Here is a 288,358-nt window from a genome sequence, read left to right on the forward strand (position 1 = left end):
TGGGGTTCAGCAGGTGCTGGTTGGGGGGTGGGCAGGGAGTGGAGAGGTGTTTAGTAAGGACAGAGTTTTAGTTTCATTTGGGGCAGGTGAGAAGAGTTCTGGAGATGGATGATGGTGACAGTTGCACGGCAATTTGAATATACTTAATGTCACTGAACTGTATATTTTAAATGGCTAAAATGGTCAATTTTATGTTTACCACAATAATACATTTTAAATTTTAAAAATACCTATTTACCTTGTGGCTTTTTCCTGAACTGGTATCCAGGGAAGACCTGGGCACCTGAGGACCTGACCTCACTCTTCTCCTGCATTTGTTCTCTGGGTGGCTCTTCCCATTGGCTAAACCAAACCAGAAGCCAGACAGCAAAGGAGGTCTTTGATGCTTGTTTACATCAGCCACCCTGTCACACAGCAAGGTTGTAGGGGGGAGCAGCAGAGTTGCCCAGGGTCCCTTCCATTCCAGTATCATGTCTCCAGGCAGGGTCAGGCTTTCCCAGTGATCTGCCACATGGTGGTTGTAAACGGCTCTAGAATTAGAGTCTTGTTGACCAGATTACGGCCCATTATCTACAGCAACTGACAGGCACATCTGGGAGTGGCTTTCTATATAAACTCAGGGACTAGCATGGCATTTGGTCCACTCCATGTTCTCCCTCAGCTCCTGTTTGAGGTTTGACATGTCACCAGTTCACGTTTCGTCCCTCTGATTGAGGGTGTCGATCGCTGCTAGAGTACAAATAAGTTTAGTCAAGGGATCACCAGCTGTCATCTATAATGTAAGTTGGTGTGGATAAAGACTCTACGCATAAATTCGAGAGGGATTTGAGGGAGAGAAAATAAGGGTACACAGTATCCGGAATGCACAGAGTGATACTGACCTATTGGTATACTTTTATATTCCATTTTTTGTGTATATTTTTAGCATGTGACTTGAGACAGAGTGATGTCCTGAATTTAACTGATGTTTGAAAAGCCCAGCCCTGTCTTCAGCATACAGTAAGCATGCTTGCTTTCTTGCTGAAGATATGATCATGTAATATGAGGTGCCAGTCGTAGTCCTGGAAAGCATTACAGTTCTGAACTCTGTAATCCCAAATGCTGACATCCCTAAAGATCAAAATCTCTAAAGCCTAAAACCCTAATGTTTAAAATAAGGTAACACACAGCACTGTTGCTGTTTGATCAGCAGTGTTTTTTCCACCAAATTTGGGGTCTGTATAGGCGTGCGTGCGGAATGAATTTCCCTGTACACAAAACAACTTAGACGCATGGCACAGAAGATGGGAAAAATTAACCGGGAATTGCTCATGTCAGTGTATACGGACTCGTAGAAGAACTTCGAAAAGAACAGCATCATATAGAAGATGGAGGCGAATGTATTCTCTGAGGAGGGCCATGTCCTAAAAGAAAATTTTTGATGCAAGACTTCAAAATAAAATTAATGATAGTGAAAGTCAGCCAGCTTTTGTGGACTATCTCTGTGCAATCGCCCATAATCCATCCCTGTACTACACTTTTTCACATGCTGAATTTTCTTTTTAGTTTATGTGGGGGAGGGTTCTTTTTAAACTTGTTTCCCACTATTTTAAACTGGTAGCATTATGTTTTACAATTCTCTCTGCTATATATTTCATTCTTGCATCATTTCCAATACTGGAGGTTTAAATCATGTAAAGACTTTGAGAGAGTTCTAATTTGTTTTATGCTTTTTTTTTTTTTTTTTTTTTTTTTTTGCAAATTTGACTCCATGAAAGTGCATTATCACAACGTTGATTTTGTATGTAAGCATTATTTGTGTGCATTCTCAATAAGTAGAGATGTCCTTTTTGTATATCCAGGTTTGTGAAAGACAAAATTTCTCAAGGTCTCGGTTCTTTAGGTGACTGCATATGTGGTAGTGACCATCATGTAGGTTTTTGGGTTTTTTTTGCTTTTTTGTTTTTTTGAGACAGAGTCTCACTCTGTCACCCAGGCTGGAGTGTAGTGGCATGATCTTGGCTCACTGCAACCTCCACCACCTCCTGGGTTCAAGTGATTCTCCTGCCTCAGCCTCCCGAGTAGCTGGGATTACAGGCGTCCACCACCACCCCTGGCTAATTTTTGTAGTTTTTTAGTAGAGATGGGGTTTCACCATGTTGGTCAGGCTGGTCTCGAACTCCTGACCTCGTGATCTGCCCGCCTCAGCCTCCCAAAGTGCTGGGATTACAGGCGTGAGCCCATGGCACCCTGCCTCGTGTAGTTTTTGCTCAATCTCATCAAAAGACAGGTTGTCCATAATGATAGTTCAGATGACCACAGTTAGGAATCTGGTTCACCTGCTCGTAACTGTTATACCTGTACGACCATCGTTAGTATACCTAGAGTGTTTATGCTTGTAAAAAGATATATGTTATTATGGACTATTTTATTGCATTTAGTGGCCTATGAAGTAGTCTTGTTTTATGTTTCTCTAATAAGTCCCCTTCTAAAAATGTAAACAAATGTCTTGTAAAGAATTTTCCACTTTTTTTTCTAGAATTATATTTTGGGGATTTTGATCTTTAAGGATTGAAATTTGGGGCATTTAAACTTTAGGGATGTGGGTCTTTGGGGAATTCAACTTTCAAGGTTATAGCCTTTGGGACTGTATCTTTCCAGGTTATGGCCCAAACTCCTTAACATCACACTGAGATTATTATTGAGTCAGTTCCCTGATAGGGTAACATGGTTCACTTCAACACCTAAACTAGGTTCAGCACAAGCCAAGTTCCAAAAGAAGAGGTGCCTGGATTCTGTACACCAGCAAATGGTGGTGCTATTTTTCAGGTTGAAACTTCCCAGAGCTGATCGTAAATGTATTTACACTTACTGGACATTTATGCAACCTTTCCTGCCTGTTTATTGTTCCGGGAAGTGCGAAGGAATGTTTATGTAGAGGTTTCAGAAATAGCAAATGGAATGGGTAGGCAATGAAAGGTATTCACTTGAAAACGAGGCTGGGCTTGTCCTCCCAGATTCTGCAGACAGGCGCTTGGTAGGCAACACGGTTCACAAACTACTCATCCTCTGCACCACAACACACACTGGTTCTGCATCTGAGGACTTTCCAGTCCGGAAAAACAAGGCTTTCCTTGATCTATACTCTTTTCAGCTTGCAAAAAATGATATCGTTTCATGCATTCCCTCCTAAAACCCTATTCTCTCTGCCCCAGCACTAAGTGCTTCTCCTCTTACCTCTCTGTTATCCTTCTCTGGCTCCTTGGCTAGCTGTCTTCCTCTGACATGCAAACCACCAAGCTAGCAAGGAAAAGCCTGTCCATGGTGAAAGAGACCCAGCTCCCTCCAGCCTGGGGCCAGGTGCGTTACCCCCAACCCCACGGCTTCTCAGCTCAGGGAGGGAGAGGAGGAAAAGGCAGTCCCAGCAGCAGTCTAGCTGGGTGGGATAGAGGAAATGGAGGGAAATGTGGGCCTAGCTGGTCCTTGTGACAGATGAGAAGCACAAACAGCCCCCTGCAGGCTCAACAGCGCTAGGCTTACAGCCGTGGGCCTGTGCTGCACGCAGGTGACTGACTGGATGATACGCCCCATCTCACGTACAAAGCTCAGCTCTGGCAGGCTCCAGGAGCCACAGATCCAGGTTCACAGAAAGTTTAAGGCTGCCCACCCCAGAGCAAGAAGCTGTAGTGACAGTGACTCCCTCAAAGATGAGGGTGGTGGCAACAGTCGTAAATGGCACCTACAGTGACTATAAGGGAAGGTGCTCCAGGTTCAAGGTGAGCGCCTCAGGCTATAACAGCAGTGCACAGTTAGTTCATTGCAAGCTCCTTGACCTGAGGTTCTTCTGTTATGTTCAGGACTGAGGCTCCAAGACCTAGTACAATGCTTGGCACATGGAAGAAGCTCCATGGACAGTTCTTGGAAAAATGAACAACACTGATGGATGAACAAGAAGATTTTATGTCCCACGGGCAAAATGCCTGAGTGCATGAGCCTGGGGGTGCTGAGATTTTGCAGGAGACACTGCCCATGGTGGGGTGCCCTCATCCAGGCTGATAGCTGGGGATAAACTAGAGGAGCTCATGGCCATCTGTGAGTCTCCATCCTGTCTATCCTTGTGCCTGTCAGTGTCTCGTTCCTAGTGGAGGCTCAGTACGTATTTCCCAAACTGAATAAAAGATGTTTGTTTCAGACCTATCTGTCTTGTGGTTTTGGTCTCCAAGTTTTTGAAAACATGACCAAGAAGTATCTGTTCACCTTTCCCCTATGATACCATAAAAGACAGGCAAGTGCCACATTCATGGGCGGTTCCTCTCCTTGGCACGCCCAGTCCTGACCACAGCCCCAAGTCCTGGCCACGGCGCCCCCGGCAGATGTGGCTCCTTCCCACAGTGTCTGCTCTGGGTAGTGAATGTCAGGCAGGCACCTTCCCTCACATCTCACCCATCCCCAAGACTGAGAGTGAGTCAGCGTGGAGCGGGAAGAATGTGAAACAGGGCTGCGTGGAGGCAGAAACGTACAATACCTTTCCTCGCCTTCAGCAGTGTCACAGCCAACACTTCTCTAACAAAAGACAGACCAATGAGAGAAAAGCATAACAAGCTTGGTGCGATGGCTCACATCTACAATTTCAGCACTTTGGGAGGCTGAGGCAAGAGGATCACTTGATCACAGGAGTTCGAGGCCAGCCTGGGCAACACAGCAAGACCCCTGTGTCTATAAAAAAAAAAAAATAAAAATTAGCCAGGCACGGTGGTGCATGCCTGTGGTTCCAGCTACTCAGGAGGCTAAGGCAGGAGGATTGCTTGAGCCCAGGAGTTTGAGACAGCAGTTCGTGAGCTGTGATAACGTCACTGCATTCCAGCCTGAGTGACAGAAAGAGACCTGTCAAAAAAAATAAATATTTCCTCAAAGCTTTATGTGACATGGGAGACTTCAGAATGAAGACCCAAAAGGCCCAAGGAAAGCTGTCCATTGTTATGCTTAGATTTGATGAGGCATGGACAGTCAACGTGGAAATACGATGAAAAGGGAATGATCTAACGCTAACAGGCTGAGTGGGAAAACTCAGCAAAGCCTGTCTGCTCAGATTCTTCTTGGCCTCTCTGTGTGGCAATACTTCCTCCCAGCTATAGAGCAGAGCCCTCTGGAATGAAGATCTTATGATCTACTTTCAGACATGGCAGCTCAGAGAATTTCTTGATAGCCAGCTCTTGCCCAGAAAGGCAGGAGAAGGGTAGAGCAATACTTTCAGGTTTTACGGCTGGCTTTGCGGGAGAGTTCTGATTTCTGTGACCCACCTTGGGAAGAGGATTCTGGTTTCTTTGAAAGCCGCAGGGGAGGAAAAGAGGTGGAAGACAGGAAGGCTGGAAAAGGTCAGAGGGGCTTGCTGCTGAGGCTGCTGCTGAGGCCTTCTGAGTAGTCAATTTGCCAAAGCACCATACTTAGGAGTGTTGTTTCCTGAGTCCCAACAGATGCTGTTGTTAGAGACCAAAATACACCACCCCTAAATGTGCTGGAAAAGTTACCCTTTTGAAGAGCATTTACATCTATAAAGGAAATCTCCAGTTTTGCACCAGGAAGAGAAGGATGACTAAATCCCTTGAGATGTATCTGTGGAGAAGGTGCCAACTTAATATGATCCATTTTGTTCATTTTCTGTGCTTTTCCTGGGCATTCCTCTCCCCCATAACAGGGCTTTCCTACACCATTCTTTCTGTGTTTCAGGAAATGATATTTCAATCCAAAGTTTCAACTCCCTCTTGGATCTACCCCAGAGATTTGCTCAGCTCACTGCGTAACTCCCGTGGTTACAGAAGGTATCCATGCTATTTAATATTCACCTTGTTTGTTGTACTCCTGTTGATCTGTCTTGTGTTCCAGGGCATCCCAGCTAAGAACTCATGAAAGGTAGAGAGAAAACTGTTTTTCCTCTCGTTCATTTTGGGGGGCTGTTCCCAGAGATCAAAGATGAGCCCTGCAAACTGGTGAGCCCTTTCAGAAAGTCCTTTATTTAGGCACCCCAATTCCTTGTCCTCCAGCCTAGCTTCCTCCAAGAGAGGTCCTTCCTTAGGACTCTCAGTGCCATCTCTTCCTGATCTTGTCCTTCTCTTGAGAAACTCTACCCTACTCCAGAGGCTGACCTGAGACTGGAAGTGCCCCCTCTTCCCTGGACACCTGCAGGATGCTTTCCGTGGTTCAGCTGGCTAGTCTCTGAGGTAGGCAGTCAGCACTTACTCGAGGACTTTGGATAGTCCAAGCAGGGCTTTGGCACCACAAATTCAAATAACAGTCCAGAGAATGGTGCTCAGCCTGCAGGCTCTGCCCTGGGCTGTGTCTGTCATAGAGGCTCCTCTGGCAATAAGACTCAACACAAAAGCATTGAAACCACCCAGTGCTATGTCTTAGGCCAGGTCCTGTTCATGGGGGAGGCAACCCCATGCTGGTCTCTGTAGACAGACGAGGGGATTAAAGGATTTCAGGCCCTCCATACTACAGGAGCCAGGTCAGGAAAGGAGTCCCCTCTTCCAGCATACATGTCACTGAAAATGAGTTCTAAGTAAAAGAAGAGTTCCTCTATATCACACAGTCAGATCGGGAGGTCATTACTTACGTTAAAAACAATTTTTAAAAAACAAAACAATCATCAGAAGATGCACCTCCTTTAAATAAAAGGCCCATTAAGTGCCTTTCTAATGTCCCGATTGGAGCATAAATGGGGCATGTTAGGTCGGATAAAAGTGACTGGGTGTGATAAAAATATACATTATGATTGCATATATTATATAAAGTTTATTTCCTTTTTCCTTCTTTTTCTCTTAGTGCTTTTTTTTTTTTTCCTTTTCTTTCTCTCTTTCTTGCCTTGCCTTTGCCTTGACAGGGGCACTTGGAGGATTCGACAGATCCAGCTACATCAGATCATTGGAACTGGCATAAAAAAGAGCTTCTAGGCCTTACATAGGTTTTTCCAAAGAGTGGGGAAATCCCAAGGAAGTCTGTAACCTTAAAATAAACTGAGATTCATTAATGCAGAAACACAGAAAGCTGTCTTCTGATTCTCAGAAACTAAGAGTTTAGATGAAGTTAATTTTCTTATAAAAGGAATACAACATTATTGTAAATAATTTAGAGATTGCATATAAGACAAAGAAGAAAATAAAACCAGCCACATCCGTTCCTCCAGCCATCACCACCTTCCCCAATTGTGGCACATCCTTCCAGGATGTGTGTGTGTGTGGGGGGGGTGCTTACCTGTGTGTAGTAACTTCATATTATACATACACCCTTTTCCCCTCAAGGGTGACCACTGTTGTTGCCCAGGCTGGAGTGCAATGGCGCGATCTTGGTTCACTGCAACCTCCACCTCCTGGATTCAAGCGATTCTGCTGCCTCAGCCTCCCAGGTAGCTGGGATTACACATGCCCACTACCACGCCTGGCTAATTTTTTTTTTTATTTTTAATAGAAACAGGGTTTCACCATGTTGGCCAGGCTGGTCTCGAACTCCTGACCTCATGTGATCTGCCCCCCCTTCAGCCTCCCAAAGTGCTGGGATTACAGGCAGAGCCATGACCTGCTTTTTATTTTCAATATATTATTATATGCGTTGTTCCTATATCATTAAATATTCTCCTTTGACATTTCTAAAGGTTGCAGCATGTTTTGCTTTGCTTTATTTTTTATTTTATTTTTAGAGACAGGGTCTTGCTTTGTTGCCCAGACTGGAGTGCAGTGACACGGTCATAACTCACTGCAGGCCTGAACTCCAGGGCTCAAGTGACCCTCCTGCCTCAGCCTCTCAAAATGCTGGGATTACAGGCATAAGCCACTGTGGCTGGTCTGTTCTGTTTTTTATACACTATTTCTCATTTAATCAGCCCCCTTTTGTTACCCATTTAGGTTGTTTCCAACTTTTCCTAATTCTAAGAAAAAAAGAGCTTCGAGAAATGTCCTTGCGGTTACATCGCTGCCCACATCCACTATTCTTTCCTTGGGATAAATCTGCAGGCTTAGGATTGTTGTGGTAATGCAGACAGCTGTCGCCAAATAGTCCTCGGAAGAGGCTGGCCCTAGTCGTGGGTGAGTGCCTTTTCACCTACTCATAAGTAAGACATTAAGGAAGAATCAGGAGCCGTTGGTCCCCCAAATCAGTTTTCTCTTTCCTCTCCCAGCATATGGCTTTAAAAAGGCTCTGGGAAGATTTCACTGTTGTAATTCTATAGAGAAAACAGTGTGTGGCTCAAGAAACCCTTATAATCATGCCTGAGCAGGGAGGATAGGGAGGGAGAGAACTTTCTGCGAATGTATTCCACTCCATGGTTTCACAAATGCCTGGCATTTGTTAAGTCGATTGTTCGGTTTTCCCAACATCCTCTCACCCAAGCGAAGGCCCTCGTAAGCCAAAGAGAAGGTCAGTGAGCTTGTTCCAAAAGGCAGCACTAGAAATCCACATTTCCCAGCTCACTGAGGTGCTGTGTGGCCTGGGGGAAGTGTCCTTCCACTCCTGGGCCTCCAAGCCAGTCACCTAATCTGAGGGGTGCACAGAGATGGAGCTGGGCAGCCTGTTGGAGGCTCTGCCTCTTGTATGACAAAGCAAGGTCCCTTTCTGGCACTGGTGGCCTTCCCAGTTCAGCCACCCTTTGGATTCCTGGAAAATATGAGGCCTGGGCTGTCCTTGAAGCAGGCAGACAAGTGAGGACATGGCAGCCCCTTCCCATCTGGAAGCTGAGCCTCCTTTAATCTGGAGACCTTAAAAGGCATGTGGGAGCCAGGCGCTGGGTTCTTATCTCCTGGGCCTGGCCGATGTCCAGACGTGCCTTATTTATAGCGCCACTGACAAGGGCAGTGCAGCTGGCTGGCAGCTGCACAGAAGGTTGGGGCCATCCAACCCGGCCATCTGCCTGCACGGCTGCTGTCCCTGCTCATCAGGCTGGAGGACAGAAGGCAGAACCCTGACACCACAGGTAAGCGCCACTGGTTCCACTGTGCTTTTCTCTCACCCTTGCCATCCTTCCCAGCCTGTCTCTGCAGCAGGCTTGGACAGCAGCTCTGTAGGCATCTTGTTCCATGCAGAGGGAGTGTCCCAGCCCTGGGAGGAAGCTCTCGGGCACTGGGAGCTCGCCGACCACAGCAGAGATGCAGGTGGTGCCGGCAGCTGGCTCCCACCAATGACAGAGCCCAAGAACAGAAGCCGCCCTGCCCAGAGCTACCGGGGGGTGTCAGCTTGAAGACAGAGAACCCCTGCTCATCGGGAATGAAGAGAGATTTAAATAAAATTGAACCCCTGCCCCCTCTCAGTGGGAATCCGTTTTAAACAACGGAAAACATTTTTTAAGGAGAAGGCAAAAGAAGAAATACTATAAAATAAACATTGGAAAGGGGGAAAGCCACAGTGCACTTGAACTTTTTCTCCCTGACAGAATTTCCGGAAAGCCTGGGCTGAAAAGGCAAATTACTGATGAGTCTGATTACTCTGGGAAAGTGTGTTTATACAACATGACTCTTCGCAGCTGATGGTTTGAAAGCCCAGAGAGCTATTGCATGCTTTGAAAAGGAAATGCATGAATATTTTACAATTTCCAGAGCAGGGCAAACTCCAAGATACACAGTCCTGAGTAATGCTCTGGTCAATTGTGTAACAATCTCAATACTGATAGGATGCCATATATATGATAATAGACATCATATATATAAACATCCTCTAGCCAGACTCCATGCAAGACACTTTATCAAGTCTAATCTAAAAAGAAAAAAAAAGTTGTCTGTCCAGTCTTTTTTTTTCTAAATTATTCTGAGGTCCAAAGATAGTGTTAATAAACACCTGCATTACAGATTAATGCTATTGTAGCTCATATTTGCTGTATGTAAGTTTATTATCATTGTTTTGTTTCTTGAGGAATATTATTTGAATTTTATTTTATTGCTAGGCTTTTACAATTTTTATCGATACATAATATTTTACATATTTATGGGGTACATGTGAGTGTTCAGTACATACATAGAATGTGTAATGACCAAGTCAGGGTTTTGGGGTATCCAGGATGGGCTGGAATAAGGTCTATTACATGTTGAGATCCATCTGACCCCTTACACAAGTTTTTGTATTTAATTGAGTAGCTGACTAATCCACTCAAATGATGACATTTTGGAGGCATTTTCCTATATTAAAAAATATTTTAGGCTGGGCACGGTGGCTCAAGCCTGTAATCCCAGCACTTTGGGAGGCCGAGACGGGTGGATCACGAGGTCAGGAGATCGAGACCATCCTGGCTAACACGGTGAAGCCCCGTCTCTACTAAAAAATACAAAAAACTAGCCGGGCGAGGTGGTGGGCGCCTGGAGTCGCCGCTACTCTGGAGGCTGAGGCAGGAGAATGGCGGGAACCCGGGAGGCGGAGCTTGCAGTGAGCTGAGATCTGGCCACTTCACTCCAGCCTGGGCGACAGAGCGAGACTCCGTCTCAAAAAAAAAAAATATATATATATATATACACATATATATATTAAAAAATCAAGTTATTTGGTAATCTGCTGTCTGTCCAATTTATGGTCAACGTCTTTTACTGTTAATTCAAAATTGAATTCCTTGAAAATTGGTTATCTCTATATGTCATTATGACCAATTTGTTTAGTCAACATATTAAAATATTCATAATAGTTGGATAGATGAGAAGTATAAAAAGATAAAGATATAGATAAGACATGTTATTAGAATATAGCAATATAACATCAGTTCAAAGTATGATCTGGTAATTGACTTCTACACTATTACTGGTCCCCTTTGAATCATGAAAAACTCAACCACCTTGTGCCTTGATCTGCATGCCCTCCATGCCCCCTCAAAATCTGTTTAATGATTTTTTTTATTACCATTGATTTGTCAGCACCTCCTCACTTAGTCTCTAATACACTAAACTATGGATGAAAAATAGAAAAGAACTCACATAAGTTCTGAGCAATTTAATGTTTTACAATTTGGTACTTCGTCTGAATTTAATGGATACATTTTAGATAGAGAAAAGAGGAATAAAAAAATCCATTTTAACACAGGACTTTTGTTGCAGTTAGAAAGTAATACTGAAAAATTAAACTGAACTAAAACTATATCAAGGCAACAATGTATAAAACACGCTTGATGTGTTTTATTGAGGAGGAGTATGTAATTAGATATTAAGAGGAAAGTGCAAGAATTTCCTTTTGGTCTTTTGTTATTGTTTATTTATTTATTTATTTATCTTTTAAGAAGGAGTCTCACTCTGTCACCCAGACTGGAGTGCAGTGGCACGATCTCGGCTCACTGCAACCTCCACCTCCTGGGTTCAAGCGATTCTCCTGCCTCAGCCTCTTGAGTAGCTGGGATTACTTAGGCAGCTGCCACAACGCCCGGCTAATTTTTGTATTTTTAGTAGAGACAGTGTTTCTTCACATTGGCCAGGCTGGTCACGAACTCCTGATCCCAGGTGATCTGCCTGCCTTAGCCTCCCAAAGCGCTGTCATTCTAGTCTTTAAAGAGTAAGCATGTCTAGACGGTATCTGAAGCGGCTGTGGGAACCACCTATTTTCATGTTAAGTAAAAGTCATCATAGTGCTTTTTGCGTGGACTTAGTTCTGTGCAGATAAATCTAGACTAATTTCAATGTATCAGTTTATGGTTTTGTATGAACACAAAATAGAAAATGACATGATTTGAATATTCTACTCCAAGTCGTATCCTTTGTAGGAAGATGAAATGGTTAAGACGAAGCACGATGGGTTATATGAAAACATTATATATATATATATGTAATAATATGTAATAACTTAAACCAACAAACAGTGCAATAGCTCAAAAGTGAAGTATTGTTAAATAAAATATGATATAGTCATAGTATGGAATGTATGCAACCACCAAAAATAAAGTTTGCATAGAACTTTTAATTTTTAAAACTCAAACTAGAAAACAATATTCATAATATATGAACTGAAAAAATACACCAAAATATATAAAATTATTGATTCTGAAGGATACAATTAGTAGTAATTTTACATTTTTCTCTACATTTTAAATAGTTTATTAAATTTTCTACACTAAGAATAATCATGAAAGTTTTGGTAATGCAAAATTCTATGCAAACACAAAACCGTCTAATTATTACCACCAATTATAAAAATTGTAAATAACCAATCAGAATGATTTAGTCTATTAAAAATAATAGCTAGTTTCGGAGGCTGAGGTAAGAGGATTGGTTGAGCCCAGGAGTTTGAAAACAGCCTGGGCAAGAGAGCAAGACCCCATCTAAAAAAAAAAAAAAGTTAAAATTTATTGAATGATCATGATATCCAGGAACTATGTTTAAGCTCATTTAACACAACAGCCCTATAGGTAAACATTATTATTAAGTTTATTATTATTCCTATTTTCAGAGAAGGAAACTGAAGCTTAGAACTGTGTCATTCAATGCCGAGGGTGCGACCAAGTTAATGTCTTTTTTTTTTTTTTCTGAGATGGAATCTCATTCTATTGCCCAAGCTGGAGTGCAGTGGTACGATCTCAGCTCACTGCAACCTCCGTCTCCCAGGTTCGAGTGATTCTAGTGCCTCAGCCTCCTGAGTAGCTGGCATAGGCCATCACACCCTGCTAATTTTTGTATTTTTAGTAGAGACAGGGTTTCACCATGTTGGCCAGGCTGGTCTCGAACTCCTGACCTCAGGCGATCCGCCCACCTTGGCCTCCCAAAGTGCTAGGATTACAGGCGCGAGTCACCGTGCCCGGCCAATGTATTTCTTTCCAGTACTTTCCTATCCAGTTGGCATTAGACTTGAATTGCAAAAAAGCAACCCTGTTGCCATATGCAAGGGACAACATGGTTTGAATGACATAAATGAATGCTTCAGGTATTGAGGGCAAAAATCTACAGATGTTTTTAAATACTTGGGATAAAGTTTACAGAGAAAGGGACGTGGCGCCTCAAGGAAAGGAGAAATTAGCAGACACTGAGAACATTGGAGGTGGGAAGGAATGTGAACAATATGGAGATGGAAAGTGATAGGACTTCTTTGAAGGTACCAGAAAATATGCCAGATGTGTTGAGGGGTGGGTAATGACTTAAGGACGAGGCTACTTCACTTCTCTTTGTTCTCTTTTGGACATTTCAAAAATCCAACATTGTGTAAAATGAAATAAGGAAGTCTCTTGGCTCCCCAAAGTAAAAGGGGAAAAAAGAAAAAAATCATTTTCATAGAGAATTTGGAATAGGACTAATTTGGATTCCAAATTTAAAATAAAACAAAGCTCTGAATTAGAGAGATAGTAATTGTTGACGTTTGAGTGCTCATGGTGTGTGCAGCAGTGTTGTGTGTGCTGCACACACACACACAGGATGTGCAGGGTGGCTCTATGAGGAGTGCTTCTGGTTTCCTTGTTTACAGGTGAGGACACTGAGGCAGTGAGAAGCAAAGGGGCACAGAGGCAGTACAGGGGAAGCCGGATTTGAACGCAGGCAGTGCAATGCCAGTTTCACACTAATCCCACTAGAAACTTGGAAACGTCCCCACAACGGAGAAAGGACCTCATCTTAAAAATGAAGCCGGGTGCGGTGGCTTACGCCTGTAATCCCAGCACTTTGAGAGGCCGAGGTGGGCAGATCACCTGAGGTCAGGAGTTCAAGACCAGCCTGGCCAACATGGGGAAACCCTGCCTCTCCTAAAAAATACCAAAATTAGCTGGGCATGGTGGCATGTGCCTGTAATCTCAGTTACTCAGGAGGCTGAGGCAGGAAAATTGCTTGAACTTGAGAGGTGGAGGTTACAGTGAGCCGAGATCGTGCCACTGCACTCCAACCCGGGCGACAGAGAGAGACTCCTTTTAAAAAAAAAAAAAGAAAAGAAAGAAAAAAAGAATGAGGACTTGAACTTATTTTTATTTTTCATTTTTAATTCTCCCTTTAGTTTCAGCACCTTCTCAAGAGGCTGGGAAGTGTATTCATCCACCCTAGTTAAACCCAGAGAGCTAGCACTGTAACTTGCGCACAGTGCACAGCTGCCTAATAAATATTTGCTGAACCAAACTGTTGTGTTTAATTCAGCTGGGTTCAAAGAGTGTTGAAATCCAAAGGAAGGAGCTAGAAGTATTTCTTCTGGACTAGTACTTTTCCCTTCGGCAATCCTGGCTGGGAACCAGGTTTCACATTCACTCCCTACCTTTTGACATGTAGCACAAGGACGTGTTTTTTAAACGGAATTTTTGGACGCAATAAGTATTAATATCTGATGATATTGTATGCTTAAGGAGTAGATTCAATGACTTGGAAGCTTCCATTTACTAATGTATTAGTTTGTGTGGGTGTGTCTGTGTGTGCACATGTCTCTGTGTACACGTCTCTGCGTGTGTCTGTGTGTGTCTCTGTATGAGTCTGTGTGGGGGGAAGAGAAGAGGATGGAAATGCTGAAAAAATTCTAAACTCTGTAAACTTCCTTTTTGAAAAACTGTCCAATTTTCTTCAGAATCTTTTAATTAACTTACTAGGAAGCTATAATATTTTGCTCTCTTTAAATATACTTTAGGAACCAAAAAAGCAGGCGAGAGAGAATAGTCTCTTTACTTCAACTTTATTTACATTGAATAGAGAACCAATGGCCAAATGTTATGCCCTTCCAATCCCAAAATCAAAGACAGAGGTCAAACAAGACATTCAAATCAGTTAGGTCCAGTGAAAAAATAATAGCGCGTGTAAGACATAAAGGTAAGATGTGGAAAGTGCCTGAGACAAACTCCTTTTAGGCCCCTGTTTCTCTACTCCTGCAAATTGAAAATGGAGAAATCTATGAGCAGGTGCAAATGTGTTGGCACTCCAATTAACCGGCATGGGCGATCATCCAAGTGGGGGGAGAAGTAAGAACACCCACAGTTCCATGTCTACAAACACTCTCAGGTGGAAAAACTCCGCAGGCAGTAAGGAAGAGTGAGATGAAGACCTTCTAATTAAGACAGGGCTCTCCACAAGTCAGACAGTTTGGAAACTCATAGTGGCAAGTTCAACATTGTTTAAATAATGAAAGTTGGGTAGAAGGATTGATAAACCCTTCAGCTGCTATTATGAAGCAGCAGCAGCAGCAGCATATCCTCCACTCTGGCTGCTGATGAGCTCTGGCAGGATCCTGGCGTGCTGCCCTGAGCTGCTTCTACTTTTGTCTGCTGTGCTTCACTCTTTCCTGGGAAGTGTCATCAAACCTCCGCCAGCCTGGGGCAGGAGCAACCAGGCAACCCCAGAGGCCAATGTGAGCTCCATTTAACCACAGGTCTCTGTTTAAAATTAGTGATCATGGCCGGGCGCGGGGGCTCACGCCTGTAATCCCAGCACTTTGGGAGGCCGAGGCGGGCGGATCACAAGGTCAGGAGATCGAGACCATGGTGAAACCCCGTCTCTACTAAAAATACAAAAAAAAATTAGCCGGGCGAGGTGGCGGGCGCCTGTAGTCCCAGCTACTCGGGAGGCTGAGGCAGGAGAATGGCATGAACCCAGGAGGCGGAGCTTGCAGTGAGCCGAGATCCCGCCACTGCACTCCAGCCTGGGCCACAGAGCGAGACTCCACCTCAAAAAAAAAAAAAAAAAAAAAAATTAGTGATCATATTTGTAACTTAAATTAGACAGTGTGTCTCCTTTTCCCAAATGTTCCAATGGCTTCCCAAGTTGAAATAAAATCCTAACTCCAACCGTAGCAGACAGATCTCTACATGATCCATGCCCCAGGAATCTGACCTCATCTCTTCCTTCTCTCTCTGTCCATCTAGAGGGGCTCCAGTCATATTGCCCTGACCCAGCTGTGCCAAACACTGCCCTGCCCCAGGGCCTATCACACTTGCTGGCATCTCTGTCAGACTCTTCTCCAAGACAAACACAAGGCTTCCTCCTTCCTTCATTCATACCCAATCTGAGCGCTTCCCCTAAACACTTCATCTAAAATGACACTCCTTATCAATCTCTAGCTCCTTACCCTGATTTACTTGCTATCTCACACATGTACACATCTGCATACATATATATGTTTATCTTTCCTCCAATAAAATGTGAACTCCAATTAATGCAGAAACTCTATTTTGTTCACTGAGATATCCCCAATACCTACTACAGTAAATGGTGCCTAGTAGATGCTAAATAAACGTCTGTTGAAGGATGAAGGTGTGAATAATCTATTTGTATATGTTTAATTTGAGATCTTAGAAACTTTTTGACTGTAATTCATATTGTAGAGGTGGAATGGTACAAAACTCTTCCTCCCCATCATAAGGGTCATGGCTGGCATTCCTATTACAAAATCTAGATTAACAAGAGAAAAGCATAACTAATTTATTTCATGACATGGGAGGCTTCAGAAATGAAGACCCAAAGATCCAAGAGAAGACTGTCCATTTCTATGTTTAGATTTGATGAAAAGTGTATAGGGGTTTAAAAATGTAATTGGACATAATGGGTATGGCCTAATGGCAACAGACTGAGTGGGGAACCCCAGCAAGGCCTGTCTGTTCTGATTCATCTTGGCCTCTCTGTGGGGCAGTCCTTCCTCCCAGACACATGGCAGGACCTCTGTGGAATGAGGTCTTAGGATCTCCTTTCAGACAAGATAGGTTTGGGAATTTCTTTATAGCCAATTCCTACACAAAAGGGCCAGGGAAACCTTACAGTAATATTTCTAGGGTTTTGTTAGACGGAGTTTTGCTGTTGTTGCCCAGGCTGGAGTACACTGGCTCGATCTCAGCTCACTGCAACCTCCGCTTCCCAGGTTGAAGTGATTCTCATGCCTCAGCCTCCCAAGTAGCTGGGACTACAGGCGCCCGCCACTACGCCCGGCTAATTTTTTGTATGTTTAGTAGAGACGGGGTTACACCATGTTGGCCAGGCTGGTCTCAACCTCCTGACCTCAGGTGATCTGCCTGCCTCGGCCTCCCAAAGTGCTGGGATTACAGGCATGAGCCACCACGCCTGGCCTACTTCTAAGTTTTATTTTGTAGGAAGAGTGGTTCTGGCTTCTCTGACCTGCCTTAAGGGAGGAAAGGAAACAGAAGGAGGACAGGAGATCAGAGAGAGACTTTGCTTCAGAGGCCTTTCCAGTGTGCTTCCATTCAAAGCACTCAGCAGGCCACAGCGCCACACTTTGGGGTGTCGTTTGCTGAGCCCCAACAATGCCTATCACTGGTCACAGTGTTCTTGTTAGGATCCAAGTTTAATGTCCCTTGTTCACCACTGAAACTTCACTTTAAAAACATCCACTACACTTGCATTTTGTCAAGGAAGGGAGGTGGGAGCTGGCGAGTCAGGTTGCCAGGGCGCAAGGTCCTAGTTCTACCACTCACACTGGGCCCAGGCAAGGTTTTAACTTCCCAGAACCACACCTGTAAAATGAGAACAATAACAGTGACCTTGTCCATCACTTGCAGGGATTCAAGGAGGCACTAACAGCCACGGCTACCGTCAACTAAGCCTACGCTGTATGGCAGAAAGTACCCGGTAGGCTTGACTTGCTTGGCACTGTCCCGCCGTCTTCACAGCAGCCACCTGGTGCAGGGACAATCACAATTCCTCAGTTGCAGATGAGGGAACAAATCTAGAAAAGTATCTGAACTAAGGAGCTCTAGTCGCTGTACTGGTTTCCTGTGGGTGCCCTAGCAAATTACCATAAACGTACAGTCTTAAAGCAACACAAATTTACTGTGTTAAATTTTTGGAGGTCAGAAGTCTGAAACGGGTCTCACTAGGCCAGAATCAAGGTATCAGCAGGGATGCATTCTGGAGGCTCTAGGGTAGGTATGTTTCCCCACCTTTTCCAGCTTCTGGAAGCTGCCTGCATTCCTTGGCTCATGGCCCCTTCTTCTGTCTTCAAAGCCCAGAGCACAGCAACTTCCCATTTCGCTTTCACCCTGGCTCTCCAGCCTCCATCTTTCATATATAAGGGCATTGGTGATTACATTGGGGGCTGCCCAGTTGATATAGAATAATCCCCCTATCTCAGTATCCTTAACTTAATCACATCTGCAAAGACCCTCTTGCCATGTAAGGTGTCATATTCGTGGGTTCCAGGAATTCAGACGTGCATATTTTGGGAGACTATCATTTTGCTACCAATTACTAAGAGGCAGAACTGCGATTTCTTTACCATCATATTGTGCGGTACAGTCTCTGGTGTTTATTAAGTCCTTTTTCCTTCCTTGTGGCAGTGGAGGGAGGGTGGAAACCTCTGGATCCCAGATTCGGGTTTTGTATGCCACATTAAACAGGACAGGTCATCCCCTTCTGCCCTTCTTCTCTGCAGTAAAGGACGCCAAAGGCTCACAGTCAACTTTCAACATTGTTTCATCTTATCAAGGTGAAGTTTAAAACAATCCATCTCACCCGATCTCCAGATATGTTATTGACTTTTAAGCAACAACAGACGTTCGATAAAAGTAGGTTACAAAGTAAAAATGAAAGCCCAGCGTGGGGACAGGCCATGACATGCCTCCCGTCAACCAGGGTGTCTGTACAGAGTACAGAGCAGCCGCCAAGGGCAGAGCTGGAAGCAGGGTCCCCACAGCAAGAGGAGCAGATAAGGAAGAGCTGAGGCAGCCTAGCTCAGGGTGCTCCAGTGAGGGACACAGGGTCCGGCCACACAGGTGACCAAGGACAGGGTGGCGACTGAGGCCACAACAGATAGAAGCTCCAGGAACCAGCCTAACAAGGTGGCAGAACAAGCTGACCCACACAAAGCCGAGGGAGAGGACAAGCGTGGTCATGGGGCAGCCACGGGAGGGCCTGTCCACAGAAGGGCATAGTGGGAGGGTCTGTCCACAGGAGGGGATAGTAAGCGGGCCTCCAAGTCAGGCTGGCTGCCAATGAGGAGCATAACCTCTCAGGGATGGAAGGTAGTTCCAAAACCCAGCAAACGAGCCAGCTTTGATCTGCCAAGGAGGGAGCAAGTCAACGGGACACGAGAATTATTTGAGGGCAAAAGAAGTGGGGTTGCAGGGAAACTAGAAGCTGGAGATGAGCTGCAGTTTAGGGAATATGGGGTGTTCACAGCTTGGCAAGCTCCTGGCTCCCAAATCTGTGTCAGCTGAGCTATGTCTAGATCTCACCTATGAATGGCACGGGCCGCCCCTACACGTATACACATACCTCCACCCACTTGGGGATGGCGCAGGGCCTCCAGGACTGGAATCTAAAAGGACCTTTGTTCCTCCAGGTGGGAAGGACTAGGGGACACCCTCAGCAGGTTTGCAGCTGACTGGAACCTTTTATGACCACGAGCTCTCGGAACAGGATTACTTACCTGGTACCCAGTTGCGTTACTTTGATCCTTTCCTTAATATGAGCATCACAGTGTTAGAAATCAGAGGTGAATTCACATGGGTTGTGTGTTTTTGTGACAAAGCAGTAAGAATAAAGTAGACTGCCTACTCTAGATATACCTTTCTCAGTTATTCATACTTAGGGTGACCGTTGAATTTATGGTCCAAACTGAGGCGCTTTTGAGAGTGCTTTTAATAAGTATGTGAGGTCCACAGGTGTAACTGCAGATTCTCAGGGCCCTGTCGGAGGGGGTCCCTTCTCTGAGCCCAAAGTCTCATACCCAGGCACCCAGGGCCTAGTGAAGCTGCCTTAGCTGTAAGCACAATGGTTTAGAGGGATTCTTCAACATCTAAATGCTTGCCCACAACCTCAAACACTCTTACTCCTTTCACATGAAAGACAAGAAATGCCAAAGTAAAGTTTCTTGTAAGGCAGACCAATGATGTAACTCCCTCGCAAGGGCCTCTGTTTGAAAGTTAGAGACACGTTTCTCCTATTGATTATTGACATTTGAGAGTTGCACCTCCATCCCCCAAGCCCCGGAGCTCGCTTTTCTTTTGTGACATTGTTGTAAATTGGGGTGCTTTTCTGCTGCCCTCTCCACATGTTCACGAGACACTCTGTCTTGTCCAGGCTTCATTGAAACAGAAGTGTTTCAAGCTCGGGTTCAGTTTCATAGTTCATGCTATGGGTCATGAAATCAGTTCAGTGGATTGAGATCAGTACATTTTTAACAACACAAAGAAATTGACCAGAGCAGGAAAAAATAGAATTAAAGGGAACAGAATGATTTTCACATAGTAAGAAATTCTTTCCAGAATTTTTTCATGACAGTATATTTTTCTAGCATTAAATGTGAGGGTCTTCGAAGTGGTTGTGATGTAAAAATGTACTTCCTGGTGTGGGTAGCCACCAAAATTTGCAGTCCCCTGCTATAAACCATCTTTGCAGGTTTTCTTTTTCCTTTTGCCTGGATTCTTACAGTGCTAAGGGCGGCTCTCTTACTCCCACACACCCCTCTCAGGCATCCTCCATTCTCTGCAGATAGCTTAGTTTGATCCTTTAGGCTACAGCCAATGAAATACCTTCCTATTTGATCAGTTCTATAAACATAAGTCTTTATCAAAAAAAGGAAAACAAAGAAAAAGCCAAAACCTTGCACCATGCACCAAGGAGTGATAGGGCCATGTGAGTAGAGATCTCTGAGAAGCTTCAAAGCAGCTCATTCTCAGCAACCCCACACCTCCTCGGCAGCATCTGCACCCCAGCACTATTTGTGCCTACGTGTGGGAGTGCCGGGTGTTGCTGTGCGTGTGTTCTCATGCACCTCCCTTCTGTGCCACAAAATAAGTGGAAAATATCCCCGCCTGAGTGCCTGGCCCCCCTTCTGCATTGTTTCAGGGTCTTTGCAGCAGCGCACGGGCTTCCAGCCTCTTCCTGTAATTTTGCAGAAGGTAGATGCAGAAGTGGGGAGCCCTCACATCAAAGGCTGCCTTCCAGGACTGCTGGCTCAGGGAAGGGAGGAGGGGGACCCTGGTGCAGAGCAGAAGAGAGCGACCCTAGGCAGGATGTCTGGAAGGAGAGATAAAAGCAAACTGCAAAGGTATTTTAATAGACCATGCTGTTTCCATTCTTTACCATGTGTTTTTCATTCTGCTTTTGGTTGCTTTTGACTTGAATTATGGAGCCTGGTTAAGGTAACTTAGATGCAATTACTTTTATACATCAAAAATGAATACTGACTTTTCCTGGTGGGGCTGGGAGTGATGGGAAGTGGCTAAGACAGAACACACATTGCCTTTTAGAAAGCTGGAAAATTCTTTTCTTCTCGCTTCTTTATGGGAGCAGAGAACCTGTTTTTCCAAGAGCTAAGAGCACTTTGACAAATGCACCGGGTAAAAACTTGCATCCAAGATAGAAAGACACCCCTGGTGATGACATGGTGTGGCCATTACATTGCCAAAGAGGAAGCAAATGCCATATATATATAACTTAATATATATATGTGTGTGTGTATATATATATATATACACACACTTTAAGTTCTGGGGTACATGTACAGAATATGCAGGTTTGTACACATGTGCCATGGTGGTTTGCTGCACCCATCAACCCATCATCTACATTAGATATTTCTCCTAATGCTATCCCTCCTCTAGCCCCCCACTCCCCGACAGGCCCCGGTGTGTGATGTTCCCCTCTCTGTGTTCATGTGTTCTCATTGTTCAACTCCCATTTGTGAGTGAGAACATGTGGTGTTTGGTTTTCTATTCTTGTGTTAGTTTGCTGAGAATATGCCAGCTTCATCCATGTCCCTGCAAAGGACATGAACTCATCCTTTTTTATGACTGCATAGTATTCCATGGTGTATATGTGCCACATTTTCTTTATCCAGTCTATCATTGATGGGCATTTGGGTTGGTTCCAAGTCTTTGCTATTGTAAACAGTGCCACAATAAACATATGTGTGCATGTGTCTTTATAATAGAATGATTTATAATCCTTTGGGTATATACCCAGTAATGGGATTGCTGGGTGAAATGGTAATTCTAGTTCTAGATCCTTGAGGAATCACCACACTGTCTTCCACAATGGTTGAACTAATTTACGCTCCCACCAACAATGTAAAAGTGTTCCTATTTCTCCACATCCTCTCCAGCATCTGTTGTTTCCTAACTTTTTAATGATCACCATTCTCATTGTGGTTTTGATTTGCATTTCTCCCATGACCAGTGATGATAAGTATTTTTTCATGTGTTTGTTGACTGCATAAATGTCTTCTTTTGAGAAGTGTCTGTTCATATCCTTCACCCACTTTTTGATGGGATTGTTTGTTTTTTCTTGTAAATTTGTTTAAGTTCTTTGTAGATTCTGGATATTAGCACTTTGTCAGATGGCTAGATTGCAAAAATTTTCTCCCATTCTGTAGGTTGACTGTTTAACTCTGATGACAGTTTCTTTTACTGTTCAGAAGCTCTTTAGTTTAATTAGATACCATTTGTCTATTTTGGTTTTTGTTGCCATGGCTTTTGGTGTTTTAGTCATGAAGTCTTTGCCCACGCCTATGTCCTGAAGAGTATTGCCTAGGTTTTCTTCTAGGGTTTTCATGGTTTTAGGTCTTATGTTTAAGTCTTTAACCCATCCTGAGTTAACTTTTGTACAAGGTGTAAGGAAGGGATCCAGTTGCAGCTTTGCAGAAAGCTAGCTAGTTTTCCCAACACCATTTATATAATAGGGAATCCTTTCCCTATTGCTTGTTTTTGTCAGGTTTGTCAAAGATCAGATGGTCGTAGATGTGTGGTGTTATTTCTGAGGCCTCTGTTCTGTTCCACTGGTCTATATATCTGTTTTGGTATCAGTACCATGCTGTTTTTGTTGCTGCAGCCTTGTAGTATAGTTTGAAGTCAGGTAGTGTGATGGAAGCACATACCTTTAAGCAGAAAGACAAGACACAGATATAAACATTCTTCCTACTACAGAAATATGGTGAATTCCTCAATGACTGTGATCTTTAAAAAGAGAAGCAATTGTTGTCCATCGAGTAACTAAAAATACTGTTAGAAGTATATGTCCGCTGATATTGTCAGAAGTTTCATTATACTTGCCTGAGGCAAGTATAATGTGTCTTCTCTTTGTACCTCAATCTCTACTCCTGCAAAATGCAGATAATTATACCAGTAAAGGGCTATTGTTAGAGTTGATGAAATAGGTTTTTAAAATCTTCAAGTGGCTTGCAAATAATTCAAAACTGAGCTGTAATTTCCATTCATTCTAAAAGCTGCATCTTTCATTTCTTGGAGACATTATTGCTCTGTTGGCTTTTTCTAACATATGGGTATCACTGACAGCCTCCATTCTGTACTAAAATCTAGAAGAATCTTCATTCCTCTGGGGGCAAACATCAGAGAGAGGAAGGGAAGAGCTGCCCCAGGGACCTGGTGCTTGACACCACTTCCTGGGTCAGGTCCAATGCAAGCATCCTCGGCTTGCTTTCCACTATGAGGGAACTGTAATGGGCTCCCATGCCGTCTGAGCTGCAGGAAAAAGCAAGAAGCAGGAGAGAAAATTAGTGTTCTGACATTATCGATGGAAGCTTTTACTCTGATTTCCTAGTTACCTGAGAGGTACAGTGTCTACTGAGTAAAACTATCAGAATGAAAAACAGTGGTTCTGCAATGATTTTGGTTATCTTGGCCAGTGCAGCCTATAGTATAACTGGTCCAGATGATCATTTTCTCAATCAAGTAGTCAATTGATAAAATAAACAGGACAAAAAAAGCAACCTAAAGATGCAATTTCATGGCAGTATTAAACTACAGACAGTATTTAAGTTTGATTTCTTTCATCTGGAACTTTTTTTTTTTTTTTTTTTTTTTTTTTGCCAGAGATAAATCACATCTGTCAGAACAACAGCAACAACAAATTAGCAGACACTTGATTTTCATCGTCCTGATGTCTCTAAGTGGCTTGTGGTTTGGTTTGTAGATCATGTCTCATCTAGCGCTATCATCCTGTAATGAAAAAGTAAATTAAACCAAGAGGAAACTATAAATAAAAAATATATATTTCTCTTATATGTGACCCATTATTCCCACCACAGTTTTGCTTCCTAAGTAGTTTGGTCTTATCTGAGAAGCACCAAGGATCCATCCACATGGGGCCTCTGCAGTCCCCATGCACATGACATGCATCTTGCCACCAACTTGAGAATGCCAGGAGCTGGTTATGGTTCACAAGACACAGGAGTCCTTGCCATTGTCACCAATAGCACCAGCATCTTGAAAACCCAAAGCAAAAAAGCAAGCAACTTACAAACATAAGCAAACCAACACATCTTCAAGCCAAAGAGCTGTTACTATGGCTTTTCCTTTCTGGTCCATAACGCCACCAAGATCACTGCTGGACATGCATGGTGTTGGAGGACTTGCATGCTTGTGGGGAAGGACCGTCCTCCATTGTAATTCCTTCCTAGGGCAACTCCTCTGAGCTATGCTGTGAGGCCAGTGCACACAACAGGACCCCAAGAGGGGAAAAAGCTGATGGGAACAAAAAGATGTACCAATGAACTCTGGTCTCAATATAAAAATAGCAGGGTGGGAAATAGAAACATCTTTTCCATTAAATCAAAGAAACAAATCTGGAAAACTAAATCCTAGAATGTTGAGTCCCTGATAGCAGAGATTGTGCATTGCAAGCTCATGCATGGAATTGTGCCCTCTGCCTCACAGAAGTGCCTCCATTTGACAGTTACGATATCCGTGTCTTGAGGCTGGGATACCTCTCTTGGTCAATGCAAGGCATAGTATAACTGAGCTAGACAATCATTTTCTCAATCAAGCAGTGAATTGATAAAGAGGACATAAAAATCAACCTAAAGATGGAATTTAGTGGCAGTGTTAAACTGCAGACAGTATTTAATTTTGATTTCTTTCATCTGGAGCATTTTGTTGCCAGAGATCAGTCACATCTGTCAGAACAAAAAAAAAATGGGCAGAAAATTGATTTTCATCATCATTCTGATAGCATTTGTCTTAGCGATAGCTTTTATCTTAGAGAAGAGTGTTTGTCTTTTAGATCAGGAGAGTAGAGCTTATGGTCTTACCTCAGGCATTGGGCTTTCTGTAGAATGGTTGTGAATACCCCACCCAACATCCACACTCTAGTGGCCAGGCTTTTGGGTCGCTGGTCTTTTAACCTTGGCCTGTAACCTCAAGCAGGGCAGAAGATTGCCACAAAGCCCCAGATCACTGGCACCAAATCAAATTTGTGAGGACTCTGTCCCAGACACTCCATGTGAAATTGGCGGTCCTTACAAGCCAGAGACAAGCCAGTGACAGTGGGACCGGGGACAGTTCACTTTCTTCCCATTGAATCACCTTCTTTATTAAGGGAGGACTGGACCACATGGAGTCTGACCATAAACTGCATCTGTCTCATGAGCCGGATCCAGTATAGGACAGGGACACAGGGACACTGGGCCACCACTGGCTCTGTACAACCCCAGTGCACCATTCTCATGGTGTGGATGGAGCCCCCTGTTCTCCTAAACTTTGCCCCATTAGTCCAGGGGTTCCCCAATCCCCAGGCCGTCTGTGGCCTGTAAGGAACCCAGCCGCAAAGCAGGAGGTGAGCAGCAGGTGAGCAAGCATTCCCACCTGAACTCTGCCTCCTGTCAGGTCAGTGGAGGCGTTAGATGCTTATAGGAGCATGAACCCTATTGTGAACTGCACATGTGAGGGGTCTAGGTTGTGTGCCCCTTGTGAGAATCTAATGCCTGATGATCTGAGTTGGAACAGTTTCATCCTGAAACCCTCTGCCCCCCACCTCCCAATTCATGCAAAAATTGTCTTCCATGAAATGGGTCCCTGGTGCCAAAAAAGTTAGGGATATCTGCACTGGTTCCTCCTCACCATCCCTCTCTCTGCCCCACCTCTATTAGATTCTTCCTCATGTTATTATTACTTATGAATAATTTGCTAGTGTTATTAGCGAAGGTGTTATGGGTTGAGTGTCTCTCCCTCAAATTCATATGCAGAAGCCCTAACTCCTAATAACTCTATGGCCTTATTTGGAAATGGGGTTGCTACAAAGTAATTAGTTAAGAGGATGTCATTAGGGTAGCCCTAATCCAATATGAGTGGTTTCCTTGTAAAAGGGGATATTAGGGGGACATTTGGGCAAACGCATAAACAGGGAGATACTATGTCCACTTGAAGACAGAGATCAGGGAAGTGAGTCTACAAGCCAAGGGATGCCAAAGATTGCCAGCAAACCACCAGAAGCTAGGGAGATGCATGGAGCAAATGCTCCCTCAAGGTCCTCAGAAGGAACCAACCCTGCTGACACCTTGATTTTGGACTTCCAGCTTCCAAAACTTGGATACAAAAAATTTCTGTTGTTTAAGCCATCCAGTCTGTGGTACTTTGTGATGACAGCCCTGACAGACTAACACAATGGGGCATTGGGTGACTTATCTTCGAGAAAATGAAGAACTGAATCCAAGCAGTCAATTATCCTCTTGAAACCTTGGCCAGTGCATCCCCTTCCACCCTCAGCTGAACACTTTCCCTTAGTGACTATGTGTGTTCGGTCATACTGGACTACATAGATGAAGGGAGGAAAATAAAATTTTTCCTTGACCTTCTTCTGTTCCTTAGCTAGGGCCTGTTAATCACACTGACAAAAGTGAGACCATCAGAAGAAAAGATACACAAAATCTTATTTTACGTTATTATTTTAATTTTTGTGTGAAAGGACATTCATAGAAAAGAAGTGAAGAACCAAAGAAGCTGTTAGACCCAGGAGTTTATATACCATTTTAACAAAGGGTGATAAATTTGCAGAGAAGTAACAAAACAAGCAAGAAACAACCTGGGCTTGTAGAAGTGGGAGAGTAAACATATAGGGGAACCAAATGAAAGGTAAGGGTGATATATGTGAGGTTTGTTTGTGCAGACCTGTCTTAGTGCTGAATTTCTGTCTCTAGTGACAAGAGTTGTTTTCCTCTTGGTATGGAAGAGGGGAGGAGAAACACCTTCACAAAGGGAAATTTAGGTCCTGCTTTTTCTGCATTTGCTGCTTCTTAATTGCCCTCATCTCAAAACAATCCTTATGCGAATGATACAATGGACTTTGGGGACCCTTGGAGAAAGGGTGGGAAGAGGGTGAGGGATAAAAGACTATAAATTTGGTGCAGTGTATACTGCTTGGGTGATGGGTCCACCAAAATCTCACAAATCACCACTAAATAACTTACTTATGTAACCAAACACCACCTGTTCCCGAAAAACCTATGAAAATAAAAAATTTTTAAAAAATCCTTATGCCAAAGTGGCATATTCTGGTGTGACATATTTTGGTGTGACATGTTCTGATTCTCCAGTGGCCTTGTCTGTCTACTTGTCTGTCTTTCTAATGTATGGGTACAGGAAAGCCTACTTTGTGGACAGACATATACTAAATAAAATACTCATATACAAATATTACACAGTAGTCCCCCCTTATGTGGTGGGGATAAGTTCCAAGACTTGCAGTGGATGCCTGAAACTGTGGATCATCCCAAACCCTGCATATATTATGTTTTTTCCTGTGTATACATACATATGATAAATTTTAACTTATAAACTAGTCACAGTAAGAGATTAACAATAAATAATAATAAAATAGAACAATTATAACAGTGTGCTGTAATAAAAGGTATGTGAATATGGCCTCTCTGTGTCAAAATATTGTATTGTACTATACTCAATCTATTTTCAGCCCCACAGTGGACCATGAGTAACTGAAAGCGTGGAAAGAGAAACTGCAGATAAAGCGGGGCAGGGGGAGGGCACTACTATATGAATAAATACACTTTATAGAGAGATATATCCGTAAAGAAGAAATAGAATATTCTATGTCTGCGCATACTTTATCCACAGTTGTATTCATAAAAATGTAAAGTGCAGAACGGAAACTGCTCACTAAATCAGCTCAACTGAAATATCTGGATAATTAGTGGTACCTGGATAAGTAGAGAATTTTGGACCCAATTCTCATGAAATGTGCAACTCTGACCTACTTATGAGATTAAAATGGGTTTTTGTTTGTTTTTGTTGGTGTTGTTTGACAGCCTGGGTCTCTGAGGCTTGTTTTCAGCAGGAAGAAAATAAGTGGTTTCTGTTGGGGAGAGTGTTTTCCTGTGGGCCAGGTGGCTTGCCCTGGTGCTCATCTGCCTGGCCCGTACATCTTTCAAACCAGAAGGCCCAGGAGTTAGGATATCCAGCTCAACAAGCCCAGTACCATCTCAATGATGAGCCCTTGGCAGCCTCGGGTGGCCATTCGCAGAGTCAAAAATAAGGACAGATACGAAACACTAGCTATACAGACTGTGTCTGAATCTCCACCATTTACCCACATGGTGGAAAATATACTACCTCCATTTCTATTACAAAACATAATTCAGTGGTTCTCAATGTGTGGTCCCTACACCCCTGAGTCCCTTTCAAGGAGTTTGTGTGGTTAAAGCTATTTTCTTAATACTAGTAAAATATTACTCATCTTTCCACTGTGTTGACATTTATGCTGGTACAAAAGTTGCTAGTACCAGCAAAGTTGCTAGTACCAGCTAGTACCAGTTGAAAGACTCCTAGTGCCTTAGCAGGAATCAAGGTGGTGGCTCCAAACCACCTTGTAATCATGATGTACTTCATCACCAAGCAGTAGGGGGAAAAAGAAAAGCCCAGTTGCTTTCCAGAATGACCTTGATAAAACAACAGTAACAAGTATTAATGTTATTAAATCTGGACCCCGGACACACATCCTCTTTTTTTTTTGGAGATGGAGTCTCACTGTGTTGCCCAGGCTGGAGTGCAGTGACACAATCTTGACTCACTGCAACCTCCACCTCCCGGGTTCAAGCAGTTCTCCTGACTCAGCCTCCTGAGTAGCTGGGACTACAGGCACACGCCCCCACACCTGGCTCATTTTTTATATTTTAGTAGAGACTGGGTTCACCATGTTGGTCAGGCTGATCTCGAACTCCTGAGCTCAGACAATCCACCTGCCTCAGCCTCCTGAAGTGCTGGGATTACAGGCGTGAGCCACCATGCCCAGCAACACACATGTTTTTTCTTTATTTTCCTTTTTTTTTTTTTTTTTAAGATGGAGTCTAGCTCTGTTGCCAAGCTGGAGTGCAGTGGCAAGATCTCGGCTCACTGCAACCTCCGCCTCCTGGGTTCAAGCGATTCTCCTGCCTCAGCCTCCCAAGTAGCTGGATTACAGGCATGCACCACCACGCCCAGCTAATTTTTGTATTTTTAGTAGAGACGGGGTTTCACCATGTTGGTCAGGATGGTCTCAATCTCCTGACCTCGTGGTCCACCCACCTCGGCCTCCCAAAGTGCTGGGATTACAGGCGTGAGCCACGGCGCCTGGCTGCAACACACATCTTTTTAATATTCAGAGTGACGAAAGGGAGTATGCATGAAGCACTTCTGCTCATATCAAAGAACTGTGGCTGTTTTGCGGAAAGGCAGTTATGCAACCGCCCAAGTTGTGAGTTCAAAAACATGTTTCTTCCATTTTCAGTTGAAAGAACAACTGAAGGCAAAGCATACTTAGATTCTGGCAGTAGATATTTTCCCAAAAATGAAGAGTAGCCTGTCATTCTAAGGGAAACAACTGACAGTATTTGTTTTTGTTCTCAAGGATAAAATTTGGGTTTTCAGGTGAAAATTAGCATTTTGGGAAACTATGAGCATGGCAGCTTCCCAGTGTGTAAAAACTTTTCTGATTAGATGGATGGTGATATCAATTACTGTAATTTGTTAATATTGTATAATAAAATGTATCAGCATTTGGAAGATCTATAGAAGCAATATTTTCTGGCCGGGTGCGGTGGCTCAGGCCTGTAATCCCAGCACTTTGGGAGGCCGAGACGGGCGGATCACGAGGTCAGGAGATCGAGACCATCCTGGCTAACACGGTGAAACCCCGTCTCTACTAAAAATACAAAAACTAGCCGGGCGAGGTGGTGGGCGCCTGTAGTCCCAGCTACTCGGGAGGCTGAGGCAGGAGAATGGTGTAAACCCGGGAGGCAGAGCTTGCAGTGAGCTGAGATCTGGCCACTGCACTCCAGTCCGGGTGACAGAGCGAGACTCCGCCTCAAAAAAAAAAAAAAAAAAAAAAAAAAAAATAGGGGTTAAGCGTAGCTGGCTTAATGAAACTTGAAATTAATTGAATGTGGTTCCACACAGTTTCAATTCTTGTTAATATTCCCCATCTATTACTATGGTATAAAACACTGAGTCAAAGATGTATTTTTTGCTGAAATCATCTAATTAATTGTACCATATGGGCCATGCTCCCACCATGGGGTACCATTCGGCTCCAAGGAGTCCCTGGTGCTTAACTTGGGGTTAGGGCCACAAAGAAATAACTGAAAGATGCAGGAATCCCGGTGCTTTTAAGAAATTTGCATTGCTTACTTTATTTGTTTGTTTATTTGTTGTTGGTTCTATTTTAGGAACAGCTTTTCTTCAGGCTGTTTCCCAACACATTTTAATGTGATTTTCACAGACACGGTTTTTGTTCTTGCAAATTGTGTCACATATTATTTCCCTGCCCATTGTGAAGCCATCTTCAATCTTTGTTTAAAAGGGTTATTGAATTTAATTGTTTAAAGACATTATTTAAACCACCTTTGCTGTGGTAAGAGATGTTGATTATTTATTTATTTTGTATTATTTTAGTTATTAACCAGATAATCAATGCACACGGTGCAAAATTCAGAAGGAACAAAAAGAATAATGAAAAGTAATTTTCCCCCTCCCTCCATACTCAAGTCTTCCTTAGTTCTCCCCAGAAGTAACTACTATTGCCAACTCCTTGTGCATCCTTCCAGAGATATTCCAAACATGTATAATGGCCACGCATCCTTTTCTTACAAAGGGTAGGACACTCCACACAATGACTTGCACTTCCCTCTTTCACTTAACACCCTGTCTTGGAGATCGGCCCAGAGAGTGAGATTTTGCCCCACTATTTATAGCGGTGTAGTGCTCGCTTCATTGTGTGGACGAATGACTTGACTCTGCCCCTACCTATAAACATTTAGATTGTTTCCCAACGTATGCTACCTTAAAGAATGTTCTAGTATCTGTATACATCTGCGTTTGTGTACAACAAACATAAACTAATATAACTTTCAGGATTGAAAGATAAGTAAACCAACATCACTTAGACGACAGTTGTATTAGAGAAAATTGTAAGTCATAGGTTACTGAGGAATTGTAAAGAAGCTGGTGATATTGTGAAACAGATATTTGGTCTTCTTTCAGTTTCCTGACGTACAGCTCCTAGAATCCTTTGAAACTGGCCAGGCGCGGTGGCTCACACTTGTAATCCCAGCACTTTGAGAAGCCAAGGTGGATGGATCACTTGAGGCCAGAAACTGGAGACCAGCCTGGCCAACATGGCAAAACCCCATCACTACTAAAAATACAAAAATTAGCTGGACATGGAGTGTGTGCCTGTAACCCCAGCTACTCTAGAGGCTGAGGCAGGAGAATCGCTTGAACTCGGGAGGTGGAGGTTGCAGTGAGCTGAGATCCTGCCACTGCAGTCCAGCCGGGCGACAGAGCGAGACTCTCTCAAAAACCAAACCAAACCAAACTAAACCAAACAAAACCTTTTAAATCTCTTGAGTGATAAGAGTACTTTTGTATACTAATGAGATAATGGCGGCTGGGGAGTCCTAGGTAGCTTCAGGAAGGGGGTTGATCACTGGAGAGAACAAGGCATGACTAGAGGGTTAGGACTTTCAGTCCCAACCTCAACCTCCCAGGAGGGCAGAGGGACTCAAGGTTAAGTTGATCACTAGTGGCCAACCCCGAAGGACAGGGTTCAGATGGGTGTCCGGATGGCTGAACATAGGGCAGGTTCCTGGAGGGTGGTGACCCCAAGGAGGAAACAGAAGGTCCACATGCCTTACCCTAAGCTTTGTTCTGTATCCCTCATAATACCTTTATAATACATGGGTAAACATTAATAAAGTGCTTCCGTCAGTTCTGTGAGCTGCTCTAGCAAGGGTTCTAGGACCTCTCTCCCCAGTTAATATCCCGTTGGTCAGAAGTATAGATGACAACCTACTGCTTGCAAGCGGCATCTGAAGTACAGGGTGGCAGTCTTGTGGAACTAAGCCCTGTGGGATCTAACTCCAGGCAGATAGTGTCAGAATTGAATTTGAGGACACCTAGCTGGTGTCTCCTGGAGAATCATGTGCAGAATTGTTTGGTATGTGGAGGGAAAATCACACCTATCACAGAAGTGTTCTGTGCTGTGAGCATCCAGTAGGAGAAAAACAGCTTGGGCTTGGGTGTGGTGGCTCACACTTGTAATCCCAGGGCTTTGGAAAGCCAAGGCAAGACAATTGCTTGAGGCCAGGAGTTCAAGACTAGCCTGGGCAACATAGCAAGACCTTGTCTCTACAAAAATAAAAATTAAAAAAGATTAGTTGGGTGTGGTGGAGAACCTGTGGTCCCAGCTTGTCGGGAGGCTGAGGTGGGAAGATCACCTGAGCCCAGGAGTTTGAGGTTACAGCGAGTTGTGAACGTGCCACTGCACTCCAGCCTGGGTGACAGAGCAAGACCCTGCCTCTAAAAAAATTTTTGTGAACTGTTTTTTTTTTTTTTTCTGATATCTTACAAAGTTCTATGGTAAGTAGCCCTTAGCTTTGTTGTTAACTGCTAGAATAGCTCCAGGAAGAGGTGCTGTTCCTCTTTTCTTTAAAAGAGAGTGGAAAGAAAATAAATTGTTTCCTTAGTCTAACTAGAAAAAGAAATCAGGCTTTATGCTTCTTGATTTTGGAAATTTTTCAGTCCATTTTTGTCAGGAGAGTGAAGAAATAGGCAAGAGGGTTGTGGAGAGGCTTTGCCTTTCTGTTTGACTATTTTATTTCTTGTGCTGGTTGAGAAGGAGACGCTATAAGGATGGGTCATGAGAGCTCAGAAACTGATCACTGCCTTGCTTCAGGAGGCAGCCTGGTGGAAGGGACGGAACCAGGAAACGTGAGCAGTCACACCAGTCACACACTGTCCTGATTTGCATCCTGTCCTTCTAAACCATTAACTCTGACTTTGAGCATATTATTTGCCCTCTCTGGGCCTCAGTTTCCTTACTGAGCTACGTGGAATTTCTTCCTTTTTTTCCCATCAGACCTCTTATATCACCATCTCCACACCCTCCATTGTCACTCACCCTCAGTGCAATGCAGTGTGCCTCCGTCCCCATCATGCCACTGATCACATTCAGACGTCACCAACAGCCACTGTGCTGCCCATGTGCAACACACTCTCAGCAGCCCCCGGCCACCACTCCTCGGCTTCATTGCCCCCACTTCTGGTTCTTTCTCCTCGTCCTTCCTTGACGCTGCCTTCTCAGCCACCTCTGTGGATGCTGCCCCCTAAACCTTAGGCTCCCCTGGAACTTGACCTTTGACCCACTCCTAACCATCCACGTGCTTTCTTGCATGACCTCACTCACTCTCCTGGTTTATTTATTTGCTCTTTTGTTCTACTGGTTTTTACCTACCATTTGGCTAATGACCCCTATGTTCATACCACCAGCTCCAACCTTCCCCCTGAATTTTACATTTCTACAAGTTTGGGAAATTTTTCTATTTGGATGGCTGTCCCCAAACTGCTTCTGTTTCAATAGGGCAAAATTGAATTCATCCTCCACCACTAGCTTGTTTTTTTCTATTTTCCTGAGGAGTATACCTTTCGGTTATCCAAGCTACCTCTGCCTTTTGGGTTCAAGAGATTCTCATTCAAGCTTAGCAAATGACCTCAAAGTTCATCCATGTTGAAGCATGTGTCAGAATGTCCTTCCTTTTTAAGGGTGAATAAGATTCCATTGTATGGATGTACTACATGTTGTACACACATTCACCTATCTATGGAAGCCTGGGTTGCATCCATCTGCTGGCTATAGTGAATAATGCTGCTGTGAACATAAGTGTGCAAGTATTTCTTCTAAACTCTGCTTTCAATTCTTTTAGATATATATCCAGAAGTGGGGTATACTTCCATATCTTAACCTTGACCAGAACTTATTGGAGTTTCATCTTTACTCAGCTGGCTCCCTCCCTTCCAGTCACACTGGACTTCAACCCTTAGAAGGGATGGAGTGAGATTTATTCATCTTGGTGGCATTGTGAGGATGAGTCACTTAGCAATCAACAAGTTTCTGCTCAATAGTTTCCCTCTGGCTCTCTACTCAATCCAATTACTAGGAGAAGGACACAATGTGAACTTTTTTTTTTTCTTTTTTTGAGATGGAGTCTTGCTCTGTTGCCCAGGCTGGAGTGCAGTGGTGTGATCTCGGCTTACCACAACCTCCGCCTCCTGGGTTCAAGCCATTATCCTGCCTCAGCCTTCCGAGTAGCTGGGATTACAGATGCTCACCACCATGCCCAGCTAATTTTTGTATTTCGAGTAGAGACAGGGTTTCACCATGTTGGTCAGGCTGGTCTTGAACTCCTGACCTCAAGTGATCCACCCGCTTCGGCCTCCCAAGGTGCTAGGAACCATGAAAACTTTTAAAGTCAAAAAACCCCTAAGTTCAGGACCATTTACAAATTCTTCGTTTCAAAGATGAGGATTCTGGTTGAGGAGGAAAACAGATTTCTATCTAAAACCAGGAATAAGAGACAAGATTTATCAAGCTGTGCTTGAAAAAGAATGAGAAAAAAACGACGACAGCAACACTGTACATTACACTTTTTTTAAAAAATTCGCTCGGTATGTGACAGCATTGATAGTTGATAATACTGTTTCTAAAGTTATAATCTGTTTTTATCTTAAAAAGTTACATTTTAAAACAAAGTCAAAGATAATACTAGGAAATTGTGCTAATAACCTTTCACGTGTCTACAGTTTAGGACGTAGTGGGTGTCAGTCTGCCTTAATTTTAGAATCAGTTTTTTGACTGAAATGAGAAAGGATGAATCTAAGGATTAGAGTGATGGTGGTTATGCACACACCTGTGTCCACAGAGGCTCGCTGGTACTTCTCTTATGCTGGGTCATATTACTGTTTCCCTCTCCCCTTCGAATTTCACAAAGATTCAATAAGCAAGTTGTAGGTTCAGGGCCAAAATGGTGGAGCTTTTGTAAGATGAAATGGAACTGTGGAAGCTTAAAAACCTTCTATGTACTGGTCCTCAGGCATCTCAACTGAGGTTGGCTCAATGTGTAGCACCTGGCTTCCTAAAATAACAGTCCATTTTCGAATGTTGGCAGCTATAACCACCACCTCCAGGGTCCAGCACTGCTAACTTCTATCTGAAAGGATTAGTCATGCCATTGCTCCTCACCTTAAATCTGGCAGCATTTTTTTCCCCACCAGTGCAGACACCTCAGGTTTCCAGCACAACAGAAACACAAGCTGATACAGGAAGACGCGCATACCACACACTTCCCTCTTCCTGCCTGTGCCAAGAATCCTTCTCGTCTGAGAAAGACCAACGTGTTGGTTTTGGACACCACCACCAAATAATAGCATAGGATGTGACACGTTTCCCAGAGATTAGCAGTCAAAACTTTAGACTTCAAAAGTCATCACCGTGCTAAATCTGCTAGTAGGTAGCCTAGCACCATTTGAGTGATATCTACTGAGAGACTGGTGCTGTTAGAGACCCTCCATTAAAATGGGTCACGGCCCCTGACACAGGCTCACATTCAGTTTAACTCTCACCTCTCCAACTGCCAATACAATGGTCATGGACCCTCTAGAAGCAGAGAAAAGAAAATAATTCATTTTGCAGCTGTGTGGGGTTATCTGCTTGGGGAAAGCAGGCATGCAACTGAGGTCACTAGAAGGTGAAGCAACTGCCAGTAACCTGCCTGGGTTTAAGACTGCTCAAGTGTTCTCCTAGCTGGCAAGCTGCGTCTCTGGCCTCTGCCTGATTCCTTTTGGGAGACAAAACTGTCCTGCTGCCCTCCTGCTCTGAATCTGAATCTGATTCGGGGTTGGACCTAGGTTAGCAGACTTCTCCCGTGTCCCGATTCTGGTGCGATCCCTGAACTCTGTCTGGGTCCTGCCTTCTGGATGGCAGACTCAGCTTCCAGCTCTGCCTGAGTGCACACAGTCATCTCGGCATCCCCAGCTCAGCCTGGTAACTGGGCTGAGCTCCTGGTATTCCTGATCCTCGGCAGTATCCCTTCATTCCAGTGTACTTGGCACTGGCTCTCGTGTGGGAGTCCAGGCAGGAGTCGGCTTGCTCTCCTGGCAGAGATGCTAGGGCAGGTTTCCCAGGCATGAACTGTGGCTTAGTTACCTGCTTCATGGAAAAGTGCAGCCACGTGTTTTTCCAGTCTGATTCACACAGGCAGCTCCAGATTTTCAGGGGAATCAAGAACAACCAGCCCTGAGATGGCTCCACGGTGGATTTTATATCACCCCTTTGCATCCTCTTTCTGGGACAAAGAGCCTAGATGGGCATGTGAACAATAATATCACTTTATTTACTAACACATCAGAAATGGGACTCTCTCAAACAGTGAACGAAATGGTAGCATTGATCCTAAGCACAGATGCATATTTAAACTGGCACCAAGCTGTAAATTACATTAATGCCTTTATTGCACAAAAATGTAAAATGTACTATTAACTTGGGGTCTGACCTAAAGAGCTGGCAAATCTCCCCTATCCTTCCCTATCTGGCTATCTTGCTGGGCTTGCAATGCCAGGGCCTACTTAGAATAGCCACAGTCACACATGGGCATCATGGGAGACTGCTGGGGGCAACTTCAGCCTCTTACTCAGAAACGATTCCTGACTCCCGGAAATCAGCAGGTGAATTACACCCAGAGCCCTTGTTTACACATATAAATTGCACAGCTGCCAAGTACAGACTCCTCGAATATTTCCCCAACAAAAACTTCCTTTGGCTTGCTCTCCCTATAGTCTCTTTCTTTTCCTCACTTGCCCATTTTTCCTGCAGAGGGTCTCCTTTTGTTCTCACTGGGCCTGCTCCTCCCATCTGGACTCTGAGTCTCCGTCTCTGTGAGCTAAAGCCTTGTGGCACAAAGGCTTTCTCCTTCTTTGGGCCACAGCCCCCCGTCTCAGCCATTCCTATCCCCACCTCCTGCTGCTTTCTTGCACCCACAGAGAGGGCACCATGACCTGGTGCTGCCTTGACTCAGCCTGGTCTCCCCTCTGCCCTTGCTCTGCTGCTTTTTACGTCACACTGGATGTAGGGGTCCCTCTGAAACTGCCTCTCTTCTGAGAGCTTCAGACGTAAAGGGGAAGAAAGTAATCTTTCAAGACTCTAAGAGTAAGACCCACTCTGGGTCTCACCTTCCTATACCAAAAATGCCACCCTCTCAGCAGTCAAAATATGCTAATAAATAAGATAAACATCATGGTGGTGGTAGTGATGACGAATGATTGCTCTTCCAAACTCCACTGCTAGGATCAGGGCCGTCAGGTGTATGCTCACTAACTGTCTGCCCCATTAGCTCTGCTCCAGCCAGGAGCTGCTGTCCTTTCTCTGCATCCACGTGCCAGTTGTAAATGAGGAAGAGAGACCTGTCCAAAATAAACGAATTCTCAATACAAAGCCAACTGGCTGGGTGAAGCTGTACTTCTGGTAAGGGAAGGCTGTAATTCTGAGTGCCAAAGTGCTGGTGGCAGTCTTGGTTGGAAAGTGTTCTAAGGCAGCCTGTGGATGCTCAAGTCAACATTAGGATTACAAGACTTGGAAATTCCCAGTCGTCTCTGTGGGTTTGGATGGTGATAGTCAAGGAAGGTGTGCATATATTAGTCGAACCTATCTTTTGAAAATATTTATACATCCAAAATATGTGCAAGTGTGGGGAAAATACCAGTTTCTCAATCCAAATGAATCCACCTTTTAAAATAGGTGGGGTTGAAGGGTAGTGGTCCTATGTGGGCCATTTCTACCGGCTGCCTAGTAAAAGCACACCACAACTGTGGAGGACGCCTCTGCAAAGCCACAGAAGAGTTGTTGTCATGGCAAGTAGGTCTGCTTCCACAAATGACACATGCTCATGCTGGCAGAGATGAAAGAAACTTTACGGAATTTCTGTGGGAGACAGAATTTTTGTTTAACTTTATATTTTACTATTTGATTCGTATAGACAGAAATGTTTTTAAGCATTTGATAGAAAATCAACATGCCCCAAGCAGAAACTAAAGACATGAATTCCCCAGATAGACTCCTAAAAATTAAGATGGTGACTTCCGTTTGCAGGATGCAGACTTCAAGGAAGTCCCTCAATGAGTGACCTTCTCTGTGATTAAGGCCTAGGCTGGTGGTGGTGGTGGCAGCGGGAGGAGGATTGGGGCAGGAGAAGCAGATCCTCACTAGCGAAGAAAAGCTGGACTCTGAGAAAGAAGCACCATCCCAAGAATGTCCACATGCACACTTCCCAGCATCCTCATTTTCAGTTCTTCATTGTATCTGTGGATGCTATAACCTAGGGGCTACTTCCTTTAATTCAGGCAGAGATTCCCAAGTTTGCATCTACTGACATCTGGAAGGCCAAGCTCTCGGCTTTGCTTTAATTCAAGTTATTTGCCAACTGGATCTCAGTGCCAAGCCCAGATAACTCAACTGCCTAAATGGGAAATGGGCCTGATGTGTTTGTTCTGAGCAGGGTCATATAGAGCCATTGTATAGCAGCCTTATATTGGTTTAGGCATTTTCTTTTTTTTTTTTTTTTTGAGACAGAGTCTCGCTCTGTCGCCCAGGCTGGAGTGCAGTGGCAGTATCTCTGCTCACTGCAAGCTCCACCTCCCGGGTTCACACCATTCTCCTGCCTCAGCCTCCCGAGTATCTGGGACTACAGGCGCCTGCCACCATGCCCGGCTAATTTTTTTGTTTTAGTAGAGATGGGGTTTCACCACGTTAGCCAGGATGGTCTCAATCTCTTGACCTTGTGATCCACCCGCCTCAACCTCCCAAAGTGCTAGGATTACAAGGGTGAGCCACTGAGCCTGGCAGCTTAGGCATTTTCAAGAAAAGTGAATTAAATTCAGTAATACTGATCAAGTTGCAAAGTGCTGTGAACACAGATTCAAATGTCTCAGTTCTTGCCCCGAAGGAGCCCACCGTCTTTCCTCTGTCTAAACATGGGAAAGAAGGAGTGGACTGGTCAAAAATGAGCCTATGATGGCTACCATGCAGCCTTCCTAGCGGGGATACTTTATTTGGTCTAAGGATAAACAGGAGTCCACCAGGCAGAAGAGAGTGAGGAAGGCAGTTCCAGGAGTCACAGGATGAAAGGCTCGCCCCTCACTGGCCACAGGTGGAATGTGTGAGGTGCAAAGAGAATGAGCCGCGAGGGCTCTCAAAGACTCTCTCCCGCACAGGATCACAGTGTCTGCTTTCCTGACCTCATCACTTTCCAAACATATTCTTGGAAAAAGAAAACCTCTCAAGCATTCTCTCCATCTGCTTCTACGCTGACCTGGAAATTCAAGGGACCAGAAGCAATACAGCAGTACAGACAGACCCTCCATGCAGAGGGTGAGACAGAGAACTGAGTCCAGAAAATGTTAGCAAAGTCGGGGAGCGAGATTACATTACAGCCATGTGCCAAATGGAAATTGAATTTCAAGTTATTAAAAGGAAGGCTATATATATATATATATAAAGAAAAAGCCCTCGCCTCGAGTTCAAAGATGGCTACATGAATAGTTCAGATATCTAATGGTAATTTACCACTGGAACCTCTCCAGCCCTCCGTGGAGACAATGACTCCTCTGGTCCTACTGAAGAGTAATTGCTCAGCATCTCTGACTGTTCACATGATTCCAAGTATATTTATAGTGTTAGGATGGCCCAGAATTTTTGAAGTTTTTTTTTATTTTTGGCAAACAGTCCTGCCAGGAGATTCTAAAGGTCAGATATTTTAGAAAATCTGTTTCCAGTACTTCAGCAGTCAACTACTACAGCAATGATGGAGAAAGATGCTTGGTTGTTCCAGGAAGCTCTGTCATGATTCCCAGGTCCAATTTTAAAGCATCTTCTGAAATAGGGGAAAGATATTCCTAAACATGCTCTCTAGAACTTAAAGCATAGTTTTTCATCACACACAAATCTGTACCATGGGGCAGAATTAGCCACAGAAGACATTCTTAGTTGTCAATTAGCCATGAAAGTGGCTTGAGGAAAAACTAGATAATGTGAAATAACTCTTTAAAGTAAGAAGAGGGGTGGTACATTCTTTGTTTCACAGGTAATGTAAAAAAGACACGAAAAGGTGAAGGGTGTTACTTGTGGCCACACACACTGTTCCATAGGAGCTCCTGGGCCTGGGGTTCGCCCCCTCCCTCCTAGAACCTGGCCAGCCCAGGCTCTTTCTACTTAGACCACTTGGATTTTCTGTTAATGACCCTAATCAAAGCAGAAATAGCACAAAATGACCTTGGTGGCAGTGGAGAGGGAACTTGGGATTTCAAATTTTTAATGTTGACTCATAAAGTTAATGCACAAAGAATAACAGATTTCGGTGTGATTTAAAGTAAACATTCTTGCCAGGCATGGTGGCTCACGCCTGTAATCCCAGCACTTTGGGAGGCCGTGGCAGGAGAATCGCTTGAACCAGGGAAGGCAGAGTTTGCAGTGAGTGGAGATTGCTCCACTGCATTCCAGCCTGGGTGACAGAGTGAGACTCCATCTCAAATAAAATAAAATAAACATTCTGAGGAACAAGTGAGTCATGAGACTCTCCCATTTCAGAAATGCCTGGAAGAATCTCCCATTTCAGGTATTTTAGGGAAGCAAACCGTTCATTCAAAAGAGAATTTTGCCAGGTTTGCACAGACTTTAGACATTAATACTCCCTTTAAATGGATTTTGGAATCGTTGACAGAGGAAAAAAAGAGTAAAACTGCAAGAGAGGCAAGCAGAGAAGTGAATGGATTGCTGCTGAAAGGACTGAAATCAGAGACGAAGAGATCTCAAAAAAGAAGTAAGATTTTTCAGAGTCTACCTTACAAATACTTTTCATCTGAAACCATCCAGCAACATTTACTGGCCCAAATGAACTATGGGTGCAAATAATTTCATTCTATTGGTCATTAATGTACCAAACACAGCCTTTCTTAATGAGGTATCAAAGCCACAATGGAAACTTGTATCCAACGCTCCAAATAAACTCTAACCAAGGATGGGAAACTCGGAATCATGGAGTTGTTTGTGGATTTGGCTCAAAGTCTGGCATGTTTTTGAGGCTTTAAACACTGACTGTTTGCATCCAATAAATCAGTTTGTGAAAAAGGAGAGAGGGAAGAAACGGGATATGGAAATTTTGTATCTCAAGAGAGAGACAAGCATTTTCCCTCCTAACCAAAGCATGACAGAAGGGAGAAGAAAAGGAAAAGAGTTTGCCCTTTGTGGAAAGCTGAGCTTTTCCTGAAAGTCTGACAGGCAAAGGAACAAAGTTTGGATCCTGCAAGATCGTTCCTGTAACCAGATCAAGTTCCTCCTGTTTGCTGGAGGCCCTTGGGTCTCCCATCACAACTGCACCCAGCTCACGGGCACAGGCAGGTGTACACCCTGCCTGTAGAGTCATCTTCCATAGACTTTCCTGCTGGAGCCAGGCAAATAGTGTTTTCAGAAAAAGTGAATCCAGCTTTCTGTGCCACCACCCTGGGATCTGGTACTGTGTCATGGGAAGGCGTGCAGGGACTTGCCTTCTGACCCCACTGCCAGGAGGCGAGCTGGTTTGATCACTCCTGACCCCTTCCCGCCAGCGTTTATGATCTTAGACACTTACTCACCTTCCAACCATGTGAGGCAATTAAGAACGATTACCTCTGAATCAAGGGCAAATCATTCACCAGTTTCCTGGCCAAGGTTTGAGTGGGAGGAGCAGCTTGTGTGAAATCCTTTAACGGTGACAAAATGCTTAACAATCTTGATGGCAGTGGTCAGTTAGGGTAATGAATGTAAGGCAGTCTGACCTCCAGCTCACGTTTTCCTGTGTTCACTTTCTACCTGGTAATGGTGAGCTCATCCTAATCCCCCTGGGGTAGCCCACATCTGGGTAAGAGACTACTGTTTGCCCCTGCACAGATGGGTCTAGCCCACCAGCCTCCCCCACCACGACCTCACCACAGAGTGGCAGTTGCGAGCACACTCCTAGAAGCTCTGCCTTTCTTCCTTCTCTCCCAGAGAATGAAATTTCAGCATTTATACAGCTCAGACCCACTGGCTGAAACTTTTCTACCTCCTGCTTCCCTGAGTGAAGTAACTGACAGAGGAAGTAATACTTCTAACTGGATTTTAGAGTTCCTGAGTCTAGTCTACCTTTAGTCTCTCTCTATTTCACTCTCCTTCCCCCACCCCATAAACTGACGTTTTGTAGATTTCTGGTAAATTACTGAGTCCAGAGTTGGAAGCCCTAAGAGGTATTTATTTTACTTCAAATCACCTTTAGTCATCAGAATCACCTGGAGGGCTTGTTAAAGCAGGAGCTGGCCTGACAATGTGAACTTCTAACAGGTTTGCAGGGGATCCTGCTGCATTCTGGGACCAGGCTTTGAGACCTGCTAGCCACAGGAAGTGTCCTCCTCTCTTTCCTCCCTTCCTAGCTGTGTCTCTCCCTGAAGGCCACCTACAGGAGAGACGGGAGACATTATGGGCAGTGTTGTCTCAAGAAGGAATGTAAGGATAATGGGAATAAACAAAAGAAGAACTTGAATAACTCATCACAGTCACCGTTGATCCTTTCCCCAGGAAATAGTACTTCTTAATGTTTGTTTTTTTTTTTTCTTCCATGAACTAGCCTTTTGTCCGTAGCAGAGAGGTTTTCTCTCAAGAAGATAATCTGTCATCTTTAGAACAGGATCTGAACCTTTATTCTTCTTTCTGGTGGGAATTAAGTCCATTTACTTCTTATTCTGGATTAATTTCCCCTTTGCCATTAAATAAAACAGAGGACTTTACTAAGGGCCTACTTCATGCCAAGTAATGTGCTAATAGTGCTAAGTGATTTATGTGCATCAACTCAAAAGACCTTTGCCACAATTTCACAAACTATATGTTATTAACCCATTTTACAAACTAGCAAACTGAGGGTTAGGGAAGTTTTGTAGTTACTGGAGATCACAGAGCTAGTCATACGTTGAACAGAGATTCAAATCCTGGCTTGACTTCAAAGATCAAGCTATGCTGCCATAGATAGCGTTACACAAGTCTTACTCTAGTGAAAGACTTGTCACAAACAATTCTGTGATCTGTCACTTATTCAATACATGTATTTATTAAGCACATACTATGTGCCATGCTCTATAACAAGGTCCCAGGAATATAATGATGTACAAGACAGATGAAACTTTTCAAAACACATTTTCCTAGATTGTCTCATGAAAATTTGTTTTTAATACTTTGTTCTTCGATGGACTTGCTCATCAAAGCATACATGTCATTAAACCCAGAAACTGCATTCCCTTCCTCTATTTCTTGCCAACCTCCTTTGACTTACAATTCATCTCAGTTTAACAAATTTGTTTCCTATTTTCCTTAAAGGAGTCTGTGTGTTGCTTTTATTTTTAAAGTATTTTTAGTTTTTGGGCCAGGCACAGGGGCCCACACATGTAATTGCAGCACTTTGGGAGGCCGAGGGGACCATCCTGGCTAACATGATGAAACCCCATCTCTATTAAAAACACAAAAAATTAGCCAGATGTGGTGGCACATGCCTGTAGTCCCAGCTACTCTGGAGGCCGAGGCAAGAGAATCACTTGAACCTGGGAGGCGGAGATTGCAGTGAGCCAAGATGGCACCATTGTACTCCAGCCTGGGCAACAGAGCAAGACTCCATCTCAAATATATATATATATAGTTTTTGAATGAGTACAACATTAACATAGCTCAAAATTTATAAGAAATAAAAATGTGTACAGTAAAAATTAATCTCCCTTCCACCCCATGACCCCTGACCACCCAGATCTCCCCAGAGGTAACCACTTATAAGTATACATTGTCTTCCCTGGTCCTTTCTTTGCTCATGAACACAAGTGGTTGGTTTCTACCTACCAAGTGTTCTCTACTTTTATTTTTTCTCAGTTGATTTATCTTGGAGATCATGCTAAATCAGTAAATATAGTTACCTCGTTCATTTTAACAGCCGCATATGTAAATAATTCTAAACTGCACCATACTGTATTTAACTAAGCCCTTTGTTGATGAACACATAACATGGTCCAGTATTTTTCTATTACAAACAATTCTACAATGACTACCCTTGTGTGTACATAGTTTTGCACATGAGCAAGCATATCTACAAGATAATTTCCTATAAAGGAAAATGCTGGGTAAAGAGCAAATGGTATGTTCATCTGTAATTTAAAAATCTTGTCGTTATGGGATTTTTCAAGCATTACTAAAGGAGACAGATAAAGATAGCAAGATAAACTACTGCATATCCATCATCAAACTTCAGCGATTATCCACAATCCATGGCTGATCGTATTTCATATAGATATAGGCCCTATCCATTTCCCCACCCCAAACTATTTTGAAACAACTCCAGACATAATGTTATTTCACTAGGAAATATTTTGGCGCTGTTCTTGAAAAGCAAGGACTTAAGAAAAATATATGTATGTGTGTGTAATCACACTATCACCCCTAAAATAAATTATTCATTAATACTAGAAAATATCCTGTCATTGTCATATTTTCCCAGATTGTCTCATAAAAATTGATTTTCTACTAGTTTATTCTTTGATTAGAATCCAATAAAAGAATCCAATAAGATCCATACATTGTAGTTGGCTAAGTCTTTTTTTAATCTATTGGTTTCTCCCTCCATCTCTCTTCTTTTTCTTTGTGCATTGTTGTTGTAGAAACTAGGTATGTTTGCTTCCAGAGTCTGGATTTTGCTGACCCTATCAAATTACCACAGGGTCATTTAAAATGTTCTGCTACCCATTAGGTCAAAAATGAAACACAAAATTAAATTGCAGAATTTCTTAATAATAAAACAACATTGCTGAACCTATGTGGCACAGCTAAAGCAGTTATTAGAAGAAAAATAACAGAACTAAATAACTCTATCAGTAAAAAAAAAGCAAAGTTAAATGGATTACACCCATAAGTCAGAAAGCTTAAAAAAATCAAAATGTAAGACAAGAGGAAATCAGAAAGAAGATAAATGCAGAATTAATGCTTCATCATTTTAGGAGTTGTTTTTACAAACTGAAGCTTAAGGCTCACCATTTGAGAACCAGGAGACCATTTCCTAATATGGAAGGATATCGACAACACAGCTAGGTAGCTGTCAGGGGTTGGGAGCCTTTTCTACACAAACTTTGCTCTGAATTTCAAAATACTAGCCTGCCTTGACACTTAGTGGAAATTCAGGTAGGGTGGCCTTAACTCAGGTTCTTCAGGGAAGTGTCCCGTTTCAGGGACATCGTGGGGCGAGGTCGGGGGCCGCTGTATTCCGCACATCTAGTTCTGGCTGGGCTTATGGCAAGTCTCAGTCCTCTGGAGTCACCTGAGTGACTAAGGGATGAGAGGCATTTCTGATACCGTAATATACTTACATGGTTTTGCCATCTACCGGACTCCGGTTCAAATCTCAGCTGGCACAGTTACCTTTCACGTGGCCTTGAGCGAATCTCTCTGAGCTGAACTTTCCTCACCATAAATCTGGTAAAAATCTTTACCTTAAAGAAATGTGGATCAGATGAGATACCAGGTAGAGCTAGCGCTCACAGAGTGGAAGCTAAGGTGATGAAACCCTTGATCCTCAAGTTCTGTAATTCCATGATCGAGATCCATGAGGGCTACCAGACGGCGGGTATCAACTAAAAGAAAGCAATCACGGAGTTCTTCCTGCCTTCTCTGGAAGATGTATTCCCATGAGCTGCCCTGAATGTTAAAAATAATACACCTGCCCCCAAAGTGCCTAGGACGCCTTTGTTGTCCACCTGCTCATCGTCCATCGGTTTCTGCAAGTGGACCAGTTACCTACTCGGGAGCAAATGTTTCCATCAAGATGTACCCTCTCCCAGGGATGGGCTCAGCCTGTGCTCTCCCTGCGACAATGTTGAACAGTGCCATCTGTCCCTACCCAGCGTCAGCCTCACTCAGAGGGCACAGGCTTGGAGTGTGGGAGGCACGCTCCCAGCTCACTTTGTTTTTCCCGCCCTGGAGGGGAATCCAGGATGTCTAACTAGTCTTCTGGCCCCGAGAGGGAGAGGTGGGGATAGGACCTTCCTTTAGTCCCCTCCCTAGTGGAACGAACAATTCTTTATGGTCATCTGTGGGGTTCTTTTCGTAAAGAAGCATCTGCAGGGTTAAGAAGGGAAAAAATCCACCGTGCAAATACATCCCAGGCACATGCCTCCTGAGAAGTGGCCCCCTCCTCCCTCCGCCGCCCCCCGCACCTCCGCGGGCTTCGCCAGCTTCCTTCTCCTGGGAGCAGGCAGAGATCCCGGCGTGGGCAGACCCCTGCCACTGGCGCCCAGACCCCGTCCGAAACTCACGCCCACGTCGGAGAAGACTCTCGGGATAACCTCGGTGCTCCCAAGACCCGGAGGGCAAGAAGAAAGAGCCCTGGCAAACAAAGGGCACGGGCCGGGAGAGCCGCAGCCCGGGGCGGGGGCACGGCGACCGCTAGGCCTGGGGGCGCCCGCCCCCAGCGCCCCACGCCCGGTGCCAGCGAGCCGAGGCGTGCATCTCCTTATATGGTCAAATGACACGGAGGGGGTTCTCGAGGGCGGGAGCCGCGCAGCGCTCCACTCGGCCGGCAGCGGAGCCGCAGCCACCACCCGCCCGCTCCCGCCCGCCCCGTCCGGGACTCCCCGGCCCGCTGCGGCGCCGTGAGTACCTCCAGCTCCCTGCGCCCCGAAGCGAGGCCGAGGGGCTTAGCCACCAGGACTCGGAAGAGGGGTCCGAATCCGGTGCGAGACCCGGGGAGAAGGGAGCAGATCCGGAGTTGGGGAGACCGGTGAGTGGAGAGTAGAGCTGTGGGTAGGAGAAGACCACTGGGAGAGGGGAGCCGAACCGTGCGGAGAGAAGCCGGGAGAAAGGAAATGAGCTGTAGGGTAGACCCGGGAGAGGGGAGCAGATCCCTGGGGGCTGGGGGTGGGGAGACCACGGGAAGAGGGGAGCGGAGCAATGAGAGGGGGCTAGACCCTGGGGGCGCTGGAGCTCAGAGGAGCCCACGGACCCATCCCCAGAGGGGGGATTACAGCCCACGTCCTCACCAGGTGGGGCACCGCCATGCGGGCAGGGGCTTGGCGAGCCTGGGTAAAGGCTGGCCGCGGGTCCCAGCCAGCGGCTGCGGGGAGGTGACGCTGTCCCCCTGCTTCAAGGCCTGACTCCGGAGCCGGTTGTCCTGGCACCGTGGTCTGCGCGGGGGTGTCCGGGCTATTTCCCTGTAGTAGAAATAAGTGGAGCTTGCAGTGTGACCTCACTCCTTGACTTGTGTAGACATTTAATAACTGAGCCATTCGGTTAAAAATAAAAAAGGGGTATTTTAAATGAAAAAGATTCTAAGTTTTTCTTAAGTTGCACTCGTGTGATATCATAGCATACTAGAAATTGAGGGAAGAAAATACTGTTTTTCTGATTTTAAATGAATCAATCATATTTACTTTCATATCCCCAGTCGGGTTTTAATTGGAAGTAGGCTAACCCGGTTAGCTGAAATGTGTCGCTGGCCTACAAGCAGCAGTGAACTTAGACAGCACTGAACTTAAGGCCCGCACTCCCTTCCACATATTTTGGAAGGTAATAAATCACAATCTGGGCTTAGAATCAGGAGAACTGTCTTCAAAACACAACTCCAAATACATCTCACATTTTTGGTGCTGACTCTACTAATGAGTGTTTTATAATAATATATTAAAGGAAAGAGGTTTTGCACTATCCTGAAGAAGTTTTAGACAAAAAAAAAAAAAATTTGCAGGAAGTCTTAGAAGTACAGGAATTCCTAGTCTATCAATTTAATTATAATAAAACAAAACTCAAAGAACATTTCATTGTGCATTTATGTAAAATTTTTTCAAGTGTTACTGGATTAGATCACCCTCCAATTTAGAAGATCATCGATTGATACATAGAATTGTGTTTCCATGGTGTTTATAGCCTGCCGTGGTTTAAAATGCCTTTACACCATCATATGTCCATGAAGGCTGATGATGGGCTTGCTACAGACCAGAAACTGTTGTGGGCACATAGATTGTCTCATTTTAGCTCACCGTCTCACAAATAGCCACAGGCAGATGCGGTAGGCTAGAGGACGCGGGGGACTGCATCTAGGGTGCCTAAATTTACATCCGGGTCCCTCAACCTGTGCAGCCTGGGCCAAACCGCTTCATCTCGTGGTGTCTCGGTTTCCTCCACTGGGAAACAGCGACAATGATGTTGTCTCTTTGGCAGGGTTGTTAAAAAGTCTGGACATCATAGACAATGTATACATATTTGATAGCTTCATTTTTACAGGTAAAGACACTGAAAACAGAGATCAAAGTAACTTTAACTCAGGGTTTCCCAGGCTGTAAATGGCAGCCCTGAGATCTGACCCCAGGCAGCTTAACTTGAGAACCTGAGTTCTAACCACTAAACACACCATGGGAGGAACATTTGAATATTTATTTATTTTTTAACATTTGAATATTTCTATGAGGCCTTATGCTGCATACTTTGACCCAAGATTGAGTGTTAAGCCACTTCCAGTACTGACAGATATTTAAATTGCAGTCAAAAACACCCAGTAGAATATTGCACACACACACACACACACACACAAATCAGACTAGATATCAGGAGTTTACTCCCGTCCTGTGCTGAGGGCCAGTTTATTCAGCCTCTGTGACTCAGGCAGCTTCCTTTGTCAGCACGGGGGCCTGAGTTGGTAAGCAGCTCTCTGACTCAGATGCCCTGAGGTAAAAAGTTCCTTGACCCTGGGTGAATGGAAACATCAGACGTTGGGTTCTTCTGTGCGGTTTTATTATGAGAATTTGATCAAAGCCACATTTATTAAGTGTCCATCTCAGGTTGCGTTATACTGAGGTCGCTTCCTCAAGATGACCATCTGAAACAAAATGCATGTGCTTTCTCTAGGGACTGAGAACTGTGTCTTCCTGGAGACTAGGCTGGCATTTTGACTTTGGGGTGAGTCAAATGAATTTCCTCTGTCATCCTAAATTGTGGATTTCAGTTTTAGCTCCTGTGATGGTTACTTTCATGTGTCAACTTGACTGGGCCATGTGGTGCCCAAACATTCGATCATATGTTCTGGGTGTGTCTGCGAGGGTGTTCTTGGATGAGATTGACATATGAATGGGTAGACCGAATCAAGCAGGCTGCTCTCCATAATGTGAGTGGGCCTCGTCCAAACAGTTGAAGGCCTGAATAGAACAAAAAGACTAAGTAAGAGGGAAGCCCCCCTGCTGGACTGCTTGAGCTGGGACATTGGTCCTTTCCGCCTTTGGACTTACACTGAAACATCAGCTCTTCTTGGGTCTATAGAGGCTGCTGTTTTCAGACTGCAGCTTGCACCATCGGCTCTCCTGGGTCTCCAGCCTGCTGACTGCGGGTCTTGGGACTTCTTCACCTTCGTACTTGCGTGAGATAAATCATTGCAATAAATCTCTCTATGTACATCTCTTGTTGGTTCTATTTCTCTAGAAAATCCTGACTACTACAGCTCTCTGGTAGCATCTACTTAAATATTCTCCCCACCAGCTGTCATTCTCCCTTTCTTAAAGATTTGATCACTACTTTGCTCCTGGGAGTCTTGACTTTCCTCTTGCTGTAAAACATGCTCTCTTCATGGGAATGTCACAAGGGGTCTGGAGCAGCATCTGGTCTCCCCGGTCCATCCCAGTGCTTGTGGGTGGTGTCTTGCCTGGTGTGAACTCAGACTTCACACTCATCCTCAGCCTTCGTGACCCATGCCTTTACTGCTCTGATTCTGTCTGCGGTTTCAAGATCCTCCAGGCATACAGTCCTGAGTGAGATGAGGGATGTCTGTGGCACAAGCAGCTGCCCTGTTTTCATGGGTGAACAGAATTAATGCCAGAATGTTCTTGCAGTATATAAATATGGAGCTTGTCAGTCAACAAGGAAATAGACCTGTCTGTTTAGGTTAATACAACTTTCAGAGCCAGTGAGAAGCAGGCAGTCAATGAATGAAGCAGAAGGAAGTGTGCAGGCCTCTCGGGACAGAGTCCTGTTGCAGTGTGCCAGAGAAACCCCACAGAGCAGCAGGACTGCAGTGAGAAGGAGGCGGCCAGTCATTCATGGAAGCTGCTGGACACCAAGGGAAAGGCCAGCGTGGGGGTAGGGGTCATAGGCACCTCAGATGGCTGGGAAAGTGAAGAGTGAGCCACACTTGGGAGGTGAGAGGAGACTCCTGCCATGAAAAAGAGTGGGTGGTTTTCGTTTTGTAGGTGTAGAAGTGTTCGTAACTCACTCAGGGAAGGCATGGTAGAGCCATAGCATGCAGGATGGAGTCGCCCTCGGTCCCCACACTGGTGTGATTGACGGACCCGAGGCCACCCGCCATTCTAGCCTGTGCAGCTATGGTTGACCTGCATGGCTGTAATTGACGTGTTTTGAGATTAAACGACAAGATGGGATCTTAAAGGTGTTTAAATTATTTGGAGCTAGAACTAGACTGGAACTCATTCATAGACTGTGTGTTTTATCTCAACTTCCCGGTGCCTCACGTAGCACATGGAAAACAGTGGTTACTCAATACATTCTTGTCGGCTGGATTCAAAAGCCTGAATGACATCAGAACAAGTGTGTAACTCCTCTTGTAGTCATGGACTTCAGATCAGAAATTTGATATTTATTGTTTTCCCATTTCTTTTTGGTATTCAATATTCAAAAGATAATTCAGAAGACAGCAGTTTACCTTATTCAAACATTGCCTCACACAGAACCACCAGAGAGGAATGAAGATGTTTATTTATTTATTTTTAAGTTGGAAGTTACCAGTTTATGTAAACTATAATACATCTCTGACACCTGCCTGTACATGCATGTAGTAAAGGCTCATTAAATTAATCCATAAATATATTACACAGTGGTAAGCTAGTAAATTTTATACCTTACAAACTAAGATTGTTTAAAATTCAACAATTTAAAAATAGATTTCAAGTGGATGCTAGATAGACTTTTTTTCTTTCTTTTTTCTTTCTTTCCTTCTTTTTTTTTTTTTTTTTTTTTTTCAGGGTTTCACTATGTTGCACAGGCTGGAGTGCAGTAGCTTTTCACAGCTGCTATCATAGCTCACTATAGCCTCAAACCCCTGGGCTCAAGCAGTCCTCCTGCCTCAGCCTCCCAGGTAGCTAAGACTGCAGGCACACACCACGATATTCAACTGATATATATATATATATATATATATATATTTTTTTTTTTTTTTTTTTTTTTTTTTTTTTGTGGAGACCGGGTCTTACACTATGGCCCAGGCTGGAGTATAGTGGCAGCACTACAGCTCACTGCAGCCTCGAACTCTTGGGCTCAAGAGATCCTCTCTCTTTAGGAACTCCAAGACTTGATCCATTATTCTAGTTTATAAAACAGCAGCTTTCCTTGACATGATGGCCCTCTCCATTTCATCAGAATTTCTGTTTAAAACAAATTGTTTAGCTAGACAAATGAAGAGTGTTGGGGGTGAGCAGTTTTTGTGTGTAGATACTCCCATCCATAGGAAAACAAAATGGTGCAGGGTATTCTTTGAGCACATTTCCAGGTGTGAGAGTCCCGTGCCTTTGAATGGAGGATCTTTGATTATAGGCAACACACGTCTGTAGAACATCAGGGCCTTCTGCTGACACCTGGAGCCCATGTTGGGGATCTGTGCGTTCTTCCCAAAGCGGGCAAGACTCCCAGCTGGCTTTTTGCTTCTTGACCTGGCCAGGCTGCATCCTGGACTGTGCAGCTGTGTATTCACATGGGATTGGAGTCCAAACACAACAAGAAGAGTTCTATCTGCTGCGGAAGCAGCAGCTTATCTGGAAGGAGGGACGAGGGCAGCCTTGGAAGCTCATGATGTCATATGCCAAACCACATTACATGTTGGGTTTGCTATGCAGAGTGGATTGTTCACATAATATGTTCCTCATTTTTCATGCTTGATTTTTGCCTGTATGTTTGTACTCCGACATGTTTGTATGCACTCACCCGTCCATTCATTTGTTCATGCATTCCACAAGTATTCACAAAGCCCCTGGGCCTGTGTGTGTTCCCTGCTGGTGACGTCTCAGCGACAGGTAGTGGCACCCTTCCCAATGCTTACGCTTGGCAGAGGACAGGGCAATTGCATGAAAACATGGCACTTTTATAATACATTTTTTAAAAGAGCCCACATAGACCAGTTTTCCTAATTGGCTCTGGAAAGCTCTGGTTGATTATTGATAGGCAATTGAATGTCCCATGCGGATCCCCGGTGGCATCTAAAGATCCAGGGACTGACTTACCGAAGCTGCTTTTGCATGTGTTGAAGGGCTGCATGCAGGAAGAATTTGGGAACGTTCATAGATTTCTCCTTAGGAAATGACTATGTTAGAGGAGATAGGGAGAAGCACTTTGGGTTTCAAAGGGGAAGGAGAAAATGGGCCCACTGGGGTCAGATGAAAGTAGGTAGCCAATAAAAGGTGCATTGAAACGGATGCTTAAATAGACTTCTTTTGCTAATCTGACCTCTTCAGGCTTTACCTATAGGGATCTGCTAGGCTCCTGGAACTCCAAGGCCTGAGCCAGCAAGCCAAGGGAGGCTATCATGGCAGCCCTTCCTTTGATTGAAATCTTTCTGGTTAAAAAAAAAAAAAAAAAAAATTAGCTGGGTGTGGTGGCACACGCCTGTAATCACATCTACTTGGGAGGCTGAGAAAGGAGAATCACTTGAACCTGGGAGGTGGATGTTGAAGTGAGCTGAGATCGGGCCACTGCACTCCAGCCTGGGTGACAGAGTGCCACTGTCTCAAAAAAACAAAGAGCTTTCTGGCATGTGGGGTCCTTGCCTCTCTTCTGCCTCATTTCATTTACCCCCCTCCTTCCTTTCTTTGTCCTGTCACTACTCCTCTCCCCTTCCCTTTACTCTTTCTGTTTTCCTTTTCCCATTATATTCCTCCAGCTTTGACACTTTCCCCACTCATACTTTGTTTTACAGTTTTTGAATCTGAAAATTTAAAAAATAGATCACATTGATAAGCTTGTGAACTTTTAAAATTAGTATGAATTGTTAGTAGGAGCTGTGCATTGTTGCTCCCTGGCCCTCTGAACCTTTATTCTTAGATCCTTTTTGTTTATTTGTTGAGACATGGTCTGTGTTACCATAAGGCTGTTTCCTTGAGGTGGGAGAGCAGGGGTGCTATCATGGCTCACTGAAGCCTCGACCTCCTGGGCTCATGCCTCCTGAGTAGTGGGGACTACAAGTGCATGCCACTACACCCGGCAAATTTTTGGTGTTTTCTGTAGAGGTAGGGTTCCTCCATGTTGCCCAGGCTGGTCTTGAACTCCTGGGCTCAAATGATATGCCTGCCTCAGTCTCCCAAAGTACTGGAACTACAGGCATGAGCCCCTGTACCCAACCTATTCTTATATCTGAGTCAAAGCTGGGCTGGCGAGAGACTCAGAGATCAAAACCTTCCCCGGGCCATCCCCAGACCTCCGAGCTGCACCTGGCACCTGCCTCAACCATAGCAGTTCCCTTGACCTGGAGTCAAGCCTGTACCCTAAGATCCACCTTTTTCTAATACTCTGTTCGGGGCCGAAGGGGTAATGACATCATGGAATGATTTAGCTTGGTGAGGAATAAGAACTCCAGGAAACTGATTTGGAATTTGATGCAATGAAATCACAAGAAGGAGTGGCACCTTCTGTTTGGGTATCTCCCTGCAAGCTGTTGCCGGATGCTTTTAGCGTTCCTGTGTACCAGCTGAGGGGCAGGAATTATTGATAACCTGTCAGGAGAGATGAGGAGTTCAGAGAGAGTAAATGGATTGTGCACAATTAGGTGAATAAGTCCTTATAGGACCAAGATGTCCTACTTTTATTTGAAGAAATGATTCAGAAATGGACTCTGATACCCTGATACATTTTTTAGAAGTCATTGCCCCCCGTCTTGCATAGTAAAGGCAGGCTTCCATGCAATAAACTTTCACTGGGCTGTCCGTCACCCCACTGCCTGCTTGGCACACCCAAATCCATGAACAAGGCGCCCAGGCCCTCATTGCCTTGACTGTTGACTGGGTCTTCCATCTTCCTGAGCTCTCTGTCTACCCTACTCTGTCTCTCGTTTCTCTGGCTTTGCCTACTCCACCCCGTGACCTGACCGGCCATATCACCTGGCTGACTGTTTGCAGCACAGATAGCATCTCCCCTGGGATGCCTGCCTGCTCTCTCAGCGGCTCCTCCTCTGCGTGCCCATCATACCTGTGCACCTCCAGCACGCACTGAGTACGGGGCTTGGTAGTCTGTTTGGTATATATCTCTTTTCCTCACTAGATGACAAGTTCCTTAAGGGGAGGGGCCTGCATCTTAGTCATCTTTGTATCTTCAGCACTTTTCGTGACATTAGACACATAGTTCCAGCTCAACCAATGTTTATTCAATGAATGAATGAGCAATCAGGTATTTATGGGATTTTAAAAAATGCAAGTGACTGATGCCTGTAATCTAGCACCTTGGGAGGCCAAGGCGGGTGGATCACCTGAGGTCAGGAGTTTGAGACCAGCCTGGCCAACATGGTGAAACTCCGTTTCTACTAAAAAAAAAAAAAAAATTAGCTGGGCGTGGTGGCGCATGTCCATAATCTCAGCAACCCGGGAGGCTGAGGCAGGAGAACTGCTGAAACCCGGGAAGTGGAGGCTGCAGTGAGCCGAGATCATGCCGCTGCACTCCAGCCTGGGTGACAGAGCAAGACTCTGTTTCAAAAAAAATGCAAGTTATAGGAGATTTCTAATATAGGACTATAGTTCTACTTTTAAACACGTTGTAATTGAAGGGAAGCTTTGAGCTTGCTTATTAACTCACGGACTGTTTATTCTGACGCTCAGGGTTTATGCAGTATGTAACTGTGTGGACCTCCTTCAGGGGCCTGCTTTCACACAGTGCATCCTGCTGTGCTCCTAGGTTCCTGCAGGCGCCCATTTTATGCTCTGTCCTGTTGGTTGGAGTAGAAATGCTCTCTGCTCATTGCAGAACTCTACTGACCTCTTAGAAGATGAGGAACAAGTTGGAAGAGGGATCCACCCACTCTCAGAAAGAATTCTGTAGAATTAGGAGCTGAACCACAGGGCCAGGTGCCTCCTCCCAGGTGGACCCACTGAGCAGATAGCAGCTGCTATTGTTCCTGCTGGGAGCTGGTATCACTGATGATGACATTCATCATGATGACATTCATAACCTGAGTCATACTTTGAGCAAATGTGGAACCCTACTTATTTGCAGAGTTTATTCCCTTAGATTTTTTCTTTTTTTCTTTTTTTGAGATGGAGTCTCGCTCTGTCGCCCAGGTTGGAGTGTAGTGGCATGATCTCAGCTCACTGCAAGCTCTGCCTCTGGGTTCACGCCATTCTCCTGCCTCAACCTCCCAAGTAGCTGGGACTACAGGCGCCCGCCACCACACCCAGCTAATTTTTTTGTATTTTTAGTAGAGACAGGGTTTCACCGTGCTAGCCAGGATGGTCTCAATCTCCCGACCTTGTGATCTGCCCGCCTTGGCCTCCCAAAGTGCTGGGATTACAGGCGTGAGCCACCGCGCCTGGCCAGATTTTTTTTTTTTTTTTTTTTTTTTTTTTTTTTTTTTCTGTCCTGGTCCTATAGATTCGGAGGAGGTGAAAAACACACATCAGGTATATGAGCATCATGGTCATGATTATTACCTCAGAGGAAAACAGATGCACCGCTTTCACCAGCTGCCAACAGAATTGGAGCTCTGCAGAGATTGACAGAGGGTGTAGACTGTCTCCCTTCCCTAGCAGGGCTTGTCCTGACCCACACAGACGGCCTTTCAAGTTAGATTGGGAGTTCATATTCTCTAAGTCAGATGGCTATTTGAGAAAGCTCAGTGGGCCCTCTTTTTCATAAATGTGCCTGGGCTTCAGTTTTTCCATCCATAGAATGAGGAGATTGTCATAGATAATCTGGGGATTTGTTTTCAGCTTTTACAATTCCACAATTTATAGTTCTCTGTCCTTTCATGGTTCTTATTTCAAATTCCCAAATTATTATTCTTATGTTTGTGGGCACAGAATGGGCCATGAGCCTCTTGTCCCACAGCTAAATCGCACCCTTTATCGGAAAAATATATATGTTGGAAAAACAGCTCTCAATTGCGATGAAATAAATGACAGCCACTTTCAAGGCCAATAACTGAACAATTACAGGAAAGCATTGAATCTTGTGCCAGCATGGCTGCTCCAACCCGAGATGGCCGCGGTACAAAGGATATTTATACGTTGGGTTTCAGAATAATAATTCAAGTGCTCAAGAGCCTCATCTTGTGATGTTATCACAAGAATGTCCAGGCAATGTTTTCTTTAACTCCAGGAAGAGTGATTTAGAAGGACGGATCTTGCCACATGTGTCCAGCTGCGTATTTATTGCTCTTGGAAGAGAATTATTCTGTAAACACAGAAATATCCAAGAATGGATGCTTGAAACATGATCTTTTCCTTGCTTACAGTTGTCAGGACCGTGTATATGCAATAGTACAAAATTAATAAACTCTATCAAATTTCCTGTAATCATAAACCAGGTGGCAATATTTTATTTGCATCAGAAGGTCTGATTCTGGGATTTCACTCTCCTATCGTTTGAAGACTGCAAATTGAACCAAGTTTTCATAGAGCCTGTGGACCCTTGCTCACAGTTACATAGCCAACCAGTCTACCTATTTTTTTTTTTTTTTTTTTTTTAGACGGAGTCTCACTCTGTCGCCCAGGCTGGAGTGCAGAGGTGCCATTATCGGCTCACTGCAACCTCCACTTCCTGGGTTCAAACGATTGTCCTGCCTTAGCCTCGTGAGTAGCTGGGATTACAGGCATGCACCAACACGCCCGGCTAATTTGGTTTTTGTTTTGTTTTTTGTATTTTTAGTAGAGACAGGGTTTCACAATGTTGGCCAGACTGGTCTCGAGCTCCCGACCTCAGGTGATCCACCAGTCTCGGCCTCCCAAAGTCCTGGGAATACAGGCATGAGTGACCGCACCCGGCCCAGTGTACCTATTTAACAACAGAGAAAACTTTCCACTTTTAGGAGATGGAATATTGCCATTTATTCCTGAAGAAAATTGTCTGTTTTTAATGCCCTACGGACATTTCTCCACACCAGCTATTCCTGTGGTAGGCTCTTTCTCTCCAGGATCATTCTGACATGATTTTATAGGAATGGTCATAAGGGAAGGGCCCGTCCCTTGCTGCTTATGCACACCGTGTATTCATCCTAGGAAAAGTGCAGGGTGCCGGGCGTGGAGACGCCTTTTTTTTAACTTTTATTTTAGGTTCGGGGTACATGTGCAGGTTTGTTTTATAGGTAAACTGTTGTCACAGGGGTTTGTTGTACATATTATTTCATCAACCCAGGTATTAATCCTAGCACCCAAGTGTTATCTTTTCTGCTCCTCTCTCTCCTCCCACCCTCCCTCCCTGCTCAGGTAGACCCCAGTGTCTGTTGCTCACCTCTTTGTGTTCATGTGTTCCCTCATTTAGCCCCCACTTACAAGTGAGAACATGCAGTATTTGGCTTTCTGTTCGTGCATTCGTTTGCTAAGGATAATGGCCTCCAGCTGCATCCACGTTCCCACAAAAGACATGATCTCATTCTTTTTTATGGCTGCATGGTATTTCATGATGTATATGTACCACATTTTCTTTATCCAATCTGTCATTGCTGGGCATTTAGGTCGATTCCATGTCATCGGTATTGTGAAAAGTGATGCAATGAACTTTCCTGTACATGTGTCTTTATGGTAGAATGATTTGTATTTCTCTGGGTGTATACCCAGTAATGGGATTGCTGGGTCAAATGGTGGTTCTGTTTTTAGCTCTTGGAGGAATCACCATACCGCTTTCCACAATGGTTGAACTAATTTACACTCCCATGCACAGTGTATAAATGTTCCCTTTTCTCCACAACCTCGCCAGTGTCTTGTTCCTGTTGAAAGGGCTTGAAGTATTGCCCAGAGAGCCACTGACTGCAGCCACTGCATTTCTGACTATTCTATATCGTTGTTTTGGGAAGTGAGTCTTTCCCTTTATCCTGCTCTCAGGATACCTGGGCAGCTACAGGATGATCTTTCCCATAGGGAGCAATGATTCATCCTCAGGGACTTGGGCAGTTTCTCTTGTGCAAGGTCAGCTTGCACTCCCAATGCAGCACCGAGGTCAAGGGTAATAGTGGCCTCATTGCATCTAATCTCAGGTTTCCCAGGTCAGATCTCCCTCCCTTTTGCCGCTGTGATTTCTTCCTATTCAAATCATGAATCATAAAGAAGAGCTCATGGAAAATCTTTTTATAGAAATGGACATATTATTTCTATGCCTGCCTTTCTATTTTGGGGGCAGGGAGAAGGGGAAGATGCATGGCTGGGTCACAGCCGGACAGGATGGGGGCTCTGGTGCCAGCCTTTACCTGTATTTAAAACTGAGATAGATTTTCTGACACAGTAAAAAATAATTCGTGCTTTTCAAGAAGTGGAATGTGACCAGGTGTGGTGGCTCACGCCTGTAATCTCCGCACTTTGCTAGGCGAGGCGGGCAGATCACCTGAGGTCAGGAGTTTGAGACCAGCCTGGCCAACATGGTAAAAGCCTGTCTCTACTAAAAATATAAAAATTAGCTGGGCATGGTGGCAGGCACCTGTAACCTCAGCTACTCGGGAGGCTGAGGCAGGAGAATCGCTTGAACCTGGGAGGCAGAGGTTGCAGTGAGCTGAGATTGCACCACTGCACTCTAGCCTTAGCAAAAGAATAAGACTCTGTCTCAAAACAAACAAACAAACAAACAAACAAACAAAAAACAAAGTGAATGCATTCAAACACAAAACTGCCTTAGCTAATTAAAAAAAAAAAAAAAAAGGTGTCATCATTGAAAATTATGACCTATTAAAGGGTGAGTTTTAATTATTCATCCAGAGGAATTAACCACCTTTCAGCTAAAGATGACAGACAGTGGGACAGTTAATGTCTTTGCGTGCATCCCTTTCAGAGAGTGCTCAATGGGACCTGGATTTTCTCTTCTTTTTGGTAGGTTGCTGAAAAGCCAGGTGTCAAAATGACCGAGCGCTTTGACTGCCACCATTGCAACGAATCTCTCTTTGGCAAGAAGTACATCCTGCGGGAGGAGAGCCCCTACTGCGTGGCATGCTTCGAGACCCTCTTCGCCAACACCTGCGAGGAGTGTGGAAAGCCCATCGGCTGTGACTGCAAGGTACCTGCTGCGGGACTCTGCGGGTCCCCGGCGCTCCCCCAAGAAACACGGGCTTCTCTGTGATTTGTGCTGAAGCCCTGATCCACCACTGAAGTCTGTCTCTTGAGCCCCTCAGAGAGGTGTAGACCCTGCATGTAGCCTTTCAGAAGCTTCTCCCCTCTAGCTAATGTGATCTCTGCCCACAAGCACTGGGTGAGGGCCTTGCCAGGACTTTTGTGCTTAGTGTCTCCGAGTACATTTGCTGTATTCTAGTTATTAGTGCCTTTATCTAACCACCCAGCTGCCTACCAACACTGTAACTTTCTTAAGGGCGGTGCTCTCTTCCTCTTGTCTGTTTGCCCCATGGTGAGTAACGCGGAGCAGGTGCTGTGCTCAGTCAATATTTGATGAATGAATGTGTACATGAGAGAACCAGAGTCGGTTCCTGGATAAATGGGCACATAAAAGCACAGTCCTTGGAAGATTGTGGGCTCTTTTCCTTTAATGAGAGAAGGACAGGATTTGTATTGTTTCCTTTCAATGGGGAAACGCGTTCACGGCTCTCCTGGGATGGCACGGCATGGTTCAGCAGAGACCACTGGTCACTTGTACCAGTATTTAACAGGCCAAGCATGAGAGTTCAGCCACCAGACTGCCCAGTTCCAGCCCAGGCTCCGTGTCTCACTTGCTGTATGACCTTGGGTCAGTTACTTGACCCTTCCGTGCACATTTCCATATCTATAAAATGGGGAGAACCAGGCCAAGCACATAGGTTCGACGCCTATAATCCCAGCATTTTGGGAGGCCAAGGCAGGTGAGTCACTTGAGGCTGGAGTTGGAGACCAGCCTGGCCAACATGGCGAAACCCTGTCTCTACTGAAAATGCAAAAATTTAGCTGAGTGTGATGGTGCATATCTGTAATCCCAGCTACTTGGGAGGCTGAGGCACGAGAATCACTTGAACCTGGGAGGTGGAGGTTGCAATGAGCCGAGAATCACGCCACTGCACTCCAGCCTGGGAGACAGAGTAAGACTCTGTCTCAAAAAACAAACAAACAAACAAACAAACAAAACTGGGGAGAATCAGGGGTCTGCTTCATAGGATGGTTCTAATATGTAGATACAAGCCCTCACACTCTTCTAGCAGCAGACAGGGTAAGCTCCAGACTGCCACCTTTCTGCTGACTGCTTCCATATTCTTTTTGTGACATGTCCCTTCCACACACCTTTCAGAAACTTCACCCTCTCTCTTTGTTGCTTTTCATTTTGGAAACATCAATAAAAATGTCCAGTTTGAGGAAGAACTAGATGGCCTGAGAAAAATACAATTGTAAAACTTCACCTGGAAAAGAAATACTTAAGTAGGTGAGTGGTTCAGATATCATCTGGCAAAGGGTAACTCTCACTTTCACGGACAGATTTTGGATATTTGGGGCTAATCATCCCTGACCAGTGGCTGAAATAAAAACAAAACAAAAATCACTTGCCGATTCTCCAGTGAGTTAGTGGAAGGATCCTTAAAACCAGTCATCCTTCCACGCATGTTTTATGAGCAAATAAACAAGAGTCTCCCAAATGGAGCCAAAATCATCAAGGCTGCTGTCAAGCCAGGAGTGAATTGTGCTGAACTTTTCAACTCGGATTAACGTTTTGAGATACGTGGGGTTACACTGTATGATTTTCTACATTTTGGAACAAAAAGAGACATTGAGTTGAAGCGAGACCTTGGCATTTGAGGCTTTTGATGCTTTAGGCGTGATTTTCTTGACTTTCAAAAATAAGCAGGTAGTTGGGTTTGTGGTGGAAGCAATGATAGAAAAGAAATGTTCCTGTTTTTTTCTGGAAGTAAAGCCCACAGTCCTGGCAGGCGGGGAGATACCTGATAGAGGAACTGCGCTCTTAGGTCTGGTGGCCAATCTCTTCTCTTAAAATAGCACAGCCACCACGGGCCTCAGCGACTTCTCTCTAAAGGACGTGTTCATGTGTGTAAATTTTAAATGTTGGCATGCCTATAGGAATTAGGCTAATTTTGAGAGTCCTGACCTACTTAAATGAGACAGGCAATACTTCAGAGCCTGTTCTATAGTTTGAACATCCTCTCTATGTAGCCACTGAATTGTAACCTTTTTTTTCTATTAAGTTACTCTGGGAAAATGCTGTGATCTCAAAGGGTAAAGATGATTGATTTGTATGGCCAGTATAATAGTGGAGAATAGGCAGTGCTAATACAATGTTATGATCCTCTGATATTACACCCTTCCTGAATGTTTTTTTGGATATCTGTTAATATTAACAAAATATTTTTGTAGACTGATTACAGAGTTTTTGGGGGATCTACCTATATTCTGGGCTTCAAAAATTCAACAAACTAAAGAAAAAATAGGGCTGAGCACAGTGGCCCATGCCTGTAATTCCAGCACTTTGGGAGGCTGAGGCAGGTGTATCACTTGAGGCCAGGAGCTGGAGACCAGCTTGGCCAACATGGCAAAACCCCGTCTCTACTAAAAATACAAAAGTAAGCTGGGTGTGGTGGTGCACACCTGTAATCCCAGCTACTTGGGAGGCTGAGGCAGGAGAATATTTTGAACCTGGGAGGCGGAGGTTGCCTTAAGCCGAGATTGCGCCACTGCACTCCAGCCTGGGTGACAGGGCGAGACTCTATCTTAAAAAAATAAAAATAAAAAATAGGCTGGAGTTCCAGAGATGGCTGCTAATACTGTGCATTTAGCAAATTAGTGATTTTAAGTCCTGGGTGACACACCTAACCCAGATTTTGAATGTTCCATGGGTCTGCAAGCAATGCCATGAGATCGGACAGGCTACCATACCCACCCATGTGCGTAGAGGGTGCTACGAAGAGAAAAAAATAATAATAAACAAGAACAAAAGATCTGCAGATCAGAAACTAGCATTCTGGGTTTAGCTTTTAGTGGTCATCATTGAAACCACCGTGTGTCGCCTGATGACTTGTTCCAGGCACTTGTAAATGCCTAAACTGCATGATCTAAATTCCTCCTAACACCCTATAGGTAAGAACTTTTTTCATTCCATTTTGTGGAGTAGCCGCTGAGGCCTAGAGAGGATGAGGATCTTGCCCAGGGTTAACGGGATTAGGAAGAATCCGAGGTACAATTTGAGCCCAGACCGGGAGGGTCCTCACCTAGCATGTGATGCCACCTGCCACCTGCAACCTTGGACAGGACCCTGTCTATGCGACTGTCGGGCCAGATGTAGTCAGTCCTTATGAGTAAGAGGTGGTGACCACCTGGCCTCTTTCGAGTGATCTTCAGTCAAAGGCCCCTACTCTTCTCATGGGCCTCTTTAGATGGTCATGATTGCAGAATTGAGACTCAACTTGTTTTGCAAACTCTCTTTCCAGCGTTTGTAGTTAATTAAATAGGAAACATTGACGTGATGATCAAATTGGCAGAGGTTTACCCATCATGCTGTAAAAGTCTCAGTTAATGTTTGGTAATGGACAGAAAAGTTCAGTGGTATTTTGGCAGAAAGCAACCTGTCTCTGAAATAGGAGACGAAGGTTTTCACACATGCGGGTTAAATCTAGATGCCTCTGGTATATTTTGGAAGGTTTCTGACCAAGCCTAGTGAAAAGTGTAAGGTCAGGTTTGAAAAACCCATCCTTCTGTCCTTGGTGTGACGCAAGACTCCCCCGCTGGTCTTTCTGGCCTCTTTTCTGGGAAGAGCAGCTACTCCAGTCACATTCTCAGGGTCCAGCCTGCCAACCTGGTGCTTTTTTATGTGTTGGGGTGGTTTTTAAGTTCTCAATGAGAAAATTACCTTTTTGGATCTTCTTCCATGTACAATTTGTCCATAGAGTTTGTAACGAGCAATGAAAACGTGTATTTATTTGGATTTCCTCCTACAAGAGAAAAATCTGTTTGTGAAGGTAATTTAATCAAGCAGGGTCCTAGGATCAGGAGCGAAGCTGTTTGGATGGATTCCATGAGAAGGACCTGTCAGTGTGTGAAACCAAAAGTTCAGCCACAAGACATAGCAGCAGAGGTGCACAGAGCTCAACAGCGACGTCGCATGCACCGAGGCTGGACCCCGGAGCCAAATCTCCCTGGCTCCACCTTTGATGAGCTGCACGAAGGGGACAAGTCCTGCCACCTATTAGCCTCCGTTTCCATGTCTATAATCTGGTGTTCCTAGCTCATGGGACTGTCGGGGTAATTGAGCGAGTTAATGTCTAGGGATCACCTGTGACGTGCCAACACAGAGCTGTCATTTCTGCTGTTGTCCATTTTTCCGCATCTTTATTTGTAAGGATTTGAAAGAATGTACAGTGGAAACCTGATGATCTCAAGCATAGAATATCTTTTCATAATGCTGAGCGTGAATGACATGAGAATCCATTTCTGAGGTGAAATCGTATGGATCTGAAGAATGGCTGGTCCCAGCCCTGGTGGAACGGGGTGCGAAGGAGGGAGGATGAGAGCCAGCCGTTTCAGTCTGGGGTGACCCTGCCACCCAGACCGTCCATTAGCTGAGGGGTCCAGGGCTTCCTCCAGGCCACTTGCCACTAAAGCTCAGCTAAAGTCTTAAAAAGGACACATTTGGAGCCAAGCAACAGGCACAGCCCATGTTAGGAATGTTTCTGAAATGGAAAAATACAAAACCAGAAAGGAAGTACGTGCGCCTAATCTTACATGTTTATCAACATTTTACTGCAATGTATGACATCTCTGTGAGCACAAGATTAGCCTTGGCATTTTTTTCTGGGAAGTATAAAAGACTCCTTTTTTCTTTCTTTTTGTTTTCAATTTCTCTCTAGAGGAATTTAAAACCGGATATTTCCATCTTAAAGTTCTTCAGCAAGCCTGTCAAGGTGTCCATATTTCTTACCCTGCTGCCTCTCAGCATCTAAGTGCTATCTCGGTTACACTCATGTTTGCTGTTCACAATGGAGTACTAAGGAAATAGCAAAATTAAGCTACTGGCATGGTGCTAATAACTGAAACTGAAAATCGGTTTAGAGCTTTTCTGTTTGGAAAGAGTCACTTGAGCCGGGCATGGTGGCTCACGCCTGTAATCCCAGCACTTTGGGAGGCTGAGGCAGGAGGATCACTTAAGGCCAAGAGTTTGAAACCAGCCTGGGCTAGCAAGACCCCTGTCTCTAAACAGATATATGATAGATAGACAGACAGAACAGATAGAAGAAAAGAAAAGGGTCACTTGGCACTAGGTCTTCACAGGTAAAGATTCAGAGCACGGGAGGAAGAGCAGGCTCAGGCACCTGGGTCTAATCAATGACAATCTCACTTCTACGCCTTTTGGTGGCGTTTTCCAGTCTACCTCTAAGCTCTAGGGAATCATGTGGCTAAAATCTTCCCTCCTGCTGAGACTCAGAGAATACCATGTTGGCCAAGATCTCTAAAAAAAATCAAACCTGGCAATATTGAGTTACCTTCCTCTTACCATAAAGTATTTCCTCACTTCCTCCTTATTGTGAACTTTCTTAAGAAGCGAGTCCAGGAGGAAGCAGTGATGTGAATTTATTAACTTGACTCAGACTTCTAAAGAAACACAAACTAAGCGCCCCATTCAGAGAGTGACAGGGAAACCCCATGACATAATTAGTTACCTATGAGTTTCCAAATAGGATTTGGAAAGAGACATACAAGCTAGGTAGCCAGCATGGCACATGGCTTCCCTGAAGCCAGCATTGCCCTGGCCAAGGGACCTTTGCAGAACAGATGAGATTTCAGCTGGGACTTGCAGCCAAGTGGGATTTGGCCTTTTGGGGAGAAGGGAAAGGATATTCCAAGGCCAGGGACAGAGCATGGTCAAAGGTATGGAGATGAGGAAGAGGGGACCAGACCAGAGGGTCGGGTGGGAAAGCGAGTTGGGGTCAACTTGCAAAGGGGCTGATGCGCCAGGTAAAAAACCAGGAGCACAGTTTAGTTCTGTCGGATCATTTCAGGTGGAAGGGCAGTGGGGATGTTGGAGAAAACACTTTTTGGTGTCGTTACATTGAATCTGCTCATCTATAAGAAGAAAACTTTATTTCATAGAGTTATTGTATGGCTCAAAATAGGTATGAAGAATTGAGAAAAAGAATTTTAGATTTAAAAGGGTTGAGAAAATGAAAAAGCACCTGCCAAAGGAGAGTGGCAGAGTTACCAACATGGAACTTTCAGATGGCAGATATTCTGCTTGACTGGACTGTCTTCATAAGGAAATGTAGGTTCAGCAAGTGACACATTGAGGCAACTCTTCTCATTATTAGCTGTCATCTAAATAATGACTTACACTAACAGCCATTGAGCAATTGCAATACACACCAGCAACTGTTATACATGCTTGTCACAACCAGTAGTGGGTCTATTATTCCTGCTGTACAGGTCAGAAATCTGGTGAGAGAGGTTCAATTACTTGCCCATGGTGATGTACCTGACATAGGGCAGAGCCCGGATTTAAGTTTAGTCAGTCTGGCATTTGGGCCCTTGAATTGAACCCCTAGGGTGAAATAACCAAGCACTTTAATCACGGGCTCCTGGGAGCCCAGAGGGGCGGACGCTTGGCCCACAGTGGTACAAGAGATGTGGACTGTGGGACCCCATGCTCTCCCATCCTGCTTGCATGCAGCAGGCGTTCAGGTATTGCTGGCCCAGGAAGACCATCGCCCTGTACTGCAGCAGGGAGGTGGGCCAGTTCTGTTCCCACTGAGGACCCAGCAATAACAGTGATGCAAGCTTGTTTATGGAGTATTTTTAGTTATTGTACATCACAAAACTTAAGAACGTGAGCACAGGTTAATATTTATCTTAAGGGAAAAGAGTTTCCTTTAGAAGGTTTTAGAATTGGGAACTGCTGCATGCATATTCACTCAGGAATGCATATGTGTGCAATTCATAGAGGTAGGCTGAGAGAAACATTGCGGAGCTGAGTGCAGACCGCCCCAGGGAATGATGCCGAGATAATGCGGCCCTGGGCAGGAAAAGGCACTTTGTGGAAGGCACTGTCTTCTGTTTCTTAGGACAAAACCTGGATCTCTGCATGCCTCAACCACTCTACACCAACCTGAAGGTAAAGGGCAGCTTCTGGCAGGAGCCAAGGCGAGATGGTTCCTAGGGGATATAGCAGACCAGGCTGTCCTGAGAGAATGCAGCCTGCACCTTGCGAGGTGGGATCTGATAGAGCAGGGTGCAGGGGACAGGCTGCGCCTGCAGAAGGTCCTCAAGTCTTGCATGGATGCTTAGCCCAGTAACATGTGGATAGTATCCACATTAAGAGGGACAGTTTCAAGTGTCACATGTCTCTGTCAACGGATCAGTCTTAAACCGTAGCTATTGCATTTTTAAAAGTGCCATAAATATTAACTGTAGGAAAAATGGAATTCTGCAGTGCCTTGGGTCCATGTGCATGTCTTAGCCAGCTTTTCCATGTCTGTCCAGGGACGCTGATGTGCTCTCTCCTCCATCTGGGGAGTCAATGACCAGAATGCAGGCTGTGGTGACATCTAGTGGCTTCGCTCTCATGTTGACTTTGGAGATTTCTCCCTCAGTTTTTCTTGAATGTCAGCCCCAAAAGGCAAATTTCCTAGAAATTGTATTTCTTTTCCTTCTCTTGTCACTGATAACTTGCCACCCCTCTGCGTGCAATGCCTCCTCCCTGGGCAGGGCTGTGGTAGTTACCATCTTCCCAGAGGGAGGCCAGGGATCTCCTCCCCTCTCCCCGGTGCCTGCTCCTCCGGGTATCTCATCCCATCCAGACAGTGAGTCCTGGGTCATGGAAAACATTCTGCAGCTTGTCCCCAAACAAGCAGTCCTCTCAGAGGTGGCTCGCCTGCACAAGGGGACAGATGTCACTTCTGAAAAGGTGTTTTTCACCTACTACATAACAATCAAAACTTACTTTTTTTCTTTTCGAGACAGTTTCACTCTTGTTGCCAAGGCTGGAATGCAATGGCACAATCTTGGCTCACTGCAACCTCCACCCTCTACCTCCCGGGTTCAAGATTCTCCTGTCTCAGCCTCCTGAGTATCTGGGATTACAGGCAGGTACCACCACGCCTGGCTAATTTTTGTATGTTTAGTAGAGATGGGGTTTCACCATGTTGGCCAGGCTGGTCTCGAACTCATGACCTCAGGTGATCCACCCGTCTCGGCCTCCGAGTGCTGGGATTACAGGCATGAGCCACCTTGCCCAGCCAAAACTTACTTTTTTATTCTTTTAATTGTGGCAAAATACACAGAACATCACACTTACCTTCTTAACCACTGTTAAGTGTACTGTTCAATAGTAAGTGCATTCAGATGGCTGTGCAACCAATCCCCAGAGCTTTTGCTTCTTGCAAATCTGAAATACTGCCCCCATCAAACCCATTTATGCCTAGTATTCCATTAGTGGAACGCTAAGCATGTGGGAGTTACATATATCCTACTGCTCAAGATCATCGCCAAGGTCTGATTGCAAAAATTCAAAAAATGGCAACCTCAGGAATGAATGGGTTACAGGACCCATTCTCACTCCCATTCCCCTCTCATCCCAGCCCCTGGCAACCACTCTTCTACTTTCTGCCTCCATGAATGTGACTTCCCTAAGTATCCCACATGTGTGAGATCATGCAGTATTTGTCCTTTTGTGACCGATTTGTCATTTCACTTAGCATCATGTCCTCAACATTCATCCATGTTGTAGCATGAGTCAGAATTCCTTTCCTTTCTAAGGCTGAATAAAATTCCATTGTATGCACAGACCACATTTTGTTCACCCCTTCACCTGTTGATCGATGCCTGGCTTGCTCCCACCTTTTGGCTATGGTGAATAATTCTTCAGTGAAGGTGGATGCACAAATGTGTCTTTGAGACCTTACTTTCAATTCTTTTGGGTATATATCCAAAAGTACAATTGCTGAATCATATGGTAATTCTACTTTTAATATTTTGAGGAGCTGCCATGCTGTTTTCCATACAAAATTTATTCTTAATACATTTCTTCCACAATCAGCATTCTAACAGTGATAACGTGAATAAAATCTCCGTCTCTTCTTAAATTAGGCTGATTACTGTTTTGGGTGGACAGGGCTTCTAATGGTTTGTTCAATTTTATTCAAAGTCTGAACAAAGGCAATGATAAGCCACATTCATTTAGGTACAAAGTACGTTCTAGAAAGTTGCGAGAGTTTGGTCGTTTCTGGATTTTTTTTTTTTTTTTTTTTTTTTTAGACAGAGTCTCGCTCTGTCTCCCAGGCTGGAGTGCGGTGGCCGGATCTCAGCTCACTGCAAGCTCCGCCTCCCGGGTTCACGCCATTCTCCTGCCTCAGCTTCCCAAGCAGCTGGGACTCCAGGCGCCCGCCACCTCGCCCGGCTAGTTTTTTGTATTTTTTAGTAGAGACGGGGTTTCACCGGGTTAGTCAGGATGGTCTCAATCTCCAGACCTCGTGATCTGCCCGCCTCCGCCTCCCAAAGTGCTGGGATTACAGGCTTGAGCCACCGCGCCCGGCTCTGGATTTTATTAATGGACACACACACATCTCCTCAAGGCTATCTGCTTTGAAAGCAAAGAGTAACACAGACCCGACCAGGATTTTGCCTGGGCTGGTTCAGCGGAAATAACTTTTGCATCAGGAGGACTTGAGCTCGAAGCGTGGCTTAGCTCCGCGCCAGGTATGTGACTGGGCAAGTTACGGAACTTCTCTGACCTTCAGTAATAACATTTACCTTGCAGGGCTGTGCCGTGCCTGGAGCCCGCAGATGGGGTAATGATGGTCATCACTGGTGTTTCAGATGTCTTTTTGAAGCTGGGGCGTGTGCATGGAAAGAATGGAGAACATGCCTGTTCCTGAACGATGATGATGTCCATGTGGATTGTGGGCTTTGCTGTTTATCATGAGCTCGCATGTGTAGACATTAACTCACATCAAAGCAGTTTGTCCTCTATTTCATTTGTCAAAATAACCCATAAAGCACAGTTGATTTTCCCCTCAGATTTCTGAAAATACTTTAAGCTAAAAATACAAAAGACAGGGCAGCCCTCTGCCCTCAACTCCCAGTGTATACCCAGTTTGGGTTCTCAAGGATAGAGAGGACTTGGACATTTGAGCAAGCTGCCCCGGAGTCCCCAGAGAGGCAGTGCCTACCCCAGGGGACCCATGATACTCAGGGGTGCTGGGCTCAGGTGAGAACTAATCCCACAGAAACCAGGGCATTTAGTCCCGCTTTGAGAGCACTCTATGCTCGTCTCACCTTCATTCCTCTTTTTTTCTTTTTTTTTGAGATGGAGTCTCCCTCTATTGCCCAGGCTGTGCAATCTCCGCCTCCCAGGTTCAAGCGACTCTCCTGCCTCAGCTTCCCAAGTAGCTGGGACTACAGGCACGCACCACCACGCCCGGCTAATTTTTGTATTTTTAGTGGAGATAGGATTTCACCATGTTGGCCAGGTTGGTCTTGAACTCCTGACCTCAGGTAATCCGCCTGCCTCTGCCTCCCAGAGAGCTGGGACTGTAGGCACGAGCCACTGTGCCCTACCTCTCCTTTACACATTATCATCTTGCATCAGCAATAATCCTATTCCCAGATGTTCTAGGAAGTAAACTTCCAACAGGGATAGCACAAGAGGTCGCCCCTCACAAAGGCCATAGTCATGACTGTCTTCAAAGTGTCTCAGCATTCACATTTTAAAAATTCCTTGAACTAAAACAAAATGCGCAAAGAGATCACCAAATCAAATAACTTTAGTTTGGTTCCAGGTTCCAGGAAAACACACACACACACACACACACACACACACACACACACAGATACTTCAGCAAAAGAGAACTGTTTGTTCTAGTTTTGGTTCCGAGTTAGTTGGTGTTTTAGGACTTTCTTTTTTTTTTTTTTTTTTTTTTTTTTTTTTTTGAGGCGGAGTCTCGCTCTGTCGCCCGGACTGGAGTGCAGTGGCCAGATCTCAGCTCACTGCAAGCTCCGCCTCCCGGGTTTACGCCATTCTCCTGCCTCAGCCTCCCGAGTAGCTGGGACAACAGGCGCCCGCCACCTCGCCCGGCTAGTTTTTGTATTTTTAGTAGAGACGGGGTTTCACCGTGTTAGCCAGGATGGTCTCGATCTCCTGACCTCGTGATCCGCCCGTCTCGGCCTCCCAAAGTGCTGGGATTACAGGCTTGAGCCACCGCGCCCGGCCTGTTTTAGGACTTTCTAATCAAGGCCAAGATCCATGTTTTCACATCCTACACTCAGCATAACTCCAGCTTGGACTTCAGTTTCAGTAACAGAGACATCGTGGGCAGGCTCTTCTTCAGGGCCATCGCGTGAACAGCCCTCCTGCGCCCTGTTCAGGATACTTACCAACTGGAAGCTGGCCCAGGAAACCGTGCAGAGACTAATATTCTGTTTCTGCCTCATGAATAAATGGATGATGATTTGGGGTCAGAGCTGGAAACACAAAGACAGCAATAGAAACATATTCTAAGATAAAGCTGGGCATAAATAGATTGTTATTTTAATTTTTTATTGGCACTTTAAAAATGCTGTATGTCATTTTTAAAAGGCAAATATGGAAGGTTCTCTTATTCCTCAGGCAAGATGAAGCCAAGTGTGGAGTCGAGTTGTCTGCAGGGCTCCTTTCTGTCTCTCATCTTTTACTCAAAAGTATGCATCTGGCTTCTCAGGGCCTCTCCCATGTGTGCCCAGTTTTTGTCTCACTTCTCTCACCCTCACCCCCTTCTACTCCCACACCCTTACCTGTCCCCTAGTCTGAGCACTTTACTCTTCTGTTGAAAAGCAGCTCGCCACTGCCTTCAGGATCAACGGAATCTCTACACAGACATAAAAGGCAAAAAGGCAGCCATATGTTCCGGTCCAGCCAGGCTGGGGCGTCCTCCCACCTCGCCCCTGGCCTGTCATTACTGCAATCTGACATGCTCCCCGTCCCCAGGTCTTCTGTGTCTGTGCTCTTTCTCCTCCTGAAATTTCCCTCCTCCCCCAGCTCACTGCCACCCACACAGATAGCACCCACACAAGCAGTCTGTCCTGACCCTCTCCCACCAATCAGTCCTTGGGCCTCCTTCTGGTGAACATCTCGACACCCAGAGCCTCTCTGCCACACCGGTGACCATGGTGATCTGAGTTGGGCAGGGGTCCCTCAGGCAAGGACCTCCTGTAGTCTGTTTCTCTGTCACCGGATGTGGTGTGAGACGAATTGATAGGTGTTCATGTTTTCTGTTTCTCTTTCTTGCAGGCAATACATAAGGGAAATCCCTTTGTTTTTGAGAAGCATCTCTCACACACAGACGTGTGCATACATGCACATCTGTCTAACCTGTTGCTCTAAAATGCAGCAAGAGAAAAGCAGCCTAGTCTTCACTGATTTCAGCAGTTAGGTGGTCCTGGGGCATGAATGTGGGTGCACCAGGGTGCCTCGGCCCACCTTCATTCCTTGTTTGCCCTGCAGATTTGCAAGGGGCCCCTATGCTGTGGGGTCCAAGCCCTCCTATCCTGCCTCTGACTGTCTTGTGTGGTCTGGCCCCACAGGACTTGTCCTACAAGGACCGGCACTGGCATGAAGCCTGTTTCCACTGCTCACAGTGCAGAAACTCACTGGTGGACAAGCCCTTTGCTGCCAAGGAGGACCAGCTGCTCTGTACAGACTGCTATTCCAACGAGTACTCATCCAAGTGCCAGGAATGCAAGAAGACCATCATGCCAGGTCAGGAGACACACCTTTCTCATGCGTGAGCCAGTCTAGCTTCAGGCCTTGTGCACGTTCCTCTGACCCCCTGTTCACATTGACTTGGTTCCAGACACTCGTGTTGACTTTCCATTTTTACCTTGAATTACAGAGGAGTATTTAGAGCACTTACAAAGCAGGCACATACAGGTTCTATCATGGGCAGTAACGGGATCTTTTTTGCTATGCACATGGGGCAGTGTTATGCAGTCGAATTGTTAGAGTAAGTGAATGGTGGGCATTCCCCTTAAAAATACATCTCCTGCATCAGCCCCCACTTTCCCACCACCATAGATGGTTTCTCTTTTCTTCGCTTCTACCTGATGAATGTACACTCATTCAGTTATTTCACCAAGTGTGCATGGTGCTCTTGCGTGCCAGGCACTGGGCTCAAGCCGAGCATCCATGGGGTGTGAGCCGAGGTGCACCTGGTCCTCTGCCCTTATAGAGTTGGTGTTCTAGATGGACAGTCAAAAAGGGCACAGCTGCAACTGGGCCAGGTGCTGAGGACGGCAATAAAGGTGCCTTGTGTGTTGATAGGACTGTGTCCCTCATGGTTTGTGTGTGTGTGTGTGTGTGTCGGGGGGGAGTTATTTGTTTTTTTGTTTTGTCTTTTATGTGGGAGGGCAGAATCTTTTATTTTGAAAAGCAAAGGGGACAAAAAGATATGGAATTTCAAAATACAGAAAGAAGCTGGGCATCGTGGCTCATGCCTGTAATCCCAGTACTTTGGGAGGCTGAGGTGGGTGGATCACTTGAGGTCAGGAGTTTGAGATCAGCCTGGCCAACATGGTTCAGTGGTACAATCTTGACTCACTGCAACCTCTGCCTCCCAGGTTCAAGAGATTCTTCTGCCTTAGCCTCCTAAGTAGCTGAGACTACAGGTGTGCGCCACCACACCTGGCTAATTTTTGTACTTTTAGTAGAGACGGGGTTTCATCATGTTAGTTTGCTTTGTTTTTGATAATAAAGAAATACTGAAGAGACTGACATATACGAAATAGTTTAAAAAGATATGTAGGATGCCAGGTGTGGTGGCTCGCCCCTGTAATTCCAGCACTTTGCAAGGCTGTGGAGGGCAGATCACGAGGTCAGGAGTTTGAGACCAGCCAGGCCAGCATGGTGAAATCCCATCTCTACTAAAAATACAAAAATTAGCCAGACAGGGCAATGTGCACCTGTAGTCCCAGCTACTCGGGGGGCTGAGGCAGGAAAATTGCATGAACCCGGGAGGTGGAGGAGGTTGCAGGGAGCTGAGATTGTGCCACTGCATTCCAACCTGGGTGACAGAGTGAGACTCCATCTTGGAGAAAAAAAAAAAAAAAAGACATGTAGGATAAGGAATCATCATTTTTACAAAGGCAAGGAGGTTATTTGACCTTCAGTAAGATGGTTTCTTACTGCTACTACATTTCTCTGGTTAATACAACTTAAAAACAACTGTGACACACCATGACAGGGAAGAAAAATGCCCAGGCTGACACAACCCCAGCCCTGTTGGCAGCTGTAAGGGAAGACAGGTGGCAGGGCTGCATGGTGACTTTAGATGAGGCAGTTCCAGGCAGGAAGGCCTCGTCCAAGATCACATGGGTCCTGCAGAGGCTGGAAACTCGGGCCCCAGCCCCAGTGCTGTGCGACACTGCGAATGAGAACCGAAGCCCGTAGAAAGCCAGGCTGACCTGTGTCCTGCTCCACAGGGAGTCACTGCAGAGACGTAGCACTCTCAGTAACAATAAGAACCACAACATTAATTGAAAAACAAATTAAACCCTTACTAGTTTCTTGAACAAGGGCCCAAGGAAGCTTCCACTGGGGAGGCTAGGGACTATTCAAGACTTTGTTAGCACCAACCATGACATAAAAAGTATGCATATTTCCCGGATTTTGAATTTTTCACCTGTCTTGACTTTCTGCGTTAGTCAGGTTCTCCAGAGAAACAGCATCAATCGAAGAAATATACACATATAGATACGTATATATGGGGGGGGGGAGAGAGAGAAAGATGAGAGAGAGAGAGAGAAAGATGAGAGAGAGAGAAAGATGAGAGAGAGAGAGAGAAAGATGAGAGAGAGAGAGATTTATTTCAAGGGATTGGCTCATGAGATTGTGGAGGCGGTAAGTCTGGAATCTGTGGAACAGCCCAGCAGGCTGGAGGCTCGGGGAAGAGATGACACTGCAGTTCCAAATGGGAGCATTTGAATTCCATAGGGCAGCAGGCTGGAAACTCAGCCAGGGTGTGTCTATTGCAGTCTTGAGAAGAATTAGTTGCCCTTAGGGAAACCTTAGTCTTTGCTCCTAAGGCCTACCACTGATTAGATGAAGCCCGGCCCTGATACGTGGGTAATGTGCTGCACTCGAAGCTTACTGACTTAGACATTAATCACATCTAAAAAACGCCTTCACGGCAACAAATAAACCTGTTTTTTTGACCAAACAACTGGGTACCAGAGCCCAGCCACGCTGACACATAAAATTAACCATCACACCTTCTCTTTCTCATGGTGTGTACTGGGGAGGGAAAGAAAGGAAAAACATGATCAAATAAGAAGTAAAAGCCCCATGTTCAGTGAGAGGTAACCCATACTGAATATCTGAGAATTAACTGGCCAGCAGTCTCTTCTACTAAGGAATGAGGGAAGCTGGAATTCAGGCTCTGTGGTAAGAAATGCTGTGTAGTAATAATAACAACACAGCCACAGCTACCGGCCCCTGAGCACACACAGAGGAGTCGGACACTGCTGCTTTACCGAATCCCATTTAATCTTCAGTGTCCCCTGGGTTGGATGGCTTCATCCCCATCTTACAGGTGCCTCCGCCAGAAGAAATGGACTGGGCACCAAAGGCAGGGCGTCTAGAAGAATCCTGGTGTATGCAAAACAAACCACCACCAACAAAACGCTGACTCAAAGCACTTGCTTGCCTGGGTTTGATTTTTAAAAGCGTTCGAACCCATTCAAGATGAATATGGGTTACAGCGTCAGTGCACACAGCTTTTGCAGTGAATTTACATTTAGAGGACGAGTGAAAAACTCAACCCGCCAGCGCCACACCCCCACACAAGTCAGTTTCCTGATGACTAATCAGGAAACTGGAATACCATCAGAAACCCCGGTGCTGGGGTTTACCACCTCTCGCGCCCCTATTAGCAGACGTTGCTTACAGATGCACCACAGCCTCTGCGCATGTGCAGACTCCAGTAGTGACACTCTCCAACCCTGCAACCAAATTTCTGGCTCCTCATTTGCCTTTTTTTTTTTTTTTTTTTTTTTTTTTTGAGACAGGATCTCGCTCTTTCGCTTAGGTGGGAGAGCAGTGGTACAATCACTGCTCACTACAGCCCTGACTTCTCGGGCTTGAATGATCCTCCCACCTCAGCCTCCTACGTATCTGGGACCTCAGGCACACACCACCACACCCAGCTAATTTGTTTTTTTTTTTATGTTTTTTGGTAGAGACAGGGACTCCCTATGTTGCCCAGGCTGGTCGCCAACTCCTGGGCTCAAGAGATCTCCCTCCTTAGACTCCCAAAGTGCTGGGATTACAGGGCTGAGGCACCGCAGCCAGCCTAATTTGACTGTTTGAATCCAATGAAGACATCCCTTCTTCAAGACTGCGCTTCCGTCTGCGGGAGACTTGGTTCAGAGTGTGCGATTCAGTTAGGAGAAGGAACGCCCCTGCCACCTGCCGGCGTTGCTGCATATGACCACGCAGGCCTGTGGCCAAGGCTGTCGCCTTGCCCGAGATGTGCACGCGCCACGTCCCTGAGGCTCCAGGTGCATTTCCTGCACATAGAGTTGCCCTCGCACTGGTGTTGATCTGATAAGAGTTATTTCAGAACCCGCCAAGAATGTCATGAGAGTCATAATTGCCCCATATTCATTAGCAAAATCCTTTGGCTTCTGGGCCGCTTGATCAGAATGAAGGTCAGAGATCCAAAGAGCAAGTGACAAAAGTATGCATGGCGGTTGAAGAAAATCTTTGTGAAGTGTGTATCAAAGTCCTTCCACTATTTTTACTTGAATTTCCATTGCTTCATGTAATGTTCGTTTTAGGATTCATCATCCCACAATTGAATTCCATAGATTGTACAGCTTAGTTTTGAATTTTAAGATCACTGCGTGTCATCAACCCAAATTCCCTCTCACACATTGCCCCCCACCACACACCCCGCTTATTTTATATAATCTCAAATGTCTGGTCTTGGAAGTACAGGAAGCTGAGAAAATGATCCTAAATAACAATCATGTGATAATTCTCAGCACATTCCTAATTACTGGAGGACAGACATTTCCTGACCAGCTTTCTAGCCCAGCTGAAATAAAACCCCTAGCTTTGTCCTTGGCACCATAAGATTTTGGGGCTGAGAGCTATGGACTAGTCTATAGACTCCTATAAGCCACCTGTGTTACTGCAGCTGCTTATACCTGATCTGGCGCGGGCAGTCCCCCTGTCAGCTTGATTCCCCATCACTCCCTGACCGCTAGTTGAAGTCACATGTATGTGACCCTCATGCTGCAGTCCCCAGGGATTGGTAACATTTTTCCTTCAAAAACCAGATAAATATTTGGGGCTTTGTGAACCATACAGTCTCTGTCACAACTACTCAACTACCACAACTACACAACAACTCTGCACAACTGCACACAGTTGCACACTACTCTGCCATCTAGCATGAAAGCGGATGGAAACCATGGAAGTAAATGAATGTGTGTGGCTGCATTCCAATAAAACTTCATTTGAAAAGCGGGCAGCAGTCTGGATTTGGTCCTTACACAGGGGCCAGGCCCCTTAGCTAGTCCGGGCACTTACAACACTTCCCTGTTTCTTTGTCCCTGAAACTCATTTCCCCAGATCTTTCTTTACATTTGCTTTACACGAAGGGTACTTGTTTACATGCCTATCTGGAATCATCTCTTACTATAAATAGATACACTTCTTTCTGGTAAACAAAAATGAAAAAAATGTCAGTCAGCAAACACCGAGCATTTGCAGTGAGTCCAGCTTGGTGGTGGCGGGGTGACCCGTAAGTGTTTCAGTTCTCTAGATCTCCTCAGTTCACTTGGAGAAATGGTAGAAACGTATCAAATGCTAATAGTTACTCAAAAGACAATGGATGGCACGGGTTTAGGCAATTACTAAATGGAATGTACAAGTAACACATGAAGATTTCAGCCAGGCATGGTGGTGTGCACCTGTAGTTCCAGCTACTCAGCTTGAGGCAGGAGTTTCCCTGGAGCCCAGATGTTACAAGGCTGCAGTGAGCCAGGATCGTACCACTGCACTCCAGCCTGGGTGACAGAGCAAGACCCTGTCTCGAAAATAAAAAAACTACATGTAGGTTTTAATTATAGCACTTAGCACAGTGCATAAAATTACCAAGGTACATCACAACTTGGTTCAACAGCCAGTATGTAAAGTGAGTGTTGTAGAGGCTGATCACTGAATCAGGTTAGAGGTTCCAGGTTCATTCACACTCCAGCCATTTCCATCCTGCTGCGAACCAGACAGGGTGTTCTTTATTAGGTGTGCAGTAGGTGAATACAGTCCCTAGACTCCAAAAGTCATGCTCCATAGAAATTAATCGGAGCTATGCCACACTTCCCTTTATACTTCGCATTGCTAAGGCAGACTTAACTTTTTTTAGATTTAACATTCCTAGCCACGATTTTCAATAAATAAATGTTAAGTACCTAAAATGTACACGTGTTGTTCTAGGAGCTGGGTGTACAGTAGTGAACCAAAAGACAAAGTCCATGCCCTGCACAAAATAGGAATTAGCTCCGTTTAGAGGTGAACCTTCAAGAGCTGAAGTGACTTGCTCTGGTCATAAAACTAGAGGGTGGCAAGCTCTGAAGGCAACTGCTGGGACTCCACGCCCCTCTAACCATAACTCTGCTGTGTTCCTCTTGACCCTGATGACAGGTACCCGCAAGATGGAGTACAAGGGCAGCAGCTGGCATGAGACTTGCTTCATCTGCCACCGCTGCCAGCAGCCAATTGGAACCAAGAGTTTCATCCCCAAAGACAATCAGAATTTCTGTGTGCCCTGCTATGAGAAACAACATGCCATGCAGTGTGTTCAGTGCAAAAAGGTATTTCAGATTCCCCCTTGGCCCTTGCACATTCTGGCCGGTTTGCCTCCATGGTCCATGTCTGTCAGTTCTCTTTCCAAAAACAAGGATACCTGTGATACTGGAATGGCGTGGGAACTGTGCCTGTCCTGCCTTACATGCTGAGCTTTATCCATTGGGTCTGGGCGCCCATCCTTCTTTCAAAAACATCAACACTGTTGAGCTCCTGTGATCAAATCGTTTAACCCTGCCTTCTTCTAGACTATTTCTAAATATATTCTTATGTCGATGACCTGATGTTAGAGGGAAAGGGAGCCACTATCCCAAAGCTGTCTTGTTCAGCTTCTCTCCATGAATAAAACAAGAAAACAATTGCAAACTTGAGAGGGAGAGAAAGATGGAAGGAAGAGGGGAGAGGAAGGGAGGGAGCAAGGAGGAGAGAGAGACGGATGTGAAAAGAAAAGTAAAGGAGAAAAGTCTGCCCCTGTGGATATGGGACAGATCATTTATTAAATGTATCTACTCTGGCCAGGCAAGGAGGCTCACGCCTGTAATCCCAGCACTGTGGGAGGCCAAGGCTGGTGGATCACCTGTGGGAGGCCAAGGCTGGTGGATTACCTTAGGTCAAGAGTTCAAGACCAGCCTGGGCAACATGGTGAAACTCCATCTCTACAAAAAATACACAGCTTAGCTGGGCATGGTGGTGCACACCTGTAATCCCAGCTACTCGGGAGGCTGAGGCAGGAGAATTGCTTGAACCCGGGAGGTGGAGGTTGTAGTGAGCCAAGATCGTACCACTGCACTCCAGCCTGGGTGACAGAGCGAAACTCCATCTCAAAAAATTAAAAAAATAAAAATAAATAAACTTAACTACTCCATCTGTTCCAGTCATGGCTCTGTTAGGGTTAAAGAAAGAAAGGGAACTGCCTATCTGTAGGAAGCCAACTCTCTGCCCAGTTGCCCCCCGACCTCTGCCCGTCAGGGTGGAGCTTAGTTTTCTGCTGCCCCCTCTGACTCTTAAACACACGCAACTCTGATTATGCTGTAGCTTCCAGCGTCTCTGTGCTGTTAGGCTTTGCATCAGCCTGTTGAGTGGCACCCTCCCACTGCTCACTCGCCCCGGGCAATGCCAGCTGTGGAACTCATTGCAGGTTCTGTTTGCTCTCATCCTCTTATTGACCCTGCTCACCCAGCTTCTGCTGTTTGCCCTTGGGGCCTCTACCCTTGCCTCTGGGCCGTGGAGAAATATCCCAGTGCCTCTACCTGTACCTCGCTGGCCTGGGCAAGAATGTCCCCACCTTGCCTGCACCTTTTCGAAGTGCTGAGTAGTCTTACCAATTTCCATTCAGCCTTTCTCTCTTGTTTCCATTTGTTTTTTTTTTTTTTTTTTTTTTTTTTTGAGACAGAATCTCACACTGTCACCCAGGCTGGAGTACGGTGGCACGATCTTGGCTCACTGCAGCCTCTGCCTCTCCAGTTCAAGCGATTTCTTTTGCCTCAGCCTCCCAAGTAGATGGGATTATAGGCAAGGGTCGCCATGCCTGGCTGACTTTTTTGTATTTTTAGTAGACACGGGGTTTCAACACGTTGGCCAGGCTGATCTCGGAACTCCTGACCTCAGGTGATCGACCTGCCTCCGCCTCCCAAAGTGCTGGGATTGTAGGTATGAGCCACTGCGCCCAGCCCCTTTTGTTCTTTACTGTTATTTTAAATTGTATCTCTCTTAATTTCCTCTCCATTTATGTTTGTTTTTTTCTTTTTTTGAGACAGTTTCACTCTATCACCTGCACTGTAGTACAGTGGCATGATCTCAACTTACTGCAACCTCTGCCTTCCGGGTTCAAGCGATTCTCCTGCCTCAGCCTCCTGAGTAGCTGGGATTACAGACAGGCGCCACCACCACACCCACCTAATTTTTGTGTGTGTGTTTGTTTGTTTTTTTTAGTAGAGACGGTGTCTCACCTTCTTGGCCAGACTGGTCACGAACTCCTGTTTTTTCTTTATTCTTAGATTGAGGTCTCATTCCTGCTTTTATTTTAGGAACCCTCTTCCCTGTTTTCTCTCCTTCTTATTTTCATTTTGGTCTGTTTTTCTCATCAAGACCTAACAGAAGTTCATCTGAATTGCTCTTCCTCTGTCATCTTTCCAATGTATGCTTTATTCATTTGCAGAAATGAAAGCAACACATCCTTCTGGGATGCATGCCTTTTGTGTGCATGTTTGTTAAATACACACAAAAACATTCATGCCAGAAGCATCCACTCCTCGACATGAACTTGGCCCTCTCAGGCACTGGGGATCCGATGCTGGACAAGATGCAGACACTTAACTGTAGTCTAGGTGGAAGCACGCTCCAGTGTCAAACCCATCAGTCGTTACTAAGCAGTGTGCTATGGAGGAGAAAAGCAGAGTGTGGAATGGAGGGACCTCAACTAATCTGAGGAGTGGGGGGCCAGGGTGGCGTTTAGGGAGGGAGTCTCTGAGAAAATCAGGCTATGCTGAGAGGCATCGAGCTAGCTGATGTGGGTGGTAAGCATGGAATCTGGAGTGAGGGAGGACTGAGGATGTATGTTGCAGGCAGAGGAGATGTCTTACACACACAGGCTACTGCATGCATATGGATACGTTGCAACAAAGCGTGTTTTGTGTTCATTCTCTTGTGCGGTGGGGTGGGTTATAGGAAGATGCTTTATGATTTATGGTTTAATGAAAAGAATACAAGATAGAAGGGAGTCCGGAATTCTAGCTCCTGCTTTGTCATTAATCAGCTATGAATTCTTCAGCAAGTCACTTTTTAATTTCTCTGAGTCTCAGTTTACTCACCCATAAAATTAATATCTTTCTTACTTCACAAGCTTTATGTAAAGACCAAAGGAATTACTGGATGATACTGAAATGTTCAAAAAATAAAAAGCAAAAAAGCGTGATTGTGAGGTGCTTGCACTACATCTTCCATTGCCTTCGTTTGCCAAGCTGAGGCCACCTACACTCCTCTGATAGCTTACTCAGCTCCGCCAAGCACACATTTTCAAACACAATGTGAGATGCAACATTTGGAGAAAACTACCAGGTAAAATTGAGGTACTGATGGCCGCCGTTCCACCTCCTGTGGCTTTGCAGCTTCACCTCACAGATGTTCTAAGACCACAAGACAGGTGAGAATGAAGGCATCTGGCTTATTTTTCCCAAAGTTTCCAAGATGCCCATATCTTCTTGTGGCATCAGCAGGTGCCAGTCCCAGCTGTCCTTTAAGCCTTTTCCTTCTTTCACCGTAAGTGGTTGGAGAGACAGGCTTGTGAGTGGCATTGGAGAGGTTACCACTTGCCAGGGTTTTCGTTTTGTTTTTGAGACAGAGTCTCACTCTGTTGCCCAGGCTGGAGTGCAGTGGCATGATCTTAGCTCACCGCAACCTTCGTCTCCAGGGTTCAAGCGATTCTCCTGCCTTAGCCTCCTGAGTAGCTGGGATTACAGGCGCACCACCACACCCAGCTAATTTTTTGTATTTTTAGTAGAGATGGAGTTTCGCCACGTTGGCCAGGCTGGTCTCGAACTCCTGACCTCAAGTGATCCGCCTGCCTCGGCCTCCCAAAGTCCTGAGATTACAGGCGTGAGCCACCGGCCCTGCCAGGGTTCTAAGTAAGGACTCCCCATCAACTTGCCTATTTAACATCATCACCCTCACTTCCTCGATGAGAAAACTGAGGTGCAGAGATCTTTATTATGACCTGCTCCCAGCCACAGGTCTGGTAAGGAGTAGGATGAGGATTCAAACCCAAGTCTCCTTGATGCTGTCTTCAATCCCGACCCCTCCACTGTGCTGCTTCCCTGCTCGCAAAGGTGGCAACGCCACTGAGGTGCCCTGTGCCTTAGATCTCCAGCATCCCTGGGAAGGGCTGAGGGCAACCCCCGAGCTCCAGTTTCACTAATGGGAAAGCCAGGACCTATGACACTGGAATGAAAGCGTGTGGTGAGGGTAACGAGTGACTGTGAGGTTTGTCAAGCAGCTTCATGGTGATGTTTAACAAACTGGACCTTTTCTGAATGAGGATCTTGCAACGTCCAGTGGCAGTAGCTGAGACTGAAGATGTCTCCCAAGCACAGAGACCACACTAACTCTCCCACTCGTCCCTGCAGCCCATCACCACGGGAGGGGTCACTTACCGGGAGCAGCCTTGGCACAAGGAGTGCTTTGTGTGCACTGCCTGCAGGAAGCAGCTGTCTGGGCAGCGCTTCACAGCTCGCGATGACTTTGCCTACTGCCTGAACTGCTTCTGTGACTTGTATGCCAAGAAGTGTGCTGGGTGTACCAACCCCATCAGCGGTGAGTGTCCCGGGGTCCCCACTTTGAAGAGGGATTGTAAGCTTGAACAAGACCTAGCATTTTAGCATGTGACCCTGTCTATATCCCTAAACTTCCCAGACCTCCCTAAGGCTCTGAACACAGCAGACTTTTCTGCCTATCTGCTTTCCTCTCCTTGGTGCACTGGCTATGCTTCAGCAAGTAATGATTACTTCCTCTGCCGCCCACCGGATCACAACCATATGGCCTATGCTCTGGTTTAGTTTCTGCTTTGGGTTGGATTATCTCTAAAACTGCAGCCTGTGAGCCTGTGACACCACATAAGCACAAGAAAAATTGGCCTTTTCAGGCTTAGCAGCTGTGCTGTTTTCTTAGAAGTGTTCCCCAGCATCTTAGGGGGACGGTTGTACTCCAAAGCATCTTAGTGGGAAATGTCTGCCACAAGGCCATAGCTATATGAGGGCAGAGGGTACATTCTAAGGAGTTTTTCATATTGTATTCCCCCAAAGAATCTGGCTAAGTGAGAGCCCCAAATCTGGCTGGCTGGCAGACCAGGCTTCTGGACTAGACTATTAAGCAGGCTGGAGAAATTCAGTGTGGAGAACAGATGACTTCACGCTAAAGTCCTTTAGATGGTCACCACATACCACTACACAAATTAGTGACTGGGTGGGGAGAGAAAAGTGTGTATTCTATAGTAACACAGGAGAAGTTTTATGATGTGGGATTTTCAATCCCACTGCATTCAGTGGACTGGTTCTTCTCTATCAGAGGAAGGTGGCAGACACATGGAGTACCCGGTGGCCTGGCTTTCCCATGTGGCTTTTCAGTGTAATTACAGAAACCCATCTATACACCCCCTGTGTGCTTATCCTTGACTTTCTTTTCCCTCAGGCCTAGAACCAAGTTCACCTAACTGAGCTAACTCACCTTCCCAGGTCACTAAAACAGTTCTCTCATGTGTGATGCAGAGCTCATTACATTTCCATGTGAAATTAAAATATGAAGAAAAGCATAGTATTTACAGTTTACTTACCTATGTTAAAATATGTTTCTGGTCCTTTATATACCACATTTCCCTTGGAATCATTTAGGGGGAAAATGCAATCTTTTGCCAGAACATATTCATCTTTAATGCTGTTTTCAGCAGTAACTTCTGTTGAGGTCAATGTTTATAACATTAAGCTTTATAAAGTGATACAATCTATATAAAAGCACTTTTAAATGTAAAACATTAGATATGAATGTGAATTGTGGTTATTGTAGCACTGAGAAAAAACACTAGGTAAAACCAACTGTATTATAATCAGGGACCAATGTACCTTAAATATTTGATTCCATTCTATCTGCCTGCAGCTTTCTCAGGATCTTCCCGCCGCAACAATATCCCTCTCCCCTCATTCCTACCCACATCGCGCTTTATCTGTGAGGCTTTTCCTGGCCACCCCAGGGAGGATTAACTTTTTCCTCTTCTACACTCCCTTCAGTGCTTCAATCATTAAATCACAAAAATTTGAGCACCAGGCAACATGAGGCACCTAGTGAAGGCATAAGAGAAATCTGCTTCCTGTTCTCACAGTTTCATTTTGTGGGAAAACACGTAACAAATACAGTCAGCGCTCTTTGATGCACTTATCACATCGTTTTGGAACCAGTTTCTATCTCTCTTCTGATATTCACGAGATCCTCCAGGCTGTGCATAGAATCTGATTTACATATGGATTCCCAGCACCCAGTCCCTAGTTCACACTATCCATATTACACAATCCAAACTTTGAAATGGATCAAACCACAATTCCTTCTTCAGTCCCAGTTGCCTGATTCTAATTTTCTTCACCCGGTATTATTTTCTCTCTGTTAACAGGACTTGGCGGCACAAAATACATCTCCTTTGAGGAACGGCAGTGGCATAACGACTGCTTTAACTGTAAGAAGTGCTCCCTCTCACTGGTGGGCCGTGGCTTCCTCACAGAGAGGGACGACATCCTGTGCCCCGACTGTGGGAAAGACATCTGAAGTCAACACGGAGAAGTTGCTGCTTGTGATCTCACACACAGATTTTTAGGTTTTCTTTCTCACCCAGGCAATCTTGCCTTCTGGTTTGTTCCAGCCACATTGAGACTTTCTTCTAGTGCTTTTCAGTGATACTCACGTTTGCTTCAACCCTTTAGTGCTTTGTGCTAGTTCAGTCCCAGGCAAAGAGAAAACTCGCCCTAGGCCCTAGGTGGGAAGATGGTTTGAAATTTTTGTAATCGAGTAAGGCACACCCAAATGTAAAAATCCTTTTGAATGATGTCTTTATAAATCTTTCTCTCACTGCCTATTTAAGTGCAATTAACATATGTCACGAACTTGAAAGTTTTCTAAACTCAGTAAGGTAATGACCAATTGGTATTTACAGCTCTGTAACTTCCTGTTGTGTCAAGTCTAAACCAAGATTATATGACTTGCAATAAAGTTATTCAGAACAAAATCTTTTGCCAGGCAGTGTGTGAAATCATGATTAAAGGTTGAGGCACTGAGTCTAAGTAACACTTCATTGCATGGTCTGATGGTCACTGTATTAAGTGCAGTTCCAATGGCCTGGGGCATCGCCAACTGGAATAGCATCACACCCTTTATTTAAAGGAAGCCTTCAGTCAACATCAGGCACCTCTTCCTTGCTACCTTCTCTCCCAGTTTTTTTTTTTTTTTGAGACAGAGTCTCACTCTGTCGCCCAGGCTAAAGTGCGATGACACAATCTCGGCTCACTGCAACCTCCGCCTCCTGGGTTCAAGCGATTCTCCTGCCTCAGGCTCCTGAGTAGCTGGGATTACAGGTGCCCACCACTGTGCCGGGCTAATTTTTGTATTTTTGGTAGAGACAGGGTTTCACCATGTTAGGCTGGTCTTGAACTCCTGACCTCAGATGATCTACCTGCCTTGGTCCCCCAAAGTGCTGGGATTAAAGGTGTGAGCCACTGCACCCGGCCACCTTCTCTCTTTCCCATACTCTTTCTCTTGGAATGTAATCCTCTGCATTTGATGCAGTAACATAAACTCCTGACAGTGAAGCCAATTTTCAGGTCATTTTTCTTGGCAGACCTTATTGGCTCTGTCCTAGTGTTACGGATCCACATCTTACACCGACTTCCATAAAGTGAAAGATTGCACAAGGACATAAGCAACTTGAGGCCAGAGACAACATCCTATTCATCTTTATGTTCTCAACACCCTCGCAACTGAGGGCACACTGGGAGCCTTCAGTGTTGCTGAAAAGGGCAGTAAAGCAGGAGAGACACACAGTCACTACAATAAAAATAACATTCTGAGCTAGCGTGGCAATAGTCTGTGAAATAATCTCAGATAGCAGCACACAGTTGGGAAGCACAGAGCCAATGTATGGGATAGAGCACTGCACAGTTCTCTTTAGCATCAGTGACGTGTTTGTCCTTAGTTTTCTAAGACAACGCAATATAATAAAATGATATGCTAAGCAACAGAAAAATTTGGTGGAAATCAAGTCTGATGTATGCTGAGCATATGTGAAATCAGTTTCTTAATCTGAGTGGTAGTCACTGTTAGAATGTTTGATGATGTCTGGAATGAGTCTTTTGGATTTATAGTTGACTTGAGGTTTTGCTTAAAAAGAATAATTTCATCCCTTGTTAGTTGTTTTGCTGTTTTCTATTTCATAAAAGTAAAAGCACTCCAGATTTCATTTTGGAACATCTTACTTGCTCTCATTGAAAACACAGACTCTCCCAACCTTAAATTACCCATTCTAAAAGTAATGGTTAGGGGGATTCCACTTCTAGTAAATAGCTCCAATTGGACTAATTCTCCTCCAAATTAACAGTCATTCTAGACAAAATATTTATTTAATTGTTGAGAACACTGGAGCACGATCCAAAGCAGGCAGATATTGGAGGCGGGTAGACACTTGGAAGAAGAGAATGACACTGGGTGATTTTCCTGTTTCGGCCTTTTATCCAACGGCAGCCCCCCGCCAGGGATCTAAAACTGTGTTAGGAAACCTGCAGTCTTACTAGACTGAGGAACCAGAGGCCAGAGTTTGGGATAAACAGCTTCTGGAAAGTGAGGAAGAAAATCCTGAAAAGGATAGCCCCAAGTGTGTTGCATGAACTTAGAAATTTCTGGCTGACAATTGAACCGTGTATACTTAGGCCAGACTCCAAGCAGCCCAGCCAAGGCTTAAAGCATTGACTGACAGGACTTTACGGATAGTGGTGTGCAGGGCTTAGCTGACCAACCCTCTTCCTACTGAAGGAAATTACTTGTATAGAAACCACACAACACAAAGTCTCTGAAAATCTCCCCAAAGGCATATAACAAAATACACATTCATTCAGGAAAATCCACTACTAAGTCTTAGGAAGAACAGTGAGTCTGGCATTTCAGCCACAGCCTCATCCCATCCCATCCCCACTCCCCAGCTTCATGTGACAAACTCTACTTTGGACCAATGCAGCCAAAAATTAAGGGGTCTCTCTTCCCCCAGATCCTGGTCTAGGGCTCTGCCCCAGGTGCCACAGGCTGAGAATCCTAGAGCTCCAACTGCCCCTACCCTAGCCTGCCAGTGCGGAGGCTCCACACTGGGAGGGGCAATCTCAGCAGACTGGTGGCTACCAACCCACTCACAGAGAAGGGGTGTCACTCCCGGAGAAGCAGGCCACTGTCCAGCCCCCAGGGGAAAGCCAGGCTCTGAGACTGGCAACTCAGCAGTTCGGCCCAAGGGGGCTAGTATTTGGTACGGAGAATTGAGAAATCTTTGCCTAAGGGGATTGTCAAAAACAGTAAGACATCTTGCCAGAGAACAATGAAGGAAGGGGCTGGGAACTCTGTGCTATTAGTAGCAAAAAGCAGAATGACAGACCGGCCAGAAGTTTAACATGGAAAAGCAGAGAAAGAGATAGCCAAGTGGAGCCCTCCTGGAATCTTGTTTATCCTTGAGGTTCGGGAAGTATGTATGGACTGCGCTGTATCCACTCAGGAGCAATCAGATGTGCAACAAACTTGAAAGCATTCTCCAAGGCATACACAGGTCCATCAGCAAAGAGCAGAAATCTTATTAGCTCAAAGTGCGTAAGCAGAACCTCTGACCAAACACTGGCTGAACATAAAAACATGTTTGTTCAAAGAACTATAGGAAATCATATCTAAAAAAGGAAGGTAAGAGAACAATTACAGTTGGTCCTCCATATCCACAGATTCCTCATCTGTGGATTCAACCAACTGTGGATCAAAAGTATTTAGGAAAAAAAAAAGTTGACACAGTTCCAAAAAAGCAAAACTTGGATTTTCCACATGCTGAATACTATGTTGAATCCATGCAGATGAAGTGATGTGTAGGCATTGTATTAGGTATAAGTAATGTAGAGATTACAGTATACAGAATGATGTGAATAGGTTATATGCAATTCTATGCCATTTTCTATAAGAGACTTGAGCATCCATGGAGTTTGGTATTTGTAGGGGGTCCTGGAATTAATCCCCCACAGATACCAAGAGATGACTTTACTCACCAAACAAACCAATGAAGAGAGAAAAATTATTTTTAATAAATCAAATGGAATTCTGAAGTTGAAAAATATACTAAATGAAAAGAAAAATTCACTAGAGGGCTTAATAGTAGATTTGAGTTGGGAGAAGAAAATCAGTGAACTTGAAGATGGAACAACAGAAATTATACAATCTGAAAAACAGCAAAAAGAGTGAAATGAAAAGAGTTTCAGAGAAAGGTTAGAAACCATTAAGCATACCAACATATGTGTAATGGAAGGACTAGAAGGCTAGGAGAGAGAAAAAAAAAAACAGGAGAAAACATTTTTCAGAGTTAATGACTAGCCAGGTGCAGTGGCATGTGCCTGTTGTCCCAGCTACTCAGGAGGCTGAGGTGGGAGAATTGCCTGAGTCTAGGAGTTTGAGGCTGCAGTGTGAGAAAACAGCACCTGTGAACAGCCACTGCACTCCAGCCCCGCACAACATAGCGAGAACTTCTTAACACAGAAAAAGAAGAAAAAGAGTTAGTGGTTGAAAAAGCCTCCAAATTTGATTTGATGAAAAATATGAATCTACATATTTAAGACGCTCAATAAACTCAAAGTAGGATAAATGCTGAGACCATACCCAGACCCATCACATTCAAAATGCTGAACGCCAAAGATAATAAGAAAACTCTGACTAGATGTAAAATAATATAGTTATATGATTAAGACTTTTTACTGAATTGGGAAATTAAACATACACATACAAAAATACACAAAACAAATGCTAACAGGCAAAACTAAACCAATGAGATGTTGGAAATATTCTGTATGATGGGTTGTAAACTACGGTCCCTGGGCTAAATTCTGCCCACTGCCTGTTTTCCTTCCTAGTTTATTTTTTAGGGATAGGATCTCGCTCTGTTGCCTAGGCTGAAGTGCAGTGCCATGATCACAGCTCACTGTAACCTTGAACTTCTGGGCTCAAGTGATCTTCCCACCTCAGCCTCTCAAGTAGCTGGGACTATAGGCATGTACCACCATGCCCGCCTGTGTGTGTTTGTGTGTGTCTATGTGTGTGTGCTGTTGTCATTTTGAGATGGAATTTCGCTCTGTCACCCAGGCTGGAGTGCAGTGGCATGATCCTGGCTCACTGTAACCTCCACCTCCTAGGTTCAAGCGATTCTCCTGCCTCAGCCTCTCGAGTAGCTGGGATTACAGGCACCCACCACCACACCCAGCTAATTTTTGTATTTTTAGTAGAGACAGGGTTTCACCACATTGGCCAGGCTCGTCTTGAACTCCTGACCTCAGGTGATCCACCTGCCTCGACCTCCCAAAGTGCTGGGATTACAGGTGTGAGCCACTACACCTGGCTGATGCATGGCTATTTTAAAAATTTTTTGTAGAGATGAGGTCTCATTATGTTGCCTAGGCTGGTCTCAAACTCCTGGGCTCAAGTGATCCCCCATCTTGGCCTTCCAAAGCACTGGGATTACCAGCATGAGCCATCACACCTGGTCTGTTTTCTTAAAAAAAAAAAGTTTTATTCAAACACAGCCATGTATGTTCATTTACGCATTGGTTTGCTGGCAATTTTTTACTATCTGGACCGTTACAGAAAAACCTGCCACCTGTGCTGTACTGTGTATCTTGTTCTGGGTGGTGATACACACACACACACACACACACACACACACACACACACACATTTTTTTCTCCTGAACTATATAACTTAGAACTTTTCTAACTTTACAGCATTTTATAACTCAATAAAAATTTTAAAAATTTAAAATGTGACACTTTGAACTTGAGTTCACTTGAGTACACTTTGAGTTACTTTAAAGCTTGTCTTTTTTTTTCATTAAACAGCAAGCCAACTTGTTTGATCTTTGATTATTACAATATGTGAAACCTTTGGGGGTCAGTCTCTACTGCCTGATGTTTCTGTTGCAGCCCACACTGGGTCCACTGTGCTGGGATTACAGGCGTGAGTCACCACGCCTGGCCAAGATATTATAAAATTCTTAATAGAACTAGTCTACCCTCAACCAAAACCATGAAAATGTAGTCACTGAAGTAAGTGAAAGAAACAATTTCACTGATGAGGCAATCATTCTACATGAACCACGAACAAGGCAAGAAACACAGTAAATCTATCTGCTGTGGTGCAATGTACCCTGGAACTACAATGGTTACTACTCCCTCAATATTGCCCTTACTTTATCTCTGGAAAAACTTTAGAGGAATACCTGCAAAAGAACTCAGTGCTGTTAGTAGAGCAGAACTTTAGAAAACCAGCAGAGAAATCCTTGTGATCACAAAAATGAAGCCCAAGGTATATGTACTACACATTGTGGACTTGCTACAACTAGACACTATCCAATTTGTAAGCAGAGGGCTGCCCTCAAGTCTTTGAGTCAGCACAATAAATAAACCCTAACTCCTTTGGACAAAACTTTGTAAAACTAGTTATATTAAAGCAAAATAAAAGTTATATTAACTTGCATATCACTTAATCATATTACTTTAGAAACTTAAAATATATACTTAATTCTCATCATCTTTGGTGATGCCCATTCAGACTTGAGGGCACCTCTCATTTTCTGCCTGGTTATTAAATGACAGATTACAGAGGCTCAGGGATAAGCATAAGGTTAATTCTAGAAATATCAAAAAATAAGATCTGTAAGAGTCTTAAGGATAAGAGTGAAATCCATCTGCTTTGCAAAGGAGGAAGTGGAAGCCCAGGAAGAATAAAGCTTACTCAAGACTGCAAACAGGCCAACACACTAGAAATCAGAAATCCTGACTCCTAGCCTACTGTCCCCTAAAACATGGGATTTTTTCTCACACACAGAGATGAAGATGGGGCAAGTGCCATCTCTAAATACACGAGTTTTTAAACACTGAGAAGGAAATGTCCACATGACATCCATGCCAAAATGTATGTAGTGACCTTTCAGTGAAAAAAAAAAAAAAAAAATTGAGACTAGAACTCCATTATAACAATAAGAGCAGACTGACTTCATCCCTGGCATCTATTAGCATTTATGCATTTTACTCACTATGTTCTGAGGATGCTATGGTTTGAACGTCTCCCCTAAAAGTTCATGTGCTGAAAACTTAATTGCCATAGACACAGTATTAAGAGATAGGGCCTTAAAGAAGAGATTAGGCCATGAGGGCTCTGTCCTCATGAATGGATTAATGCCATTATCACAGGGGCAGTTATTATGGAAGTGATTTCTTGACTTAAAAAAAAGAAAGATGAGTTCAGCCCAAGTTCTTCTGTGCTTTGCATACTCACTGCTGTCTTTCTGCCTTCCGCCACGGGATAACCCTCACCAGCTGCCAGTGCCATGCTCTTAGACCTCCCAGCCTCCAGAACTGTGAGCCAAATAAACTGGTCTTTATAAATTACCTAATCTGTGGTATTCTGTTATAGCCGGAGAAAAGGGACTAAGACAGAGAGGATCTTCTACAAGAGTAATCCAGTCGTTTGTTTTTGATTGGTTTCTCTAGGCTTCAAGGAATTAAAAGATATAACTAGTGAACTACCTAATGCACAGAATACTGTGACTTTAATTATTAAATGTTCTTCAGATTCCTTCTCAAATTTTTATTTAGATTGAACAACTGGGATTAAGAAGAAGAAAAGGCCCTACCAGGCATGGTGGCTCGCGCCTGTAGTCTCAGCACTTTGGGAGGCCGAGGCGGGCAGACCACAGGGTAAGGAGATCAAGACCATCCTGGCTAACATGGTGAAACGCTCTCTACTGAAAATACAAAAAATTAGCTGGGTGTGGTGGCACGCACCCATAGTCCCAGCTACTTGAGAGGCTGAGGCAGGAGAATTGCTTGAACTCGGGAGGCAGAGGTTTCAGTGGGCCGAGATCCTGCCACTGCACTCCAGCCTGAGCAACAGAGTGAGACTCCATCTCCAAAAAAAAAAAAAAAACCCCAAACCAAAGAAGAAGAAAAGGCCCTTGAGGACAGGGGCCATGTTTTATTTACTTCAGTTCCATATTTAGAGCCTAAGTATAGAGCAGACACCTTAAAACTGGTGAATCACTGTTGTCTAGGGATTGATTTTGTTGTTAATAGAGAAAAGTCAATTTGACATTCTTTCTCATTAAAACAAAACTGCGAAACTATCTTAAATGATACGACTTAAGCAACATTGGAAATGAGTTGGAGTCTCTAAGATTAAAGGCAAAAGGAATGAACATCATCACTCTCATAACTAATAATTAATAATCACTCTCATCTAGCTGATAAAGTCGTTTCCCACATGGCTACAGGCTAACGACTCCTGCAATTACTGCTGGGTAAATGGATGGTGGTTGCTGGAGCCATGTTTCTCACTGTTGGAGGGGGAGGTTACAGACATGCAAGGGAAGTCTGGAATGATCAATACAGTAATCGAGTTACAGACATAGTATGAACTCATGTTTTACTTACTATAGATACAGATGGTTACACATAGATAAATCTATAGAAATATACACCTACAGGGGTTAATATATGTACATATGTTTCCTTGCTCTGTCAGTTGAGGAGGCCTAAAAACAATGACACCCCAGCAGCAATCAGCATACTTAGTACCCAGATCTCAGTTTTTAATAAAAGGAGCCAAGGCTTCTTAGAGAAATAATTCATTCTAGGGCTTGGGCAAGAAATATACAAAACGACACTAGAGCATCCTATAGTACCAGAAAGGAAGTGTTCAAAGAAAACACAATGATGGGGAAAGTCACAAGGAAACGGGAGCTAACTGAAAGAGCTTTCAATGGCTAATGCAAGAAAGAATTTGAGTTAAAAAACAAAACAAGAAATGAAAACACACATTAGACTTTAACCCAAAATATAAACTAAGTATCCATGAGTCACACTGACAAACATCATTGAATAAAATTAGTGGTAGAGAATAGATAAGTCTCCTGTGCAGAATTACAAATAATTTAGGTACTTCGCCAGCAAAGTAACTCCGCATTCCTTACATGACTTTGTTCCAAAGAGCAGAGTATATATGAAAAGGGGAAACAGAATAACCTTTTTTTTTGCGGGGGGGGGGGAGGGGGCAAAAGTGACATTCAGAAGGGAAAAGCAGTAACTTTATAGTGGAAAAAAAATGACAAACACTATGTCAGCCAAATGAGATTAAGGTTAACCTCAAAAGTAGTATCATGTTTACAGTATGTGTCCTCAAAATAATGTGATGAAAATGGCAATTTACCTCTGTGGCCTTCCCCCCAAAACACACAGCCCCAGTCTAGTCATGAGAAAACATCAGAAAAATCTCAATTGAGGAACATTCCCCAGGTATTTACCTGACCATTACTCTTCAAAACTGTCAAGTCATCAAAAGCAAGGAAAGTCTGAGAAACTGTCACATCCAAGAGAAGCCTAACATGACATGACAACGAAATAACATGGTATCCTGGGTAGGATCCTGGCACTGTAAAAGGGTACTAGGGAAAAACTCAGAAAATCAAAAAAAATTATGAACTTTAGTTAACAATGAGTCATTTCAACAAAGGCACCATACGAATGCATGTTAGCAGGGAAACAGTATGGGCTATGTTAAAAATCTGTACTACTGTGGCAATGTCTCCAAAAATCTAACTGTCTAAAAAATCACATAGCAAGGCAGAACAGACATAACAGAAGGCTTCGAAAGATAGGATGGTTTTATATTTATGAAAAGTATTTGTCTTTCACCATAACTGGTAAAGCATTTTAAAGTCTTCCTAAAGGTTTAACTGTTCATCAAGTTTTAGTTTAAACTATTTACCTGAAGATTAAAAAAACATAACAAAATTTGGCTAATTATACTTGAGGATAAAAGATAGGGCTATTATCGACTTACTCAACTAGTCTATTTTTGATTAAACTGAATGCTTGGTTAAGTCTCAACAGAGCTAACAAACAGCTTCCAATTGGTATTAGAATCAAATCCAAAGTCCTACATAGGGTCATACATCATCTGGTCCTGCCTATTCTTTGACTTCATTTTATACTACCATTGCCCCTGTTTTCATTCACTAGAGCCACACCAGTCTTTCTGTTCTAAGAACCTAGTAAGCCTTAGGGCTTTCATGTTTTGTCCTTGTCTGGTACCTGTTACCTACTGCTGGGTAGCAAACTATCCCCAACACTTAGCGGCTTTCTATAACTCCCACTTTATTCCCTCATGATTCTGACTGTCATCAATTTGGACTGATTCCACCAGGAAGCTCATCATGCAGCTTTAGTTAGCTGGCAGCTAGACCGGGGAAAGGTGACTAGTGGTCCCATGTCTGGCAGTCAGTGCTAGCTGTTGGGTGTTGGGAGAACCATGTATTTCCATTGGGTAGCCTGGGCTTTTTCACAGGGCTGCAAGCAGAGGTCCAAGTGCAAGAGTAGAAGCATTCACTTGATCAAAGCAAGTTACAAGGCCAGTCCATATACAAGTGGTGGGAAGCTGACTCCAGCCTTGATGGGAGGACTGTGCAGCCATCTAAAATCAGACACATGTAGAATCCTTCTCCTGAAAGCTTTCCATAGCTATGCCTTAGTCATGCTCTCTTCAAAATATAGTATCTTCAGAGGCCTTTCCTAACCACTGTATTTAAAATAGCTCCTCATCCTGCTTTCTTTGTCCTTCACCATTTCATGACCCTGTTTTATTTTCTACCAACTATCCATTATTTCATGGTTCACTTGTCTGTTTTCTCTATGAGAGCAAGTACTTAATCTGCCTTGTTCATTCCCAAGAGCTAGCATAGTAGGTACTCAACAAATATACAGGCAATTCAAATCTCTATTTTTCATTCCACAATAAGATGATCAAGTTATTAAAAAACTGAAAAAGTAATGCACTTTAGTTAATAAAATATACTTCAGTAAAAACAATCTAAGTGGAAATAAGATTTTTGTCTCTTCTGTCCAGACAAAAAAAAATGAAGAATCTACGTGTTAAGTACAAAGTAGAAGCTGGGTGTGGTGGTGCATGCCTGTAGTCCCAGCTACAGGAGGGTGAAGCATGAGGACCGCTTGAGCCAAGGAGTTCAAGGCTGCAGTGAGCTATGATGATGCCACTGCACTCCAGCTCTGGGTGACAGAGCAAGACCTCATCTCTAAAACAAAACAAAAGACAAAGTAGAAAGTTACCTGAGTCTTTTCTAAGTTATTTAATTTAGAGCATCAGTCTCTAAATATAATAATATTAAGAGAGCAGTTCAGTAATTAACTTTTTTTCAGATCACTCTAACATAAAATCTCTCAACTGAATCTCTATAGTTTGTCTCATTTTGTTAAGAGCTTTAACATTACATGGGAAGGTTCAGAGACTTCTATTTCCATCCTTCAACATGCAGTGACAGTCAACGTATCAGGCTCTGCAGCACCATGATATCCCAGCACCAGACTACTCCAGCCATCCTCTCATTCAAAGAAGGACTGCAAGACATGGTTGGACTACTCGAATCACATCTGATCTTAATCCAGGTACAGAAAGTTGTACTATAAAGAATACTTTCCAAAATTGTTTACTCGAATAAAAACAGATCAAGTCATTACAGAGCATTTTTCCATTTTAATAAGAATAACAGACCTACTCAAGGTAATTTTATTCTGTTTATTTAAATAAGGATAAGGCTACTTAAAAGACTTTTTACATACAAAATGTACAAGGTTAAACTTTTCTGTACTGAATTACAAAACCTGCACAAGCATTTAATAAAAGAGCACACTTAAAAACATTTTGACCATTATTTAGCCTCTAAAAATTACTGAAGTTCAACAGTAGTAAATAGAGGAAGCTCTTACATATATATATATATATATATATATATGATTTAATCTACTGGCAGTTTTACTTAATGTAAGTTTTTAAAAGGTCACATTGCTATTGAATGCATCTCTAGATCAGTTTTAGAATCGTCTCTCAAAACTTAAGTCAACCAAAATATTATTTCAAATAATAATTCCAATTCTGAAGAATTTTAATACTAGCAAATATATTATGGCCTCATAGTAGTAACTGAACCAACTTTCCACAGTGCCTGGTAGCTGTCCAGATGAATTAGGCTACTTTGGAAAACTGTACTGTCTTTACAGCCATTGAGAAGTCATTCAGTGCCCTGGTGCTGTAGGGTCCTGAGACTTTCCAGAATTCACACAGCAGTCTATGATCCCTCAAATGTAAGAGGACAGGGGGTCAGCCTATCTTCACTCCTCAGTGAATGAGGAGGGCCAAGCAGTAAGACTTGCAAACCTAAGGCAGAAGCTTGGGTTCTACAGTAAGGAGGAAGGAGAATTAAAATAGAGAAAGAAAATGTGTAAGGAGAAAGGGTAAAGTAGGAACAACGAGGGAAAGGAAGAAAAAACAAGGATGCCTGCTAATGGCAGGAAGTGGTAAAGTGACTATAACTACAACTTACAAGCCACCCACTAACTCTAATGCCATTCATTTGCCTACTCCAATAAGAAAAGCTGGCTTTACTGGAATATAGAATCAAGAGCAACATTACCCGCCTCATGTTAGTGAGTAACTAGTATTCTAAAGTTGTTTGCCATACATATCAAGTTCTTCTAACCTTTGAAGCAAACCAAAACACTTCAAAACATAGGGCTCCCAGGGCTGCTGCTCCAGATTCCCAGCATTCAGCACACTTCATTATGTGGAGAAAGACATTTCAAGACAAGCTGTATCCATACACCTTCAGAATGAACAAAGCTCTAAGAAGGTGGGATTATGTTAACACATAGTAAATGGTTTAGCGTTTCTCCACATCATTTCAAACTCAAAACAGCTCAATAATATGCTGCTACATGAGCACTGATTCTGAATGTTCATAATATAAACTTCAATTTGAAGCAACAATGTTACACAGTTCAGCTGTTATTACCAACCTACTCTGTAAGTTAAAATACAAATAAAATATTAATTTTATTGAGTAACTAAAAATAAGTTCCCACTGACTTAAAATCGTCAAATGGCTAACTCTCCCTCAACTAAGAGAGATACACAGAAGGAAGCGGAAAGGACAACTGAATATAAAATAAAATTTGTCAATCTACTCTAAAATCTGCACTTTTAAAATCTCCTTTTGCATGTATTTATGTATAGGATCACAGTTGCCCACCAACATTATTATGTCTATCAGCCCTGCAGATAACAATTTACTGTAACGTTAATTTATGCAATACTTAGTATGTTTTATCTTATGTGTACAGACTTACAGTCTGGAATAAAGGCAAAATGATTAAAAACTATTGGGTTAAAGTCTTAGTATGGCACTTACCTGCAAGGCTGAATTAATTTTTTGGAAGGCTATTCAATAGCTGAACTAAAATGCTTGTTTTAACAAATCAAAAAAGAAATAAGACTACTTTAAAACATGTTGAAAAAGGTAAATCTCAATTTGAAGATCAATCATATAACAAAAAAGTATGAAGTACCCTTTGCTTTTGCTTAGAAACACACAGCAGAACAGTAGAAACTAGAACTCATGAATATAAGGTAAACCCTATCTTCCCACTGATTTCCATTATACAACTGGAGTGAAAATACCACTCAAACAAAAATAAACAAAAAACCTTAGCAGGTAATTCTGTGTGGAATAGCCCTGTGGGAAGTGTCTATATTACAGCTGTAGGGAATCTCATGTAAGCTAGGAGTCCATCTTCCTATGTTGCACTCTGCAGTGACTTTCGACTCCAGTGGCTCCTACTCCATATTACACTAATTTTTGCTGCTGACTGCTATGCTTCCTGGACTCTTATAAATTCTAGAATTCTACCCCCACTCCCAATTCTCTAAACTTTCTTCCATCGAATACCACCTCTAACATGATTACTCTGCCTAAGATTTTTTAAATCAACTTCATTTTGAAAAGATTAAGCTCCCCAGAGCGAGTAATAGCTGAACTCATAGAGTGAGATCACAGACTGCTCATGAAAAGAGTAGGTAGGACTGCTGCATGACAACATTCTAAAGGATGGGCCAGGTGTAGAATCGACCAGTCAACTCATAATATATATATCAATTGTTATAACTTCAAGGAAAGGAACAATAGCAAGCACTGATTCCTTTTTGCTTTTTATGGGAAGAAGCAATGTAAGCAATTAAAGAACAACATTTTTATCTGTATATTCTCAATAGTTTTCCAGCAGTACTACAAAGATGCTTTTCTTGGTGAACCTTTAAGGATGAATGTTGCAATATTTACTAAAATACTGTGATAAACTCTTAAATGCTTCTGCTTTGTAAAAGAAATTAAAATGGCAGGCAAACTAGTAAAATATTTGAGTTTTTAAAAAAATCTCAAATTTCCCCAAAGACTCTGAACAAGGCTAATGAGAGTAACTCCTAAAATTCACTGAAGGCTTTTTCTTTTTTTTGAGATGGAGTTTCGCTCTTGTTGCTTAGGCTGGAGTGCAATGGCATGATCTCAGCTCACCGCAACCTCCACCTCCCGGGTTCAAGCGATTCTCCTGCCTCAGCCTCCTGAGTAGCTGGGATTACAGCATGCACCACTATGCCCAGCTAATTTTGTATTTTTTAGTAGAGACGGGGTTTCTCCATGTTGGTCAGGCTGGTCTTGAACTCCTGACCTCAGGTGATCTGCCCGCCTCAGCCTCTCAAAGAGCTGGGATTACAGGCGTGAGCCACTGTGCCTGGCCAATTCAATGGATGCTTTATAGCAGACTTGCACATAATGATTTCAGTAGGGTCAATATAAATGACATATATTAAGCCATAGGTTTTAAAAGTTATTCTTTCCTAATCAGGGCAAGACAGGCAAGAATTTTAAAAAAGGAAGGGAGGGAGGGAAGAAGGGAAGGAAAATAAATCCTTTATTTTTTTAAACCTATTTGGAACCTCTTAAGAAAATTCCACAATAATCAGGATTTCTGTAAATATTGTCAATATATATGAACATGTTTGAAAAACTACAGTTACAGTATATTTACATTTTTGGAAACTTTTCTTCAGGGCCAAGTAACATGTTGTATCTTCCTTTTTGCTTGTGGGGGCTTCAGGTTATTCTGAAAGACATGAACAGAAATCAGTTTATACTTGTAGGAATATCAGAAAACAACTAAAATGAACATTTTAAACAACCAAGGTTTACTATTAATATATTAATGGAAGATCACTGCTGCCATCTGGTGGCAATATATTCAAAGAGAAGGTGGTGAGTTTCCTAGCACTGTGGTTCTCAAACATGTGTAGTTTAGAATAACTCAGAGCACTTTAAAACATGCCCCAGGCCTGGTCTTATCCTAGAACCAATTAAACCAGAATCCATAAAAGGTAGGCGGATAAGGCTCTGACTTCTTTTTGCTTTTTTTTTGGAAGCTCTTCAAGTGATCTTAACATACAATCAGAGTTGAAAACCACTGACTGCTCCAGATCTGCCTTCTCCCTGTCCAGTCCATCTCCCCCATCAACTCTGCAATCCAAAATTGGCGGGAAACAGGCCAGGCAGGCAGCTCACGTCTGTAACCCAGCACTTTGTGAGGCCGAGTCAGGCGGATCACTTGAGGTCAGGAGTTTGAGACCAGCCTGGCCAAGAGGTTTGGTGAAACCCTGTCTCTACAAAAATATATATCTCGTATCTATAAAAGAGTAAAATTTTCTAGGGTAGAGAAATGCTGTTTAACAGCCTGAAAAAAAAAATTCTCTGAGGCTTACTCCTTATGGCAATATTTGAAATGTGGCTTTCTTCTTCTAACTCTTATCCCACACCTTCCTCCTCTCTCCCACAAATGTAGCTGAAAGGTGTATGGAGGAAGCATGGCCTCCAGAGTGTGTGCCCTGGGATCAAAGAAACCTAAATTCAAATTGCAGTCTGGTCGCTTACTAATAACACTGGAACTCTGGACAAACTTATTTAAATTTACTAAGTTTCTGTTTGTTTATCTGTGAAATAGGAATAATGAAGATGCCTATTTCATAGGGTTACTGACAGGATTCAATGAACTAATGAAAGTAAAACTCATGACCAAGTCAGGTGGTTTTCTTTTTCCAGTGTCTACTATTCTAGAATGTTTGAATTTTCCGAGTTTTGATCACTTTGATACATGATTAGATGATAATAATACCAAAGCCAAGTATACTACAGGAATAATGGCTATTAAACTACTAGGTATTTAAAAGTAAAAGCACTTTTCTGAAGAGCCTATATATATTACATATATATGTGTATATATAAAAAATCATCTCACAAATTAAACTCCAATACATTGTGTTAACTGCACCAAATTTGCCAACAAGCATCCAAATGATTCAACATAGTAGAGCACAACATAACAGATTTCCCCAACTTCTGCTATCCCCACAAAGCTAGGTAACTTGAGCAGTAGGTGAGGCAAGTGGTAAATCTTAAAAAGATTCTGGTGTGGGTTTAAGGTATGCACACAGACAGACTTAAGGTCAGGCCCCAAATGCTACTTAATAAATGTGTGACCCTGGACAAATTACTTAATGTTCTAAACCTTGCTAATAAAGGAATATTTATCTGTTTTAGTTCCAAGACAGTTAAAGGAACTAAATGAGAAAAATCTAAGAAAACTGCCTAACAGATCCTCTCTCTACATATTTTAAGCAGAAATAACTTGAGTGAACTTTTAAAAACATTAATCACCACGATTTTAAAATTCCAGGATTCAAGTACTGGAGTAATGAGATGTATTATACAAATCGGACAGCCCATCAAAAGGGTTCAAGAACAGAATGCAGCACAGTCGACCCCCTCCCATGAGGCAGACTGCTCAGGCTTCATTCAGATCACTTACCGGCATGGAAACTACCCCCATACTTACCATGGCCTCTGCTTCTTCTTTAGGAGCAGCTCGCTTTAACTTCACTGGAGTAGTTCCAACAGGGGACAATGGTGGCAACTTCACAGGGCCTGAAGGATTTTTCCTATGCGTTAAGTCATGGTTCTGTTTAGTGTCATTATTATTGTGTTCCGTTTTATTGTTCATAGGCAAATTGGAAGACAAAATTAGGGGTGAAACACTCGAAGAGGAATTTGATAATTTTCTAAAGGCATTACTGGTAAAGCTTGCCTGAGGGGGAGGCTTGAGTCGATCATTATCTCCATTCTCTGTCTTTTTCACTTTTATGCTTGTACTTGTTGAACTTCCATCAAATACGATGAGGGGTCTTTTCCTTAACCCATCTACAGTACTACTCCTGAAATCAAAGAGATGCACTCTTGAAAAATATCATCTGAAATTCAAGTTCACTGGAATTCAAGTTAAAATAAACAGTAAACAAAAAGATTTATTGATAAGACTAATCTATTCTAAGTGAAACTATTAAAAATGAAATTTTCTATGTTCACTCTAAATGAAAGAATTTCCTAGTGTTTTATTTCAAAGTTTAAAATAGTTATGTACAAGAAATTCAGAGTTAGCTTTAATGTATACACAAGATGCAGCTATTTTTAAAACATCAATTAACCGTCTAGCCCTGGAACTTAAAATGAGATTTCCTAGTTAAAAAACACCAGCTTATTGATGGGGTTATCTTAACCATGCAATCTGTTATTATTTAAAAAGGATAATAAACTATAAAACTATACCAAGACTACCACAGTAGCAGTCTACAAATGAGGCACAGCATTCTACTCCATTCAATAAAGGTCTCTAAAGCCAAGGCATTTTCTAAACTAACTGTAACTATGACATTTGTACAAGTTGAATTGTAAAATTTGGCAAGTGTCTCATATTTACCTCCTGGAAACCTAATTTCCACTCTCAATAGTAATGAAAGCATTCATTTGCTTACTACTTATTATACCTCAAGCTATATCACAGATCAATTGAAAAAAAAAAATTTTTTTTTTTTTTTGAGCGGGAGTTGCGCTCTTGTTGCCCAGGGTGGCGTGCAATGGCACGATCTCGGCTCACTGCAACCTCCACCTCCCAGGTTCAAGCGATTCTCCTGCCTCAGCCTCCTGAGTAGCTGGGATTACAGGTGTGTGCCACCATGCCCAGCTAATTTTTGTATTTTTAGTAAAGACGGGGTTTCACCAAGTTGGCCAGGCTGGTCTTGAACTCCTGACCTCAGGGTGATCCACCCGCCTCAGCCTCCCAACATGCTGGGATTACAGGCGTGAGCCGCTGCGCCTGGCCTAAAAAAAAAAAAAAAATCCTTTTAATTAAACATGTTAAAAGAACTTGACATAGCCAGTTATCAGGAAGAACATTTTAGCCCTGCCATTCAAAGTGTGATCCAGGGACCAGCAGCACCAGCACAGCAACGTCATTATCTTGGGAGCTTGTAAGAAATGGAGAATCTGGGGCATCAACCTGAACTAATACATCAAACCCACCTTTGAACCAGATTCCTAGGCAGTTGGCCAAACTCAACAATTCTTGGGTCATCACTGAACATCATTTGGTAGAAAATGAGAAATAAGTTCATACCCACTGCCTTTGTAGAAGGGAAACAGGGACTGAGAGCAGGGTTTGACAATTTGACAATTTGTTTAATCTAAGATTCAAGAGGCACATTAAAGTTTGAGAAGCACTGGGCTATGTTGCTATGGACCTGGTCCTAGCTCTGTGTGACCGTGGGTATGTTATAGCTCTTCTCAGGGTCTCAGTTCCTCCACAGATAAAATAATAAGTAGTTCAACAATACAAGATGATCTCTTGGATCCTTCCAGTTTTAATGCTCTGATCCAATTGTGAATTTAAAAAACAGTCAAAGATCCTTTCCAAAATGATTTTGGGGGACTAATCAAGACAGTTGTACGAAGATTGCTTCAAAGGAAAGTATGACCAGCACATAAAGTTTTGCTTACTAGAACAATATGCCTGAATGTGCTGAGCAAGAGGAAAATACTGGCTGAATAACAGCAAAAGTAAATTAAAAGTCATATGCAGTGTAAGCCATATTTATGAAAGTTAAGACCACTACATAGTCTGTACAAGTAAAAGTAACCACCAAGCTAAAATGGTCAATCTGAAATGCATTCTTGATCAAAGGTCAGACCGTGTGTGTATTTTCCAAAAGACAATGAGGAGACATGTATCCTTCGTACGTGGAGAATAATCTCAATCCTTAAGTTTTTCTTTGTAAAACAGAGATTAAAACTCAGAGGAACATACTCCCCTTACCCCCACCTTCCTACTCTATATTCTCTCACTGCTTCTAGTGGATTGCCTATGATGGTGTCTTACAAATAGAAGGTACTAAAAAAATTAATTGATCAATAGTATCCACTTGAGATATAACAGACACAGAAGAGTTCACTTAAGGATCTTAGGACACTTTGTACTTATTAACCAATCAACAACACTGATTAATCAAATGTAATTTTCTTTAAAAAAGAAAAATCACTTGCTTGTGGTTTCATAAAAATTTTTTTGAAATTAAATAATTTTAAATAGCATAACTTAAGCTAGTTAACAGGCCCTTCATTTGTGTATTATTCAAAGACCTTAGAGTTTTACCTGACTTGACTTTTTTCTCAAAATTCAGGAACTCCTATTGGCTCTATCTTCAAACATGCATGCTCCAACCTACCAAATTTACTACTGTAGTCAAAGCTGCCACCATCTATTGTCTGGATTACAGTACAGCCTTCTAATTTGTTTCCCTGCTTCCACTCTTATACACGCCCATTCCCCTCCCCACACACCTTAAATCACTTCTTAGGACAGCAGCCAGAGTCATCCTATCAAAATGTACATCTAATGATGTCACCACTCTGCTTAAAACCTTCTAGTGGCTTCTCATCTCAGAGTAAAGCCAAAGTCCTTACAATGACTTACAAAGCTTTACATGATCTGACAATCTCTCCCGCTCGCCCCCAATACAACTCGTTCCTCCTACTTCGCCATCCAGCCCTGATGGCTGCTTTGTTGTTTCTGTTATATGATAGGCACATTCAAGATCCAGCCTCTTGTATTCTGCCTGGAATGCTAGCTTGTTCTCTTCTTCCTACAGGTCTCTCTACTAAAATGTCATTTCTCACTAAGATCGTTCCTGGACAATTTACCAAAAATTGTAATTTTCTCCCTGGTCTGTATTACTATATAACAATACCATATCTTAACTGTGTTATTATGTCGTTCCCAACACAAATATGAGCAGGGAATTCTGTCAGTTTTATTCACTGCTATACGGACAGTGCCTGGTGCTCAATAGATAGTTATTGAGTAAATAACTATTTTACTGAAGTTTACTTCAGGAAAAATCAATAACTGTTTAGTTATGTAAGATAAATTGAAAACTAGAACCACCAAAAAGTACCTTTTAGTCTCATTTTTAACCTCATGTTGTTCTCTTTTCTTTTCCATCATTTTCCCCCATCTATTCTTCGGCAAATCCCTCTGAGGCAATGGTATTGCATGCTGGACATAAAGGTCAGTAAGACTGTCTTTGTTTACTCTTACATCAGTTTCAACAGCTATGTTCTTCTGTGGGAAAGGAAACAAAAGCAATTTCAAAAACAACATTTTTGATTTTAGTAAGCAACCACCTTACCTAACATGGTAAAACATTACTGCTTAAATAACAAATTATAAAAAACCATTTTCACAAAACACGTGCACTCAGAGGCAGTGTTATAGGTTGAATTCTGTAAATATTAGGTTCAGCCTCATCTTAAAGACAATGGTCATATTTTCTCAGTGTGACAAGGACTGCTGTCCACAACTGCTCAGCCAACACACCAAGCATGAAAGATCATTTCCAGTAATATTATCTTAATATATAAAGGGGATTGAAAACGGGAGACCGCCGGGGGAAAACAGACAAAAGAAAGCTAACAATGATTAACAATCACCACATTCTGTCAATAAGCTACTTTGAGTGTTACTATCATGATCAGATTAGTGGGATGAAGGTCTCAGTCTGTCTTTTATTTCTCGTGCTTCTCTAATCTGGTGCTTCCTAAATTGAAGTTAACTACTAAGATTTCAAATAATACCACAGACAGAAACTGTTATCCCCGTACTGATGACAGTAGCAGTACATCATTAGAGAAGCCTGCACCCCATTTTCACTGGTCCTTTCAAGTAAGCCTCCAGTCACTGTCCAACCATCTCTATCGAAATCACCAAATTCCTCCTCATTTTCCAGTTTGTTCTTGACATCATGAAAAACATAGCATAAGCACAGTAGTAGTCATGAAGACAGAGTTTGGATTTAAGAAGGAAAAATGAGAATGGAAATGAGTTCACACAGGCTCTTCAATTTCAACTCAGAAAGGCTTGAAAACATTTGTGTTTAGTACAATTGACAAGCCTATGTCCTCCAACAAAAACTAATAAAAGCACATTTTACTTCTCTTTCGTATACTGGACTCATCTATTTTTACCCTGTACTCACTCAGAGGTAGGGGAAACTCCCAGGATTCTCTTGGATAACATTCCCAGAGAATTTATAGGCCCGTTACTTTGGAAAGTATTGCCTTAGGACAGCGGTTCTCAAAGCGTGCTCTCTAGGTCAGCAACGAGCTGGTTAAAAATGCAAAATTTCAGGCCACATTCCGGAACTACTGAACGAGAAACTGGGGACGGAGCCCCATCCATCTGTGTTTTAGCAAGCCCTCGACTGATTCTTAAGTACCTAAAAAGTTTGACAACCACAGGTAAAAACTTACTAACATAATTAAAATAAGCTCTACTTGGCAAGAGGACTTGAAATTCAAGAAAGATAGGGTACTAAGGGGAAAACCATATGGAAAACAACAAAATACGCTACATAAACCCCAAGGAAACTTTCAGTAATTCTCTATCACTTAAAACATCACTTTTTTCCTTTCTCATTTTTCGCCTATTATTACAGGCCACACCAGCTGGAAAAGAGCACGCACTACATGGAAAGCCAGGAGCCCTGAATTCTCCTCCTGGCAGTACCATTTACAGATGCTGTGACCTTAAACAAGTCACTTCATCTCTCTGGAACTGTTCAATCATCTTTAAACGATTAGAGAGGGTGTGCAATGGACGGTTTCTCAGATGCTTTCCAGTCCTGACAGTCCATGATTTCTACCTTCCATGTCTATTCTACGCTTCTTCTCCACTTCCTTTCTTCCTCAGGTCGGGGCTTACACACAGGCAGGGGGTGTCGCCTGGGATTCCTCTTTACAAGCCATCGGGACTCAGATAGATAAGCCCTATTTCCCAAGCATTCCTGATATTCTACGGACATCTCTTTTTCGGATAGAGGGCGAGGCGCGGGAGCGAGGGGACAGCTGGCTGGTTTGCGTGGGTGGAGAGTGGCACAAACCCAGCGGGAGTGTCAGTGGTTGCCGAGGGCTACTTAAGGCAAGCTCAGGTGCAAGCGCCTCACCTGGGAAGGCCCACCCGCCTGCCCTCCCTCCCTCCCTCCCTCCGATCCGGCGCGCCCAACCTGCTCTAGAGTGAGGAGAAGGAACTCCTGGGACAGCAGCTCCGGGTGCAGCAGCAGTTCCGAGTCCGTGCAGCTGCGACCGCCCACATCCCCCGCCATCGTCGTCGCCAGGAGACCCCAGTCGGCTACCCACAAAGCCCCGCGAAGGAAGCGTTCCGGAAGTGACGTACTGGGGCGGAGACTCGAGTGTGTCGTCACTTTGAGTGCGCCGCATGCTGGGCTCTTTCTCTCGCAGCTGGTGCGGGTGTTGGGGCCTGGTCCAGCTTGCAAAAGCTCGCAGGGACCAGAGAAAAGAACGATGTCAGGCATAGAAACAAATGGCGTGTCACGTTTTGCAGGGAGGGAAGAGTGAAGCTCCGGGAGCCGACCACTTGGTCGCGCCTTCTGTGACGTCCAACGGCAGAAGTCAAAGGGATTCCTGGGGCAGCCTCAAGGGAAAGAATTCTGGCGCGGGGGGCGGTATACAGTACTCTAAATATGGCAGTGGTTGTGTCCGAAATTATCGTGTTTTTCTTTGTTTAACCTGTTTCTTGTCTCTTCATCGCCCTTCTATATAACATAAGACCAGAGGCTTTATTTAGTGAATTCCTTGTAACCCAGGCTCCTTGGACAAATAGGTATTCAAGTATTTGTGTCTTGAAGTAATGCTCTGAATTAACCTGCTTACATGTAAAAAATAATAACCGGCTGGGAAACGCCAGTAATAACCGCCAAACGTTAGACATTTACAGTGTGCCAGGGACTGCGTTTTACGTGTATTATCACATTCCTCAGAACAGCCTAATGAGGTGTATATTACCAGAATGCCTTTTTTTCAGATGAGGAAACTGATACATAGAAAGGATAATTTACTCAAGAGTGAGGAAGTAGCAAGCATAAAATCCAACTACATTTTTTCTGCATGTATTAATAGCTACAGTGAAGTAAGTTTTTAAATTGCTGTAGATAATCAATTATAGTCTAATTCCCAGTAATCACTAAGAAATATTTTCTGCTTCTCTTTTGTCATTCATGGGAGCGATACATATCCCTAAATATTTTGCACATTTAAAACTTAAACTTGTTGGGTGTGGTGGCTTATGCCTGTAATCCCAGCGTTTTGGGAGGCTCAGGTGGGAGGATTGCTTGAGGCCAGGAGTTCTAGGCCAGCCTGGGCCACAAAGTAAGACCCCCCGTATCTACAAAAAAAAAAAAAAAATTAGCCAGGCATGGTGGTGTCTCTGCAGTACTAGCTACTCGGGAGGTTGAGGTGGTAGGATCACAGGCGCCCAGCAATTCCAGCCTGCAGTTAGATAGGATTACCACACTGCACTTCAGCCTGGGCGACAGAATGGGACCATGTCTGAAAAAATAAATAAAAAATAAAACTTACAGGTATGTTTTGAATATTTATTGTATGCATCCTCTATGGTGTATCATTTTATTGGAAATTATTGCATTGTCTACAAAAATATGAAGAACTCTGAGGATGCCAAAAGATAAACCTTGAAAGAGTACTAGAAGTGAGATCCTCAAAAAGAGAAAGCTGAGAAGTGTTTCCCAATTTGTCTTATTCATTTATGTATGTAATACTTTATCTCTAAAAACTGAATTTCAGAGCTGGGAGGAAACTTAAAAGTTGCTCAGTCAAGTTCTTTCAGGTTGGTGCCAAGAAAGCTGATCAGACTTGCCCAAAATTGAACAGTCTTAAATCTGAGCTGAGGCAGGCATCTGACTGTCTTAAATTGGAGTTAAATGTGTTAGCATCATGGTATTAACATCATCGTATTCCACATCTCAAATCTTATTTGATTTTCATTACATTAGTGAAATAAGTGTGATTAGTATTATCCCCATTTCCTTCACTGGGAGGCACATTGTTTTAGTATCAAAAGCAGCTACCTTGGGAGAATCTGGGGCTAGAAACCTGACCTCATTTCAAGTTTACTCTGTTGCACCAAAACCTTGGGTGAGTTACTCAGTTTCTCAGCTTCAGTCCCCTCATCAGGAAAATGCTGTCTTAGCACCTTCTGTGAAGGATGATCAAAGGAGTGGAGATTATTATAGAGATTATAAACATACTTGACATAGAGTAAGTGTTGAAGAACTGGCAGCTGGTTTTTACAAAGTTATTGGTCATAGAAGGCAGTGTAGAGGAAAGGGCAGGCTTTGGAGTGGCTCAGAGTTGTATTATAACCTTGGCTTCTTTGCTCACCTAGGACTTATACTCTCTAGCTGTAGCTTCCTCCCCTCTGAGATGGAAATTACAAGCCATCTCGCAATGTTGTGAGGATTGGAGCTCAAGGGTGTAAAATGCCTCCTCTGTGGGCTCTCCTTGGAGACGTCTTGTATCCTATTGATTGTCATCAAAGGAAAGAAGTGGCAGGATGATGGTGTAAGAAGGAAGAACCTTGAGTTTAATAGTCTGAAAAAGTGGTTACAGGTTCTTGCTGTGCTTTTTCTCTCTGCGGTGTTCTGAGCCCTTCGCCTAACCTGAAGCCTTAAACTTCATCTGCAAAAATGTTTTGTGGCAGGTAAGATGTCTTTTTATTCCTCCAGTACTTCCCAGTTTAAAACTAAGAGTACTTCCTTGCTTAAAACTAATTCTATTAATATTATTCTAGGTGCCTCTGAAGCAGAACTGTTGAGATGGAAGGATTGTCAGCTGAGGAAAAAAAATCGAGATTAAGAGAGGAGGGACTAGAATGAGATTCACTTCCTGTCTCTCCTCCAAGGGAAGGAGAGAATGGTGATGCCTGCCCAATCCTTCCTGGGCAGAACCTTTGTAGCATGGAGCATTGGAGAATTTGCAGTCTGCTGACTTTCTGATTTAGGAGGTTGATGGGGAGGCCTTATAATTTGCATTTCTAACAAGTTCTGAGGTGATGCTTCAAATATGTCCAGGCAGAAGGGCCGCCACACAGAGATTTCTGCCATACCACATGAGAATTGAAGCCACAGACATCTCCAGCCCTCAAGCCTGAAACCAAAAGACTGAAAACCAAACACTACGGTGGACAAAGAACATCTCAGAACTTCTGTGGGGACCAGTGACACAAGGACCTAAGGTCTCTCTCTTCGCATCTTGGCACTTCAGTAGTCTCCCCAATCTTGACAAAGCCCTGGAGAAAGGGGCGGGCCTCCCATTGATAAGATTGTCACTGCAGATAAATAGAGGTTTCAAACTGAAAGAAAGGAGGAGGCCCACTGCAGATAAATGGAGGTTTCAACTTGAAAGAAAGGAGGGCCTCCCGTTTGATAAGATTATTGTCACTACAGGTAAATGGAGGCTTCAAATATAAATAGGTTTCAGTTACAAAAAAAAAAAAATTATCTTTGTTACACATTTGAGTTTGCAGGTCTAAGGTTACTCCCGCTACATTGTCATCTGTAACCATAAGGCACTCAACATTTTAAGCTAACTCTAAGGATTTTTGCTTCACTCAAAGATCCTGAGGTTTTATTCACATTTTTATTTGGTGACTATAGTTGATAAGAACAAAGCTGTGGGGAATCAACAAACACTGCCATGCCTGGCATTGTCACCTCACTAGATTGTGCATTCCTCTGGGACAGGGTCCATACATTTCCTTCAAGTCCCTCACTTAGTCATTAGCCTGCACAGTGCTTGTACTTAGTAGGTGCTCAATAAATGTTTGTGGAATGAATGCATGATGAACAAAATATATACTGAGGACTCTGGTGTTGATTCTTGTTGATAATGTAATAGCTAAGATATGCTATAAATATAAATATTTCATCAAAATATTGTGTCAAAAATACACTTGAGCAGACTGGGCGCAGTGGCTGACGCTTGTAATCCCAGCCCTTTGGGAGGCTGAGGTGGGTGGATCACTTGAGGTCAGGAGTTTAAGACCAGACCGGCCAACATGGTAAAACCCCATCTCCACTAAAAAAAAAAAAAAAAGTTAGCTGGGCATGGTTTTGAGTGCCTGTAATCCCAGCTACTTGGGAGGCTAAGGCAGGAGAATCGCTTGAACCCAGCAGGTAGAGGTTGCAGTGAACTGAGATTGCACCACTGCACTCCAGTCTAGGGGACAGAGCAAGACTCCTAAAAAAAAAATTTATATATATATATATATGTATATATAAAGTATATACATACGATCATAAAGGAGCTTCAATGTGAGGGTAACAATTTAAGCAATATTTCACATTTTGCACCTGTGTTGTTAGCTATTTAGAGCATTTAAACTACTGGCTTGCTTTTAAATCCATTGTCTTAGTCATTTCAAGTTGTTACAACAAAATACCATATACTGAGTAGTTTATAAACAACAGAATCCATTTCTCAATTCTGGAGGCTGGGAAGTCCAAGATCAAGGTGCTGGCAGATTGGGTGTAGTGAAGACCCATTCATCATAAATGGCACCTTCTCGCTGTGTCCTCACATGGTGGATGGGGCAACAGGCTCTCTTAGGCTTCTTTTATAAGGGCAATAATTCAGGAAGGTTCCACACTTGTGACAGAATTATCTCCTAAAGACCCCACTTCCAAATACCATCACCTTGAGCGTTAGGTTTCAACATACAAATTTTGGAGGTACACATTCAGATGATGACAGCACTCATCTCATGTTACCTTTCATCTTTGGGTTCTCAGTGCCTGCCACACAGCACAAGAACAGTAAGTGTACGCTGAATGAATACAGATGAATGAACCTTTCCCCATCCTCAGATACTTCCTAAATGAGCTCCACTATCAACAAACTTCTAGAGCACATTATTTTTTCCCTTATGATCTGGTTAGGTGGGTTTTTCTTCCACATATCACACTAATCCAGTGGTCCTCAAAATTGTGTGCCTGTTAGAATCCTCTGGAGGGGTTGTAAAAATAGTTTGGTGGGTCCTAACCCGAGTTTCTGATTTAGGAGGTTTGGGATGGGGACACCAGAATTTGCATTTCTAACAAGTCCAGAGGTGATGTTGATACTGCTGGCTAGCAACTCTACCTTATAAACCACTGCACATTAAACTCTTGAAGGTAGAGATTGTCTTCCTCATTTCAGTATCCGCTGAAGCCTCTGGTGTAGTACCTGGCACACAGGAGCTGCTCAAGAAACAGTTGATTGAATAATAGTTCAAAAAAGTTTATTTTAATGAAGCTAGATTACAAGTATATGGATGTGTGTGTATATATGATTAAATGAGCTATTACATGTAAAAACTCAACACATGGCACATAGGAAGCTGTTGCTTTAAAAAAAATAAAAAATGTAACCTTTCTTTGCTTATCTTCTAAAATGACACCAACCATCCTACATGTGTGCTCTTAAAGAGCTTATATATTAGAATAATGCAATCTTAGTATTAAAAGCCTCTTTTAAAGTTAATCTAGGCCGGATGTGATTGCTCATTCCTGTAATCCCAGCACCTGGGGAAGCCGAGGTGGGTGGATCACTTGAGGTCAGGAGTTCAAGACTAGCCTGTTCAATATGGTAAAACCCTGTTTCTACTAAAAATACAAAAATTAGGCCTGCGTGATGGTGCGTGCCTGTAGTAGCAGATACTTTGGAGGCTGAGGCAGGAGAATTGCTTGAACCCGGGAGGTAGAGGTTGCAGTGAGCTGAGAAGATTGTACCACTGCACTCCAGCCTGGGCAAAAAAAAAAAAAAAAAAAAAAAAAAAAAAAAGTAATCTAGTTAGTCAATATTTCAATATTGAGCTTCAAGAATTTTTAAAAAATTGGTTGAGTGTTTTCTACATGCAGAAAGATACAGAAGAGAGCATAGACACAATCCTTGCCCTCCCAAGTGTATACCCAGTGAGAAAGCGAGGAGCACAGAGTATGTGTAAGTATAAGAATACTAAGTTGTGAGAGTAGACAGCAACTATGGAAATATTCCGTTATATCGATGCAACTCAGTCTTCATTAATTGTTCTCATCGGAGCACATCTTTTTCACATTTTGTAAAATAACGCTTGGTATGGGCCCAAGGAATATCTAATAAATATTAAAAGTGAAGTTAATAATTGTTTTGAAAGCCATATGATTGATATTCTTAAATGTAACCAATAGAAACAAGGAATTTGGCCTATGCACATATTTGCACATTTATGGTACAGGCATTTACATGAAGGTGCCTGTCATTTGTGACACAGACTTCTCAAGTTTCAGAAGGAACAGATGTTTCTAGATGGAATAATATGGAGCTTGCCATTATAAGAATCCTGTGATAAATCCTTTCATAAAATAAATATGTCTGAATTATTTCTTGTTATACATTTTCACTCCTGGATCATCTAAAGTAGAACACAAAGATTGTTCATAAACTGTTCATTCAAAACTATATAAAAAGAATCACTGTTGCTAAATTCTGGATTCTTACCGTTGCTTTTTCTTACTAGCATGGGGTTTGGGACAAGTCACCTTTTAAAATTTTTTTATTTATGTTTTCCTAAGTGAATTAACACAGGAAGTCATTCACCTTTCTTTGCCTCAATCGATGCATTTGTAAAATGGTAAATTAGTAGCGTCTACTTCATTGCTCAGTCACTAGCAGTTTCTGAAGTCACTGTTTGGCAGTCAGTAGATATCACCTCTGTAACTAGTCTTGTGCAGCTCTCTGTAATGTGATCTGGTAGAGGACTAAAATGCTAAAGCACAAGGGTGAATTCTAGGCCCACCTGAGCCAGTGATTAGTTGATGACAAGTCACATAGTCTCTTTGAGCCTGGCTAAAATGAGGAGACTGGATTTGCTCTTGTACCCTCCCAATCCCTGGCTCCACTAGCTGTTGGCCACCTTAGACTTGAAGGTCCATTCACTGCTGCTTGCCCTTGAAGCTCAATTGCTGGCCACAGCTTTACACTCCGGGGAAGCTAGTCCCCTACTTGGAGACTGAGCCGGTGACACTGGTTCCACTGGGTCAGAGCTGAGGCTCCACTGGGCATGGGGCGTTTATGTTGCCATGAGTCACACTAGGGTAGGGATGGAGGACAAGTCACAGAAGATTGTTGGGTTTTTTTGGCCACTTTCTTTTTCTTTTTCTTTTTTAAATCCCTTTGAAACAGAAGACCATGGAGTACAATCTGGTATCTGCCTTCAGACTTGGGATGATACCTTTGTTTTACAATACTCAGAGTGGCTGTAAGAAAGCTGAGGCCACAGGTCACTAGCAGGTTCTAAAGTCTGAAAATCACTGGGAAAATTTGACTTTTTATATGCTAATAATTGAGTACTGACAACTCTGGAGGGAGCTTTCCAATTCTTTCATCATGAAATTGAACTTTGTATATTGAAGAGGGGTTCATGGATTCATGGTAACCTACAATTCTTCACTGCGGCCACCAAAGGAATAGCTACAGTTGGGTTTTCCTAAAAAGAGTAAGATAGTCCCAGGCCTCCCTTCTCAAATAAGTTATCAAGCAGGTGGACTCTGCCAGTCAGGGGTCCCAGTCAGTCCCTGGGGCCCTGGGGCGCTGCGGGCCTCCTGCAAGGACTGCGCATCCCAACAGTGCCTTCGGCTCTTGGTGGGGCACTGGCTGTACGTCCGAACCTCCAGCCTGCCTGGTCAGGTGGCCACGGGCCCAGGCATTTCCCAGGATTCATTCATTCATTCGTTCATTCATTCAGCAGGTGTTTCCCGAGCGCCCTCCTCCTGTGTAGGTGACAGAAACTGGGTGGCAAGCGAGCTAGGCAAAGCCCAGCTTCCCTGACGCTCCCCGCGACGGCGGGGGCGGAGAAGAGACCTCAGCCCCACGGCTCGCACAGCTGGCGCGGACCGCGCTCTCGCCTGGGGCCGGCGGCCTCAGCGCCCCCCGAATGAACACCTTCCGCCCGCCGGCCGCCCCGCGAGGCGGGCCGTGTTGTGGCCCCGGTACACGGAGGGGGACGAAGAGGCCCGGAGCAGGGCCAGTCTCGGCCTGTGCTCGCAGCCAGGCGGCAGGGACCGCGGGCCGGCGGGCGGCGCGGGGACGGCTGCGCTCCCGCCCTCCGCCAGCGCCTGGCGGCCGCCCCACGTGACGGGAAGCGGCGGCTGCGGGGTCGGGCCAGCCTAGGAGCCGCGGGCCGGAGCGGGGCGGCGGGGCCCCAGGCCGCGGGGCGGCGCGGGACGGCGGGCGCCGGCGCCGGTGAGTGCGGAGCGCGGTGGGGCGTGGGGCGTGGGGCGCGGGGCGCGGGGCGCGGGGCGCGTGGGGCAGGAGAGCGGGGAGCAGGAGGGTGGGGGGCAGGCGGCGGGGCGGGGTGGAGGGCGAGCCCGTGAGTGTGCGCTGGGGCAGGTGTAGTGGGGGCTGGAAGGCGGGGATGGGAGAGCAAGTGGCTATACACTTGGGGGCAGGTGTGCAGGTGTGCGACTTGGTAGGTGTCCCTTGTGGGGCCCAGCTAGCCTGCTGGGGTGAGCAAGTAAGTGTTCATGTGTGTGTGGTATGAGGTGTGCACGGGTGTGGGGTCAGCAAGTGTGTATGTTGTGTGTGAGGAGTGCGTGTGTGTTTAGGGCAAGGGAAGACCTGAGAGACCTCGTCCTTGATTTGGGTTTTCCGGGGAGAAGGGCCAGGAAGGACTTGCACCTCCATCCCAGGTATGGAAGGGTTTCGGCGCTGGGATTGAGGTTTCTCGGAGCTCTTTGGATTTGAGAGCTCAAATTCGGGTCACACTCCGGCCTGAATTGTCCTGAACTGGAGAGTAGGCAGGGCTGTGTTGGGGAGCAGGGGAAAGGGCTGTGCTGGACTTCCTGGCCCCTGTTTTTAGCACCAGATCAAGGGCTGGAAGCTGTCATCCCCGTGAAATTGTTTTCTTTCCATTGCCTTCTGGAGGCGCAGGTGCAAGTTAGTCCGCCTGCCTCCCTGTGTTAAGTGCTGATATCCTTAAACACGGAAGCTGTCCAGTTGTTTGCACCTGCCGTGGCTTCTACCCAAGGACTGCTGAGTGACCCTCAGGAAGCCTCCTACCTGGCTGCTAAAAATCGGGGCTCACAGATCACACAGCAGGTCTTACTGCACGTGGGCTGCATGGGCAGCTGTGGTCAAAACATGTCTGAGCAGAGTTTAATCACTGATGAAGTGCTCATGGGCAAGCACCTTGTCTATCAGGAAGAAAGGCAGCTGCGGGTGTGATTGTGGTGGCAAGTTAAAGCACTGAGAAGGTGTGCAGGGAAGATCCTACTGCATTGTGTATGTTGGCTTGCTTGGAGTCAGGATGAACAAGTGTAGAGGGGCTGTGTGGTGGCTGCTCCTCTCTCATGGTGGACATGCTTCTCTCTGTTGGTCAGCCAGAAGCTGGCAGACAACTTAGAGCTCGCAGCTCCATGGTCAGTCGGAAGGAACATTTGGTCAGCTGCTTCCTTTTCTTTTTCCTTCCATTTCTGCCAGCCAAGCAGCCTCAACAGTCATTGCAGCTGCTTTTGTGATGTGTAGCAAAAGGCTGCCTGGGGTACTGGAAAGTCTACTGGCTGGAATCTGCTGGAACCTGTCCATAACTAGCCTGCCCAAGGTCATCTATGAAATGGGAGTGGGTGCTCTGTGGTGGTAATGAATGTGGAGTGTGGGTTCAAATCCTGCCTCTGCCATTTCCTGTGACCCGTGGGCAATTTGCTGGACATTCTGAGTCTCAAGTTCCTCCATCAAAATAGGGATAATATTAGAAAAGGCACATGGATTCTAATAAGAAATTGTGCCTGGAAAGGATCCGGCACAGAGTCTGGCACTTAGTAGGTGCCCAATAAATTATTGTTGACAAATACAAATGAAGGTATAGAGCCAAGTCTCCCTCAGCTCTGAAAATATGTAGTTTTATGTTTTGAGTAATTGTTAACCTAACAAATGGTTTACTCTGGAGTTAGACTTGTGGGTTCTCAATTCCAATTTGCTGTGTACTTCAAGGTTTGCATTATACTATTGAATTGGTGAGAGGTGAGATGCCACTCTTAGCCTTCATTCACTCTGTCTTTTCTCCTCCACTCATGATTGTGCATGGCAGTCCTCTTGTCATAGCATTGGAGGCAGAGCTTTTTCACCACTGCAGGAATCCCAGGACCAATCTAACCTCAGCCTAAACCCTCCAGCGACGGGGATTTGTAAAGGGCCCATTCTTCATTTAGGCAGCTCCAGTTGAGGAGTTTTAAAAGCATAGAGCTCACTATTTTAAAAATGCTGGCCGGGCGCGGTGGCTCAAGCCTGTAATCCCAGCACTTTGGGAGGCCGAGGCGGGCGGATCACGAGGTTAGGAGATCGAGACCATCCTGGCTAACACGGTGAAACCCCGTCTCTACTAAAAAATACAAAAAAAACTAGCTGGGCGAGGTGGCGGGCGCCTGTAGTCCCAGCTACTCGGGAGGCTGAGGCAGGAGAATGGCGTGAACCAGGGAGGCGGAGCGTGCAGTGAGCTGAGATCCTGCCACAGCACTCCAGCCTGGGCAGCAGAGTGAGACTCTGTCTCAAAAAAATAAATAAATAAAAATAAAAAAAATAAAAATGCTATATTTTCTTTTTGTTGTTGTCTTCTGGGTGGTTTTTTTTTTGCTGCTGTTTTTGGGACAGGGTCTTGCTCTGTCACCCAGGCTGGAGTGCAGTGGTGTGACCATGGCTCACTGGTCTTGATCTCCCGGACTCAAGAGATCCTCCCACCCCAGCCTCTCAAGTAGCTGGGACCACAGGCTTGCACTACCACACCCAGATAATTTTTAAATTTTTTCGTAGAGATAGAGGTCTCCCTATTTGCCCAGGCTGTTCTCAAACTCCTGGCCTCAAGCAATCCTCCGTCTCGGTCTCCCAAAGTGCTGGGATTACAGACCTGAGCCACTGCGCCCAGCCAAAAAACTTGCTGTATTTTCTGGGTCTGCAGCTAACATCTCTGTTAGGAAAAAAAAAATGAAGTTATTTGGCTTATTCCTTCATGCTAATATTACAAATTTGTGATCTTTTAAGAAAACTTGAAGAAATTTTACTTAATGGGTTAAGTGTCTTCATCTTGGTCTGAATCCAGCCCTCATTAGAAATACATTAAAGTCATCATTTGTGGCGGCCAGGTGTTTGGATACTGTCGAATAATTTGGCTCAGACTTTACAACTCATCTCTGTAGCAAACCTGACTCGTTTTTCTTTATTTAAAAAAATACATACCTACTCAATGAATGTAGAATAACAACTTAATTTGGTGCCACCCCAAATGACTTTAAGTGCCTCATGAAAAGTGAATTATAAAATCTTGTAGATGATTTGAAATCAATATCTTTTCTTGATAGTCAAGTAGCTGCTGTTGAGAAAGTTAAAGATTTAAGAAAAAAATCATGTATTTAAAGATGACAACTGACTAGATGTTATGGACTACCAAGTCCTGTAGGTACTCAATAATTTTTTTTTTTTTTTTTTTTTTTTTTTTTTTTGAGACAGTCACCCATGCTAGAGTGCAGTTGCATGTTCTCGGCTCACTGCAGCCTCCACCTTCCAGGCTTGAGTGATCCTTCCACCTTAGCCTCCCAAGTAGTTGGGGCTACAGGTGCATGCCACCATGCCCAGCTAATTTTTGTATTCTTCTATAGAGACAGAGTTTCAGCATGTTGCCCAGGCTAGTTTTGAACTCCTAAGCTCAAACAATCCGTCTTTCTCAGCCTCCCGAAGTGCTGGGATTATAGGCGTGAGCTACTGCTCCTGTCCAGTACTCGATAATTCTTTGTGGCTGTTTGAAGGTTCAGAATTGAGGAAGATGTTATGAAGTAAATGCCACATTTCTATTCTGCTCTTTTTCTACCTCCCACTTCTCTTCCTAAACCCTTTTAATTCTAACTGCTGATGGTACTCTTATAGGATGTATATTTTATATAATGTGTACATACACACACACACACCCTTATGCATATGTATGTATACACATACCATATATATAGTGTGTATATATGTGTGTGCATATAAATATATCTTTATATGTATTTAAATAATTTTGATTAGTATTGCCCAGTAAAAAGGATACCAACTATGAATAGTTATGTATATTAAATATATGCCATGATAATATTAAGATGACAAGTTAGATATTAAAGCTTAGCTGTCTTTTTTTTTAATCGTCTTTTTTTAGATACTCTTGCAGATTATCAGAACAGGTCCATTGCACTATAACTAGTCTTGCTGTCCCTGTTGCATAAGTGCAGAAGGTAACATAAAGTGGTTGTCGAGTAGTGTCTTCATTTTCAAAGGGGGAAAAGTTGACTTTTGTACAAGCCAGTACATTTATTGTTGATGCCTGACAAATTTCAAGATTGAGTCATTCAACAGATGGCTGTGGGACTTAGAGAAGAACATGAGACCAGCATGGGGTGCAGCTCAGGAAAAGCAATTGCTGTCACATAAACTTGTATCCTGTTTTGGTAGATTACTATGTTAGTAGAGAAGTGTGTCAACGTACTATTCTGTGTCTGAATTTCGGCAAGCAGATAGGGCCACCGGATTCCTCTTCTAGATTCACGGTGAGTAAACAATAGCAAGGACTCCTCAGGAGAAGCTGCGGCAGCGTGCCAGTCTAAGTTCCAGAGTGGCCTCCTGCTGAGAGCTATTGCTTTGTTCAGAACTGAATTCTAGGAGAGGATCTGAAATCATACTTGTTCCCCTCAATCAGTAAGAATATGGCCTTGGAGTCATGAACAAAAACTAGGGTCAAAGCCCTGTTTCATCGCCTTGTAGCTAGGTAACCTTGAGCAAGTCATGTAAGATCGCTATCTCCGTAACAATGTCCACCTCTCAGCGTCAAGGTAAGAATGAAAGGATAATGCTATATCGAGTGTGCAACATCCCACCAAAGCCAGTTTTTGGGCTCTCGTGAGGGGGCATCAGGGCGTCAGCCAGGGCTGCAGCCTATGGGTGCCACCCATCATCCAGGCTTGGGGCAGTATTGGCCTTGGGAGACAGTGTGGCATCTGATTAAGGATGTGTGCTTTGGAGCTGACTACCTGGGTTGGAATCCCAGCTCTCTACTTACCAGCGTGGCTCTTCCACCTTTCAAGACCTCCAGTCCCTTCCTTTTCATCCAGAAGTAGCTGAAGAACAGTATAGGGGAAGCACACAGCCCAGTCCAGGTTTCTGTTTGATAGAGGAGAACACAGGCCCAGACAGAGCCTCTTAGTGAGTGACCTAAGATCATCAGGAAGTGACCAAGCAACAAGCAGAGCTCAGACTTCCCAGATTAATGTCGGGAATGTCTGCTATGCAGCATGCCCACGTTTACCACAGTTCACTGCTGGAGTGGTCCAGTTTCGCTCTGGGGCCTTGATCCTGACTGAGAGGCTGTGCTCCTTCCCAGCCTGAGTATCCACCCTCAGAGCCCCCCATCGGACTGCTTCTCCCAAAGCTCACGGTATATCCAATTCTGAACACAGCAGGAGTCAGCTCACATTCACCCCAACCCAATCTCAGCCCCTCTGTCGGGGGAAATACTCCAAATGAGCAAAACTCCCAAACTCTCCTCTTTGAAATTCATTTTCAGAAAGAAAGAAAAAAAAACTTTTAATTTATGGATATTATTCCTCTTGTAATTTTAAGCTGGGACACTAGGCTGGAGAAGAATCACCTCCAAAAGTGGCTCAATAAAAAAGGCTCCAGTAGCCCAGAGTGTGCTAGGGGAGTCCTGGGCTGGACTGATGGACAAACGTGAAACATGGGTTCACGTTTGTCCTTTTTAGTCACTGACACTCACAGTCTTATGACTGTTTCCTTTCCTGCTAGAAAAGGAGATTCCCAGGTCTCTTTTCTCTTTCTTGATCACTCTAAGGTGAGATAATTATCCAATATACCACGATTACATTTTCATTTTAACTTTTGAAGTAATTTTGGGCTTAGCTAAGAGTTGCAAAATAGCACAGAATTCACGAATACCCTTTACCCAGCTTCCTCTTTCAGTTAACATCTTGGATGGCTGTAGTATAATGATCAAAATGAATCAAGTAGTGCCAGTAAACACTATAAAGTGCACACAGTATTTGAATTTCACCCGTTTTTCCGCTTAATGTCTTTTTTCTGTTCCAGGATCCTTTTTCTGATCCAGTTTCCTCACTTTGCATTTAATTGTCACTTATTCTTGGCTTCTAATCTGTGACAGTACCTCAGCCTTTCCTCTTTTTTCATGACCTTAACACTCTTGAAAGGGTGTCAGAGATTTTGTAGACCATCCCTCTGTTTGGATTTATCTAAACCCCTCCAGTTCCCATGGTGGATTCGAGATGCTCTCTGACAATCACCTTCACAATCTTTAGAAACAACACGTTTAAGAAAACCACATCAGTATCTCAAGACTTTAAGTCAACCCATAAAGCTACCAAAATGCATTTTTCAGATGGGACTTCAGTGATTGTCAGAGAGCCCATCAACCCCCACCCCATGGGAATTGGAGGTGTTTGGTGGTTTGTTTTTTAATAGGGACTTTTGTTGACATCTCATTTCATTCATTTAGCACAAACACTGCATCTGAAGGTAGCTTGCAGTGGGAGAATATTGCTGGCAAGGTTTGCCTTTTCTCACCCAGTATAGAATTTTGAGGCTGTGATTTGGCTCTTCATTCAGTCAGGAACACAGCATGGGAAAGAGAGGTTTTCAAGCTTTCTCTCCCTGCTGCCTGCAAAAAAAGTGTCCAGTCATATCTGCCTGTCCTGCTCAATACCCACGATATGGTGGCCAGGAGAGGAAAAACGGGCATGGGGTTGGTGCCTGTGCCAAAGGGGGATAGGAAGGTCTGAGTTTGCACCGAGTCCCAAGGGGTCGCAGAGATGAGCAGCAGGCCTCTTGGCAGCTGCCCACGCTGTTTCTGTTTTAGGAAGCTGACAAAGCCAGAGGTGGGTGTCAGCACATACCCCCGCCCCCTTGACTGAAGTCACCACCTGACTTTTCCAGGTTCTCCCTCCCTATCCAGGCATCACAAGAGCCACCATCACTGGGACCACAAGAAAACTAGCCTCCAACGCATGCTTCTGAGTCTTTCTCTCTTAAGCTGCTCAGGACCGGTCTCAACAAACGTGGGGAATAAGGCAAGGTGTCCCACTGTGTTGCACACCACCCCTTTCTTCACCTTCCTCCTCACCACCATGGTTTGCTTTTGGCCGAGTCGTTGGTGATTTAGCTTTCTTTCCTAATCATATGGCAGCAGCATCCTAACTGGTTGACTGGGAGCTGTGAACGAGTGTGTGTGTGCCAAGTGTGTACGAAGTGTGCCAAGTTCTGTCTGCCCCCCATCCGTCTCAAAAGCTGTTAGGATCTATGGCAACTTTTGTCAATTCACTTATAGGTTTGGTTTTTAGAGCTAATATATGATATACAGTCATGCGTCAGGGAACGACTAAGATACGTTCTGAGAAATCTCCCACTGGGCAATTTTGTCATCGTGTGAACATCGTAGAGTGAACTTACCCAAACCTGGATGGTACAGTATATTATACACTTAAGCTATATGGGTATGGCCTGTTGCTCCTAGGCTACAAACCTTTATAGCATGCTACTGTACTGGATCTCTAGGCACAAGAGAATCTTGTAACGCAAAAGTATGTATGTATCTGAACACATCTAAACATAGAAAAGGGATAGTAGAAATACTATATAAAAGACTAAAATAAGGGTCCACTTGTATGGGGCACTTACCACGAATGGAGTTTGCAAGACTGGAAGTTTCTCTGGATGAGTCAGTGAGCAAATGGCAAGTGAAAGTGGAGGCCTAAAACGTTACTGTACAGTACTATAGGTTTTGTAAATATTGTACGCTTAGGCTACACTAAATTTATTCTAAAAATACTTCTCTTCAGTAATAAATTAACCTTAGCTTACTGTAACTTTTTTACTTTATAAACTTTTTTTAAAGTTTTTGACTCTTTGTAATAACATGTAGCTGAAAACATGTGTAGCTGTACAAAAATATTTTCTTTATATCCTTATTCTATGAGTTTTTTTCTGTTTTTTTTTTGTTTTTTTGTTTTTTTGTTTTTTTTACTTTAAACTTTTTGGTTAAAAATGAAGACACACACACACATTAGCCTTGGCCTGCACAGGGTCAGGATCATCCATATCCCTGTCATCCACCTCCACATCTTGTCCCACTGGAAGGTCGTCAGGAGCAGTAACACACGTGTCGTCTAGGATAACAATTCCTTCTTCTGGAGTCCTCCTGAAGGACTCTGTTTTACAATTAACTTAATTTTGTTCTGCATAAGTAGGAGTACACTCTAAAATAATGATAAAAAGGATAGTGGAGTAAATACATAAACCAGTAACATAGTCATTTATTATCATTATATCAAGTACTACATACTGTGTGTAATTGAACGTGCTAGACTTTTCTACGACTGGCACTGCAGTAGGTTTGTGTATACCAGCAACACCACACCCGCAAGTGATGCATTGTGCCACAATGTTCCAACAGTTAGACTGTCACTAGGTGATAGGAATTGTTCAGCTCCATTATAACCTTATGGGAACACTGTTGTAGATGCTGTCTGTTGTTAATGAAAATGTCATTATGCAGCATGACACTGTTCAATTTTCCCCTGTGACAGACATTGCTATCTGTCTGCGGCTTCATGGGCTTAGTAGATATGTTTATCCAAGTTAATTGAGAAACTGCTTCTCAGAGAAACATTTTTTTTTCCTATAAAGGTTCTATATTAAAATAGGCAAAATAGAAACTTTTAAAAAGTCATTGTAGGCCGGGCATGGTGGCTCATGCCTGTAATCCCAGCACTTTGGAAAGCTGAGGCGGGCAGATCACCTGAGGTCAGGAGTTCGAGACCAGCCTGGCCAACACGGTGAAACCTTATCTCTACTAAAAATACAAAAAAATTAGCCAGGCATGGTGGCAGGTGCCTGTACGCCCAGCTACTCAGGAGGCTGAGACAGGAGAATCACTTGAACCTGGGAAGCAGAGGTTACAGTGAGCCAAGACCGTGCCACTGCACTCCAGACTTGACAACAAAGTGAGAGACTCCATTTCAAATAAATAAATAAATAAATAAATAAATAAATAAATAAGGAATTGTATTTATACAAAAGCTGTAAATTGCAGGAAGAGGCAAAGAAAGAAAGATACTCATGCCTAAAGCCAGGATCCCTGCCATCAGCCAGTCAGAGGAGGTCCAGTGTGTGGGAATCTGTGCCTCCCTCTGAAGGCCCATTCTGAGGCTGCCCTTGTCTCCCAGACATTGCTACTTTCCTTACAGACAAGTGACATTCAGCAGATGAGAAGGAGGCAGTGTGTTTTCCTTTAGGGATTATTACATTGGTAAATTCGATCCTACCGCTGTAGTTAATGGTAACTATTTCTGACTCATTGTGTTAATCCTTTGGAAACGTGTTTAGAGAGTAGTGTTTGCTCAAATCCCTTTTGACAACTGCTTGGTTTGTGGAGTCCCTTGGACACTTACAGGCTGTTTGGAACTCAGCAGCAATTCCGAACTGATTGTAGCTTATAAAACAAGAGACTGATATTATGGAACCATAAGAATAGGTTAATAGCTATAATTTTTCTTAATAAAGGAGGAAAGTTTGGCTGAGGTTAAAATTTTAAGAGCTGTACATCTTAAGCTGTCTGGAGTTTATCTTTTGGGCAGGGAACTACCTTCTGGTGTGTGATAAGGAGGATAATGACCTAGTGTTTCAGGTGTGTGGCCCACATTCCTGCCTCCTTTCTGCATTGCCTTCAGATCTGACCTGGCTTTGGTCCAAATGTTAGAATGACCACTTGATCTCTATTCATTTTTGATGGACTATCATAAAGAAAAAAACAAACAAACTTCTTGCTGTAAAATGAGAAAAGAACAAATCTTACTTGAGGTAGCATGTCCTTTTTAAAATGCAGATACAGAATTAGTCTTGAGCTTATTCACAGGACAGTGCCTTCTATTATAGGGCTGACTTTTGTGGTTCCTCCCCCAGGGTGATGAAGTTCTGGTACACATATAGCTGCATAGCTTTCCGAAGAGTCTGTTTCATTTATAAGCTGTGAAGTAATTAGAAAACGTGAGCGCTTTTTGCAGACACAGAGGACACCAGGCCAGTCTTAAAGTTGGCTCACAGGTGGACATTATTTGGTAGAGCAGATAACAAAGTGTCATTCTTTGGTTCGAGAATAATTACTGGTAAAGAGCCCATCTTAATAAATACCAGTTTGTCATAGCATTCTTTTGGGAGAATATATTTATCTCTGTACCAGATAGGAGTTTCCTATTGTGTGTGTGTTTATGTATGTGTGTATATAATATGTATGTGTGTGTGTGTATAGCAGATATATGTTTATATATAACATATATATATTTCAATACATAACAAATACATATTTTAATACATAACAAATATACACACACACGCATGTATAAATGTGTTAAACATATACATACCTATATGTGTTAAACATATATATTAAAATCTTATATATGTGTTGTGCTAATATTTACATGGTTAATGTTGGAGCTACAAGCAGCCTCTTTTGTTTTTTTTTTGTTTGTTTGCTTGTTTGTTTTTTGAGACAGAGTTTTACTCTTGTTGCCCAGGCTGGAGTGCAATGGTGTGATCTCGGCTCACTGCGACCTCCGCCTCCTGGGTCCAAGTGATTCTCCTTCCTCAGCCTCCCAAGTAGCTGGGATTACAGGCACCTGCCACCACGCCCAGCTAATTTTTGTATTTTTAGTAGAAATGGGATTTCACCATATTGGCCAGGCTGGTCTCAAACTCCTGACCTCCAGCGATCCACCCACCTTGGCCTCCCGAAGTGCTGGGATTACAGGCATGAGCCACTGCGTCCAGCCTACAAGCCTCTTTTTATGTCTAGATTTTCTACTTAAAAAATTGCTCTTGGCCGGGCGCAGTGGCTCACACCTGTAATTGCAGCACTTTGGGAGGCTGAATGCCCCAAGTTGGACTTTGATATCCTGAGAAATGGCTATGAAATATGGATACAAAATAAACTAAGCACTGCATTTAGATAAACTAAGAAATTATAAATCACTTATTTGTTTGATAAATGTGCTTCCATGCAATCCAATTTTTAACAAGGAACATACAGTTTGTGAATTCCACCAGGTTTATTAAACAGATTCTTTCTCTATTTCCAGGGTAAGCTGGTTTAGGGAAATGAGTAGAATTTTATACATTCTACATGTACATATATATTTTTAATTAATATTTAATGCCTATAAAAAGATATTTGTAATCTGTATAAGATATAGAGAGTCATAATAAAAGCAACCCCCAGCTTCAGAAATAAAACATTGCTGACCCTTGGGAATCTCATGCACACCCATACCCAGTTCCATCCTTCCCAGATTTGTGTTCCGCATTCCCTTAAAATTCCCTTACGATTCATCCTTGTGGGCGGCTCTAGTTCATTCTCTTGCAGCTGTACAGTATTTCAGCCTCTGAGGAAACATGAGTTGTTTGTAGTTTTCCCCTGTCTCAAACAGGATTGCTGTGAACTTTCTTTGCCCTGGTAAGCACAAAACAGACTCAGTAAGGCAAATGCCTAGATGTAGAGTCATGGCTTACTCAGCCATGGCAGGGGCTTCCTAGATAATGAAAACCTGTCCTTACCAGCTCCAAACCTTCCCCTAGCACAGTGGAGCCTCCTCATTGTGCCGTGTTCTTAGGAACACCTCGTGTTGTCAGACTTCAAATATGTGTCAATTTAATGGGTAGAAAATGAAATATCACCGTAGTTGTAATTTGCGAACTCCAGATGCTAGTCAGGTTGTGTTCTTTCGTGTTTATTGGATATTCATGTTTCCTCTCCATTGAAAGGCCTGTTTGTGTATTTCGCCCATCCTTCTGTTAGATCCTTGACTTGCTTGCTGCAGGAGTTCCCACATCATCCAGATGTTTCTGGTCAGATGAATGATGTCAGTGTCTTCTCTCCAGCCCTTCTCTTTTCCCCTTATCTTTTCACTTTCTTCATGATGTCTCTTGAAGAACAGAAACAGTACATTTTCACATAGGAGAATTTATCATTTTTCCTTAGGGTTTGTGCTTTTTTATATCTTATTTTAGAAATTCTCCCTTACCCTAAGAAGGTCATGAGAATATTTTTTCTTGTTTTTTTCCCAATGTTTCAAAGTTATGTCTTTTATACTTAAGAATATTAATCACCTGGAATAATTTTGATGTGTGGTGTAAGGTAGGAATCTAACTTTCTTTTTTTCTTTCTTTCTTTTTTTTTTTTTTTTTGAGATGGAGTCTTGCTCTGTCTCCAGGCTGGAGTGCAGTGGTGCCATCTTAACTCACTGTAACTGTAACCTCTGCCTCCCATGTTCAAGCAATTCTCCTGCCTCAGCGTCCCGAGTAGCTGGGACTACAGGCACCTGCCACCATGCCCTGCTAATTTTTGTACTTTTAGTAGAGATGCGGTTTCACCATGTTGGCCAGGATGGTCTCCATCTCTTGACCTTGTGATCCTCCCACCTCGGCCTCCCAAAGTGCTGGGATTACAGGTGTGAGCCACCACGCCTGGCAGAATCTAGCTTTCTTATATTCTGTATGGACATCCAGTACACCAAACACTGTTTACTGTAAATGTGTATACATGGTATATGCCCCACATGTACAGTGCCACCCAAGTCACGTTTCAAGTTTCCACATATGCGTGGCCTGTTTCTGGGCACCCAGATGTGTTCTCTAGGTCTGGCCTTGTGATAGTCCAACATTATCTTACCATGGTTTCTGATTATATTTTATCTGTTGAGTCAAATCTCCTGGCCATTTTTCAGACATATCTAACTTTTTCTGGCCCTCTCTGCCATGTGAATTTTTTTTTTTTTTTTTTTTTTTTGAGACGCAGTCTCACTCTGTTACCCAGGCTGGAGTGCAGTGGCATAATCTTGGCTCACTGCAACCTCCGCCTCCCAGGTTCAAACGATTCTCCTGCCTCAGCCTTCTGACTAGCTGGAACTACAGGTGTGCACAGCCACGCCCAGCTAATTTTTGTATTTTTAGTAGAGACTGGGTTTTACCATATTGTCCAGGCTGGTCTCAAACTCCTGACCTCAGGTGATCCATCTGCCTCGGCCTCCCAAAGTGCTGGGATTACAGGATTATAGGGATGAGCCACTGCTACCAGTCTGCCATGTGAATTTTAGAATCTGCTTTTGGAGTTACACCTACACACACGCATGCACGCACACACACACACACACACATTCCCTGTACCTGTAAGAGTTTGTATTGGAATGGCACTTTTTTTTTCTCTGGATCAGGTAGGGGATTTTTTTTTTTTTTTTGTAAAAACATAATTTGCATACAGTAAAATACACAGAACACAAAAGTCAATGAATTTTGATAACTCCATACACTTGCATAGGTAATACCTTAAATAAGATACAGAGTATGTCTGTTACTCAGAAAGTTTGCTGTGTCCCTTTCCACTTAGTCACCCCGTTCCTTCCAAAGTAAACACTGTTCTGATTTCTGTCACTATAGATTAGCGTTGCCAACTTTTGAACTTCAGGTAATTGGAAATATACAATATAGGCATGATTTCTTCCACTCAGTGTTTTTGAGGGTCATCTATTTGTTGCCTTTGTCAGTAGTTTCTTTCTTTTTATTTCTAAGTAGTATTCCACTGTATAAATATGCCACAATTAAATGGAGGTAAGTGGGGAAAACTGAGCCATTCCCTTTTTTGGGGGTAATATGAATAAGCTTGCTGTGCATATCTTATGTCTTATACATGTCTTTTTGTAGATATAGATATATACCCAAGAGAAATGGAAATATTAAACGTGGCGTAACTGGACAAATGCATGTTTAAGTTTATAAAAAACTGCGGAACAGATCTCCAAAGTTTACCCTTTTAAACTCCTTCCGGCAGCGTATGAGATTTCCAGTTGTTCTACGTCCTTATTAACATTTCATGTTGGCGATCTTTTTAATGGTAGCTCTTCTAGTGGGTGTGAAGTGATAGCTCATTGTGGCTTAAAATAAATATCTTGGTTGAAGATGATGAGCATCTTTTCATGTTCTTATTGGTCCGTTCATATGCCTTTTGTGAAAGTGTCTGAGTCATTTGCCCATTTTTAAAATGTTTGTCTTCTTGTTATTGGTTTGTAGGAGTTTTTCTATATTCTGGATATGAGTCGTTTGCCAGATATATGCATTACACATTTTTCTCCCAGTCTGGGGCTTGACCTGTTTGTCTATCCTCATGTCTTCATTACTGTAGTATTAGAGTAATTCTGAAATCAGTTAGTGTAGGTCCTTCAGTTTTGTTCTTCATTTTCAAGACTTTTGACTATGCTATGTTCTGTGCTTTCCATTTAAAATTTAAAACCAGCTTTTCAATTTCTGCAGAAAAGCCTTCCAAGATGATAATTTAGGTCTTCCTTAATGTCAAACAATAAAATTTTATTACTTTATCCATAAAGATCTTAAATATCTTTGTTAGATAATTCTTTCATACCTTATATTTGCTACTATTGTAAGTTTTTTTTTTTTCAAGTTTGTAATTTTGGGGCTAGAAATTCAAACTACTTTGGTTTTAAAACAAATTAAACTATAAAGTCATTAATTCTAATAGCTTTTTTTGTGAGTTTCTGTGTAAACAGTAATGTCATTTGTGAATAATTATAATTTTATGTTTTTGTTTTCAATTCTTTTTTTTTTTTTTTTTTTGAGACAGAATCTTGCTCTGTCACCTAGGTTAGAGTGCAGTGGTGTGATCTTGGCTCACTGCAAGCTCTGCCTCCCAGGTCCAAGCAATTCTCCTGCCTCAGCCTCCTAAGTAACTGGGATTACAGGCACCTGCCACCATGCCCAGCTAATTTTTGTATTTTTAGAAGAGATGGGTTTTCACTATGTTGGCTAGACTGGTCTCGAACTTCAGACCTTAGGTGATCCATCTGCCTTGGCCTCCCAACATGCTGGGATTACAGGCATGAGTCACCAAGCCCAGCCTGTTTTCAGTTCTTTATAACTATTCTTGTTTTGTGGTACTGGCAAAGACTCCTAATACAGTGTTGAACTGAGATCGTGTATTAGTTTCTAGGGCTGCTGTAAGAAAGTACTACAGGCTGGGTGCCTTCAACAACAGAAACTTATTACTTCACATTTCTGGAGGGTAGAAATCTGAGAGCAAGGTCTGGAACTTCAGACATTCCTTAGCTTATAGATGTCCTTCCTCTTCCTGTGTCTTCACTTGTCTTTTCTCTGTATGTGTCTGTCTCTGTGTACAAATGTCCCCTTTTTATAAGGACACAGTCATATTGGATTAGAGCTCACCCTAAATGACTCTGATCGTCTTATTTCCACATAAGGTCCCATTCACGGGTACTGGGGATTAGGACTTCAGCATGGTGGGGGAAGAGTCATTTCAACCCATAACAGATGGCAATAGTAGACATTCCTGTCTTGTTCCTTGTTTCAAAAGGAAAGATTTTAAAATTGTATTTAATTTTATTTACTTTATTTTGTTTATCTTATGAGTTTATTTAATGCTTTTTCTGCATCTATTGAAATAATTAGTTGTTTTCATTTATAAATGTGGTGAGCTAAAGGAACAGATTTTATTACTGTAAACCAATATTGCATCCCAACTTAGCCATATTATATTTTTAATATATATTTGTTGATTTCATGTGCTAATATTCAGTGTTTTTTCAGGTTTGTTTGTGAGTAAGAACGATCTGTGATTTTCCTTCTTCCTATATCCTTATCTGGTTTGAATATCAAAGTTTTACTTTCTACTACTTTCATAAAATAAAGTAAGGATATGTTCCCTCTTTCATTTATCTTTTTATCCTTAGGAACATTTATTCTGTGAAATTGGAATAAAGTGGTTCCTGAGTGTTTAGTGGAACTTGCTTGGAGATCCATCTGGACCCAGTGCTTGCTTTGTAGGATAGACAGTGTCTATTAAATCAGGATGTAACCAGTGCTCTGTGCTGTGAAAAGAAGTGGGGCCTCTAGAAGCCTATATAGCTTTTGTAACAGGTCTCCAAGTAAAGAACACAGAAACTTTCTTTGAAACTTACAGGTAATATAAAATCTGTGGCTCCCAGCCCCATGTGTAGCCAGAAAGAATAGAATTGTCATTTTTGAACTGAGGTTTAGTAAACTTCCTGAGGAGTAAGGGAAGATGCCAAAAGTCATCAGTTCTTTTTTTTTTTTTTTTTTTTTTTTTGAGACGGAGTTTCACTCTTATCACCCAGGCTGGAGTGCAGTGACACAATCTCTGCTCACGGCCACCTCTGCCTCCCAGGTTCAAGTGATCCTCCTGCCTCAGCCTCTCAAGTAGCTGGAATTACAGACATGTGCCATCACACCTGGCCAATTTTTGCATTTTTAATAGAGAGGGGGTTTCACCATGTTGGCCAGGCTGGTCTCGAACTCCTGACCTCAGGTGGTCCACCCGCCTGGACCTCCCAAAGTGCTGGGATTACAGGCGTAAGCCACCATGTCCGGCCAAAAGTCATCAGTTCTTTTAAAATGATGCCAGATGCTGAATAAAAGATAATGTTTCTGTGTACATTTGTAGAAAAAGATTCGTATTTTTACATTAGCATTTTTAAAGATGCTGACTAAGATTCTGATTATCACCAGTGGGAAAATCTTTAAAATGACAATGTGCATATTCTTAACCTGGTAGGAGATAATTACTAATATTTTTATTTTGACCCTTAGCACATATTGCTTTATACTATTACTGATTTATTTTTCTAGTCCTATTTCCTTAATAGGACGGAGAGACTCTTAGGAAGTGGGATTGTGTCTTATAATTGTTTATTTTAGATTTTTGCACACTTAGAGGTGCTTGCTACATATGCAATGTTAGCTTTAATTAAATTATGGTCCTTGAGCATACTAGCATTTTCCAATCTCTTCCTTACCTGGGTATGTATTTTGAAATTCTAAAAAAACATTAAAATGTTGATCTTTTAAATTATTATAATCATACTTTTTAAGTGAATTTTTAAAATTTAATATTCTTATTTTTATTTTTAAATAGAGATCAAGTCTCAATATGTTGCCCAGGCTGGTCTTGAACTCTTGGGCACGAGTGATCTTCCTGCCTGGGCCTCCCAAAGTGTTAGGATTATAGGTAAGCCTTAAAGTGAAGTTCTAACAAAAAGTTTAAATTTTAGATCATTTTGAGATCACACTGTAAAGTATGAATTGTACACCTTAGAGAAATGTTTCCTTTTATTACCGTGTTGAAACTTTGCTGATTCAGAACCCCAGCAGGTTATATTTATGAAAATACAGAGGTGTAGCCTAAAGTTTATCTATCTTTTTATGATTCATATTTTATCTAAGTAAATATATCATGTGAATGAGGTCATGGAGAGAATTTTCGCACTGCTTAAAAAAATAGTTTTTAAAATTATTATTATTATTATTATTATTATTATTATTATTATTATTGTTTTTGTGAGATGGAGTTTTGCTCGTCATCCAGGCTGGAGTGCAATGGTGTGATCTCGGCGCGCTGCAACCTCTGCTTCCCGGGTTCAAGCGATTCTCCTGCCTCAGCCTCCTGAGTAGCTGGGATTACAGGCGCCCGCCACCGTGCCTGGCTAACTTTTTTTTGTGTGTGTATTTTTAGTAGAGACGGGGTTTCGCCACGTTGGGCAGGCTGGTCTTGAACTCCTGACTTCAGGTGATCCACTTGCCTCAGCCTCCCAAAGTGCTGGGATTACAGGCATGAGCCACCACTCCTAGCCAATTTTTTAATTCTTTTTTCTTTTTTTTTTTATTTTTATTTTTTCTGTGTGAAGGCATCTCACACTGTTTCCCAGGCTGGAGTATAGTGGTGCCATCATGGCTCACTGAAGCCACCAACTGCTGGGCTCAAGCAACTCTCCGGCCTCAGCCTCCTGGGGAGGAGGAAATACACGTGTGCCCCACCATGCCTGGCTAATTTTTTATATTTTTTTGTAGAGACAGGGTTAAGAATAAGTCATTTTTAAGTGCTAGCATGTTACTTCTTCAGCTTTCATTTACCTCCATGTAATTCTGCATTATTACCATTTAATTACCAAAGCAAGTCCTTAATTTAAAGGCCTGTAATAGGAAGCTTATCTTTAGCAAGGCTTGAGTAGCTAGTTTACTAGATAGTGAAACAATATTGCATTTCTTTTTAAATATAGAGTTATGACTTTTTAGTAAACCATATTTTTTTTTACAGCTCTCTCTCCCTCTCCCCTTCTCTATCTACCCCAGGATTTAGACTAAATATGAGGAGTTTGATTCTTTCTATAATATTCTTTACTGCAAATGTGTTCAGTTTATCTCTTGTGCTAACTGAAGACAGGGGCTGGAATTATGGATAATATACTTTTTTTTTTTTTTTTGAGACGGAGCCTCGCTCTGCTGCCCAGGCTGGAGTGCAGTGGCCGGATCTCAGGTCACTGCATGCTCCGCCTCCCGGGTTCACGCCATTCTCCTGCCTCAGCCTCCCGAGTAGCTGGGACTACAGGCGCCCGCCACCTCGCCCAGCTAGTTTTTTTTTTTTTTTGTATTTTTTAGTAGAGACGGGGTTTCACTGTGTTAGCCAGGATGGTCTCATTCTCCTGACCTCGTGATCCACCCGCCTCGGCCTCCCAAAGTGCTGGGATTACAGGCTTGAGCCACTGCGCCCGGCCAGATAATATACTTTTAAGAAGCTAAATAAAAGGAGTTTGATTATAGGTGCCCAGAGTTTGTTTCTCTATTCCTTCCGCAAAGTAAGACACAATTTATATTTTAAATAGCAGAACTGCTTACTCCTGCCATTTAAAAAAGACAACCCTGATTGATTAATCAATGAAGGAAGAAGTTTTTTGTATTACTTCACTTTCACTAACTTAGATGTCTGGAAGCCGACATTTCAATATCTGGGTTTTACTCATTAGCATTTAAATGGAGAAAAAAATATTGTCTGGGTTTTGGTGGTTGTGTTTGGTTGGGACAAATACATGACGTTTTTTAAGAGCTGTTTGTGCCAGAGACTATTTGTAGAAGCCTGCAGGAGTTCTGCACCCGGCCTCACCTGGGATTCTGGGGATGTTCCCATAGCCCCGAGGTAGATGGACATGATTCCTTCTCTGTGGTGCCTTTTGAGCCTTCCTCTACACTTCCCCCATCTCTTTTCCATAGTTTCTGTGAAGATGAGCTCCCATAAATGAGTGTGAAGATGTCTTAGGGGTGGGGCGTGTGTGTGAGTATGTGTTCTGGCTTATGATGCAGGCTGTCTTTTGGTGGAGGTGAATGGGTTACCCATATCTGAGGACAGAAGACAGCATAGTTTAATCTCTTGGTGCCCAGCTTGGGAAATAAACATCAGAAACAAGCTGGTAGTTTGAGAGAGGAATAGGAGCTGATCCAGACCAGGAGGGAATCATAGTATTGATGATGAGATCCAAAAGTTTGAGTGCCGTGTGCCGGCTGTCAGCATTTCACATGAGCTGACTTACTTCATGCAACAATCCTGTGAAGTAGGTACCGTTATTATGCTCATTTCACAGATGAAGCAATTGAGGCTGGAATAGCCAAGTGTCCATTCAGGCTGCTGTAACAAACTACCATACACTAGGTAATTAATAAACAATAGAAATGTATTGCTCGCAGTTCTGGAGGCCAGGAAGTCCAAGATCGAGGCATGGTACTCTCAGTGTTTGGTGAGGGTCCATCCCTCAAGGGTGGTGCCTTCCAGCTGCCTCCTCACACAGTGGATGGAAGGAAAAAATAAGCTCTCTGGGGCCTCTTTGATAAGGGCACTAATGCTGTTCGTAAGGGTTCCACCCTCATGACGTAATCACCTCCCAGTTGCCCCACCTCCCAACACTACCACTCTGGGGATAAGTTTCAACATATGGATTTTAGGGGGACACAAACATTCTGACCATAGCAACAAGTAATTTGCTCAAGCAATGGGAAACAAACAGGAACGACTGACGTGTCCACAGACAAGCCTCCTCAGCCCTGGGGTACCCCCCTCCTGGGGGTTTTGTTGAGATAGGGAAGGGGGCTGGAATCTCACTCATGTGTAGTTGACATTGCCCCCATGGATGGGGGCAGACAAGAAATTGTGGAGTTCCACAATTTTCTAGTTGAAAGGCACCAAAGAAGTTCTCTGATTCCTTCCCTTCCCTGATGTGTGAACCTTTCTTGAATATTTCTGAGAGGTCGTCCCCACTTTGCTGGAATGCCTCCAAGTATTAGGAACTTAAGCTATCATGAAGCAGCACTGTTCCATGTTCAGAGAGCTTGAGGTGAGGAAGTGATAGTGATAGGGAGCCTTTCACTTCCCAGCTGCCCTGCAGCTCCCATCATTCTCTGCAGTCCTCTTTCCAGCTCTCTGATCCCCTGCCCTGCTCCTGATTACAGGGACTGTGCCTTTGAGTTTGCTTCTGGCCGCCTGAGAAGTCCAAAAGGCCACCTTGCCTGGTCTTCTCCCTCTGACTTTGTGGAGTGTGAAGCCACAGTTCTCCACAGACAATGAAGTAGGAGGCCACAGGCTCTCACTTCCAGTGGGAGCCAGGGACCAGTCCACACATCCACTAAATAGCTCCACTCGCCACCTGAAAGCCTTTCGAGCTCCAAGGCACACCTTTACTCTCCAAATGAATACATTTCCTCCAGAGCTGGGGCTGATGCACTTGCCTTTTTGGGAAGAACACAAAGGAATCCAAGGCCTGGCACCTGCCTCAGTGTCCCTGGCAGGATCCTGCGACTGTGGCTGTGTTCATTGACTAAAGTACATATTCAAGTAGCTGTAGAAACTCAGGGAAGATCAATGAGGATCATTTCTGCCTTTTTCAGAAATCCTTTTTTTTTTTTTTTTTAATGGGGTCTCATTATATTGCCCAGGCTGGCCTCCAGCTCCTGGGGTCAAGTCATCCTCCTGCCTCACAAATCCTTTTGTTATGTTGCCTGTGGGTGAATGCATGCATTTGTCTTCTGCCTGCAAGCGTGTCTGCCAGGAGCAATGTGAGGAGGCTTCAGGTGACTCTGTGTGGGGACTGAGCAGGATGGCCTGTGATCACAAGCACATGCGTGTGTGTGTATGGGTGTGTGTGGAGGGGTGTATGTGTGGTTTTCTGCTGGGGTCTCTTGCTGTCCGATGGGGAAGGTCAGTGGGGAAGTGGTTTCTTTCCATTTTTTGACAGCGTGGAATGGTTTCCTTTAATGAACATGATAGCTAGGGAATCCACGCATCATTATTGCAACCTCTGTTTCTGCTTCTTCCTCTAAAATTAGTTTTCCTCTTTCTCTTCCAGCAGATCAGCCAGTAGACATGATGAACATCAAAGCCTTTACGCTTGTCTCTGCCGTGGAGCGGGAGCTGCTGATGGGCGACAAGGAGCGCATCAACATAGAGTGTGTGGAGTGCTGCGGCAGGGACCTCTACGTGGGTACCAACGACTGCTTCGTCTACCACTTCCTGTTGGAGGAGAGGCCAGTGCCTGCTGGGCCGGCCACGTTCACTGCCACCAAACAGCTGCACAGACACCTGGGCTTCAAGAAGCCCGTGAACGAGCTGCGCGCAGCCTCAGCACTCAACAGGCTGCTGGTGCTGTGTGACAACTCCATCAGCCTGGTCAACATGCTGAACCTCGAGCCCGTGCCCTCAGGGGCCCGCATCAAGGGGGCAGCCACGTTTGCACTGAATGAGAACCCTGTGAGTGGGGACCCATTCTGTGTAGAAGTTTGCATCATCTCTGTCAAACGCAGAACCATCCAGATGTTTCTGGTGTATGAGGACCGGGTGCAGATCGTCAAGGAGGTGTCGACCTCCGAGCAGCCCCTTGCTGTGGCTGTGGACGGCCACTTCCTGTGTCTGGCTCTGACCACTCAGTACATCATCCACAACTACAGCACAGGCGTCTCCCAGGACCTGTTTCCCTACTGCAGCGAGGAGAGGCCGCCGATCGTCAAGAGGATAGGGAGACAGGAGTTCCTGCTGGCGGGCCCAGGAGGGCTGGGTGAGGAGGATGCATTTGTGCACCTGGTCTTTTTGGGTGGCCTCCGTGACTGCATGTTGAAACTGGAGAGTGAGATTGGCGCTGTGCAGAATAAATCCTCAGTGACATTGGGCATGTGTGGCAAGACAGAGGCAGCAGTGCTTGACCAGTGCTTAATGAAATCCAGTTCGATTGTTCTGTGAACATGGGGTTGGAGTCATAAAAGCAGTTTCTTTCACACTGAAATGGAGCTTGAAGACAGCTCTGGTGGTGTTATCAGGAAGGGGGAATATTCTCAGCCCTTAGTCATCTTGGGAGAAAGGTTTTGGCCAAGAGACAATTCAGAGATAGCAGAGAGCTTTATGAAGGGAAATAGAGAACAGAGAGTTTATATGGAGGGAGACAGCACATTCTGAAAGATGAGGCAGAGTGGGATGCTGAGAGAATAAGCCAGCAGCCCTGAGAGTTCTGCATCAGGTTTTTATGATGCTGGATTTTTTCTTGAAGTTCCCACCTCTGTCTTAAGTTTGTGCCTTTTTCCTTTGTCTGGTTTTCCCGTGTCTGCCTTAAGTCCCCGCCTTTTTCTCCCGCCTAATTTCTACCCTGAGCTTGTGGGACCCTCTCTTACTATTAGTTGGTACGCATGTACAGCTGGTGTTGGATGTGAATCCCACCTAATGGCTGCATTGCTCATTACCTCCACCCCAGGAAGGTTGTACAGCAGTTAGGTCCATACTTACTGCACCTGCATGTCTCTTTGGAATTTCTCCTTTACCCTCTTTCTCTCCTCTCTCCTCATATCTAGCATGCATTTTGTTTGTTTTTGTTTTGTTTTGTTTTGAGACAGAGTCTGGCTCTATTGCCCAGGCTGGAGTGCAGTGGCACAATATTGGCTCACTGCAGCCTCCACCCCCCAGGTTCAAGCGATTCTCCCTGCCTCAGCCTCCCAAGTAGCTGAGATTTCAGGCATGCAGCACCATGCCTGGCTAATTTTTGTATTTTTAGTAGAGATGGGGTTTCCCCATGTTGGCCAGGTTGGTCTTGAACTCCTGACCTCAAGTGATCTGTCCACCTTGGCCTCCCAAAGTGTTGGGATTACAAGCGTGAGCCACGGTGCTTGGCCAGCATGCATCTTTTTGATGGTCTCTGAGACATGGGATTTTCCAGACCTCCCTTTTCTCAGGGGCTCTTCACTCCTGCTCATGTCTACCTATCTACCCACTCCAACAGTGGGAAAATTCTTTTAAGTAAATAACCACAAAAATAACTTCAGGCCGGGCATGGTGGCCCACACCTGTAATTCCAGCACTTTGGGAGGCCAAAGCAGGCGGATCACCTGAGGTTGGGAGTTCGAGACCAGCCTGACCAACATGGAGAAACCCTGTCTCTACTAAAAATACAAAATTAGCCAAGCATGGTGGTGCATGCCTATAATCCCAGCTACTCGGGAGGCTGAGGCAGGAGAATTGCTTGAACCCAGGAGGCAGAGGTTGCGTTGAGCCAAGATCGCGCCATTGCACTCCAACCTGGGCAACAAAAGTGAAACTCTGTCCAAAAAAAAAAAAAAAAAAAAAAAAACAGAAAACTCCGTAAGCGTTCCTGGTAAGATTTTCCCACATGGGTGGGTTGTCATTTGATTGTTTTTGCTCCTCATTCTAAAAAGGAGTTGAGGCCAGGCGATGTGGCTCACGCCTGTAACGCCAGCCCTTTGGGAGGCCGAGGCAGGCAGATCACCTGAGGTCAGGAGTTCGAGACCAGCCTGGCCAAAAGGTGAAACACTATCTCTACTAAAATTACAAAAATTAACCTGGTGTGGTGGCGGGCACCTGTAATCCCAGCTACTCAGGAGGCTGAGGCAGGAGAATCACTTGAACCCTGGGGGATGGAGGTTGCAGTGCGCTGAGATCGTGCCACTGCACTCCAACCTGGATGACAGAGTGAGACTCTGTCTAAAAGAAATAAAATTAATAAATAAAAATAAAAAGGAGTTGAAGTAGCTCACTAAGTATTTTCAATGTCAGGTCCATAACATTTTCTCTTTTATGTCCTGTCATTTCATCCCACCAAAAAGTTTTTCGTAGCTAGCTCCTCAAAAGGGGCTTTAGTGGTTCTTGTGTGGCCTTACCTAATTCTCCGGACAGCCTTATCAAAATTAAGAATCAGCGCTTTAACCTTAGTGATGTCTCCTGGTATTTTCTTCCAGCCAGGGGTGGCTCATATTATAATTCGTGTATATGTTCATGGTACAGGGATGCTGGCGAGAGTGCGTTCCCTTTAACACTGGTATTTTTTTATCCTTGGAGAGTTTTTGTATAGACACCTCATTTCAAAGTGCTGAGTGCAAACACATTTTCTTGTGACAACAAGAATTCCCGTCATAAACTATTTCATGTATATGTCTTGATTTTCACTTTTAAAAAAATATATATATATACTTTATTTTTTAGAGCAGTTTTAGGTTCACAGCAAAACTGAGGGGAAAGTACACAGAGTTCCCATGGACCCTTCTGCCCTCCCCGTTATCCACACGACAGTGGTACGGGGGCATGTTGTTAGCACCCGAAGCCCATAGTTCATATTAGGGACCATGCTCGACAAATGTGTCATGACATGAATCCACCATTATAGTGTCATTCATAATCCATTCACCACCTTAAAAGTCCTTTATGCTCCATCTGTTCATCTCTTCCTTCTCCTAAGCCCCAGCAACCGCTGATCTTTTTGCTGTTTCTATGGGTTTTTTCTTTTCCACAGTGTCATCTAGTTGGGACCATACAGTATGTAGCCTTTTCAGATTGACTTCTTTCGCTTGGTCATAGGGTCTTCTCTTTCCCCCCACCCTCGCCCAGGCTGGAGTACAGTGGTGCGATCTCGGCTCACTGCAACCTCTGCTTCCCGCATTCAAGTGATTCTCCTGCCTTAACCTCCCGAGTAGCTGGGATTACAGGCATGTGCCACCATGCCCATCTAATTTTTGTGTTTTTAGTAGAGATGGGGTTTCACCATGTTGGCCAGGCTGGTCTCAAACTCCTGACCTCAAGGGATCCACTGACCTCGGCCTCCCAAAGTGCTGGGATTACAGGTGTGAGCCACTGCGCCCAGCCAGTAATATGCATTTAAGTTTCCTCCATGTCTTTTTATGGTTTGACACTATAGTCTTACTTTTTGAAGAAAAAATTCTTTAGCCCAGCCACATTTTTTTTTTTCAAAAAATTGAGGAATTCTGTACTGTGAAATTTTTTTATTGTAGAAAACATATGTAAACTTATATAATAAAGAGAATAGCATAATGAACCAGGTAGAGATATCACCCAACATCAGGCATTCTCAGTTTATACATGTTTATTTTGAGGCAAATCCCAGACATCATAGCATTTCATCTGTAAACATTTTAGTACATATTTCTAAGTTACAGATACCTAAGAAAACCACAGTTCCTAAAAAACCTAACCGTAATTCCTTAATATCCAATATATCTAGATGTGCCCTATTTCTCCTATTAGCATATATCACAATAGACATAAATACATACATACACTTATGTTTAAGTGTTTGTATGTTTATTTTTCAGTTTGTTTGAATCAGTTTCACACAAGGCCCATACATTGCAATTGATCTGTTACTTTTTCTGTTTTAATGTCAGTTTTCTGCTTCATCTCTTTTTTGCTTTTCTTTAATTTTTTTGTTGAAGAAATTGGGTGGTTTCACGTATAGTGTCCCACAATCTGGATTTTAATGATTTCATTCCCATAGTATTGTTTAACATGCCTCTCTACCTCTGTGTTTCCTTCAATTAGTAATTAGGAGATTCAGGGTTTTTTAAAATTTGCTTGTTTTGTGGGGTGGCAAGACTACTTCCTAGTGGTAGAGTACCTCTGTCAGGGTTACACAATGCCTTCATCACTCTGTAATGTTAACAGCTATTGACAGTTACTGCCCTGATCAATTCGGTTATTCAGTTTTCAATATGGGGGTCTCTTCTGTCTTACAGAAATGGCTTTCTGAAAAGTATCATTATAAACTCATGGACGTAAATGTATGTGATGTGCTTGGTTTCATCCATGCCTGCTGGGAGTTTATTCAGGTGGACGCTTCAGTCCCTTTTTCATGCCGCTAGAAATCTGATTGCTTCCTTGACTTTCAGGATGTTCCCAACTCACCTCGTACATTTCTTGTCCTGGGTCTGGTTTCAGCCATTTCTCCAAAAAGCCCTGATGTTTACAGACCACAGTCTGGGAGCTAGGGGTGCTTGTTGCTCATGTTTCTAGGCCCTTCTTTCAGTAAACAGTGCTGGGAAGTATGTCTTTTTTGTTTTATTTTATTCTTTTAGAAACAAGGTCTTGCTGTGTTGCTCAGACTGGCCTTGAACTCCTGGGCTCAAGCAGGCCTCCCGCCTCAGCTTCCCAGGTAGCTGGGACTCCAGGTGTGCACTACTACACCTGGACAAGTATATATTTTGTAAAGATAATTTCATTGTGAAATCATGTTGATAGAACCAATCCATCATTGTACCTGTATTTGCTTTCAACCACACCAAAGATCTTACCTCTCTACTACCTCAACATAATTACTCCTTTGATTTATCCCGCAGTACATACAACAGAGTAACAGGACCAACACTACCGCTCCCACAGTATAATTATTGGAAACTTTGATGGTTTGTGGTTCTTTCTGTCCTTAGGATATTAGAAATATAGTCAAATTACTGTGTTTCAAAGTCACTTGGAGTAGTTCTTCTCTGTGTGGTTATGCCATCAACTAGATTTATAGTTAGATTTGTTTCATTTTACTTTTGATTTTTAGAAATTGCTTTGGTTTATTTTTTATTATATAAACGTTTACAAAGTTCCAGGACAGATGGATACAGCAAGATATCATCAAAGAGGTCTAAGCTTACAGCCAGTTTTTTGCCAAGTCTCCCTCTCCCATAGGTAACCTTTATTTTTAGGGTTTATTCTTGCATTTTAAAATACAACGTACATACGTAAATATTTGTATCTCCTCCTTCTTGGCCAAATGGTAGCATACTTTCCCTCACCTTGCTTTTTTTTTTTTTACTTAATATATTAAAATGGTCACTTCAGAGTATAATGTAGAGGTATTCCTCCCTGATTGTTATAGCTGTGCACTATTCTGCTGTGTGGAGGTACCATAATGCGTCCATCTATTGATGGACATTTGGGGTCTTTTTCAGGCTTTAGCTATTCCTAGGGACTTATATTTGTGTGTATGCGTGTGTGTTTTCAGTGTATCTGTTGGAAAGCTTTCTAGAAAGAAGATAGCAGAGTCAGAGTATAAATGCGAGGGGTTGCCATAGTCTCCCTTGATAAAGGTTGCACCATGTTATTTCTCCCCAGCAACCTATGAAAGTACCTGTTGCCCTCCAGCTTTGCCCACAGAGGATGTTGTCCAAACTTGTGTGTTTTTGCCTGTCTAGTATATGAGAAATGGTTTCACAGTGTAGTTTTAATTTCCATTTCCCTCGTTTATGGGCATGGTTGAACATTTTTCACATGTTTAAAAACCATTTACATTTCTTCTAATGGGAATTATCTCTTCTTATCTCTAGCCCTTTTAAAATTATTTTTGTTTTTTTAGTATTCTTTATATATGTGAGATACCAACTTCTCTGTTATGTAAGTTTCAAGTATTTGTTTCCATGTTTTACTGTGCAAAAGCTTTTTAAAAAAATTTGATGTAATCTCACCAGGTGTGGTGGCATGTGTCTGTGGTCCCAGCTACAGGAAGCTGAGACAGGAGGACCGCTTGAGCCCAGGAGTTTGAGGCTGTGGTGCTCTGTAATTCTGCCTGTGACTAGGCACTGCACTCCAGCCTGTGCAACACAGCAAGACCGCATCTCAAAAAGAAAAAGAAAATTCTGTACAATCAAATGTATCAATATTTTCTGATATTGCTTCTTGAATTTGAGTTGTAATTAGGAAGATTTCTCTGTCTTCCAGGTTAAAGACAAATTCACCTGTGTTTTCTTCTAGTACTTGTGTGGTTTTATTTTTTTTTGAGAGAGAGTCTAGCTCTGTCGCCCAAACTGGAGTGCAGTGGCACCATCTCGGCTCACTGCAACCTCCACCTCCCGGGTTCAAATGATTCTGCTGCCTTACCCTCCCTAGTAGCTGGGATTACAGGTAGGTGCCACCATTCCTGGCTAATTTTTTGTATTTTCAGTAGAGACAGGGTTTCAGCATGTTGGCCAGGCTGGTCTCGAACTCCTGACCTCAAGTAATACACCGGCCTCGGCCTCCCAAAGTGCTGGGTTTACAGGCCTGTGCCACCGCACCTGGCCAGTTTCATTTCTTATAGTGAAGAGTGTGAGGAATACATTGAATTTTATCTTTTTAAAATTTTTATTTATTTATTTTTGAGACAGGGTATTTTTCTGTCACCCAGGCCAGAGTGCAGTGGCACAATCTCAGCTCACTGCAACCTCCGCCTCCCTGGTTCAAGTGATCCTCCCACCTCATTCCCCTTAGTAGCTGGGACCACAGGTACCCGCCACCACGGCTGGCTAATTTTTGTATTTTTTGTAGTAACTGGGTTTCGCCACATGGCCCAGGCTGGTCTTGAACTCCTGGACTGGAGTGATCTGCCTGCCGTGGCCTCCCAAAGTGTTGAGGTTACAGGTGTGAACTACTGTGGCCAACCTCAATTTTATCTTTTTTATATAGCTGTCCAGTTTCCCAACAAACTGATTAAAGAGTCTATATTTTCCTTACTGATGATGGCCTTTAATGTGTACTAAATTTCCTAATGTATTGGGTCTGTCTCTGGACTTTCTGTTTTATTCTCTCAGTTCATTTGCCTGTTCATGTACCAATACCTAACTGTTTTAGTTATAAAGATTTGATAGGCTGGGCAAAGTGGCTCACGCCAGTAATCCCAACACTTCGGGAGGCTGAGGCAGGCAGGTCACCTTAGTCCAGGAGTTGGAGACCAGCCTGGCCAACATGGCGAAACCCCGTCTCTACTAAAAATATAAAAATTAGCCAGGCGTGGTGGTGCATGCCTGTAATCCCAGCTACTCGGGAGGCTGAGGCAGGAGAATCGCTTGAACCGGGGAGGCAGAGGTTGCAGTGAGCCAAAATGGTGCCACTGCACTCCAGCCTAGGCAACAGAGCGAGACTCTGTCTCAAAAAAAGAAAAAAAAAAAAAAGATTTTACTCCATTACCCTTTGTTGGTTGTAGTGTTAGGATTGATGGGAAATAATAGTGAATAATCTTTATGATGCACCGTGTCTCAGCTACATGGGCATCAGGCTAAATGAACCAACCTTCTTAAGTTTTGTTCTGCTTGTAACTGGCACAATTATAAGCAAATTGAAAGATCACTTGTAACACCTCTCACACAGTATCTATATACAGATTCTATCTACAGCATAGTAACCACCAGACTTTAAACCTGTGGTTTGAAGCACTGTCCTATGACAGTGCTTTTTGAGATGGGGTCTCACTATGTTGCCCAGGTTGGTTTTGAACTTCTGGGCTCAAACAATCTTCCTGTGTCAGCCTCCCAAGTAGCTGGGATTATAGACAAGCACCACTGCCCCAGGCCCTTGCCCTTTTTATTTTAAAAACAATCATCAGGGCCTCTGTGCTGCATAGTTCTCTGGTTGGGTGATGTTCAGCCGTGAGCAGGTAAATGCAGGCACCCTGTTTGACCTCCAGGGTGAGGCTGGGCGATAGTGGTGGTGTCCATGTGACCACGAGAGTTGTACTGTCTAGAGCATGTTCTTTGAGCAGAAATTCAGCAGAATCCTCAGGATTACACCCTATTTGAAAGTCACTTTGTCCTCACGTGAGGACACATGCTTTATAAATTGTCATGTGGCTTATATGGAAATGTATTTTTGACCTCATTTTTATTTTATTTTGTTTTATTTTATTTATCTATTTTTAGACAGGTTCTCACTCTGTCGCCCAGGCTGGAGTACAGTGGCATGATCATGGCTCACTGCAGCCTTGACCTTCAGGGCTCAAGTGTTCTTCTCACCTTAGCCTCCCAAGTAGCTGAGACTACAGACGTGCACCACCACACCTGGCTAATTTTTATATTTTTTGTAGGGCTGAGGTTTCGCCATGTTGCCCAGGCTAGTCTCCAACTCCTGAGCTCAAGCACCATCTGCCTTCCTTGGTCTCCCAACCTGTTGGGATAACAGGCCTGAGCCACCACGTCCGGCCTATTTTATTTTTTATTTTGCTAAGTTTGTGGTAATATTATTACAACCTCATTTTGAATTGGAAGTAAATATCAGATATACATTCTGGGTAAGGTAGTTCTCTTCACAGAAATAAATTCCTGTAGGGCTCTTCACACATACAACATATTATATTATTTTTCCTTTCTTGAAATCCAGGACTGTACAAGAAAATTGCTGGTGGGCAGGGGACGTTCTGCATCTAGACATAGCTACAGGAAAAAGATACCATGCTTATTTGGAAGCCCACCTAACTCTTTCTTTTTACTTCTAGGCATGTTTGCCACAGTCGCAGGGATATCCCAGCGCGCCCCTGTGCACTGGTCGGAGAACGTGATTGGGGCGACTGTGTCCTTTCCATACGTCATAGCGCTCGATGACGAATTCATCACAGTCCACAGCATGTTGGATCAGCAACAGAAGCAGACCCTGCCCTTTAAGGAGGGCCACATCCTACAGGACTTTGAAGGTACTCATTCACATAGAAGTCTTAGTGAAATTTACTTAACTCTTTCGTGATATTTCTTCAGTAAATATCATTTAGGAATTGGGCCTTGTGCGAGGCATAGAAGATACACAGATGACTCCAGTACAGCCTCTGTGCTTCAGGGCCTGCACAGTTAGTGGGGAGACAGACATTTAAACAAATAGCTATGGCAGTATAAAAGCGTGATCACGATGGAATAAGGCCCATTGTGAGAGCAGAGGAGAAAGTATTTCCTAGAGATAGCAGGGAGGACTTCCTGAAGGAGGTGCTGTTTTAGCCAAACCTTTGAGGATGCGTAGGAGTCAGCCAAGCAGATATTGTGTGAAAGCACCTTCTGGTAGAGAGAAAGGTGTATGCGAATCCGTTAAAGGGGGTACTGTGGGCTTCAGGCCACACAAGCAGTTCACTGTGACTGTAGTGCATGGTGTGTGTGAAGGGGCAGCGTGAGCTGAGGCTGCAGCAGACCAGGGTAATCGGGGAGGTGGAGGCAGGAGGGATTTCATTTCATGTGTATGGTGAGCCACGTGAAGGATTTACTCTACTTTTCCTCAGTTTTATTTTGAACACTTGGAAGCATTCCGAAAAGTGGTAAGAGAGACAAAGTAAACCACCAGGAACCTTTCACCTAGATTCAATACTTGTTACCATTTTGCTGAGCCATTTGAAAGTAAGAGGAAGATATCATGATATTTAATCCCAAAATTCTTTCACACACATCTCCCAAGAATAAGGGCATTTTCCTACAAAACCACAATGCCATTTCACACCTGAAAAAAATTCACATTAATTTATGATACCATCTCATGTCCTGCCAATATTCGGATTTCCCCAATTGACCTAAGAATGGCTTCTATCATATTTTCTTCCAACCAGGAATGAATCTAGATTTATGCATTGCATTTGCCACTTAAGGATTTTAGTTCACCAAACGAAGGATTTTAGTACCCTCCCTGTGCCAAGTGCTGTCTTATAGATGCTTACAGGAGATAAGAAGACTCCCAGTTTCTGCCATTAAGTGGGTTAATTCCAGTGGGGCTGTGGTGCGTGCGCTGGGGACACACACAGAGCAGTATTGGGGTGCCGTGCCTGTTGAGTGGTAGAGGCGGGCTCAGGGTGTGGTGGACACACAGAGGACGATGATGTAACCTGCCCAGGGTGGGAACACAGGGAGGCTTCCTGGGAAAAGTGACTCCAGGCAGAGGAAGGACAGAATGTTACTTGGGAATGAGAAAAACTGCCTTAGTTGTGATACAGAAGACAGAAAGAGTTAGATTGTTTCCTATAAACAGGTGGTGCTTAGCTGAAAGTTTCTGCAGAAAGGAACCAAATTTAATTTGGAAGCTTAGTAGTAGGAGCTCGTCTTGGACCACAGTTCTGACTCTTCCACAGACTACCTGTGGAGGGGCTCACAGGTAAAATGACAATGGCAGTGGGCCAGGTTAACGTGCAGGACTGTGGGGAGATGAATATATTAATGGCAAGACTTTGGAGGTATTTCTGGTTGGCAAATGAGGATGAAATATTATCTCATGCTTCAAAATATCACATTAACATTTTAATTTTATGTAAACTAACTTGGAGGGAAAAGAATGTTTTAAAAATGGTGTACATTCTTATTGATAATGTTCCCTGATTGCACTCTCCATCTTCATTGGGCTATGTATTATGTGTTTACTACACTGATTTTACATTCACCAGCATTTCTCAATTAAAAAAAAAGGCAAAAAAACCCAAGATGTTATTCTTTGGAAATGTCATAGTAAGAGTTTGCCCTTTTCTGACAGTTGACAATGTGGGAAAAATAAAAGCATTATAATTTATAATTTTTGTAGGAATTCCTTTGAGAAAACTATGGCAAAATTGTTCAACAAATCAGGTAATGATCCAGTTTGGGGAAAGCAGTTGTGTTTTTTTTGCAGGCAGTATGTTTTCTCTCTTTCTTACAATGCTGAGTTTCTTCCCAGGAAGAGTGATCGTTGCCACAAGTAAAGGAGTTTACATCTTGGTTCCATTACCTTTGGAAAAACAAATACAGGATCTTCTAGCAAGCCGCAGAGTAGAAGAGGCTTTGGTTTTAGCAAAAGGAGCCCGGAGGAACATTCCGAAGGAAAAATTTCAGGTTTGTAATTAACTGGTCACAGAAATATGCCTCTAAGTCACCAGTTAGAGGACATTCAGATTTAACTAACGTGCATTGGCCCTTCCTGTGTACCGGGCTGTACACACCGCTTTTATATCTGTTGTTTAATTTTCTCAATGAATCCACGTTGTATAGATAAGGAAACAGGCTTTAGGGCGGTCGAACAGCTTGTGACTGAGCAGGCACTGCCAACAGTGGAGAAGTCAGGCTTCCAACTTCTGACTTAATTCCGCTACTTTAGATATGGGCTTGTATTTCTAATCAACTTTCCTCTTCCGTGGACCTTCAGAGAAGGATCAAGAACATAGTTCTTACAAAGCAAAAGAGTGAGGTCAGGTTAATTTGTCTCCGAATTTAGAATTTGTATTTGTCAGGAAGTTGTTGAATTAGTTTAGATTTCTCTCATCTATAGGAAAAGCTTTACTAACCATATTGATAACCATTTTACTAACCATGTTGATATTGCAGGAACCCCATCTAGTTGATTTCCTTAGGAGAACATTTTTAACGCACTTGAGAAACCCTCATTTTAAATATAGTTGGTATAGTAAATGCAATTGATATAAATCGGGTCTCCTAAAAACTATTACTTGATGAGTTAGGTTGTTCCAGTTACTCTATATTTGAGGGGAACAAAACATAATGTTGATATGTTTGTGTGCTTCGTATGAATATCTAAATTAATAATAAAAAGTTCTTGATAATGCCGGTCAGATGTTAGAGATGACAGTGTGATTGTTGTGGAATGAAACGCTCTTTGGCTTCAGGTGCTTTGTGCAGCAGAGGGTAGATTCTGAAACTGAAAGAAGACAGCTTGTGTGATTTATGGTTGTGGGCTGTGAAGGCGGGCAGGACCTCTTTTCTACATTTAAACGTTGATAAACTTTTCATCTTTGTTCCTCTTTTGAGTAAGACTGATCTACTAGCGTTCAGCAGGGGGCAGCAAAGGCAAAAAGAAGAAAGCGGCTGAGCTTCTGGTGCCCTGGAGGGGAAGGTGCAGACCAGAGGCAGATCGCCAGGCCTGCCAATGCTGCGCGCACTCTCAGCGCCTGCTCCTCTCCTGCGAGCTGCCCTCGGTGGATGTGTGGAAGTCCGGGGGGCCACATTCCAAGGTTTTCACAGCTGCCACTGTGGAGTCTTCCCTCCTTGCACACACACCATGTGCACATTTTAAGCGTGTTAACATTTTCTTACAGAGGCTTTCAATGCTCTTTATCTGATTTTTGCTCTTTTTTTCCCTATGCTTTCTGCCAGAGTAGAGCTACACAGTCAGTATTAGGTGATAGTAGTCATCTTGTTTTCCAATCTGATATCTCAGGGTTTTTTGTTTTGTTTTGTTTTGTTTCTTTTCTAACCTGCTTCCCGCTTCTCCTTGTATTACTGCAAGCTCCTATCTCCAGCCCTGGAAATACACCTTCAGAATTATCTCGAGTTCACCCATTATTCTCAGTTCCCATTGTTACTGCTGGTATTCAGACCATGCTCACTTTTGCCTGCGTTTTTAACAGCCTCTGTGTGTGATTGCAGTCCATCTTCCGTGCAACTATGTGGAAATGATCTTTCTCAATTACGGACCAAGTCCTTTGCTTAGAATACTTTAGTGGGCATCTCGTTGCCCAGGTCAAGTCCACAGCCTTGAAGCTCGGCTGACCCCACCCTCTTCTGTGGCCTCCTTGTCTTTTACACACACACACACTCCTGTGAAGCACATGCCTACTTCCTACATTTCTGCCTCAAAGGGTGGAAGACAAAGAGAACAAACAAGGAATGAGCCCGATGATATGTCAGGAACCCTGCAAGGCATTTACAAACATTTGTTGTTTTAACCCTCAAAAGCATTCGGTAATGGCTGGTACCATTGTCCTCATTTCACAGACAAGACATGGCAGCGCAGATCAAGCATGCTTCTGGACATCAGGCTGGCTAAGTCAGACTGGCGCTCCCCGTGGCGCCCTTTACCCTGCAATTACTGGAGTATACTTCTCTACTTGATAAAATGGTTTTGATACCTCGCTTAAATATCTCCTCTTCACTAAGCCTTCCCTTTCCTCTGGGCAGAGCTAAGGACTTATTACCCCACGCACCTGCGATTTACAGCCCATACCATTTATCAGTTTACCCCTCAGCTCCACGCTTCTCCCTCCCCTAGGTCCTGGGTAAGCTCTTTCCTTTTAATACCAAGGAAAGAATGAATGAGTAATTCAGAGCTTCCAACTGGCCGTCCAGCAGAGCTGTGATATAATGGATTGGCAGCACCGGGTTTTTGTTTGAAATGGAAACCTTAAACAATAAAACAATATTGATGCAAAAAAAAAGTTTAGAAATGACTTTTCATAAATGTATATGTTTTAAAGGATTAAATTCAGCTCATCTGGTTAAGTACATTGCTTCTTTTAGTCTTAGAGTGCTTGTGACCACATGCTAGACCTCAAGCTTAAAGAAATCAGGAAGGGGGAGGACAAGAAGCTTGAGCTCTGTAGACTTCTTCACCATTGCACTCCTTTCCCTTCATTTAAAGCAAGGGCTGGTTTCACCTCTCTGAGTTCCGAATTAGCAAGGGGTTTGTCAAGAAGTTTGACTGTGGGGCTGGGATTAAGGATCATTTCTTCGAGCCAAAAGGGTTGTTCAGAACTTTAGAAAACAGGCCTTAAATTATATTACGGTTTAGAATGCTGTATTTAAAATAAGAGACAGTAAAGGGACATCCTGCTCTATAGACAAAGGTTTATGTCGCACACAAAATATTACTTCATTTCTATCACACAGTGTGGATAGCGTTTATATTTACGCTTGAGCTCCGATAGATTTTTTTTCCATTTCATCTAAAAACATTTTAATACACGTCTCTAAAAGCACTGATGCTCTTTGAAATGTAACCACAGTACCATTGCTGTCACTCCCCCAAATCAGCACTGATTCCTTTGTGTGCTGAGTGTCTGGTCAGTGCTCATATTTCCACGCTCGTTCAATGAATGTTTTTGCTTTGCTTTTTTTTTTTTTTTTTCTTTCTTTCTTTAATCCTTAGGGAAAATCTCGCTAGACTGTACACTCAAATTACTGTTTTAATGTCACATGGGGTAGTTCTCCTCTGTGTGGCTCTGCCACCAGCTCTTATATATGTAGTTAGGTTCATTTGTTTCATTTGACTTGATTTTTTTTGGGATTGCTTTTTAAAATTTAATTTGTTTTATAATTATCTAAAATATTTAGATAGCTCAAAAGTCAAATCAGTAAAACAAAGTATATTCAAAGAAGTCTAAACTCAGTTTCTCTCCTTCACTCTATTCACTGCCTCCCTCCTTTTACTGTGTGGTCTGTTTTATTTGCATGTTCTTTCTCTCTCTTTCTCTCACTTTCTCTCTCTCTCTCCCCCCTCCCCTCTCTCTACCTCCCTTTCTACCCCCCCATTCTTTCTTTCCCTTCCTTCTTCCCACTGTCTCTCTGTGTCTCTCTTTCTTCCTCCCTTCTTTTCTGTCTTTTAGTATGAGTGTTTGTGTTGTATTTTTTTGTTCTAATGGTTACCTTAATATTATCCACCTTATAAAATTCCTCTACGTTCTCTTTTTTGGGAGGGTTTCTACATCTGTTGCTTCCCCACTTGGAGCTGTGTTTGAAATTAGCCAGTAACGTCTTCATCACTCTTCCCCTGTGTTCCTCAGCCCCTGCTTTGGAGGTATAGCCCTCAATTCCCAGCTGATACCCGGTAGGCAGTCAGCAAGCATCTCATCTTTTTTGTATAATCTCTCGTTCTTCCCTATTTGTTGATGGGGTTATTGTCTGTACTTTTCTCTGGGCAGAGCTAAGGACTTATTACCCCACGCACCTGCGATTTACAGCAGGTTATATTGTCTGTACTTTTTGAGAGCATGGAGCCTTCCACCTTCCGCATGCTATTTGGTCTCTTAGTTCTATGTGTTGTATGTCCACCATCAAATTTTCTGTTGATGTCTTTCCAGTCATTTTGGTTTTCTAAAGCAGTCCTCGGAGATATTTCACAGTGGGAATATGGGGACACTGTCTCCTGAGTTTGTGCTTCTTGATGACAGTGACTGTTCATTGCAGCCTCTATCCTTGAGGGCCAGTTTGGCTGGATACAAAGTCTTCCACTCGTCTTATCTTTCAATGAGGAACCTAAATATGTTCTACCATGATAGAGTTACAGTGAAAAATCTGATGACAATCTGGGTTTCTTTCCCTTGTAGTGACTTGATCTGTTTGCTTAGAGGCTCAAAGCATACAGATTTCTTTTATGTCAGATTTCTCCATGTTGGCACACATGGCAAATTGGAGCCTGCAAAGTCACCTCCCCCTTCCCCCTATATGCCCACCCATTCCCTCTGTACCCGGCCCAGGCAATCCCCACTTCTGCTTCTGTTTCTATGAATTTGACTACTCTAGGAACCTCACAGAAGTAAAGTCATACAATATTTGTCCTTCTGTGACTGGCTTATTTCTCTTAGCAGCATGTCCTCAGGGTTCATCCATGTTGCAGCACGGAAGAATCTTCTTCCTTTTTAAGGCCAAATAATATTCCGTTGTATGTACCTACCACATTTTGTTTACTTATTTATCTGTCGATGAATAAGTTGCTACCACCTTAGGCTGTGGTGAATAGTGCTGTTATGAACCAATCATTCTGTCTCTTTTCAGAGGAGACTGAGAGATTAAAAAACTATACCCCTACTTTCTTAGTCATCCCAGATTGCTAGAACAGAATACTATAAACTGGGTGACCTCAACGACAAACATTTATTTTTCAGTTTGGAGCCCGAGATCCAGGTGTCTGCAGGTTTGGTGTCTGGGGATGGCCAGCTTCCTGATTCGTAGATGGCCGTCTTCTCAGTCTTCACATGGCAGAGACAGAAGCAAGCTCTCTCAGTATTCTTATAAGGGTACTACTCAGATCCCATTCATGAGGGCTGCACCCTCATGACCTCATGTAATCCTAATTACCTCCCCAAGACTACACCTCCTAACACCCTAGGGGGAATGATTTCAACATAGGAATTTTCGGGAGACACAAGCATTCCGTCCATAACAGCCACCACCTTCCCAGATACCTTGGTTTTAGAACATTTTATTTATTTATTTTTTTGAGATGGAGTCTCGCTCTGTCACCCAGGCTGGAGTGCAGTGGCGCAATCTCACAATCACTGCAACCTCCGCCTCCCACGTTCAAGGGATTCTCCTACCTCAGCCTTCCGAGTAGCTGGGATTACAGGCACGTGCCATCACACCCAGCTAATTTTTTGTATTTTCAGGAGAGATGAAGTTTCACCATGTTGGCCAGGCTGGTCTCGAACTCCTGACCTCAGGTCATCTGCTCACCCTGACCTCCTAAAGTGCTGGGACTACAGGCATGAGCCACCGTGCCCAGCTGGTTTTGGAATATTTTAAAATAATTTATTTGAAAACCCAGAATCCATAAAGAAAAAATTAAATTACACACACACACACACACACATAGACACTCTCTCTCTCTTTCTCTCTATCTCTCTCTTTCTCTCTATCTCTCTTTCTCTCTCACTCATATACACATCCTGCATGGCAAAACTTATAAACAAATTCAAGAGAAATAGCAAATTAGGAAAAGTATTTGTAGTTTGCAGCACAGAAAGAGAGCTAATTTGTCTAATATCTAAAGAATTCCTTGGGATATATGAAAGAAATATGAATAGCCCAATAGAAAAATGAACATGAACACATTTTATAGAAAATGAAATTGCTGGCCAGGTGCAGCGACTCACACCTGTAATCCCAGCACTTTGGGAGGCTGAGGCGGGAGGATCACTTGAGGTCACGAGTTCGAGACCAGCCTGACCAGCGTGGTGAACCCCTGTCTCTACTAAAAATACAAAAATTAGTCAAGCATGATGGCATGCACCTGTAATTCCAGCTATGCAGGAGGCTGTGGCACAGGAGTCACCTGAACCCGCAAGGCAGAGGTTGTAGTGAGCCGAGATTGTGCCACTGCACCACTGCACTCCAGCCTGGGCGACAGAGCAAGACTGTCTCAAAAAAAAAAAAAAAAAAAAAAAAGAATTGCCTATCTAATAGATGTATGAAAAGATGCTTTGTCTCTCATATAGAGGTATGCACAATAAGAATACACCAATACATTTTTCATTCATTAGATTATCAGAGATCAGAAAGTTTGATAATACCATACTGGTGAAAGTGGGGAAACGGGTGCTTTCAGGTGTCCTGTAATAATTTAAATTGATACAGCCTCTTGGGAGGGCAATTCAAGAATATCTGTCGACATTAAAACTTACAATTCCATACCCAGAAGTGTATTTTACAGATCTGATCACTGAAATTCAAAATAACAAATGTAGAAAACTTTTCACTCCATTATTGTTTGTTAAAAAGCAACAACCACAAAACCTAGAGGCTGCCAGTGGGGCATGATTAAATGTATTATAGCCCAGATGGGGGCTGCAGCGCTGTGCAGCCAGGAAGAGTGTCAAGGCCTTTAGGGCTTAACACATAGCATTAAGGTAGAATAAGTTACACAAAGTGCCAGTGAGCATGCATAACATGCTACCACTATTAAAATGGCGTAACAGTATTTGCTCGTCAATACATAACATGTCTCTGGAAGACTACACAAGAAATTAATAGCACTGATTCCTTCTGGAGGGCATCTGCTGGCTGGGACAGGAATAAGAGGACTCACTGTATCCCTTTTCAATGCCTCAAAATTTGAGCCATATTGAATATATTACTTAGGAATTTTGAATTTTGAAAAGTACAGAAGAAAAAAATGCATGCGTGTGGTTAAAAGAAAAATCAAATGGCAAATGTCCTTTTCTTCCTTAGCACATCATTTTTCTCTCTAAGTCACCAGTGTTGCAATTTTTTGTGTATATCCTGCCCAAGAGAGGTTGGACCCTTTTTTTTTTTTTTTTTTTTTTTGTAAATTTTGCTTATGTGTGCTCTCCCTCTTTTCTTGCCACCACCTCGCAGCCTCCTTTCCCTGTTCCCATATTTGGAATTGACCACTTTTTGGGCTTTGCATGTGTCCATTGCAGGCTTCCTTCTGAATCAAGGCTTCCCACTTTGTTTCACCAAACACTTGTGCAGGGACAGTAACAGGTGCAGGGTGGGAGGAAGGTTCTATTTTGGAAGGTTAAGTTAATTGGGTTTCTTAATTGAAGGTTTTTTCAGAGCCTCTAATATTCTAATACTTATTGTGATTCCCTAAGAGGGTATATTTTATATATTATTATATTTTTATCTTTCTGTGCACCCTCAAGAAGGGATATATATATATTCTATATATTTATATCTATATTCTATAGATATAGATACTCTATATATATATAGAAATGCATCATTTTATACATGATGCAGTTGTATTTTTATATCTACACAAGTAAGTGCATTTCAGTTTATATATTTTATATAACAACATTTACATATATAGATACACATACATACACACCTGTTTACAAATTTATTCAATCAGGATGCATTGCCTTTTTAACAAGGAGAATGCCATGGTCCTCATGTTCCACCTAATATATTTTGGGAAAGATGTTTCTGTTTAGACAATAACTTACATGGTTTTTTAATAAGTTAAAAAAAAGGGGGTTGGTATGAATATAGTTAAAATGGTAACATTCATGCCAATTTTTGTTTAGAATTTGGCTATACTTACAAGAATGATACTTATGTCTCATATATTCCTGTTTTATTCTCCATGTAACGGGGCATTATAACATGAATCTTAGTGGTCTGCCCCACGCCAGGAGTAGACTATCCTCTGTGCATTGGTAGCTGGCTGGCAATAACTGTGTTTGCCAGTTTCCCTTCTCCAGGTCTGCAGTCGATCGTATAATCTAGTCAGGGTGACCCACTGCCTCTTAGCCCCATCCCATCCCTGAATTAAAGAACCAGCCGTAGCCGAGAGCCCTGGAGAGGGAAGCTCAGGAAGGGGAGAGGCAGCCTGCTCGTGCTGTTGTCAGCACTGGCTCAGGAGTCTGCGTCGCCCCTGTGTGCCTGTTCATCTCCCCTCAGCTCCAGGGTTTACCTGGTGTGTGTCCTGTTGTGGTATTTGCAGACACATTTGGTTGTGGTTGTCACCTTTCTCAAAAAACTCTTACTATAGCTGTGAAAAATATTCTAGTCTGAGCCCACATTTGACCTATCCAGTTTTTACAGACTTGAAAGAAAGTATTTTTCTGAGTTGCAGTAAATGACTTCATTATATTCCTTATCCACGCCTCACCACTTGATGTGTTTTTGTATCACATGTGGCCTAGGAGTTGGTGTAGCCACCTGAGGCACCGTGTTTGAGGAACTGGCTTTTGTCACGTGATAGTGTCAGTGCTGCCACCGTGTGGTTGTTCCAGCTGCTTGTAGGAAGTTTCCTTTTAAGATCTAATTTTCTGTAAGTCTTTCTTTCATTATAAAAGGATTTATCCACCTCCCTCCATTACTCACAGAGATGTGATAGAATCAAGCAGACAGACCTGGAAGGTGATGGAAAAAGTTAAAGCCTGGCATTAGTTAGGAGTGCTAATTACAGGCTCAGCCTAAAGACAGAGACAACATTTATTGTGTGCTTACTGCACGCCAGGCACTGTTGTGATGGCCACACCCAACTGCACTCTCTTAATTCCCACCCCAACTCTGAGGTTGCACGATTCTGCTCCCTCTATAAAGATGAAGATGCCACGTGGAGTGTCAGAATAACCTGCCCATGGCCACACAGCTAATGACGGGCAGAGCCTGCACTCAGACCCACACATTCTGATTTTAGAGCGTTTCACCTCAGCCTCCACCACAGATCACCACAGAAATGAGAAGACTTTGGCTACTACCAAAATTCAGTAAAGGGAAAAAATCTACCTGGAGAAGTTTTTTTAAAAAAAGAAAATGTGGCAAAATATACATAACATAAATTTTACCATTTTAACTATTTTTAAGTGTGTAGTTCTGTGGCATTGAGTGTATTCACCATGCTGTGCAGCCATCACCACCCTCTATCTCCAGACCTTTCATCTTCCCAGGCAGAAACGCTGTACTGTTGAACACTAACTCCCCACCTCCCCGCCCTACACCCCCACCGGCCCTTGGCAGCCCCCATTCTACTTTCTGTCTCTATGAACCTGACTGCACTAGGGACCTCGTATCCGGGGAATCATTCAGTGTTTGTCTTGTGACTGGCTGACTTCACTGAGCACGTTATCCTCAAGGTTCATCTGTGTTGTGGCATGCGTTGGAATTTCCTTCCTTTTTAAGGCTGAGTAACATTCCATTAGTTGAAAGGTTGTGTATTTTGTTAGGCAGTGCATAGTAAGGAGCCATGAGAGAAGCTGCCCTTTGAATTTAGTGTTTGGAGGAACTGTTCTCTCCAGAAGCGCTTGTGTGATCTTTAACTTAGACAATGCAGCCTTGGAAACAGTTTTAGAAACCTTTAGATTAGAATCTTCTTCCAGTTCCTCAAATCACAAATGTTAGAAATCTCAGTTCAGAAAGATAATGCTAATAGTAAGGATTTTGACTTCAGTTTCAGCTTGCTTCCAGAATCTATCAGCCTCTTAAGCCTGGCCTGCAGCCAGGTGTTTGGTCTGTAGCCTCTGTACAGAGTAGACATAGGGTGGCTCCTCAGAGGGCTAGTTTGCTGACTTACTCTCTTCACCTGGGAATTTGCACCACTGCCTTATAATGAGGGATGAGCTGGTAATGAAAAAAGAAGCTTGGAGCTTCCACTGATGAGTTAGCTCTGGAGATAAACGGACTTTCTTGTTCTCTGTCCTTCGTATGTATTCATCCGTCTCGTCTTTTCCCTGACAGCCTACCTGGCTCCAGGTTTTATGGCCCAGGATCACCTGAGCAGAGAGCAGGAGGAGGCATCGATGGTAGTAGACAGTTTGGAAATGAGACCGTCAACTTCAGAGAACCAAGAATTGGCCATGCTTGGTAAAGTTTCTGATCAGGCATTTTTAGGTGGAATCCAGCGGTGCTTTCTATATCATCCTGGGCTTCAGCATCCGTGATGCTTACATCCAGGATGAAGAACCTCTTGGCCTTCCCCTTCGAAGTGCGCGTGTAGCATTCCCAGACTAGAGTATAGAAAATAACCCCTTCTTGAGATCTGGAATGTCCACAAAAGTAATTTCCATTTCCCCGCAGATAGGGGAAGAGTAGATGCCATTTGAATCCTACCGCCGTGAGGAATAAATTGCCGTTCAGCTGATTTCTCCTCAACAAGCCTGGGTGTGATTGAGAATTCTTCTCCAGCAGCTGATGGGTCCTCTGCATCCCTTTTGCTAAGTGGCTGGCCTCTAGTGTTTCTGCTTTCGGAAATGTGACTGGCATTCCAGACAACAGAACTTTGCCTCACTCCCTTTTGCTTACTGTTGGGTGACATAATTGGTTCGGTCTTTATGTCAGAAATGGCTGGTTTCGGGGAAGAAAAATAAAGACAGATGGTAAAAAGAAAACTGAAAGGTTTAAGCAGCCTGCTTTTTCTGACGTCTCTAAAGGGATTTCTACTGGAAGTACGTGAGGAACGGTTGCTATGCTTCTGAGAGTCCTTTAAAACTACTGTGTAGTGAAAGCTTTTTTTTTTTTTTTCCTTCCACCCTGTCTTCTGGTGCTGAGTGAAAGCCCTTTGAAAAGTAATTTAAGAGAACAGGATTGATAGCACTTCGGCACTGGGGCTCCACTTCCCTGGTACCTTCAGTGGGTGACATACCAACTGCCTGCTGTGTACCTGGAAGAATCAGTGAGTGGAAAGATCTGGCCTCTGGAATCAGAAAGGCCTGGTTTTAAATCACGGTCCAACCAATTCTCACTTTAGTAAGTTGGGGCTAAGAATGTAACATCTCTGAGCAGAGTTTTTGTACCTGTAAGATGGGGATAGTGAGTGACAGTGGAAGTGGAGTTTCATACAAATGGATCAGAGAATTGATCCGTAAGCACCGACTGAATGGCAGACACTAGGCTAGTAGTGGGAGACGCTAGGTGAGTGATGTCTGTGTCGTGCCTTCACAGAATGTGTGGCTGTCAAATGGAAGGATGTGTTAAAAGGAGGAGGTGTCAAAGTCAGAGAGTAATTAAAACACAGTCTTTACTCTCGAGGCGATTAGAGCCTGGGCTATGGTGGTGGCATCTATAGGAACGGAGTGAAGAAACACGTCCAGGAGCCATTTCATATAGACGATGGGCAGGACTCGGACACCAGCCATACTGGACGGTGACGGAGCAGGTCGTGGGATCAGAGACACCACACAGCAGATTCCTAACGTGCATTCTGCTATTGCTGCATGTAACAAGAACAAAGCGGTCATGGAAATGTGGGTCATAGTGGAGTAAACGTGATAAACTGGCCCCTTTATTGCAGGAGTGTCAGATGTTGGTGTGTTAGTGTGGGTTGGACATCACCAGCAGGAGATGGAACATGCAGCATTTCTGCATCTCTGACTAAGAAAGCCTGAGTGTTTATCTGTTTTGTTATGAAATGAGTTGGCCCTGTGCTCTGAGGGATGCTCTGAAAGGTGGTACTGTGAGTTCATTTCCCGAAGAGTGGAAGAAGGCCAGGCAGTTCCTGGACTGCCAGAAACACCAGGGTTGTGGATATCCATTTCAGCAATCACAAGTACAGGGACTCGTTGAAGCCCTGTGAGTTAATGAGGAGGAGAATTGGAGATCAAGGAGTGCATTTGGGAAGGATTGGAGAATTACAAAAATAAAACCATGAAGAGACAGACATATGTAATTTCATATACACCTTGTTTTTTCCTCAGCTTGTGATTTTACATTTCTATGTTATAACAAACATTTATTTAGGGTTAGATGAATTTAACCCTGCCGTGGTGGTTTCAAGATTCGCTAAGAGATTACACCTGTCTTTCCTTGCAGGTAATGTACAGAAGAATTCTGCAGCAGGCGGGATTTATACAGTTTGCACAACTTCAGTTCCTGGAAGCTAAAGAGCTCTTCAGGTAATTTGAGGTGCTGGTAGCAAGACTGCCACCACAGCGTCCCTCTGTGGCCAGAACCTGCGTTTCCGGTGTGACGTCGCGGTGGGATGTGTTGCATGGTTAGGATGTGCTTCAGGGGGATACGGTGGGGGTTGCTTGTGACAGCAGACCCCGCCAATGCTGGTTCCTCGGCATCACCCCTCACCCGGAGCCTTAATTTAATTGGCCTGTGTCTTAGAGTGGGAGCAGAGGAAGGGCACAGACACTAGTCCCGTGGAGGCATCAAGATTGTTTTGCCAGGAGAAAATTCTAAAGAGCAGATCTGACAGCACGCTGAGGACCCCTTAGGAAGGCGCTGTGGTTCGCTCTTGCTTCTCTCCAGTGATTTTACAAGACGCTGTGAGTTTGGGGTGGGGTGGCGGGGAACACAGTGCTTCTGGGAAGACCTATGAAACTTTCTGTCATCCTCTAATGACCTTCAGCTCTCAGAAAGTTGAGCTTCTCTTAAGGAGGTCCCTTCTGGCACTGCAGTGACTCCTGTGCTTGTCAGACGTGCCTGTGGGCTGTGGAGTGTGTTCTCCCCTTTCCCCCGCCCACCACGCCTGCCTTACAGGCACGCCTCGCAGTCACGCCGCCTCCGGCTGCCCTTGCCCCACAGCCGAGTGCTCAGTGAGGCAGGAGTCAGCCATCCCAGGCCTTGCTCAGCACTCTTTGCAGAAGATTAAGTTAGACCTGCTATGAAAGTCTTGAAATATCCTACCCAGGCCCTGCCTTTAGAGTAACTTCTCAGAATGTCTCTCCAGGATAGATTCTGTACAGTTTACAGCTATCTAAGAAATACATGTACAGGAAGCCCCTGAATAGATATTTTCATCTAAGTAGTGACTTGAGCAGAATGCCTCCCTTGCCTGTTCTGTATAGGTGTGCTCATGACCAGCCACCTCCTTACATCCATGGTGGCTCTAATCTTTCCCTCTATGCTGGGTATTTGAGGGATGGCAGTACTGAAAAGGATTACAGTTACAAAATTGGCTGTAGAGAATGGATTTCTGAGTAAAGAAGGAATCATTCCTTGAATAATGATGCCCCATATAACCTTTTGCTTATGCAACTCTTACGTGCTGTTCTCTGTTCTTGGCAAGACCCGTGGCTTCGGGGTTTAAGTCAGTTTTTTGCCCCTTTGGACCTAGGCTCTTTTCTGCCATATCTTGTGTCAGCCCTACAGTGTTGAAGACCTCCTCACCAGGGTCATGGGTGTATCCCAAGGTGTCTTCCTTTCTCTCGTGGGTTAATCTGAAACATTAGGTGATTGTCCTCAGATGGATTCCTAGAACAGTCCTCAGATTTTGTAAGAGAATAGATGTGGGGCCTGTTATTAGGATGACGTTTCTGTACTTCGCACCTCACTCTCTTAATGGCTTAAGTTTAGATTGCTACGCTGCTTTGGTCCAAAGTGTGACTGAGAGAACAGATTTTTTTTTTTTTTTTCGTTTTGAAGCAGCATCTCATTCTGTCTCCCAGGCTGGAGTACAGTGCTGCAATCCTAGCTCACCACAGCCTTGACCTACTGGGCTCAGTGATCTTCCTGCCTTAGCCCCCTGAGTAGCTAGGACTTCAGGTGTATGCCACCACGGGACCCGGAGAATTTTTTATTTTTTTATAGAGACGGGATCTTATTGTGTTGCCTGGGCTGGTCTCAAACTCCTAACCTCAAGTCATCCTCTTGCCTCAGCCTCCCAAAGTGCTGGGATCACAGCCGTGAGCCACTATGCCCAGCCTGAGAATTGATATTTGAAGAAGACACTTCTAAGACAAAGATGATTCCACTTCCTTTTCTGTGCTCACAGCAAATGTTGCTAATAAATTGTGATTTTCTTTTCCTCGTTGAACTGGACCCGTCCTCTGACTCCTTCTCAGTGCCGTGCCGGAGGCCACAGTTACCAGCTAGTTATGGTTGATACTTAAGAGAAAATTGATCATACGTAACCTGGGGACGTGGGCTCTGCGTCTCTTCCTTTAGACAACCTGCAGCCTGTCGTTGTATCAGCTAGGTTCAGCTCTTCTTTCATTCAGCAAATGTGGCCTGAGCATCTGAGCAGTGGATGGAAGGGGAACCCAGTGCCTGCTTCTCTGGCATGCCCATTCTAGCTTGGAAACTGGATGTGTGCCTTTCCTGCAGCACAGGTGCCGCCCTGCTGTGGGAGCGTTGTTGCATGGGCTCACATGAGCCAGTGGAGGAATCTTCATTGGATTCATCCTGGATCTTAAACAATGAGCAGAAACTTCTCAAATCAGGAATTGTACTTTAGATCAGGGATTCTCAGCTGTGGCACTGTAGACGTTTTCAGCCAGATAATTCTTCGGGCAGGGGGGTACTGTCTTGTGCATTACAGGGTGTTTAATGGCAGCAGCCCTGGCCTCTACCTACTAGATGCCATAGCACACCCCCACCCCAGTCATGATAAAATTGTCTCCGGGCATTGCCACATGTTCCCCAGGGAGCAAAATTGCTTTTCACCAAGAACCACTGCTTTAGGCAAGGGAACAACAACAGCAAAGGCTGAGAGGCATGAAATGTACAAATTGGCACAATAAGCAGGTCTAGTAGCAGTGTTGGGGTGTGGGAGGGATGCTTGAGGCTGAAGTTGTAGAGTAGCTTGAGATCAGTTTGGGAAGGGCCTTGAATGCCGTACTAAGAGGTTTGAAATTTATCTTATGGTTGTACAAATCATGGGAGGTCAGGAGAGGCTGAGTGAAGCGGAAGGAAGGGCAGCCAGAGGCGGAAGCCAGTAGAGGAGGCTTTAAGCTGATCAGAGCTTGGGTGCAAGAGGATGCACTGAACATCGCCCGCAGCATGGATCCTGGATCCTTCCTCACCATTCCGTGTGTCTGAGGTGAGGTGGTCCCTGCTTCTGTTCCCTCAGGAGGTTTTCCACAGCTGGGTCTGACACTGGGCCAGGTTTGAGATCCACAGCTCCTGTTCTGATTGTAGCCAAGACGAGCAGGTTCCGAAGAGGAGATGGGAAAGGAACTGGTTGTTGCATCCCAATGTTAGGCTCTGAAATTCTACGAGAGTCCCCACAGAAATGGCCACATGAATATTTCTGTGTCTTCTGTTGTGAGATGTTGGTGAGGAAGTTGTAAGTTAATGTTTTTATAAAGTCCCTTCTTTAAGGACCATTCAACAAATCTGTTTGTAATTTAGTGCCAGGAAAATGCTGGTTTCAGCAGAGCTGTGATGCTGCCTTTGCACAGCCGCAGACGCTGATGGTGTGTTATCGCGGGTGTTGCTTTTTCTGCCTTGGTTTCCAGGCTCAGCTGGGTATTCTCTTCATCATAGGCATTTTGGTGTTCCACTCTCACGCCAGTTGTGTATGTGTCTTTCACCTTCGTCCCTTCTGTTCTTTTTTGGAGCCAGGTGGCAGCCCCCAGTTGGATGATGCTTTGCTGCACTTGCAGATTAGAACGGTCACTCCGACGTGATTACCCTGTCCCCAGCTCCCCAGCCCCCAGTGAACGTGTGCCACCGTGCACTCCCCTCCAGTGCTGTTTTGTGTGCCTATGTGTACTCTTCTCTCTTTTTGCTTCATTTAGTTTGACACTGTAATTGCAGAAGCGGCCAGCTTGATGTCCGGGAGCTGATCTCTCTCTACCCCTTCCTGTTGCCCACCTCCTCCTCCTTCACCCGGTCCCACCCTCCTCTTCATGAGTACGCAGACCTGAACCAGCTGACCCAGGGGGACCAGGAGAAGATGGCCAAGTGCAAACGCTTCCTCATGAGCTACCTGAACGAGGTCCGCAGCACAGAGGTAGCAAATGGCTACAAGGAGGACATTGACACAGCCTTGCTCAAACTGTACGCAGAGGCTGACCACGACAGCCTGCTGGACCTCCTGGTCACTGAGAACTTCTGTCTCCTGACAGACAGTGCTGCCTGGCTAGAGAAGCACAAAAAGTGAGTGCTCCCCTCCTGATACGACCAGGGCTTCCTGCCCTGCACCCTTACTGAGGCCCTTTGCTGGGGAGATCCTCGTGAAGTGACTTAGCCTTAGCCAGTGTGATGTTGGCGTTCCCAGGGACCTGTAGGTGACTGCCACGAAATCATAGTGACAACAGATGCATGTGTTCCTCAGATGCCCTCTCGGTCACCACCATCGGGGCATTTGTTCTCACATCCATTCTTGAATGATCTGGAGTACAATTTGGAACTAGTAATGGGCTTTGTGAGTAAATGAAGTTATTTTCCTTTTTTTTAATTACTTTTTTTTTTGAGACGGAGTCTTGTTCTGTCACCCAGGCTGGAGTACTGTGGCGTGATCTTGGCTCACTGCAACCTCCACCTCCTGGGTTCAAGCAGTTCTCCTGCCTCAGCCTCCCAAGTAGCTGGGATTTCAGGTGTGTACCACCACGCCCAGGTCATTTTTGTATTTTTAGTAGAGACAGGATTTCGCCATGTTGGCCAGGCTGGTCTAGAACGCCTGACTTAAGGTGATCTGCTTGCCTCACCCTCCCAAAGTGCTGGGATTACAGGGGTGAGCCACTATGCCCGGCCATGAAGTTATTTTTAATTTCCTTTATAGTTTGCCTTGTATTCACTTGTGAGAGATGCCACATGTTTATTGGTAAAATTTACAGTGCATTTTAGTTACTGACTACTGAATTGAATAGATAGCTAGATAAATAGATTCAAAGGGAGGCTTCTTGATCTTGTTGATGCATGGTATGGTTTTAAACTCTGCCTTCCTCAGCTGGACATGGGGGTTCATGCCTGTAATCCTAGCATTTTGGGAAGCCGAGGCAGGCAGATTGCTTGAGCCCAGAAGTTTGAGGCCAGCTTGGGCAACATAGTAAGAGCTTGTCTCTACTAAAAATTAAAAAGAAATTAGCTGGGTGTGGTGGTGCACACCTGTGGTCCCAGCTACTCAGAAGGCTGAAGCAGGAAGATTGCTTGAGCCCAGGAGGTTGCAGCTTCCGTGAGCAGTGATTGCACCATTGCATTCCAGACTGGGGACAGAGCTAGACCCTGTCTCAAAAAAATAAAAAACTGCCTTCCTTATGTGCGTGAGTTAGTAGATGGCCTTATATATCGTGGGCTGTTAATGCATAGTGCCTGGCTTGGTTGGGGCCAGCAGCTTCTCCATTCTGGGCAGCTAATACTTAGCCTACCCACTCTAGGCCTCAGTTTTCTTATCTTTGAAAATGAGAGGGGTTGGGTGATCCCTCAGCTCCACTTAGAGAACACGATTTTTTTTGGTCTATGATTTTTGTGAAGGATTCGAAATGACAAAAGCGTGGATGAACTCCCACAGAGGCCCTGGGGTCACTGTGCTAGTGCCTGAGATGCCAGAGCCTTCCACATGGGTACTGGCCTTTTCAGCAGTTTCCATCAGCCACTCAGATATGCTATGGAATCAGTGTTAGTTTTCTCAGGAGGCAGAAAACACACTGCCACTTCATGGCAGTGACAAGGGATGGTGGGATCTGTAGAGTCGGCATGACTTTCCAAAAGGTTAAGGAAAAGAGAAGGATTCATGTGGATGCCCCAAGATCTTGAGAGTGTGCCCTTGGAGGGAAGAAGCCTGACTTCTCGCTGGTCAGCCTACTCCAGTTTCCTGCTGGGGAGGCGGACCAGGAGTGTGGCACCCTTGCAGACTTCGGGAAGGTGCTGAGGGCTCACTGCCCAGGCAATGCCAATGCTATTGCCAATCTTTTCCATTTATAGGTGAGGAGTTAGAGGCTGGGGAAGTTAACCTACTTGCTCAAGGTCAAAGAAGCTGGAGTTGAAACCCAGGTTTTTGAACTCTGGGCACTCTCTCCCAGGAAGCTCCCTGACTCTGTGGTCTGCGAGGCCCGGACACTAGCCCTTCCTGCTGTTCCTCATGTCTGAAGCCCCTCCCCTCCTTCTCAGTCACTGCTTAGGCAGCGTAGCTTCTGCATATTCTTCCAGTACCTCATATGGGTTAATAGTAGTAGACCAAAGACATATGAAATTATATTAACATTTGAAGCAAATCGTAAAGCAATTCCAGATGTGATTTTTCCAGAGTTTACTTTTTCAGCTCATCTTAGACTGGAATCAGATTCTTTTTGGAAGCTGATAGAGCATATATTTTTAGTATCATAAGTAAATATACAGAAATGAGAATCCTTTGGTTGGTTGTTGTTGAACTACATGGGTGCGCACGTGCGCACGCACACACACACACACACGTGTATTTTTTGAGACAGGGTCTCACTCCATCACCCAGGCTGGAGTGCAGTGGCACAATCAGGGCTCACTGCAGCCTCAACTTTCTGGGCTCCAGTGATCCTTCTGCCTCAGCACCCCAAGTAGCAGGGACTACAGATGTGTACCCCACACCTGGCTAATTTTTTTGAATATTTTAATAAAGATAGATCTCACTATGTCGTTGCCCAGGCTGGTCTTGAACTCCTGGGCTCAAGCCATCCACCCACTTTGGCCTTCCAAAGTGTTAGGATTACAGGCATGAGCCACTGCACCCAGCCTGAACTCGAGTTGAATAGAATATGGGGAGCTGGGAGTGGGGGGTGTCACTGTGTGAAGGTCGCCTCCAGGAGCTGAGAAACACAGGTTGTACTTACCACGTTGTCCTGTTTCAGGTATTTTGCACTTGGACTGCTCTATCATTATAATAACCAAGACGCGGCTGCAGTTCAGGTGAGTCTAGTAGCGTTCCCACGTGATTTAAAAATCAGCACCGTGTACGTAATACTTAGTGTTACTTTAAAAAAAATTCACAAGTTGACAGAGACCACTTTTGCCTGATCTACACCCTTTTATACAGAACAGAAATGATTCTGTTTTAGAAAGTGAATTCCTGGAGGAATGTTGGCCAAGAGTTTTCTTCTCTTTGTCTTTCCATCTCCTTGAAGAACATTATCAAGACTGAGTTTTTGAAAACTTAAGAAATGAAAATATGATTTCTCACAGGGTCACAGTATATCACTGCCCTTACCAGAAAACGTAGTCACAGTATATCACTGCCCTTACCAGAAAATGTAGGCAGTGAATGACAGTCGGATTTATCATTTCCACTGTTAGTGACGATCAGTGTTGCCAGTGAGCTGGGTAAGTTCTTATCCTTGGGTCACCTGTGACAAAACCACAGCTGGTGCACACCAGCCCCTTGTCCAAGGCCATGCATCCATGGTAGATCTGAGATCTGAATCGTGCTCCACTGGCCTGGCAGAGGTCCTGCACCCTGATTGAAATGGCATCGATTTATTAGCATTGTCACATTTTGTATCTTATGTCTTGCTACTGATCTTGAGAAAAGCCTTATCTCACACTCTCAGGAGACTTTCTCCCCTTCATTATTCGTTATGCATTTGTACTGCACCATGTTGTTTCCTGATGTGCCCTTTTGCTTTATTTTGTGAGGGGCCAAGGGCATTAGCCATATTCACCAAGCTCAAGTCAACCTCATGACTCTGGCAAGGCTGAACATGTATTTAGTGTTGGATTGGTTTGTGAGACTATTGTGGTAACCTGATTGCAGAGCAGAACAACAGCAGCAATGAAAAATGGGGTGGAGTGAATTAACATGTACCCAATGGCCAAGAGTAGATTTGGGTGTCAATGATAAAATTTTCATTTTCAAAAGCCTGGTGTTCTCAGAATTACAGCTTTATATAAGTGTAGTAATAACCTTAGCAGAGCTGTAGAGAGATAGATTTGCAAACTTGAAATGATATGGGATAAATCTCCATATGTGGTAGAATTTTATATAAAATGGCACATTTCAAGGTATGTGTGATTATTTGGTTTGGGGAATTCTGTGTTGAAGAAACGAGTATCATAAAAAGTGTTCATATGCTGACATCAGAATTCCAGAATTCATATGCCACGCCTATTTCTCTCCTTCCTTGTGCTGTGGCTTGGAGGGGTGGTGTGGTGTGCAGGTAGGTGGGGCATGCCATGCCGGTAGTGCAGAAGGAACCCATGCAACCATCATTCTTTCCACGCCCATGCGATGCTGCCTCGTTTCAGGGTCCTGAAAGTAAGCTTCACTTAACATGGTAGAGAAGTTTCTGGCTGGAAAAGCAAAAGGCTTTTATCACTGGAGTCTATCCTGAGCCCCCTATGCAAAAGACAGTGGGAACTCAGGGGACAGAGTCACCAAAGCTTTTTTAAAAGCACAACATCTGCCTATCACAGTCCAAAGGAGACTTCAGAATCAAGAATGTCTGTGACGAAGAAGATGGAAACAGCCTGGCTTGTAGGTGAATCTTCTCTGTGTCAAGATGTTATCAGAGACTGTTCTGTTTATTTCATGAAGATACATTTTTAATATATTCACCTCCCTGCATAAATTCTGTTTACTTTGTTATTGAGAAAGAAAGAAAAGAAAAGAGAAAGAAAGAAAGAGAAAGAGAAAGAAAGAAAGAAAGAAAGAAAGAAAGAAAGAAAGAAAGAAAGAAAGAAAGAAAGAAAGAAGGAAGGAAGGAAGGAAGGAAGGAAGGAAGGAAGGAAGGAAGGAAGGAAGGAAGGAAGGAAGGAAGGAAGGAAGGAAAGAGAAAAAAAGAGGAACTGGGAGCTTTATTTTTTTTATTTCTTGGACTTACGTCTTTTTACATTTCTTTGTTTCTCCAAAACTAAACTAAAATTTAAGGATTTACAGTTTTTCCAACTACTTTAAAAGGTATTAAAAAGTCAAATAAGTAAACATATGTCATTTCTCAACTAATTCTAAGACACATGCCTTTACGATTTTTTTCTTTTCTTTTTCTTTTTTTCTTTTTGATTCCTTTCCAGTTGTGGGTGAACATTGTGAATGGCGATGTCCAGGACTCCACACGCTCAGACCTGTATGAATACATCGTGGATTTTCTTACCTACTGCTTAGACGAAGAGCTAGTGTGGGCCTATGCTGATTGGGTCCTACAGAAAAGTGAAGAGGTTTGTGCTTCATAAAAATGCTTTCTTTTTGGTTGGGGGAGGTGGTAAAAACAGACCCCAGAAACTTTGATTTTAGGAGGGGAAAAGGAAGCTACATTTCAACCTCCTCCTCTTGTTTTTTGTTGTTGATGTTGTTCCCCTTTTAATACCGTCCCTTGAGCTCTCTGGATTCTAGGTCTGGGGCAGTTCTGCATCTTGCTGCTGAGACATTCCATTGAGAATCCCCTTGCTGGGGCAAGTCACTTGTGTAGAAAAGCAAGACACATAGCCAGCTTGCATTTTTAGCGTCTTCTTAAGAACTTGTGTCTGTGAACCCCGCTCCTTGACCCCTCAGAAGTCTGACACTGCTGTTTTCTGGAGCAGGATTAGGTGGTTGCCCTGCAGGACTTGATCTTTGGGAGGAGGCAGCACCCAGACCTGGGCCACACCGGGCAGCCTGTTGCCCTCATTCCTGCTCCCACCACGGCCAACATGGAGCTGGTGGGCCTGGAGGAGGGAGGGGAGCCATGAGCAAGACTCGGCCTGTCTTGGAGGCTGAGAAATACTGACAGTGAAAAAGCACCTGCTGGCTAGAGGGGAAGTAGCTGGCTCAGGACAGTATCCTTAGTAAAGCCCCACAGGTGACTGGGAAGAAGACAGCAGGCATGTCAGTTCTCATCGTGAAAAACATATATGCTTCCATGGCTCCCCTCAGAGAGACAAAATGAGCTTTCTGATGCAGGACCTTGCTCCTGAATGGAGAGTTTCTGAGTGCTGCATCTCTCTTTCTAAAACCTGAGTTGGAATATATTCTCATATCCTCTGTGGTGCTGGCTTCCCTGGAAAATCCAGGGAATTTTCCCTGGGAAATCCTGGCTTTTCCCTGGAAAAGCCAGGCACTTGCACTTTGCATACTTGTTACTCCATCTTTATTTGCCTCAGTGCCCACGCCTGCAGAGCACATCCTGACCGGGCTCACACATGCCTACAACATGGATCTCAGTGCCGTTGCAAGGTTTAGGCCTCTCCCAATGCTTATGGATGATAACAGCAGAACATACATGGAATTCAGTGTACTGCACAGTGGACAATCCCCTGACAAAAGTCATCACTTAAATATCACAGCAACCCCTCAGTGGGCATTAGCTACACATGAGGAAACTGAGGCTATAGTTGGTAGAGCTGGGACACAAATCCAGGCTTATAGAATCCAAAATTCGCACCATCATACTTGATATATGACTGTATTGGCCTTGGGGGGGGTGCGTGTGTGCGTGCACGCGATAGAACCTGCACACGTAAGTGCTCGGGGGGGTGCAGTAGAGAGCTGCTTTCCTGCCTGCCTCACTGTCCTTTCCTCGAACCAGGGGATTGGACCTGTGCCTCCACTTGATAGACACAGGAAGGCAGCCTGGAAACTTGCTCAGGGACTGGAGGCTCGGATCTCAGATTAACCATCTATCATAAATAACCCAGAGTAGATAATCCATGTTCAGAGAAGTGAGTTTACTGCACAGAAATTTCAGCACTTTTGGTATCTTTTCACATACTGTTCGGCAACTGGCTATCCCTGTTCTTGGATGATCTTCATGTTATAAAATTGTTACTCCGTGGGTTGTCAAAATCCGTCACCAATAAATGCTTTGTTCTTCAGTTTCCAATCTGCACGCGGTGTGTAAGGAGGGCTTCAGGGTATAGGCTGGTTTTTCTGTCTTGATTTTTTTGCCCTCTGACCTTTGACAGTGCTTCATGCTGGGCTGTTTTTCTCCATAATTATATTTTTTAAAGCACTGTATTGAGGGATGATTGACATACAAAAAGCTGTGCCTGTTTAATGTATTATGTCATCATATTTTAAGTGATGATTTTATCCAAAGCTTGAATGTGCAGTGACCAAAATAAAGATGAAGAAAAGGTAGGTTTGAGAAGCACAGCAACTGTATTGTCGCTCCTCTTTCAGGTCGGAGTTCAGGTTTTCACCAGGAGACCTTTGGATGAACAGCAGAAGAACAGTTTTAATCCAGACGACATTATCAATTGCCTTAAAAAATACCCTAAAGCCCTTGTGAAGTATCTGGAACATCTTGTGATAGACAAGAGACTGCAGGTGAGCACTGCAGAACTTAGACTAAAGAGTGTGGGCTGGAGAGACAGAATTGAACTAGAACACTTTTTGGCATGTAGTTCTGTGTAATGTCTGTTCCCCGGGTGTGATCCATCCGTACTTATTGAGGGTCTGATGGGGGCCTTGAGGCTTGCAGAAAGAGACCTGGAGCAATAGGTAGCTTTACTTTTTTCTCCTTCCGTCTCACCCCCACTCAGCTTTTATTTTTCCTCTCTTTTCCTTCTTTGTTATTATCCTTAAATGAAATAAAGGGAGCTATACCTTTTTGTAGGTTATCTAAATTCTGTGGCCCTTACTTCCCAAAATAAGAGGTGACTTTTTGTTCTATTCCCCAGAGATGGTAACCTCATCTCAGTGTCATGGTTTCTGAGAGGGTTTCGATCCAGAGAGTGAGTGTCTGCCCAGCTCATGCTCCAAGCCCTGGCTGACGGGGGAGACCTTTGACTTTCCACTTGAAAATACTGTCTGTCTGCTTGGCTCCCCCTGTTTTCTGCAGAAAGAAGAGTATCACACTCACTTAGCTGTGCTCTACCTGGAAGAGGTGCTGCAGCAGAGGGCCTCCACCAGTGGCAAGGGCGCAGAGGCCACCGAGACGCAGGCCAAGCTTCGGCGGCTGCTCCAGAAGTCTGATTTATACCGAGTTCACTTTCTCCTTGGTGAGGATGATCTCAGTATTGTCTCCTTTTGGAAAAAACTCCTATCAAGGGGGTGGGAGGAAGCAGAGAGGAGGGCTTTGGCACAGCTCCTGGTTGATTCCACAGGGTGATTCTTTGAGCCTCTTCTTTTAAAATACTTTTTTAAATGAAGACAGGGTGTCGCTTTGTCACCCAGGCTGTTCTCAAACTCGTGGCCTCAAGTGATCCTCCTGCTTCTGTCTCAGGTGCTGGGATTACAGGCGTGAGCCACCACACTCAGCCCTTGCACCTCTTTTGACAGAGTCAGCCTCCCTGCAGGGAGAAATGAGGCTTCTTGTGCCTCTAAGATGGACTGGTGCCTCTAGATGGACAGTGTCCTTTGACTGATGATGTTGGCGCTGCCCTGGTAGCTTTTAGACGTCTGTGTGTCTCTTGAGTGTCAAAGCACTGAGTCATTGTCTATTGAATGTCAAAGCACTGAGTCATAGTTCCCTCTGATGACTTCAGTCTCTGATCAAGGCTTACAGCAGGCACGGCCCCCAGCAGCCCACTCCCGGGCTGCTTAAGGCTCAGGTCCCTCGAGCTCTAAGCAAGAAGGTTGTGCAGGTGTCTTGGAGGGGATTTGGGTTCCCGTTCCTCAGGGGTACAGAGACCACAGTTTCTGTATTGTGTAAAGTTCCACCGCGCAGCATGGTGCTTGCAACTGATAGAATTAACTCGTTTCTTGCCACATTCGACATAGAATTTCTGGATTTATACTCACTGGGGTTAGTGATGTGTTTTTCTTTAATGGCCTTTAATACCATTTTTGATAACAAAGCATATCTAACACATGTGTTGTCTCCCTACAGCACATCACAACCTCCTTGAGCTTAGGAGCGCTAGGCAGCACTTCAGCACTGTGCTGAAATCACCAACAAAAAGCACCAGAATGCAAAAATGTATGGCAATAAATAGCCGGTGAAAAGGAAACGTGTAGGTAGTACGAGAACTGAAGCAAGGAGGGAGGGCGCTCCTTCTTTGGCCTCAGCTCTGCGTCAGGCTCTGTGCTTGTCACAAATGACCTTGCAGTTGCTGCGAGTGTTGATTGGGAGGTTACAAATAAATGTCAGCGAGTAGATGACTTTATCAATACAGAATCCACAAGTAATGAGGATTGACTAGGTATGCCAGGCATACGTCGAAACGCGGAGGCTGCCTCATGACCCGCAGTTTCCACAACAACCCTGTGAAGTGAGTCCTATTTGTCCTCCATTTTTATGGAAGAGTGCACGGAAGCCCAGAGAGGTTACCCTGCTTGCCACAGGTCACACAGCCCATGAGCGGTAGAGCCAGAACACAGGTGTGGGTTGGTATTTCATGTGACCAGCAAACACTGGTTCTGGCTTGCACCCGCACCTACATTAGGACTTCTGTGGCGATCCGGCATGCGACCTCTATTCACTCACCGTCCCTGACTGGTCAGTGCCAGGGTGTCCCGGCTATTAAATATTTTTACTCACTCCTGACTTACCCTTTTTCCTTTACAAATCTCCTTATAAAACTCTCAGGCCAGCCACAAGTGTGTGGTTCAATGTTTGCGTTCTGCCAGCTTTTCTGAGTGTATAGAGTGTGTCACTGTGCACTGAGGATATGAAAATGGATGACACTTAGTCCTGGTCCTCAGAGACTCAGTTTAATGGGAATGCAGATAAGGGCAGGTACAGTTCTAGAAGGGCCAAGGAACCCACGAGCCGTGCCTTGGGGTGGAGGGGTCAGAGGCAGCCTCCCGGAAGAGGCCCTAGATGAGCAGTCATTAGGTATAAGTCTGGGCTTGCACGTAGCACAGGGAGCTTTCAGGCAATGGGGGTATCCCCCGCAGCACTGTGGGAGGAGCACTGGAAATCCAAGGATACATAATTTTGTATCCTTTCTTAGTTAGATGACTTGGGGAGATGTCAGTCTAGGGAAGTTGTAAAAACGATTCCAGCCCATCCTATCCACTCCGGGTGGCTGTGGGAGTCAAATATAAATGAGATGATAGATGTAGAAGTGTAAGTCACCACAATGATCTTTTTTTAACTGTCTTTGCACCTCTCCTGGGGCCTTAACTATGGCCTCCACTTAATAATTATTTGTTGGCCTCCCACTGTGAGGATGAAGGCGTTGCCTATTGTGGCTTCTGTGTCTGGTGTTATAAGGGATGTACCTAGTAGGGCCAGCCCTTTGCTACACGGCTAGCAATGTCTGCCATGTTCTTCAGGCCTGAGGGATAGCCAAGATTCAAATGCCTATAATTTGATTATTAGCCTTGACCCTGAACTAAGGGTTGTCCTTGTAATATTTCTTTGCAGTAGGAAGAGATCTTATAATCGCCTGAGGATGTAAAAACAGATGAGACTCACTTCTGATCCTTAGAGACTAAGAGTTTAATTGCAATGCAGATAAGGGCTGGTGCAGTTCTAGACGGGATGGGGTGGGAAGTTACACCTGGGGTAGGAAGCAAGGTGACTTTGCCAGTGAGACACAGCCCTCTGAGGGTAGGGCCTTGGTCAGGAATGGCACTTTGGGTTGTGTCATTTTCCTTAGGACCTGGAAGCTTAATTGCAGGTGAAAATAAAACAAAAAATCATATTATTGGCAATCTTTTGTTGAATAATGTAGAGATGGATTTTGAATAATATGAGTTCATATTCCATTTAATGAAATCTACTTAAAATGGGAATAAAGGGGTTCAGCACACCTTTTGGGGGAAGTAGTGTTTGTTAGGAGTTTAGGGACATAGTGTCCTTCTATTTTAGTCAAAAGATACTGTCCTGGGAGGATAGGAGTGATGATGGAGTGACTGGAGACCTGGAAGGCTGATACTCACTGAGCCACTGGGCCTTTCTGAGGTTGTGGTTCATTTGTTCTGTTCATCCTCTGAACACTGGAGAAAGGAATTATTCTGTGGTCCAGCTATACTTTTGAGTAGAGTCTGCCTTCTGTTTTACTAACACCCGGATTCACAGTGTGAAAATGCAAGAAAACCTTCCCTCAGTCATCTGGGTGGCAGCATCTGGCATTGTGAGGGAGCCAGGTTGACTTTTCCCCTCCTGAAGCCCAGAGCAGCAAGAAGACCAGTCGCTGGGTGGGTGGCCCGCGGGCCCCTTTCTTTCTGAGCCGTGGGTTCTGTCTCGCAGAGAGGCTGCGGGGAGCTGGGCTGCCCATGGAGAGCGCCATCCTGCACGGGAAGCTGGGCGAGCACGAGAAGGCACTGCATATCCTGGTGCATGAGCTGCGGGACTTCGCAGCGGCCGAAGACTACTGCCTGTGGTGCTCCGAGGGCCGAGAGCCACCCCACCGCCAGCACCTCTTCCACACGCTGCTGGCCATCTACCTGCGTGCTGGCCCTGCCGCCCACGAGCTGGCCGTGGCTGCTGTGGACCTGCTGAACCACCACGCCACCGAATTTGATGCCGCCCAGGTGCTGCAGATGCTGCCTGACACCTGGTCAGTGCAGCTCCTCTGCCCATTCCTGATGGGGGCCATGAGGGACAGCGTCCATGCCAGGAGGACCATGCAGGTGGCTCTCGGCCTGGCCAGGTCGGAAAACTTAATCTACACCTACGATAAGGTGAGTGTCGGCCCTCACGAGCTGCTTCCTGGTCAGTCAACATTGCATTGAAGGTAGATTTTACTGATGAGAAAATAGTCTTTGCTGGTTTTTCTTTCTTTCTGTCTCTGACTACAACACATCAATATCTGGTCCTACTCATAGACACTGAGGTCTGTGTGAGCAGAGGCAGAGGCTGGGCTGGTAGGTGTAACATAAGTGTAATTTTTCTCCCCTTTTGGACGCTGGTGATTAAGAGAGTCTGACCTAGGCATTTTTTTTTTTTTTTTTTTTTTTTTTTTTTTTTTTTTTTTTTTTTTTTGAGACGGAGTCTTGCTCTGTCGCCCGGGCTGGAGTGCAGTGGCCGGATCTCAGCTCATGGCAAGCTCCGCCTCCCGAGTTTACGCCATTCTCCTGCCTCAGCCTCCGGAGTAGCTGGGACTACAGGCGCCCGCCACCTCGCCCGGCTAGTTTTTTTGTATTTTTAGTAGAGACAGGGTTTCACCGTGTTAGCCAGGATGGTCTCGATCTCCTGACCTCGTGATCCGCCCGTCTCGGCCTCCCAAAGTGCTGGGAGGTGCTGACAGTAGATACTGCATAAAACTGTCATGATGACAAAATGCTAGCATGACATAAAATGCCTATGTCATGCTAGCATTTTGTCATCATGACAGTTTTATGCAGTATCTACTGTCAGCACCTCCATTTCACAGGAGAGGAAACTGAGGCACAGAGCAGTCACATGCTCAGGCAATGGGCGCACCCATAGCTGCCTCCCAGGCCGGTTCAGAACACCACATTCTTGGTCCCCACGCTGTACTCCCCTTCTGGAAACTTCTTTCTCGTGGGCCTAAATTCCACATGGCTGGCAGAGTTCTTCTTTCCAGAGCAGGAATCCGACATGTTCCCCTCCCACTTAGAAGCCTTTGCTGATGCCCCCTGGCCTGGAAGATGCAGTCCCATCTCCTTCGACCCATCCCTCCCCACCTCTCTCTGCTCCCCAGCTCATGTCCTGGCTTTAGCACACAACCTTCCAGATGTGACTTGGCATTTCATACTTCGCTGCTTTTGCAAATGCTGTACCCACTGCCTGAGATATTCTTACCTTTTTCTTTGTGCCCAGCAAATGCCCAGTCAAAACTTAGCCTAAGTAATTTTTTCCCTGGGTGAAGCCATCTCATACCTTTTAAATAGAGTAATCACCTTCTCTTTCACCCACCTTTTACTTCGTGTTTGCATTCACAATTGTCACCCTGTACTATTAGCATTTGGGTTATTTGAGGAGAAGGAACCTCATTTCTTTATCTCAGTGTCTGTGGGGCTAAGCCTGGCATGTTGGAGGCATCTAATCCATGTTTGTGGAATGACTGATGCAACTAAGGAGTGTAGGATGAATCGCTAAGTTGCTGCTTGATCCTGCCAGTAGACCAGCCTGCCTCTGTTGACACAAGTGAATTGTGTAGAAAAACTTTATAACTTTCAGAACTCAAGTCCTGTTCATCAGAGAGGGACCGATGGCATTAAGACTCAGTTTCACCAGCTACCTCTAAGGAAACGGAAGGGTGTCTCCCAGGATCAGCCAGGAATATGCCGCTCATGCACTGTATGACTTTAACTACATCCGTTATTTGTGCTTTACTTTTATTTCTTTTTTTTTTTTTTTTGAAACGGAGTCTTGCTCTGCCGCCCAGGCTGGAGTGCAGTGGCCAGATCTCAGCTCACTGCAAGCTCCGCCTCCCGGGTTCACGCCATTCTCCTGCCTCAGCCTCCGGAGTAGCTGGGACTACAGGTGCCCGCCACCTCGCCCGGCTAGTTTTTTGTATTTTTTTTTTTAGTAGAGACGGGGTTTCACCGTATTAGCCAGGATGGTCTCGATCTCCTGACCTCGTGATCCACCCGTCTCAGCCTCCCAAAGTGCTGGGATTACAGGCTTGAGCCACCGCACCCGGCCTGTGCTTTACTTTTCTTATTTGCAAATGAGAGAACCCTGGAATTACACTATTATATGGTCCCATTCAGCATTAACATTCATGACCTTCTAACAGGCCTTGCTTGAAATGAGCAGAGCCCAGAGAATGTTGGAGAAAGGATCTTGGGTAGAAATGCCTCAGCCAGACAAGCAGTAATTACTTTTGTGAAATAAGAAAAGCAATTGTGTAGCTTTCTTACTTCTCCAGTTACAAAGGATGATTTTATTTACACCTTTAGCATTTCGTTTCAAGAAGTTGATATTGGCCGGGCGCGGTGGCTCAAGCCTGTAATCCCAGCACTTTGGGAGGCCGAGACGGGCGGATCACAAGGTCAGGAGATCGAGACCATCCTGGCGAACACAGTGAAACCCCGTCTCTACTAAAATACAAAAAACTAGCCGGGCGAGGTGGCGGGCGCCTGTAGTCCCAGCTACTTGGGAGGCTGAGGCAGGAGAATGGCGGGAACCCGGGAGGGGGAGCTTGCAGTGAGCTGAGATCCGGCCACTGCACTCCAGCCTGGGTGACAGAGCAAGACTCCGCCTCAAAAAAAAATAAATAAAATAAATTTTAAAAAAAGAAGTTGATATTAAAGAAATCCTCATCATAATAATATTATTAAAGAAATCCTCATCATAGTAATAACCCATGGTGTAATGCATGTCAACTCTGCAAAACCAGAACGTTGCCACTTTAAGTATACTTAACACATAACAGCATTCTCGGTCTTGGTTTCTTTTTGCAGATGAAGTTGAAAGGAAGCTCAGTCCGACTCTCAGACAAAAAGCTTTGTCAGATATGCCAAAATCCCTTTTGTGAGCCAGTGTTTGTTAGATACCCAAATGGTGGTCTTGTGCACACCCACTGTGCTGCCAGCAGACACACAAACCCCAGCTCATCCAGCCCTGGCACTCGGACTTGAAAAGCTTGGCCCAAGGGTGCGAGGGGAACTCCGAGTTCTTTCTGAGCCTGCTGGACGTGAAGAGCAGACGACCACCATGCTCTGTGTCAGCCAGGACGAAGGGAGACATCTGGGTGCCAGGGAGCCTTCCGTCCACACGCAACAAGGACTCCTCACTGCTGACCGGGCTCTATGAATGTACATGGAAAACCCCTAAAAATCCCAAAAATAGAGACATAGAAGAGTTCACCTGTCCAGGTACATAGTAATCCAAGACAAAGGTCTACTTTGAAAAAAGAAGGGAGTCTTCCTCATACAGTCCAGACCCAGGTGGGGGATCCCCCACCACCCCCACACTCCAACCTTTAGACTCATGTTTGCACTGGAAACGTGGCTTCGGCATGGCTGGAGACAAAGCCCTCTCTTGCCTGGGTGAGTGGCGAGGGCACAGAGCCTCATGGGGGTCAGCCTTGCCCTCCTGCAGAGACACATTTTCCATCCACGCCACTCACTCGTGGGCCCGTTTCCCAGGGCTACCTCGTGGGCTCTGCCTTTGCCCTAAGAAACGGCTGACCCTGGAGAAGTACCTTTGTTCCTTCTTACTTCCTCTCCGGCTCTCAGCTCCCAAAAGATTCTGCCTTGTGTACCCAAGCACTCACTCTTGGGTGAACTCATGCTTCTGGCTGCCTAGCAAGTGAAGATCTATTGAGAAACTGAGAACACTCCAAGAGAGAAGCTGCTCTCCCCCACCTTGAAGAAGCTGCAGACACGGGAAACCCACGGTGGGCAAGGGCCCAGCTGTGTGCTCCTTTCCTGTTGTGGCATCTGCTGATTTGAAACTCCATGATGAACATGTTGAACTAAACGTTTTTATTTAAATTTGTATCATGTTCCTAGTTGCTCTCTTGTTGAGAGAGTCATCTGTCCTGTTTGTTAGGGATATTTTTTCTTGTTAAAATGTACCTCCTGTTGAATACTCGAGAAATTCAAAGGGAAGCGTGGTCGGCACACACTGAGCGTTCTTTTCTGGAGAGGCCGTTTTTAGCCTCCCACCTTTAGCAGGACCGGCAGCGGGTGGAAGTGCCCATGTGCTGGATGGGGGTGTCGCCTTCTGGATGGCCCACCCTCCCGAGAACGTCCAGACAGGCTGTGTCACGTTCCAGCACTTTATGTGCCTGCTCTGAGGTGTCCTGAACACACAGCAATGGCCTCTCATTCATCACAGGCTGGAGATTCCTTTTGTGTTTCTGTATAACATCGTGTGTTTTGTATAACATCGATGATGAGCTGAAGCTGTTGTCACTTCACTGCCCTCTTCGGAATTTCTTCATTGTGATGACTGATTCTATTAGGGGCTAACAATAAAGGCAGTCTGCCCACTACTATCATGCTTGGGAAACAAGCGTCAGCTTGTACATATGACAAGAGAGGACCCCGAATACACCCTCTCTTCATCAGCCCAAGCCTTACTGAGGTGGGATGAAGACCTCATTCTCTGTTCTGTTCTTTAAAACGTTTCCTGAACTAATATTGATCCATGTATTTTTTGTCCTTTTGGGACTCTTAAGTGGGCCAAGAAGCAAAAACATCCATGTGTTGTTTGGGGGGAATTGGCACCATTTTTTCCTGACTGTGTTTCAATTAACTAAAGAATAAATGATGAAGAAATTCTCCTTGTAGCACAACTGTATGCTGTGTAAATTGGTGGGAGCTCAAAGCTCAGTCATGTGTTTTACCTGTGGGTGACTCTGTTGTAGAATGATCATATTACTGCATATGTTATCAGGATAACTTGTGAGTTTGAGTTTATATTTCTCAAAGAACAAGTTACCTGTATATGCAACATTGCACTATTAAAAGCTCTATTTCTCTGTACACAAAATGGGTAAAATCTTGAAAAAGCCTAGCAATTTCTCATTCCTAACACAGAGACGCAGTCTCACTCTGTCACCCAGGCTGGAGTGCAGTGGTGCAATCTCAGCTCACTGCAACCTCCACCTCCTGGATTCAAGCGATTCTCCTGCCTCAGCCTCCCGCGTAGCTGGGACTACAGGCACCCGCCACCACGCCTAGCTAATTTTTGTATTTTTAGTAGAGACGGGCTTTCACCATGTTGGCCAGGATGGTCTCGGTCTCCTGACCCTATGATCTGCCTGCCTCGGCCTCCCAAAGTGCTGGGATTACAGGCATGAGCCACTGCGCCCAGCCAATACTAGTCTTTTTTATTTTTTCACTGAACATTGATCAATACTCTAAAATGTTTGTCATCCTTTAGAATAGTGGGAATTAAAGTTGAGGAGTTTTCCATCTCTACCAAATCCTTAAACACAAGCAGCATTCTATTACAGTATGAAGAATTGTCTCATATGTTAAAACTGTACTCTTATCTAACCTTCCTCTCACTCCTACAAGGTCCTTTTCTCAAGTCATATTTTTGAGAGAAATGTATGGTTCTTTCTCACAGGCCTGCTGATTTGTGACTGTGCCATTGAATAGAGCAATTAGATCCATCAGACCTTTTTCCCCTCATGAGGTTCAGTGGAACCATTCTAGTTAAAGTAGCATGAACTGAACTCAGTTTACATTCATATTCTATGGGCAATACCATTTGGTTTTTGGAAGTGCTTATCTGCTGTTCCCTATCAAGTATTAATGTAGGAATGTCACGCGGGCTGCGTTGCACTGGGCTGAGTTCAGCTGCGGCGCTCCCACTGATGCGTGCTTCCGTGTGCTTCTCACCTTCAGAGCATAGGCAGGTGTCTGCAGGGTCCCAGCTCTGAATGGATGCCCGTGACACAACGGGGGCAGCCCTTGCTTTTTTGCTTGCTCTCCCACAGAAACCTGTGTCCTTGCAACTTTATCCTTCGCATCTAATTGGGTCCCAAATACACAAAATGTACAAATGTAAACTTGCTCATTTTATTAAAGTTCTTTTAGTTCTTTGTTCTTTCTGTAATTTTTTAAAATAAAAATTGCCTTCATGGAGTGATGGTTTCCACTCGCACCATACCTAGTCTAAAGAGTTCTAGAATCTGTACCTTCTTGCTTTTCCTGGCACCTACAGAGGACTTGAATTGCCAACCCCTTAAATTCTGCTATTGTTTTACCAAATTTTAACGTGTCTGCTTCTGAATTTACCCAATGCATATTTCAGGGTGCTCCTTGACATTGGTTGCGTTCAGATTAATCATGCACTGAGGAATTCAACCAGGGAGATTTCTGATTACTTCTTATCTAGTTCACCTTTTAGCCAGATACTCTTAAATAAGCCTGCTACTCTTGGATTTCTAACCCTGAGCATATTCAAAGAACATAACTCTTACAAAACTTACCTTTTAAATTTGGCTTCATCCCCTACACTGTTGCTCATGGCGGGTCTTTCAGCCATCCTGGTGAATTTCAGAGCACTTTCTCATGTTCTTTAATTCCAGGTAGTGTTCTAGCCCTGAAGAAAGGGGTATGTTCACACACATGATAATCCTCTGAGTTTTTTGTTTTGTTTTTCATGAGATGGAATTACGTTCTTGTTGCCTATGCTGGAGTGCAATGGTGTGATCTTGGCTCACTGCGACCTCCACCTCCTGGGTCCAAGTGATTCTCCTGCCTCAGCCTCCTGAGGAGCTGGGATTACAGGTGCCCATCCACCACACCTAGCTAATTTAAAATATATATATTTTTTTAGTAGAGACAGAGTTTCACCATGTTGGCCAGGCTGGTCTTGAACTCCTGACCTCAGGTGATCCACCTGCCTTGGCCTCCTAAAGTGCTGGGATTATAGGCGTGAGCCACCACGCCTGATCTCCTGAGTATTCTGACCCTTTTTCATGTCAGTGGATTGGGGTGAATCCCAAATACGTGTGAATAGAGGTGAGGCATCATGAACTCACACATATTTGAAATTGAAGAAGCTGAGGCACTGAGTGTCAAGGCAGTTTTCCTGGAGTTGGAGGAGGTGCCAAGCTAGATCTGTGGTTCCCACCCGCAGGTCCTCCCACCTGGGGCTTCACCAACCGTGAACAGATAACCAGAACACAGCTCAGGGTGGACTCGCATTGGCTTTTAGATTCCAACCATCGCATTGTGGTTTTTAGAAAATCATAAAGCAGCAGGTGCAATATTCTTTTCTCATTTTTACCTCATTGGTATCTGAAGGCCCATTAGCATATTAGAGAATAAGTAAGAGGGGACCTTTAGACGTATAAACCTGACTGGAAAGGAAGACGTGTAGATTCACACTAACTGCATTGTGAGAGTGTTACAATGGCAGATTAGGCTAAATGGTTGGAGAGAGAGTGTGTAAATTGATGTCCTAAATGTGTCTGTCAGTGAAAGCAAAGACTGGTGTCTGACTCAGTTAAATGGACTGTGACTCGTGTTAGAGTAATTAGATACTAACTAACACCCCATTTGCTCTTAGCAGATCTGTCAACCTTAGCGTTTGAAATGAAAATGTACAAGAATCTAGACCATATGGACTAGAGGCCCTTTCACCTTCTCAAAAAAGCTAACTGGCTGGAGCACCGTCCAAGGCTTGTTAACAGTTGTTGGGAGATAAGTACTGGAATTAATGAAGCCTACTTTTCCTTAGCTTGCAACTGGGGGAGGGAAACAAATAGCTATCATTCAGCCTGCAGTCCAGAGTCGTAAATTAGTTAAATAAGATCACGTGGCAAGAAGAGCTTGGAAAGCAATGCACGCAGCTCAACAGGATGAGCATGACTTGAGAAGTCAAAGGTCAGGTGTCGGGAGTATGGACCTCTTGGGGCTCTGACACCCCTAGCTGTGGACCTTGGTGCGTCAGGTCACCCAGACCTCCGTGCCTGCATCAGTCCATTTTTGCATTGCTCTAAAGAAATATTCGAGACTGGATAGTTCATAAAGAAGAGGTTTATTTGGCTCATCGTCCTACAGGCTGTACAGGAAGCGTGGTGCCGGCATCTGCTTCTGGGGAGGCCTCTGGAAGCTTCCAGCCATGGCGGGAAGCCAAGGTGGAGCAGATGTATCACATGACGAGAGTGGCAGACAGAGAGCAAGGAGGAGGTGCCAGCCTCCTTTAAACAGCCAGCTCTCACGTGAACTGACAGGGTGAGAACTCACTTATTACTACGGGGAGGTAATTCATGAGGGATTCGCCCCCAAGTTCCAATACCTCCCACTAGGCCATCTCCAACTCTGGAGGTTAATTTCAACATGAGATTTGGAGGGCGACACACATCCAAACCGTATCAGCAGCATCGTCCATAAACAGGAGGTGGAACTGGGCAGTATCTGAGTTCTCTTCTCGTGTTAACCTTCTATTCCAAGCAATGGAAGTCAGGGCAGGGTAGCAGTATGGTCTCAGCCTTCATTACCAAAAGATGTCCTCTAGGACCCAGGGTCTCAGGTGTTCCTTGAAAGCACCAAGCAAAGGGACTCATGCACAGCATCCCACAGGTGTGCCCCCACAGGTGTGTGTGAGTGCTCCAGAATTTCATTCTGGAGCATGGTTCCTCAATTCGGAAAGTGACTCTAGCCCACTCCACCCCTCAATCCCAGTTCCAGCTGGAGCCAGGAGAGGAGCTGGTCTACACATACCATTTTTCCAAGTGGTTTTCAGTTTCCCGTTTTCCTCCAGCCTCTGCCTTGCCTTGCTTTGCCTTGTCTTTCCTATACTTTCCTTTCCTGTCCTTTCCTGTCCTGTCCTGTCCTTTTTTGAGGTGGAGTCTTGCTCTGTCACCCAGGCTGGAGTGCAGTGGTGTGATCTCGGCTCCCTGTAACCTCCACTTCCCGGGTTCAAGCGATTCTCCTGCCTCAGCCTCCCGAGCAGCTGGGACTACAGGTGCATGCCATCATGCCCAGCTAATTTTTGTATTTTTAGTAGAGATAGGGTTTCACTATGTTGGCCAGGTTGGTCTCGAACTCCTGACCTCAAGTGATCCTCCTACCTCAATCTCCCAAAGTGTTGGGATTACAGGCTTGAGCCACTGTGCCCGGGTCCCCTTGCCTTTTTTCATGTGCTCTAGCTTTCACAAGTCCTTTTCTCTTTCAGATTCCACGTGTGTGCCACTAAGCTGGGGAGGCCAGTCCCCAGCCTGACCTCAACAGGAATGTGAGCTAAGATGACGCGATGTGCTTTGAGCTGACTCACCCAGCCCCTGCCTCTGTCTGGTCGCCTACACACGTTTATGATTTACCTCCACAGCAATGTGCATGATAGAACTGGGGAGGTCAGTCGGCCCACCCTCCCTCACTCCCACCTCTGCAGCCAGCACATTATGGTAAAACGCCACCAACTATTTCCAAACTATTTTTTAATACGTTGCTGACTTACGGATAGCTACTGACTGAAGCTCATAAACATGACTGAAATCCTAAACTTTTACTTTCTTAAGAATTAGAGTACAAGAGAGCATTTCCCAGTTGTTTATAGGACATCATGATGTACACCTCTAAAGAAATTCATTGTCTTTGACTTCAGTCGGTTTACAAGAATATATTCCCTTTATATGAGTAAACATAGTCAGAAACTCAATTTTATGCCCTCCCCCAAAAAGACAGGTTATCATATTACTGGCCTGGCTATATTTAAGTGCATTTTGCATGTATGTTAATATTCTTTCCATTTTCATAGTGTATTTTTTATTGTGGTAAAATATAGCATTAAGTTTATCATTCTAACAATTTTTAAGTGTATAGTTCTGTGGCATAAATACATTGACATTGTTATGCAATCATCATTACCATCCATCTCCAGAACTTTTTGCATCATCCCAAACAGAAACTCTGTCCCCATCAAACACTAATTCCCTGTTTCTCCCTCCTCAGTCCCTGACACCCACTATTCTACTTTCCGTCTCTATGAACTTGACTATTCTAGGTATCTCATAGAAGTTTGTGACTGGCTTATTTCACTTGGAATAATGTCCTCAAGGTTCACCCATATTGTCACATGTGTCAGAATTTTCTTCGTTTGTTATGGAGAGAGAATCTCGCTCTGTCACCCAGGTTGGAGTGCAGTGGCATGATCTCAGCTCACTGCAGCCTCCACCTCCTGGGTTCAAGGGATCCTCCTGCCTCAGCCTCCAAGTAGCTAGGATTACAGGTGCATGCCACCATGCCCAGCTGATTTTTTATATTTGTAGTAGAGACAAGATTTCACTACATTGGCCAGGCTGATCTCGAACGCCTGACCTCAAGTGATCTGCCCGCCTCAGCCTCCCAAAGTACTGGGATTACAGGCATGAGCCACCACACCTGGCCATGAATTTTCTTCCTTTTTAACACTGAATAATATTCCATTTCATGATTTTAAAATAATATAGTTACCAAGAGTGTATGTGCATAGAGTATTTGCATTTATTTTACATAAAATTAGAATTGCTGTTTTGTATATTCATATCAACATAGAAAAATATAACCCTATATCAGCCCATCTAAAAGTCCTTACTGTCCTAATCTCTTCTATTGGGTCCAAACAGACCAACAAGCAGAGCTCATGAATGGTCTAAGGTGGGCCCTTGAAAATGGGTTCAAAATCAGCACAAGGTCTTTGCCAACAAGGAAAGGCACAAAGGTTTCCCCATCCATGATGTGACACTTGTTCATCTACAAAGGTCCGCATAAAGCTGATTCAGAACGAGATCCAGACCAACTTACAGGAAAATGTGGCCAGAGCCAGGGCAGCTGCTGCCCTGTAGGTCAGAGCAGATGACAGGGTGGCCACCTGCCCTGTGTGTTTCATTAGCAGGTCTCCTAACGAACGTTTGCACGTTTTTCATCTTGTTTCTCAACCCCTCTTCATATAAACCTCTACAACACCTTTTGGGAAGGGAAGGAGGTGTGCCGTGTGCCCAGATCTCTAGTCATGCCCCTTCTTGGATGGCTGCTCCAGCTAGTACGGCTCCGATTCCTGTTTTTGAGAGGGTCACCACTGCATGACATCTGGAAGTGCAGAGAACTGCTGAAGCTGGTCACAGGACAGGAAGAGGACATTTATCCTCACTTTTCCTGGGAGGGCAAGACATGACTTTGCAGGCAGTATAGACAGCATGCGTGTTTTTGTCTGGGCTTGGGAGGGGAAGGGCTGGTATTCACATCTCCCTGTGTATCAGTTGGGGCGCAGTGCCTCAGCAAATTAGAACCAGCCTGTTTCCTTGGTCAGGATCCTTCTCCCACTGCTATGGTGTCTTGATGCTGTAGATTTCCTAACACATTTCCACACCTGCATTGCAGGCCCATGTCCTGGGCGATTCCTAGTGGAATAGACCACAGCAAAGGTAATGCAATTATAGAGGAAGGTTGGCTGTCCCATCACATCAAACTTGAGAGCCTCCTGTAAACCCATCATTATCTCTGCTCCCATAACTGTAATTTCATGCAACTGAACGATGGAAACACGCAGCGGCAGTGCCAGTTTCCTATCTGTGCTCGATTTGCTCCTGCTGGTGTAATTTTCAGGTATCTTGTGTTTATACAAATACTAGAAAACAAGCTGCTGCTTAAGCAGCAACCGACAGGGAAGGTCAGCTGTTCCCTACCGCCATGGCCATGCCAGGATGCACATTGCAACAGTCAGTGTTCTCCAGAGAAAAAGAACCAATAGGAGAGAGAGAGAGAGAGAGAGAGAGAGAGAGAGAGAGAGAGAGAGAGTGAGTGTAAGGGTGTGGAGAGATAGAGTGTGTGATTGAGAGACTGATTTATTATGAGGAATTGACTCAGGCCATTCAGGAGGCTGAGAAGTTTTATATTCTGCCATCAGCTTCTGGAGACCCAGGAAGGCCTGTGATGTAATTCAATCCAAGTCTGAAGGCCTGAGAGCCAGGGAGCTGATGGTCTAAATCCCAGTCTAAGGGCAGGAGAAGATGAGAGGAGATATTCCAACTCAAGCACTGAGGCAAGTTAAAAACAAAAAGGCAAATTCCTCCTTCCTCTGCCTTCTGTTCTATTCAAGCCCTCAATAGATTGGATGATGCACACACATTGGGAAGGGTAGATCTTTCCTGAGGCCCCCAACTCCGAAGCTAATCTCTGGAAACACCCTCACAGAGGCACCCAGAAAGAATGTTAATTCTGGGCATCCCATGGCCCAGTCACACTGACACATGAAATTGATCCACTGGGCCAGGAAGACGGAAGGATCTTTCTGTCTGGGAACCGTCTGGTGGGGCTGTTGAGGTGGCGAGTCACCTTGTTTCCTCCTGGGGCAGAGCCTCAGCAGCAATGACTTAATCCAAGTTTATGATCATGTTCATGCAACTGCAGAATTAGCAATGACCTGGCCATCGAGGGAGGCAGCTCAGGGACGGAGGGACTCACCAAGAACTGTATTTCATGCAAAGTGGGCAGTTTTTCCCTTGTTCGTTCGTTCATTCATTCATTCATTCATTCATTCATTCATTCATGTGTTCAATTATGCATTCATTCCACAAGTATGTGTAGGGAGACTGCAGTGTGCCAGGCATTGTGCAAAGTTCTGTGGATAAATGATGAAAAAACCAACAGGTCTTGGCAAAGACTTTGTGCTGATTTTGAACCCATTTTCAAGGGCCCACCTTAGACCATTCAGGAGCTTTGCTTGTTGGTCTGTTTGGACCCAATGGAAGGGATTAGGGCAATAAACAGATGACTTTTAGATGGTCTGATATAGGGTTATATTTTTTATGTTGATATGAATATATAAGATAGCAATTGTAATTTTATATAAAATGCATCCAAATAGTCTATGCACATACACTTTTGGTAACTAAATATACGATTTAAAACCCATGAAATGGAATATTATTCAGTGTGAAAAAGGAAGAAAATTCTGACACACACTACAATATGGATGAATCTTTAGGACATAATGCCAAGTGAAATAAGCAAGTCACAAAAGGACACATACTTTGTGACTCCACTTCTATGAGACACCTAGAATAGTCAAGTTCATAGAGATGGAAAGTAGAATGGTGGGTGCCAGGGGCTGGGAAGGGAGAAAGGGGAAATTAGTGTTTAATGGGGACAGAGTTTCTGTTCTGATGGTGGTGATGATTGCATAACAATGAAAATGTATTTATGCCACAGATCTGTACACTTGAAAACTGTTAGAATGATAAACTTAATGTTGTGTATATTTTACCATAATAAAAAAAAAAAACTGTTTGAAAATGGCAAGAATGCTAATGTTACCAGAAAGGGGTCTGGATCCAGACCCCAAGAGATGGTTCTTGGATCTCGCACAAGAAATTATTCAGGACGACTCCATAGAATAAAGTAAAAGCAAGTTTATTAAGAAAGTAAAGGAATAAAAGAATGGTTACTCCATAGAGCAGCCCCAAGGGCTGCTGGTTGCCCATTTTTATGGTTATTTCTTGATGATATGCTAAATGAGGGGTGGATTATTCATGCGTCCTCTTTTTAGACCATATAGGGTAACTTCCTGACGTTGCCATGGCATTTGTAAACTGTCATGGCACTGGTGGGAGTGTAGCAACAAGGACGACCAGAGGTCACTCTCATCGCCATCTTGGTTTTCTTGAGATTTAGCTGGTTCTTTACTGCAACCTGTTTTATCAGCAAGGTCTTTATGACCTGTATCTTGTGCCGACCTCCTATCTCATCCTGTGACTTAGAATGTCTAACCGTCTGGGAATGCGGCCCAGTAGGTTTCAGCCTTATTTTACCCAGCTCCTATGCAAGATAGAGTGCTCTGGTTCAGACGCCTCTGACATTATCATACATGGAAAATGCACTTAAATATAGCCAGGCCAGTAATACGATAACCTGTCTTTTGGGCGGGGCAGGCATAAAATTGAATTTTTGACTGTGTACTCATATAAAGGGAATACCTTCTTGTAAACTGACTAAAATCAAAGAAATTGAATCTCTTTAGACGTGTACATCGTTTTGTTTTGTAAACAATCAGGGACAATTACAACATAGTGGGACAAATGCTAGAGTGGGCAGTGCAGGTAAGCCAGAAGCCCAGTGGGGCAGCCTTAAGTCGGGGAAAAGTGCCCCGGGCAAAAGGAGCAGCACGACCAGCCCTGGAAGTGAGCAAGGTGATGGCCCCTTGGAAATGAGAGAAAGGGGGCAGTCTGAGTAACCAGGAGTCCAGGGAGTAACAGGGGAATGGTGATAGAGAAGGCTGGAGGGGAAGCTCTATCCTGATTCTAAGCAAAGTAACACAAGTATTTGAGCTATGGAAAGAGTAACAGTTCTACCACCTGAGGGAGCCACTGGCAACATTTCCTTCTGGTATTCTGCCTGTTCATTTTGAGCTTTGCATAGTCAAAGTTTTTTAAAACATAAGAAAGGGAGGGGGTGCAGAATCCAAACTGTTTTAGCCAATCAGCTCATCGTAGAATACTTTGCCTTAAAATAGAGAGTATTAATAGAAAATGTGAGGTATGGTGAGGCCAACAGATCAGGAGATAACTGCCGCTGTAAAGGTTGGTTGTTACCACAGCTCCCACGAGAAGGGGCACAGCATCCCACGCAGGGCCACATGGAGAGGCACCGGGTTGGTCAGGAGGCAGAGGGAGGGGTGGGGGATGTGGACAGGAGCCTTTGCTGTGGCTTCCACCGGAAGGGATGGGAGAGACAGGGTGAGCAGGCTTAGGATGGGCTGGTTTGATTTCAATGGGCTCTGGGGTGCAGGGGCTTCCCTAATTGTTTGGTACCTGGCTCTGGGGTGATTGGCACAGGTGGATGGTGACCCCATGGGTGAGAGCTCCATAAAGGAGGTGGTTGGAGTGTAAGCCCTGGATTGGTTGTTTTGCATTTGAAAAGCATTCTTCGGTGGGGTGGCTCACATCTGTAATCTCGGAACTTTGGGAGGCCAAGGGAGGAGGACCGCTTGAGGCCAGGAGTTTGAAACCAGCGTGGACAACATGGTGAGACCTTGTCTTTACAAAAAATAAAAAATTAGGTGTGGTGGCATGTACCTGTAATCCCAGGTACTCAGGAGGCTGAGGCAGGAGGATCACTTGAGCCCAGCAGTGAGCGAGAAAGAAAGAGAGAGAGAGAGAAAGAAAGGAGAGAAAGAGAGAAAAAGAGAAAGAGAGAGAGAGAAAGAGAGAAAGAAAGAAAGAGAAAGAGAGAGAGAGAGAAAGAGAAAGAAAGAGAAAAAGAGAGAAAGAGAAAAAGAGAGAAAGGAAAGGGAAAGAGAGAGAGAAAAGAAAAAAAAAGAAAAAGAGGCCGGGCGCGGTGGCTCACGCCTGTAATCCCAGCACTTTGGGAGGCCGAGACGGGCGGATCATGAGGTCAGGAGATCGAGACCATCCCGGCTAACACGGTGAACCTCCGTCTCTACTAAAAATACAAAAAAAAAAAAAACTAGCCGGGCGAGGTGGCGGGCGCCTGTAGTCCCAGCTACTCGGGAGGCTGAGGCAGGAGAATGGCGTAAACCCGGGAGGCGGAGCTTGCAGTGAGCTGCGATCCGGCCACTGCACTCCAGCCCAGGCGACAGAGCAAGACTCCGCCTCAAAAAAAAAAAAAAAAAAAAAAAAGAAAGAAAGAAAAGAAAAAGGTAGAAAGGAAGGCGGGAAGGGGGGAAGGGAGGAAGGAAGGAAGGCATGCTCCTGGGCTAGCTGTTTACCGTCTCTAGGAATTGGCTGACGCTGGGAGGGGCAGTCTGTCCTCTAGGGTCAGCAAGGGCCCAGTTATCAAAGCATCAGTGACAGAAAATAAAAAATATGGTTACTATATCTTTTTGATTAGGCCACTGGGACAGCTGAAATTATATTCTCTTCCGTTTCTCAGGACAGAGAATAGAACATTAACGTTGTCATATACTTCTCACAGCAAGGCAGGAAAGTTTGCCTCCGAATATCTGTCTTAGTCAGCTTGGTCTGCTGTAACAAAACACCACAGACTGTGGACTTAGACAGTAGAAACTTACTTCTCACAGTTCTGGAGGCTGGAAGTCCAACACCAAGGTGCCGGCAGATTCAGTTCCTGGAGAGGGCTCTCTTCCTGGCTTCAGATGGTCACTTTTGTGCTGCGTCCTCACATGGCAGAGAGAGGAAGCTCTGGGGTCTCTACCTCTTTTCCTAATTCATCATGGGGGCCCCACCCTCATGGCCTCATCACTTCCAAAGGCCTCACCTCCTAAGGCCATCACATTGTGGGTGAGGATTTCAACATATGAATTTGGCAGGGGAGACACAATTCATGCCATAGTAGTAGGAAAGGGCCAGAAACAGGACATGCGTCTGGAAAGCCTTCCCAGACCAGCCTGGCAGGCGGAAAACGTAGTTACTTCTGCTTGTTCAAAGGGTTTCTGGAGTCTGCGTGACTCAAAGGGGCCTGAAGTGGAACAATTCTTCCAGCCCAAATTGGTTTCTGGGAGGTGCAAAATACTTTTAATAGTTGTTTCTCTTACACTCTCCTATATATAATTAGTGAATAAATATTAATTGGTCTTAGCCTTTGTAAAACTGCAAAGTTCTTAAATAATGCCTCCTAAGTCAAAAAGGCTGTGTTTGCTCTCCCCAGTACCTTCTTAACCTGATTCATAATCCAACCTGTGGCCCAAAGCAGCCTGACACAGGCTTTTTTTACGAAAAAAACTTTATCTCTCCATAATAATTTTTCTACAAATTTCCCTAATCATAACATTTGTAGCCACAGAACTAATCTTATTTTATATCCTATTCGAAACCACCCTCATCCCCACCCTAATTATTATTACCCGATGAGGCAATCAGGCAGAACGCCTCAATGCAAGTACATACTTCCTATTCTATACATTAGCTGGCTCTCTCCCCTTACTAATTATATCGGATCAATAGTTGCCTATGAGGGCTGGGCGGTGGCTGATGGGAAGAACTTCGTGAACTCCCCAAGACTTTCCCACGGTTCTGGGAATTCTCCAGCTCAGCTGGTGAGAGAATAACTTGACACTAATGTTCTGAAAAGCAATTTTATTATGGCACCAGAAACCACCATCTCCACTTTTAGAAGTTTATTTTAGGAAAATGATCAGCAGCTAGGCAGAAAATTTTATGTCAAGGATGCTCATTATAGCAGCTTTTAAATGGTGAAAAATAGAAGAGAAGAAAAAAAACCCTTGAATATCCAAAACAGGAAGCCTTAAATGTCAGAGGCATATCCCCACAATGGAGAACTCCTGGCCACCAGAAATCACTTCCAAAAATGGGACAAAAACCAAACAAAACCAAAACAAAGATAAAAACCAGGCCACGAAGTTATGATGCTGTATGATCTGAAGTTTGCAAAAGAAAAAGCATATGTTTATACATAATAATAAAACTGGTTTTAAAATCCCTCTCATAAACACACTGGTTGTTTGGTTTCTGTTTTATTTCTACAAGGAGCATGTTACTTTTATAATTTTAAAGAATCAGGAGATAAGATTTTTTAAAACTAGGAGTCCAGGTGCATTGGCTGATACCAACTGGGATTACAGGATCCCAGTGCTTTGGGAGGCTGAGGTGGGAGGATTGCTTGAGCCCAGGAGTTCCAGATGAGCCTGGGCAACATAGTGAGACCCTCTTTCTACAAAAAAAGTTTTAAAATTTAGCCAGGCGTGGTGGCACATGCCTGTAGTCCCAGCTACTCAAGAGGCTGAGCCGGGAGGATCACTTGAGCCCAGGAGTTTAAGGCTGCAGTAATCTATGATTATGCCACTGTACTCTGGCCTGGGAGGAAGAGCGAGACCCTGTTCTTTAAAACAAACAAACAAGGCCGGGCATGGTGGCTCACACCTGTAATCCCAGCACTTTGGGAGGCCGAGGCAGGTGGATCGCCTGAGGTCAGGAGTTTAAGCCCAACCTGGCCAACATGGTGAAACACTGTCTCTACTAAAATACAAAAAATTAGCCAGGTGTCGTGGCACATGCCTGTAATCCCAGCTACTCGGGAGGTTGAGGCGGGAGAATCGCTTGAACCCAGGAGGCGGAGGTTGCCGTGAGCCAAGATCACACCACTGCACTCCAGCCAGGGCAACAGAGCTAGTCTCCATTTTAAAAAACAAACAAACAAAAAACCAAGGAACATTTATTCACATATGTCATTCTTGTACACAATTTACAACCTATGTTTAAAGATGTTAGTATCATCTCACATCAGGGGAAGGGCTGGTATCTGCTTATTGCATGGTTTAAGGAGAAGGAAGGATTCAAGGAAACCAGAGAAGAAGGTACGGGAATGCAGAGGACATGCAGGCCAAAGGAGGCTCCCATGAAGTATAACAGAGATTTAGAGATGAGTGGGACAAAAAATCATGGATCATCATCCAGGGGAATGTGGGAAGCAGCCAGGGACCCCGTCTGGGTTTGGCTGGAGAGAAACCCCATATTACCCACAGCCACCTGTGTGGGTCTGAAGGAAATGCATTCCGGCAGTCCCCAAAACCCCCTGCAAGGCGGAAAGGACTTTCTGGTAGCCTAGACTGGCTGTTTCCCAAGGGGCCCTTCAGATTCCAGAGAGAATTCCAAGGCCTTGGGGAAAAAGAGCCTCCTGTTTCAGATAGTTTCAAAGCAAATTAAGCTTCCCATTGTTCCTTGTGCATTTTTAAAATCATTCAGTCTTGTTTATCTTGTACAGTGAGCTTAGTGACCCTCTCATTATGGTGTAATAAAGCATCTAGAATCTTCAGAAGACCACCGCAAAAATGCCAAGAGGAAGAAATATGGCAGCAGCATTTTAATGAGGGAGGAAATGAGAAGTAGATTCCTCCAAAGGACTGAGAATAAAGAACAGTAGGACTTCCTTTTAAAAAATGCTTCCGAAAATGAGCTTGGTTATTTTTCCTCGATGGGAATAGCTGGCAGAGGGACAGCAGATGCCAGAGGCAGCAGGAGAGAGAACGGAGATGGAACATACAGACCCAGGGCGAGTAATTTGTTCTCATTAACTGGGCCTTGGGGATCTTCAGGAGTTTACCTGAACACCCAGGAGGCTGAATTTGCATATCAGCGCCCTCAGATTGGTGGATGCAGAAGGTGAAGTTCTGGTCTCATGCAAGTGTTTCTCACAGAGATAAGTTCTTTCTGTTCTTATCAGACTAAGAGAAGTCCGTGCTGCAGCTCTTACTGGTTCCCTCTTTGACTATGGCAATCTCTGGCACCTCTCCTATTCCTAGAACACCTTGTTCTCTGCTCCTCCCAGATGAAGGGGCAAGAGAGCAGAACGGAAACTGGAACTCTCTGCTAAAGTAACCTTGGACACCAGCCCATAATAATGCACACACCTGTGCACGCACGCACACACATGCACACACCATGCTTTTGCGTGCAAACATCCTTCTATTCTTACAGAATCCAGATGCTGACCTCCCAGCGAGGGTTCCCAAGCCCTCCGTCCCCTGGAATAGTTAAAATATGGTGCCCTGGCCTGAGCCCCGGCCGTACTCTATGGTGCTCTCTCTGTGCCACAGCCACCAGCCTCCACCTTTCGACTGCCAGAGTGTTGAAACTACCTTCTTTCCTTTAATGTAATCAAATTCTTGGGCAGAGTTGATCGTAATCAGTGTTGACTGTTTGTTATTTTACACAGTAATTTTTTTTCTTATCCTGGCAAAGTTCATCTCCTTGTGGCTCCAGATTTTCAGTCTAGTTACTTTATGTCTCCCATCGTTTGTTTAAATGTGGTGCCTTTTTTTCCTTACCACAGGTATAAATGCATGCATTTTCTGTATTTGGATGTAGGACTTTGTATGTTGGGGGCTGGGGTAAAGAGAGAGGTAACCATCTTTGGCTGATGTGTTAGAGATATGCTTACTTTACAATAAACAAAGGCTCCTTTGTGAAATTTGTAATTTGTATGTGTTGCTAGGATCTCCTGTTTTTAAAAATTGTGTAGTGTTTTGGTAGACACTGCCAGGTGTCCACCAAATCCTTCCTGTCTTTCTTTCTTTTTTTTTTTTTTTTAAGATAGGGTTTCTCTCTGTTGCCCAGGCTGGAGTGCAATGGCACCATTATGGCTCGCTGCAGCCTTGACCTCCTAGGCTCAAGTGATCTTCCTGCCTCAGCCTCCTGAGTAGCTGCGACTGCAGGTGTGAACCATCATGTTTGGCTAATTTTTGCATTTTTTTGTAGGGACAGGGTCTCTGCTCTGTTGCTTAGGCTGATCTTTAACTGAACTCTTGGGCTTAAGCTCTCCTCCTGCCTAGGACTCCCAAAGTGCTGTCCTTATAGATGTGAGCCACTGCGCCCAGCTCCCATCTCCTTCCACAGTAGGCTGGAGCTGGGCAGACAGCCTCCCGACAAGGGACTCCATTTCCCAGCCTCCTTTGCAGCTACGTGTGGCCAGGAGCCTCCACTCTTGGTGGTGGAAGACCAGGGTGGGGTGTGGGGTGTCTTATTGCACATACTCCCCCATCCTCTCCCCCGTCTCATGAACTGGAACATAGAAGTGGCTGCAGCCCAGAGTGACCATAAAGATAAGGACAATGCCCCGGGGACAGTGGGAAACTAGATGGAAGGAAACTGCATCCTAAACAACCATACAGAGCAGAGCACCCACCTGACTGCCTACGCTGTTAATCGGAGGGAAATGAAGTTTGTCTGTTTCAGGCCCCTTAGTGTTGGCTGTCTTCGTGACAGCAGCCTTTTACCCAATCCGCCTCCACCCTTCTCTTGCCTCTCTGTATTCCCAGACAGGCTCCAGAGTGCCCTGGGGACCTCAGAACAACCCCGAGAGCAGCGACGTGCACCAGAGGCTGTGCTTTCTAGGCATGGGAATGGGCTGGATCACACATCCATCTCATCCCTCTGTGCAGCCCTGTGAAGCCAGCTTACCACCTAGGGAGGGTTTTGAATGGAGTGAAGCAGTGCAGTTGAGGTCAGCAAGCAGAATTTTGCTCTTTAAAGCCAAACTCATGCTCCTGGCTTCTGTGGATGTGGTGTTAGTGTCAACTGAACCCTGAAATCCTAGACCACATGAGGATGAGGAACGAGTCTGTGAGAGTGTGATATAATATATTATGTATTTGGTCTCTGCCCCTGGTTCCTGGCCTTAGTATCTCCAGAGTGGTAAGAGTGTCTGTTGTATGCTAATGAGATGGCTGGTGGCTGGGGGCCCGAGGTGGCTTCAGGAGGAGGGCTGATCACTAGAAAGACTGTGACAGGATTAGAGGGTTGGGACTTTCACCCCACCCCCAAAACCTCAGGAGAAGGGAGAGGGGAGAGGGGCTAAGGTTGAGTTGATCAACAATGGCCAGTGATGTAATCAGTCATGCCTATGGAATAAATCCTCCATAAAACCTGAAAAGGTCTAGGTTCAGATGGGCTTCTGAGTCGCTGGATATGTGGAGGTCCCTGGTGGTGATCCGGGAGAGGGCGTGGAAGCTCTGCACCCCTTCCCACATGCCTTGCCCTGTATCCCTTGTAATAACTTTGTAATTAATATAGTTTGGCTTTGGCACCACTCAAATCTCACCTTGAATTGTAATAATCCCCACGTGTCAAGGGTAGGGCCAGGTGGAGATAATTGAATCATGGGGCTGGTTTCCCCCATACTATTCTCACGGTAGTGAATGAGTCTCATGAGATCTGATGGTTTTATAAAGTCGAGTTCCCCTGCACAAGCTCTCTTGCCTATCATCATGTAAGATGTGACTTTGCTCATTTGCCTGTTGCCAGGATTGTGAGGCCTCCCCAGCCATGTGGAACTGTGAGTCCATTAAACCTCTTTCCTTTATAAATTACCTAGTCTGGGGTATGTCTTTATTATCACTGTGAGAACAGAATAATACAGTAATACATGGGTAAACGTAAATAAAATTCTTCCCTGAGTTCTATGAGCCACTTTAGCAAATTAAGCAAACCTGAGAAGGGGGTTGTGCGAAACTCCCATTTATAGTCTGTGGGTCAGAAGCACAGGTGACCACCTCCTATTTGTGATTGGCATCTGAAATGGGGATGGTAGTCTTATGGGACGGAGCCCTCAACCTGTGGGTTCTGACTCTAACTCCAGGTAGGTAGTGTCAGTATTGAGTTGAGTTACAGGACACCCAGCTGCTTTCCACTAGAGAGTTGCTTACTTTTGTTTGTTTATTTCCAGAATGACCAAACAGCCATTTTCTCAAAGAACTTTCCACTCTTGCCCAAAAGGAACAAACCTTGGCCATCAGCAGGTTGACAGTGCAACTCTAATGCTTCCATGTCTTTAGCATCTGCCATGGACTCAGCCTTGGACTAGATCCTTTACATACATGATTTTGTTTATTCCTCACTGTGGTCTTCCGGCTGGGAGTTTTTCTGCCATTTCAGAGATGAGGCAGGTGGGGTACAGGAATGCCGTGTCACTTGCCTGGAATCCCACAGAGAGCGAGGCACTCCTACAATTGTGAGGGCTCTGCAGCCAAAGTTCCCAACTACATGAACAAGGGAGCTGAGCAGTGTTGAAAATACTTAATGCAGAAGTTTTTTTGAGTCAAAAAACAAACAAAAGCACGCACCGTGACTTGTGTGCAGGGAAAATATACCCGTGGCTCAGAATGGCAAAGTAAGAATCGATCTAGGTATTTGCTGTTCGTCTTGGTCATCAGAACATCCTAGGGAAATTTGATTTTGTTTCACCCGGACCTTGGGGACTACAATTCAAGATGAAAAGGTGGCAGATTTGCAGGAGTAGTTACAAGTAGGAGGACACTTCTGAGACCTCCTTGTGTCTCATTTTTAATGCAAGAATCTCCCAAGGATCCCAGGTGTCTGCCTCCAGGGTTATTACCATGGTCAGCCAGTTTCTTTCTCTTGCCTAAGGCCCTACAGAGACAATTTAGCTGTGAAGCTGCCCAGACTTCACGCAGAGTGCAGGGTTTGAGTGAACCACAGGACTAGAGAGAAGATGCAAAAAAAATGAATAATAAATCAATGGGTTGGGCACAGTGGCTCCTGCCTGTAATCTTAGCACTTTGGGAGGCCGAGGCGGGCAAATCACCTGAGGTCAGGAAGTCAGTATGGTGAAACCCCGTCTCTACTAAAAATACAAAAATTAGATGGGTGTGGTGGTGCATGCCTGTAATCCCAGCTACTCAGGAGGCTGAAGCAGGAGAATCTCTTGAACCCAGGAGGCGGAGGTTGCAATGAGCCAAGATCATGCCACTGCACTCCAGCCTGGGTGACAGAGTGAGACTCCATCTCAAAAAAATAAAATCAAATAAAGCAATGAAGCAGTGCTTATCCTGCAAATCTCAGGGAAGGAGACCAGAACCAGATATTTGCTTGGTATCTGAGGAAATCAAAGTTTGTTAAAGGTTCAAACAAGGCCAGGTAGGATTATGAAAGTGGCACACTGCAAGTCAGAGGAGACTGGCTGGAGTGATTCAGCAGCACCATCATAAAAACCAAAACAAAACATGTGGGGGCACCCAGCTGTGACCCATGTTGTTCCAACAGTCTCCCGGTTGTCATCTTATCTTTAGTCTTTCCAGCTTTTGCTAGTAACTTTCAGGTTCTAGACTTCCTGAAGCCTTTTTTCTTAGGGCGCTGCTGTGGCCTAAATATTGGTGTCTCCAAAGTTCGTGTGTTAGAAACTAATACTCGATGTGATAGTATTAAGAGATGGGACCTTTGGGAGGTGAATGAGATTGGTGCCCCTGAAAAGAGGCTTGAGGGAGTGTCCCTTCTCCTTCTGCCATGCAAGGACACAGCCACAAGGTGCCATCTATGAAGCAGAGCGGGAACCCCTGCCAGACACTGAATCTACCTACACCTTTATCCTGAACTTCCCAGCCTCCAGAACTGGAAGAAATAAGTTCTATTGTTGATAAATGAGCCAGTCTGAGGCATTTTGTTATAGCAGTGTGAACAAATTGATATACAGGTACTGGGTATTGGATTCTGGGCTTAATATGTGTGGTCTTGGTGCAAATTTTGGCAAGAACATAGAGGCTTATACACCGAAAGAGCAATAATACTTTATTTAAAATATATACAAAATTATTACTTTGAAACATGTATATTACTATCCAACATACATCATATAACACTGATCGATGTAAATTTTGGTACCTTCATTTATTCAGTTGTGAACTCAGAAAATTATCTGAAATGCCCACCAGAGGGGGGCGCCCATGGGCTTGGTCCCCTTGGTGGCTTGGCTGTGCTGTTGGGCACTGCTGGGGAACTACAACCCTATTCCATGGAGCTGAAGGCAAATCCCCACCTTGCTGGGGGAACTGGAGACACAGAATTGATGGGACCCACCTCCGTTGGTCACATGTCAGTTGCTCATCTTCTCCCTCTCTTTCCATCTGGGAATAAACGGGGAGGGAGGCGAGGGGGAACAAGTGTCAATTATCTTTTTACCCTCCTCTGGGCTGAAGAGGAGGGTTAAGGGAAGTTATGTTTTTCCTTTCACCCCTCTTCTTCTTTGCCCATGTTACCACTACTGTGGGAAGAAAGTTTGAGAAGGAGGGGCTGGCTCTTAATTCAGTTTAGAAAGAAATGGGAAGTGAAGCAAAAATGGGGCTTCTGTGCTCTTAGGCTGAATTTGAGTTACAATGATCCTGAGATAAATCAGACAACCGCTTTTGGGCATGGCCCATGCCTCATTTATCACTATCTCCCCCACTGCCTTACATCTAGTAGGCACTTAATGCATGCTCTTTGCATGGATGAATAAATGAATGCAGGGGACCTGATGACTTCAGACAGAAAACACACGTTTCAGAATCAGAGTGTTTGAGAGATGAAAGGGCACATTGGAAATCATCTAGACCTGCCTCCTTGTTTGGCATATGGGGAAACTGAGGCCCAGAGAAATGAGAAATGAACAAAGTCACGTGACTAGTTTCTGATAGAGTCAGACCTGGAATCAGATTTTCTAAATCGCTCCTTAAATTTCCCACCCTCTTCAGATCTGGAACAATAAAGAGCTCAGTGGGCTCAGGGTTATGCCCTGGACTCAGGACCCTCATATGCCAGCGTGGGGACCCCTGGTGGTGGCCGAATAGGGCACAAGCAGGGAAGTCCCCTTCGGGCAATTCCACTTCTGGGATCTGGTCCCAGTAGGTAAACAGGATGGCAGCAGTGGATCTGAGTGAGGTAGGAGGAACACAGAGACCAATGGGGACCCCGAGAATTGGGCTCGTTGGTGCTGCGCCTGCAGCGGGTCCAGTGCTGAAGTGGATTTGGTGGCTTGAAGGGCTCTGAAGCTCAAGGGGATCCGAAGGAAATGTGTAAACTAAGCCCAGCCTGCCCACTGCTGACACTGAAAGCAGGTCACTACAGATGCTTGCTCAGCAGGTGAGTTATAGCACACGGGAAACGGAGGGGAGGAAAATGAAGGGATGCAGGGACAGGGGTGGAGGGAAAGAGGGAAGGACCAAAGGGTTCTCCAGTAGACAGGCCGAGTGGCCTTAGGGTGCAGGGACAGGGTGGACCCAGCAGGTGGGGGGCGCTGGGGACATGTAGGAGCTCCCGGATGTGCTTCTCACTTCACCTGGGCTACCCATGACCTTCTCTGGGCTTCGAGCCTCTGAGGCCTCCCATGCATCATTCCAGGGAGCTCAAAGTACAGAGGCTCACTCCACTTCCCCGTGTGATTTTCGTTTCTTTCTAGGAAAGATACTTAGGCATGGGAAGAAATGAACATCTGATCAATATAAAGGACCTCTTGTGAGTCCCCACACACCACAAACATCAATAGCTGAAGAGCCCTGGTGTCAAACAAAACGAATGAACACCCAGGAGCTCACACCCACTGGAGTTTCTCAGGGTTTCTCTTGAGCAGGTGCAGAGAGGGCTCAGAGGGCAGGTTGAAGCTCTTGTGACCGCCCCATCCTCCTACCCCACACTCAACCAGCTTCACTCCCTGTTGCCCTCCTCCTCCCTTTCTGCCCAACTTCTGCACGCCCCAGCCCACTCCATTTTTGCCTTGATGACTTTGCAATTCCCATCAGCCCTGTATTCGGCTCTTCTGCAAAGAGAAACAAAAATAATTCATCTTGCCAAAATTTGAAATTTGGGCGCTGCAGCTCATCTGATTACAAATGAGTACCTTTGTGCTTAAATAGCCACCACAAAGTGCAGACTATGACCAACATGCCAGGCAACAGAACAGGACAGACCAGCCCACCCTGGGACCCGGGCTCAGCTGCCCCTTCTCTGTGGCCCCCTGGCCCCCTAAACCGCAGACTGGTTTTCGTTGCACACGTACACTGTGCTGGGCTGGATTCTCCTTCGGATCCGCTCAGGCACTTTGGGGAGGATTTGGAAGGTCTGGGGCAGCAACTCTATGCAGGCCTCGCGGAATTTTTTGATTCTCCAGCAGTAGATGATGGGGTTGAAGACGGACTTGAGGTAACTGAGCCACAGGACGCAGGTGCTGGTGGCATAGAAGGAGGAACCGCAGTAAAAGCGCTGGCTGAACACAGAGAGGAGGCTGTAGATGGAGTGGGGCAGCCAGCAGAGGGAGAAGCCCACGAAGAGGATCAGGATGGTGGTGAAGGCCTTGGTCTTGAAGCTCAAGTCCACGCTGACCTGTTGCTGCCGCTGCAGGCGCCGCAGGCCCGCCCTGGTGAGCTGTCGCAGGTCCAGGCTGTCCGACTGGTTGTGCACGCGCACGGCGTTCTTGCGGACCGTGTTGAGGATGCACATGTAGGCGCACAGCATGACGCCAAAGGGCGCGAAAAACACGGCCACCACCAAGGTGACCACGTAGGCGCGGTCGGCGGGGAGCTCCGTGTAGCCCAGCACGCACTGTGGGGCCCGCGCCGGCACCTCCACCAACGTCCAGCCGGTGAGCGAGGGCCCCGCGACGCAGAAGGACAGCACCCAGGAGACCGCGATGATCACCTTGGCCCTGCGCGGGTTCAGCTTGTCCTGGCGCTGGACGATGATGAGGAAGCGGTCCACGCTGATGATGAGCAGGATGGCCACGCCCTCCAGGACAAAAAACCAGTAGAGCGTGGCTGAGAGGCGGCAGAAGTTGTCCCCAAAGTGCCAGCGCACGGTGATGAGGGTGACGGCGGTGAAGGGCATGCAGCAGAGGGACAGCATGATGTCCGAGAAGGCCAGGGTGGCCAGCAGCAGGTTGATGGCCGAGCGCATAGCCGGCCTCTGGTACACGATGATGCAGACCACAGTGTTGCCCAGGAACCCCACCACAGTCATCAGCAGCATCACTACGGCCAAGGAGATCCTGAGGGGTGCGGGCAGCGGGGTGGATCCGGAGTCCGAGGCATTGCTGGTGTTCAGCAGCAGGTACGGGTAAGCCTCGAGGGACGTGCTGTTGCAGGCCATCGTGGAGAGACCCTTGGAGCTGGGACAGAAGTGGCCAGGAGGGCTGCCCTCAGCGCTTCGGTGGCTGCCATTTTTTGTCTGCCCGCTGCATCTTCCTGGATGTCTGTGGACCTCTGGAGCACTGAAATGGTCTTGGGGAGAAACGTCTGCCTTTGTGAGCACTAGCTGGGATTTACGATTCATGGATCACATCCTAAGCATTTCTGCCGGGAGCGACTGTGTGCACAGCTTGGTGCTTGGACACTCTGTAGCGGACAGCAAGCAAAAGTACAAAAGAGAAGGGAGTTAGAGTTTCCAAAGGCGTTGAAGAGAGCACACCTTTAAACTTTACAGGTGTTTCTAAACAAATTTATTTACCACTTGGGACAAAGCTTCGTATTCACAAATATTGTCTGAGTCTTGTCAAGCAGCCCAGAAAAACCTAATCAGCTCTCCTCTGGGGAAACTGAGGAAGTAAACTTTGTAGTTAGTGTTTATGTAATAACTTGAGTTTTCAGCAACCTGTTGGAATGAAGCCTTGGTCTAGCCAACTAGCGTTAGAATCCAGCTCCGCAAGAGAAAGGTTTTGCCTGTTTCATTCTCTGCTATCTCCCGGTACTGACAACAGTGCCTGGCATACAGTAAGTGTCCAATAGATATTTGTTGAGTGAATGAATAAATGATAGTTAATGCTGCTGCTATAATATTTGTTTAGCTTTTTAAAAAAACCCACTTCATTGAGGAATGACTGACATGTCAAAAGCTGTACAAATTTACATCTCAATATACGGAGAACCTATCACCACCAAGGCCAAAAACGTACCCAGCTCCCCCTGCCAAAACTCCCTCCTGCCACTTTTCTGGTATTATCATTTTGTTTTGGTGGTAAGAACACTTTACCTAAGATCTCCCCTCTTAGCAAATTTTAAGTACACATTTTTAAGTTTTAATTTTTTTTTTTTTTTTTTTTTTTTTTTGAGACTGAGTCTCGCTCTGTCACCCAGGCTGGAGTGCAGTGGCCAGATCTCAGCTCACTGTCAGCTCCGCCTCCCAGGTTTACGCCATTCTCCTGCCTCAGCCTTCCGAGTAGCTGGGACTACAGGCGCCCACCACCTCGCCCGGCTAGTTTTTTGTATTTTTTAGTAGAGACGGGGTTTCACCGTGTTAGCCAGGATGGTCTCGATCTCCTGACCTTGTGATCCGCCCACCTCGGCCTCCCAAAGTGCTGGGATTACAGATTTGAGCCACCGTGCCTGGCCAAGTTTTAATTTTTAAAAAGAAATGTAAGTGTGTTTGTTTAACTTTATTTGATAAGTATAAATTCGCATGGAGTTATAATAATAAATAATATGGTGAAATTCTGTGTGCCCCTCACCCAGTTTTCCCTAATGGTAACATCTTGGATAACTGTGGGGCTGCTATACTATTACTTCTAGAAGCACAGATTGGGAGAAGGGAACTTTCCCCAAAGGTAAGGACTTTTAAAATACAGTGTTAGCTGGGTGCAGTGGCTCATGCCTATAATCCCAGCACTTTGGGACGCAGAGGCAGGAGGATTACTTGAGGCCAGGAGTTCAAGACCTGCCTGGGCAACATAGAGAGATCCCATCTCTACAAAAAAATGAACCAGTCTTGCATCTATAGTCCCTGCTACTCAGGAGGCTGAGGCAAGAGGATTGTTTGAGCACTGAAGTTCGAGGCTGTAGTGAGCTAAGAAGGTGTCACTGTACTCTAGTCTGGTTAACAGAGTGAGATCCTGTCTCTAAAAAAAACAGGAAAAAAAAAGTAAATGAAATAAGCTTTTATTCCTTTACTTTCTTAATAAACTTGCTTTTACTTTCAAAAAGGTAAATATAATATTAATTTTAATTTTGTCTCACTGATGTGGTAAGAGTATGTTCAGTAGCTCAGGTCTGCAGTCACATCACCTGGGCTGGGGGAAGTCCAGCCTGTATCGTTGATCCAGCCTGGACATCTGGCTGTTGGATGCATCTCTGTTTGTAAGAAACTTCTCTTTTTCTAAACTCCTTGTGGTCATTGTTAGAGATCTCTCACACCGAGGGGAATGCGGGCAATGTAAGAAGCCAGGAGGCCTCAGACGAGGCCTAGAGGATCTGGGAGTGGCAGTTACTTGGTGATGCTACCTCAGTTTAGACCCAACCAATCCTTGGTCTTCCTTCCCAAGCACACCCAGAATGGGTTCATCTCTCAGTGGTGGGTACCAGTATCCAAACGTTTTCTGAGCTATAAAAATCAGAAACGTAGTGTGTTCATTTATAAGTGGGAATTATCTCTCATTCAGACCAAAATTATGACCCTTCTTCATCTCAGTTTTCTGATCTGTGAAATGGAGGTAATTATATATTTACCTCCAGAGTTGTTAAATATAAGAGCAATGCCTGGTAAAAGAAGGGCATTAATAAATTAACTCCATCTCCCTCACTGTTTCAAGTTTAGGGGTTTCTGTCTCTTGGATTAAACTGCAAATTTGTTGATGGCGGGAACCATGACATGCATGTAGGAAGCTCTAACGGATTAAGCTCCTCTTGGAGCACAGAATAAAGGACCACTGAGAAAAAACACACTCTTGTGCATCCATGTTCCTGTCAATCTTAGCTGATAGTGAATTCTTCATCTACACTCTTCTCTATGCTATACACTTAGATATTCCTCACAATGATAATTACAGAGAGTGATTTCATGCTTAACTAAAGGAACAAATAATGCAAGGTTTTTTTTTTTTTTTTTTTTTTTTTTTTTTTTTTTTTTGAGACGGAGTCTCGCTCTGTCACCCAGGCTGGAGTACAGTGGCGCGATCTCGGCTCACTGCAAGCTCCGCCTCCCAGGTTCACGCCATTCTCCTGCCTCAGCCTTCTGAGTAGCTGGGACTACAGGCGCCCGCCACCTTGCCCGGCTAGTTTTTTGTATTTTTTAGTAGAGACGGGGTTTCACCGTGTTAGCCAGGATGGTCTCGATCTCCTGACCTCGTGATCCCTCCGTCTCGGCCTCCCAAAGTGCTGGGATTACAGGCTTGAGCCACCGCGCACGGCCAATGCAAGGTATTTTTTTTAATGTATATGTCTTGAGGTTGAACCTGATTAAAATTATTCTGGCTTCTGGACAACAACCTGTCTTAGATATTTTAATTTAGCATTTTGGTCACAGTCCTGTTGTTAATATCTGAATCAACAGTGCTTTTATTACAAGGGACTAGGGCACGAAGGTCAAAGTAAAAGGTAACAAGTGAACAAGAAATATTCTGCTGGTGTTCTTGGAATAACAGCACTCACCATCTCCGGCAGTTTTCATGGTGAGAAATGGGTGCCACAATATGATTTTAAAGCTGCAACAGAAGCTAGCTGGGAACTGAACCGTTTCAAGGTATTTATTTTAGTTCCTTTCCAAATGATCTCACCCTAGAACTGGGAGGCTGTGCAAGTGTCAGGAGGTAAGTCATCATCTCTAACTGAAGTGTGATTAATCAACTAAGGAAAGTGTGACCAGGCTGTGTGCTGCTGTGTGCCATGGTGTGGCTAGCTGGGCACTCGCAGAGTCTTCAGTGAGCTGTGTCCACGCAAAAGATAGAAGGCGCTTTCAGCAAAGCGGACACGTGGCCACCCATGCATTGTGTTTACTGCAAGGTTTTCTAAAGCCTTCCCTCTGCATCCTCACACTTGGCAAGAAGGCAGGGAAATTATGAAAGGGAAGCTCAGATATAGTCAGCCCCAGCTCCAGTTCAGCAAAGTAGTAATCAGTGGAGCTGAGACTGGAAGCTGAGTTTCCAAGGGAAAGATGGGTCAGTGGTGAGGACGGTGGCTTGGGGAGGATGACTTCATGTCTGTGACACTGACAAGCATGGGGAAAAGAAAAACCATCCCCCCACCCCCAAGCTACACCAGTTGAGGTACAGACAAATTTCAAACAAATTCCCACTCTGTTCTCCTTCCCCGGTAGGTGAAGAATGGGCTTCTAAAAACTTAGCTTTGGCCGGGCGCGGTGGCTCACGCCTAGAATCTCAGCATGCTGGGAGGCCGAGGCGGGCGGATCACGAGGTCAGGAGATTGAGACCATCCTGGCTAACATGGTGAAACCCCGTCTCTACTAAAAATACAGAAAATTAGCCGGGTGTGGTGGCGGGCGCTTGTAGTCCCAGCTACTGGGGAGGCTGAGGCAGGAGAATGGCCTGAACCTGGGAGGCGGAGCTTGCAGAGGTGGTGCCTTCGGACTCCAGCCTGGGCGATTGTCTCTGCTCTCCAAATAGGACAACTCTATGTAAGACCACCAGGGGGCGCACTGGGGCAGTCTCGGGCGGCTGGGAAGTACCAGTGTCTGACCTGCCAAAGCCTTTCTTCCTCCCTCCCTTCCTCCCTTCCTTCCTTCCTTTTTTCCTTCCTTCCTTCTCTCTTTCTTTTTTCCTTCCTTCTTTCTTTTTCTCTCTCATTTCTTTCTTTTATCTTTCTTTGTTCTCTTCCCCTTTTTCTTTTGCCAACTTTAAGTCTTTATTATGTTAAATTTCAAACATATGCAAAAGTAGATAACATAGTATAGCAAAGCCACACTTGGCTAAGCTTTTGAGCTGTGTTCCCTCCATTTCCTTCCATTTAAACTGGCTCTTCCTGGTCCCCATAAACCTCCCCTCCAGGCTTTTGTTTCCAGTACAGTGGGGGAGATCCTGCCAAGTTTTCTTGGGGAGAGGAGTCCAGGCTGTGAGTGGCCTCGTGAGACAGACATGAGAGGGGGAAATGCGGCCCAGGAGAGTTTTGAGGGACTGGGGGACACAGCAGAGGTCCCTGCAGCGGGGCCGGGGCAGCTCTCCAGAACTCCGACCGTCCTCCTAAGGCCTGGTCAGCGGGATTCGAGTGGCCTTCTGCTCGCATACTTGCGTTTCAGGTAGCAACACTCATCTTCGGCTGGGAATATGTTTGGCTTTAAGCAGTCAGGAAGGAGAAGGTAAGAAATGTCTATCTCCCTTTCCCATCCTCAAAATCAGGCGTGAAGACGATCCGCCGGACCCTGATTGAAGCAGGGAGGGATAATTGCTTGACGAAGGGACAAAGGCAGGCAGAACCAGAGAGACTGGCGGAGGCACAGGGAGCCGAGGAGCAGTGGCGATTGCCACGTGGAGGAGGAAGACTTCCTGGCAACTGGGCGGTGAGCCCCGTGCGACCTTCAGCTGGGGGGCATGCCTGTCCTTCTTCCCCGCGCTGAAACAGAATGGCTGAAACGCACTGCGTGGGGACGGCGGAATGGATTATTGTGTCTGACGTCCTGTCCCATCCAGAAATCCCACAGCGTCACTGTTAAGTGGTCAGGAAAACGACGGAATCTTCCCTGCCTTCAAATCCCACATGCTACCATATCCTCCCCAGCAACTCCACTCGTCCCCTGTGACACTTCCCCTGTCCCTCCAGCAAAAGCTGCCCTGGGTTCGTCCTTGTTCCTACGTGGCTTCGTCTGTCGGAGCATCCATTCCTATTGGCCCCTTGCCCAGCTCTGCGTCGAAAGGTGTTGCGTGCATCCCGGTGCCTCTGCACCTGGACCCTGCGGGATCGAGGCTGCGCCCAGGTGCGTTCCAGTGGCGCGGCTGCCAACCCCTTATCCGCGAAGGAAACTCTCAGTGGGAGTAGGCGGTTCTTTTGGAACTGTTTTTCACAAACATTAAGAAAAAAGTCAGGTACACACTACACACAGGTACATCTACATTTTAATTATCAGATTTGGAATTATATATAGATGCATTTACATATATATGTACATCTGATAGAATCAGCTTTCTCTCTGCTGGTTCTATTTCAGCCAAATGGTGGGAAACAGTCTTTCTCCATAGTCTTTAATATTGCTGCAGGTAAAACCAATTGGTTTTGTGATATTGGATTTTTAATCCCTGCTCCAGAAGAACATGTTGGTTCAAAAGAGGATGCCAAATCTAAGAAATGAAGTCAATTTTGGCAGATGGGGAAGCTAGGAACAGCCCTTTGCTGTGGGAACAGCTTGACTCTGTCATTACCTGCAATCTTGTCCCCTGTCTTTTTGATACAAACTCTCAGACAGATGGTATATTTCAATTTCAATAACTTTATTGGCGGTGAAAAAATATGCAAGAGCTGCCAAAAGTAATACATCAAGTAGCTGTGTTTAGAAACAGGTGTCGCGCCACGTGTCTTAACTTCAAAGAAAAGTGAGCTGAAAGGAATCAGATTTTTTATTCCTCGACTTGGACAAGATTCTTGGGGAGAAACTTTCAAATACAACACAAGTGGGAAGTCTTTTAATGAGCCACATCTTCATTGCCTATTCTTCTTAGTAATGGCTAACATTTCTCGTGTGCTGATAGCGCGCCAGGCTAAGCCCCTTACATAGCTCAGTGGTCACGAAGCTCGGCCCCTGCGTCTTCAGCATCCGCATCACCTAGGAACTTGACAAAGGAAAATTCTCAGGGCCACTCCAGACCTACTGAATTAGAAACCCTGGGACGCCAGGGGGCGCAACCTGCATTTTAATAAGCCATCCAGGGTAAACATTCTCAGCTGTAGGAACTACTGACACGGTTTCTCTGTTAACCCTCACATTGACTCCTCTTTACCGATGAAGAACTGGATGCACAGTTATTTACCTAGAAAGTACTAGGGTCCTGCATTAGAACCAGACGATCTGACTCCAGGACCCATGCCTTAACTCCTAGGATATGCAAAGAGAGGCCACTCAGATAATGATATAACTAGCAGTTCCTATCAGACTTTTATATCAGAAATGAGTCAGCATTGGGAGCCACAGCAAGGATGTCTTTCAGCAGGAAAGGTAAGATGTGAAGGCCATGGGTGCAGGGCCCGTGTGTGGGACTGTCACAGGGCTATGGGTGTTTTGGCAGGCACTCAGGACACAGGCTGCCCTCAGGCCTATAGGACCCTGTGTGGATCTGATGCAGGAGCTTTTGCAGATGCTTCTCAAGCAAATGTGGATGAGGCCTATTTGTCCTCTCAAATTTAAAATCTGCTGGCTGTCGAGAATGTAGGATTTAACGCTAGACCCATGGGAGATGCAGGGTGGCCGCGGAGATTCAGACACTATCTCATCTCTTTGTTCAATCCTTGGTGCTTCCCCACCCTTTTAAAGTAAAGACTTATATAGAAAATGTGATTTGTAGGGCACACTAGAGTGACCGGCCGCAGGCCTGTGCTGCTGCTGCCAGGGCTAAGAGGTTAATATCTCAGACACACCAGCAACCCATTCATAGCTCCAGAGCCTTGCACACCAGCTGGTGACTGGGATATCTTAGAGGCCAGCTTGAAGATTTCAGGCCTCTACATATCCCCAATCTAACAATGACTGAGTTGTTGCTCTGACCAAAGAAACAGTAATAGGTAGTATTAGAATAAGATTTTAAATACACAAAGTGCTTCCAAAATGTGCTTTTACTTCTTTCTCACAGCCACTAGGATAATACATGACTATTCCCATTTACAGATGAGGAAACTCAATCAATGCAATTAGGTGATTTGCTTAAGCTTATACAAATGGAAGAATGGCAAGTCGAGTCACATCTTTTTACTCTTCGACTCTTCCCTCCTTTCCTGTGTCTTGGGTAACCCCATGTTAGGCGTACCCACTCAGTGTACGTGAGGGTTTCATTGTGTGGACAAATTTATTTCTACAGATTCAGATAGATTATGACTCAGACTGACTGCCTATGCTTGCTCTGGTTATGAGAAAGAACAATTGGTTATTTAAGAACTTATGAAAAGTCCAAAATAACCCACAGATGGCCGTAAAATACTCGTTTTTAAGTATCTTTATGCTACCACCCTTCTTTAGAGCAGGGGCTCTGGGACCACAGACCAGTACCTTTCCCTGGTCCAGTAGGAAACAGGCCACACAGGAGGAGGTGAGTGGAGGACGAGCAAAGCTTCATTTGTGTTTACAGCTGCTCCCCGTCACTCACATTACCACCCGAGCACCGCCTCCGGTCAGATCCGCAGCATTATTTGATTCTTATGGGAGTGGAACCCTATTGTGAACTGTGCACGCAAGGGATCTAGCTTGCACACTCCTTATGCAAATCTAATGCCTGACGATCTAATCCTTGATGATCTGGTGAGGTGAAACAGTTTCATCCCAAAACCATCCGCTCCTGGTCCTGTGGAAAAATTGTCTCCCATGAAATGGATCCCTGGTGCCAAAAGGTTGGGGACCACTGCTTTAGAAGAGGCCGAAGCACATAATTGACTTAGGGTCACCAGCTTCCAAATTAATCCTTGAGAATTTTGTTTGTGCATTTTCCTATTAAAAGCCAACTTATTCACTTCCTTTCTTAACTAGTTTAGAGGTGTTGCCTCTAAGGTAGGGTTTTAAAAGTCCCTGAACCATGTATGAAGATTTTGCTAGAGGCACAAAGCATATGGCACTTGCTTAAAAATGGAGTTCTATATTTCAACAGAATCTGAGACAATTAGCACTTTTTCAAGATGCTAAAAATTAATACCTGCCAATGTTGTGTTTCTCCAGGCAGAGCGTGTGACATCTCAAGTAGCCTGCACCCAGGGGCTCCCGGGACAGGTGCGGCTTATACAGGAGAAAAACCCAGGACTGACACCTCACATTTCACAGGGCTGCTTTATAAAACCTGTTTCCTTCTCCAAAATTACATCTTCAGGGCCCTCTACTACACTTTTATCTGGCTTTCTCAAAAACTAATTTTAAACTTATCTGTGCCTTTTGCATTTTTTTCTGACATTTTATGCCCTAATTCTAAACAAACAAATAAAACCTCTAAGCCTGGGAAAAATATACTTTTTCATTTGTAGTGTAAAGCAAACAGACACAGCTTACGTACTCTAGTAAAATTATTTTTGACATTTTAATGTTTTAACAGCTTCATTGAGGCCTAGTTTATGTATCATGACATTCGCCCTCTGCACATTGACAATTAAATTATTTTTAGCCAATTTAAAATGTTGCAAAACTATCACCACAATCTGCTTTGAGGATATTTTCATCACCTCCAAAAAGATCCCTCATGTCTGTTTGCGGTCAACTGATTGTACTTTTTATAATTGCTCCAATTTGTTTTTGAAAAAAGGGTTCTTAATATAACCCAAGAACTTGACAGTTCCTTTTTTTATTATTTATTTTTATTTGAGACAGAGTCTCACTCTGTTGCCCAGGCTCAAGTGCAGTGGCGAGATCTAGGCTTACTGCAACCTCCATCTTGTGGGTTCAAGCGATTCTCATGCCTTAGCCTCCTGGGTAGCTGGGATTACAGGTGCCCGCCACCATGCCTGGCTACTTTTTGTATTTTTAGTGGAGACTGGGTTTCACCATGTTGGAGGCCAACATGGTGTTGGAGACCAGGCTGGTCTCCAACTCCTGACCTCAGATGATTCACCCGCCTTGGCCTCCCAAAGTGCTGGGATTGAAGGAGTGAGGCACAACACCCAGCCAGAACTTGAGAATTCTAATTGACAGCCTGGTAACTCTAGCAGCACCTCTGCCCTTCCTACACAGGCCCATGACATATGGAGGAGCAAGGTTGGAACATCGTTGAAATCACTGAGTCCTTGTGCTCTGACCCATGTTAATATCCATGATCTGAATTAGGAAGGATTAGTGGGACAGGAGGTGGGACAAGCTAAACTTATTTGCCCATGTAAACCCACCAAAGTACCAACCAAGATAAAGTCATGATGAACCAATGAAATACAGGAGGAAAGGGGGCCTCTGTAATAAAGAGTCAAGACTTGGACTCAAGATCAAAATTATAGTCCTGGTTCTGTCTTATAGCCTGGAAAAATTCCCAACTGTTCAGTTTCTCCTTTTGTAAAATGGTATTAGGGTACCTACCTCACAGGGTTGTTGTAAAGATTCAATATGTGGAAAAGCACGCTGCATCTCACAAAACACTAGACAGGGGTAGGGAAGGGTCTTATTTTTTTTGTGGTTGTTGTTTTTGGGGTGGGGGTGGGGAGGACAAAATCTCACTCTGTTGCCCAGGCTGGAGTGCGGTGGTGTGATCTCGGCTCACTGCCACCTCCACCTCTCAGGTTCAAGGGATTCTTGTGTCTCAGCCTCCTGAGAAACTGGGACTACAGAGGCACATCACCACGGCCAGCTAATTTTTGTCTGTCTAGTAGAGACAGGGTTCCTGCCATGTTGGCCAGGCTGGTCTCAAACTCCCGACCTCAAGTGATCTGCCTGCCTCAGCCTCCCAAAGTGCTGGGATTACAGGTATGAGCCACCACACCCGGCCTGGGAAGGGTCTTTATTAGGACAGTTGGCAAGTTCTGTCCCAAGCACACAGCATGCCAGCTTTCGGGGGCTGTCTGAACCAACTGTGGGTATGTGAGTCCCCTGGGGTGGGGTCCTGAGTTCTTCCTGAGCATGTTGCTTCAAAATAAAGTCAACTTTAAATGTTTTAAATGTATGGTGTTTAATGCTTTGCACAACTTTTCATGATCTCATTACCTGAGCTGTTTTACTCCCATGAGATCACACAGCATTGCATAGTGAGGCTGAAGCTTGTCACCTGGGTTATCCTTTTGAAATTTCTCAAGCTAGACTTTTGCCATTCTTCTCTAACAGCAGGTTAGAGCCCTCCAGCTGGCAGACAGCACATATCCAGAATCTCAAGGAGTGCCAGACCCTTCCCTCCCCAGCACAGTCAGCCGACTTAGCACACTATGCCATTTTCCTTTTCTGTCACATAAAAAAACAAACAAACAAAACCCTTGGATATAAAATCCTCCTAACTTTCTAAGACATTGGACAGGAAATTAATGTATTCATTTGCTCAGTTAATATTTCCTGAGTAGCATTACCATGGGGCAGGCACGATTCAATGGTGACTTCTGCCTTTTAGAGCTCTATAATCTGATTTGCTTTTCTGCAGATGTGATCTGCAGATAGCTGCATGAAGATGACACGGGCTGCTTATTGAGAGGGCAGATACTGGAGCCCCACGGCAGACTCACTGGATTTTTTTTTTTTTTTTTGAGACAGAGTCTCGCTCTGTTGCCCAGGCTGGAGTGCAGTGGCCGGATCTCAGCTCACTGCAAGCTCCGCCTCCTGGATTCACGCCATTCTCCTGCCTCAGCCTCCCGAGTAGCTGGGACTACAGGCGCCCGCCACCTTGCCCGGCTAGGTTTTGTATTTTTTTAGTAGAGATGGGGTTTCACCGTTTTGGCCAGGATGGTCTCGATCTCCTGACCTCGTGATCCGCCCGTCTCGGCCTCCCAAAGTGCTGGGATTACAGACTTGAGCCACTGAGCCCCGCCTGACTCACTGGATTAAAATCCCTGGTTAAGGGGCCAGGACTCTGGTCTCAGAGGACTCTTAGTGCCCCAACCTTTGAGACTGGCAGCGAATGGGAACAGCATAGAGAAGTGGAAGAGGCTGAGCTCTGCTGCCTTGTGATGCAAAGAGAACTTATCATCTACATTTAAGAATTGTGGGCCAGGCACCACGGCTCACACCTGTAATTCCAGCACTTTGGGAGGCCGAGGTGGGAGGGTTGTTTAAGGCCAGGAGTTGAAGACCAGCCTGGGCAACATGGCGAGAGAAAAAATAATAAATAAATAAATAAATAAATAAATAAATAAATAAATAAATAAAAGAATTGTGTCAGACTCCTGATGAAATGAGAAGCTATAAAAGATTGTGTATTATATGGTTGCGCTGGGGCGGGTGGTCATATGAACCGGCCGGCACTAAGATCTACATGCCTAGTTCTACTTCCCACTGCATCGCTTTTTTAAAAAAATATATATATATATAATTGTTTTTGGAGCAGCTTTAGGTTCACAGCAAGATGGAGAGAAAGTACGGAGATTTCCCATCCACCCACTGCCCCACATATACACAGCCTCCTCCATTATCAACATCTCCCACCAGCATGGTCCATTTATTACAGCCATGAACCTGCATTGACACATCATAATCACCCTTGGTTCACTCTTGGTGTTGTATGTTCTATGAGTTTTGACAAATGTATAATTTCCAGCATTGTAGTGTCACAGAGAATAGTTTTACTGTCTTTAACCACCCCCATGCTCTGCCTCCCTCCTCCTTTCATCCTCCCTTCATCCTCCCTGCTCCTCAATCCTTAGCACCTACTGATCTATTCCTGTCTTCATAGATTTGCCTTGTCCAGAATGTCATATATAGTCAGCCCTGTATCCCTGAGCCCCACCACTGTGGATTCAACCAACTTCAGATTGAAAACATTGGGAAAAAAATTGCATCTGTACTGAACATGTTTGGGTATTTTTTCCTTGACATTATTCCCTAAACAATACAGTAGAGCAACTATTTATATAGCATTTACATTATATTAGGTATTATAAATAACCTAGAGATGATTTAAAGTATATAGGAGGACATGGATAGGTTATATGCAAATACTATGTCATTTTATATCACAGACTTGAGCATCCAAAGATTTTGGTATTGGAGGGAATTTCTGGAACCAATGTACCATGGATATTGAGGAAAAGACCGTAGTTGGAATCATACTGTATGTAGCCTTTTCAGACTGGCTTCTTTCACTTAGTAAGTTTCCTCCATGTCTTTTCATGGCTTGATATCACTGAATAATATTCCATTGTCTAGAGGGACCACCATTTATTATCCATTCACCTATTGAAGGGCATTGTCATGGTCTGAATGCCTGTGTCCCTCCAGAATTCATACGTTGAAATTCTGATCCCCAAGGTAATGATATTAGGAGGTAGAGCCTTTGAGAAGTGATTAGGCTAGCGGGTAGAAGACTCATGAACGGGATTAGTGTCCTTTTGAAAGAGGCCCAAAAGGGATCCCTTGCCTCTTCCTTCACGTAAAGACACAGTGAGGGTGCCATTCTATGAACAGGGAAAAAGGCCCTCACCAGATGCTGAATCTGCTGACACCTTGATCTTGAACCTCCCAGTTGCCGGAACTGCAAGAAATAAATTTCTGTTGTTTATAAGCAACCCAGTCTGTGGTATTTTGTTACAGCAACCTGAACAGACTAAGACAGAAATCACGGTTGCTTCTGAGTTTCCACGTGCAAGGTTTTGTGTGGACCTAAGTTTCCAACTCCTTTGGGTAAGTACCAAGGAGTGTGATTGCTGGATACTCTAAGAGTACGTTTAGCTTTGTAAGAGACTGCCAAACTATCTTCCAAAGTGGCGATACCATTTTGCATTCCCACCAATAACGAATGAGAGTTTCTGTTGTTCTACATCCATCTCAGCATTCGGCGTTGTCAGTGTTCTGGAGTTGGGCCATTCTAATCGGTGTTTAGTAGTATCTCATTGTTGTATTAATTTACAATTCCCTAATGACATATGCTGTTGAACCATCTTTTCATATGTTTGCTTGCCATCAGTCTATCCTCTTCCATGTCTTTTGCCCATGTTTTTGATCAGATGTTTCATTTTTATTGTTGAATTTTAAGAGCTGTTTGCATATTTGGATAACAGTCCTTTATCAGATATGTCTTTCTCAAATATTTTTCTCCCAGTCTGTGGGTTGTCTTTTCATTCTCCTGATTATGTCTTTTGTGGAGCAAAAATTTTTAATTTTAATGGCGTCCCTCTTATGAATTCTTTCTTTCACGGATCATGCCTTTGGTGGTGTATCTAAAACAAATCTCCAATCTCCATATATCTTCTAGGAGTTTTATAGTTTTACATTTTACACTGTGATGTATTTTAAGTTAATTTTTGTGAAGGACATAGGTCTGTGTCTAGATTCATTTCTCTTGCACGTGGATGTCCAGTTGTCCCAGCACCATTTGTTGAAAAGACTCTCTTTGTCTTGTCTCCATTGTATTATTGCCTTTGCTCTTTTGTAAAAGATCAGTGGACTCCACCCTCACTTTTTAAGCATCCATCATTTTAAATAGAAAGTGCTCACCTTAGGTTGAGGGAGGGGGTGATATTTGTATGTTTGCTAGCAAAGAGAAGAGGACATCAGCCATGGAGTCCCTCCATCCTTCTTGACTATCCAGATACATCCCAGAGAGAGTGGTATGCCTAATGCATTACTAATTAAATGGCTATCTAAGTTACCCAGAAGCCACCCTTGTGATAATATTTGCTGCTCAAAAGGTTAACATCCCAAGGCTGCTTTGGAAAGCCCAATCCGGGAAAACATGTGCTCTGAGACGAGGCACTGTAGAATGGTTAGTACTGGGGCTTCGGAGTTGGTTCTTACAACCTGTGTTACTGGAAGGAAGCCCTTTAGCCTTCTCAATTAATTTTCCTGACATATAGAATATAGACAATAATATTCTTCACCCAGGGTTGGTATAAGAAAGAAATAACACACTCTGCACAGTGCTTAATACAGTGACTTATTATTACTGAAACTGTTACTAAGATATTATTTCCTCTTCCTCTATCCCATTGCTCTCTCTCTCCTCCCCACAATTTCAGGCTCTGCCATCCTTAAAGACTTGATGTTATTAATCTATTAGGCCATGAGAGGGCTGCTTCATCTTGTAGCATCTACTGACCTGGCCTGAGCGAGGCCCAATGAATGCTAGCCTCTTTGGCTGGAATCTACCTGAGGTTACCATAACAGATTACCACAAGCTTAAGGAGCCTAAAACAACAAAAATTTATTCTCTTAGAGTTCTGGTGCGTGAAAGTTCAAAATCAAGGTGTCAGCAGGGCCACATTCTCTCTGAAGACTCTAGGGGGTCATCCTTCCTTGCCTTTGCCAGCTCCTGGTGGCTCCTGGCAATCCCTGGCACTTGGCTTGTAGCTGCATCCTGCCCATCTCGGCCTCTGCCTTCGCCCAGCATTCTTCTATGTCTCTGCCCCTCCTCTCCTTTTCTTATAAGGACACCAGTCATTGCATTTAGGTTGCACCCTAATCCAGTATGACTTCATCTTAGTTACATTTGTAAAGACCCTATTTCCAAATAAGGTCATATTCTGAGGTTCCTGGTAGATGTGAATTTTGGTGGGAACAATACCCAATACAGTGCAGGGCCATTTAGGTTCAGCACAGCAGGTTTTAAATACCAATAAGAACAAGTTGATCTGTTCTGCTCCCAGATCCCATCCCCAGAGACCCTTCTAGACAGGGGTAGCATGGAGGGACCAGCTGAAGTCCGGATATCATCTTGACCCAAACCAGAACTCCAAGACCATTCAAAAACTCCCCCAGTGACTGACTGTACAAACCCATTTGGGAAAAAAACCCTTCTGGACTTATTGCATATTGTTTGTTTCTCTTTTCTAAGAACCGTTTCTGAAGCTGTCCTTGAAATAAGTAACACAAAACAATGCCCTCGAATCTATGAAGTGAAAAGAGCCCAAAAGGATAAAACAAACCTAATTTTGGCAACAGATAACTTATAATAATATAGAAGAAGTTATCTAAAAGCTCTCTGGGCTGGGCGTGGTGGCTCATGCCTGTAATCCCAGCATTTTGGAAGGCCAAGGCAAGTGGATCACCTGAGGGCGGGAGTTTGAGACCAGCCTGGCCAACATGGTGAAACCCTGTCTCTACTAAAAATACAAAAATCAGCCCGGCATAGTGGCATGCACCTGTAGTCCCAGCTACTCTACTCAGGAGGCTGAAACAGGAGAATTGCTTGAACCCAGGAGGCAGGGGTTGCAGTGAGCTGAGATCGCTCCACTGCACTCCAGCCTAGGTGACAGAGTGGGACTCTGTCTCAAAAAAAAAAAAAAAAAAAAAAAAAAAAAAAAAAGACCGGGCGCCGTGGCTCATGCCTGTAATCCCAGCACTTTGGGAGGCAAAGGTGGGCGGATCACGAGATCAGGAGATCGAGACCATCCTGGCTAACACGGTGAAACCCTGTCTCCACTAAAAATACAAAAAATTAACTGGGCGTGGTGGCGGGTGCCTGTGGTCCCAGCTACTCCGGAGGCTGAGGCAGGAGAATCGCTTTAACCCGCGCCACTGCACTCCAGCCTGGCGGACAGAGTGAGACTCCGTCTCCAAAAAAAAAAAAAAAATTAATTAATTAAAAAAATAAACGTTCTCTGATTTAGAATATTACTATTTGGAGAAAATTACTATTAACTAAGAGAAAAGTGATATTTCAGTTTTCATTTCCTAAAAAAAGTTCTTTCCTTTCATCCTTTCTCTCTCTCTTTCCCCCTCCTCTCTGTCCATTCTTTTACAACCTCAGGAGTTAATGGCAGTACATTAGTTTGCTTGAAAGATTTTAAAAATTAGAAAAAATTAATACAAAACAATATTTTTCCTACAACTTTTTACAGAATATTTATATTTATTTGTTTGTTTGTTGAGACAGGATCTGACTCTGTTGCCCAGACTGGAGTGCAGTGGTGCAATCTGGGCTCACTGCAACCTCACCTCCTGGGCTTAAGTGATCCTCCCACCTCAGTGTCCCGAGTAGCTGGGACTACAGGGCGCGTGCCACCACACCCGGCTAATTCGTGTGTGTGTGTGTGTGTGTTTCATATTTTTTTGTAGAGTAGGTGGTTTTGTCATATTGCCCAGGCTGGTCTCGAACTCCTTGAGCTCAAGCGATCTGTCTGCCTTGGCCTCCCAAATTGCTGGGATTACAGGTGTGAGCCACTGCTCCTGGCCAAGAAAATTTGTCATAATCAAATGAATATGGGCTTCGGAGTCAAGCTGTGACTTGAGGTAGATACGAAGGCCAAACTGTCTAAGGCTATTTTAATTCTGACTGACGTGACTGTAGTTGAAAGGAATAATGAGAAACATTTACATCAAGGAGAGGGGCACACAGCCTGCATCTGAGGACGTGTTTCCTCTGTGTGTGTGAAGGCGGATAATCACCGCAGTCCCCTGACCACCTCCCCAGTGTGTCCTCACTAGGTATGGAAACCCCGGGGCCAGGTTAGTGTGTTTCATATCTTGAGAATGGGAGTGGGGTTTTTTGAATGTTGCCAAGAGTTCCCCCATGTGGAGCCCTGCTGGCTCCTTCAATTTCCCAGTCAGGCCTTTCTTCTCCACTGGCCACAGATGATCAGGGCAAAGTCAGAAAGCTGACTGTGTACACAAGGGAGCCCTTCTTAGTTGAAGCAAAGCAATCATACTTTACGGTCCTTTAAGTTTTTCTACTTTAATGCACCTCATTTTCCTGTTACAAAATTCCAAAATACTATGAAATGCAAAAAAGGAAAAGAAAAAGGAAAGAAGAGCAAATAAACTTTTAGAAATATATCAGTCTTCAGGACGTGTTTTTAAATATGTAGTTGCCCCTATTTGGGACCCAGGCTTCTGTATTCTTCACAACTACTGATAGGCATTTCTTCACCTATTTTACATGATGATCTTCTCAGTGCCATCTTTTTTGTTTTATAAAGTTGCTAGCAAAACATTTATCTCTTTTAGGTACTTGATTCAGTAAGGAAGAAAGCAGAAAGCACACCACAGAAGGGGGATAACGTGGAAAAAACTGGGTGCTTCTTAGCAGAGCAGATTCCCACCATAACAGCACTTTGGGGGTGAGTCTTAGGAAATGCACCCCCAGCACCCACCCGAGTGATTCTCCAATGCCTCATGACAGAGAACCCCTGGGCTGCTTCATGCCACAGTTTCCTTTGTTTAGCTTATTCACAGTCTGTGCTGGCTGGGACCGGACCCTTCACGTCTGAGAAAGAACAGCCTGAGTGATGGGAAAACAGCAGCACGAGGAGGAGGAGGGTTTGGGGAATGAAGTATTTTTTCCTAAGGAGGAGTGAAAAAGGGGGTTAAATCCAGAGTCCCCTATACTTTGGAATTATCAGGAACCTGAAAGCTGCCTGGTGCTTGTGCCCCTCCCTGGAGTGACATAATTGGTGGGAGGCGAGGCCAGGGCATTCAGATGTTTATATCCCCTCCAGCAATTCCTGTGGACAGCCAGGGGTGAGAACCTGTGATAGAGGATATCAGGGGGAGAAGGGCGAAGCCTTGGAAGAAAACAGCTGACTTAGCAGTTAGGAAGAGAGGAGATTCAGGGCAGTGGGGAGGGGTAAAGGGAGCATCTTAGCTTGATGTTCTGACATTTGAGGCTTTACTGGTCCTAGAAGGAGTGCCCTTCCCAGGTCTAGCCAATTCTCAGCGACAGCAAACACAGGATGCACCCATGGGTGTGCCTTTTTTTTCTTTTCTTTTCTTTTCTTTCTTTTTCTTTCTTTCTTTCTTTTTCTTTTTCTTTTTCTTTTTTTTTTTTTTGAGACAGAGTTTGGCTCTTGTTGCCCAGGCTGGAATACAATGGCACAATGGTGGATCACTGCAACTTGGGGCTCCTGGGCTCAAGGATTCTTCTGCCTCAGCCTTCTGAGTAGCTGGGATCACTGGCGCGCACCACCACGCCCAGCTATTTTTTTTGTTTGTTTGTTTGAGTAGAGACGGGGTTTCACTATGTTAACCAGGCTGGTCTCCAACTCCTGACCTCGGGTGATCCTCCCGCCTCTTCCTCCCAAAGAGCTGGGATAACAGGCGTGAGCCACCGCTCCAGGCCGGGTGTGCCTTTCATCTGCACACCAAACAGTCCAGCGCCCACACTCCAAGCACCTCCGCTATAGGGGCTCTCACGCTCCCGGCCACTATCCTCCGCCCTAATCATTCTAGGGTAGATACCAGACAATCTAGGGCGTATGCCCCGGAGATCACAGAAATTCAAACTAGCTTATCCTCGGTCTGCCTCGCCTTTCTCAAGGAAACCACAGGGAAGGCTCCCGCCATGTTTTCCCGCTTCCCCGGATTGGCCCTGGTGCTCCCCCGTGTGGCCCTGTGTGGTGTGGCATGCCCCCTTGTTTTGGGAACGGTGAATAATAAACTCTTCAATGGCAGTCATTCCCTGATCTGTCGGCCTCACCATACCTGAATAATAATAAAACCTGCATTTTAAAACAGAGAGATGCAAACCGAGGTGGAAGAGGAGACATAGAAAAGTAAAGTATTTTTGAAAGGTGGAGGGTGTGGAGGGGAGAAATGCAGCAGGCTGACTCGGGGCAGAGGGTCAAGGGAAGTTTTTGTGTTTTCTGAAGTCATAATACCTGTTTCATAGGGATATCGAAGACTTGGAGTTACATTTACATTAAACAAAAAACAAACAAACAAACACAACAATACTTCGTTAAAAGAGATCTTACCCTGCCAGGAATGTGTTCACCCTGCCACCCGGCTGTGGTTTCCATGGGCTGCATGGGGCAGGGATGTGGCGGAGGAGAGTCTGAGACAAGGGCAGGGGCCCAGCTCGCTGTACAGGAGCTTTGGAAATGATAACCAGAAAGCACAAAGCGTACCCTCTCCTTGACCACCAAGATTAACGAGAGTATTGTGGTATAAGCACATTATTTCCTCAACAAAAGCTTTTTTTAACTTAAAAAAAACTGTGGTAAATGCATATAATATAAAATTTAGTGCATGACCCATCTGTAAGCGTACAGTCCAGTAGCAAGTACATCCACACTGGTGCGCAAACAATCTCCAGAGCTTTTTCATCTTGCAAAACAAAAGTTGTACCCGTTAAACTCGAATTCCCTATTCTGCCCTCCTCCAGCCCCTAGTAAACACCAGTCTACTTTGTTTCCATGAATTTGACTACTTTAGATCTCTTATATAAGCACATTCTTTTCTCTTAGCACATATTTATATTTTGGTAGCAGAGGGCTGGGAGGGGGAAGGGAAGCATGAGAAGAGGAGGGGGGACACATGATGGTAAATCTGAATGAAGCTGATGACGGTATTAGCCACGGTTTGCTGAGAGTCTCATGTAGGCCAAATATTAGCATAATAGACTGTCGAATTTAACTTTTACCACAAACCCAGAGGTAGGGGTTATTTCTACTTAGAGATTGCATAGCTTTTCTGCCCAGGATGGCGGGGTGGCTGTGGGGGAGTCTTTGAAGGTCTAACTCTAATACTGTTCCATCCTCTCATTCCTGGGCTGGGGGGTGGGGGGTGGGACATCTAGAATGTGGCAATGCTTCTCTGCCCTGTCGTACTGTCATGGTGCAGCATAGCTATTCAGGAGGCATCTGCCTGAATCTCTGAGGGGTGGGATCTGGTGTGGGTGTCTGCTGTAGGGTACTGCCACCAACCTGTCTTGGGGCATGTGGAGCCAAGGGCTGAAGCTAGAGAAATGCCTGCTTATGCTTCAGTCAAGTTCTTGTTCAGGAGAAACTATGTAAATAGAAAGTTACATTTCAAAGAAACCCCATCAGACCAATGGTAATTATTGCTTGTAAATCAATTGTCATTTATCGTGTTCAATATGTGGTTCCTCTAAGCATCTGAAACAATTTGTTCATAATTGTTTAATTTACAAAACAAATATCATTTCTTTGTCACCTTAAATGAATTTCTTAGAAATTCCATTCTAGGAATTGGTTCTAGGAAAACAATTATTGACATTTACAAAGATTTAGTTACAGGGATGCTTTATGCCTATAAAAGAGAGAAGTTGCAAACTCATTCAAAATTCAATGACAGCAAGTTGGTTAGGAGGAGAGGTGATATAGCGCTTGGGATAAATGTTGACTCTGCTCTTTGTGAGTCTTTATGAACCTGGGCCAGTTCCTTACCCTTGATCCCTCATCTGAAAATGGGCATCTTGAGGTTCCCTCTCTCAGCGTTATGGGGAGGAGCCTTTCGGTGCCTAGAATATGGTGAGCACTAGGTACAGGCTAGATTTTTAATCCTTCTGCCTGGTCATATAATGTCTAAAACAAAATTGTCTCAGGCACCAGAAATGACACTGTAGGCAAATATTCAATGGCATGGAAAGATGTTCATGAATAAACAAGTACAAAATGAAGGTTCAAGAAGAGTTTGTAGAGTTTGACCCATTTATACATGTGTATGTGTTAAAAACAAGATTGGAAGTAAGTGTGCATGTGCAAGGGTTGTCTTGGGCTGACCCCATTGATCTCCTTGCCTCTCACCTCCCGCTCCTGAAGTCCCTCATCAACACAGCAGTCAGGGTGCTCCTGGTCAGATGCAAATCAGATCAAGTCACTCTTGTGCATCAGTTTCTCCATTGGCTCCAAACTCATTTGGAAATGGGAGGGAAAGCCAAAGTTATTACTTACAAATCTAGAAAGCTTTCTATGCTCTTTCCCTCAGCTCCACCTTCCGTCTCTGACCCCCATATTGTGTCCTTCCCCCACCCCTGACTCTGCTCCTCCACACTGATTTCCTTGCTGTGCCTCCAGCATATGGGGCATGTTCCCGCCTCAGAACCATTGCATGTGCCCTTCCCTTTGCCCAGAATATTCCTCCAGCTGTCCACATGTCTCCTTCCCCCCTGCCTGCAAGTCTTATTTCAGAAGTCACCTTTCAGTGTGTCCTTCCCCGTTCATCATAGTGACCGTGTTAACAACCAACCCACTGCTAGTTCATGCCCCTGTCCTCCTCTTCTGAGCGCTTATTACTAACATGTATGATAGATAGGGATTCCTGTTGGTTGTGTTCACTATTGTGTCTTCAGCACCTATAACAGTCTCCGGAGCATAGTGGCCACTAAGTAAAGATTTACTAGATGGATGAATTATTTTTATTTTTCTTCCATTGCTAACTTATATGTTCTAAGATTTCTGCAGTTAACATATCTTATTTTGCTAATAAGAAAAAGGTCAATTTAAAAAATCAGTAGCATTTTATCTGTATGTTTCCACTTTATGCCATTTCTGTTTTAACTCAAGATACTTGGATGTGATGGGCAGGAATGGAAAACAGAGACAGTGAGACGAAGGGAGAGAGAGGGAGACAGACAGAACCTGCTACTTCAGCCACATCCTGGATAGCAGCCAAGTCCTTTGCCAAATTGGGGGGCTGGAATTTAATACTATTGCTTATCAAGGAAGCCAACTTACTCATTTAAACCTAGGGCTAGAATATTTCAATACCAGCTGCTCCAATTTCTAGTAATTTCCAACATATTTTAATTGTTCAGGTTTCTAATAACATCAAACACATGTTTTCTCCAGCATGAGGAACACATTTAGTTCAAAAACAGCCAAGATGGAAAACATTGGAAGTACATGGCCAAGCCACAGGAGTGAACCAGCCCCCAGGTTAGCAATTTCCATGTGGCTTCCCCCATATTCAGCCGGGAGAAGAGGTTTATTTGCCATAAGGGAGGCTCAGGTCAGGTTTCTTGAGACACTGTTTAACAATCAGGTCAAACACAAGCCTGTTCTGTGTTCACCTCCTCTGAGTAACGTTATTCGAGGGCTGGAGTGTATTGGAGATGGTGACTTGATTCTTACTCAGATTCAAAGATCACTCTGAAGAAGGACTGTGAGTGTTCCAAGTCTGTCCTTGCTTTTCTCACATATCCTCTCTGGAACACCTCCTCTATTCTAAGTTCTGGAATGCTGCTCAGCCCAATTCCACACACCCACCCAGCTCCCTTTCTTGAGTACCAAAGTCCATGGGACGATGGCTCTTGGATATTTCATATCCAATCTGCCCAACATGGAACTCAGCACCTTCACCCTCACAGGGGGCTCTCCCCATGCTCTGTATCTCAACGGACAGCACCATTGTCCTTGCAATTTCCAAAGCAGAATCCTGGAGTTACCCTTGACTTCTCCCTCCTCTCACCTCATGCTTCCAGCCAACCATCTATTCTCTGCCTTAAGAATCTCAAAAATCGATCCACTTTTTTCCATCAATGCTTGTGTTTGGGGTGTGCTCCTCTCTCAACTGGATCACAGCAACCAGCCCGCCCCAGAGTGGCCCTCCTCACACCCACCACAATCCACCCTTGCAGCGGCTGGAATGTCATCCCACCAAGGAAGCTAGACCACATCACTCCCCAGTTTAAAACCTGTCAACGGCTCCCTCTAATCTTGGGATAAAGTCCAGACTCCCTCCCATGGCTTACAGAGGTGTGTGCAGAGTCATTAGAAGGTTGTGAAGTCAACAACCAGCCCTTAGAAAGTAGACTAGAATAGAAATACTGTAGAGTGGTTTGTGCATGATGAGGGCCAGTGTTGTTTGTGACTGTTGATTCATGCCTGGGTGTGTGCCCTGAGTGTGATTGTAAGATGTATTATTATTATTATTATTTTTTACCATGGATTTCAGTCAAGACAAGTTTAATAAATACTAGTAGACAAAACATTTTGGGATCTGGCCCAACTCTCCAGGCTCCTCTCTTACTTCTCCAGCTTTGCACCCTTTTCTGGTCACAATATAGAAACTGCAGTATCTAGACATGTGCAGTATCTCAAACACACAGCTCCCGCTACCTCCAGCCCTTTGTGCATAATGTTCTCTTTTCTTGCAGTTCCTCACTTGCCCTGCATCTACTGAGCCCTGCCAGAGCCTTCCTTGAGCCCCAGGCGGGGGTAGGTCACCTGCCCTATGTCACACTTACACTGTTGTGCATCCCCTAATTTGTGTCTATCTTTTCAGGGCAAGAATCATGTCTATCTTTTCACCTGTATATCCAGCACACTGCAGAGTGGCCAACATACCAGAGGTACTCAACAACCTTGTGTTGGATGAACAAACAAATAAGCCCATTCATTAACTCAAGAGTTGTTCACTGAGCATGTTTTGAGCTTCTCTGATGTGCCAGACCCTGTGGACACATAGAAACAAATGAGACTTCATTCTTGACTCAGATTCAAAGAGAGTATGTCCCTAACTTCTGCAGCAGGATGGCTTCTCTCCCAGAGAGTGGCTCTCAGGCGAGTTCATGAGCAAAACATGCTACAGGGCGATGCCTTCTGGAGGATGCAGGAAGGTTCTTTTGTGCTCCCGCAAATAGGAATTAAACAAAACCTCCCCTAGCCACATGCCTTTACCCAAAATTTCATTCCTAGATATAAACCCCCTGGTTCATGCAGAACTGTAATGTTTTGGGGCAATGAGAGGTGTCATTCCTTGGGCCTCATCCAGAGATAAAGACTTTGCCAAGCTCCCCTATTGCCCTAAGGAGAAGGAATACATTATCCACCTCAGTTATTCACACCTCATTACGGATAACTTTATTAATCTGTTCTGAAATAAAGTGGTGTTGGGCAGAAGGGGAGAAGCTGGAGAGTTCCAGCTCCTGAGACCAGGCATCTCACAGAGAAGGAGAGAGAAAGAGGACCTAGAAGGACACTCTCCACTTCTGCCTCAGTGTGCCGGAGACCACAGGGCTTTGGGATCAGCCAACCTGAGTCCTGATCTTGCCCTGTCCCTGCCTGCTTGGGTAGCTGTGGCCAAGGCACCTAAGTTTTCAGAATCAGTTTACTTACCTGTAAGAGGGGAGGAAATATCTATGCCCAAGCTTGTTGGAAAGATGAAAACAAAATTTGGAGGCTAACTCTCCACGTGGGCTTTCCATACAGAGTGCCTACAGTTATGAGGGTAGCTGGGGCAACACTCAAAATGGTCATGAGGGAGAAAACGTGACCTCTTAAAACAGAGAGGAGGACCCTGGGTGAGGCTGGGAAACAGGCTCAGGCAACTGTCACACACCCTGGAGCGAAGAGTGGGTCACAGACCAGTTGTAAGAATGAAAAGTACCATGGCCCATGATTAAGGAAGTAGAGAGGGACTTTTGCAAACCATTAAGCGACAAGGCACTTTTCGCATGTGTTTCATTTGATCTTTCCTTTACATATGTTGTGAGCTTCTGTGTCTAGCAATGAAAAGCTTTCCGCAGTGACCGTGTCAGTTTGAGGAAATAGTTAAAGGAATGAATACGCCTGCCTATTATCCCTTTGGGCCTTGCAGTCTTTCTGCTTATCTGATGTGAACATGCCTCGGGAGCATCCCAGGATGGCGTGTTCTCTATTTCCTGACCTGCTGGAAGACAGGCAGGAAATGAGAGGGTAGGCGAGGCCAGCTGGGCCCAGGGAAATGGAATACCCAATGTCTTTGTTCAAAATAACTTCCACTGATACCTTTGAGCGGCTAATATAAGCCATGCGAGGGCGTCTTTGTGTTCCTGCAAACATTTAATATAAAACATGCACAAAACAGTCACTGGGCTTTGAAGGAAAGGTGGTTTGTCTTCCCCAGAGAAATTCTAGAGTCAGATTTTCATGAAGTTTCTATAAGAAATGTGTAAAAATGAAGAAAATGAGAGGCCCACTTGGCTCTTCCCACGTTGGGGTGAAGGGTAGTGAAAAGTGAGGTGCACTTTACAGGCAGGACTAGATGGAGGCTCACCAAGGTGGATGTGTTGGTAAGTTTATGTGGCAGCTTGGCTAGGCCATAATACCTACTGGGTCCAACATCAATCAGGATGTTGCTGTGAAGGTATATTTTGGATGAGATGAACATTTAATGCAGTAAACTTTGAGTAAAACAGATGTCCCTCCGTAATGTGGGGGGATCTCATCCAGTCAGTGGGAAGGAAAAAGACTGAGGTCCCCTGAGAAAGAGAATTCTGCTTTTTCAGATGGCCTTCCACTTAGCCGCAACATCCACCCTTCCTGGGAGCTCCAGGCTGCTGGCCTGCCCTACAGATTTCAGACTTACAGCCTGTACAATTTCACAAGCCAATTCCTTAAAATGAATGTATCTCTTTATATGCTCACATTCCATTGGTTCTGTTTCCCTGGAGAACCTTGACTAATACAGGGCTGAACACCACACTCCCAGTGCAGGTAGGAAGCCAGCTGGTCAGGGTGAGAAGGGGGCTGGGGAAGAGGGTGTTTATTGATCGGGGGAGTGGAGTCAGGCTAACATCAGGGTAGTAGGAATCATAAATGGTTCTTGTGTCCCCACCAAGCTAGGAAATAGCAAGCTGGTTCTAAAAGGTTCAGGGTCACACATCTATCCGTTCATTCCTTCTTTCGTGTAACAAAATCGTGATTCTAAGGCTCTCTCTAGGCACTGCGGGGCAGCAGTGAGCAAAGCAGGCCCTGCCTTCCTAGAGCTTAAAGGTCTAGCAGGGAAGTGACAATACACCTGTAAGTCAGGATTTGAAAAGGAGGAAAGTAAAAGGATAGAGATAAACGGACTGCCTATCGTAAGGCCCCCTTTTTTGGTGGCACACACTGTGCTAGGCCAGTAGGAAAGAGACAACCCCTGCTTCAAGGAGGTTTTCTGAGGGAGGCCAGTGAGTTACTAGGCAGCTAAAATTCAAGCTCTGTACAGGGGCCGCACAGCATCCTGAGAGGCCACCCAATTCTTAGGCATGCCTAGCCCTTAGAATCATTCCAGGAGGAAGTGTCCTCAGAGCTTCCGAGAGCAGCTGCAACCCTCCTCAGGTCTTCCCGTTAGGGAGGATACGCACAGCAGCGGACATACGCACCCGTGAAGCCCCACAGGTGGGCTCGCGGGGCCTCCATGTCGCTCAGGCACTCTCCCCGGGTGCTGCTTCCTGAGTCTTTCCTTATTGAGTTGGTCCAGACTAGAAGGCTGCCTCCTCCCTTGATTCCGATTCACGCAGATCTGCGTGGTTTCTAGTCTGGGACATAGTGACATCTCCATTCTCCCACATAGAAAAGCCCCAGTCAGTCAAGGGGGTGGGAAAGAGGGAGAGCCTAAAACTGCAATTCAGATGGGAGGGAAAAACAGGCTGGGGTTTCCAACCACACAAACTAGGGCCTCCACGAGCTGTGGTCTCTCTGGTCAGGCAGACTCCAGAAATCAACAAAGGGGACGAGCGCCTGGAGCTGACTTGGTGGCAGTGGGGGCTCTGAGCTGAAAGAGCTGAAAGAGTTTTTCCTTGCCAATGGCTAAGTTGTGGACCGCACACACTGAGCGGGGGCTGATGACCTTTCTCTGTTGTTAGTAACTGTCCCTAAAGGCAAGGGTTGACCACAGCATTAGCAACATTTTCAACGTGTGTGTCTTCTCCAGAGCCCTTTCATTTTGCTTGAATGCCTGAGGGAAATGTCCCATTAATGGCTAGCGATGCAGTGGCACCTCTCTCTTGTATTTTGCACAACATGGTGATGGAGGAAGCCCAGATGGAAACAAGCAAAGTATTAGTGATGACTGCAAATGGAATGAACGATTGCACCCCAGCAAGAGCAGAGGCTGCAAGGGAGCAAAGAGGTGGCATTGAGAACACACAAGACTAATATTTTATCTCGTGGATTAGGCTTTAGTTGAGAGAAGGGATCATGTCTTTCTATTTCTTTTATATTCCTTCTACCGAGGATATTAGAGAGATTTATGCGAGTGAACACAGTCACTATTTATTACGTTAAAATGTACTATAGTAAGCTCTTAATTTTCTGCATCAATGGCAGGAGGCATTTCTGGACAGCAGCAGTAGTCATAATAGTGATAATGATATTAATACTAACTGCTACCTAAAGACTTAATTCTTCAGACCTGAAACTATGAAACTCCTAAAAGACAACATAGGGGAAACTTCCATGACATTGAATTTGGCAATGATGTCTTGAATATGACACCAAAAGCACAGGCAGCAAAAAAAAAAAAAAAAAAAACAAAAGTAGATAAATGGGACTACATCAAACTTGAAAGCTTCTGTTAGACAAAGAAAACAGTCAATAGCGTGGAAGGGCAACCTATGACATGGGAGAAAATATTTGCAAATCTTATATCAAATAAGGGATTAATATCCAGAATATATAAATAAATCATCACACCACAACAACAAAAAAAATCAAATTACCTAATTTTAAAATGAGCCAAGAATTTGAAGAGACATCTCTACAAAGAAGATATGTAAATAGCCAATAAGCAGATAGAACTATGTTCGACGCCACTAGCAATCCAGGAAATGCAAACCAAAACCACAATAAAGCTGGGCGCAGTGGCTCACGCCTGTAATTCTAGCACTTTGGAAGGCCTAGGAAGGCAGATTGCTCGAGTCCAGGAGTTCAAGACTGGTCTGGGCCACGCGGCGAAACCTCGTTGCTACAAAAAAAAATACAAAAATTAACTGGGCATGGTGGCTTACACCTGTGGCCCCAGCTACTAAGGGGGCTGAGGCAGGAGGATCACTTGAACCTGGGAGGTGGAGGTTGTAGTGAGCTGAGATTGTGCCACTGCACTCCAGCCTGGGTGACAGAGAAAGACTCTGTCTCGAAAAATAAATACATAAAATAAAAATAAATAAATAGAAATTTAAAAAAAGATAAAATTGAATGCATTCCTTACACTCTTCACCATAAGAAATGAAACCGGCCAGGCACAGTGGCTCACACCTGTAATCCTAGCACTTTGGGAGGACAAGGCAGGCAGATCACTTGAGGTCAAGAGTTTGAGACCAGCCTGGCCAACACAGAGGACCCCCCCCCCATCTCTACTAAAAATACAAAAATTAACCGGGCGTGGCGGCGTGTGCCTGCAGTCCCAGCTACTTGGAGGCTGAGGCAGGAGAATCACTTGAACCCAGGAGGCGGAGGTTGCAGTGAGCTGAGATGGAGCCACTACCCTCCAATCTGAGCAACAGAGCAAGACTTCGTCTAAAAACAAAAACAAAAACAAAAAACCACAACAACGTATCACCTCACAGCCATTTGGATGACCAGTACAAACAACAACAACTAGATAATAACAAGAGTCGTTGAGGGTGCAAGGAACTGGAACCCTTGTGCACTGTTGGTGGGGGTGTAAAATGGTGCGGTCATTATGGAAAACAGTATGGCGGTCCCTCAAAACATTCACAATAGGATTACCATATGATCCAACAATTCTACTTCTGAGTATATACCCAAAGAATCGAAAGCAAGATCTTGAACAGATATTTGTACACCCATGCGCACAGCAGCATTATTCATAACAGCCAAGAGGTAGAAACAACCTCTGTCCATTGATGAATAAATGGATAAAGAAAATGTGGTCTCTCTATACAACAGAATATTATTCAGCCTTAAAAAGGAAGAAAATTCCAACATATGTTACAACATCAATGAACTCTGAGATACTATGCTGAGTGAAATAATCCAGTCACAGAAAGAAAAATATAATATGATTTCACTTATATGAGGTCCCTATATTAGTCAAATTTACTGAAAAAGTAAAAGGATGGTTACCAGAGGCTGGGGGAATTAGAAAATCGAGAATTATTGTTTAATTGGTATAGAATCACAGTTTTACAAAACAAAAAGAGTTCCAGAGATTAGTTGTACAACAATGTAAATGTACTTAATGCTGCTGAACTGTACAATTTAAAATGGTTAAGATGGCAAATTTTGGATTGTGTGTTTTCTTTTTAACCACAATTAAAAATGCATTAATTCAATTTTTTTGAAGAAAGAAATGACTACCGTTTAGGATTACTATGTGTCAGGCACAGAACCAGGCTTCTTTTGTTTGTTTGTTTGTTTTATACTTCATGGCTTAGGGTACATGTGCACAACGTGCAGGTTTATTACGTATGTATACATGTACCATGTTGGTGTGCTGCACCCATTAACTCATCATTTACATTAGGTATATCTCCTAATGCTATCCCTCCCCCCTCTCCCCACCCCACAACAGGTCCTGGTGTGTGATGTTCCCCTTCCTGTGTCCAAGTGTTCTCATTGTTCAATTCCCACCTATGATGCAGAACATGTGGTGTTTGGTTTTCTGTTCTTGCGATAGTTTGCTGAGAATGATGGTTTCCAGCTGCATCCATGTCCCTACAAAGGACATGAACTCATCCTTTTTTATGACTGCATAGTACTCCATGGTGTATATGTGCCACATTTTCTTAATCCAGTCTGTCATTGATGGACATTTGGGTTGGTTCCAAGTCTTTGTTATTGTGAATAGGGCCACAATAAACATATGTGTGCATGTGTCTTTATAGCAGCATGATTTATAATCCTTTGGGTATATACACAGCAATGGGATGGCTGGGTCAAATGGTATTTCTAAGAACCAGGCTTCTTACCTACATTGTGTGTAATCATTACAATGACTACAAAGCTTCCTTCATGGGTAATGACTATTAGTTAACCCATTTTGCAGAGGAAGTAACTAAAGCTTAAAGGGCAAATAACGTACCCAGGGTCACACACTGGTCAGTGGACTGGAGCATACGAGGTTGACTAAATTATACAACTAGTAAAGGCTGAGCTGGGATTAGACCTCACTCCAAGCCCAGTGTCATATTTTGGGCAGTCAGAGAGGCTAGGGTGGGGTAGTATTTTCTGACCTTCACATGGAACTAAGGCATCCTTTTCTCCCAATGAGGAGTGCTTCCTGATCAGAGAGGCAGGCTACATGGCTAGTTATTTTGGAAGCAGGGATGGGTGATGGGTGTTGTGGACTATTATGGAGATGTATTTCTAAGTCAATGCAGAGGATTTGGGGAGGGTAGTGTGGACTGAGGGACCCAGTTTCCAGCAGCAACAAATAGGGGGTTAATTTGTAGTGATGCCAATGTCTGTGAGACCCGTGCACCAAAGAGAAGGAAATGGAAAGCAGCATTCATGTGAGTGAGATCCTGTGTTACAGTGTTTACTGATTTCATTTAATTCTTAGAGAAAGACTCATGAATCAGGGTTCTCATCACTGAAACAGATGAGGAAATTGAGGCTCATAGCGGTTCAGGAACTGACCCCAGGTGCCATGGTTCGTACACAGCAGACCTGCGACTACATCCCAGGTGTTTGGAGTGCTGGTTGCTCTCCCTGCAAATCCATGCATGGAACCGCTGACTATCACAGCTGTCTACACTTTTCTGATCAACTTGACCTCCCTCTCTCCTAGAAGGGCCCTTCCACACCTTTTTCTCTCTCTTCAATCCTTGTCATCTCCCACTTACCCCTGTGTTGCGTGACTTGCTTCCAGCCTAACAGAACCAGCAGAAGCAGCAAGAATAGAATCTTTCCAGGCTGCGCCCAAACCCAGCACAATAATTGCATCTGCCATCTCCCAGCCACAACTGAACTGTTCTTAGGATGCCATCCCCTCCCAGCAAGGACACTCTTCCAGTACATCCCCTTTCCGTCTCTTATATTGTTCATTTCCCTTCACTATTGGCTCACTTCCATTAAAGTACACATATACAATAGCATCTCACTTTTTTTTTTTTTTTTTAGCAGAGTCAGGATCTTGCTCTGTCACCCAAGTTGGAGTGCAGGGGCATGATCATAGCTCACTGCATCCTCGACTTCCTGGGCTGAAGTGATCCTCCTGCCTCAGCCTCCCAAGTAGCTAGGACTTTAGGTGTGTTCCACCATGCCCGGCTATTATTTTTCATTTTTGTAGAAACAGTGTTTTGCTGTGTTGCCCAGGCTGGTCTTGAACTGCTAGGCTCAAGCAATGCTCCCACCTCAGCCTCTTGAGTTGCTGGAACTAAAGGTGAATACCATCATGCCCAGCTATTTTTTTTTTGTAGAGACAAGGTCTTGCTGTGTTGCTTAGAATAGCATCTCACATTTTTGAAAGCCCTCCCTGGACTTCACAGTACCCGTTTCCCGCTGTACAGCAAAGCTTCTTCAAAGAGTTGTCTCTGCTCCTTGTTTCCTCTTCCTCTTTTTCCATTCTCTCTCAACCCCTATCGTGTTCTCTTCCCACCACTTCCACAAAACTGCTCTGTTTGACATTACCCCATGATCTCCAAAGAAGACACCCCTAGCATATTTCACACCCATCCAGGTCATTTTCAACAGCCTCTCCTCTACACAGCACAATTATAGTCATCAATAATCTTTGTTTTCTTGATTCATTTTCTAGTTTAAACACAACTAAAGAAGAATAAATTTCCATTTCAAAGCTATTCAAATTCAGTATATTTCACAATGAAAATTTGCCCTTATGCAACCAAAACATTGCACCTTGCAGTTTGCACTCTATTTTACTGTCCTAAATGTGAAACACAAATAAAAATGTCGGTTGGTTGCACAAAATGACAGAATTAAAGTAACTCAAGTTCTGTTTGTTTGTTTGTTTAGAGACAGGATTTCACTCTGTTACTGATATGGTTTGACTCTGTGTCCCTCCTCAAATCTCATGCTGAATTGTAATCCCCACATGTCAGGGGAGGGCCTTGGCCGGGGTGATTGGATCTTGGGGGTGGATTTTCTCTTTGCTGTTCTCCTGATAGTGAGTGAGTTCTCATGAGATCTGATGGTTTAAAAGTGTGGGCACTTCCTCCTTCACTCATGCTTTCTTTCTTTCTCTCTCTCTCTCTCTCCCTCTCTCCCCTGCTTCACCATGGTAACACATGCGAGCTTCCCCTTTGCCTTCCTCCATGATTGTAAGTTTCCTGAGGCCTCCCAGCCACGCTTCTGTACAGCCTGCAGAACTGTGAGTCAATTAAACCTCTTTTCTTCATAAATAACCAGTCTCAGGCAGTTCTTTATAGCAGTGTAAAAATGGATTAACTCACCCAGGATGGAATGCAGTGGTGTCATTTTGGCTCAGTGCAGGCTTGAACTCCTGTACTCAAGCAATCCTCCCACCTCAGCCTCCCTAGTAGCCAGGACTACAGGCAGGCATCACCATGTCTGGCTAATTTTTAAATTTTTTTTGTAGCGATGAAGTCTTACTATGTTGTGCAGGCTGGTCTGTGTTTGTTTGGACCATCTCTCTGCTGTCATTGTCCATGGCAAATCTGTTTAAATGTAGGAATATGGTCTCACGGGGGCTGGAGATGGTGAACTGGGCTCAAACCATTTTGGACTGTTGCAAATGACTCTAGAAGCAAAAAATGTAGTTGAGTATGCATCTGGAGGGCTGACTATATGCTGGTCATTCTCTTGAGGACACCATTTTATTAAGTGAAAGTAACACAGATGTGCTAGTTTAAAGCTTTCACATGTGTTATTTAAACCCAATAACAACTGCAACAATGTTTAGAACTTAGACCAATTAAAGATGGTTTTCACTTACATTGTCCAGAATTGCCACTACATGGTGAGGATAAAAAGAAGGCTCATTTTTAGTCAGTTAATTTTTTTTTAAATTTTAGTCAGTTAATTTATTTTTAAATTCTGTCCAGACGACATACTCCCTTATTACCTACTCCTGGGAAAGATCCAATCCTGGCCCACCTTCCACATTGCCAAACCCAGTGGTCACTTCTCAGCCCTCATCCTAGCTGACCTGGCCACAGCATTGAACACAATTCCTTCTTCCTAAAACACTTTCTTCACATGGCCTCTGGTCCCCCAATGCCTCTGGGTTTTCCTTCCATTTCTTGAGCTGCTCCTTCTCAGTCTCTGTATTGGATCCTCCTCATTTTCACAGCCTCTAAATACTGAAATCACAAGCCTCAGTCCTCAGACGTCTCACTCTGCAGGTGATCTCCTAAAGTCCCAAGGCTTACTAACTGGTAATTTTCTGGAGACGATCATCTCCAGACACTTAAGGACATCTGTGTGCTGAACACTTTAAAATTTGTATCTCCCAGTTGAGACTTCCTGTCTGAACTCAGATACTTTTATTTTTAAGAGATGGGAATCTCACTCTGTCACCCAGACTGGAGTGCAGTGGTGTGATCACAGCTCCCTGCAGGCTCCAACTCCTGAGCTCAAGCCGTCCTCCCACCTCAGCCTCCTGAGTAGGTGGGACTACAGGCATGTGCCACCATTCCTGGCTAATTTTTTAAATCTTTTATTTGTAGAGATGGAGTCTCACTTTGTCGCCCAAACTAGTCTCAAATTACTGGCCCCAAGTGATCCTCCCACCTTGGCCTCCCAAAGCGCTGGGATTACAGGTGTGAGCCATTGTGGTGGCTGCAGATACTTATATTTAACAAATATCTTCTTTTTTTTTTTTTTTTTTTTTTTTTTTTTGGCGGAGTCTCGCTCTGTCGCCCGGACTGGAGTGCAGTGGCCGGATCTCAGCTCACTGCAAGCTCCGCCTCCCGGGTTTGCGCCATTCTCCCGCCTCAGCCTCCCGAGTAGCTGGGACTACAGGCGCCCGCCACCTCGCCCGGCTAGTTTTTGTATTTTTAGTAGAGACGGGGTTTCACTGTGTTAGCCAGGATGGTCTCGATCTCCTGACCTCGTGATCCGCCCGTCTCGGCCTCCCAAAGTGCTGGGATTACAGGCTTGAGCCACCGTGCCCGGCCTTAACAAATATCTTCTCAACACCTCCACAAGGATGTCTTGCTGGTGCCTCAAATTCACTCCTTGCCCCATCCAAATCCAGCTCTGCATCCAGTCCTTTCTCTGGGCAGATGACAACTTTAGTTTTTGTATGGCTTAAATCAAATCCTTGCATTAATCTTTGACTCCTCTTTCTCTTATACCCCACATCTAACCCGTTAGCAAATCCTGTTCACTTCACCTTCAAAATATATCCACAACCACCCGACTCTTACCCCTGTACTCTTGTTCAAGCCACCATCATACCTGCTTGGACTATTGTAGTAGCCTCCTGTCTCTAGTCCTGCTCGTCTACATGGGAGCAAGAGTGGTCATTTCAAAATGTAAGGGAGATCACTTATTCCTTTGCTCAAAACCCTCTTTCCATCTCACTCAGAACAAGTTCCAATACCTTTACCAAAGCCTTTAAGGTCCATTAATAATAATCCAGCACTATCCAAACTTCCAGCCACTATGTACTCTTACCCGCTATCATTCTCCAGCCTGCTTACTCTCTGCAGCCACACTGCTCTCTCAATGCTTCTCAAAACTCTCAGTTACATTATTGTCTCAGGGCCTTTGCACCAGCTTTCACTCTTTCCTGGAACACTGTTTCCCCCTGATACCTACAAAGTTCACTCCATCATTTTTTTTACTCTACTTAGTAATCAGTTAAGGCCTATCTTTTTAAACATTTTTTATTTTTGTGGGTATATAGTAGACATATATATTTATGGGTTACATGAGATGTTTTGATTACAATTCAGCATGAGATTTGAGGTATCTGTCACCTCAAGCATCTGTCTTTTGTTAGTGTTACAAACAATCCAATTATACTCTTTTATTTTAGAATGTATAATTAAATTATTATTGACTATAGTCACTGCATTAGTCCATTTTCACACTGCTGGTAAAGACATACTGAGACTGGGCAATTTATATAAGAAAGAAGTTTATTAGATTTACAGTTACACGTGGCTGGAGACGCCTCACAATCATGGTGAAGGTGAAAGGCACATCTCACATGGTGGCAGACAAGAGAAGAGAGCTTGTGCAGGGAAACTCTCCTTTTTAAGACCATCAAATCTCGTGAGACTTATTCACTATCATGAGAACAGCATGAGAAAGACCTGCCCCCATGATGCAATTACCACCCACTAGGTCTCTCCCACAACACCTGGGAATTCAAGATGAGAGTGGGTGGGGACACAGCCAATCATGTCAGTCACCGTGTTGTGCTATCAAATACTATGACTTATTCATTCCTTTTATTTTTATATTTTTTGTACCCATTAACCATCCCCATCTCCCCACTACCCTTCCCAGCCTCTGGTGACCATACTCCTACTCTCTAATTCCATGAGTTCAATTGCTTTGATTTTTAGCTCCCACAGATAAGTGAGCACATGTGATGTTTGTCTTTCTGTGCCTGGCTTATTTCACTTAACATAATGAGCTTCAGTTCCATCCATACTTTTGCAAACGATTCAGTCTCATGCTTTCTTATGGCTGAGTAGTACTCCGTTGTGTATATGTACCATATTTTCTTTATCCATTCATCTGTTGATGGACACTTAAGGTTGCTTCCAAGTCTTGGCTATTGTGAACAGTGATACAACAAACATGAGAGTGTGGATGTCTCTTTGATATACTGATTTCCTTTCTTTTGGGTATATATCCAGCAGTGGTATCACTGCATTGTATGGTAACTCTACTTTTAGTTTTTTGAGGAATCTCCAAACTGTTCTTTATAGTGGTTGTACTAATTTACATTCCCATGAACAGTACAGGAGGGTTCCCTTTTCTTCACATCCTCGCCAGCATTTGTTATTGCTTATCTTTTGGATAAAAGCCATTTTAACTGGGGTGGGATGATATCTCATTGTAATTTTGATTTGCATTTCTCTGATAATCAGTGATATTGAACACCTTTTTGTATACCTGTTTGCCATTTGTATGTCTTCTTTTGAGAATTGTTTTGTCATTTTTTAAAATTGGATTATTAAAGGTGTGAGCCACCGTGCCCGGCCACATTGGACTGGTTTTAAACTAGGGATGGCACAAGAAATGCCATCTTACATGCCAACACTCTCCATCATGCCTGTGAATCACAAACACTTTGGAGACCACACCCAGGGCTAGCAGGAGCTAGCGGCTGATGGAAGGCCTGTTTGTCTGGGAGACTGTGTGGGTGGGTTGGTTGGGGTGGGAGAGGCTGTGGCAGGGGCATGGTGATAGCTTCTTAAGGACACAGGAGGCTGGGGGAGGCCAGATGGAGGGCGGCTGCTATGGAAACAGGGTGAGGTTTTAGATTTGACTTTTTAATAATGTTTACTCGGTATCAATAATGGCATCTGCTGTCTCTTTTGTAAATAGGCAAATGCCAGGCAGGACTATGTAAAGAAAGAATCACACACTAAAACAAAGTCAGATAGATTTAAATCATCATCTGTGACTTCTATGATCTGAACATTTGTGACCCTGCCCCTCCCACCCCATAATGCGTATGTTGAAATCCTAACCCCAAGGCAATGGTATTAGGAGGTGGGGCTTTAGGGAGGTGATTAGGTCACCAGAGCGGAGCCCTCATGAATGTGATTAGTGCCCTTATGAGACAAGACCCCAGAGAGCTTGTTCACGCTTCCCGTCATGTGAGGACACAGCAAGATGGTGCTGTCTGTGAACCAGGAAGAGGGCTCTCATCAAGAACCAAGTTTACTGTGCCTTGTTCTTGGACTTCCGGCCTCCAGAACAGTGAGAGATATATTTCTTTTACTTATAATCCACCTGGTCTATACTATTCTATTATAGCAGCCAGAATTGACTAACACAATGCCTAAATATGTGTATTTTTCAAAAATGGGTATTTCATCTTTGAATTTAAATACAGAAAACACTCCTTGGAGATAGACTTCTAATTTAAGATTGCTTTGAGAGACATGCAGACTTAGTGGATGACTAGTCTCACCACACATACTTCCAAACAGGATTTGAGACTGCAAGGCAGACATTCTCCAGTGCCATCATGGCCAGAAGATGGTCTCTCATTTCACCTCAGCTATCCACACAACTTGGTAGTGCCTCCCAATACAGGCAGTCACCAGAATACAGACAAAATATTGAACTTCAGGAAAGACAGTGCCTGGGGTAATTTGGATACTCCGGTAGCCCCTGTGCATGGAGACAGAGGGTTGGTGAGGTGGGAAGGATGTTTTGCAAAAAATGTTTCAAGTGCTATTGGACTTGGGTCCTAACTCTTCCCTCTAGGTTCACCCCCTTTGGGTTTATTTCCCTTACCATCCCAGTTCTTGACACCAGCCTCTTTCTCTAAAATCCTAGGTCTCCTCTGTCTACCCACTCATTTGGCACTTTTGTTTATATCACTCCAGTGATGACCAGTGATACACATTTCCCATACAATTGTTCTTCACTGCATGGGTGTAGAGTCAAGTCTCTCAAACATCCCTCAGGACCACCTGGGGTCAAGTTACAATGGAGAATCTAATTCAGTAGGTCTGGGTGAGGCCAAGCCTCAGGTGAAGCCTGTGCTGCAAGGCTGGGTCCGTGCTCTGAATAATGAGGCATAATAAGATTGTGGCATGCAAACAGACATAACTAGGCTCAAGTTCTGCTTTGATCTTAACTAACTCTAACTCTGCAGCTTTAAAATCTTTAAGCCTCAGTTTTCTCTTTTCTTTCTTTCTTTTCTTTTTTCTTTTTCTTTTTCTTTTTTTTTTTTTTAGGTTTTTCCTGTCACTCAGGCTGGAGTGCAGTGGTGCAAACATGGCTCAGTGCAGCCTCGACCTCCTGGGCTGAAGCGATCCTCCCTCCTCAGCCTCCTGAGTAGCTGGGACTACAGGTGTGTAACACCACATCAGGCTGTTTGTTTGTATGTTTGGTAGAGACGGGGTCTCATTTTGTGGCCAAAGCTGGTCTTGAACTCCCGGGCTTAAGTGATCCTCCCGCCTCATCCTCCCACAGTGCTGGGATTACAGGTGTGAGCCATCATGCCCAGCTAAGCCTCAGTTTTCTTAACTTCAAATGGGCATAAATACATTGTAAGCTGGTGGATAAAGGACACTATCCACACCCGGAGAACTTCTAGTTTATGAGTTCTTCACAACTTTTTAGTTTTCTTTCTTCATGCTCATACTGGAGGCCAATCTGTCATCTCCTGACTGCTCCCAGGGTTTGCTGGGCTGCTTGGGTGATGTGATGGATGTGCATGTTTAGCACACAGCCTGGCGTATAGTACGTGGCTGGAGTTGTGGTGATTATTTTTATTATTTTTGCTCAAAACTTCCCCAAACCCATATGATTAACATAAAATAACTACTTCCATAATCTGCATCACTATTAATTTCCAGAGAAAAGCACTGAGGAACTGTGTGGGCTGCCTTTGAGGATGAAGCAGATGTCTGCCATGATCTGTTTCCATTCTGAGGAGCACAAGCTAAACATCGGCCTCTTCACTCCTCGCTTACACCCCTACCCTGAGTCGATCCATCAAGACCCTCCACTGAGAGGAACAAATTATAATGATCTTTGTATGAGGCAGTTTGAACTTACCTTCCTGTTGCTTGTAAACTGAGTCGCAACCCAAACTGCTGAGAAATCTCTGCACGTCAGATATTTTTCTCCTAATTGATAAGAAAGTGCTCAAAAATAGAACTGTCATCTGACAAATCCTGGAACTAATTGCCTTACACATAGCAGGCTGCTAAATGTGACCGGCATTCTCCCCTCCATTCGGTGGTTCCCAAGGAAACAAGGTTAATGCATTCATGACTAACGTTTGCGTTGTCAATCCCAGTTCACTGCAGTAGGCATAGAGCATGAGGGGAAAGTGATGAGAACGTCGTTTCATGCTTTTTTTCCTCTTCTGCTCAAAGTGCAAACGTCTCAACCAAAGATTAAACACATGCTCAACCAACCATCAAAAATCAATCAGCATCTGCACTTGTCCCCTGCTTCTAAAGGTTTGCCTGAGTATCCTACTGGTACCAGAACATCGAGGCATTCAAACGCCTCAACCACAAAGTTTTAACAGGAGTGTTAACTCTTTAGCAATGACTGCTTAGATTTTTCTTTGTGTGTGTTTTCACAATTTATTAATTTTCTTCTATAGATATGTGTCACCTTATTTATTTTAAAAAACATATAAAATATTTCTACCTATAGAAAATTGCAGAGATTTCTTTTTCCACATTACAATTTGAAAAACTTTTTTTTTTTTTTTTTTTTGAGACAAAGTCTCGCTCTGTCGCCCAGGCTGGAGTGCAGTGGCGCAATCTCGGCTCACTGCAACCTCTGCCTCCCGGGTTCATACCATTCTCCTGCCTCAGCCTCCTGAGTAGCTGGAACTACAGGCACCCGCCACCATGCCTGGCTAATTTTTTGTGTTTTTAGTGGAGACGGAGTTTCACCGTGTTAGCCAGGATGGTCTCAATCTTCTGACCTCATGATCCACCCGCCTCGGCCTCCCAAAGTGCTGAGATTACAGGTGTGCGCCACCGCGCCCGGCCTAAAAAACTTTTTTATGTATTTAAGGAGTACAAGTGCAGGTTTCTTACATGCATATATTCATCATGGTGAAGTCTGGGGTTTTAGTGAAACTGTCGCCCAGATAGTGAACACTGTACCCAGTAGATAATCTTTCAACCCTCCTCCCTCCCTCCCACCTTTAGTAGGCTCTAATGTCTATTATTATATTCTCTGAGTGTGTACACACACACACACACACATATATATCCATGTGTGTCCATTGTTTAACTCCCACTTATAATTGAGAATATGCAGTATTTGACCTTCTGTTTCTGAGTTATTTCACTCAGGATAATGGCATCTAGTTCCTTCCGTGTTGCTACAGAAGACATGATTTCATTCTTTTTTATGGCTACGTAGTATTTCATGGTATTTATTTATACCACATTTTCTTTATCCAATCCACCACTGATGGACACTTAGGTTGATTCCATATCTTTGCTACTGTGAATAGTGCTGTGATAAACATACCAGTGCATGTAGCTTTTTGATATAATGATTTCTTTCCCTTTGGATATATACCCAGTAGTGGGATTGCTAAGCCAAATGGTAGTTCTACTTTTAGTTCTTTGAGAAATCTCCATACTGTTTTCCATGAAAGTTGTACTAATTTATACCACCAACAGTGTATAAATATTCCCTTTTCTCCATATCCTCACCAACATCTAGTTTTTGTTGTTTTTTTTAATTTGGACATGGGGTCTTGCCCTATTGCCCAGGCTGGAGTACAGTGGCACAATCTCGGCTCACTGCAATCTCCACCTCCCAGGTTCCAGTGATTCTCCTGTCTCAGCTTCCTGAATAGCTGGGATTACAGGCATGCACCACCACACCCAGCTAATTTTGTATTTTTAGTAGAGACTGGGTTTCACCATGTTGGCCAGACTGGTCTTGAACTCCTGGCCTCAGGTGATCCGTACATCTTGGCCTCCCAAAGTGCTAGGATTACAGGCATAAGCCATTGCACCCAGCCCAACATCTGTTGTTTTTAGACTTTTTAAACAATAGCCATTCTGACTGATATAAGATCGTATCTCATGATGGTTTTAATTTTCATTTATCAAATGACAAAATCAAAGAGATTATTAAAATGAATATGTATGTGTCATGTTTCACACTCATAATCAGAAATGACAATAGTAATAATGACAGCAAATCCCCATTTCATCGTCTTTTTCTCCAATTCACTCCTTTCTGACTTCCAATTTTTGAGTATGATGGCAACACAGTACTTGAGACAACCAGCATGAAACCCTTAGAGCTGTGATTGAAGGTTACCGCTTCTTTAACCCACAAACCCAACTGATGGCACCTCCAAGTTTCTTTAAAAATTTTTTTTCTGGTTCCCATTTCCACTTTATTTTAAAAGCCTCAATTAGCATCCTTTTCCCCATTCTAGTCCTTTCTAAGTTAGCAGTTGTAGTCATTTGAAGACATCATTCCACTGTCTCCTTGCCTCACTGTAGGTTGAGAACTGTGCTGTCAGTCTTGTAATTCCTTTGTGTTTAATCTGGCTGTTTTTGTTTTTTGTTTCTCCTCTCTGGATGACTTTAAAAATTTTATTTTTGGTGTTCTATAATTTCTCTATGTTATGCTCAGTTGCAGATGTCTTTTTTATTTTTAATCTTTGTTGTTTTTTTTTTCTATTTTAATTAATTAATGAAGTAGGGACCGGCTCTGTTGCCCAGTCTGGTCCTGAACTCCTGTGCTCAAGTAATCCTCCCACCTCAGCCTCTCAAAGTGCTGAGATCACAGGTGGGAGTCACTACATCTGACCCTGTTTTTATTTTTGGGTGCCATTAAAGAAATACTTTATTTTGTCTGTATCATTGTGGATACTGCTACTGTTATCTTAGTAATACAAAACTACCACATTCTCTTCTTTATTTAAAAAGTCTTTGGCCAAGCTCTGGAGAATTTTTAGGGATACATTTTTCTGTGGGGGCTGGATCAGCACCACTTCAATAAAATCTATTTCCAGGAAGAATAGACTGTGCACTTTATCAGCCACAGTGAATCCTATAGGAGAGATCTTGTCTAGCAGAAGCTGGTGCTTGCATCCCAAATTCTTCCATGATTAGAGAGAAAGAAAGTTTGGAAAAAGGAATGTTTACTGGTTAATTATAAAGAGTATTTCAAAGGACACAGATGAATAGCCAGATGGAAGAGATGTGTAGGGTGAGGTGTGGGAGAAAGGATATGGAGTGTCTATGCCCTCTCAGGGCACACTACCCTCCAGGAACCTCCATGTGTTCAATTATCTAGAAGCTCCAGATATTTTTTTAAACATTTTACATGACATTAGTTAGGCTTCCTGAAGCTGAGGAAGCTAAAGTTTTCCCATCATTTCTCTCTTTTTCTTTTCTTTTCTTTCTTTTTTTTTTTTTTTTTTTTTTTTTTTTTTTTGGTGAGACAGAGTCTTGCTCTGTCACCCAGGCTGGAGTGCAGTGGTGTGATCTTGGCTTACTGCAAGCTCCACCTCCTGGGTTCACGCCATTCTCCTGCCTCAGCCTCCCAAACAGCTGGGACTACAGGTGCCTGCCACCAAGCCCGGGTAATTTTTTGTATTTTTTTAGTAGAGACAGGGTTTCACCATGTTAACCAGGATGGTATCGATCTCCTGACCTCGTGATCCGCCCGCCTCAGCCTCCCAAAGTGCTGAGATTACAGGCATGAACCACCGCACCCGGCCTCCCATCATTTCTAGAAATTCTTAACCATTATGTCATCCAATTTTGCTTCTTTCACTCTTCCTTTTTCTCCTTTTGTCACTCTATTTAGACATTTGAGGGAAGTTCTCACTTTTTTCTCTGTATCTTCAAACCTCTCTTATTTTCCATTTCTTCATCTTTTGGCTGTGCATTCTGGGTGATTTCTTTAGGTTTTTCTTCCAGTTTACAAAGTTTTCCTTTTGCTGAATCAATTCTGCTATCTAATCTGTTTAGGGAGTTTCCATTTCCACATTTTTCATTTGCATGTTCATGGCACAGAGCTTTAAAACTCTTGAAATTTATGATAGAGATGTCGTTCTCATGCTAACGAGACAACTTATGGTGGGACACTAGATAGTTTCGGGGTGGGGCTGGTCACCAGAAAAACCAACCACATGATTAGAAGGTTGGAACTTTCAGTCACCTGACCTCCAGGGAGGGGAAAGGGGCTAGATATTGAGCCCATCATGGGATCAATGATTCAATCAATAATGTACATAATGAACTCCAATAAAAACTCTGGACACTGAAGCTCAGGACCAGCTTCCTGGTCAGTGAACAGATCAATGTCCTGGGAGAGTGCTGTGCCCTGAGTCCATGAGCAGAGGCATGGAAACTCTGTGCTCCTTAGAGCTCACCCTATGTCTTTCATTTGGCTGTTTCTCCTCATTGTATCCTTTATACTAAAACTGTAATTGGACCAGACACAGTGGCTCATATCTATAATCCCAGCACTTTGGTAGGCTGAGATGGAAGTATTACTTGAACCCAGGAGTGTGAGACCAGCTTGGACAAAATGGAGAAACCCTGTTTCTACAAGCAAGCAAACAACAACAACAACAAAGAAAGAAAGAAAAATAAACAAAATACAAAAATTATCCAGGTATGGTGGTGTGTGCCTGTAGTCCTACCTACTTGGGAGGCTGAGGTGGGAGAATTGCTTGATCCCAGGAGGTCGAGGCTGCAGTAAGCCATGATCATGTCACTGCCCTCCGGCCTTTTTTTTTTTTTTGAGAGGGAGACCCAGTCTCAAAAAAAAAAAAAAAAAAAAAAAAAAAGAAAGAAAGAAAGAAAGAAAGAAAAAAAACCCCCACAGAACTGTCATTGTAAGTATAGTACTCTCTTGAGTTCTGCAAATTATTCTAGTAAATTATTGAACCTGGGTTGCAGGGGGATTGTGGGGAACCCTTGAATTTGTAGACAGTCATAAGTATGAGTAGCCTGATGACCCTTGAAGTGCAGCTGGCATCTGATGTAAGGGCAGTCTTGTTTCGAGACCATGATCTTGGACTTGTGGAGACTATGCTAACTCTGGATGGTTAGTGCCAGAAGTGCCTTGCTGTACACCCTGTTGGGGTTGAGACAGAAGATAATCCCAACCTTTTTATTTACTGTATGTGATACTTTGGACAAATCACAAAAACCTCTCTGTGATTCAATTTCCTTGTCTTAGAAATGACAATATTAGCAGCATGTACCACATTAAATGTATGAAAAATAAATGAGATAACTCAGTATCTGGCATATAGTAACTGCTCAAGAATGGTGGTGAGTGCTATATGCTTCTGCTCAAATGTCACCATAGCCAAAGAGCCTACTCTGCCATTCACAAGAAAATAGTACTCCTTTTTCTTGGCAATGAGTACTTTCTATTCCTTACTTTGCATTATTTTTCTTTTAGCCTGTACTATCACCTCCATTACTCAGCTCTTCCTATGATAATGCTTCATAACAAGTCACTCCTAAAGCTCAGTTGCTTGCAGTAGCAAGCCTTTATTCTCAGGCTCATGGACCTATAGGCCTACTGGATTGGCTGATTCAGGCTGAGTTCAGTTGAGTGGTTCTTCTTCCATCTTCAGGTCTGCTGGGCTTGTCTCCAGGCTGCATGTTGAGTCCAAGTTGGTTCCACAAGTATCTCATTATTTTGGGACCAGAGACCACCCAGGGTATGTTCTCATGGCGGTACATATTTGCAGAAGTACAAGAAGCAGGCCAAACCCTACAAGTACATTTCAGGCCTGTGCTCACATTATGCTCACAAATATCCCACAGGCCAAAGGGAGTCACACAGCCAAGTCCAAAGACAAGGGGCAGGAAAATGTACTCTGTCCCCTGGGGAAGAAACTCCACTGTTACATGGTAAAGTGTGATGCATAATTGTAATATGAGCAGGGTGTAAAGAGTTGGGGAACCAACCTACCATAGCACTTGACAGATTATATTTTCATTTGTTTTTAGCTAGAGTACATTTCCTGCCATGGTAATATAAACTCTACGAGAAGAGGAACATTAGTTAGTTTGTACACAGTTCTATCCTCGGCACCTAAAATAGTAACCTTTCAACAGATATCTGCTGACTGAATGAACGCACAACTGAGTCAAGTGAGAATAGTAGTAATAGTCATGCCTCTCACCATTCTATGAAACAGCTTCTAATAAGCTGTGAAATGACCAAGAAGAAGGAGAGGAGAGTAGATGGGGCTCCCTTGATGTTGAAAGAGAGGGCACTGCAGCAGCAGCTGTGGGCTGATTGCCTGCTTATATCAGAAACCCACAGTGGTATGGTGGAGTCACAGGTTCTGAGCCAGGTCACAGTTTATCTATGTGGTTAGCTTTATATTCATCTTCAAAGCAAGATTCTATAGCAGGAGCTGCACTGAAAGTACCAAAAGGTGCTGATGAAACATTCCAGTACCTCAATTCCCCTGGTTTTCAACCATTCATTGTAAGAAAAGGTTTAGTACCAAGCAGACTTTGTTAAAGTAATGCTCACAGGCTGGCTGACAACAGAATCAACCAGCTTCAATTCAGTATGTAGGATTCTTCTACACCTGGAGCTGGAAACACTGAGCGAAAGCCAACTTTTTAGTATTTCTTTGGCTTTCCTCAAAGAATGACACCATGAATGGAGAGAATCCTAAAAATACAAATTCTCTGCAATTTAGCAAATAGAGGAACAATGAAAAGTCTAATAATAAACTTGAGACAGACTAAATACTACATAATTAGCACACTTGAACCAAAGGCAGAAGAAAAACATGTAATTAAATATGAACACTTTAGGAAAAAATCAAAATGGTCCAATAATAGCTAAATCAACCAGAATGAGAAAGCTTATAAAAAGCAACCTCTGATTGATTTCCTCAATAAGAAGATGACACGGTCCAAATGGAAAAGGCTGGAGGGAAAGGGAAGAAATACACTGGTACAGAAAAGGGAAGATTATATTGTTTCTGAAGAGAAAATAGCTGCTTCTCCAAGAAGACCCAGGAGGCTAAGTTCTCTTACAGTTGGTAAAAACAAATAAACCAAAATGTGTAAAATGTCATTTACACGCATTCATTAAATCCTTACTATGCAGAAGTCCAAGGTTAGGAGCTCTTCTGAGGAGGGCATGTGACTCAAGTGTAAGGAATTTGGTCTCCACACTGGTACACTTAGGACCCTCAGGGGAAGACCTTTATCAATGCAAAAAAAGTCCAAACTAGAGAAGTCTTCTAGTTCTTTGTATCACAAAAGAGTCAATGTTGTCTGTGCTTTTGCTGAGTCAGGAGTTCACCCCAAAGTCCAAATGAAGCACAATAAAAGGTGTTCCCTGTGGAACACTGCTGCCCCCCGCTTCATTTCAGCCTGCGGTTTCTTCACAAACCCTTCCTTCAACTCCAGTTAGGTCCAGATCTGCCTTAATTTCAGTTACACTAATTGTAATCTGATTTAAATATGCACAAATGTGCATGTCGGTGTTGACAAAGAGTCTCTGCTTGACCAAACTTTAGTTAGGCTTTTCAATCTTCTGTTAAGCCCATCTGTACACTTCCTTGTAAAATCCAGTCCTAGCAAAGAATCCTGCTAAGTCAGTTTGGCAAGAACCTCCTGTCCTTGACATCTGATCATCCTCCATACTTGATCAGGTCCTCAGCCTCCACCAACCCCAGGGGATATCCGGTCACCCTGGCCTGTTTTCAGGCCCGTTAGGTTTGTTTTGCCAGAATCCCCCATACCCTTGATGTTTCTTCTCAGTAATTTCTGTCCATTAACCCTGACCCTGCTCCCACTTGCCTTTGCTGGATTCGGATTTGAGCCCAATCTCTCCCCCACTGCAAAACTCCATTGTAACTGTCCCTACACCTATCAAGATGGTCCTGAACAAAGTAAGCTCTACTGTGCTTTAGTAAGTGTCATTAAATATTTTTTTCTTTAACACTGTTAACTATTTATGTATGTGCTCCTATACTTCCAGAAAACTCAACAGATATAAATTCAATATAGACCCAATGATATGTTTTTTAAAAAAATCAAATGAACAGCAAGCAATAAACATTCTGCCCATAATGCTGTCCAGCGTGGAGCAGGTGCACAATGCATGTCTGTGGAATGCATCTCCAAAGACTGAACAGTGATTTTTTTTTTTTTTTTTTTTTTTTTTTTGAGATGGAGTCTTGCTCTGTCACCCAGGCTGGAGTACAGTGGTGTTATCTCGGCTCACTGCAACCTCTGCCTCCCGGGTTCAAGCGATTCTCCTGCCTCAATAGTTGGGGCTACAGGTGCATGCCACCACTCCCAGCTAAGTTTTGTATTTTTAGTAGAGACTGGGTTTCACCCTGTTGGCCAGGATGGTCTTGATCTCTTGACCTCGTGATCCACGTGTCTCGGCCTCCCAAAGTGCTGGGATTATAGGCGCAAGCCACCTTGCCCGACCCTGAAGAGTGACTTTAGCATGACTTTTAGTTTTTTTAACTGACTTTGCAAAGGCTAAGTTGAGAAGTGGGAAAGACTGCAACCAGAGCCATTGGCAGAGCAGTTTTGATCCCTGAGTCGTGACAGCAGAAATTTTACTTGGGAAGGAAGGGGCAGGAGCTCAGCTAGGGGAGCTGTCTCCCTCTGGCCTGTCAGCCCTCAAGGGCTGGGTCCTTTGTCTGTTTTATTAGTTGTATCCCTTGAGCACCTGGAATTGTCTGATTGTCTTTAGCACACAGTAGGAGCTGCACATGTACCTCCTGCTGGATGCTCTCCCACCTCTTCTGCTGCGGGCTCCAACCCCCCCCCTTCCTGACCTGCACACAGGAGGGCCTCCCAAGATGTTACACCCACTTCCCTAGAACCTCGCTGCAGCCTACCTGGTTTAACCTGGGTGCCTGCTTTAAAGCACACAGACCGGTAAATAGCTGAGCATTGATTTCAGGCTGGAAAAAAGCCCAGCACTGACTGCGGCCAGGAGGTCCTGGCCATATGGGAGTGCTTAGTCGCTATCAAGCTCCCAGCTGGAAGGAGGGACATCCTGTCCACCAGCGCTCAAGCACCCAAGGACGTGAACACTTAGAACCCTGGGGTTATTTCAAGAAGCCATTCACCGGTGCAGAAATTCTGCTTCTAACTCCTCTGGCCTTCTTGTCTTTCTTTCTACAGAGAGAATGGAATAATTGCTGGGAGACAGAGAGTAGTGGTGGCCCTCAGTAGCAAGGCCCTGAGAGCTGGGGATCACCTGTGGTGGCCAAGGGCGCCGAGGGCTGCTCCTGGAACCCTGTCTTGCAGGAGTGTGCCCACCCCTGGGCCTTGGGCAGGGTTCAGGAGGTGTTCTCAGGGAGGGTTTGCTCTCTGGGGCAGGTATCCCCTCACTGCGGGCCTCTACAGCAGCTGTTCCCCCACTGCCCCACGTGGCTAATGCATCAGGATTTATTAGACTCTTATCTCTCGTTAATATGTATAAAAAGCAATCAAGCCATACTACACTCTCCCCATTCAAACCTTCCCACGGCTTCCCATCGCATTCAGAATATGAACCCAGAGCCCAATCCCTTCCCCTCCCGCCAGGCTCCAACCTCTCCCATTTCATTGCAGCCGTGTGGGCCCCCTATGGTTCTTGGAAGAGCCGGGATCATTTCTACCCAGGGCCTTTGCACTGTGCTTCCTCCGGATGAGGTCATGGCTCACTCCTCTACCTCATTCATCGCTGTGCCCTAGTGTCCTCCTGCTCCTGGCTAACATAGCACCCCCAGGCTCTCTGTCTTCTACCCCACTTTATTCTTCAAAGCACATTCCTCTGCTTCACACTGAATGATACATTTGCCTGTTCTTTGACTTATTCTGTCTCTCCATAAGCACTACAAAGGGAGAGGCTTGGTCTTTTATTTTCTCCCATCCTGGCCCTAGCGCCTAGAATAGTGCCTGGTTCTCAGTGGGTAAATAATACATATTTATTACCAGACTAAATCAACATAGGTTCCCAGAGGAAAGCAGAGTAAATCTACCCAATGCACCTGCAGAATCTGTCCACTTGTCTAAAGGAATGTATATATTCACCTTCAGTGCCATTATTATGAAGTTTAAGTTAGTTAAGTAATAACAGGGGTAGCAACGGCTGCCCTTGCTGAGGCCTTCGCACACTCCAGGCACCGTGAATGGCATCCACTTTGACATTGCTTCTCACCATCCCTTTACAAAGGAATATGCTGTTTCTGTGGGGGAAGGTGACGCTGCATCCTGGTGATGCCTAATGACCTGCCATGACGGGTGAGGCAGGACTCAGGACTATCGGCTGGTGAGCGAGCAGGTGAGCCAGGAGTGAGCCACCAGTCTGTGGCTGCAAGGGCTCTCCAGGAACCTATACATCTGGACTTGACAGAAAGATTCCTGACTTTTAGCTTTTCTCCAGTTTCTATGCAGGAGAAATAAAAGTATAATTACTTGCTTCCACCTCTCTCTGCTAAAGAAGCCCCAGAGGAGGGGTGGCTGGCTTCCTAGTGGCCCTCTGGACTCCAGCAGCAACTGTTGTTAACCCAAGTAATGCAGCGTTTAACTCGGGGATTCTCAGCCCGGACTGTGCCATAGAATCACCCGGGGATGTTCAGGTCCCGCCCCTGACATTCTCCTTGCAGTAACTTGAAGTGGATGGAGCCCAGCCACCTGCATTTTCTTAAAAGAGGAATGGTTGGCCGGGCACCATGGCTCAGTCCTGTAATCCCAGCACTTTGGGAGGCCAAGGCCGGCAAATCACGAGGTCAGGAGATCGAGACCATCCGGGTAATCACGGTGAAATCCTGTCTCTACTAAAAATACAAAAATACAAAAAAAAAAGAAAATTAGCCTGGCGTGGTGGTGGGCGCCTGTAGTCCCAGCTACTCTGGAGGCTGAGGCAGGAGAATGGCATGAACCCGGGAGGCGGAGCTTGCAGTGAGCCGAGATCGTGCCACTGCACTCCAGCCTGGGTGACAGAGTGAGACTGTCTCAAAAAAAAAAAGAAGGATTGATTTCAATGTGCAGGGGAGTCTGGAGGAGGCTGTGGAGGCCTGGCCCAGGATGAAGGAAGTGGGGAGCTTTACTTTCTACCTAAAGACAGGGGCAGAATTCAGATCTTTCCTTTTGCCTCTAGCTCCAATAGGGTGAGGTACTATCAATGCTACTGTCTTTTAAAAAACATTTTGATATTTTGTTCATCATGAATTTTTTGGCATTAATTTGGTTTTTAAACATATTTTGCATTAAAATATTATTTATCTTGATTATTGCATGTTTTGGCACCACCTTAAGTTTTGCACCCGAAGCCAGTAGCACACTGGCCTCTCTCTAGTCCCAGACCGGGGAGGAACTAGACTCTCCTGAGACTGAGAACCATCTTTGTTTTCAGGATCTGAGATGTGGGTGTGGCCGTGTGGGGTAAGGAGTGGAAAAAGAGGCATGGCAGAGAGGAAATGAAAGCTTTTCTATCTCTAGGTCTAGGCAGACAATGAAGTAGTGATTGCAGCTGAAATGGCATCTAACTCCATCAGCAGAGCCTCCGTCCAGGTTCTTCACTCCCTTGGGCTCACCCCAGGGCTCATTCAGACTTTGGCTGTAAATCCCATCATAGTGTGGACGGTACCTTCAGCCCACATCGTTCCCTGAAGCCCCTGGCTCCTCAACCCACCTTCCTGCTTGACAGCCTCACTTGGGTATCTAAGCACATCTCAAATTTGTTCAAAGCAGGCCTCATGATTCCAAATCCCTCCTTGCCAAGAGCAAAACAACAGTGACAAGGAACCCAGGTGTTCCTAGACTTCCCATCTCAGTATCAGTGGCACGGCTGTCTACAGCTTCAGCACATCCCTATCTGTAGGTGACCTTGCCAGCCCTTTGGGAGGCTGAGGTGGGTGGATCACTTGAGCCCAGGAGTTCAACACCAGCAACATGGCAAGAGTTTGTCTCTACCAAAAAAAAAAAAAAAAGCAAAAAATTAGCCAGGTGTGGTGGCACGTGCCTGTGGCCCCAGCTATTCAGGAGGCTGAGATGGGGGATCAGTTGAGCCTAGAAGGTTGAGGCTGCAGTGAGCCATGGTCACGTCACTGCACTCCACCCTGGGGAACTGAGGGAGACCCTTTCTCAAAAAAAAAGGTGGGAGCAAAAGACCCGAATATATATTTCTCAAATGAAGACATACAAATGGCAAACAGGTATATAAAAAGTGCTCAACATCACCGATTATTAGAGAAATGCAAATCAAAACTACAAAGAGATATCATCTCACCCCAGTTAAAATGGCTTTTAGGTAATAACAAATGCTGGTGAGGATGTACAGAAAAGGGAGCTCTCATACACTGTTGGTGGGAATGTAAATTAGTACAACCACTATAGAGAACAGTTTGGAGGTTCCTCAAAAAACTAAAAATAGAGCGACCATATGACCCAACAATCCCACTGCTGGATATATACCCACAAGAAAGGAAATCAGCATATCAAAGAGAGATCTGCACTCCCATGTTTCATTGCAGCACTATTCACAATAGCCAAGATTTGGAAGCAACTTAAACATCCATCAACAGATGAATGGATAAAGGTGGTACATATACACAATGCAGTGCTACTCAGCCATAAAAAAGAATGAGATCAAGTCATTTGCAACAACATGGATGGAATGGAGGCCATTATGTTAAGTGAAGTAAGGCAGGCACAGAAAGACAAACATCACATGCTGTCACTTATTACGTAAGAGCTAACAATTAAAACAATTGAACTCATGGAGATAGAGAGTAGACGGATGGTTATCAGAGACTGGGAAGGGTAGTGGGAGGTAGTGGGGAGGTGTGATTGGTTAATGGATACAAAAATATAGTTAGAAAAATGAATAAGACCTAGTATTTGATAGCACGACAGGGTGACTATAGTCAATGACAATGTAATTGTACACTCTAAAATAATTAGAAGAGTATAAATTGGATTGTTTAAACACAAAGGTTAAGTGCGTAAGTAGATGGATGTCCCATTCACCCTGATGTGATTATTACACATTGCATACCTGTATCAAAACATGTAGCTCATAAATATATATACCTACTATATACCCACAAAAATAAATATTTAAAACTGAATAGCTTCTCTAATCTTTATAAGGCAGATAGCATTAGCCCATTCTACAGACTCTCAGAGAGGTTTGCTGGTGACTTGCCAGTGGCCCTGGAGAGGGGAAGCAGCAGGACAGGATGTAGCTGAGATTTCACTGGCCCTAAGACGTATGCTTTTTCAGTGACATTAAGCTGACTCTCAAGACAGAAAACATTTCTGTTATTTTAATAATCACATGCCCAATGCTTCAGCGACAGTATCCACACTGCTCACAGCAGCCCTGTTGTAGAAGGCATTGCTATCTGCATTTCACGGATAAGGAAACTGAGGCTCCCAAAATCACACAGCTAATACATGTCACAGCTAGGGTTATTGGTCTCCAAATCCCATGCTTGGTCCATATGGCAGGCAGCCTTGTGGCACTCTGCCTTAATTCTATCTTTTTAAAAACACCATCTCCACCTCTGCCATTCATTCGTATCTTTCCTCTGCAGTAGACTGTCAGGCAGCGTTCCACCCCTCCTCTTCCTCCCCTGGCCATCTCACCCCACGTGCCTGGGTTCTGGAGTCAGCACCGGGCTAGTGGTGGGGAAATTGTTGTCACCAGGAAATCAGGATGAGCAGATGAAGTCTTTGAGAAAACGCCGTGAAAACGGGAAGCAGCTTCTGTCAGAGGCCAGCTCCTGGCCGAGGGGCCAGCGTGGATGCTTTTCTGTGGGGGTGACCACAGCACGGAATCCCTGGGGTTTCTATGGAGACACGTCTATGGATTTCTCTGTCTCACTCACCTGTGGTAGAGCTCAGGACACCAGCTTTGAAGGGGGCACAGGCTCCTCATAAAGGGAGGAGCATTGGTGGCCCCGTCTTCCCACTGGGTCATGACAAAACCTACCCTGGGCTCTGTCAAAACAGGCTTCCTAACGAGGTGCCCCCTGCTAGGACAGGGAATAAAATAGAGGCAAGCCCAACATTTTGCCAGTGGAATTTTCCAGAAGTGGCGTTGTAAAGCAGATTCGCCTGAAGCTCATTTTCTTTTCCATGGCAATAACACTGTTATTAATGCCATGATTCTGACCTGAGAAGCTCAGAGAAGACATGGATATGGCTGGGTTGGTCAACAGGCTGCCTGCTCAACAGGAGTCTCTCTTCCTGCTGCCAACAGAGCTCAGCTTTGGTCCGGACACAACTGGACATCCAGGCAGGTGGGCAGGCCCCAGTTCTGGCCATTGTAATGTTAGGGGAGGTGTCCGGGGTGCTCCTGGGAAAGACTTTTTGCTCCTGTATAAAGCGCAAGAGTGTGAGAGGGGGTCCAGCCATTTGGCACCTAGGAAGCCACACAAGGCTGAAAACCAGCAGCAGCTGCACTGCGGGGCCGGCAGCCCTGGATCGGGAGCCTGCACCTTTGGTTCCCTTTGTGGATCAAGCATCTTTATTGCTAAAGCCATCATTCACTCTGTTTTCTCTTCCTTGAAGCCCAACTTAACAGGCAGGCCAACAACCAGCTGTAAAAGCAGACAGCCGGGCCGGGTGCGGTGGCTCACTCCTGTAATCCCAGCACTTTGGGAGGCCAAGACGGGAGGATCACGAGGTCAGGAGATCGAGACCATCCTGGCTAACACGGTGAAACCCCGTCTCTACTAAAAACACAAAAACACAAAAAATTAGCCGGGCGCGGTGGCGGGCGCCTGTAGTCCCAGCTACTCGGGAGGCTGAGGCAGGAGAATGGCAGGAACCCGGGAGGCGGAGCTTGCAGTGAGCTGAGATCCGGCCACTGCACTCCAGCCTGGGCGACAGAGCAAGACTCTGTCTCAAAAAAAAAAAAAAAAAGAAAAAAGAAAAGAAAAGAAAAGAAAAAGCAGACAGCCCTTTCTCTGGCCTCGGTGAGTGCCGCTCTAGTTAGTGATGTCACCGATGGTGGGTTCCTGAAGGGGCCTCTGCGCTGTCCAGCCCAACACCCTCCTTCAACGTGGAAGGAAGCCAAGCCGAGCTCAGGAAGGCAGAATGCCTTGCCCAGCTGAAGAACCAGGAATAAGAACTACAGTTCCAAGATTTGGAGAGCTGGGAGGACCCACACCCAATCCTGCGGCCTGCCGCATTGGTCTTGTGCTTTAGCCAACCCCACCAGAGCCTGTAGGGAGAAGGCAGCCTCTGGGGACCCCCTCCTCTAGCTCCCTCGTGCCTGCCTGCCTGCCATCCGGGCCCTCCAGTCCTGGAGGGACTCTAATGAGTTAACTGTCTCCAGGGTCGGGGGAACCACTTGGGTTACTGCGTATATTTTGGAAGATGCAAATTCAAAGCTCAGGAGAAAGGGACTAACTTTCCTATGGCAGAATTTCGGAACGCTTGTTTAGAACCCCTCCACCACACTCCTAAAGCAGCACACTTTGTCGGGCCCTGCTATTCTGTCCGCCGCACATCAAGGGACGGCTTCTCAAGCAAGGAAGTTTTCTGCTTAGACTTAGAGAAGATGGAAAACCATTTCATGCTTTTCCAGCACAGACTCACAGCTGTTTCACCACTTGGAGGAGCGCAAGAGACTCAGCAACCTGAGATCTCTAAAGCAATGCTTCAACCTGCCGGCCATTAACCCAGTTGCACTGGCTAACATGGTGAAACCCCGTCTCTACTAAAAATACAAAAATTAGCCAGGCGTGATGGCACGTGACTGTAATCCCAGCTACCTCTGCCTCCATTCTCGTGTGGCCTCCTCTCTTGGTGTCTGTGGTTCTCTCTGCCCATTAGTCATTGATTATGTCCACCTTAATCCCATGTAGCCCCATCTTAACTTCACTACGTCAGTAAAGATCTTATTTCCCAATAAGGTCACATTCACAGGTATGGGTGGTTAGGACTTTGACGTATCTTTTTGGGGGCCCCAATTCAACCAACAACAGATGGTGCTGTGTTTTTATATATATATGTCTATATGTATAGACATACACATGTGATACATACTTATAATCACCTATTTAGACAAATGCTGGAATATGTATAGATGAAATGATGTAATGAAACATATGAGATTTCCTTCAAAATAATATAAAGTAGAGCCACTGTGTGAGTTTAGATGTAACAAGATTGGCCTTCAGCTGATAACTGTTGAAGCTGCCGGGTGGGCACATGGGTACACGGGGTTCACTAGATGTGTTCTCGTTAGCTGTGGCTGTGCAACATGTCACATTTAAGACGTTGAGGCTTAAATCAACTGCTATCATCTTATTATTCTCTCTCAAGCTCCTAGGGATTTAACAAACACTGCTAGGTGGTTCTTGCTTTGATTTTTTTTTATGGACTAAATGTTTGTGTCCTGCCACCCAAATTCGTATGTTAAAACACCACTCTCCAGTGTGATGGGATTAGGAGTGGGCCTTTGGCAATAAGGATGAGAGTCCCAAGAGAGCTTGCTGCCTGCTGCTGGCTGACACCTGAGGACCCAAAGAAAAGTCAGCAGCCTGCAGCCCGGAAGAGGCCCTCACCAGACCCTGGCCATGCTGGCATCCTGACCTCCTACTGCCCAACCTCCAGATCTGCGAGAAATAAGTTTCTGTTGTTTACAAGCTTCCCAGTCTGCAGTGATTTGTTATAGAAGCCTGAACAGACTAAGACCATCTCTTGTGTAATTACAGTCAGCTGGGCTGGAATCAGCTCAGGGCTCACTCAGGCACATGCCTGGCACCTGGGCTGGGGAGACTCCCACATCGGAGGCTCCCCGGGCTCCTGTGTGTGTGATTCTTCGGTGTGACAGCTCTTTCAGATTTCTTACATGGTGGCCCTAGGCTCCCAAGTTGTATGTCCCTGTGCTGCCCTCTCTCACCTGTGTCAAGAGTCTGGCATCAGGATTTCTGTCACATTCTTTGGCCAAGGCAGTCACAAGGTCCATTGGGCTACAAGGGGAGAGGGACATAGACTCCACTGCTTGATGAGAGGTGTGTCAAAGCACTCGCCAACACATTTTAAAACAACCATGTACCATGCACTCTACATTTGCCTATGTTTAAAATGCTTCTATGATGATATACACCCACGTACAGTTTATAAAATGCTATTTAGGAACTCTCTTTACTCCCTTAAATTAATTTCAAATTAAAGTAATATAAAAGTTCTACATACGGTTTGGAGGCAAAAGAAAGGAAGCAGGGAAGGGAGGAAAGAGGGAAGGAAGGAGAGAGGGAGGAAGGAAGGAGGGACGGAGAGGAGAGAAGGAAGGAAGGGAGGAAAGGAAGGAAGGAAGGAAGAAAAGAAAAGGAAAAAGAAAAGAAAAGAGAGAGAGAAAGAAAGAGAGTCTGGAAAAGAACGCCTTTCCAGTGTCATGCAGAAAATAAACATTGATGTCAAGAATCTAGGGAAATCTGAATGCTATTTTATTAGACTTTGTAGCCTGTAATTTCAGTTATCTTTTTATGTCGTCTTTCAGGTCTACAGTCTGTAAATGTCTGCCGACATATATATGCAGTTGCCATAGGAAAAACAACAAAGATTTTGGAATTTTTTTAGCCAGGCGGAGGGAGATAATGGGGAAAGCAGAGTGATGTACAGGGAGGGGTGGGAGCTGTGCCATCCAAGAATCATCTCAGTGCTTCTCTGAGGGCCAGGAGGGACAGGAGAAAAAGTGTGGTGGTGATCCCATTGTGCTGCCCACCAGGTATGTCCTGCGTGTCTCCCAGCCATGCAGCAGACTTGCCCTCTCCCCTCTCTTGAGGATGGGTGTGGCAAGTGGTTTGTGTGCCCAGTGATCTGTGATGTGTGTGCTTCTGGGTGTATGTTTACAAGTCACTCTCTTCCTTCTCCTCTCCTGGCACTTGGAGGTGGCACCTCCCTTGGTATGGGTCCCTCGCATATTCCTACGTGAAGGTGACAACAGAAAAAAGAGCCCCTGCCAATCCATGGTGCACATAGAGCATGAGCTATAGAGAGCCCTTTGTCGCTCTATGGGCTGTTTCCGCAGCATCACCTTGCCCCTCCTGACAGATGCAGCAGGCGTGGACTTGGGGTTTGGGCCAAAGCTCTGCCAATAACTGGCCATGGAGGTTTGCCTTCACTGACTGAGCTATGCATATTAATGCTTCCAACAAACTACAGAAAATATTTATGAAGCTTCTCTGCAGGACATATGAAGGAGCAGCTAGCACTGGCCAGGCTCAGAGTGGGTACTCGGTGAAACTCACTCTCTGCCCTACTCATCGCCTTCACAGCCTCAGTTTCCTCATCATTAAGATGAGATCATGTGGTTGGAGTGGATGGCCTCTATCTTGGTCCATTTGAGGTGTGATAGCTAAAGTACCATAAACTGGGCAGCTTATAAACAGCAGAAATCTATTTCTCACAGCTGTGGAGGCTGGAAGTCCGAGATCAGGAAGCCAGCAATAGTCAAGCTCTGGTCAGGGTTCTCTTTGGGGCTGCAGGCAGCCACCTTCTCACTGTATCCTCACATGGCAGAAAGAGCTCTCCGGGGCCTCTTTTATGAAGGCATTAATTCCATTTGTGAGGGTCCCATCCTCACGACCTGTTCCCCTCCCACTGGCCCCGCCTTGTAACACCGTCACACTGGGGCTTAGGTTTCGACATGTGAATTTGTGAACTCAGGGGCATCAACATGCAGCCCTCTGCGGTGCCTAGGAACCCCTCCTGCTCTCACTCGGTGGTGCAGTCACAGCTGGAGTGCCGGAAGCTGGGGCGTCCGCGCTTGCTTTGACGATGATGGATTATTCAGAGGACACTGAGTTCTCAACTGTGCCTTCTTCCTTCTTGGAAGAGAAGCAGGATCGTTCCTCTGCCCTCAGGGTCATTTATTATGTTTGTGAAATACTTGGCAGTCCTTTGCAAATAAATAAGTGCTTGGAGTTATTGGACGTCCCCCTCAGGCTTCGTGGATAAGCACCAGGAAGATGACCAGCAGACCTCGAGGAAAGCCACAAATGTGTGTGTTTTCAGCTTCTCATCAGCCATTCCCTACATTGGCTGCATATTTTTCACTTGCTTGTGTGATCAGATCCACTTGGCTGACTGCATTTCAAGGCTTCCTCCTCAGTAAAACCATTTTAACACTTAATAAGCCTTAGGGTGGAGCGCAGCTGCTGTAAGTTGTGGGCAGTGCTGGTCATACTAACCCTCCCTTCTCCCCTCAACATCATCCTAACGTTTTCTTCTCCACGAAGTCCTGTTTGGCACACAAATATTGGTAGACTCCCCCAACCCTCAGGAAAATCCTCCTCCTTCCCCTGGCACCTGATTCCTTCAAACAACAAAAAATTACTGAGCACCTACTCTGTGTGGGGCTTGACAGGCCGGGCTGGATTCGGCATGGGGCCTGATCCCATGGTGTCTAAGAGAGCTGGGCTTTTCCATCCATCAGCTGAATGATGGAGAGGGAGAGGCTGGTAGGAGCTGGGAAAGTGAGAAATCTATGGTACAGAGACCAGGCCTGGTGGAGGAGGGTCAGGGAGGCCCCCTAACACGTGCGTGTTCCCCAGGCATGTGCTGCCGCTTGCCAGCTCCCACTTTGAGGATCTTACACACCCCCACCTCCATGTCGAAATTCCCAGATCTTTACCTCTAACCCCTCCCTGGAGTTACTTGCTTGTATTTCCAACTGCCAGTGACACAACTTACTATTATCCCTTGTAATCATAAATCAAACGTATCTAGCACCCACTCCATGCCTGTTTTACACGCATGTACACAAATCCTTATTATTCCTATTTTACCCAGGAGGACTCTAAAGTGCAGAGTCCTTGTACCCGCTGCCACCATGTACAAAGTGCCTTTCACCTCGTACCATGATTCTGAGGCCTCCCCAGCCATATGGAACTGTAGGTCCAATGAAACCTCTTTTTCTTCCCAGTCTCAGGTATATTTGTGTCAGCAGTGTGAAAACGGACTAATACAGTAAATTGGTACCAATAGAGTGGGGTATAGATGAAAAGATACCCGAAAATGTGGAAGTGACTTTGGAACTGGGTAACAGGCAAAGGTTGGAACAGTTTGGAGGGCTCAGAAGACAGGAAAATATAGGGAAGTTTGGAACTTCCTAGAGACTTGTTGAATGGCTTTGACAAAAATACTGATAATGATATAGACAATGAAATCCAGGTTGAGGTGGTCTGAGATGGAGATGAGGAACATTTTTGGGAACTGGAGCAAAGGTGACTCTTGTTATGTTTTAGCAAAGAGACTGGCAGCATTTTGCCCCTACCCTAGAGATTTATGGAACTTTGAACTTGAGAGAGATGATTTAGGATATCTGGTGGAAGAAATTTCTAAGCAGCAAAGCATTCGAGAGGTGACTTGGGTGCTGTTAAAGGCATTCAGTTTTATAAGGGAAGCAGGGCATACAAGTTTGGAAAATTTGCAGCCTATGTGATAGAAAAGAAAAACCCATTTTCTGGGGAGAAATTCAAGCTGGCTGCAGAAATTTGCGTTAAGTAGCAAGGCCTAATGTTAATCCCCAAGACCATGGGGAAAATGTCTCCATACCATGTTGGAGACCTTCATGGCAGCCCCTCCCATCACAGGTCCAGAGGCCCAGGAGGAAAAAGTGGTTTCATAGGCTAGGCCCAAGGTCCCTGTGCTGTGTGCAGCCTAGGGACTTGATGCCCTGTGTCCCAGCCACTCAGGTTGTGGCTGAAGGGGGCCAATGTATAGCTTGGGCTGTGGCTTCAGAGGGCAGAATCCCTAAGCCTTGGCAGCTTCCACATGGTGTTGAGCCTGTAGGTGCACAGAAGTCAAGAATTGAGGTTTGGGAACTTCTACCTAGATTTCAGAAGATGTATGGAGAGGTCTGGATGCCCAGGAAAAAGTCTGCTGCAGGGGTGAGGCCTTCATGGAGAACCTCTGCTAGGGTAGCACAGAAGGGAAATGCGGGGTTGGAGCTCCCACACAGAGTCCCTGCTGGGGCACTGCCTGGTGGAGCTGTGAGAAGAGGGCCACCATCCTCCAGACCCCAGAATGGTAGATCCACTGGCAGCTTTTACCATGCACCTGGAAAAGTTGCAGACACTCAGCAAAAGCCCATGAAAGCAGCTGGGAGGGGAGCTGTACCCTGCAAAGCCACAGGGGCAGAGATGCCCAAGACCATGGGAACCCACCTCACACATCAGTGTTATCTGGATGTGAGACCTGGAGTCAAAGGAGATCATTTTAGAGCCTTAAAATTTGACTGCCCTGTTGGATTTCAGACTTGCATGGGTCCTGTAACCCCTTTATTTTGGCCAATTTCTCCCATTTGGAATGGCTGTATTTACCCAATACCTGTACCCCCATTGTATCTAGGAAGTAACCGGCTTGCTTTTGATTTTACAGGCTCATAGGCAGAAGGGACTTGCCTTGTCTCAGATGAGACTTGGAACTGTGGACTTTCGGGTTAATGCTGAAATGAGTTAAGACTTTGGGGGACTGTTAGGAAGGCATAATTGATTTTGAAATGTGAGGACATGAGATTCGGAGGGGCCAGGGGTGGATTAATATGATTTGGCTGTGTCCCTACCCAAATCTCAATTTGAATTGTATCTCCCAGAATTCCTACGTGTTGTGGGAGGGACCCCGGGGGAGATAATTAAATCATGGGAGCTGGTCTTTCTCCATACTATTCTCATAATGGTGAATAAGTCTCGTGAAATCTGATGGGTTTATCAGGGTTTCCACTTTTGCTTCTTCCTTATTCTCTCTTGCCGCCGCCTTGTAAGAAGTGTCTTTAGCATCCTGCCATGATTCTGAGGCCTCCCCAACCATGTGGAACTGTAAATCCAACGAAACCTTTTTCTTCCCAGTCTCAGGTATGTCTTTATCAGCAGCTAAAAACAGACTAATAAAGTAGTATAAGGTGCTGGCATCCCGATACCTTGGAGCCACCACTTTAGTTGTAAGCTGCTTATGCTTTAACATTTAGTCAGAAAATAATGTTGTCTAAGTCACTTTGTGCGTGTGTTGTGTGTGTGTGTGCATGTGTGTGTGTTTTGTTTTGGTCTTTGTTTAAACAACCAAATCTGTATCCCAATAATACTTTTCTCCTCCCCCTACCCCAACTCTCTCCTTCTAGTTAATAACACCCTGTACCCCAACTGCTTAAATCAGAAAGCTGGGTACCACCGGCTGACTCCTCCTCTCGCTCGCCCTGTCCCTCCAATCAGTAGCTGGTTGTTTCAGTTTCACTTTTACTATTTCTCAGACCTGGGTGCCCTCCTTTCCATCTTTACTGCTTTGCCCTTGCACACTTTTCCTTTTCCAACCATGTTTCTGGGCCTGGCCCTGTTCTGTCTACCCGCCCCAGGGGATTGTACTAGCCAGAACCCCTGGCCCATGACACACCTGCTCAAATCCTCTCCATGACCAAATCAAAGAAGTGTGCATGGTCTGTGAGGTGGGGCAGGTGGTGGTAGTGAGGAGCGGAGGAACTGTTACGATCTAATAAGACTTCAGAGACTTGCCAGCCACATGAAATGTCTGGATCTTGTCTGGATCGAACACACCACTATACAGAAACATTCTGAGCCAAGTGGGGAAACTTGAAGACTGGCTGATTATTAGATGACATTATAGAATGATTGTTCATTTTTAAGGTGCAATAATGAGATTATGGTGTTTTAAAAAATAGTCTTTTTCTTTTAGAGATACATCCCGAACTCGTGGCAAATGAAATAATATGATGTCTTGGGGTTGAATTAATTAAAATAAGTCATCACGGGGAGGGGAGCAATGGAAAATAGAAATGAAACAAGATAGGCCATGTACTGATAATTATTGCACCTGGATAACAGGTATGAAGAGGTTGGTTATATTATTCTACTTCCGTGTCTATTTTAACATTTCCATGGTAAAATATTTTTTTCAAAGCCAGAAAATACAAAACTCCAGTGTGTAAGGAAACCTGGATGAATTCTGCTGCTTTCAGAGTCAAGTCCCAAGTCCTTCAAGTAAGGCAGGACATGCTTCAGGCCTTCCCGCAACCCCCGACCTCTGTCCTCTGAACTCCTGTCCCTCTGCCTCCCCACTGGGATCTCCAGCCCTGCCAGGCCCTTTGTTGCTGCCACATGTGCCCCCTCACAGCCCTGAGCCTCACAAGACTTCTCACACTTGCTGGCAACATTCCTTCCCCATCAGTCCCCACTTGCTCACTACATGGCCCTGCCAAAGTCTGTGCCTTCCCATGACCCTGCCTCACACCCCCACCCTGCAGGGAGGAAAAGTAGTTTTTCCTCAACCATCCTCAATTCATGGCTGAGACCCTTATATCAAAAGACAGATTAACAAGAGGAAAGCATGCAAATATGTTTAATGTAAGTTTTACATGACATAGGAGCCCTCATGAGGAAACGGAGACCTGAAGAAATGGTTACACATATATTTTTATGCTTGGTTTGATGAAGAAGTGGATAGTTGTAGAAAAATAAGTTTGGACAAAGGGCATCTGATCTAATGGCAATAAACTGGGGAGAACTTAACAAGGCCTGGTTGTTTACATTCATCTCTGTGTCCCTGTGTCTTCAGAGATAAGGATGTTCTTTGCCTCTGGGTACAGAAAAGGCACATCTCACTCAAGTGTCTCATGACCTGCCTCTGGGGGGACAGTGAGAGAGACCTTCCTGCTTCTGCTGTTTTCTCAAATGCCATGGTGTTGGGGAAGCAGGTCTTGAACACCATCAACCCCCACAGTGCTTAGGGCTCCACTGAAGACGGCACCCTCCAAACAGTTCTGAATCTATTTGTTTTCTTTTGCATCCTCCTCTAGAGCCTGAGCTCCTTGGAAATGACAAGTGTGACCCCTGAATATTGTCTCCAGAGCCAGGGCACTGTCCTGGGCCACAATGAGTGTTCAATAAGTGAGCACAATGACTTCCGGACAAGAAGGCTAAGCCCAGTGGCGGTGCTTCTGCCATGGACCAGGTGCAAGCATGTTCCATTGCTCACTCTGAAGTGATGTGGGATCACACAGATGGAGGAGGACTTCCTGGTTGTCAACAAATCCCCTCTGGTCATCCCAGAGAAGGGGCACTTTTCCAGCCTCGGTGCAATATTAGAAAAATACCAATCGTGACTGCTGCCCTTCTTTAAAAGTGAAGAGAACAGATGATGTCTCTGCTGAGAATGTATTTTTCCAAAAGAACAACTGGAAGCCGTTCCTCCTCCTGGAAATCCCTGGACCCTCTGTCCTCTTGAATGTGACCCTGTAGACACAGGGTCAGTGCTTCCACTGTGCTCTGTCAGCAGAAGATAACTTCCAAGCAGCAGGGATGGGGGCTTCCTTCCCCTGGGAGTCTGAACTATAAATATCTGCGGAGACAGATTTCTCCATAGGGAACAAAAACAGAGAACTTGGTGATAACAAATAAGGAAACGCCTCCTATCTCTTTAATGAACAGGATTCCAATTCGCCTCACTTGCCTCTGGGCTCCATAGTCTGTTTACAATTTCTTACAAATCCTTTAACCCTGCAAGTTTCTTTCCACTCATTGCTATTTCCCTTTGCTCTTTCCTGGGGCCAGAAATAGCACCTGGAGGAAGCCATTCCATTCACTTCCTGCTCCAATGAAATGAAAGAGATAAAAACCAAACCGTCAATGCTCCCGTGGCCTGCCTCGGTCTCTTTTCTGATGTGGGCCTCAGGAAAGAGGAAATCATATTGCATTAGATGAGGCCAAAACAACGGCTGCTTGCTGGATGCAGGTGAGAGGTTCTCCTGAGTGCTGAGGGCTCTCCTGGGGGAGTGCTGGGCCCTGAGATGCAGCCATGAATGAATGAAAGAAATCCAAAGCATCCTTCCATGCAGTTCACACCATGCGGGGAATTCTGACATGGGTGAATGCAGCCACCACAACTCACTCAAACCAACCCAAGTATCTGGGGCAATTTGGAAACAAGTCATGGAAATAAAGCAAACTACAAACCAGACCACGCTTCCAGACACAAACCCAGTTTTTAAACCCTCACTACCACAGCTCCTTTCTCAAGGGACTCACAAATGTTTGATGAAGGAATCAGTAGATAATTAGTAATCACCTAACAAGAAATTCATCCCTGGACTGCTGTGTCCATGACAAATGCCACATACAGCAGAAGGGGGAGGTTAGGGGCTGATATTTACGCAGCCTATGTGACGTGCTTTACAAATGCTGTTTCATTGAATCTTACAGCAGCTCTCCAAGGCATTGTTCATTATCCCTGTTTTACAGATGAGCAAATGGAAACTGAAGCTGGTTATATAATGTGTGCAAGATCATAAGAGGGAAGGGGAGAAGCATTGTAAGGACTGAAATCCAGCTTTGTCTAAGTTCAAAGCCCTGCTCTTTCTAGAATGTCATGACTTTTCAAGCTTGCTCCAGCAAGTCAAAAATGGCTTATAAGCTTGATTGGGATGTTCTGCTGCTAAAATTAAATAATGATTTATAATGATAACCTTATCCCAATTTCACAAAAGTTAACTGAGAGCATTTTCTTAATTTCATGTTTTTGTTTCTATTATTTTTTCCTAGGCTGTGGTGCCTGCCACCCCTTATCTGATAGTAACACCAACAGTCCCAAAAGGAATGAAAAATTAGGAAAGGATAATTAACGACCATTCATGCTCTATTCAGTAGATTTTCTTTTACTGTGGAATGAATGCTCCCAATTTTGATTTCTTGTTGAATCTGTGTTCCAAGATTCTCAGGGGCTCATGAGGGAGCTATATACACAAAGTTCACTAAAAAGGTGTCTGGACTGGCTGTCCTGAGGCCAGCCATCCGAGGGAGAGCATCATGGTGAACCCAGCCCCAAATTAGCAAGGACACACCAGGGTATGAAATTAATTTCCTATTCAGGAGTAGCTGGTCATGTTCCTGCCTCACCTTCAGCAACTAGCTTGTCTGTACTGGTTTCTATTATGGACAGAAACAGTCCTTGGTCACTCAATAAATCACTGATTTCCCACAGAAGGCATGTACCTTGTATTAAAGGAGGGAAATTAGGCCACTGCCTGAGAGCTATAGAGCAGTATTGTTACGTTGCAAACAATTATATAAAAGCCAGGTCCCACTGAGAAGCGATCTCCCAGGACAATGAGGAAAGAAAGAAAGAGATTTGCAAACAACCACGGCTGAAGCTTTGCAGCCCCACTGAGAGGCCAATTTCTTCCTTCCTGGAGCCATTTATTCAGTTACCCCTTCATTTACTTCTCACTATTTACACAGTCCCACTCTGTGCTGTGCCAGACCTCTTGCCAGGACCCTTGATGGACAGGAAAGTGAGATTCTCTGCATCTGGGAACTTCCAGTCTGGTGGGAAACAGAGTAATAAACAGAATTTATATGACACTGTGCCTCACCTGCTCTGCTGGATGTGTGAAGGGGTCTGAGTGGGAGCCACCCAAGAGTATGGGCTCTGGGAGGAAAGAATATTGTATTTTCACACTGTAATGATGCCCCAAAGAATCTCCAAATCTGATAAAGGCAACCAAAAAAAAAGATAGATTGAGCTTCATCAAAATTAAAAATTTATGTGCATCTAAAGACACTATTAACAAAGTGAAAAGGCGGCCAGGCGTGGTGGCTCACACCTGTAATCCCAGCACTTTGGGAGGCTTGGTGGTTGGATCACCTGAGGTCAGGGGTTCAAGACCAGCCTGGCCAACGTGGTCTACCAAAAATACAAAAAAAAAAAAAAAAAAAAAAATTAGCTGAGTGTGGTGGCGGGCACCTGTAATCCCAGCTACTCAGGAGGCTGAGGCAGGAAAGTCACTTGAGCCCAGGAGGTAGAGGTTGCAGTAAGCCAAGATGGTGCCACTGCATTCCAGCCTGAAAGACAGAGCAAGACTGTGTTTCAGAAAAAAAAAAAAAAAAAATCAAAATGAATAAATAAATAAATAAATAAAATAAAGTGTAAAGGCAAACCATGGAAAATATTTGCAATACATATATCCAACACGGGATGACTACTGGAAATACATGAAGAGCTTCTGCAATCAACAACAACAACAAGCAACCCAATTAAAAACGGGCAGAAGACTTGAATAGGCATTTCTCTAAAGAAGATGTACAAGTGGCTAATGAGTACACAAAAATATACTCAACATCATTCATCATGAGGGGAACACAAATCAAAACCACAATGAGACACCCCTCAGTCCTATTAGGGTGGTTACTATTTAAAAAACACAGAAAATAAAAAGTATTGGTGAGGATGTGGAGAAACTGCAACCCTTGTGCCTGGCTGGTAGGAATGTAAAATGCTACCACTGCTGTGGAAAACAGGGCGGCAGCTCCTCAAAAAGTTCAACATAGAACTACCGTATGATCTAACAATTCCACTTGTGGGTATATACCAAAAGAATTGAAAGCAGGAATGTTTTCAAACAGCTCCCTGTATACCCATGTTCATAGCAGTATTGTTCACAGTAGCCAAAAGATGGCAGCAGTCCAAATGTCCATCAGTTGGTAAATGGATAAACCAAATGTGGGTTTTCATGCAATAGAATATTATTCAGTCTTAAAAAGGAAAGAAATTCTGGCACATGCTATAACGTGTTCAAGTTTTGAGGACATTATGCTGAGTGGAAGAAGCCTGTCACAAAGAGAAAGATACTGTATAATTCCGTATATACGAAGTATCTAAAGTAGTTAAGTTCATAGCAGCAGAAAGAAGAAGAGCGGTGCCAGGGGATGGTGGGCGGGGGGATGGAGAGTTTTAGTTTTGGAAGATGAAAAAGTTCTGGAGATGGACAGTGGTGATGGTTGCCTAACTGCATGAATGTACCACTAAACTGTACACTTAAAAATGGCTAAGATGGCAAATTTTATGTTAGGTCTATTTTACCACAATTTAAAAACATCTCCAAGTCAGAGATAGTGTTCCTTTAGATACTTCGGTTATTTTAGCCTTTTCTATAACAAAGAACACAGTATTCTTTTTTCCCTCAAATAAAGGCAAACACACTCTGTGTGAGAAGTAGTGTTCATTTATCTTCATTAATTCAAGAATTATTTAAATATTCGTTGAACTTCTCTTGTGTGCCAGTGCTTTCTTGAGCACACTGGGGTTATAGCAATAAATGTGAATTTAAACTGGTAGAAATCTATGCACCTCTGACTTCTTCATGGTGTTATCACGCTAGGGGAAACTAAGAACAATTGTACACACACACATACTATATATGTGTGTATGTGTGCGTGCATACATATATATATGTATGTATAAAATATATAATCAGAATATAGTTATATATTCTATATATATTATCTATTATATATAGAATATATAACTATATAGCCTATATATCAAGGTCCCTTCTTTTATTTTCTATGGACCAATCTGAAATCTAAGGTTGTATCAATCAAGGTCCCAGCAGGAAATAGATGGTACACTCAAATTAGGGCAATTTGAGGAGGGTTCGTTTATTTATTTACTAATTTTTGAGAGACAGGGTCTCACTCTGTCGCTCAGGCTGGAGTGCAGTGGTCTGATCATGGCTCACTGCAGCCTCAACCTCAGGCTCAACTGATCCTCCTGCCTCAGCCTCCAGAGCATGCCACCATGTCCAACAATTTGTTTTTTTTTTTTTTTTTAGAGACAGGGTCTTGCTATGTTGCCCAGGCTAGTCTCAAACTCCTGACCTCAAGCGATCTTCTCTTCTTGGCCTCCCAAAGCTCTGGGATGACGGGTGTGAGCCACAGTGCCTGGCCTTGAGGTGGGCTTAATAAAGGAGCTCTTTATGAAGATGTGGACTGGCTGTAGAGAAACCACACAGTGGGTATTTCAGAAACCCACACTAGTAACAGCGGAGCTGCTACCACCACAGGTTGTATGGCTAAAGGGAGGGAGTAGATGCTGGAACTTGGAAAGGTAAAATGGTAACAAAGGCTGTCATGAGAGGAAGAGTGACTTTGGTGGAGGGACACAATCAGCCCAAGGCTACCCCACAGTCAGCTCAAAGCTACCCTACAGGTGGCCCAAGGTTACCCCACAGTCAGTCCAAGGCTACCCCACAGTCATCCCAAGGCTACCTCACAGTCAGTCCAAAGCTTCCCCACAGTCAGCCCAAGACTACGCCACAGTCAGTCCAAGGATACCCCACAATTAGTCCAAGGCTACCCACAGTCAGCTCAAGGCTAACCTATAGTCAGTCCAAGGCTACCCCACAGTCAGTCCAAGGCTACCCTACAGTCAGCTCAAGGCTACCCCACAGTCAGCTCAAGGCTACCCCACAGTCAGACCAAGGTTACCCCACAGTCAGTCCAAGGCTACCCTACAGGCAACTAAAGGCTACCCCACAGTCAGACCAAGGTTACCCTATGGGGAACAAATACCCAACCTCGCTCTCTGCCCTACTACAATTTTCTGCTAGTTCTTTAGTGATTCTTCAACTCCAAGGAGATGAGCCCATATAACTCAGAAGGGTAGGAAGTGGCAACATGGTGGGAGGTGGGAGTGGGGATGGGGACTTGTAGAGGCAGATAAAAGATGTTTCCCACTATGAAGAAAACATCAGGTGGGGGACCATCCTGAACCTATCTCCAGGAAGCTGACTCAAGGCCAGGCCGTCTTCTACGAAGTAGGCAGTGCCAATGCAAAGGGAATCTGAACATTGTTCCAGCTTTGAGCTACCCCAGGGAATCAGGCTTAGCTCACTGCAGTCTGAGATTTGATGAGGAGGCCAAGACAATTTTACTATCAATCTGAGTGGGTGAGATTAGACTGTTCCAAGCATCTTGAACCAAAGTTTGACCTAAACTAAAGCCCAAACCACATCAGGACTGGATTCTTGTTGAGCAAATATTCACTTCTCACCATCATCTGCTGTGGGTAGGACAGATTTCCCTACCCTACATATTACTTGTTGCTTGTACTGCAAGGGAATGTTCGCAGACACAAGCAAGCTGAAACATGCTGCAGAGATCTGCCTTGAGAACATGTGCCCTGGGTAACTACAGCCCTCAGTCTGACCTCCAGTTGAACGGGGGTGTGGCAGATCCAAACCCAACCTGAAGTCAGAAGCCAGGCCCTGCTGATCCACAGCATAAATAAAAGTCCCACATCTGAGCCCATCCTAGGTCAGCCAAACCACAGTGGACCTGCAAATCCATGAGCATGAGAATAAATGTTTGCTGTTGTCAGCCACTGTGTTCTAGGCTTATTTGTTACACAGCATTATTGTGACAATTGCTGACTGATAATAATATGGCAACAGACTCTTGCATCAAGATCAAGAGAAGCCTGAAGCCAATCCAGGCATCTCAGGCCTATCTCAGGCTGCAGCAGACGCCAATGCCCCTTTTCTACTGGGCCCACCGCGGCAGGCTAATCTTTCAGAATGACATGCTATCACATGGATTGCACTCTCCAGTTCCAGTGGATTTTCATGTAGAGGGACTCATTTAACCTCCCTTCTTCTCCCCATTTAACAGGTGAGGAAACTGAGGACTAGAGGTGTTAAATGATTTGCCCTGATCACATCTGGTAAGGTGGAGTCAGAATGATTTGTTCCCAGGAGTTTTAGCTCCATGCCACTGCAGAGCATACTCCTGGTCCACTCATTTTAGCTGCATCAGCTACCTGGGAGATGTGAACCAGTTGCCCATGGTTTAGAGAAGGAGAACTATGTCAGTCCAAATGAACAAAAACTAGAGTTACTAGAGTTAACACGTAAAAATACAGGGAGTCCAGTTAAATTTGAATTTAAGATAAGCAACATGTAATTTTTTAGTATGTCTCATGAAATAATTAGGACATATCTGTATTAAACGATTATTCAATGTTCATCTGAAACCCTATATTTCGTGTTATGGATATACCACAGTTTGTTTAACCGTTTGTCTGTTAAAAGATGTTTCCAGTTTTTGGCTGTTGCAAAGCTGCTATGAACAATGGTGTATATAAGGTATTTGTGTGCATGTATGTTTTCATTGCTCTGGGACAAATTCCCAGGCGTGAGGTAGTTGGGTGGCAATGTAAGCATATGTTTAGTTTCTTTTCTTTTTTTTTCTTTTGGAGAAACTGCCAGATGATTTTCCAAAAATGACTAACATTTTAAATTCCCACCGGTGATGTATGAGATGTTTCTTCACATCCTTGCCAGTATTTGCTATTGTCAGTACATTTTATGTATGTGCTTTGATAGGTGTATGGTGGCATCTCACTGTGGTCTCAATTTGCTTTTCCCTGATGGTTCATGATTCTATCTTTTCATCTGCTTATTTGCCCTCCATAGATCATCTTCAGTGACATGCCTCTTCATGTATGTAGCCCATTTTAATATTAGATTTATTTTTTATTTTACTATCAACTTTGGAGAGTTCTTGATGTATTCTAGATAAGAATCCTTTGTCAGACATGTGAGTTGCAAATATTTTCTCCCAGTCTGTCGCTTGTCTGTTAGTCCTTTTGTAAAGGTCTTTTATAGAACAAATATTTTAAATTTTGATGAAGTCTAATTTTTGAGTTTTTTCTTTTGTGGATTGTGCTTTCAAGTGTCATCTCTGAGAACTCTTCACCAAGCCCTACTATATTTTCTTCTAAAAGTTTTACAGTTGTACGCTTTACATTGGAATATACGATTCATATTAAGCTAACATTTGCATAAAGTGAAAGGTTATTTAAACCTCGATTTTTTTCCCTGTGGATGTCCAATTGCTCCAGCACCATTTGTTGGAAAGATAATCCTTCCATTGAATTGTTTTTCCTCCTTTGTGTTTGATTTCAGAATCAGTTGCCGTACTTGTGTGGGTTTCCTTACGGGTTCTCTATTTTGTTTCATTGATCCAAGTGATTCTCTTCCACCAATACCATGCAGGTTTTTTGTTTCATTGATCCAAGTATTTATCTTCCACCAATACCATGCAGGTTTTTTGTTTCATTGATCCAAGTGTTTATCTTCCACCAATACCATGCAGGTTTTTTGTTTCATTGATCCAAGTGTTTATCTTCCACCAATACCATGCAGGTTTTTTGTTTCATTGATCCAAGTGTTTATCTTCCACCAATACCATGCAGGTTTTAATACTGTAGCCATATAATAAGCCTTGAAATTGGCTAGACTAGTTAATTCCATTTTATCTTTTTTTAGAAAACAAAATTACTTTAGCTATTCTAGTTCCTTGGCCTTTTAAAACAAATTTTAGGACAATCTTGTTTATATCGACAAAAAAATCTTCCTGGGATTTTGATAGAAATTGCATTAAACATTCACATCAGTTTGAATAGAATTGCCATCTTCATTATGTTGAGTATTCCAATCCATGAACATTGCACGTTTATCCATTTATTTAGATTTTCTTTGATTTCTTTCAGCCATGTTTTACAATTTTCAGCATTTTTATACATGTTTAAAAAAATTTTACACCTATTTCAATTTTTTAATTACTACAAATAGTGTTATATTTTTGTTTCCAAGTATTTACGGCTATTATACAGAAATATAATTGATTTTGGTTAATTAATCTTTTATACTATAATGTCACATATTTCTAGGAGAGTTTTTAAAGATTCTTTGGGATTTTCTACAGAGACAATCATGTAATTCTCCATCTGAGTGCCTTGTATCTCCCTTGCTTACCTTATTACAATGGCTTGAACTCCCAGTACTATGCTGAGTGGGAGTGGGGAGAGTGGACATTCTTGTTTCTGATCTTAGAAAGCATTCAGCCTTTCGCCATTTAAGTATCATGTCAGCTCTAGGATTTTTGTAGATTTCTTTGTCAAGTTGAGGAAATTTTCCTCTATTTCTTGCTTTCTGATAGTTCTAATTATGAATGGGTACTGGATTTTGTCAAATGCTTTTTCTGCATCAATTGATATGATTGTGTGATTTTTCTCTTTTAGCCTGTTGTTATAGTGGATTACATTGATTAGTTTTCATATATTTAACCAGCTTTGCATACCTGGAATAAACCCCACTAAGTTATAATGTGTCATTCCTTTTTTATATTGCTGAATTATATTTGCTAATATTTTATAAAGAAATTTGAAACTATATTCATGGTGTTTCTTTTTTTGTATTGGTTGGTACTGTCTGGTTTGGGTATAGGATAATAATGACTTCATAAGAAGGACTGGGAAGTGTTCTGTCCTCTTCTGTTTTCTGGAAGGCATTGGGTAGAACTGGTGTCAATTCCTTTTTAAACTTTTAGTAGAATTCTACGGTGAAACTGTGTCTTCTCTTTGTCAGTCTTGCTAAAGGTTTGTCCATTTCTTTTAATCTTTTTGAAGATCCACCTTCTAGTTTCATTAATTTGCTCTCTTCTCTTGTTTCCTAATTCACAGATTTATGTTTTATTTTTAAATTATTTATTGTTACTATTAAGATGAAGTTTCTCTCTGTTGTCCAGGCTGAAGTGCAGTGGCAAGATCTTAGCTCAATGCAGCCTTCAACTCCTGGGCTCAAGCAATCCTCCTGCCTCAGCTTCCCAAAATGCTGGGAGTACAGACATGAGTCACTGTGCCTGGCTCTAATTCACAGATTTCTGATTGTATTTTTATAATTCTCTTCCTTCTGCTTGCTTTGAGTTTATTTTTGCTTTTTTGTTGAGGTGGGGGCTTAAATCATTGATTTGAGATTTTTCCAAATTTTCTAATGTATTTAATACTATAAATTTCCCTCTAAGTATTGGTTTAACTGTGTCCCACAAATTTTGATATGCTGTATCTTCACTTTGATTCAATTTAATGTATTTTCATTTCCCTTGAAGCTTCCTTTTTGACCCATGAATTACTTAGAAGTGTGCTGTTTTGTTTCCAAGTATTTAAAGATTTTCCTCTTATCTTTCTGTTATTGATTTCTAGTTTGATTTCATTGTGGTCAAAGAATATCACATTGTATGATTTTAATTCCTTTATATTTGTTACGACCCAGGTATAGTCTATCTTGGTACATGTTCCATGAGTGCTTGAAAATAATGTGTATTCTGCTGCTGTTGGATGGATTGTTTCGTAAATGTTGATTAGGGCCCATGAGTGGTAGTGTTATTAAGCTCAATATTCTTATTGATTTTCTTTCTAGTTGTTTTATCTGTTGTTAAGAGGGTGTTGAAAGCTCCAACTAAGATTGTGAATTTGTCTATTTCTCTATCAATCAGTTTTTGTTCAGCTCTATCAGTATTTGCTTTACATTTATATACTCCGTTGTTTGGTGGATGCACATTTAAGATTGCTATATATTTTTGGAGTATTAACTCTTTTATCACAATGTAGTGTTCCTCTGTCCCTAGGAATAGTCTTGGCTCTGCATTCCACTTTTTCTGATACTAATACAGCGCAGTTTCTGTTTTTTAAAATATTACCATGGTATAATTTTTTCCATCATTTTATTTTCAATCTACTTACATAGTTATATTTGAAGTGGGTTTCTTATAGGCAGCATATAGGAGAATCACATTTATTAATCCACTTTGTGGAATCTGTCTTTTGTTTGGCATATTTCGACCATTTATATGTAATGTAATTATTAATATGTTAGGGATTAAGTCTGCCATTTCCTTTTTCCTTTCTATTTGTTCTCTGTTGTTGGCTTTTCTGTTCCTGTTTTTGTTTTCCTTCTTGTGGGCTAGTTGAACATTTTTAGTATTCTATTTTTATTTATCTATAGTGTTTTTAAATGTATCTCTTTGTATACTTCTTTAGTCATTGCTGAAGATATTACATTATAGATATACAACATATCCTATTCAACTGGTATTGACATTGTACCAATTTTAGTGAATGTAGAAACTTACCTCCCTGTATGGTCCTTTACTCTTTCTCATTTGTAATGTCTTCAATATTTCTTCTACATACTTTGAGACCTACATTAGATCATGTTATAATTTTTATTTCCATCATCAAATATAATTTAGAAAGCTCAAACAAAGAAAACAAACATTCTTTTTCCCTATATTTTTGCTTACTACATTTTTCCTTCTTTCATATTGTTCTCTGATTCTTTCTTTTTTGATTTCTCTTTCTGTTTAGAGAAATTCCTTTAGCCATTCTCTAGGATAGTTCTATATTCTGTTATTTTACAGTACATCTGAAAATTATGTGATTTTTCCTTCACCTGAAAAGGTCTTGATTTTCCCTTTATTACCGAGATGTTTTCACTGGATATGTAATTCTAGATCGACAGCTCTTTTGCGTCAAGACTGGAAACATATTTTGTCACTTTATTTTGGCTCCAGACAGAGAAGTCTGCTGTCATTCAAATTGTAGCCCCCCACCCTGCCTCCGATAAATAAGTAAGGCATCACTTTTCTCTGGTGGCATTCTGGAGCTTTTCTTTGCATTTACTTTTCAGAAATTTAATGATGATGTGTCTTGCTATGTATTTCTTTGGGTTTATCTTGTTTGGGGTTTGCTCAGTTTCTTGACAAAAGGCTTATTTCTTTGGCCAAATATGACACATTTCCAGCCATTATTTATTTGAGTACTTTTTCAGTCCTGCACTTTAAATCCTCTTCTTCCTGGACTCCAGTGACATACATGTTAGAGCTTTTTTCCTTTTTTTATAGTCCCCAAGTTCATGAGCTTTTGTTCTTTTCTCTTTCTTTTTTTTCAGTCTGCTTTCTCTCTATTATTTGCATTGGATAGTTTCTATTTTTCTACCTTCAAGTTCACTGATTTTTTTCTTCTCTCCCTTCCATTCCGCTGTCAAGTTCATCCACTGAGATTTCTATTTTACTTACTGTATTTTGCAGTTCTAAAATGTCCACTTAGTTCTTTATATTATCTATGTTTACACTGAGATTTTCTATTTTTTCATTTGTTTCATGTGTGTTTGTGATGCTCAGGGTAAATAATCACAGCTTTAAAATCCTTGTCAGATAATTCTAATATACCATCTTGGTGTTGACATCTGTTGCTTGATTTTTTTCATTCAAGTTGAGATTTTCCCCAATTCTTTGTACAATGAGCGGTTTCTATTGAAGCCTGGACGTTTGGGGGATTAGGTTATGTTGGAGAAGAAGCTATCGTGCAACCTGTCGCCTGCCCCGAGATTATCTAATCACTGTCCTGGGCCTGGAACTTCCCCCCATAGGAAAGCTGGGTACTGAGCTCTTGTGTAGCTGAAGATTCTTCTTATTTATTAGAAGAAAATATTTTCCTGCTGTGATTACACAGTAAGCTTCCTTGTACTGCTTACACATGTATCATATGGCACCTGGCCAGTCCCAAGATTGTATCTGTCCCCACTGGGAAAGAACAGGGTCTTTGCCAGCAGCAAGAGACGGTTGTGTGTTCCACCCATTGCCCCACACCTGCTGGCCATGGGAGACCAGCACACCCTGCAGATGTTATCTTGCTGCATCTTTTCTTCTTTCTGTAAGTACAACATTGTTCCAATCAGTACCTTGAGTTTGAGTCCTCCTTGGCAACTCTGAAATCACAGCAGATGCAGTGGGCCAAGGTCTGTAGGCTCCTCCTTCTGGTTGTTGACATTGCTGTGTTTCTTGCTGTCCCCCATGTGGTGGAAATCCTCACTTGGGATTAGTAGCGGGATCTTCCTGCTCAACAGGTTATGAAATTCTGGGGTTCAAAAGGTAGAAAAAACCCAAGGAACTCACTCTCTTGCCATGCTTCAAGTCCTGAGATCCCTGGTGGGTCTGTCTGCCTTCTTCCTTCCCCTTTTCAGAGTCTTCTTAAGTTCATCTTACACACAATGTACAGAGATTTTAGTTTGACTTAGTAGGTAAAATAAGGACAACCATGTTTACTTCATCTTTCTGGAGGAAAAAAATCTGTATTTCCTTTAGTTGAACTATCTTTCCTCTTGCTTTAGGAGTCGTATCTGCTTCCATTTCCAATATTGGAACAATATTTAAGGATTTCACTTCCTCAATACTCCCCAAGCTAAAAGTATGCTTCTTTCCATGTTCTATGCTTTTGCCCTGTTTGGAAACTTATTATTTCTCACTTAGATCATGTCAATGGTTTCCTAACTAGTCTCTAAACTGACAATCTCTTCCTTTTTTCTACTCTCTCCTGTTCTCTAGATTATGACCAGGTTTATTTCCTTAAGCACAAATCTTATCCCTTGCTTCCCTTCCTCCATAAGTTTTGTTTTTAAAATAAATTTTATTGTATGTATTCAAGGTATACAACATGACCTCCATAACTTTTACCAGCTCATTACTGGCTACTTAGTAAAATTCGAACTCCTACTTGGGGTTCAAAGCCATTAATATAATGGTTCACCTCCCTGTTTACAGCCTTACCTTCCTCTGCTCTCACACAAAGTGATCCACTTCCTGGGATGAAAATTGCATCCCAGGCCTTCACTCACGCTCTTGTCTGTCTCAAGGAAACCTTCCTTGATTACCTAAGTCAAAACTGGTGTTTCCTCCCCATCCACAACCATAAACTTTTGCTTACATCTGTCTTATAATCCATGTCATAGTTACAAGACACAATCTATGGTTCTGACAGGGTCTCTCCTCTTGCATAGAATCAGGCCTTCTTGGATTAGTGGCCTAGGAGGGAAGCAGACCCATCAACAGCTACAAGACTGGGCTGGTTGCTTGTGAGTAGGAGGTATAGTGTGGAAGCATCTGTTTACTTCTAGAAGGTGCACCAGTTCCCAGGAGATTCTATTCTGCCCTGGGATTCTCTGAAGGTCCAGAAAAGGAGGCTTTAGAGACAAGTCCACTATGTATGTCTTGGAAGCAACTGTGGACATGCTCTAAAGCAAAGCTCCCTGCCCTTCTTAGATTTATGACAAGTCTGCAATATGGACAGTACACCCTCTGTGGCTAAAGGTGTTTTCTCTGTAAGGGGAGTGGGTGGCATCATGAGGAGTGAGGGAAGAGAGGGGCTGCTAGGGTTTACATCTTACCAGCTGTGCAAACTCTGGACAAATTGCTTAGCTTATTTCACTCATCTGCAAAATGTGGATAATTAGAGTACCTAAAGAGAATCACACAAAAATGCTTAGAACAGTTCACGGTATTCAATAAATGTTAACAATTACCATTTGCAGTATTTTCCATCAAAGGGCCCTGAACAGTAGAAGAATACGAGGGATGATCTGGAGGAATGCCCCAAATTAGTCTCTATATGCGTGAAATTTCTTTTAAGGCTTTTGTTACATGTTAAATATTTGTGCAATTTTGTGTTCCACTCCAAGATCAAGTTGAGCTTGTTTTAATATCTGACTTATATTTCTTCTGGAAAAATATTTAAGAAAAAATTATATTCTAGAAAGACGCCTCTCTGATGAATCTCTGGCACCAGGTGGAGTCTCCAATTCATACATTGGAGGTGCACAGTCCCCGCAGGCCTTGAGACGAAGATTGCACAGGACTAGCCACCAGGCCAGCACCAGAAAGTGTGTCTCTCTCACAAGTGTCATGTGGGGTGGATGCAGCCCCTGCCCTCCCATTCGCTGACCTTCCAGAAACTGAGGCTCACAGTCTCAGTCCATTTTTCTTATTCAGGAGCACTCGCCTCTTGTTGGATGTGTGAAATGTGGTCAATGTCAGCATGGAAAGAAAAAACTTGGCTTGGATTTCCTGGGCTATGATCATGAATAAAATAGGGCTAAAGAGAGCTATAATCTAATGCACTATATTACTATAATTAGAGCTTCATGCATAGAGCTCTCTCCCACCCTCCTTCCAAAATAATTAAACAGTTTAACATAAACAGTAGTGACTTTAGTCTCTATCATGCAGTGTTCAGTGATTGGGTAATTATGGTAACAGCATATAGTTAATGGATGCTGAGTTCCGAATGTAAGAGAAAAGAGATGAGAAACAGCACACAAATGAATAAAGTCATAGAATCACAGCACCGCAGAGCTGGGTGGGACCCCGGCAGTCACGCACCTTACATACCCATTCTACAAAAGAGGAAAGTGAGATTCAGAGAGATCAAATGACCTGCAAATGTCAGATGCTTAGATAGAAGTGGAGTCCAAACAAAAGTAAAGTTTCCTCTCTCATATTCAATATTCTTTCTCACCCACCATGTTGTCTCTGGGAAACTGCATAAGGCAGTTTCTAGAAAACTAGAAAGTTTTCTGCATGGCAAGCAAACTGTGTTAGACAAAACCTGCTGAAGTAGAGACAATGTTTCTGTGAGATTAAGATGCTCTCTGTCTTTTCATTGTATGTCATGGCATTGTATGTCAACAGCAGCCAGCAGTGAACATTTTTCATTGTATCCATTTTGTTTATTTGATGTAGAAGAGAAGAAAAATTAGCAAACGCACAAATTAAGATTACGTTTAACTACTGATGAGGCTAATTATTTTAATTTTGATTAATTTTAATGTTGTTAGATTTTATTTCTGTTACTACAATAAGAGCATCAAATAAATAATAAAACTTCCCATATGAATGTTTACATTTCATAGTCCTTTCTTTTTTTTCCCCTTGAGGCAGAGTCTCACTCTGTCACCCAGGCTGGAGTGCAGTGGCACAATCTTGGCTCACTGCAGCCTCTGCCTCCCGGGTTCAAACGATTCTCCTGCCTCAGCCTCCAGAGTAGCTGGTATTACAGGCACATGCCATCATACCTGACTAATTTTTGTATTTTTTGTAGAGATGAGATTTCATCATGTTGGCCAGGCTGGTCTTGAACTCCTGACCTCAAGTGATCCAAGCACCTCGGCCTCCCAAAGTGCTGGGATTACAGGTGTAAGCTACCATGCCTGTCATACATTTCATAGTCTTGTACTACATGGAAGAAATTTAGGCAGAGTCAACACTTTTTGTAATGAAGGCACATGGACTTCCCCCAAAAAATAAGCCAAAAGTCCTCATGGTACAACTCGGAACCAGATTCCAGCTTGTAGATGTTTAATCCATATTTTTCACAGTGTGTTGGACATAAACACAGTCACAGTCAAAGTCATCTACACACCCCCTCTCTTCTCTTTCCTGTAGAAAGGGAGAGGCTGATGGCACTGGAGAAAGGATGAGCTCATCTCTTCCACTAATCCCTGCTGACTGTCATATGCTTCTTGATCCCAGAAAGCCAGACCTAGGGGATGGGGTCAAGGTTCTTCCTCCTTCCTCCTTTGTCCAATAACTGCCCAATAAAACGTCCCTGACACCACTAGGAGCTGAGGCTAACCTGAAGGAGGTGGATATGTAAATCCTATTCTTCCTATGATGAGAACATGCACCACTTTTGAAAGAGCAATGGGGGTCACAAGGCCAGGCACCAGACCAGGGGAGCATTTGCAGGAAGTAGCAATGCAGTTGGAAGTCTTCTCTAAAGAAGCAAGATGTACGCCATTACATCCAGGAGAAATAAAGACACCACTAAGAAGTAAGTTTCTCCTCAAAGATAACAGTCTTCCTTTCCTGAACTTTGACCTTGCTCCTCCCCTGAAAGGCAGTCAGGGGTCAAAGGTCTTGCTTCACAGAGTCACACCAAGTCAGATTTCAAGATGGGAGTAGGAGGATGTTGAGGTGGCGAGGGACGCAGGCATGGGAAGCAGAGCTGAGAACAGGGACATGAGCATGTAAGACCCCTTTTCTTAGGTGCCTCTGCCTTCCTGTTGGGGCTATCAGTGGGACTCCCCTTGGTGTCTAGTCCAGTGTAGTAGTGGGTGCAGTCAGTGGCCCCACTGACCTGACATCTGGGAGTGTGTGTGTCTCTAGAGCACGTTCCCATCACAGTACTTACATAGTCAAAGTTTTATTTGAATATCCCCCACGAGCCTACTGCCCAGTGGCAGGGCAAGTACTATTGTCTTCATTGACTGGAGGAAACTGAATTTAGCACTTACAGATGCTAAATTTTCTGAGGATCTACTATGCTCCAGATACTCAATAGTGTTGTACCTACTTAGTTTTTCCTCATCTGTAAAATGGGACTAATAATGGTGCGTCTCTCATAGGATGTTATAATAAGGATTAAGTAACATAATGCAGGAGAAATGTGTCACATGGTGCACAGGAGGCCTTCAATGTGTTAGCTGACCCCTACCATATCCCTACAAGTGTCTATTATAATCTCCATTTTATGGATAGGACACTGAGGCACAGAGAGGAAAATGGTGAACTAGGAGTCAACCAGCATGTTAAGAGGCCTCTTCAGGCCTTCAATGCAGATTGGCACTCTTTGTACTCAAGAACATGATTTTTCTGGGAGCTTGTGGTCTGTTTACAATTTCCATGCACTTTCCTTGACCCATTCCCCCTGACTAGAGAAAGTCTTCTACATACCGTGTTGTGACCTGGTTTGAAGAGCGATTACAAAGCCTTTTGTCTCCAAAAATATACAATGATTTGTCATCTTCCAAATAAAATTTCAAGCACCAGGCTGTATGAAGACTTCTATGACATAAAGAAAGAAGCTCTCACAAAAGACCCTAGAGCTGTGAAGCAATTTTGAAACAGGTTGAGTGTTTGAGGCCAGTAACAATAGGAAAATCAAAAGGGTGTTCTCATCAATATTCTTACGATTTCACAACTCCTTTTCCTTTATTGCCTAATTTCCATCTCAGTCCTTTTTTCGTAAAAGGTTAAGGGATGGAAAAAGATAATTGGAAAAAACATTCCTTATTTCCATGGCTTCTTGTATACGGTAAGCATTCCATAAATGCTTGTAAGATGTATGAATAAAGTGATGGTGAAAGAATGCATCTATTTTCTTCATGTGAATTGGCTCAAAGACCAGTTTTATGGGGATTGACTATAACCTACATCCTTGAGAACATCCACTAATGCTTTGCTATAAGTCCCACTGCCTTTACATTTTTTTATGTACCTGATGCAAGGATATACCCCCGAATGCAGCCCAGAGGCTCAGGTGGTATGCTAGCTCCATCAGAGCTCACTACTGCTTTGCAAACAATCAACTTGAACTTGAGCTTGAGTAGGAAGCTCCTGTGCTTATGTCAGGATCAAAAGCACCTGCAGGCAGTCACCTTCCTTTGGGTGGTGTGTGCATTATGTGCCCTTTACTGGCAACTTGCCAATTCCAATCCTATTTCCACCTATTTGATGAGTCTTCAAAAGGATCAATACACAAATGAGATCAATAGACTGACACCTCTGAAATACGACACGTTTTGCTGGGAGTTTCACGACTGAGAAGTCATGAAAAGAGAACTGGACTCGCCAGAGCACCTGAGTTGGAGTCTTGGCTCGGTGGTCTCACTGGGGAATGCTTCTCCTTCTTCCTCATCTGTAAAGTGGCAACACCTACTTAACAGGATGTGTGCACTGAAAATGTTTGTGAGAGCACCTTGCAAATAGTGGAGAGATAAGCTGGCTTATTTCTAAGGATCATTAGCACCAGCAGAGGGGCAGGAGGAGGAGCTCATTGTGTGCCGCTGGCTTACTCTTGACTTGGAAAATAAATCACTCATGATATATTCTCAATAGCAAGTAACTTCAGATTGCTTTTTTTTTTTTTTTTTTTGGACAGAGTTTTGCTCTTGTTGCCCAGGCTGGAGTGCAATGGTGCGATCTCAGCTCACTGCAACCACCGCCTCCTGGGTTCAAGCAGTTCTCCTGCCTCAGCCTCTCGAGTAGCTGAGATTACAGGCATGTGCCACCACATCTGGCTAATTTTGTATTTTTACTTGAGATAAGGTTCCTCCATGTTGGTCAGGCTGGTATGCACCCCACACTTGGATACATTAAGCTTACCAATGACAAATGTGTGTGCATAAATGAATAAGACATCCCCAAAGCAGAGCAAAAATGCAGTCCTAACATATTTAAAAGCAACCCCAAATGACAATCCATTATCTAACCACATATAACACGAATTATTTACATTCCTATAGCACTTTACAATTTTTACAACACATTCATGGCCATTATTCAATTTGGTCCTGACCGCAAACCTGGCAGCAGGTGGGGTAGGTGATACTACCCTTTCACACAAGGAACTCAGAGATGTTAGAGAATTTGAACAAGACCACATTAGAAATAAGGGACAACGTCACTAAGCCATCCAAGTCTTCAGCTCAGTTCAGCTCATTGTACTGTACTTTCCTCAGGTGGAGTAATATTTTTTTAAAAGACTGTTTTTGCCTCTTTAGGTAAGTCTCTCACACTATCTTTTATCCATTCACTCTTCCACCTCCCCATTTATTTACCCATCCATCTACCCCATCCATATACCCACTGATTCATCCATCTACTCATCTGTCCATCCATGCATCCATCCATGCATCCATCCTTGCATCCATCGTTGCATCCATCCATCCATCATCCATCCATCCATCCATCCATCCATCCATCCATTTATTGATCTATCCACCCGCCCATCCATCCACATATCCACTCTTTTGTCTGCTTTCTACATGTGTATCTATATCTATCCATTTATCTTCCTATCCACCCACTGATTCATTCATCTATCCACTCACCCATCCATCCATTCACTCAACATTTGTGGTCCTTCTTTGTGCTTGTTACTATACAGAGTACAGGAACTACTTACCAGTTTTTGTTCTTATAAAAGGCAATGTTTTCAGTAAACAGGGATAGCTACAAGAGTAGTATCTGCATCAGTTTCTTCTCATTTACCATAGGTTTTCCCTGATGACAGCAAAACAAAATATTGTGCTCTAATTCTTCCTGTCAAATGCAATAAAGTACCTGGGAGGATGGCAACAAAAGGACCAGGAAAAGACCTAGTTAGTAAGAGTTCTTTCCTTTATAAGTGCATTAGAAGTACAATAATTATGGTTATGTTGTTGGATCACTTGAGATGAAAAGGGCACACTTCCAATTACTTCTCATGAGTAACAAGTTCAAATAATTAGAAATATATCCTTAATAGGGTCTTGGAACTTTTTGGAAGAGCTAAATTAACCATCTAGGTGTTTTCTCAGGCTGCCATTCAGAGTTGAGACTCACTTATCTTCATGATTGCACTCTGTTTTGGGCAGTGAACCAATATCAATGATGCAGGTGCCCTAACATGTTGAGACCCTGTAAAGTGATGTGTTTCAAAGGAGATAGGAATGAAACTTCACAAATCAGAACAGATGGGAAAAACATACGGATCAACTATCAATGAGTAATCAAAGAGGGAAAAAAAACCCCAAACTGTGCAAAAGAAAATAAAAACATTTTTATTGCAAAAGAAAATAAAACATTTGAAATTTCTAAACAAATAGAATAAAACGTTAACAGTCCCATGAAACATTTTTAAAATTTGCCCAAACAGGATGTAAATTTTATGAAGTTACTTTTGCCAAGTTTCTGCATCACCAATGACTTATATCAATTAACACAATAGAGCTGTGGTGTTCAAACCTTAGCATGCATCAGGATTACTGGAAAACCCTGTTAAAACATAGATTGCTAGGCCCTTCCCTCAGAGCTCCCAAGTCGCCAGGTCTGGAGTAGATCTCAAGAATCTGCGATTGCAGCAAGCTCTTGGTGCTGCTGCTGCCGGTCTGGGGACCCCACTTTGAGAAACGCTGCAATAGACCATCTCTAGCCTTCATCTCCCTTAACTTCACAGTTGTTGTCTGACACTAGGGATCACTACCTAGACCAGTGAAGCCCAACTTCTCTTGCTTTCCTTGCCATCTCTCCTCTGTTCCTTCTTAGTCTCTTAGCATTCTTGGGATTTTATCCTGAGCTGCTGCTCTTTCACTGAAATCTGACTGAACCATCTCATTCACTCTGAAGCCTTCTGTCACCACTTAAACCTTGTGGGTCTCCAGGCTGCAGCTCCCACCTGCGTTTCACAAAGGCAGGGTTTCCATCGTCTTGTTCATGACTGCATCCCAAGTGACAGAGCACGCCTGGCATATGGAGTGTGCTCAGTCAGTATGAGTTACAACTCCCCAGTAGGTATTTCTACCTGAATGTATCACACACTAACTTGCGACCGAAACTAAGTCCACACAGAAAGAAACATACCAAAGGAGGATATTATATATACAAGATTCTTCTCCCATCTTTCCAAGAGTACCATTAACCATCCAATTTGTAAGACCCAAGAAACCGAAGGGCTATTCTTGAATTCTCATCTGGCAAACATCAACTTGTGTTCATTTTACCCCATAATTCTTGCAGTTTCATTCATTTCTCCCCATTCCTATTGCCCCTGCCCAGTCCAGGTCACCCCTGTCTCTCACCTGAATACCCACTTGGCCCCTCACCCACGCCTCCTGTAATCTCCCAACCCCACAGCCGCCAGCTGAGTCCTCAAGTCTCCTCATGCCATGCCCACCATGCAAGCCTGTCCTAGAGCTCTCCTAGCTCTTACAGCCAAGCCCCACCCCTCAGCAGGGTCTTTGTGTCAATCTGAAAGGGTCCCTACAGCCTTTCCAGCATTATTTCCCACTTTTCTCCCACAGCCCTATACTCCAACCATTTTCAACTTAGCTTTGTTCTTCGAACACTCCATGCTTTCTTATTTCTGAGGCTGGAATTTAAGATTTTCCTTCCACCTAGAATAGGCTTTCGTTTTCCCCCTACCACGTTTTAGCTGGATCACTTCTACTCAATTTTCCATTTTCAACTTAAAATTTGTATCCTCCAAAAAGCCTTCCCTTTCCCCCACAAACAAAACAAAACTGGGTTAGACCCAGACTCTCGTGGGTCCCCCTAACCCTCTGTTCTTCACACAGGGTATTGCTTCTGCTTGTTGAATTTTTTGCCTTATGTGCTAATAATACCTTGTCTCATGTCTACACAGTCTCATGTCTACATAGTCTCATGTCTACACAGCACTGGGCTCAGGGCCCTCGGATTTGATCATAAATGGAAAAGGCCAAATGCATTTAAGGAACAGGCCAATTGCATTTAATGGAGTGGAATGTAAAATAAATTACTTAGAAATTATTTTAAAAGAAACTATTTTTCTATGTTGATAGAAGTCTGGTAGTGGCTCCATTGAGGGGATAGTGGCTCTGTTGAGGGGGTACCGACTAGAAAGGGTACCAGGGGATCCCCTAGGCCTGTAGAAATAGTCTGTCTATCTTATTGCTGGTAGAGGTTACACCAGGGGACACATAGGCAAAAATTCATCAAGCTGTCCACTGAAGAGTTGTGCATTTTATGTATGTAAATATCGTATCTCAACAAAAGCAAATGAATTGTTTCTAAATTAGCATAGAATTAGTATAGGCTATAACAATTTGTATGGGCTAAAACAATGTGTGTTGGATATAACATTGGAACTCAACGCCAGCCTGCCGCAGTCTGAATATTGGTATCCCCACAGACTCATATGGTGAAACCTAATCCCCAATGCAACAGTATCAAGAGGTGGGACTTTAGGAGATTAGTTTCTGAACGCCCGATGCCATGAATGGGATTAGTGCCCTTATAAAAGAGGCCCAAGGGAGCCTGTGTGCCCCATGTACCATGTGAGGACACATAGAAGGTGCCATCTATGAAGCAGAGAGCTAGCCCTCACCAGACACTGAATCCACAGCACCTGGATCCACGACTTGCCAGACTCAAGAACTGTGAGTAAAACTTTTCTCTTGTTCAGAATCACCCAGTCTAAGGCATTTTGTGATAGCAGACCCAAAAGACTAAGACACTATCATTGGCATGAAGCTTCCTTGAGATGCTAATTATTTCCTAAAGATCCAGAATCAAAAACATAGCAAAGTAATTCTTTAAGTCGTTGTTCTGAAAATGTCATTGTTTTAGACTGACTATGCCTTACTTAAATTTCAGGTCCTCAGAATGATTTCAGAGTCATTCTCCACAGAATGACATACCCTATTTAAAACCCTGCTTCACAAATTAGAGAGGTTTGAGTTAATGACATGTAATTACACCTCGACATTTGAGAAATCTTAAACTATGGTAATGACAAATGCAGCTCAGCTGGGTTCACATTATTTTTAATATGATCACTTTCCTTCTTGAATTGTAAAAACAGGACACGGCAAAAAAAACATCAGGTAGGGGACTCCATAGCCCTATTAAAAAGAAGCCCTGACTGGGCATGGTGGCTCACGCCTATAATCCCATCACTTCGGGAGGCTGAGGCGGGAGAATCACCTGAGGTCAGGAGTTCCAGACCAGCCTGGCCAACATGGTAAAACTCCGTCTCTACTAAAAATACAAAAATTAGCCAGGCATAGTGGCCCACACCTGTAATCCCAGCTACTCCGGAGGCTGAGACAGGAGAATCACTTGAACCCAAGAGGCAGAGGTTGCAATGAGCTGAGATCACGCCACTGCACTCCAGCCTGAGAGGCAGAGTGAGATTCAGTCAAAAAAAAAAAAAAAAAAAAAAAAAAAAAAGCCCTGCTACATGACTTTTCAGGAAGAAGATTTTCCAAGCTTGTCAAGAAACGTAGGCTTTTCTAGCTGTCTTTTATTAGACTAGAACATAAAACACAGAAGTTCAAGATTCACTTTCTAACCAATAGGGGAAAAGGCGGAGGGTTTAAGAACTTGTTTTTTGTAAGTTTTACTTCTCCTAAGAAGGTTCATGCCCTCTGGTGCTGAGCTTCCCAACAGTGCCAGGGCTCTGTCGCTGTGTTTGTTCTGACTGGTCAGCCGTCCCTGGGGCCTGGTGAAAGCCAATTTTGAGAAACATCAATTAAAGCATTCTGTAGGTAGGGTGAAAAGCCCATGGAAAAAACTGTGCATCTAGACTGAGGAGCTCCCCACAGCCACTTGGCACTGACGGGGTGCTTTCTACACTGCAGATGAAAACCATTGCCTGCAGTTCTCTTGGGTGATGTCCCTACAAAAGTGCCTGTTTTGCACCTCTTCTTGGTATTACGTTAATCAAAGTTTCACTTTCCGGCCGGGCGCGGTGGCTCAAGTCTGTAATCCCAGCACTCTGGGAGGCCGAGGTGGGCGGATCACGAGGTCAGGAGATGGAGACCATCCTGGCTAACACGGTGAAACTCCGTCTCTACTAAAAACCATACAAAAAACTAGCCAGGCGAGGTGGCGGGCGCCTGTAGTCCCAGCTACTCGGGAGGCTGAGGCGGGAGAATGGCATAAACCCGGGAGGAGGAGCTTGCAGTGAGCTGGGATCCGGTCACTGCACTCCAGCCTGGGCGACAGAGCGAGACTCCGTCTCAAAAAAAAAAAAAAAAAAAAAGTTTCACTTTCCTTATGTTTCCATTTGCTACTGGTATACCTACACTCAGAAGTCAAAGAAGAGTAAGTTTGAAAACTCCCAACTGTCCAATTTAATGAAGACATTACTTTATCATCATCATCACCAAGCATATAAAACGGTCCAGTACCAGGACTGGAAAAACTGGAAGCTACCCAGCCATCTCAGTGTGATTTAGAGGAATGAAATGCCACTGTACCCCCTTTCCTGATGGGAAAATTGAGGTAGCTAAATGGAAAGGGGAAAATAAATGTCCCACAGCGGATGTACTTATTCCTGACTTGGCGCACTCTGTCGTTTTTCCAAAGTAGTACCCAGTGAAAAGGAGATGATTTGATAAAGTTGGCACTGCACAGGGATATGAGATGGGAGGTGAGGCAGGGGAGCTGGGATGGACGACAGTCAGTGATGGTGATGGTAGTGGTGGTTGGTGATGGTGGTGACGGGTGGCGCTTGGCCGGCTCCTCTCCTGTTTCTCCATCACTGCCCGTCCTCTCTGCCTCCTCCGTCCCCGCGTGGCCTCTGCCCAGAGAAACAGGATTCGCACCCAAGCCGCACGTCTGTGGGCGCCAAGCTGCGGCGCCCTGCGAGCCCGCACCCCCTCCCCCGGCCCCGCGGCCCGGCGGGCCCCGCGCCCCTCTCTGCGCCCGGTGCCCTACTCGGCTGTGGCCCCGCTCGGCTCTCCTCGCGCCCCTGTGCGCCGGCACCGCCCGAGCATCCCGGGACACCAGCGGCTGGAGGATCTGGCCGGCCAGGCCCCCCACCCACTGCAGGAAGCGCCTGCGACCCCCAGCCCGCTCCCCGCCCAGCCCCTAGAGGCCGGGCCACCGGTCACTTACGCCTGCGCTGGGCCCCGCGCGCCCGGCGGCCCGAGACAAAGGCTGCGCGGCCGCGGCGCCGCCACCGGCTGCTCCCTGAGCCGCAGCTGCCGGGGGCCGGGAGGAGGATGGGGACAGGGAGGAGGAAGAGGAGAAGGAGGGCGGGAGGAGGAGGGGGCGGCGG

At 44.2% G+C, this 288,358-nt stretch overlaps 4 protein-coding genes across 11 annotated transcripts; 2 read left to right on the forward strand and 2 right to left on the reverse strand.

The window, feature by feature from the left end:
* The first annotated feature begins 8,567 nt into the window (after positions 1–8,567).
* Positions 8,568–84,711, forward strand: FHL2 (four and a half LIM domains 2). Of its 4 annotated transcripts, none has more exons than XM_010360983.2 (7): positions 8,824–8,941; positions 48,873–48,923; positions 59,019–59,198; positions 71,672–71,846; positions 77,790–77,959; positions 82,073–82,259; positions 84,103–84,711. In XM_010360983.2, the coding sequence occupies exons 3-7, from the start codon at positions 59,043–59,045 to the stop codon at positions 84,252–84,254; spliced, it is 840 nt and encodes a 279-aa protein (XP_010359285.1). In that variant the 5' UTR covers positions 8,824–8,941; positions 48,873–48,923; positions 59,019–59,042; the 3' UTR covers positions 84,255–84,711. The 4 variants fall into 4 exon arrangements, with proteins under 4 accessions (XP_010359284.1, XP_010359285.1, XP_010359282.1 ...); XM_010360980.2 differs by lacking the exon at positions 8,824–8,941 and adding an exon at positions 46,081–46,752; XM_010360982.1 differs by lacking the exon at positions 48,873–48,923 and having other exon boundaries at positions 8,568–8,941.
* Positions 84,712–95,280: 10,569 nt separating this feature from the next.
* C17H2orf49 (chromosome 17 C2orf49 homolog) lies at positions 95,281–107,274 on the reverse strand. Of its 3 annotated transcripts, none has more exons than XM_010360979.2 (5): positions 106,095–107,274; positions 103,989–104,155; positions 100,790–100,916; positions 100,541–100,663; positions 95,281–98,761 (listed from the first exon to the last, which is right to left on the reverse strand). In XM_010360979.2, exons 1-5 carry the CDS (start codon positions 106,401–106,403, stop codon positions 98,705–98,707), a joined length of 783 nt encoding a protein of 260 aa, XP_010359281.1. In that variant the 5' UTR covers positions 106,404–107,274; the 3' UTR covers positions 95,281–98,704. The 3 variants fall into 3 exon arrangements, with proteins under 3 accessions (XP_010359281.1, XP_010359280.1, XP_030776866.1); XM_030921006.1 differs by having other exon boundaries at positions 98,743–98,761; positions 100,541–100,643; XM_010360978.2 differs by having other exon boundaries at positions 95,332–98,761; positions 100,541–100,916.
* A 6,807-nt stretch (positions 107,275–114,081) lies between these two features.
* Positions 114,082–179,773, forward strand: TGFBRAP1 (transforming growth factor beta receptor associated protein 1). 3 transcript variants are annotated; one of them, XM_030921488.1, is made up of 12 exons: positions 114,082–114,165; positions 135,231–135,935; positions 144,399–144,593; positions 146,576–146,730; positions 158,626–158,708; positions 162,301–162,642; positions 165,309–165,366; positions 167,464–167,607; positions 169,547–169,693; positions 170,208–170,367; positions 173,508–173,941; positions 176,633–179,773. In XM_030921488.1, exons 2-12 carry the CDS (start codon positions 135,248–135,250, stop codon positions 176,807–176,809), a joined length of 2,583 nt encoding a protein of 860 aa, XP_030777348.1. In that variant the 5' UTR covers positions 114,082–114,165; positions 135,231–135,247; the 3' UTR covers positions 176,810–179,773. The 3 variants fall into 3 exon arrangements, with proteins under 3 accessions (XP_030777348.1, XP_030777347.1, XP_030777349.1); XM_030921487.1 differs by having other exon boundaries at positions 114,091–114,165; positions 135,234–135,935; positions 176,633–177,085; XM_030921489.1 differs by lacking the exon at positions 114,082–114,165 and adding an exon at positions 131,033–131,071 and having other exon boundaries at positions 176,633–177,085.
* Positions 179,774–199,353: 19,580 nt separating this feature from the next.
* GPR45 (G protein-coupled receptor 45) lies at positions 199,354–201,394 on the reverse strand. The gene has a single exon (XM_010360975.1). The coding sequence runs from the start codon at positions 201,142–201,144 to the stop codon at positions 199,843–199,845; it is 1,302 nt and encodes a 433-aa protein (XP_010359277.1). The 5' UTR covers positions 201,145–201,394; the 3' UTR covers positions 199,354–199,842.
* Positions 201,395–288,358: the final 86,964 nt, after the last annotated feature.

Source organism: Rhinopithecus roxellana, chromosome 17, assembly GCF_007565055.1.
Source record: "Rhinopithecus roxellana isolate Shanxi Qingling chromosome 17, ASM756505v1, whole genome shotgun sequence".
In the NCBI taxonomy this organism is placed as follows: Eukaryota; Metazoa; Chordata; class Mammalia; order Primates; family Cercopithecidae; genus Rhinopithecus; species Rhinopithecus roxellana.

Excerpts from the sequence above, each read along its gene's own strand:
- FHL2 (XM_010360980.2), top strand. The coding sequence starts at position 46,498 with ATGACACGGAGGGGGTTCTCGAGGGCGGGAGCCGCGCAGCGCTCCACT. Across the intron at positions 46,753-48,872 it reads ATCCGGAGTTGGGGAGACCG|GGACTGAGAACTGTGTCTTC; the intron begins GTGAGTGGAGAG and ends TGCTTTCTCTAG. Across the intron at positions 59,199-71,671 it reads CCATCGGCTGTGACTGCAAG|GACTTGTCCTACAAGGACCG; the intron begins GTACCTGCTGCG and ends CTGGCCCCACAG.
- C17H2orf49 (XM_010360978.2), bottom strand. The coding sequence starts at position 106,403 with ATGCCTGACATCGTTCTTTTCTCTGGTCCCTGCGAGCTTTTGCAAGCT. Across the intron at positions 104,156-106,094 it reads TTCTCCTCACTCTAGAGCAG|AAGAACATAGCTGTTGAAAC; the intron begins GTTGGGCGCGCC and ends CCTTTCCCACAG. Across the intron at positions 100,917-103,988 it reads GTTAAAAATGAGACTAAAAG|GAGTAGTACTGTAGATGGGT; the intron begins GTACTTTTTGGT and ends CTTTGATTTCAG.
- TGFBRAP1 (XM_030921488.1), top strand. The coding sequence starts at position 135,248 with ATGATGAACATCAAAGCCTTTACGCTTGTCTCTGCCGTGGAGCGGGAG. Across the intron at positions 144,594-146,575 it reads CATCCTACAGGACTTTGAAG|GAAGAGTGATCGTTGCCACA; the intron begins GTACTCATTCAC and ends GTTTCTTCCCAG. Across the intron at positions 158,709-162,300 it reads GAAGCTAAAGAGCTCTTCAG|AAGCGGCCAGCTTGATGTCC; the intron begins GTAATTTGAGGT and ends CTGTAATTGCAG.
- GPR45 (XM_010360975.1), bottom strand. The coding sequence starts at position 201,144 with ATGAATCGTAAATCCCAGCTAGTGCTCACAAAGGCAGACGTTTCTCCC.